Source organism: Stegostoma tigrinum, chromosome 30 (genome assembly GCF_030684315.1).
Source record: "Stegostoma tigrinum isolate sSteTig4 chromosome 30, sSteTig4.hap1, whole genome shotgun sequence".
NCBI lineage: Eukaryota > Metazoa > Chordata > Chondrichthyes > Orectolobiformes > Stegostomatidae > Stegostoma > Stegostoma tigrinum.
The window spans coordinates 4665581-4900351 of NC_081383.1; the positions used below are offsets into that span (position 1 = coordinate 4665581).

General features: G+C 43.2%; 1 protein-coding gene and 2 long non-coding RNA genes across 6 annotated transcripts; 1 reads left to right on the forward strand and 2 right to left on the reverse strand.

Annotated features, from left to right (window-relative positions):
- Positions 1-503: 503 nt before the first annotated feature.
- tmem161a (transmembrane protein 161A) lies at positions 504-34676 on the reverse strand. The gene is made up of 12 exons (XM_048559844.2): positions 34585-34676; positions 31749-31852; positions 30468-30548; positions 24464-24561; positions 22449-22605; positions 20051-20202; positions 13309-13372; positions 11431-11574; positions 10207-10320; positions 8886-9060; positions 8104-8200; positions 504-6139 (listed from the first exon to the last, which is right to left on the reverse strand). Exons 1-12 carry the CDS (start codon positions 34585-34587, stop codon positions 5868-5870), a joined length of 1461 nt encoding a protein of 486 aa, XP_048415801.1. The 5' UTR covers positions 34588-34676; the 3' UTR covers positions 504-5867.
- A 22057-nt stretch (positions 34677-56733) lies between these two features.
- Positions 56734-209237, reverse strand: LOC125466023 (uncharacterized). Of its 4 annotated transcripts, none has more exons than XR_007250354.2 (5): positions 208768-209237; positions 195725-195775; positions 113884-114010; positions 73042-73212; positions 56734-56981 (listed from the first exon to the last, which is right to left on the reverse strand). It is a non-coding gene; the product is annotated as an uncharacterized LOC125466023 (long non-coding RNA). The 4 variants fall into 4 exon arrangements; XR_007250356.2 differs by lacking the exon at positions 208768-209237 and adding an exon at positions 207625-207905; XR_009442809.1 differs by lacking the exon at positions 73042-73212.
- LOC125466025 (uncharacterized) lies at positions 203154-230807 on the forward strand. The gene is made up of 3 exons (XR_009442810.1): positions 203154-204338; positions 215770-215939; positions 228029-230807. It is a non-coding gene; the product is annotated as an uncharacterized LOC125466025 (long non-coding RNA).
- Positions 230808-234771: the final 3964 nt, after the last annotated feature.

Here is a 234771-nt window from a genome sequence, read left to right on the forward strand (position 1 = left end):
TTCGGCTTGGGAACCCTGCAGCCCAATGGTATCAATGTGGACTTCACCAGCTTCAAGATCTCCCCTTCCCCCATCGCATCCCTAAACAAGCCCAGTTCATCCCCTCCCCCCACCGCACCAAACAACCAGCCCCAGCCCAGCTCTTCCCCTCCACCCACTGCATCCCAAAACCAGTCCAACCTGTCTCTGCTTCCCTAACCTGTTCTTCCTCTCACCCATCCCTTCCTCCCACCCCAAGCCGCACCTCCATCTCCTACCTACTAACCTCATCCCACCTCCTTGACCTGTCCGTCTTCCCTGGACTGACCTATCCCCTCCCTACCTCCCCACCTATACTCTCCTCTCCACCTATATTCTTTCTCCATCTTCGGTCTGCCTCCCCCTCTCTCCCTATTTATTCCAGAACCCTCACCCCATCCCCCTCTCTGATGAAGGGTCTAGGCCCGAAACGTCAGCTTTTGTGCTCCTGAGATGCTGCTGGGCCTGCTGTGTTCTTCCAGCTTCACATTTTATTATCTTGGATTCTCCAGCATCTGCAGTTCCCATTATCACTTAAAGGCACTGGCTTATTTTCCAAAGGCACCATTTTTGGTCTCTGGTAAGGCCTTCAACATATTGCTATTCAGCAGTCAGAGTTTCAGCAGGCTATTTGACAGTAAAGGCATCACAGCACAAACACAATCCAATCTTGACCTGATGTGTGCACAATCTTTTCTAACACCAGATGGCGATCAGAAGCAGGAATTCTGTTTGGGCCCCACTCCTCTCTCGTCATGCTCTTAGCCAGAGTGTTAAATACGACAGCGGCAAATACTTTGATAACAAAGTGTGAAGCTGGATGAACACAGCAGGCCAAGCAGCACCTTAGGAGCAGAAAAGCTGACATTTCGGGCCTAGACCCTTCAGAAAATTCTCCAGCATCTGCAGTTCCCATTATCTCTGACCTGCAAATACTTTTATGGCTCTGTCATAATGTTCCTACATCTGGGACAGAAGGTCTGGGTTCAAGTCCCACCTAACCCCACGCATGTATCATAATACGTCTTCACATGCAGATTAAAAAATCTAAATACAACATTCTCACTTACCATATCAGTGCACAGCAGTACTATGTTAATGATATTTAAGTCTGAAGATTGAAATTTGGCTTCAGGAAATGAATAGCAAACCAGCTTCATGTGTTTAATTCATATCTGGTTGAGATGGACTGGCCCTTTAACGCATACAGCTTAATAATTAAGTCATTTGAGTGGAATCAGACAGATCAGTGAATTAGGAGTCTCCTGGGAGTCTGCAGGGGCCAGTATCCCTAAAGCAGCATGTGCCCCAGACACAAATTAAAGGCTGGAGTCAGTCTTTTGCACACAGGCTGGGAGAAACACAAAAAAATGTCGCCAAGGGACCTAGATCAGATGGTTTTCTGGGTCCTAACTGAAAGCAATTTACAGTTAGCCACAATAAAAGGGGGTGTGAGAGGTGTGAGGATTTACAATTATGGCAACTGCCTCGACCATGTCTTTTAATTTGGGAAATGGAGTTGTGAGTGTGGGGATAATAGTGGAGAAGGGCTGAGAAGAGAAAAGGTTGCAGGAGTAAATGGTATGAGAAAAGCGTGAGGGAGAGATGGAGGAGGCTGATACAAAACAGGGTGAGGATGCCTTATTTAATGGTCACAATTTCAGTTACTTTTTCAACAATAAAAAACCTTATGATGCTGTTATGATAGAGCTCCCGTCAGGAAATGTCCAACACAAAACGAGTTTGGGTTGCCTCAGTACAGAATTCTGGTTCATGTACATTGTTAAGACAGCACAGAGAGAGCTTTGCTTAGAATCTAATCGTGTGACGAACCTTCCCTGGGACAGTTTGATCAGGGGGCAGCATCATTGGAGCTCTAATCTGTATCTAACCTTGTACTGTACCTGTCCTGGGAGTGTTTGATGGGGGACAGTGTAGATAGAGCTTCACTCTGTATCTAACCCTGTACTGTACCTGTCCTGGGAGTGTTTGATGGGGGACAGTGTAGATAGAGCTTCACTCTGTATTTAACCCTGTACTGTACCTGCCCTGGGAGTGTTTGATGGGGACACCAGGTCCCTTTGCTATGAAGTGTATGGAAAGTAATGTTTAGTGCAGGCACCTACAAGTTATGTTTTCAGCAGAGGTCATTGTTTTGTAACAACTAATTTAACACATTCATAAAGTGATTTCATCTCATGCTGTAAGACAGACAATTCATTTCTTTGTTTTAGACTAACTATACATACACAGGTTCAAAAACACCATTTTTAACTCAGTTTTTAAAACACTTTCTAAAAATCAGCCACATGATTAATATCTGAAAACTTAAACAGAAACTACTGGAGAAACTCAGCAGGTCTGACAGCACGTTGAGAGAGAAACTCAATTCAGTTTGGCTTGGAATATTAACTTTAGTTTAGTCTCTACAGATGCTGCAAGACCTGCTGCGTTTCTCCAGTGCTTTCTATTTCAGATTTCCAGTGTCCACATTGTTTTGCTTTGAACACTACATCGTGTTGGTTTTGCAATGGCTGATATCTACATCTGTTGATGACAAAAGAAAGGTGGCAACGTGAGGAGTTTGTTAGTGATTCATCTGCTCACGTGCCAAACACCATGAGGGCTGCTCTCCATCTTCACCATCAGCCTGAGTAACTCTGTGCTGGGGATCCTTTCAGGCCAAATATTGTGGGGTTTAAGTCCAAATGCAGAAACCTGAGCACAAGATCTCAGCTGACCCTCCTGCTGTATTACTGAGGGAGCGTTGCACTGTTGGAGGCGCCAATATTCAGAAGAGGGGATGTGAAAGATCCCATGGCAAGGAGCAGGAGAGTTTTCCCTCAGACAATACCTATCCCTCACTTGACACCAACGAACAAATTATTTGATAGTCATCACATCATTATTTTTGGGAATATTCTGTGTGCACAGTGGCAGCAGCTTTTTTTACTTTGTCCACAATTCAGAACTTCTTAGTAGATTGTAAAGCCAAGTTGGATGCCCCAGAATTGTGAATGGTGCTGCAGAAGATGCTTTATGCTTAAATAGCTACCACAACCTTCAGCTCAGACTTCACTTCCATATCCACCCATTCAGAAGGCAGGCAGCTTACGCTGGCTTGCTGTCAATTGATCAAAATGAGCTGCAATCACGCCTCTCTGCCATTCCCTCATTCAGAGACTTACTGGCGACTTCAACACTTCCTCATCAGTAAAATAACTTCCTCATAATGCTTTTGGTCATTTTGAATAGCCAGCACCTCACAATGGCATTCTAATCATGGCAGCATGGAGACTCAGTGGTCAGCACTGCTGCCTCACAGCGCCAGGGACCCAGTTCAATTCCACCTTCGGGCAACTGCCTGGGTGGCGTTCGCACATTCTCCTCGTGTCTGTGTGGATTTCCACAGTTTCCAGTTTCCTCCCACAGTCCAAAGATGTGCAGGCTAGGTAGAGTGACCATGCTAAATTGCTTCATAGTGTACAAGGATGAGTAGGCTATGTGAATTTGCCATGGGAAATGTGGGTCTGGGTGGGATGATCCTCGGCAGGTTGGTATGGACTCAATGGCTGAATGGCCTGCTTCTGCACTGTAGAAATTCCACAAAGGGTAGGCAATGGCCTAGTGATATTATCTCCTGACTATTAATCCAGAAAATCAACTAATGTTCTGAGGACCTCGGTTCGAATCCCACCATGGTAGGTGGTGGAATTTGAATGCCCTTTTTAAAAAAAACTGGAATTAAGAATCTACTAATCACCATGAAATCATTGTCAACTGTCAGGAAAAACCCATCTGGTTCACAAATGCCCTTGAGGAAAGGAAATCTGCCATCCTCACCTGGTCTGGCCTACATGTGACTCCAACACCCAGGAACGTGGTTGACTCTCAACTGCCCTCTGAAAAGGGCCAGCAAGCTGTTCGGTTTTTGTGATTGCTACAAAGTCTCAAAGAAATGAAACCTGATGGATCACCCGGCAGCGACCTAGGCACTGCAAAAGACAACGGCAGAAACAGCCCTGTTGACCCTGCAAAGTCCTCCTCACTGACATCTGGGGTCTTGTGCCAAAACTGGGAGAGAAACAGCCTGACATAGTCATACTCACAGAACCATACCTTACAGACAATGCCCCATTCAGCACCATCACTGCTCCTGGATATATCTGTCCCACTGGCAGGACAGACCCAGCAGAGGGGGTGGCACAGTGGTATACAGTTGGGAGGGAGTTACTCTGGGAGTCCTCAACATTGACTCCGGACCCCATTAAGTCTGATGGCTTCAGGTTAAACATGGACAAGGAAACCTCCTGCTGATTACCACACACCGTCCTCCCTCAGCTGATGAATCCGTACTCCTCGGTGTTGAACAACACTCAGAGGAAGCACTGAGGATGGCAAGGGCACAGAGTGTACTCTGGGTGGGGGATTTCAATGTCCACCACGAAGAGTGGCTCGGCAGCAGTGCTACTGACCGAGCTGGTCGGGTCCTAAAGGACAGAGCTGCTAGACTGGGTCTGTGGCAGGTGGTGAGGGAACCAATAAGAGGGAAAAGCATACTTGACCTCACCCTTACAATCTGCCAGCTGCAGTTACATCTGTCCATGACAGTATCAGTAAAAGTGACCATCGCACCTGATAGGGAGAGGAGGGTTGGAAAGGTTTTAAACACAAACAGATCTCTCTCAATTTGCTTAATTATTTTGGTAATGTGAAAAATTGTGATCTTTTTTCAAACGCCAGTGTGAGCTGCACCCCATCCCACAGCAGGGATTTTCATCCCTATGTTCATTTCTATTTCTTCACAGCGATGTATTGTAAAGTACAGGGTGGTACGGTGGCACAGTGATTAGCACTGCTGCCTCACAGCGACAGGGACCAGGGTTCAATTCCAGCCTCTGGGGACTGTCTGTGTGGAGTTTGCACATTCTGTTTGCGTGGGTTTCCTCCCACAGTCCAAAGATGTGTAGGCTAGGTGGATTGGCCATGGAGAGTTGCCCATACTGTTGAGAGATGTATAGATTAGGTGGGTTATCGGAGGATGGGTCTGGGTGGGATGCTCTGAGAGTCAGTGTGGACTTGTTGGGCCGAAGGGCCTGTTTCCACCCTGTGGGGATTCTATGATCTTCTAAACATCATCTTTCAACTTTCCACTCTAAGATAACTCTGCTTATGAGTAATTTGGACATTTCCCCCTCTGGCAGTGAAGGCACAGGGAGAATGAAAAGGGGCACTGGGAAAGGTTTCCCAATTTATAGACTGCAAATAATTGATGTAAAATTAAAAACTACTCAATTGTCCTTCACACAGTTACCAGTGTCCCAGAGGACCATATGGTGGCTCTCTCATTACAGAGAGAATGACTGGTGGGTGTTTAACCTGAGAAGCACCACCTCAGGTGAGGGGAGAGGTTAAGAAGGACAGTCCTTCATGGTAACCTCAGCTGGTGCCAGAATTGAACCCAGTGACATTGCTCTGCATTGCAAAACAGCCGTCCAGCCAACTGAGCTAACTGATCCCTACCCTTCAGATACGCGACCATAATGTTTGTGACAAAGGATACCAACAATTTACCTCCTGCTAGCTTATTCTACTCTCCCCCTGCATCTTGTGCAGCTTCACAGACGTGCAGCAGCGAGCCTGCAAACAGCTAGTCCTCTGTGGAAGTCAGCACATTTGGCCAAAAAAAAGCTGGGTAAGATTTAGACGTGTGGAGCTGGAGTGGATAATGAAAAGTGAACATTAAAGGAAATCTTTGTGGACTCATCGTTATTCACTTGTTCTCCAACATGGTAGAAGATTCAATACTTTTCAATGTGCTTCACTCTCCTATCCCAGTCCCCATTTCCCTATGAGGTCACCATGTACTGATGGAAGTAAAGGCCAAACAGGTTCGTCACCACTTGACAGGCTGCTAACCACCAGATGATGAAGGAGAAGATGCCCCGGTAAAACATGGGCGTGAAAACACGACAGATTGTGCTCAGGAATGCTTTGATCTGAGAGACAGCCACTTCATATCGCTCCTCCTCATTGGGGGCTGTTCCGGAGAATTCCGAGGGAACATCCAGAGCCGGAGACACTTGAGGGGCTTCTGGGTAACAGCCCCAAGAGTAATCACCTGAAAACAACAAACACATAATGAGCTGCACTGACTCAACAGAACTGAAGCAGGCCATTCAGCCCAAGTGATTCTTGCTGGTATTGTGCACTTAAAGAAAAGCTAGATGAGGGAGAAAGGCAGAAACACAAAAATTGCTGGAGCAACTCCATAGGTCTGTTTTCACCTGTGAGAGGAGGCAAAGAGAGAGAGTGAGTGTTAACATTCTGAGTCCACTTTGACTCTTCTTCAGATCTTCAAATCACATTGGACTCAAAATGTTCATGATAATGGGAACTGCAGATGCTGGAGAACCCAAGATAACAAAGTGTGGAGCTGGACGAACACAGCAGGCCAAGCAGCATCTCAGGAGCACAAAAGCTGACGTTTCGGTCTAGGCCCGAAACGTCAGCTTTTGTGCTCCTGAGATGCTGCTTGGCCTGCTGTGTTCATCCAGCTCCACACTTTGTTATCTTGGACTCAAAATGTTAATTCTGTTTCTTTCTCCACAGACCTAAACTTGCTCTAGCATTCTCTGCATTTGTTACAGCTTTCTAATTTGTCAATATTTCGCTTTCACTTGAATGAGTAAGGAACATGCTGATGGGGTGAGTAGGACGGGAGGAGGTTTGTGTCAGCGTTAGACTGTTAGGCTGATGCCTGTTTCCTGTGCTGTGTACACTTCAGGCACCTGCACGATAGGTCTGACTGAATGCAATGTGCTTAGTGTGTTATCATTTTTTACTATTCATTCATTTGTGGCTGGCCATCTGCAGTTGCCCAGAGGCCAGCTAAGAGTAAACCACATTGCTGTGGGTCTGGAGTCACAGACTAGGTAAGGATGACAGATTTCATTCCCTAAAAGGCATTAGTGAAACAGGCAGGTTTTTACAACAATCGACAATGGTTACATGGCCACATTAGGCTAGCTCTCTATTCCAGTTTTATGTAACTGAACTCAAATTTCACTGTCTGCTGTGGTGGGGTTTGAATCTATGGGCCCACCTTGCCCTAGCCTGGTCCTCTGGATTACTAATCCAGTGACATTGCCAGTGGTTCCCTCCAGCACAGGCAGATTTAAAATGGGTCTCTCCAATCTAAATAGGCCATATTCACAGAGCCAAATGTCCTCCTGAATGAACGCACCTTCAGGGAACAGTAAAACTGAGCAAAATGGTGGTGGTCGAAGTACACAATTGCAGAAAAGCTGTTTAGGCGTGTCAGGAAACACATTTCCACGCAGAACAAAGGGGCGAGAGAATCTGGAATTCATCTGTCAACAAAACTGCTGTTGAGGGTGTGGTCAAATAAGTGTTAAAGACAGATTAATTTTTGTAGTGTATCAAGGAAATGGAACAGAAGTGGGAGGGGGTTTAGTGGAATTGAAGTTAGAAATCGGTAATGATCTAATTAAGGGCAGGTCACTGTTTACAAATCAGATGTCGCCCATTTAAAATAGAGATGAGGCAATAACTTGTTTTCTCTCAGAGGGTGATGAGTCTTTGGAACTCGCTTCCTGAAAAGGGGTGGAAATAGAATTCTTGAATATTTTCAAGGCAGCGATGAATAGATTCTTGTTCAGCAAAGAACGAAAGGTTATTGGGGGCAGGCAAGAATGTGGATTTGACAATATAATCAGATCAGTCATCATATTATTAAATGGTAGACCAAGCTTGAGGGGCTGAATGGCTTACTGCTTATTCACATCTCCAGAAGCGGTGGATCAATTTGAGGGACTGAACTTCTTTGCTGAATACAAAATAAGAGACCATAGAATTAAAAACTGCGGATGCTGTAAATCAGAAGCAACAACAGAAATTGCTGAAAAAACTCAGCAGATCTGGCAGCATATGTGAACAGAAATCAGTTAACGTTAACTCTGATTTCTCTTCACAGATGCTGCCAGACCTGCTGAGCTTTTCTAGCAACCTGTGTTCTTGTTTCAGACACAGAATTAGTTGTCTGCTATTAAGTCAGTTACATACCCAGCACTTTCAGCAGCAGAGTGGAGTGCAGAAGCAGGATTACAGGGCCAAGGTACTGTACAGTGACTACACACAGGTAGCAAAAAACTTGGGAAACCTGCAGCAGGGGGCAACAACATCCCTTCAGTCATAAACATCAGAGCTTCAACTTGATCAAGACATATTCATAAACTACAGCTAGAGGATCAGGACACAATCCCAAAGTCACTGCAGGCTGAGAACAAAAGTATAACCCTATGCAATTCCAACTCTGAATATGTGTTTCTTTACAAAAACCACACACTCCCTCTATTTAGATTCCATTCGGTGTATAAATAGGAAGCTAACTATTCTCAAGTAGTTCCTGAGATTACAGACTTTTTTGAAAACGTAAAGAAAATTCTGGCACCAAAAGTTAATTTAGAAGACTTAACCTGGATGTTTGATATGAATGTTTCACATTCCTCCCCCCACTCCGCCTCCGCCACCTCCCCAAGTTATATTATTATTCAACACACACACTGGGTCATACAGGACCAAATAAATCCTCTTCAATTAAGACAGGAGAATGCTGGAGAAACCTAGAGAGTCTGGCGGCATCTGTGGAGTGGGAGGAACACAGCCAACCTTTCAAGTCCGATCTGACTGTGCTTTGGAAATGGCTTGGACTCGAAACATTATCTCTATTTCTGCCTCCACAAATGCTGCTAGACTTGCTGAATTTCTCCAGCACGGTCTGGTTTTATTTCAGATTTCCTGCATCTGCAGCTTTTTCCTCATTCCGCATATTTCCTGAAATGTACCTTCCTCTGAATTTCAATCATGGGGATGTTTCCAGCTTCCTTCTTCATTAGGTCCACCCACTTTTCTGCCAGGTTCAGATATGCCTGCAGGTGGTAGCGGGTCATGGTCAGGCGCAGTGTGCAGAGGGCGATGATTATCCACAGACGCATGCTGTTGTACATTGTGTCTGACATCCTTCAGCATCAAATGAACACGGGAGCCCAAAGTGAGAACAGTACAGAATTACAACATTATTGATCAGTATTCAGAAGGCAGAAGATTTAATTGAGAAGGTTAAAGTAGTAAGAAAGAGAGACAATGAGATAGAGAGAAAAACAAAACAATATATTCTGCCGGGAGATAGTAAGAACAGCATCAGAGGAGCAGGAAAGTTGATGCTTTGGGCCATTTCTGAAGAAGGATCCCGACCCAAAAGTCAACTTCCCTGCTCCTCTAACACTGCCTGGCCTGCTGTGTTCCTCCAGCTCCACACTGTGTTATCTCTGACTCCAGCATCGGCAGTTCTTACTATCTCGGAGTGAGTTATAACCCCACTGTGAGGCCTCTTCGAAAGGATGTCCACCTTAAAGAAGTTGTCCTCTTCCCTCCGAAAAGAACTCAGTGGATCTCTCTTCCACTGCAAACCTCTGACCATTTCTGAATAAGCTATTTTGCTGGGAGCTGGGGGTGGTGGGAGGAGACAGTTGAGAGCAAGGGGGCTGAAACTTAAAATTTAAACTAAGTCATTCAGAGGTAATGTCAAGGAACATTACTTCACACTGAAGGTGGTGGAAGTGTGGAAGTGTCTCTCTCCAAAATTATTAAGGTCAACTGAAAATATCAAAGCCAAAGTGGTAAGATTTTATTGGGTAACAGTATTAAGCATCATGTGCATGGATGGAGTTGAGAACAAATTACCATCAACTGTCTGAAGAATAGAATAGGTTTAAGAGGCTGAATGGTCTCTCCTTGATCCTACAACAGGAAGTACAAATGTCTTGGGGGTGCAGGTTGGGCAGAAGTTTGGTTACTTAATGCAGTTTCAGTAAGGCCCACACAGTTACAGCAAGACATCCTTTCTCTCGGACACAAATCCTTTCGAATAAAGGCCAACACACCACTTGCCTTCCTAATCACTTGCTCCCTCTGCACATTAACTTTCAGTGTCTTATGAACAAGGACCAGATTCTGCTGCACACCAACATATCAACTGCTCACCACTGAAGAAATACCGTGAGATTTGCAGCTAACACTGTTTTGATGTGAACGAGTAGTTATTTGTCAGAGCATAGGAAACCCAGGAAGGAGCTCTGATGTCGCGAGGCATTGCTGGACACTCACAGCTGTATGTGCTCTTTTCCAAGTGGAGTTTTCATCACAAAGTCCCTGGTGATGGGTTTAACCCACAGCAACAACACAATGATGGGAGACAGGAAGTTGGCCTGAAGGAGGATCCTGGGAGAAGGGCAGGAATAAGAAACAATGAAAAGACAGCAACTACAACAATATTAAATAAAACTTAACCAGTCTTACAAAGGCACCAAAGAACTTAAAAAGGCAGAGGCAAAGTGAGAGAGATTTGGGGAGAGATATTCTAAAGCTTTGGATAGAGTTTGCAGCTTAAACAACAACAGCTTGCATTTTTACCATATCCTTAATATAGTCAAACATCTCAAGGAGCTGCGCAGGAGCGATTATAGAGCAAAATCCTTCCCATCTGCTAAACTGGTCATTGGTGTCCCTAGTTTAACATTTCAACTCTTTTTGTGCTGCATGTAGGGGCCAGTGAAGTTCAGGAATGAGGATTTTTTTTTACCTCAGGAGATGGCTGCACTTTCTGATTCTTTCAGAAGTCAGAATGCTAATCCAGAGCCAAAACTGATTTAGTTTGAAAAAGACTGGAACTGAGCTGCAGAAGGAATTCACACAATGGGCCCAATTCACCATCATGAGCATGCTGGGTAGAGTGGGCCTGGAGAAACTGTTCCTGCTCATAGGAAGAGCAACAATGAGAAGGCACAGATTTAAAGTGACCGTAACGCCACTGAATATTAAGAGCTGGTGGTTAGATTGTCTCATATTGAGATGGTCATTACTTGGCATTTCAGTGGTACAAATGTTACTTGTCACTTTTCAGCTCATGCCTGGAAATAGTCTGGGTCTTGTTGCATTCGGACATGGACTGCTTCAGTAACTGAGGTGTCGCGAGTGGCGGTGAACATTGTGCGATCATCTTCTCAAGAAGCATAGGGGAAGTCAGGAATCACATTTTCGACGAGCAAATAGCTAGGATCCGCCTGGAAATGTGCTGGATGTAGGCTCAAGTGAGGCATTCAATGCGGCATTGGATGATTACTCGGATAAAAATAGTGTGCAGACATATAGGAAGTAGCAGGAAATTGGAACTAGGCGCAGGGATGATGAGCTGAAATAGCCTCCTTTTGCATCATAAATATCCTGTGATTCTGTTATTTCCAGCTCCATTCTCTTCTCCATTCACATCTCACCACAGCTTTCATTTTGTCAAGCACCACAACAATATTCAGGCTCTGCTGAACTACTTACTGAATGAGAGGCTTGTCTGCAGTCATCTTGAGAGCATCTAAATGGGTCTGTGCTAGTCGGAGGCCCGGGAAGGTTAAACATGCTCCAATAAATGATGAAAACCCAACTAGTACAAGCTTAAAGATGAGTCTTGAGACTGAGTAGCTGAAAGTGAAACAAATGCATGTTACCCTGTATCCAATTAGATATGTCACACAAACAAATTTGATGGAGGTGGCGTGGAGGGTTAGAGGTGGGCACAGTTTAGGGCTAATAGACCTTGATTGAGTATTTCGAGGCAGAAGCTAAGGTGAGAATAACCAGCAGATGGGTCAGTGTAGGCCAATGGGCTGAATGGCCTCTGTCAAATCTGTACAATTCTCTGATTAAGCACCTGCATTCTTTTATTTTCTAGGTGTTTGTTGAGGGCTGAGTGGTGCCTGTTCTCCCTGCAGTGGTGCCACGAGATTTCATCTATCAGCAAATGGGACCCAGTTCAACATCTCACTGGTCAATGCAGTTACTTCACTGGTACTGAACAGGCTGGATTGTGTTTTAATTCCTTGTATCATTATCTCATCAGCTTCCTGACTAAGCACCTGATTGCAAAACTTTTTGTTTTAAAATGCCTTTCCCTTTTCAGGACGTCTCAAAGTACTTTAAAGCCAATGAAGGAATTTTTAAGTTGTTGTTATGTAGGAAATGAGGCAAACATTGCACGCTGCAAACTCTAATAATTCCCAGTCTCTTCAGATAGAATCCTCAATATCTGAGGCTCACTGATTGCGGTTCAATAATGCAAGTGTATCACAATTTTGTTTTAATTAATTCACTGGCAAGTCTAGCATGTGTCGCCTGTCCCTAATTGCCCTTGAAGAGAGTGTCGCACTTGGCCATTTCAGAGGGCATGAAGAAACAGCCACATTGCAGTGGGTGTGGAGCCAGGTAAAGAATGCAGATTTCCTTCCCTAAAGGGCATTAGTGCTTGCAGGAAAAAAAAAGTCAATCACAGTTTCGTGGCCATTTTTGGATTTTTTAAAAATGAACTTCGCTTCCAGTAGTTGCTATGGTGGGGTTTGAATCTGTCTCCCCAGAGCACTAACAGAAATGGAAGTTGCTGGAAAAGCTCAGCAGGTCTGGCAGCATCTGTGGCGAGAAATCAGAGTTAACATTTTGGGTCCACTGACTTTCCTCAGAACCGGTTATGAGGAAGGGTCGCCGGACCCAAAACTTTAACTCTGATTTTTCTTTTCTTTACAGATGCTGCCAGACCTTTTCCAGCAACTTCTGTTTTTATTTCTGATTTACAGCACCAGTAGTTCTTTTGATTTCTATTCAGTGTTTCCCCAGAGCATTCGCCTGTGTCGGGATTACTAAACTAGTGACACTACTGCTGCACCATTATTAGGAAAGAAGCAAGTACAGGTGGTAGGTTGCAAAACTAAGTTTAGTCAGTCTGAGGATTAAACCCAAACCATCAGTGTTATCAAGCCTCACAATCACTTTCATCATCTGCGTTAACTGACATTACCTCCTACAATTAGCGATGTAGTAATAATCAGATAATCTGCTTCAGTGATGTTGATAGAAAGATAAATATTAATCAGAATTCCAGGAATAGCATACCTGCTATTCACAGATGAGAAGCTGTGAAATCTTTCAAGTCCACTTGAGATGCCAGACAAGGCCTCAGACTAAAATCTCATCCAAAGAATTGCACCTCTGACAATGCAGCACTCCCTTAGTACTGCACTGGGATGGTCAGCCTGGATTATAGGTTCAAGTCACCAAGGTGGGATCTGAACTTCTGGCTCGGGATACCCACTGAACCAAAGGAAATTTAAGAAGAAATATTTGTAATTACACAGTACAATATTAAATAAAACAAATAATACTCACGGCCAGATGTCCACTCCCTGTTGCTTTAGAAAGACCTCCACATTTTCATACAAGTTGGCAAAACCTAGAGAGGGGATAGGTGACACATTGAGATTGGCAGTGCTTACAGAGATAAAAACAAAGTGCTGGAGAAACTCAGCAGGTCTGGCATCACCTTCTTCTGCAATAGGAAATATACCACACTCAAAACTCACAGATGCTGCCAGACCTGCTGAGTTTTTCCAGCACTTTCTGTTTTTATTTCAGATCTCCAGCATTTGTGGTTTTTAAACTTTGATTTAATTTCTACAGATACCTGCTCATTGAGCCACTTCTACTTTCACAGAATGTCAGCTTGTCACTGGCTTAATTTGGCAAATGGACTGCTCAGCGCGTTCGGACAAGAGTTGCTGTTGATTTAGTGATCTCAGTCAAGAGGCCTATGCACTGGCTTCGGTGTCACTGGTATTGAAAAGGGTGGTTGGGAGGGAAAAGGAGGCAGAAAACCAGAGTCTCAGCTCCTCATCCTATCAAGTACTCTGAGGATCTGTGTATTACAGTAAGCATGGAAGAGGCCAGAGTTAGGCCGGATATGATGTTCCTTGGAGTAAGCTGGCTGTTGTGAGACAAGTACTGGATATTAACTGACATCAATAGATTATTGATACAAGGGTCTCCATAAGATTCTATGAACACATTTGAGAGATGGGGAACCGTGAAGCCACGAGACAACTGCTACTGTAAACAAAGGCTATCTGAAGCAAGGTGGTGAAGTTTTGCTCTGCAATTAGTTTTATTTAATTGTGGTTTCACTCTGTGGATGAGGGCCACGCTGGTGAAACATCAATTATTGTCCACCATCATCTTTTTAAGCAAAAACTTTCTAATTCCTACAGACGTATGTATGCTTATGTAACACATTAGCTTTGCCAAACCACTTCAGAATGTAAAAAGAGTCAACCACAAAGTAAGAGACTGGGTCAACTACAGGCCAGGCTGAATTCCCTTCTCCAAAGAACAAGTGCTCTTTCTTGAATATACTTAGTGGCCTGGCCTTATGTGCTAGTGTATCCACAGAGTGAGCATTCTCATGTTTCCTCATTTCAGTGCTAAATGGCTACTCTGTATCCTGAGACTGCGTCCCTGGTTCAAGACTCCCCAGTTGGGGAAACATCCTCCCTGCATCTAGTCTGTCCAGCCCTGTTAGAATTTTATACATTTCAATCAGAATCCCCTCTCCTCCTTCTAAACTCTAAGGAAATCAGGTCTAGTCAAACCAATCTCTCCTGATGGGACAGTCCTGCCACCCCTCATATCAGCCTGGTGAACATCAGCTACACTTCCTCCACGGCAGGTACATCCTCTGTAATATCGGACGATCAAAACTGTGCACAATATTCCAGGTGTAGTCTGACCTTGTTTAACTGCAGTAACACATCCTTACTTCTGAACTCAAGGACACTTATAATGAAGACCAATATACAGTCGGTTCTGCTATAATGCGTGTTCTGGCAATGCAAATTGGCGATAATGCGACTGATAAGTAGGGGAACACAATTTCAAAAATGTGGACTTGTGTTGGCTATAATGTGATTCCATCGGTATGCAGAGGAGCAGAAATCAACATCACACAATGGTTTCAGAGATAATGGGAACTGCAGATGCTGGAGAATTCCAAGATAATAAAATGTGAGGCTGGATGAACACAGCAGGCCAAGCAGCATCTCAGGAGCACAAAAGCTGACGTTTCGGGCCTAGACCCTTCATCAGAGAGGGGGATGGGGGGAGGGAACTGGAATAAATAGGGAGAGAGGGGGAGGCGGACCGAAGATGGAGAGTAAAGAAGATAGGTGGAGAGAGTGTAGGTGGGGAGGTAGGGAGGGGATAGGTCAGTCCAGGGAAGACGGACAGGTCAAGGAGGTGGGATGAGGTTAGTAGGTAGCTGGGGGTGCGGCTTGGGGTGGGAGGAAGGGATGGGTGAGAGGAAGAAACGGTTAGGGAGGCAGAGACAGTTTGGACTGGTTTTGGGATGCAGTGGGTGGGGGGGAAGAGCTGGGCTGGTTGTGTGGTGCAGTGGGGGGAGGGGACGAACTGGGCTGGTTTAGGGATGCAGTAGGAGGAAGGGGAGATTTTGAAACTGGTGAAGTCCACATTGATACCATATGGCTGCAGGGTTCCCAGGCGGAATATGAGTTGCTGTTCCTGCAACCTTCGGGTGGCATCATTGTGGCACTGCAGGAGGCCCATGATGGACATGTCATCTAGAGAATGGGAGGGGGAGTGGAAATGGTTTGCGACTGGGAGGTGCAGTTGTTTGTTGCGGACTGAGCGGAGGTGTTCTGCAAAGCGGTCCCCAAGCCTCCGCTTGGTTTCCCCAATGTAGAGGAAGCCACACCGGGTACAGTGGATGCAGTATACCACATTGGCAGATGTGCAGGTGAACCTCTGCTTAATGTGGAATGTCATCTTGGGGCCTGGGATGGGGGTGAGGGAGGAGGTGTGGGGACAAGTGTAGCATTTCCTGCGGTTGCAGGGGAAGGTGCCGGGTGTGGTGGGGTTGGAGGGCAGTGTGGAGCGAACAAGGGAGTCACGGAGAGAGTGGTCTCTCCGGAAAGCTGACAGGGGAGGGAATGGAAAAATGTCTTGGGTGGTGGGGTCGGATTGTAAATGGCGGAAGTGTCGGAGGATAATGCGTTGTATCCGGAGGTTGGTAGGGTGGTGTGTGAGAACGAGGGGGATCCTCTTGGGGCGGTTGTGGCGGGGGCGTGGTGTGAGGGATGTGTTGCGGGAAATACGGGAGACGCGGTCAAGGGCGTTCTCGATCACTGTGGGGGGAAAGTTGCGGTCCTTGAAGAACTTGGACATCTGGGATGTGCGGGAGTGGAATGTCTTATCGTGGGAGCAGATGCGGCGGAGGCGGAGGAATTGGGAATAGGGGATGGAATTTTTGCAGGAGGGTGGGTGGGAGAAGATGTATTCCAGGTAGCTGTGGGAGTCGGTGGGCTTGAAATGGACATCAGTTACAAGTTGGTTGCCTGAGATGGAGACTGAGAGGTCCAGGAAGGTGAGGGATGTGCTGGAGATGGCCCAGGTGAACTGAAGGTTGGGGTGGAAGGTGTTGGTGAAGTGGATGAACTGTTCGAGCTCCTCTGGGGAGCAAGAGGCGGCGCCGATACAGTCATCAATGTACCGGAGGAAGAGGTGGGGTTTGGGGCCTGTGTAGGTGCGGAAGAGGGACTGTTCCACGTAACCTACAAAGAGGCAGGCATAGCTGGGGCCCATGCGGGTGCCCATGGCCACCCCCTTAGTCTGTAGGAAGTGGGAGGAGTCAAAAGAGAAGTTGTTGAGTGTGAGGACGAGTTCAGCTAGGCGGATGAGAGTGTCGGTGGAGGGGGACTGGTCAGGCCTGCGGGACAGGAAGAAGGGGAGGGCCTTGAGGCCATCTCCATGCGGAATGCAGGTGTACAGGGACTGGACGTCCATGGTGAATATGAGGTGTTGGGGGCTAACCCTAACTCCCCACCTACGTCCGTGACACCACCCACGCCCTCCACCTCCTCCAGGACTTCCAATTCCCTGGCCCCCAACACCTCATATTCACCATGGACGTCCAGTCCCTGTACACCTGCATTCCGCATGGAGATGGCCTCAAGGCCCTCCGCTTCTTCCTGTCCCGCAGGCCCGACCAGTCCCCCTCCACCGACACTCTCATCCGCCTAGCTGAACTCGTCGTCACACTCAACAACTTCTCTTTTGACTCCTCCCACTTCCTACAGACTAAGGGTGTGGCCATGGGCACCCGCATGGGCCCCAGCTCTGCCTGCCTCTTTGTAGGTTACGTGGAACAGTCCCTCTTCCGCACCTACACAGGCCCCAAACCCCACCTCTTCCTCCGGTACATTGATGACTGTATCGGCGCCGCCTCTTGCTCCCCAGAGGAGCTCGAACAGTTCATCCACTTCACCAACACCTTCCACCCCAACCTTCAGTTCACCTGGGCCATCTCCAGCACATCCCTCACCTTCCTGGACCTCTCAGTCTCCATCTCAGGCAACCAACTTGTAACTGATGTCCATTTCAAGCCCACCGACTCCCACAGCTACCTGGAATACATCTTCTCCCACCCACCCTCCTGCAAAAATTCCATCCCCTATTCCCAATTCCTCCGCCTCCGCCGCATCTGCTCCCACGATAAGACATTCCACTCCCGCACATCCCAGATGTCCAAGTTCTTCAAGGACTGCAACTTTCCCCCCACAGTGATCGAGAACGCCCTTGACCGCGTCTCCCGTATTTCCCGCAACACATCCCTCACACCACGCCCCCGCCACAACCGCCCCAAGAGGATCCCCCTCGTTCTCACACACCACCCTACCAACCTCCGGATACAACGCATTATCCTCCGACACTTCCGCCATTTACAATTCGACCCCACCACCCAAGACATTTTTCCATCCCCTCCCCTGTCAGCTTTCCGGAGAGACCACTCTCTCCGTGACTCCCTTGTTCGCTCCACACTGCCCTCCAACCCCACCACACCCGGCACCTTCCCCTGCAACCGCAGGAAATGCTACACTTGTCCCCACACCTCCTCCCTCACCCCCATCCCAGGCCCCAAGATGACATTCCACATTAAGCAGAGGTTCACCTGCACATCTGCCAATGTGGTATACTGCATCCACTGTACCCGGTGCGGCTTCCTCTACATTGGGGAAACCAAGCGGAGGCTTGGGGACCGCTTTGCAGAACACCACCGCTCAGTCCGCAACAAACAACTGCACCTCCCAGTCGCAAACCATTTCCACTCCCCCTCCCATTCTCTAGATGACATGTCCATCATGGGCCTCCTGCAGTGCCTCAATGATGCCACCCGAAGGTTGCAGGAACAGCAACTCATATTCCGCCTGGGAACCCTGCAGCCATATGGTATCAATGTGGACTTCACCAGTTTCAAAATTTCCACTTCTCCTACTGCATCCCTAAACCAGCCCAGTTCGTCCCCTCCCCCCACTGCACCACACAACCAGCCCAGCTCTTCCCCCCCACCCACTGCATCCCAAAACCAGTCCAACCTGTCTCTGCCTCCCTAACCGGTTCTTCCTCTCACCCATCCCTTCCTCCCACCCCAAGCCGCACCCCCAGCTACCTACTAACCTCATCCCACCTCCTTAACCTGTCCGTCTTCCCTGGACTGACCTATCCCCTCCCTACCTCCCCACCTACACTCTCTCCACCTATCTTCTTTACTCTCCATCTTCGGTCCGCCTCCCCCTCTCTCCCTATTTATTCCAGTTCCCTCCCCCCATCCCCCTCTCTGATGAAGGGTCTAGGCCCGAAACGTCAGCTTTTGTGCTCCTGAGATGCTGCTTGGCCTGCTGTGTTCATCCAGCCTCACATTTTATTATCACACAATGGTTTCATGGGCTTTGTCCTGAGCACGTGGAATGTTAGCACCAAATGAACCTCTGCACTGGCCCTCAGTCCCTGCATTAACAACACAGCAACCTCAAAGCCTCCTCCCCCACCAAGTCATCTTGAAATGTTTTCAAGGTAGAGTGTTAAATTTACTTTTTATTTTGTATTAGATAAGAATTAAACGTTTATTCCAACTGTGCTATCCTTTGTGTTAGGCTTTTGAGTGATTTTTTTTTCTTGGTGGGCTGCCCCTAACCCACTTTTCCCAAAGGCTACAATATTTCTATCGTGCAATTTGCTATGATGCGCTGTTGCACATGATACAACTATCATGTTATAGCAGAACTGACTGTCGCTTTATATTTCATAACTGCTCGCTGCACCTGCCTGTCTACTTTCACTGGCCACTCCTAAAGGACACCTGGATCCCTTTGCACATCCCAATAAACTAGCCTTTAAATATCGGTTTTGGTTTTTCACACTTATATAAATATGAATTATATAACTCCATTTATCCACATTATACTGCATCTACCATGTATTTGCCCAAACACTCAACTTGTCTAGATCACCCTGCACCCTCCTCACAACACATAATCCCATCCGACCTTGAGTTGTCAACAAACTTGGGAATATTGCATTTGGTTCCCTCATCCAGCTCATTTATCTATATATTGAATAATGGGCTCAAAGCAGACCCCTGTGCTATACCGCTAGTGGTGGGTGGAATTTAAATTACAAACTTTGGAACAGCACCATAACTACAGCACATAAACATTATTTTTCAGTATATGGGCATCTCTGTAAAGGCTGGCAATTGTTGCTGATGCCAAGCTGTATCCTTGAGAATGTGGTAAGCCACCTTCTTAAGTGACTGCTGTCCATGTGATGAGGAGATATCCAGATAACAAGGTGTGGAGCTGGATGAACACAGCAGGCCAGACAGCATCAGAGGAGCGGGAAAGCTGATGTTTCGGGTCTGACGCTGCTTGGCCTGCTGTGTTCATCCAGCTCTGCACCTTATTATCTCAGACTCCAGCATCAGTAGTTCCTAGTATCCCTGAGGAGGTATCCAGTTTTGTTAGGAAGTGAGTCCCAGAATGTTTACTTTGTGACAACGAAGGAACATCTGGTATTTGTCCAAATCAGGATTGCTTGTGCCTTGGGGGGCAATGATGTGCCTGCTGTCCTTGTCTTCACTGGTGATGGAGGTCCTGGGTTTGGATTGGCATGTTTCTGGATTTGCCTTTGGAACTTCATGAGAGGCCAGGTACAAACCCATTTGACCATCCAATGATCACACCCTTTACTGTGTCGAATACAAGTGAAAAACCTCGAAGATACTTACCAGGCTCAAGGCCGAACTCCAGATAATCCTCCCGCACGACCAGGACCAGCATAGCAATGAGGACAAAGAGGAACGCAAAGGTCAGGCAGACAGAGCGCTCGCCTCCTTCCTCTGTCCTGAAGTAATGTGTCATCAGAGAGAAGAGAACTTTACTGTGTAGATAGTGTCAAGGCAAACAAGGGGATTTCACAGTAGAACTGAATCAAGACACAGCCCATTTTGTGAGCATTCAATGTCAGTTTAAGACAGCAGCACTTCTTCAATCTCAATTTGTCAAAGGGGACAGCACCAAGGAGGGAACAATTCCTACACCTAATGCCAGGAAGGATGTCTGAATCAGATCAGGGTCCGTACTTCACATCCCATGCTTTTTTATTTCAGTAAACAAAGGAACAGGAAGAGGCCATTCAGCCCTTGGACCTGTTCCACCATTTAATCAGATTACCTCTGACCTGCAGCTTAACTGCATTTACCCGACTTGGCTTCATATCCTTAATTCAATTCTCCCGTCAAAAACCTTGGAAATTTAATTTGACCACTGCCCCCAGCATCTTTTACGGAACGCAAGTTTCAGATATCACTACCCTTTGTGAAAAAACAAAGCTTGTTCATTTCACCCTGTACAGCCAGCCTTGTAAAACACACACTTCCCTTACTCCTGCCCAATTCCAGTTGTATTTCACCAGCTGTGGAAACTTGTTGGAGGCACTGGTTGTTACAACTGCAACAGCTGTTCCAACATGTCAGTGGAAGTGGATGGTTTGCTGGTTGCAGGAGGAGAGGGCTCTGACCCAGAAGGCTGTCCTTGTTGACTGCTCTTTTTTATGCAGCAGCGGTCAGTTTGTTTATTCCCCCCGATTACTTGAGGAGGAAGATTAGCAGGGCTGTAAACACTCAATTCAGCCCACTGACAGCTCTCAGCAGGGGACAATGCCATTAACCACTTTTATAGCTTGTCAGAGTCAATAGTTATCCAATAAATTAAAACATTTCAACTGACTGAAAGAGAGGATAGTGACAGTCTCTCTCCTTGACGTAAAACGCAAATAAATTTTATGGACTTATCAGAAACCCACTGGAGATATCTTCTCTGTAAAGTAAACTGAATCTTTTCACCTGAACATCAATAATTTGTGACAATAACAAGCCCACATTAATACTACTGCTCCCTTAAAACAACAAGATGGCCTCAAATCTGAGAACCCGTCCTTCCCTTAAGTAAGTATCCTCTAATTTAGAACAGAGTTCAGTTCTTTAGAGTGAGAAGATTCTAGGAGTTCAGCACCACTCAGAGCATATGATCCAGGCTGACACTGTGCTGCAGAACCGAGGCAGTGATGAACTGTTGTAGGAGGTGGCTTACTGAGTAGGCATTAAACCCAGGTATGGTCCGCCCTCTCAGCTGAAGGCAAGATATCCTATGTCCCCATTTCAAAGGACATCAGAGGCTCCTAGTTAGCCTAGTCTTATGGAGAATATTCCCCATACAACCAATGTCACTAAATGGTCATTCATGTTAGCGGGTTCTTGCTGTGCGCTGACTACATGCACATTTGTTAGATACTCACAGTAACCGCACTCAAGGAATTTCTTTTCTCAAAAAAAAACAATTAGTTTATTGTGAAGTACTTTCAGACTTCCAAGGAAGTTGATTTTGCAATTTAACAGTAAAATGGTTAATCTGATCATCTGTTTTAATGATGGTGTTGGTTCAGGAATTAATACTGACCCCAGAGACTGGGGATAACTCATGCCCTGTTCTTGATTGGAATGGTGTATTTGGATCTTTTATGTCCACCTGAGGGATGTTCATGCAAAAGACGACATCTTAGCGCTCCCTCAGCACTGATGCTCCGACAGTCCGGCGCTCCCTCAGCACTGACCCTCAGCCAGTACCTCAGCACTAATCCTCTGACAGTGCCCACTCCCTCAGCACCGACCCTCCAACAGTGCGGCGCTCCCTCAGCACCGACCCTCCAACAGTGCAGCGCTCCTTCAGCACTGACCCTCTGACAGTCCGGCGCTCCCTCAGCACTGACTCTCAGCCAGTACCTCAGCACTAATCCTCTGACAGTGCCCACTCCCTCAGCACTGACCCTCCAACAGTGCAGCGCTCCTTCAGCAATGACCCTCTGACAGTGTGGCACTCCCTCAGCACTGACCCTCTGAGAGTGCATCACTTCCTCAGTGCTACATGAGGAATATCACCCTAGATTTTGTCTGGAGGGTCTGGAATTGGGTTTAAACCGAGGAGCTCCTGACTCTTATGTGAGTGAGCTACTAAATGAACTTTGGTTGACATTGAATCTAAATGATGACCCTGCATCCCCACTGCTCACGTTAGTTTGTTTAATGCACGTTATATCTGGAGGATGCACAGATGCGACTGGAAGGATACATGCTAAAGGCTAATGTGAGCAGGCACCAGAGCACACCGACATTCACCTCTCCCTGGACAGTCAGCTGGCTGTAGTAGGCCTCAGTAAATATGTAAACCAGAGTCGCATACAAGACAAAATCCATCAGCCACAGGTAGTCCAGGAAGTAGCGCAGGGCTAAATTAAAGGGAGAAAAAGAACTAAAAATTAGCACTTTCCACTCCCAATACAAATGTTCTTTTCCCTTTATTTTGATACTGCTTGCAAATTATCCTGAATAAAGTGATATAAGAAAGAAGCAGCAGGGTCATTGAATCCCTAGTGTGGAAGCAGGCCATTTGAGTGCACAATGACCCTCAGGACAGCATCCCACCCACACCTACCCCCAGTCTTTGTAACCCTGCATTTCCCATGGCCCATCCACCTAGCGTCCGGAGGAAATCAATACAAACATGAGGAGAATGTGCAAACTCCACACAGACAGTTACCCGAGGATGGAATTGAACCCGGGTCCCTGGCGCTGTGAGGCTGCAGTGCTAACCACTGAGCCACCGTGCTTTCCTAACTGTGAGAAAAGAAAAGCTTTATCACACAGCAAGTAGCTCAGTTGTGGAATGCGATGGTGGAGGCAGGTTCAGTTGGGGCATTCAAGAGGGTATTGGATGATTACTTGGATTGAAAAGGTTGTGGAGAAAAAGCAGAGGATTAAATGATGCTCTTTAACAAATTGGTGCAGGTATAATGGGTTGAATAGCTTCCTTTTGCACCATAACATTTCTGTCATTCTGTGAGCGTAAGACGAAACACTTCGACAAAATGTGTCTTTTTTCCGCTGCACAGAATACCTGTACAACCAAATGAAGTTACAAGTTAACCTTCATCCTGTTTTACAACATCACCAAAATTACCACATCTGGCCCACCATGACGATGTTCATTCCCTACTTGGGCTGTCACCCTAATCCCATAAATTCACCACATTCCCGTAATGTTTCACCCTGCTTTCCTTCAAACACTTGTCTAACGTGCTCTTCAAAGTTACCACGGCACCCGTTTCAGTTTATATCCAAGTGACTGTCAGGCAGTTTTTGAGATTGACCCATGGAAAATGTAGAGCAATGAAGATGTTTTTGGGAGAGAATTCCAGAGACTTTTCTCCAGGGCGGAAATGACTATTACGAGGAGGAATGATTTTAAGGTGATTGGAGGAAGGTATAGAGGAGATGTCAGAGGTAGGTTCTTTACACAGAAAGTGGTGGGTGCGTGGAACGCGCTGCCGGCAGTGGCAGAGGAGCCAGATACTTTAGGGACATTTAAGTGACTCTTGGATAGGCACATGGAGGATAGTAAAATGTAGGGTATGCAGGGTAGATCGAACATAGTAGGATAATAGGTCGACACAAAATTGTGGGCCGAAGGAACTGTACTGCTGCATGTTCTATGTTCTAATGTGGGACCAAAGCAGCTGAAAGCTCAACCAACAGTTGCAGAGCGAAGAAAGAGATAGTAACAACTGCTGATGCTGCAGTCAGAGTCAATAAAGCGTGGAGCTGAGGAACACAGCAGGCCCAGCAGTATCTCAGGAGTACGCGAGTTGACATTTCGCGTGAACTGATAAAGGGTGAAAATCCGAAGCGTCAACTTTTCTGCTCCTCTGCTGCTGCCTGACCTGCTGTGTTCCTCCAGCTCCATGCAGAGTGAAGAAAACAAGGGATCCTCAAGATGCTAGAATTGAAGGAATGCAGAAATTTTGTAAGGGTGGAGGAGGTTTCAGGGACAGAGAGGGGAAAAGGTATGGAGGGATTTGAAAATAAAGGGTGAGAATTTTAAAATGGAGGAGTTGCTTGACAGTCGGTAAACAAACAAAAGGGGGAGATGATCTAGTTGAATTGCTGTAGGTTAGGATATGACCTAGGGTCTACTGTCAGCACCTTCAGGAGAAGGAGGGAAATGAATTATTTACCAATTCGTCCAGACTAAGTCTCATTGTAAAGCATTACAATTGTGGTAATTTCAGGTGATCACATGCTCTTTACCCAGGGCGTCAAGTGGAGTGATAGGCTTCGCTTCCAGATAAAGGTTGATGTCCTTGGGCACTGTCTCTGGTTTGGATTCTGTCACACCATTTTGTCTCCTGTTGGCAAAAGACAAGGAGGTGAGGGAGCAGAAAGAATCAGAATAAACCAATGACCTCATTAAAACACGACATAATGAAAATTGACATAATGAAAACATTACATAACAGAATTAAAACCCATCGGATTATGAAGGGGCTTGAAAGGACAGATGCTGAGAGTACTTCTGGGAGAGTATAAAATCAGAAGATCCAATATCGAAATAAGTGATCTTCCATTTAGACGGAAGCGAGCAGAGATTTCTTCACATTAGTGTTTTTAATTCTCTCCCCCAAAAGAGCAGTGGAGGCTGGGTCACTGAATATTGTTCAGGGCTCAGTTAGACAGAATTTTGATTGACTTGGGATGTGGGAGTGGTGACAGGCAGAATTGCTGAGCTAAGCTGCAATCAGATCAACCACGATCTTATTAAATAGTGCAGTAAGCTTGAGGGACTGCACAGCATATTCCTCCTGCTGTGATTTTTCTCTCTGAACTTCATATCCAACCAACATCTAAACCTCTGTGACTCTGCTAGTTTCACACTGTCCTTGCTTCTTTATCTTGCTTTCAAATCCAACTCCTACATTATCTGTGCTCCTGAAGCTGCCTCCAAGAGGCTGGGTCACCTGGTTCTTATGTAAAAAGATTCTTTCATCAATTTTCTCTCTATAATGTCCAAGCCTGTCAAAGTCATATCTGAGATGGTCCATCCAGGTCTCACCCTATATTCTTGTTTACATATAAGGATAATGCTTTTATGAGACGTTTTACTTTCAACTTTCTCAGGATGTGGGCACCACTGGCCAGGCAAGCATTTATCCCACACTCTCAGAATTATTATGGTGCAGGAGGCCGCCATTCGACCCACTATGCCTGCACCAGCTCCGTTCTCGAGTACCAGTCTCCTGCCTTTCTCCCCCATATACCTGCTCACCATTACTATCTAAATAATCATCCAATGTCCCTCTTGAATGTCACAATTGAACGTGCCTCCACCACACTTCCAGGCAATGCATTCCAGACCTTAATTACTTGGTGTCTGAAAAGATCTTTCTCACATCATCCTTGCTTCATTTCCACATCACTTTAATTCTATATCTTCTTGTTCTTGTTTCTTTTCTGAGCAAAAACAGTTTCACCCTATCTACTCTGTTCAACCTGCACAATTTTGAAAATCTCAATCAAATCTCCTTACAGCCTTCTCTCCCGGAACAAAATTCCCAACTTCTTCAACTGATCCTCAAAGCTGAAGTTTCACATGCATAAAACATGAAAACTACAAACAACTCAATCCTTCAAGTCTGCTCTGCCATTCAATATGTTCCTGGCTGATTGCAGCTCGGCCTTAGCTTCACCTTCCTGCCCGTTCTCCATAACCATTCAACCCATTACTAATTAAAGTCTGTTTATCTCCTCCTTAAATTTACTGAATGCCTCAGCATCCACTGCATTCTAGGGTGGTAAATTCCACAAATTTGCGACCCAATGAGAGAAGTAATTGCTCCTCATTTAAATTTGCCACCCCATTATCCGAAAACTATGACCTTGTGTTCTAGATTGGCCTACAAGAGGAAACATCCTCTCCACGTCGAGTTTGTCAAACCCCTTTAGCATCTCTACACCTCAATTAGATCTTCTCTCATTCTTCTGAAGTTCAGAGAGTAAAGACCTATCCTGCTCAGTCCCTCATTTTTCGTATCAATCTAAAGAACCGCTGATGTAACTACACTCCTGCTCAGGTAAGGGGACCAAAACTGTTTGCAATACTGCAAGTATGGTCTCACTAATGTCTTGTACGGTTGCAGTAATACTTCCCTATTTTATACTTAATTTGTTTAGCAAATAATGGCGAGGTTTCATTTTCCTTCCTTATTACCTGCTAAACCTGCATACTAATTTTCTGCGACTCATGCATGAGGACACCCCGATCCCTCTGCGCTGAAGCACTCTGAAGTATCTCTCCATCTAAATAATAAGTTATCTTTCTACTTCTCTGACCTTCACACTTATCCATGTTAAATTACATGAGCCAAATTTTGGCCTGTTCACCCAACCTATCCACATCCATCTGTAAATTTCTTATTTCTTCATTGCAACTTACTTTTCTACCAACTTTAATGTCATCTGGAACCATTCGAGTAAATCGCTCTGCACTCTGTACTACATTCACAACTTTCCTGTAGTGTGGGGACCATAACTGTGTACAACACTCCAGTTGATGGCTTACAAGTGTTTCCACGTCACTTCCTTGCAGTTCTACTCTATTCCTCTGTTAATAAAGCTGAGAACAGTATGGTTTATTTACTGCTCCCTCCACCTATCCCGCCAATCTTAATTGCTGCACACCCCATAAACACAACTCACACAAACACACAGACACACACACACACACACACCCACACCCTCACCAACACACCCACCCACCCACAACCCCCACAAACGCACACACACACACACAACCCCCACAAACGTGCACACACACACACAACCCCCACAAACGCGCACACACACAACCCCCACAAACGCGCACACACACAACCCCCACAAACGCACACACACACAACCCCCACAAACGCGCACACACACACACAACCCCCACAAACGCGCACACACACACACAACCCCCACAAACGCGCACACACACACACAACCCCCACAAACGCGCACACACACACACAACCCCCACAAACGCGCACACACACACACAACCCCCACAAACGCGCACACACACAACCGCCACAAACGCACACACACACACAACCCCCACAAACGCACACACACACACAACCCCCATAAACGCGCACACACACAACCCCCATAAACGCGCACACACACAACCCCCACAAACGCGCACACACACAACCCCCACAAACGCGCACACACACAACCCCCACAAACGCGCACACACACAACCCCCACAAACGCACACACACACAACCCCCACAAACGCGCACACACACAACCCCCACAAACGCGCACACACACAACCCCCACAAACGCACACACACACAACCCCCACAAACGCACACACACACAACCCCCACAAACGCACACACACACACAACCCCCATAAACGCGCACACACACATAACCCCCATAAACGCGCACACACACAACCCCCACAAACGCGCACACACACAACCCCCACAAACGCGCACACACACCCCCACAAACGTGCACAAACACACCCCCACAAACGTGCACACACACAACCCCCACAAACGTGCACACACACAACCCCCACAAAAGCGCACAATCACACACAACCCCCACAAATGCGCACACTCACACACAACCCCCACAAATGTGCACTCACACACACAACCCCCCACAAATGCGCACACTCACACACAACCCCCACAAATGTGCACTCACACACACAACCCCCCACAAATGCGCGCACACACACACACACACACACCCCCCCACAAATGCGCGCGCACACACACACACACCCCCCCACAAATGCGCGCGCACACACACACACACAACCCCCACAAACGCGCGCACACACAACCCCCACAAACGCGCACACACACAACCCCCACAAACGCGCACACACACAACCCCCACAAACGCGCACACACACAACCCCCACAAACGCGCACACACACAACCCCCACAAACGCGCACACACACAACCCCCACAAACGCGCACACACACAACCCCCACAAACGCGCACACACACAACCCCCACAAACGCGCACACACACAACCCCCACAAACGCACACACACACAACCCCCACAAACGCACACACACACACAACCCCCATAAACGCGCACACACACATAACCCCCATAAACGCGCACACACAACCCCCACAAACGCACACACACACAACCCCCACAAACGCACACACACACACAACCCCCATAAACGCGCACACACACATAACCCCCATAAACGCGCACACACACAACCCCCACAAACGCGCACACACACAACCCCCACAAACGCGCACACACACCCCCACAAACGTGCACAAACACACCCCCACAAACGTGCACACACACAACCGCCACAAACGTGCACACACACAACCCCCACAAAAGCGCACAATCACACACAACCCCCACAAATGCGCACACTCACACACAACCCCCACAAATGTGCACTCACACACACAACCCCCCACAAATGCGCGCACACACACACACACACACACACCCCCCACAAATGCGCGCGCACACACACACACACAACCCCCACAAACGCGCGCACACACAACCCCCCCACAAACGTGCGCACACACAACCCCCACAAACGCGCACACACACAACCCCCACAAACGCACACACACACAACCCCCACAAACCGCAACTCCCCTCCCCTCCCCCCCCCCCCCCCCCCCACACACACACACACACACACACACACACACACACACACAAAGCTAATTGCCGTGCTGGTTTTGGCCCTGTTCAGAATCCTCAATGTGAAATTTTCCGTTGCACTTCTTCACTTTTGCCTTCTGTGGATTCTATTTTGGGATTAAATATATATTGAAAATGAGAGTGTGAATTCAGCTCTGTTTGGTGTTCCCATCCCTTCAAAACACCAATAACCCTAAAATGTTCTCTGTGCCACACATGAGCAGCTGCCACGGAGGGGGTTTTCTTACCTCACATTTAGGTGCTGGATGTGAGAAGAGATGGATTGCTGTGATTAATCAAAATTCCAATTGTTATTCATAGAATCACAGAATTCCTACAGAGTGGAAGCAGGCTCATCAGGTCCACACTGATCCTCTGAACCGCATCTCATCTGGATCCACCTCCCTACCTTATCCCTGTAACCCTGCATTTTCCACCACCAATCCACCGTAACCTACACATCTTTGGACTGTGGGAGGAAACCACAGCACGCGCAGGAAACCCACGCAGACACGGGGAGCAACTACACACAGATAGCCGCCCAAGGGTGGAATCGAACTTGGGTCCCCGGCGCCGTGAGGGCTAACTACTGGGTCATTAGAAGGAGAATGAGTTAGACTCCAGTCTTTTATCTCTGAGGACTTCCTATTTCACTGTCTAAACGAATTACAAGGAAATTCACCAGTGAAACCAATCTGCCTTCATTCAAAATAGTAACTATGGGTGCTCTTAATATCAACCTGAAAAATCAGGTGGAGCTTTGGCGTAACATCACATTCGAACAGGGTATCCAACAAGACAGCAGCCCCTCAGTACTCTGCTGGGAATCTCCGTATGTTCATGTCTTGGAGCAGGAACTATTCACACAACCTTCTGACTCAGAGGTACGGTGCTACCACTGGGCCAAGCTGAGTTTTGCCAATTTACTTTTTTCTCTTCCCTTTGAGAAAACAGTTAGTAGCAAGGCAGATGTGCTAAGTTTGTACTGAGTGTCAGCCTGTGCCAGTGACCAGGGAAAATAGTAGGCAGCTTGAAAATGCTGAGATCCAAGCAGGACAATTTAGGCAGCCCAAAATGTCGAGATTCCATCAGTGTTCGCTGGTGGTCTAGTGGTTAGGATTCGGCGCTTTCACTGCCGCAGCCTTGGTTCGGTTCCCGATCAGGTTTTTGGGGCGGCACGGTAGCTCAGTGGCTAGCACTACTGTCTCACCGCACCAGGAACCCACGTTCAATTCCACCCTCAGGTGACTGTCTGTGTGGAGTTTGCACATTCTCTCCATGACTGCATGGGTTTCCTCCGGATGCTCTGGTTTCCTCCCACAGTCCAAAGATGTGCAGATCAGGTGGACTGGCTGTGCTAAATTGCCTGTAGTGTTTAGGGATGTATAGCTTAGGTGGGTTATAGGGGGATGGGTCTGGGTAGGATACTCCAAGGGCATGGACTTGTTGGGCTGAGGGGTCTGCTTCCACACTGTAGTGATTCTATGAAAAAAAATCATGTGGGAACTACTTCTACTGAAAGGCAGATGTTAGAACACTTGCCCAACCTGTCTCTCTTCAGTTTGGGTTTCTGCTTTCCAGCCAAGGCGCGGAGTTCTTCATCTGATGGGTGTTTATATCGGAAAAGGCTGCCGAGAAAATAGACCAGATAGTCACCAGATCTGTCACATCCCTATTGGGTCAATTCATTTAAAAGTCAAAACAGTCAACATTTTCCAGGAAGGGATCAATTTTCTTGTATCTGTCAGTGTTTGTACGGACATAGGCACCAATGCAAAGTGAGACCCCTCTAACGGAAAAGGCTGAGACTAGTCAGACCCACTACTTACCAAGAAGGGCCATTACTGCTAAGATCAGATTTATTGCCTTTCTTATGATCGCCCTTGAGAAGGTAACTAAGGTGCCACTTCAAAAGGCAGCAAAAAGTCATAAAATCCCTAGAATAGTTGTGAAAGAGGCCATTCAGCCCATTGAGTCTGTACCAAATCTTTTAAAAAGCAATCCAGTCAAGTGTTCCTAAAGTGCGATGCCCCTAATTCATTACCATGCTCCAGAGGGGCTGGAGTTTAAGAATGTTGTGTGTGGAGCTGCAGTGACATATTGACCAGCTTGGGTGAGGATGCAACAATACAGGGACCTTAGTGTACTGTTTGGAATTTAATGGCAGCTTCTCGGTCAATTACAGTGGTCATTCTGTCCCACTCCCACACTACGTTTACACGTTTAGACTTTTTAAATTTATTTGTTCATGGGAGGTGGGATGGTGTTGTTTGGCCAGCATTTATTGTCCACACCTAACTGCCCTGGTGAAGGTGCTGGTGTACTGCCTTCTTGAACTTCTGCAGTCCTTGAGTTGTTGGGGAATCCTCGTGCTGTTGTAGGAAGCGAGTTCCAGGATTTTCACCCAGCGATACCGAAGAAATTGCAAAACACTTCCAAGTTCGGAAGGCATGTGATGGTGTTTCCATGTGTCAACTGACCCTGTCCTTCTAGATGAGAGAAATCGTGGGTTTGGAAGGTCCAAGGAAACTTGGTGCGTTGCTGCAGTGTATCTTTAGATGGTACACACGACTGCTACTGAGTGATGGGGGTGGTGAATGGAATGAATATGCATGGATGCCAATCAACGATGTAGGAGTGGGTCGGACTGTAGTGTAGTGACCAATTGGCACTCAGTTCCCGGAACATGTGTAGATTGGCAGTTTCACTGAGGTTTCAGAGGGCTGTCAGTACCCATTTAAACCTATATCCTACAGACAGCTAGCAGCTTCATGACCGGAGATTTTAAAAATGGGCAAGAAATGATTCAACCAGATTAGGTATCTTACCTCCCATTACAGAGCAACCAGCGACCTACGGAGTAATGAGGTGCTAATCTCTGCATCAGGGTCGCCATCAGCAGACTCACAACCAGCTGAACCCCGATAACACCCTGAGGAAAGAAACAATATAACATTCATCAATAATACAAATGCAAACAGCAGCAGAATTTACATGCAGTCACACCTGTTAACCTCACCATGATTTTCGTGTTTGTTTTTTTATTAATTGTTCCTGTAAACCTCTCTCTCCATGTCACAATCTCTATGTTCTTCCTCTCCATGTTAAGATCGACACTCACTGCAACATATCTGTCTCCTGCATCGACCTGTACTCTCCCAGAAGCGCAAAACTCAGGAACGTCTTACTTCTCGGCTTCTCTTCCTCCCAGATTCGACCACAGCTCAATGCAAGATTCTACACTGAGTCTGAGGATTTAAAACCCAATGCAAAGATTCAAGCAAAAAAAAACCCAGGACGACACTCTTGTGCAGCACCAAAGGAACACCGCATTGTCAAAGTTGCTGCCTTTTACCAAGGTTCAGACTACCTTCTATGGTGGATGCAGAAGGGCAGTTCTCCTCAATGTGTACCAACACTTATCCTTCATCCTGGAGGGTGTGTTCAGCTCCTTGCACTGTGTGAGCTGCTGCACATGATGAAGGTTATTGTCACCATTCTCTTACATTATGCAGGAAACTACTAAGCCTCCTTGATCTAACTGGGGAAGAGGAAAACTACTGGCTGGCCTAACTAAAGATATAGCTTACTGCATAATAGCAACTAGTCACAAATTACACCGATAAAAATAGACATAGTTCTAGACTTTGAGGACTGTATGTTAGGTCTCCATCCTTCAAGATTCTAAGTTGTTCCCTTCACCAGTCATTAAGCCAGCATTTGACTCCCATCCTGAATTGCCCGTCAGAAGCTGGTGGTGAGCTGTCTTCTTAAACCGCTGTAGTCTATGTGCTGTAGGTGGACCCACAATACTATTAAGGAGGGAGTTCCAGGATCTTGACCTAATGTCAGTGAAAGAATCATAACATATTTACAAATCAGAATGATGTGAGGCTTCGAGAGCAACTTGTCAGTGGTGATGCTCCCGTGACCTACTGTTCTTGTTCTTGAAAGAGTTTGGTGCATTGCTGCAGTGCATCTTGCAGATGGTACACATTGCTGCTTCTAAACATTAGTGGCGGAGGGAATGAACATTTAAGGTACAAAAAGGTTCTCATACTCTAGTGATTACACTCATCAAAAAAACTTCCTAAACTGTGGATTTTCACTACATAGCAGACTGGCAACACTTCACAGTGCATACTTTCTGTTCCAGGAAACAAGATTGCTTTTCATTTATTTTATTAGAAGCTGCAAAAGAGCAAAGAATGGATTTGAATGGGACAAAAACATGCAGTATGTTATTGTGTACTTAAGAAAAATCATAAAACAGACAGGCGTATGGCAAGACTTCACTGAAATGGCTGTGGTGCCAATCAAGTGAGCTGCTGTGTCGACAATGATTTTGAGTTTGAGTGTTGTTGAAGCAAATGGGAAAAAAAATGTCACATCCCTGACTTGAACCTTGTAGACGGTTAACATGCTTTGGAGAGCCAACACAATGCGGAGCTGGGGGAACACAGCAGCCAGGCAGCATCAGAGCTGTAGGAAAGTCAACGTTTCAGGTCAGGACCCTTCATCAGAACCATTTCTGAAGAAGGGTCCCAACTTGAAATGTCAACTTTCCTACTCCTCTGATGCTGCCTAGCCTGCTGTGTTCCTCCAGCTCCATGCTGTGTCATCTCTGACTCCTATATCTGCAGTTCTTACTACTTCTGATGCTTTGGAGAGATGGAGCGGAGCGGGGGGGGGGGGGGGGGGGGGGGGCGGGGGCGCAAGTTAGTCACCAGTGTTTATATGGCTAGTTCAGTTCAGTTTCTGGTCAACTGTATCCCCCATGATGCTGATCGTGGAGGATTCAGCGATGGCAATACTATTGAACTTCAAGAGATGGTGGATAGATGCTCATCATTTTTAATTTGTCACTGCCTGGCACTCGTGTGATGTGAATATTACTTGCTGCGTATCATGCGGGTCTTTCTGCATTTGCACACAGGTGCTTCAGTTCATTAGTAGTGTGCATCAATTAGCTGTCATGATGTATTTCATTACAACAGTGACTACATTTCAAAACAATGGCTTTAAAACTTTCCAGGATGTCCTGAAAGATGCTGGATTATTTTCTTAACCAACCTGTTTGCAGGTATTATCACACACACACCTTGGCAGCAGCTGGGACTTGAAACTAAGTCTCCAGGCTCAGAGGTAGGTACACTTCCACTGTATAGTAACAGCCCTTCTGAAAGGTGCTACACAAATGCAAATATTTTCCGTCAAGACATGCATCGTTTCCACTTGGTAAATTAAGAACTAGCAGGGTGATGGAAGGTTGTGAACAGTGGGCAATGCAAGGATGCCCCCCATTGTCGCATAGCCTATCAATACTCCACTGAAGGCCACTGCATGGAATGGCGTCACCTATCACAAACCAGAGACATTGTGGCACACTGTGACATGTCAAATGCTGAACATCTCCACCACCCACTTCTACAGCGCTGCTGCAAGTGAACAGTAGAAGCTTGCAATTACAGCTTGTACAATAAGGCAGTTCTAGACCAAGGCCTGGGCGGGGGGGGGGAAGCTGGGCTCCACACTACCCCTCCCCCCCAAAATAAAACCTATTTTTAGTTGCAGCAACGATAATTGAATCACGTCACTGTTATGCACTACTGAAGGTAGCAAGGGTCAAAGTAGCACTCAGTGCATCAGGAACTCCCGCCTTACCATCTCTCTGCCCGCTCAATCTCACTTCAAAACTGAATTATTCCTTCTCCTCTCATCCACCTCAACGCCGTCGGTTGCCTTGAAACTCAACCTAACTTGAGCAATGATTGACAGCTAGAACACCCAATCGCACGGATGGATCCGAATGATTGACGTGAGTCTGACCTGTCCGTGTGTGTGTCTGTCTGATTGGCTACCACCTGGGACAGATAGACCAACCGAGAACATGAGGAGGTGGAGCATTTTTACATACTGACCAATCAACAAGGTGGGCGGGCACAGCCTTCGGGAGCGCTTGAGCTGCGCGGCCGCGTGTCGCCGGGGTTCTGGGAATTGTAGTTCTTCACGTGATCCGCCCTGTGACGTCCTGCGTGAGACGTCACATACAGAACTACAACATTCAGAATCCCTTGCGCTAACCAGGCATGCGCATACTTCTTTCAACTGCAGCCTGCTTTTAAGATCCGGATGAAACTTAAATGAAACTTTTGCTGACTTTCGACAAACTTAATCTCGATGTTGCACGTATATAATTAACTTGCAGGGAACAGCATTGCCCCAATAACTGCAACTATTTGGTGTATTATCTTTCAAATTCCCATAAAAGGAAAACTTCGAGGAGCATTTAAAGTCGCACTCTCTGATTTATTTTTTTGCTGAAGTTTAAAGGGATGGTACCACTTATAAATAGACAAAATTTTTAAAATCAGTGTTTAGATTAAAACATGTGGAAACATGAAATGCACATCGTCTTAAATCTTATGGAAAGAAATGCAACTGTGAACATTTTGACTACCCAACTATTCTTTATGATCTCCTTACTAGTTTTTGCACCTGTGTAAGATTGCATTGGGGATGCTTTGCAAAATTCTCACTATTAGAGACAGTTATTGCCTTTGAGAAACTGTAGAAATAATGTAGTTTATCGACAGCAGCATTTCCTTCCTGAAACTATCCATCTATTTCAATTTCGATTGTGCTATGATCTGACATCCCAGAAATTTTCCCATTGCAAGATTCTCCTGAGAACAAGGTTAAGCCAATAGTCAATATGATGCTGAATCTCAGAGGTAATACATTGGTCTCAGATTGTACAGAGGGATATGGATGGATCGGTCAGATGGGCAGATCAGTGGCAGATGGAATTTAGTTCTGAAAAATGTGAGGTGATGCACTATGAAAGAAGTAAAATGACAAGGGAGTACTCAGTGAATGGCAGAACACCAGGAAGCTCAGGGGAATACAGGGATCTTATGGAGCCTGTCCACAGATCCCTGAAGGTGGCAGGACAGTTTAAGAAGGTGGTTAAGAAGGCATGTGGGACATTTGCCTTTATTAGTTGTGGCATAGATTATAGGAGCGGGAAGGTCATAATTGAGCTGTACAGAATTTTGGTTAGGCCACAGCTAACATATTGTGTGCAGTTCTAATTACCACAGTCTAGAAAGGATGTGATTGGTCTGTAGGAGATGCACAGGAGATTCATCAGGATGTTTCCAGGAATGGAGCATTTCAGCAATGAAGAAAGACTTGGATTGTTTTCTTTAAGAGCAGAGAAAGCCGAAAGGGGAATATGACTGAGGTGTATAGGATTATGTACTGTATAATTTTATGAGAACAGTGGAATTTAGGAGTCCTTTTCATGAATCACAGAATCTAAATATATTACATCATAATATCAATACATCAATATAAACTTCAAAGATTTTTAGGGATTTTACAGGGTAGATGTGGAAAACGTGTTTCCCCCACTGGGGGACTCAAGGACAAGAGGGCATCATCTCAGTATAAGGGGTCACACATTTAATACAGAGATGAAGAGGAATTTCCTCTCTCAGAGGGTAGCAATTTTGTGGCATTCTTTACTATAGAGGGCTGGCGATGCTGGGTTATTAAATACATTCAAGACTGAGATAGAATTTTAATCAGTGAGGGTGTGAAGCATTATGGGGAAAGAGCAGGAAAATGAAGTTGATGATCTCATTGAATGGCAGAGCAGACTTGATGGACAGAATGGCCTACTTCTGCCCTACGTCTTTTGGCCTAATAGACTTATGAGAGGAAGAACGAGGTGAATTCAGGGAGACTCTGTGAGAACTTAGGCTGGCTGCTGTCAATACTCCTACAATGCTCACATGCCAAACAAGTGGCAAAATGTTGATATGTTTTAAATGGATACATTTGGAGAGGAAAAAGAAACAACACGTAAAAACAGAAAGAACTGCGGACGCTGTAAATCAGAAACAAAAACAGAAATTGCTGGAAAAGCTCAGCAGGTCTGGCAGCGTCTGTGAAAAGAAATCAGAGTTTACATTTTGGCCTGAGTGATCCTTTCTCAGAATCCAACATGTGTTAGGGTGGCACAGTGGCTCAGTAGTTAGCACTGCAGCCTCACAGCATCAGGGACCCAGGTTCAATTTCAGCCTCCGGTAGTGGAGGTTGTGGAGCTCCTTCGGTTGTGGAGTTTGCACATTTTCCCTGTGTCTGTGCGGGCTTCCTCCGGGTGCTCCAGTTTCCTCCCACAGTCCAAAGATGTGCAGGCTAATTGGATCGGCCATGCTAAATTGCCCATAGTGTTCAGGGGTGTGTGGGTTACGGGGGATGGGTCTGGGTGGGATGGTCCAAGGGGCGGTGTGGACTTGTTGGGCCAAAGGGCCTGTTTCCACACTGTAGGGAATCTAATCTAATCTAAACCTTTTCACACCCTCAGGACTGAGCTTCAAAGCACTTTAAAACAGTTACATATTCTTGATTTATATAGCAGTTTCAACATGATAAAGGTCCAAGGATCTTGAATGTTACCAAGCAAACTCTTATCAACCAAACTACATAAAGATATATTAGGACAGGGGCCATAAGCTTAGACAAGGAGAGAGATTACAAGGAGCATCTTAAAGAAGGAAAGAGGACATTCAAGAGCTAACAGCCCAGACAGACAAAGCCAATAGTGGATCCAATAATATTGGAAAATGCACAAGATCTGAATTGAGGAATGCAGCCTTGTGGGTCTGGAGGAAGTGACAGGGATAGGGAGAGGTGTGGAGGGTTGTGGGGCTGGAGGAGGTTTTCGAGTGAAGGCTAAGGTCATGAAGGGATTTGAAAAGAATTGTGACGATGGAGAGAGAGTGAAAGCTGAAAGTGATATTTGAAGAAACCCAGATGAATAAAACAAAGGTGGCTAAAAACAAAAGCAGCAGAGTTCCCCATGATATAATGTGACACTTTCAACAGAAAGGGCTGCAGAGCAAGTTCTCATCAGGATTTTTGCCTGATCCTGCAGTTTTGTACAAATGTATGTAGATTAGTTTCATTCAGCTCATTCGTCAGATGTTTAGGCCATTTACAGAGAAAGAAAAGAAAATGCACACACAAACACAAGTGGGGAGAAAGTGCAGCTCATCTGAAAATTTAGTGACAAGTACAGCCCTATAGGAAAGTGTTAGAATGTAGTCCTTACATCCCGTCAACATGAAAAGGAATCAGTGCCCTCGCTACTGGGAAGCCTATCTGTAATTGCTTGCTTCTTCAAACACATTCATGCTCTCTCTCTCTCTTTTTCTGCCTATGCAAACGAGTGTCAAATCCCTGGGCTGCTTCTTAGATGTTTCCAGAAAACTGTAGGTGACTGAACAGCCAGTAAATGAAATAATATTTGACAGGCCCCTTCCTTTCTCTTCTCTGTCTGTTCTGACATCCCTCTGTGTCTCACTCCCTCTCTGTTACATTCTCCCTTTCCTCTCCCTCAAAGTCTAGTTTGTGCCACTCCTCTCTGTCTTTCCCGCTGCACCTCAATATTTCTTTCATATGCTCTCCTTTTCAATATCTTTCATCCTACTGCATTTTCTTTCTGCTAGATGCACCACCGCCCCCCCCCCCCCTCCATCTTCATGTCTATCTTTTTGGTACATAAGAGTTCATGCCTGGGGTGGAGACAAGCCTGGTGTTTATTGTCCATACCCACTTTCCCTGAGTGTCTTGTTTTGCCACTTCAGAGGGCATTTAAGAGTCAAACATGTTAGTGTGGGACTGAAGTCACATGGAGGTCCAGACAGGACAAGGGCAGAAGGTTTATGCCCCTTAGAAACATTAGTTTTTAAAAAATTATTTGCAGGTTGTGGGTGTCACTGGCTAGGCCAGCATTTATTGTCCATTCCTAATTGCCTAGCGAGAATTTATGAGTCAACCATATTGCTATGGGCCAAACCAGGTGAGGACGTCAGATTTCTTTCCTATAAGGACATTGGTGAACCAGGTGGGTTTTCAAAAACAATGGTTTCATGGTCATTACTAGAACAGCTCTCTATTCTAGATGACCCCTATTGCTAAACTTTGGCTGGGCCTCCTAGACTCAGTTCAGTGACATTATCACCACCTTTCTCAATGAACCACTGGGCCTTTCGTATAAATCATGTTCGCCTTTTAATGACACTGGTTTTTAATTTCCAGAATGGTCTCAGATTGACAATTAACTGTCCTCAAGCATCACAATGATAGTGTCCCTACCTCTGGGTCAGGAGGCCTGGATTCAAGTCCCATCTGTTCACTGAACATCACTGAACAGGTAGATTAGAAAGTATCCAAAATGCATCCCCTTCTTGAGTATTAGTTCCGAAGAAAGGTCTCAGCCTCTTGCATCCTTTTAGCAATGTTGAATTCAATGTTTTAAATTAACCCAAAACTGAATTCAAACTGTTAGACTAACATAGGGCCAGATTTGAGTGTTAGATTTTTGAGTACAGGCAGCTTGAAAGATTGACAGAACATGTTGTGACTTTGAGGTATAGTTTGCAAAAGTCTTTGTCATTGATACTTTTTCTTGAGTCATGCCTGGATCAGTTGTAAACGCATTGATAGTGATTTGTTGCTATATTTAGATGTGTGTGATAAAAGCTAAAAGAAGTGCGGATGCTGTAAGTCAGAAACAAAAACAGAAATTGCTGGAAAACCTCAACAGGTCTGGCAGCATTTGTGGAGAGAAATCAGAGTTAATGTTTCAGGTCAAGTGACCCTTCCTCAGAAGATTGTGGTGTTGCTCCTACAAAGTTAGAAAAAAGGCAATCTCAACCTTTTAGTTTTGTCTGGAAATTTCCATCTTCCTATTTTACGGAATACTGAAAGAGTGAAGGAGTTTATTTTAAGAGATCTTAAGAAAGCATGAGTCAGACTAGGAGGCAGTGCAGTGTCTCTCACTTTCAACTCAGTGTCTTTGAATAAGAAGGATCGGCCTGTGCAAAGGAACAAGAAGGGAATGGTGACCACAGGCGATATTGATTGGACTTTGGAAAAGACACACATAGATTGCAATTAAAAGAAGCAGCAAGGAGGCTGGAGGGTGACAGGCAGTTCTGAACTGAGTGTTTTTCCTCACAGCTTTTCCAGGATTACAGAATTTCAAGGAGACATGCTCCAAAGTGAACACTCAACTCTTGGGGTTTGGTGGGAGTAAGAGCCTAGGGTCTACTTTGAAACCTTGAAAATGCTGCATTGCTTTCTGCGTTTAAGAGCTCTTCTCTATTTTTAGAAGCAGATTACAGTGCCAAATAGAGGGAGCTTGCTACAGTTTCCAGAGTGGTTTGTCACACATCTATCAGTGGCTCCTGTTGCCATACATTGTGGAACAGTCAGCTGACGTGAGGATAGTGGTGTAGTCTGTTATCTGTTTTATTTCTGCATAAACCCAGAGCCATCAGCTCAAATCCCACCATGAAAATTTGAGAATTTGAATTCAGTGTTAAATACCCGACTATTAACAAGTCATTCCAGTAAAATTGACCACAAAGCCCTTGGGTTGTGCTTAAATGTCCAAATAGAGTCATAGAGCTGTACAGCAAGGAATCTGGCCCTTTGGTCCAACTCATCCGTGCCAACTCATCCATGCCGACTTGATATCCTGAATTAATCTAGTTCCATTTGCCACGATTCAGCCCATACCCCTCCAAACCCTTCTCATTTATATACCCATCCACATGCCTTTTAAATGTTCTTATTGTACCAGCCTCCACCACTTCCTCTGGCAGCTCATTCCATACACGTACCACCCTCTGTGTGAAAAGGTTGTCCCTTAGGTCCCTTTTATATCTTTTCCCTCTCACGTTAAACCTGTGCCCTCTGGTTTTGGAGAAAATACTTGGCTATTCACCCCATCCATGCCCGTCATGTTTTTATAAACTTCTCTGACGTCATCCCTCAGCCTCCTATGTTCCTGGGAAAATAGCCCCAGCCTATTCAGCTTCCGTCTATAACTCAAACCCTCCAACCCTGGCAACATCCTCGTGAATGTTTACTGAGCCCTTTCAAGCTTCAGAACATCCTTCCTATAACATGGAGACCAGAACTGTATGTGATATTCCAAAACGTGGCTGAACCGATAACCTGTACAGCTGCAACATGTCATCCCAACTCCGACACAATGGTTCACCAATGTGCATTAGGGGAAGAAATTCCCTGTCCTTACTCAGTTTGGCCCTGTATATACGAAGTTATGAACTGAAGTTGGCCATTCGATCCTTTGAGTCTGCTTTGCCATTTGATAAAATCATGGCTAACCAGATTATGAACTGCTGTCCACACCCTTGGTTAGAAGCTGGTGTAGTGAGAATGCCCTGAACTGGTAATCCAGAACTTCAGGTGAATGTCTGGAGATATGGTATCATGTCTCAACATGTCCAGTGAAATTTGCATTCATTAGAATCTGGAATTTAAAAAAAACTAGTCTAATAGCTATCAGTAACCACAGTTGTAAAAACCTATCTGATTTACTAACGTTCTTGAGGAAAAGGAATCTGTCACATTTACCTGGCATATCCTACATATGACTCCACCACAGAATTGGGGCTGTCTCTTAATTGTCTTCTGAAGTAGCAAGTCGAGACGGTTCGCCGTTACTTTCTCAGGGCACCTAGGGATGGGCACTAAGGACTTTGTCAGTAGCACTGACATCTTGAGAATTTATTTGAAAAATTATTATAATTTTCTTTATTTGTTCATAGGATGTGTGTGTCGCTGGGTGCGCCAGTATTTATTGCCCATCCTTAATTGGTCTTGACCAAGTAGTGGTAAGATGCCTCTTGAACTAATGCAGCATTTCGTGTTGGTGGTAGCTACACCAGCAGCACTGTTTAGGAAGCTCCCGGATTTTGACCCAATAATGGTGAGGGAATGGTGATATAATTCCAAGCCAGGAAGATGTGAAGCTTGGAGGAGAACTTGAAGCGAGTGGATTTCCCCAGTCACCTGCAACTCTTGTCCATCCGTGTGATGGAATAGAATGGAATAGAATAACCTTTATTGTCATGTTGTAGGTTGTAGATTATGGCTGCAGGTTTAGAAGATGCTATCACTGGATCCTTGGAGAATTCCTCCAGTGCATCTTGTAGATAGTACGCCCTGCTGTTACTGATGTTGGTAGTGCAGGGAGTGGATGCTGAAGATGGTGGATGGGTGTGCCAATCAAGCAGGCTAATTGAACTGTAACACTAGAATTTTCACTTTTACGTTTATTTATATTTTGTAGTTTACAGTTTAAAATTTTTTAAAAATTCACTTCCAACTTCAGATTCTTATTCTCTCTTTATCAGATCAATCCAAAACTATTTGTATTGACATAACTTAGAGTCTTGCTCATCCATTACCATCTGGCACAGTTCTTCTTTAAAAACATTTTAGAGTTTAATACTTGGCATTAATATAGACTCAGTGCATAGCGGAACCTTCATAACACAACAAACCCTTCCTTTCAAAAGAAAAATTGGGAGCTGAAACAAAACTGACTCAGTAGGGGGTGCGACAGTAGTGGAAGACCTAGTTCATGCAGCTCATGGATGCTAATTTATGAATTGTACTTGATGTAAAATAGATTCTGGAGGCTCTTTGTGTGCACATGCCCATGGTCCATCCATCTTCTCTTTGTTCTTGATGCAAAATTAAATGCTTTACTGTCTGGCGATCCTTAAATTCTCAAGGCGCGGCATTAGTTCCAGTGATTATAATAGCATCCTTTGTGTAAGTTGTATGCACAGTGCAGCATTTCTTTAATATGCAACTCCAAACATTGCCTCACCAAAAGCACTAAAAGCATATTCTTTCCCTCATCAAGTGAAGCTATTTTTCTCAACGCAAAACTTGAGCCACAGTTCCTCCTTTCTATTCAGTTTCTTTTTTCACTGTTCCCTCTTGTTGCATATCTCTAACTTTTTAATGGACATTCCTTAAGAAATCATTTGTATTTCATGGTCTACTGAAAGAAGTCTGTGTGTTTTTTATACTCTGGAATATTAACATGACAAAGAAGAGGCCCCTGTGAACTCCATGCACCTTTAGACCCCCGCATCAACCTCCTGAATAGCAAGTTCCCCATTCCTCCCTCTGTTAGCATAACAAGCTGAAACTTAGTCCAGTCTTGTTTAAACTCTTTATTGAGCTAATTTAATATCCCAGCTCAATATTTCTCACATACTGTGTGGAATATACACACACACACAGACACACGCATGCACGCACACACACACATATGCACACACACGGAAACACGCACACACACACATGCAAACACACACACACATGCATGCATGCACACACACACATATGCACACACACGGAAACACACACACACACATGCATGCATGCACACACACAGACACACAGACACACACATGCATGCACACACACACATATGCACACACATGGAAACACACACACACACACGCTCGCGCGCGCGCACAGCTTATAGCTGGGACAACTGTGGATGTCTGTGAGCAGCTGGCATTATAGTTCAGGCACAACCTGAGAATTTTTATCTCCAGAATTTTCTTTTCCTGTACATTTTCCCGAGAAATAACATTTTCCGACCATTCCCCACCCCAAACACATGCAGCATTCCCCGATTACCTATTGCCTCCTCTTCCTCCTCTCCTTAGCTTCCTGTTCATTGTCCCACTCCCTCCTGACCCTCCTGTGTCAGCCCAGACTGTGAGTGTCGTCACATACCATTGGACCTTGAGGCGCATCACAGGAGAAGGCCCCATTTTGTCTTTCCTCCCCCCAACACAATACAAGTTTTATTATTCATTTCCAGTAAATGTGCATTGCTGGGAAGACAGACACTTAGCGTCCATATCTACTCACCCTGACTAAGGACAGTTCCCAGGGTGGTTCTGAGTCTGCTACAATGGTGTAGGACTGGAGTCACATGTAGGCCAGGCCAGACAAGGACACAGCTTTCCTTTCCTAATGGACATTTATGAACCTGTTGAGTTTTAAAGCAAGAAACACTTGCATTTCATTGCACCTCTCACAACTTCAGGACATTCTAAACTGTACTTCAGCCAGTTAAAGTACCTCTGGAGTTTAGGTACAACAGTGAAACAGAATTGTCTGTCACCTCAGTCGAAAGGCAACATGTCTAACAATGTTGCACTTCTTCAGTTCTGCCCTGATGGCTCAACCTTGATTATGTGCTCAAGTGTCAGAAATGGGATTTGAACCTACAGTCTCCTGATGAGCTCTCCTTGAGACTTTGTTTGGACACCATTCAAAATATCTGTACCAGACCGTTTGCATAGTCCTTTTGGGGAGGGATTTCCAGGATTTTTAACTTAGCAGCAATGAAACCAAGCTTTTCATTTGGTAGCACAGAAATTGAGTATTGCTGGTAAAAGGCACATTTTGTCATCTTTTACTCATCAAGACAATTTGCAAGACTATTAATGCAAGAAGAAACCAACATTTATACTTCATGTGCTAACTGGATAGGACCAAGAGTAGGTCACTCGGCCCTTCAAGCTTGTTCTGCCAGTCAACAAGATCATGGTTGATCTGATTTAACCCGTTGGTAATCAAGTTTCTATCTACTTCTGCGTTAAAAATATTTAAAGTAGAAGTAGGCCATTCTGCCTAATGAGTCTGCCTTGCTATTCTGTGAGATCACTGCTGATCAGATAATCCTTAATTCATCTTTCCTGCCTTTCTCCAGAACTTTGATTCCCTGAATGATTAAAGATCTGTCTATCTCAATTCTGTGTTGTGGAATTTTTTTGTTCTGTTTGACTTTGGGTCGGGTGATTTCTGCTTAAATTGGAGGTTGGCTTGAGGTTGTGGTGTTTCCTTTGCTGCAGGTGAGGGTTCATTGAAATGTTTGGGCTTGGAGCCAGGCTCCCATTTGGGAGGGAGGTGGGAGAGAGATTGCCTTTCTGCGTTTGCAGGTTGACTTCTGACCGCTCATGTACATTTTGGAGGTTTCCAGGTGTACTGCTTGGGAGTCTGGACTTTCTGGATCAGGACCATGTGGGTTGTGATTTTGGGGCAGGTTGCAGCCTCGGATCTTTGGCGGCTTGGGTTGGGCTTGTTTTCTTTCTTGAAGCACGTTAGTGAAAGGGCGGCCCGGTGGCTCAGTGGTTAGCACTGCAGCCTCACAGTGCCAGGGACCCGGGTTCGATTCCAGCCTCTGGTAACTGTCTGTGTGGAGTTTGCACATTCTCCCCGTGTCTGCGTGGGTTTCCTCCGGGTGCTCCAGTTTCCTCCCACAGTCCAAAGATGTGCAGGCTAGGTGGATTGGCCATGCTAAATTACCCGTAGTGTTCATGGGTGTGTGGGTTGTAGGGGGATGGGTCTGGGTGGGATGCTGCAATGGGCGATGTGGACATGTTGGGCCGAAGGGCCTGTTTCCACACTGTAGGGAATCTAATCTAATCTTTCTGTGAACGCTGTCTTTTGAGGAAGGGAATTCCAAAGACTCACAGCCCGCTCGGGCAAAGAACATTTCCTCATCTTTGACTTAACTGGGAGACCCTTTGGTTTTAAACTAGTTCTAGATTTTCCCTTGAAAGGAAACATCCTTTCCACATCTACCTGGTCAAGTCTCCTCAGGTTCTTAAATGTGTTGATTAATTCACCTCAGGCTTTTCTAAATTCCAGAGAATACAGGCACAGGCAGTCTAGCCCTTCCTCATGAAGCAGTCTACAAACGGTTGGCAAGTGCACTCTTATTTGTCAAGATGTTGCCACGTAGAATGCATCTGTTAAGGATGATTAACAGTTAACAGCTAGCCTTTGTTTAAATTTTAAACAGGCAATTTCACTCTGATTCTGAAGAAGAGTGATTGGACTTGAAACATTAACTCTGTTTTTCTCTCCATGGATGCTGCCAGGCCTGATGAGTATCTCGAGCACTTTGCATTTTTATTTCAGATGTCCTCCAACTGCAGTATTTTGTTTCTATTATGTTGACTCTGATTGGCTGGTTTTGTCCTTGAATTTGTATTCTTGTGAAATGTCCTGATGGGTAAACGATAAAAATCTTTGACAAAATGTCAGCAATGCTGACGTCAAATGAAAAGGAAATTGGGCACAGCGTACAATGAGTCAAGTCAATTCTATCTACTCTAACAAAACCCGATTTCACACAAACAAGCACTTTATTCAAAACCAGCTGCTGGGTTCCAGAGTGGTTTTCTCCGTCTGTTGCAAATATAAAAATTGAGCAGGTGTAGGCCAATTTGTTCCTTCGATATGGTCATGGCCAATCTTCTCTCTCAACAGAAGAAGACACTTAGGAGATTTTCCAGGATAATGCCTGGGCTGGAGAGTTTATTCAGAAGGCTGACTGGATAGACTAGAGTTTTTTTCCTTAGAGCAGAGGAGATTGTGAGGAGGCCTGTTTGAGATATATCAAGGTGTGAGAGGCATAGACAGGAAGAAACATTTCCCCTGGGTGAAGGGATCAATGAACAGGGGACATAAATTTAAGACAAGGAGAAGGAGGCTTACAGAGGATGTGAGACAAATTCTATCATCCTGAAGGTGGTGGGAATCTTGAACTCTCAGCCTGTTAGCATTGTAGAGGCAGAAATCCACCTGCCTTTTAAGAAGTGATAATAGGAACTGCAGATGCTGGAGAATCCAAGATAATAAAGTGTGAAGCTGGATGAACACAGCAGGCCAAGCAGCATCTCAGGAGCACAAAAGCTGATGTTTCGGGCCTAGTCCCTTCATCAGAGAGGGAGATGAGTAGAGGGAACTGGAATAAATAGGGAGAGAGGGGGAGGCGGACCGAAGATGGAGAGAAAAGAAGATAGGTGGAGAGGACAGTATAGGTGGGGAGGTAGGGAGGGGATAGGTCAGTCCAGGGAAGGCGGACATGTCAAGGAGGCGGGATGAGGTGGTAGGTAGGAAATGGAGGTGCGGCTTGAGGTGGGAGGAAGGGATGGGTGAGAGGAAGAACAGGTTAGGGAAGCGGAGACAGGCTGGGCTGGTTTTGGGATGCAGTGGGGGGAGGGGTCGAGCTGGGCTGGTTTTATGATGCGGGGTGGAGGGGAAGAACTGGGCTGGTTTTGGGATGCGGTGGGGGAAGGGGAGATTTTGAAGCTGGTGAAGTCCACATTGTTACCATTAGGCTGCAGAGTTCCCAAGCGGAATATGAGTTGCTGTTCCTGCAACCTTCGGGTGGCATCATTGTGGCGCTGCAGGAGGCCCATGAAGGACATGTCGTCTGAGGAATGGGAGGCGGAGTTAAAATGGTTCGCGACTGGGAGGTGCAGTTGTTTGCTGCGAACTGAGCGTAGGGGTTCTGCAAAGTGGTCCCCAAGCCTCCGCTTGGTTTCCCCAATGTAGAGGAGGCCACACTGGGTACAGTGGATGCAGTATACCACATTGGCAGATGTGCAGGTGAACCTCTGCTTAATGTGGAAAGTCATCTTGGGGCCTGGGATGGGGGTGAGGGAGGAGGTGTGGGGGCAAGTGTAGCACTTCCTGCGGTTGCAGGGGAAGGTGCCGGGTGTGGTGGGGTTGGGTGTGGTATGTTGTATCCATTGTACCTGTTGTGGCTTCCTCTACATTGGGAAAACCAAGCGGAGGCTTGGTGACCGCTTTGCAGACTTTTAAGACTTTTTGTCTTTTTTAAGACTTCCACCATTCCTCTTCTGCAATGTGGACTGTGTTCAAGACATTAATATTTATTTCCCTGTTTTTTGCCTTGCTTCCAAGACTTTCTCCACAGCGAATACTGAAGTGAACTTTCCTTTTCCTGTTGTTCTGCACATAGATGACTTCTCATCAAACTGCATGCAGTTGTAGCAAAGTGTGGAGCTGGATGAGCACAGCAGGCCAAGCAGCATCTTAGGAGCACAAAAGCTGACATTTCAGGCCTAGACCCTTCATCAGAAAAGGGGGATGGGGAGAGGGTTCTGAAATAAATAGGGAGAGAGGGGGAGGCGGATTGACGAAGGATAGAGGAGAAGGTAGGTGGACAGTAGAACGACAAGAGAGTTGCAGTGGGAGAGAGATCCCCTGAGGTTTGTCTGGAGGTTGTGTTCATCCAGCTCCACACTTTGTTATCTCAGATTTTCTGCCATCTGCAGTTCCCTTGCAGTTTCTCTGATACAGTTTTAACCTCACTGTGAAGCCTCTTCCAGGGATGCCTAACCTGAAGAAGTTACCCTCCTCCCTCCGGACAAACCTCAGGCGATCTCTCTCCCACTGCAACTCTCTTTTCTGTCTCCATTCCACCTATCTTCTCCTCTATCCACCTTCAATCCACCTCCCTCTCTCTCCCTATTTATTCCAGAACCCTCTCCCCATCCCCCTCTCTGATGAAGGGTCTAGGCCCGAAACGTCAGCTTTTGTGCTCCTGAGATGCTGCTTGGCCTGCCGTGTTCATCCAGCCTCACATTTTATTATCTTGGGATTCTCCAGCATCTGCAGTTCCCATTATCTCTGATAAAGTTGTAGCAAGGTTTCTTTACTCTTGCTGAACTGCAATCCCTTTGCCATACTGGCCAACATGCTATTTGCCTTCTGAATCATTTACTGTATCTGTTGGCCTTATACTGGTAAAATATACTTTTGACAACGGATGGTTTACAGCCTGCTGAAGATGACAGTGTTATTCTTTTTTCTGCTCTTCAAGCAGAGAGGAAACCACTTCTTGGAAACACCAACTTCTATCTTTATCCTTGTCACTCATGCTGCCTATTTGGATGGGCAACTTCAGGGATTTTCTACATTGTTTAACATTATAACTCTGTTCAGTTAGTTATTGTCAGATCAAGCTGATTTTATTTCTTTCAAGTCAGAAAGTTGTGAGTTCTTAGACTTGAACACAAAATCCAGCTTGGATACTCCCATTACTAAGGGAGCTTTATATGTGTGAGTACGTTGGTGTGATCGTAGAATCCCTACAGTGGGGAAACAGGCCATTCAGCCCAACAAGTCCACACTGATCCTTGGAGCATCCCACCCAGACCCATCCCTCTCTTAGCCTACCTAATCTACACACCCCTGAACACTCGGGAAATTTAGCATGGCCAATCCACCTAGCCTGCACATCTTTGGACTGTGGGAGGAAACTGGAGCACCCGGAAGGAACCCACGCAGACACGAGGAGAATATGCAAACTCCACACAGACAGCATTGGGTGGAATTGAACCCAATACCCTGGTGCTGTGAGACAGCAGCGCTAGCCACTCTAACTAAAATTCTTGAAAAGTAAAATGTTAAACCTGGGCCCTTGCATGGATGGAACTACTCAAAGAAGCATGGAGATGGTCTCTAATGTGTCCTTGTCAATATTCATCCATTAATCAACATTGATTTAATTGTGGAGGAGACTGTGGCTTAATGGTAATGCCATCAGGATAGAGTTCTGGGCTCATGTTCTGCTGTGATAGATAATGAAGTTTGAATTTAATAATATCCTGGACTTAAAATATTAGCCTAAATGTAGTCATTTAAGTGCTGTGAATTGATATAAAACTCCTTCTGGTCCACTCATGTCCTTTGGGGAAGGGAAATCTGTCATCCTCACCTGGTTCTGCTCTGCCTATGACTTAGATCTTTGGAAATGTGATTAACTCTTAACTGCCTTCAGGGTGGTAAGTCCTGGCATAGCTAGTGATGCCCACATTCAGTGAATGAATTTTAAAGAAAACCAATGACCCAGCTGTAGTGATTGTAATAAGGTCAGCCAGGTGAACCTCATAAAATCTGAGTTTCATGACTGGGGCTGTTAATCTGGTCCAATCAGGGAGCCCTGGCTGACCTATATAAACAGGAATGTCAGGTGCTCTGTTCCCTCTGAGACCTGGCTCTGAGGGAGCTAGATCAGTGTCAAGGACCCTTGACATGTAAATAAAGGGTGATTTGGTGAAGGGATACCAGCCTCAATGGAGTTATTTTACTGACCATTATATCATCACTGTTTCTTGGAATATTGCTGGAGGGATAGCTCCTTTTACAAAAACTGAATGCCTTTGATAGAAATGTTATCTCATCAAATCAAATTGTAACCAGATTTCTTAATTCTTGCTGTACTGCAATCTCTTTTTTAAAATATTTTAAGCTGAGATGACATATCAAAGATTGTATTATATTAAAGTATGTTGTATTTTGGAATGTCCTCCTGTGATGCAGTGTTTATAACGCATAAGAAAGGAATCAGCATTTACTATTGAAATTGTGCAAATCCTCAGAGGGCAAAAAGATGCAGGGCTGCAACTTTCAGTCCTGATGGTCAACTCACATTTTAACATAATAACACATCCTGGGATGTTTCACAGAAAGGTTACAAAAATCAAAAGTTATGCTGAGTCACAAAAATATACATTAAGCAGATAACTAAAAGTCTTGTCAAGAGATGTAGGCAGTAATAAATGTCTTAAGAGTAGACAGAGAGTTTGAGTGAGATTTAGGGACAGAATTCAAGTACTTAGGGGCTTAGCAAAATAAAAGGTATGGCCAACAATGGGGAAAGACACCATAGCCTTACTCCCTCATTAGAAAGAGACAACTAGAGATAGTTTAATCTGAGGATCTCCACACGTCAGGCTAGGGGAGAGATTGAGAAGGAGAACACTTTATGGTAATATTAGCTGATGCAGGAATTGAACCCACATTATTGGCATCAGCCTGCATCATAGACCAACCATCCAGCCAATTCACACAATGACCTGCATCAAAGCCCAAGATGCAAGAGCTGGAGGAACATGGAAAGTTCAGAGCAATTTAGGGAACGGGGTGATTCCAGTGATAACAAGGAGTAAGTGTATGGAAGGATTTGAAAACAAGGATGAGAATGTTAAAGTTGAGGAGTTGGTGAATGATGGGAAATATATGTTAGTGAGTACTTGGCTTGGGTTAGGTGACGGGCAGAAGCACACATCTATGGATTTTGAAGGCTGCAGCTAGGCAAGAAGAGCATTGAAATACAGGTATCAGGTCTGTTTATGGGAACTGGGGGCATGATCATTGCAGAGGGAGCAGGTCACTGAAAAACCCTGAAACTGCACTTTACTGGTGACAGCCAGACGACAAAGACACCTGTACAACCTCGATCAGTGACCTGCAGGCCTCCAGGTGTAAAACTGAGGATCACCTGGGAACTGAGACAATCATCCAACATCTTGCCATTGCGTACACTGTGAATAGACTCTGCAACTGTGATGACAGTGTACATCTTTAAAGCTGGAATCAGGAGAGCATAAAACCTGCCATTTTCTCCCCTTCTAAGCAGGAGCATCTGCTATTTTAGAGCAATGATGAATTAAAACAAAGTGCAAGGGAACAAGTGACAGGATCTAGCTGTTGATTTCATACTGGAGTTTGGGACATTCCTTTCTATTGTCACACACTGTTTATTTGCTCTTTAAGAATTCAGGAAGCCACAGTCATAGATTATAACGTTTTAACTCTCGGCTTTTTTTTTATTTTCTACTTAAAACTGAGAATGTCTGCAATGTGTAACTTTTAACCTTATTTTGTATGTTTTATGTGATACTATAATTATTGCAATGTTTAACTTTTAATTTTGTTCTTTCTTTCTACCTTGCTCTTAAGATTCTGGATCTAAGTACTTGTATGTAAGATGGCTCCTTGGGTGGCGACATAATACACTTCTCACAGTACTCCTGCTCTTTTGTACCTGTGTACATGTGACAAGAAAAATTCAAATCAAATCAAATCAATCATTATTCTGAAAAGTTCCTTAGAAAACATACAAATTTATATTATTGATAAATATTTGCACGTCAAGGTGAACAAAGATCGAAGAACAGAACTTTTCCAATCGGCATCTGCATTAGCTACAGCACGGGGTTAGATACAGAGTGAAGCTCTCTCCACACTGTCTTCATCAAACACTCCCAGCATGGTGTTAGATGCAGAGACAAACTCCCTTCGCATTGTTCCATCAAACGCTTCCAGGACAGGGACAGCACAGGGTTAGGTACAGAGTAAAGCTCCTTCTACACTGTTCTTCTCAAAATAACAGCTCCAACCTCCATTATGGATTAGCATACAATATGTTCCTCACCCAAAAATAATGAGCAATGTCTGAGCAAGTGTGAATACTTTTTGCTAATTTATGGACTGTTTATAGAGTTGACCTCCATATGATCAGCATTTAGAAGAGAATGTAGTTTGAGTAAATCCTAGTTGGGCAGTTGCTCAAATAAAATTTCTGATCAATAATAAGCACACTGAAAAATGCTGTCATTTTCATGTAGTTTATTAAAAAATGAAGTTCCATACATACGTAGTAAATTGGTAGCTGCTATTTACTAGATTTTTTTTCTCTCCAATTGAGATCCTGTACAGAGAGAACAATCCTGTCCTTGATTTGTTCCCTAGACTTCCTGTAGCATCTCTAACACTTAATTCCTGCTTTGCTTTTGGGGGATCGTCAAAACGGTGTCCATTCATTTCAATTGATAGCTTTTTTGTTTCAGAGTCAGAGCGTGGAGAGTTAACAGCCCAGGCTATTTGGCACAGTTGAGTCAAAGTTTGTTCTATGTTCCACAACAAACTCTGTCTGCACCCTGATCAACATAACCTTCTACAGTATTCCTCTCTATCTCATGTGAATACCTAGTTTTATTTTTGAGGTCAGCTGTACCATTTACTTCAACTACTTCAACTCATCAAAAATTCCATTTGGGTAAAGATGTTTCTCCTGCATTTGTTTCAAATTTACTAGCAACTATCTTATACTTTGACCTCTGACTCTGGATTCCCCAATCACATTGAATTTAAAATCTTGATCATTTATTGAGGCTGGTTCCCCAGTTCAGCACTGAGGGGTATTGCAATCTCAAGAGTAGTGTTCTTTGGCTAATATGCAAGTTCCCCTCCAAGCCACTCACCATCCTGATTTGGAAATATATTGCCACTCCTTCGCTGTCGCTGGGTCAAAATCCTGGAATTTCCTCCCTTACAGCATTGTGGGTCAATCCACAGCACATGGGGTGCAGTGAGTCAAAAAGACATCACCTTCTCAATGGCAACTAGGGATCGGCAAGAAAAAGCTAGATGGCCAATGACTTGCCACATCCTGTGAATAATTAACAATGTAATGTTAAACCAAAAATCCCACCCACCTGTTTAGATGGTAGAAAAAGTTTACAACCCACCACTGGAATGACAAGCATATGATTTTCATTCCTTAGAGATAGAACAGCACAGCTAGATGCAAAGTGAGCCTCCCTCTGATCAGTCCCAATACACAGGAGCTGTACCAAAATGGAAACATGCTCTTGATTGTATTCTGTTCTATGCATTCCATCAGTCGTTGAGAATAAGGATTTCAGTTGTTGCTCATCGCTGGGAAGCATTTTACTTTTGGCTGAAGCTCAAATCCAAATATTGAAAGACCCCTTGTCTGATATATGTGATCTGACTTTGAATGTAGATCTTTGAGGTGAAAGGATTACATTATCACCCTTTGTGTCACCTTGTTTCCCTAATGCAGAATGAAGGTGGAGATGAAATATACAACAGAACTGTTTAAGACTGGCTGACATCAGCATTTGATGAGATTAAATATGCAACAGACTTTCTATGTCTCTCTTGCCAGACATCGACTTCCACCTTGAACCTTTTGAATTGTCCATTGTTGGTTCCAGTCTCTAGGTAAATATTTTAAGTCCAAACTTATAATTCTTCCCTTCTAAGCTAGAAGTCCTGATTCTTTTTTGTTGATTATTAGGCCAAATGCTTTAATATTCAAATTGTCAAACTCTACTGGATTTTCTACAGTTAATCCAAACTTTAGCTGTCCCAATGGAATACAAGCCTCAACTGTGTTTAATGGATCCCGCTCGTTGATTTAAGCCAAACATCAGCTATTCTCAACTGCTGATGTGATAGGTAACTTCCTGTATTTCATGATGAACAGAAACCTAGAAAGCATGGAGCAGGAGTAGACTGTTTGGCCATTCAAGCCTGTCCCACCCTTCAATATGATCATGATAATCATCCAGCTCATTTCCCTGCTCCCACTTTCTCCCCATAGCCACTGATCCCTGCAGCACTAAGAACTATATGTAACTCCTTCATGAAAATATTCAATATTTTGTCCTCAACTACTTGATGTGATAGACAATCCACAGACCTACATGTGAAGAAATTTCTCCTCATCTCAGTCCTAAAATGTTTATCCTACATCCTTAGTCTGTGACCCTTTGTTCTAGATTCCATGGTCATTGGGAACATCCTTCCTGCATTCATCCTGTCTAGTCCTGTTAGAATTTTATATGTTTATAGGCAGTCAATGTGCCAATTTGAAACATTTCTGCAGAAAGCACCGAGTAAGGAATCTCAATTCTGCTCGACTGTTAACTTGGAAAAGTCACTGGTTGAAGATAGATGAGATAACAAAGTGTGAAGCTGGATGAACACAGCAGGCCAAGCAGCATCTCAGGAGCACAAAAGCTGACGTTTCGGGCCTAGACCTTTCATCAGAGAGGGGGATGGGGAGAGGGTTCTGAAATAAATAGGGAGATCGGGGAAGGCGGACCGAAGATGGATAGAGGAGAAGATAGGTGGAGAGGAGAGTATAGGTGGGGAGTTGGGGAGGGGATAGGTCAGTCCGGGGAGGACGGACAGGTCAAGGAGGTGAGATGAGGTTAGTAGGTGGGAAATAGAGGTGCGGTTTGAGGTGGGAGGAGGGGATAGGTGAGAGGAAGAACAGGTTAGGGAGGCGGGGACGAGCTGGGCTGGTTTTGTGATGCAGTGGGGGGAGGTTCGAGCTGGGCTGGTTTTGGGATGCAGTGGGGGAAGGGGAGATTTTGAAGCTTGTGAAGTCCACATTGATACCATATGGCTGCAGGGTTCCCAAGCGGAATATGAGTCGCTGTTTCTGCCACCTTCAGGTGGCATCATTGTGGCACTGCAGGAGGCCCATGATGGACATGTTGTCTAAGGAATGGGAGGGGGAGTTGAAATGGTTCGCGACTGGGAGGTGTAGTGGTTTGTTGCGAACCGAGCGGAAGTGTTCTGCAAAGTGGTCCCCAAGCCTCCGCTTGGTTTCCTCAATGTAGAGGAAGCCACACCGGGTACAGTGGATACAGTATACTACATTGGCAGATGTGCAGGTGAACATCTGCTTAATATGGAAAGTCATCTTGTGGCCTGGGATGGGGGTGAGGGAGGAGGTGTGGGGGCAAGTGTAGCACTTCCTGCGGTTGCAGGGGAAGGTGCCGGGTGTGGTGGGGTTGGAGGGGAGTGTGGAGTGGACAAAGGAGTCATGGAGAGAGTGGTCTCTCCGGAAGGCAGACAAGAGCGGGGATGGAAAAATGTCTTGGGTGGTGGGGTCGGATTGTAGATGGCGAAAGTGTTGGAGGATGATGCGTTGTATCCGGAGGTTGGTGGGGTGGTATGTGATGACAAGGGGGATTCTCTTAGGGCAGTTATTTAGGGGGCAGGGTGTAAAGGATGTGTTGCGGGAAATGTGGGAGATACGGTCAAGGGCGTTCTCGACCACTGCAGGGAGTGGTGGGGAAGTTGTGGTCATTGAAGGACACGGCCGTCTGTGATGTGCGGGAGTGGAATGCCTCATCCTGGGAGTAGATGCGGCGGAGGTGTAGGAATTGGGAATAGGGGATGGAATTTTTGCAGGGGTGGGTGGGTGGGAGGAGGTGTATTCTAGATAGCTGTGGGAGTCGGTGGGCTTGAAATGGACATCAGTTTCTAGCTGGTTGCCTGAGATGGAGACAGAGAGGTCCAGGAAGGTGAGGGATGTGTTGGAGATGGCCCAGGTGAACTTGATTGCCCTGTCTTTCCTCCCCGGACTGACCTACTCCCTCCCCACCTCCCCACCTGTACTCTCCTCTCCACCTATCTTCTCCTCTATCCATCTTTGGTCTGCCTTCCCCTCTCTTCCTATTTATTTCAGAACCCTCTCCCCATCCCCCTCTCTGATGAAGGGTCTAGGCCCGAAACGTCAGCTTTTGTGCTCCTGAGATGCTGCTTGGCCTGCTGTGTTCATCCAGCTTCACACTTTGTTATCTTGGATTCTCCAGCATCTGCAGTTCCCATTATCTCTGATCGGTTGAAGATAGCTGATCTGCTGGTGGCTAATTCCTGGCATGTTTCAACTGGCTGATTGGTTGGTGGGCTGACATGCAGCTTGAACAGATGTGTTGACTTTGAGAAGTCCACGATGTGATATAGAGAGTAACAAGAGCTCAGTGAGAGAGGGATGACAGGTGAGTTTGACAATGGGTTGACAATTTGCAGGAGCTATGATCCTGTATGAGTTAGAGTTAATGCAGAGTGGAGCTTCTGAGGCTAGTTATTGAAAAAATTTGAGTCCTGCCTTGGCAAAAGCAAAACTAAGGGTTTCGATGACAACCAAAAGTGGGATAGAGATTGAGGTGTGATATTTCAGAGGTGGAAATACACAGTCCCAATGGTGGGCTTTAGGCACAATTCGAAACTTACTTCAGGATCAAGCAGGTCACAGAGGTTGGAACGCACAGCAGTAGGTTAAAGTAGATGTCCATAGAATGGTTGGATTGCTCATAATCACCAATGTGATCTTAAATATTGCACCTGTCTTTATTAAATGCAACATCTCTGACTTTGCTGTAAGCATTGGTATGGGAAATGTTAGATACGTATAACTATGGAACTGATTAATCACTGATGATGGTTCTCATGGTAAGTTAGATATTAGGCTGCTCTATTCCATGCAACCCATGTATTATTTTGCTGCTAAGACAACACCGTTAGGCCCCCTTAAGTTCTCACAATTTAACTCAAGTGCTTTCTGAGGACAATTACTCATCCTAAGGCAAATCCCAAGTTTAACTTCAGGACAGAGGAAACTGACAGGAAATGGATGACTTTCCTTTTTCTCACAAATGTGACAAAGTGCAAGAAGTGTTCAGTGCATCAATTGAGTCTCAAAACATTTACACAGTACATTATAGCATTTATATCTCAAGGTTACAGGCTTCATATACTGAGGCAAGCATTCTACAGATTGAGCCAATATCTTGTGTTGTAACATTCCCCATCACCAGTCCTCACTGAAGAAACGTGCCATAGTTGGTCATAAGCGATGATCTCTCGGAGATGCTGTTGTCAGATCGATGTTCAGAGAATGGTGGAACTCTGAAGAAGATCCAGAGCTGCAGACAAAAAGATAAAGAAAAAAAAAATCACATAATTAAATACAGGGTTGCAACTGGCCAAAAAATTGACATTTTCTTGGAATTTTTTAATGCAATTTAAAAAAAAAATTAGATCTTAATCCATAGGTAGAACTGGCAAAGCCAGCATTTATTGCACATATCACTTCAAAGTGCATTTAAGACCACAAGATATGGAGGAAGTAGGCCATTCAGCCCATTAATTCTGTTCTGCCATTCAATGAAAACATGGCTGATCTTATAATCCTCAATGTCTCTTTTCTACTTTGTTCCCATGAGCCTTGATTTCCCTTATTGATTAAAAATATCTCTCAGCCTTCAATATACTTAATGGCCCAGCCTTGACAGCCCTCTGTGATAATGAATTTCACCGAGTCACTACCCTTTGAGAGAAGAAATTCCTTCTCACCTCTATCTTAAATGCGTGACCTGTTACTCTGTGTTTCAGTAAGGTCTCCTCTCATTCTTGGAAACTCTGAGTTCAACCTACTCAATCCTTCCTCAGAAGAAAATTTCTCCATACTATGGATCAAACTAGTGAATCTTTTCTGGACAGCCTCCAACATTGCCATATCTGCTCTCAGAAAGGGGAACCAAAAATGTCTACAGTATTCCCTGGGTGTCAGCTGACTTGTGTGTTGTAAAGTTTTAGCAAGACCCTCATTAATCATTCTCTTTGAAATCAAGATTCCATTTGCCTTCCCTACTACTCACTGAACTTGGATGCAAGGTTTTTATGATTCGTGCATAAACACCCTCAAATCCCCCTGAGATAATAAGAACTGCTGGTGCTGGAGTCTGAGATAACACAGTGTGGAGCGGGAGGAACACAGCAGCCCAGCAGCATCAGAGGAGCAGGAAAGATGATGTTTCGGGTTGGAACCCTTCTTCAGAAAAATTGGAAGGGTCCCGACCCGAAACGTCAGCTTTCTTGCTCCTCTGATGCTGTCTGGCCTAGTGTGTCCCCTCAAATTCCTCTGATTTGCAGCTTTTAGCAGTCTTTCCACATTTAAATAATATCCAGCTGTTCTATTCTCCCTAGACCTAAAACACACCAAATTCCAGAGTGAGTAAAGACAGAAGGCATTGGAATCAGTTTTTTTTTTCACATTTATGCTATCCAGGGATATGAACATTTATAGAAAGGCCAGAATATATTGCTATCACTAATCATTCTTGAACAGAATGGCATGCCAGGCCATTTTTGAACGCATATTGCTCTGGATGAACGCAGATAAGGGTAAAGCTCAAGATGTTTTTCTTTTAATGACAATCAGTAGTGGTTTCATAGCCACTTGTTACAGAATTCAGTTCCAATTCCAAAGCTCTTTTTTTTAACCAAACAATCACAAAATCACTAGTTAAATAACAATTTAAACTTTACCTTCGTGGCCAGTGCAACAATAACAATTTCTGACTTTAGAGAATTAAATTTAAATTCCAACAGCCACTATCACGGGATTTGAACCCATTCTCCAAGGCATCAGCTGGATTTAGTTAGTGTAGTGACATTTTCACCGCACCACTGCCTCCAACAACTCTACATTCAATTTTAATTGTCCAAGTCAAAATATATATTCTAATTTTTAAGATGTATGAACTGAAAGTCAGTTTATGATATGACTGTAGTGAGATTAGAACGCATGTCCATGATATACCATGGCACTAAGATCTGGAATGTTGGGCCTGAAAAGATACCACACGACGCCAAGTTATAGTCCAACAGGTTTCTGTGAGATCACAAACTTACACAGTGCTGCTCCTTCGTCAGTTGGAGAGGTTGGGAGTGCATACCTGCGCGCTTCACCTAATGAAAGAGCGGTGCTACTTGTGATTTCACACAAACCTGTTAGACTATAACCTGGTGTTGTGTGATTTCTGACTTTGACCACCCCTGTCCAATGCTGGCACCTCCACATCATGAAAAGATATCATGCAACAAACAGTGAGGACCCAGCCATGATATATAATACAAAAAAATTGCAAATTACCTTTGTATCTGAGAAAATAAAAATAGCTTGAGTGGTAACTGAGCTGCCTTGTTAGAGCAGCCCAACTGTCACTGTTATCTAGGTGCGCAATACGTTTTGCTGGTACTATTGGGTAAAGGAAGAACATTAGCCTGGAAAGTGGGAGGACTTTTTCCCATTTCAATATTAGGAGGAGACCTTTTCCATCCTTTGAAACAATCACATGGGACTTTGGATATTCTTAATCCCAGCAAATAGTGGCACCTTTGACATTGCAGCAGCTCCTCAGCACTGCAGTGAAGTGGTAACTTTGAGTTCCTGGAGTAGGAGTTAAACCCTCAACGTTGTGAATCAAAAGCCAGAATGTTTCCTGAGATAACAAGGTGTAGAGTTGGAGGAACACAGCAGGCCAAGCAGCATCATAGGAGCAGGGAGGCTGCTTGGCCTGCTGTATTCATCCAGGTCTACACCTTATTATCTCAGATTCTCCAGCATCTGCAGTTCCTACCATCCCAGAATATTACCTGTTAGCTGTGAGAATGTTATTGGCACATGATTCCTCAATATGATCTCACCCTCATGTCCTTGTGAAAAGGTAAGATGCAGGAATCAGGGTTTTATCCATACCAGCACGGGTCTAAATGTTGCAGTAAATAGTTTAGTTTGAACGAAGAAATGAAAGTCTTGCATTGCAGCCCAATTGTGCATAGCAAGTTGCCAAAAACAGGAAGATAATCTGCTTTTGTGATGTTGGCTGAGGGATATATGTTGACCAGGGACATGGGAAGAACTTGCCCTGCTCTTCTCTGAAAAAATGCTGCAGGAGTGAGGCCAATGCTATTGATCTGTAGAAGCTGACTTGGCTCAACTATCATCTGTTGTAAGAGAACTAAAGAGGATGGCACCAGCTTCTCAACTCCCCAGTAGCTACAGACTGGATGTGAACAAAGACTCAGAAACAGATTGAGTGTAAGTTCTGCTAAGGGTCATGCTAATTTAGAAATGGCCTGAATGCTGTTATGACTATCACTCCTACTCTAATATTATCTCTATAATTAACTGTCTTCTATTAAAACACCTTCAACAGTCCATGACTTCTTCATTATTGCACTGGGAGTCTCACCTACTACCCAAATATCACAGACTGGGACTTGAGCTAACAACCTTCTGACTCAGAATCAAGAGGGATCCTACTGAACCATAAGCTCAGTGGGCTGAATGGCCTCTTTCCACACTGGAGGGATTCTATGATTCTATAAAATATATCTGATGGCATTCCAACTCTTCAATGCTATAATGCCACTCAACTGATCACAATGAGGAAGAGTGTCCTGCTGGGAAGAATGCACATGCAGGCGGCTGCTTGGGTGAGTGGGATTAGCTCACCCATGAACTCCACCTTGATTGACTAGGGCAGTGAGATGCTCTGAAGAAGGGTTCATTGCTTTGGTGTGCTGGACACTGCTACTCAGCCTTGTACCTCTGTAAAGGGTGAAGTCAGTGACCTTTAGGAGAGAAGAGGAGTTTAAATGTTATTTTTAGGGTAGAGAATAGACTGGTCTGATTGAGATAAACTTGCTGCATTTATAGCACAGTGGCTCAGTGACTGGCACTGCTGCCTCACAATGACAGGGATTGAGGTTCAATTCCAGTCTTGGGTGACTGTGTGGAGTTTGCACATTGTCCCTATATCAGTGTGTGTTTCCTCCCACTGTCAAAAGATATGCAGGCCAGGTGGGTTGGCTGTGCTAAGATGCCCTGTGGAGACCAAAGATGTGTGGGCTAGTTGAATTATCCACAGGAAATGCATGATTACAGGGTGAATTGAATTAGCTTTATTGTCACATATGGGATGCTCTTCTGTGGGTTGGTGCAGGCTTGATGGACTGAATGGCCTCATTCTGCACTTTTGGGATTCTACGAACATTGTCAAGGTGGCTGAAAGTTTGTGTAGCCAAACTGATGTAGCAGCTGCAGAGAGAGAAGCGCTGTTTATTTTTCACCAAGCTAATTGGCTAAACCAATAACATTTGCACTTGGGATCTAATGCTGTTGGCCTTCAAGAAATAATTAAGCTGCTGGAAACAAAAAAAGCAGGGGAGTAACCTGGTTATGGTGTAATAGACAACTACTTTGCAAGAGCTGAGCTGCCTCAGCATGGTTGGAGAAGGGGCTTTGACAGCAGGAAACCTGCAGATCTCTGAATAGCTCTTTGTGTCTAGATACTGGGACAGGGAGTCGGAGCTGCTTTTGATGTAAACGTGTTGAACAGATTGTGCCTAATATGAGAGATAATGGGAACTGCAGATGCTGGAGATTCCAAGATAATAAAATGTGAGGCTGGATGAACACAGCAGGCCAAGCAGCATCTCAGGAGCTCCTGAGATGCTGCTTGGCCTGCTGTGTTCATCCAGCCTCACATTTTATTATCTTGTGCCTAATATGGATCATTTTGCCTCGGGAGTGATTGCAAGTGAGAAAATGAATAAACATCACAGTCAGATGCACTGGTTGACACTGCCAGTCATCATCAGTTTACTGGAACTCAGATACACAATGGAGATGGACTAGGTCGCTCTCCACCAAAAATCCAGCTCCAACTCCACTCTCCCACTATCTTCACTGATGCCCCCCACCCACCCCTCCCTCCCTTTCATCACCCAAATTCATTCTTCCAATTCCTCTTCAATATTTAAAGGAGAGGGAGAAGATGCTTCTGGTTGTTGGAGCTGGAGTCTGGCATCTCCTTAAAATAGTCTGGAAATTATTTATGAGCAGAAAAGAGTAAAGGAAATCTTGTCTGAACCTATTCAGAAATCAACTGGACACTGTCTTAGACATTCAGAAGAGTTCCCACTCTGGTTTTAATAACTTTTGGGCATGTGTAATAAAATGGAATATGACTGCAAAGTGTTCCAACCAAAGACTGGAAGGTAATTTTTCAGGTAATAAGGTAATTTATTTTCCCTGTGTGAAGTTCAGTCAAAGAAAGGCAAACTTACATTTTCATAGCACCATTTGTACCCTCAGGACATGCTAAATCCCTTTGTATCTAATGAAGCACTTTGGAAGAGAATGACAAAGTGTCTAACAACAGAAACTGAGCAATATTAGCTTCTCTGTCACAGTCACACAAAGCCCGTCCCACTCTCAGATTGGGATACACAGAGAGAGACAGAGACTTTCTATCTCACACATACACGTAATCACATGCACACTCACTCTCTCAAACATAACCCTCATCTGTGCACACTCACTTTCACACATACAGTTACATACACACTCAAAGTCACACACGCACGCACACGCGCACACACACACCTAGAATGCGTGTGTGTGTATCTGCCAGCTTCCTTACACAGCTGTAGAAGGCAGGAAGTTTGGTAGGGTTTGGGTAACACCCTGATACAGTCTAGCGGGTTAGTTGATAGGCAAGATCACGCATGAAACTGTTAGAATTGTGACTCAGGACCAATACGTCCTACTTTCAGATATCACTTGCCCATTGCCCAACCTATCCTGTAGCTGTCTACCAGGAGGGATTTAAATGGTCAATATTATTGGCTAGAAATGGGTAGTCACTGTTAACTCAGAGAAAATTGGCTCTAGGATCAGGGATTGTGAAGGATGCTATATAAATCTAAGTCAGGCTAGATCTAACCAGTCAACTTTCCTTAACTTCCTCTCCTTCCTGGACCTTTCTGCCTCCAGGTGACCGCCTCAAAACCGACATCTATTTCAAGCCCGCCAACTCACACAGCTATGCAGATTTCACCTCCTCTCACCGACCTTCCTGCAAGAATGCAATCCCCTGTTCTCAATTCCTCCCCCTCCATTGCGTCAGCACCCAAGATGGGGCGTTCCATTCCCAAATGCCCCAGATGTTCTCGTATTTCAAGGACCAGAACATACCCCCTTCAGTGGTTGAAAATACTCTCGACTGTATCTCTTGCGTTTCCCGTACCTTAGCCCTCTCACCCCCGCCTTGCAACAAAAACAGAGACAGAATCCCCCTTGCCCTCACATATCCCCTACTAACCTCCCCATCCAGCGTATCATTCTCTGCCACTTCCACCACCTACAATCCAAACCCACAACCAAAGATATATTTCCCTCCCCACCCTGATCTGCCTTCCATAGGGACCGCTTTCTCCGCGAATCCCTTGTCTACCACACGTTCCCCACTAGCCCCACCACCCCCAGCTCCTTTCCCTGCAACTACAGGAAGTGCTATACCCGCCCCTACACCTCCCCCCTCACTTCTACCCCAGGCCACAAGAAAACCTTCCACATTAAACACATGTTAACCTGCACATCTGTCAATGTGGTCTATTGTATCTGTTGTTCCCGACGTGGCCTCCTCTACATTGGTGAGACCAAGTGGAGGCTCAGAGACCGCTTTGTAGCGCCCTGCACTCTGTACATGACAAGTGACAACACCTTCCAGTTGCGAACCGTAACCACGAACCACTCCCACTCCCACTCCCACTTCCACTCCCACTCCCACTCCCACTCCCACTCCCACTCCCACTTCCACTCCCACTTCCACTCCCTGGGTGACATGTCCATCTTGGGCCTCCTTCAGTGTCACAATAGCACCACCTGGAAAATGGAGAAGCAGCACCACATATTCTGCCTTGGGACCCCCCCCCCCCAACCCAATGGCCTAAATGTAGACTTTACCAGTTTCAAAACTTTCCCACCCCCAGCCTCATCCCATGTCCAACCCTCCCTCTTATCCCCACCTCTTTGACCTGAGACCGCCCATCCATCTTCTCTCCCACCTATCCACTCTTCCCAGCTCATTGACCAATCCCCACCACTGCCTACCTGCACTCACCTATCACCATCCCACTTACCTTCCCCAGCCCCACTTCCTCTCTCTATTTATTTAGAGCTCCCTTCCCCCTTCCTTATTTCTGAAGAAGGGTCGTGATTCAAAATGTCAACTCTCCTGCTCCTCTGATGCTGCCTAGCCTGCTGTGTTTCTCCAGCTCCACATTGTGTTATCGCTGACTGCAGCATCTGCAGTGCTTACTATCTCTAACTTTCCTTAACTACAGTCCTGGAATAAATCAGTTTCCTTTGCTTATGGGAAAATCAAAATACTAGGCAGCAGTGTCTATTTTGTCCCAAGCCACCTCCAAATCCACCTGTGCAGTTCAAATCCCTGCTCCCATTATTTTCCTCATCAATCCACTTGAAGATATCAGTAGGCTAACTTGCCTCAAACTCATGAGGCAATGGCATTGTGATAAACAACTCTCAAATCACCAAGGTTCCAAAATGCACACTAATCTACAAATAAGAAATATAAGTGCAAAGAATAGCTCCAATTTTAAATTTCACAGCCTGCCATTGGCCAAAGGTTGAGCAGCCCTTATTGAAATTGCTTACATCTTAAGCAAAAAGACAATTAATCCCTGAGCTATTCCCCTTCAGTAAGTGTGAATGAATACAGCAGCCTAAATGTAGTAATAGTTTCACCTTCTCACTAAGCAGGTTGTGGTTCACACTCCACTCCAATGACCGAAGCACACGGCTCACATGACATTCCCGGCGAAGTATTGGGGGAATAATAGGCTGCCAGAAACACTGTCTTTTGCTGTAAAATCAAAAGCTACCACCCTCCCCCCCCCAAACTTGCTTTGATGGATCTAAGTGATCCTGTTTTACTACTGAAGGAGAGTTTTTCTGCTTCCTTGGGCAGGATTCTAGTCCCACCTAATGTCAATAAATGTTATTAACGTAGTTTCAGGTAAACTAGATTCATAAACAAGGCGACACAATTTCAACAATGACTTATGTAAAGCACTTTTACATGTTTCCTCAGAATAAGTGGTTTGATAGTACAGCATTCAGGCAGTTCCCAGGGTTGTGAACAATGCCATTTAATTACAAATTCTCTCTATAAGGAACATACAAGCTCACAGACTCACACTTTATTTGATCGATCAGTCCATAGTTTGGAATACTGGACATTGACTGCTACCTTCTCATGTTTTTGAGAAGTAACTTGCTGATTTTTTAATTAATTTTCTCCTCAGCTGTGGGTGACATCAGGAAGGCTAGCATTTGTTTCTGAATATCCTTGGACTGAGAGCGTTTCTAGGCCATTTCAGAGGATAGTTAAGAGTTAACCCCATTGCTGTGGACATATGTGCACCAGAACAAGTAAAGATGGCAGGTTTCCATCCTCAAAGAACATTAGAAACAATGACAGGTGTCAATCACTGACACTTGTTTTCAAGTCCAGATTACTTGAATGGAATACCACTAGCTGCCATAACAGGATTTGGACTCATGTCCCAAAACCATCATCCCACACCTCAGGACTTCTAGGTCCTGTAACATTACCATTGTGCCACCATCTCCTCTAAATATCCAGCTTTGTGTCCTATGAAGATATTAGCCTTGATTCCATCGGCAATACTCTTGCTTTCTCAGTTAGATGTTTGAATGTTCAAACATGTTGCGAGCACCTTCATAACTTATAATGCCTCTGCATCCTAACTTGCGCTGCATGTGATTCACCCAGTACCTCCTGCTTTCCCATTTCTTCATGGAGCTCTCTGTTCAGCAACGCCTCAATGTTAAAACTCCCATCTCCAAACCTTTCCATGGCCTTTGCCTTTGCTTTTTCTGTAACCTCCTCTTGCTTTACATTGGCTCAGATATATCTTTGAGAGATTGTGCCCTCCTGATTTTAATACTTTACCACTGTATGATCAGGAATAGAAGGTTTGAGTTATAAAGATTTTTTCACTGGACCATAGGAGGTTGCAAGGTGACATTAGAGAGGTGTATCATGATGACCATAGATAAGGTGAATAGAGAGGGTCTTTTGGGGGCCGGGGAGTTAAAAACTAGGGAGTATATTTTCAAGGTGAGAGGAGAAAGATTTAGAAAGGACATGAGGAGCAGCTTTTTTACACTGAGAGTGGTTTATATGTGGACTGCCATAGGAAGTGGTGGGTGTATTTACGGTTACAACATTTAAAAAACATTTGGATAAGTACATGAATGGGAAAGGTTTGGAGAAATATGGGCCAAATGCAGACAAGTGGTACTAGCTTGATTTGGGAACATGGTCAGCATGGACTAGTTGGACCGAAGGGTCTGCTTCCATGCTGTATGACTCTGACTCAGGTCTACAGCTACCGAGGCCCTAATTTCTGAAATTCCCTTCCTGTGGTGGCACAGTTGTTAGCAATGGTGCCCAGGGTCCTGGGTTCAATTCCAGCCTTGGGTGACTGTCTGTGTGAAGTTTGCATATTCTCCCTGTGTCTATGCTGGTTTCCTCCCACAGTCCAAAGATGTGCAGGTTAGTTGGATTGGCCATGCTAAATTATGCACACTGACCAGACTAGCTGTGGGAAATGCAGGGTTACTGGGATTGTGTGAGATGCTGCTCAGAGTACCTTTGTGGACATAATTGGCTCAATAGCCTGCTTCCACACTGTAGGGATTCTATGAAATCTCTCTGTTTCGGCCAACCTTCCTCACCTGTCCTAATTGTGATCAGAGATAAGAACATAAAACATAGAACAGTACAGCACAGAACAGGCCCTTCAGCCCACAATGTTGTGCCGACCATTGATCCTCATGTATGCACCCTCAAATTCCTGTGACCATATGCATGTCCAGCAGTCTCTTAAATGACCCCAATGACCTTGCTTCCACAACTGCTGCTGGCAACGCATTCCATGCTCTCACAACTCTCTGTGTAAAGAACCCGCCTCTGACATCCCCTCTATGCGTTCCTCCAACCAGCTTAAAACTATGACCCCTCGTGCTAGCCATTTCTGCCCTGGGAAACTGCAGATGCTGGGGAATCCAAGGTAATAAAGTGTGAAGCTGGATGAACACAGCAGACCAAGCAGCATCTCAGCAGCACAAGGTGTTCACCTGTCCTAATGTCTCCTTATGTGTGGCTTGGTGTTCTTTGGGAAGTCTTATCTTGTTAAAGGTGACCTGTAAGTTTTGTTGAAATTGTCCTATGCAGCACCTACTCCAGATGTAATCTCTAGGAGGAGATGGGAGTAACTGGGATAACTAAACAAACTTTGGAGGTATTGATGGCAGTGCAAGTGTTAAAAAGGAAGGAATTCAGGCGCGAGTGCACAGTGAAGGGCCCTTGTTGTCTTTTCAAGAGGTGGACCACAGCTAACTCATTATTCCGGCTCTCTCCATATGAAAGGACTCAGTGGGAAAGTTTAGACAAGAGGGGCTTGTGATCCCACAGTCACGGAATTAATTTGCATAGATTTACATAAGGTTTCCTTTTCTTGTGTCTGAACTTGAATAACAAATGGCTATTTGTGTCTCGAAAGAATTAATGGTTGTAAACTATTTTCACATAGCTATGGGAGCGGGCAGAAGCAAGGGGAAACAACCTCATGGACATATAAAATGCGAATAGTTCGGTTGCTCGTGTAAATCAGCATACAGGCTTTTTCCAATTTATGAATTCAGCCTTGACCAACCCTCTTTCCTTCCTACCTACACTCAAAATGTTGGGTTCAGACTTTTCCCATGGTCATTGCCAATTATCTCTCTAAATGACATCTACCTTCTGTTTAAATAACACATGGAATTGAGTAAAAATGTATCATGGGAGTGTCAAATTTGACAGTGAAAAATGTAGAAGGATATTATGTGCTCATAAATTTGTTTGTGGAACTTGAATGTTGTTTGGCCAGTGTTAATGACACATCTCAATTAAGAGCCAGCCACATTGCTGTGGGTCTGGAGTCACATGTGGGTTAGGCCAGGTATGGATGGCAGATTTCCTTCCCTGCACGGGACACCATGGTTTTTTATGACAATTAAAAATGGTTACACAGCCGCTATTAGTCTAAGACTGATTTCCTGAAGAAGGGTCCAGACCCAAATTGTTGGCTTTCCTGCTCCTCTGATGCTGCTTGGCTTGCAGTGTTCATCCAGCTCTACATCTTGTTATCTCACTATTAGACTAACCTCTCTTTTTCAATCCAGAATTTTATTCAAATTAAATTCCACCATTGGCTGGAAGCACTTAAATGGGGTTAGATCACAAACTAAGTATGATCTCCTTGAATAGCAGTACAGGATTGGGGTGTGTGTGCATAAAAGCCACTTCCTATTCCTACAAGACCTGATGTAGAGGTGTCAGTCAGTCAGAAGTCACATAACACCAGCTGGTAGTCCAATGGGTCTATTCAAAATCACAAGCTGGCAGTGGGCTGGTCCTTTGTCAGGTGAAGTGCTTGTTGAAGGGGTAGTGCTGTGAAAGCTTGTGATTTCAAATAAACCTGTTGGGCTATAACCTGGTATCAAGTGACTCCAGACACTGTCTATACGACCTGGATCGGATAAGATGGTAGGCGTATTCCCTGTACAGGACATTCATTGGTCGATCACTGTAGTTTCATCACAACCCAACAGTTTGTGTAGGATTCAAACACGTATCCCCAGAACTTTAGCCTGGATTTCTGGATTACTACACCACCACCTCCCCAAAACACAGGTCAAAGAGTTAGTTCTGAGGAAGGGACACTGGACCCGAAACATTAACTTTGATATTTTCTTCACAGATGCTGCAAGACCTGCTGATCTTTTCCAGAGATTTTGTTTTTATTCATAGTTTTTATGGTCTGTCTTAAAATAAGAACCTAGGTTCAGGAGTAAGCCAATCAGCCCCCTGTACCTGGCCTACCACTCTGAACCCTGGCTGATTGTTTACCGTATTGCCATTTTCTTGCATTATCTTGAAGGAAAGAAAGGCAGTCTAGTTCAGACAGGGTACATCAGCTGAAGGCACAGTCTCCGATGGTTAAGTGCCTAAGGTCTGAGATGTTCAGAAGATTGTAACTGCAGGAGCACAAAGATCTCAGAGAGTCATAGGTTTGGAAGAAGCCACAAGAGGTAGAAAATGCTGAGGGAATGAATGGATCTGAAAACAGGGATGAAAATTTTAAAATTGAGTTGGTTCATAAACAGAAGCCAATGACATTCAGCATAGACAGAGGTGCTGACTGCTTGGGACTTGGTGCACATTAGGACATAGACAGCAGAATTTTGGATGACCTAGTGCACTACCGAAGGTAGAATAGCCAATGACAGGCCTAAGTAGGTGTCAATTGTGATTTACTGGGTAGTAATCACTCTTGTGTTCAAGTCCCACTCCGGTGGCTGGATCCAATAATCCAGTCTGTCATTACCAATGCAATACTGAGGAACATCTAAATTGTCAGTGGTGACATTGTTCAAGTGGGACAAAGCCACACTCTCAGGGGATGTAAAGACTTCATAGCCACTATCTGAAGAAGAGTCTTGTCTGTTGTCCTGGTCAAATATTTATTCATCAACCAAAATATCAAACAAGTCTATTCTGGAGAACAGTTGTATTTGACTTGAAACGTTAACTCTGTTTCTCTCCACACAGATGCTGCCAGACCTGCAGAGTTTCTCCAGAATTTTCTATTTTTGATTCAGTTTACTACAGGATTTTGTTTTTATAAAGCAGATTATCCGGTCATTATCTCACTGCAGTTTCTGGGATGCAACGTTCAGTCTTTGCCAGACAACAAGCAGACTTCCTTCCCGATAGGACATTAGTGCTCTGTATGTGTAAGTGGCTCCACTTTCATGGTCACCATCATTGAAAATAACTTTCATCCCACATTAGTTAACTGACTGTAAATTCCACCAGCTCCTGTGGTGGGAATTTAACCCATGAGCATTCACCTGAGTCCTTGGACTACCAATCCCAGTGACGTTATCACTATGCCACAATTTCTGTTCATTCAATGGTAACCACCTTCCCTTCCATTTTAGCCATTTCAGAACCTTTCAAATATGAGCAGAAGCAACTTGTCATCAATCCCAGGGGACTGCTACGAAAAAGAGACATCCTTCTTGAGGTGTAGGGCCAGAACTGTTTGTAGTGCTCCAGCTGAGGCTGGAACAAACACGGAAAGTGCTGGAGGAACTCAGCAGGTCTGGCAGCATCTGTGGAGAGAGGAACAGAGTTAACATTTTGAATCCAATATGACACTTCAGCTCTGAAGAAGATCATTTTATTTTAGTGTTGCATTCCTCCATTTATATAGTGAAATATTTCATATGCGTTGCCCTGGATGATGTCAAGGTTCCTGTCTGTTACTGGAGCTACACACATCCAGTCAAATGGAGAGTATTCTGTCACACTTCTGACTTGTGCCCTCGTAGTTGATAGGCTGGTTTTACAGTCACAAGGTGATTTACTTCTAATAGAAGTCCCAGCTTCAGACCTGCTCTTATAGCCTCACTTTTTATTTGGTTGGTCTGGTTTAGTTTATGATCAGTGGTAGCCCCAGCATCATGATGTTGATGGTTGGTGATTCAGCAATGGTGATACCATTGAATATCAAGGGGAGATGGTTAAATTCTTTCTTGTTGGAAACGGTCATTGCCTGGTGCTTGTGTGGCACGAATATTTCATGGCACGAATATTTTTTGCCACTTGTCAAACCAAAACTCAAGGATTTCCAGATTTTGGTGCATGTTGGACCACCTTAGTAAGCAACTCAAAGTCAAAGAAATCAATTGGGACTGGGAGCACTTAAATGGGGTTAGATCACAAACTGAGTATGATCTCCTTGAATAGCAGTACAGGATCGGGGTGTGTGTGCATAAAAGCCACTTCCTATTCCTACAAGACCTGATGTAGAGGTGTCAGTCAGTCAGAAGTCACATAACACCAGCTGGTAGTCCAACGGGTCTATTCAAAATCACAAGCTGGCAGCGAGCTGCTCCTTTGTCAGGTGAAGTGCTTGGTGAAGGGGTAGTGCTGTGAAAGCTTGTGATTTCAAATAAACCTGTTGGGCTACAACCTGGTATCATGTGACTCCTGACTTTGTCTATACGACCTGGATTGGATAAGATGGTAGGCGTATTCCCTGTAAAGGACATTCATTGGTCGATCACTGTAGTTTCATCACAACCCAACAGTTTGTGTAGGGTCAGTTTAGCAATCCCAATGTTCAATTCTGACCAATGTTCTTGACAGTGAAATAAACAATGAAAGAACTTGTACCAGCTGAGTTCCTCCAGCACTTTCCGTGTTTGTTCCGGCCTACAGCATCCACAATGACCTAAAGACACTTTTCACTTGACAAAATATTTATGGACTGAATTAAAATAAGAAATGTAGAATTAGCGCGTTTCACTGATATTGGTCTCAATTTTCCAATTAAAACTTAAATCTCCAATATTGGGATTTGAATTCATGCTCACAGGAACATTAACCTGGTTTGTGTATTTATAGCCTCGGAACATTCCTAATATATCCCCCTCCTACCACATTACTGCATACAGTAGTAGAAGCACTGGATTGCTAGTGGTATCTCAACATGTTTGGTTCAGTTTCCAATCAATTTGAATCAATCTCAGTCTTATCCCAACATGATCCTGATTTTGTGAGAGGATTTGAAGATATCAGTCTCATTTACTTGCATTATCTGTAGACTGGGGATGAAACTACTCTCACAAACTGAACAAATATAATAGAACCAAAGCCTGAAAAGTCAGCTTTCCTGCTCCTAAGATGCTGCTTGGCCTGCTGTGTTCATCCAGCTCCACAGCTTGTTATCTCGGATTCTCCAGCATCTGCAGTTCCTATTATCTCAGAGAAATTCTTCCTTTCCTTCTGCCTCTGCTTCCAAAATGGGAAATGATACTCCTTCATATTGAAGACCACAGAGCAAGCAATTCCCAAAATGCTTGAAGGAAGCTACCTTCTGTATCCACGAACTACAAAAGGATATAAAACCTGCAAAGTTTCACATTTTCAACCAGTTACATGGCTGCATGGAAAGTGCATGTGAGGGGGACACCTATAAAGAACAAGAACAGTTAATGTCCTGTGTTCTTCAAGGCTAAATACAAACCGGGTAGGACCATTAAATTCAAATATTGAGGCTAAATGGTCACTTAATTGGATTATGATTGAGCCATACAACAGCTCCATCCAATCAGTTTGTATATTTAATCTTTAAAACCCTCCAATTTACGAAGATGTCTCAATGTCTATTTGGATGGCTTTAACTAACACTCTGGCCCCTTCGCCCCAAAGTCTTTATGAGTGATAGAAGATTCCAGATTTCCACCTCTCTTTTTGGGGGTAAGTGCTTCTTGACATGATCCAGAATAAATTTAAAACTGAGCTGAGGAGAAATTTCTTCTCACAGAGAATTGAGAATCTTTCAAACTCCTTGCCAAAGAGAGCTGTGGTGGGTGTGGGCAGAGCTCTGTGTATATTTAAAGCTGAGATAGGTTCTTGATCAGTCAGGGATTCAACGGTTAGGGGAAAAGGGCAGAAAAGTGGATGTGAGGTCAGCCATGATCCTATTAAATGAAGAGCAGATTTGAGGGGCCAAAAGCCTTCTTAATGTCTTGTTTCTTATGATGTTGTGGGCATCACTTGTGTGCAGCAAGGCTTGAATTTTAAGTTAATACTCCCTTAGTTCCCCATTGTAGACTTTCTATTCACACTATCAGCTCCTTTAAGTACCTCTTGGTAGGCAATTGTCCTCAAAGTGTAACTGTTTAAGTATCTCCAGGGAACATTCTTGAGCCAGATGTGAACAATGGGTAAAAACAAAGAGAATGATGGCGAAATTCAGCGTCTGGGGGGGACAGAAATAGAGTTAACAATGTGAGTCTGGGATTCAGAAGGATATTCAGAACTCAGAAGGGTACCAAAGAAGAGTCAAACTGGGGTCAATAGATGTGAAGCTAGAAAAGCAAAGCAGGTCAGACAGCATCCAAGGAGCAAGAAAGTCAATGATTCGGGCTGAGTCACACTGGGCCTGAAATGTTATCTCTGTTTCTCTCTCCACAGGTGCTGCCAGACCTGCTGAGTTTCTCCAGCATTTTCTTTGTTTGTTTCAGATTTCCAGCATCTGCATTATTTTGCTTTGATTATATGTAGATTGGGCTGTTGGATGACATGTTAAAGGATGACAGTTATCTGTGAAATGAAAGACTCAAAGAAAATCAGCACTCTCAGGAGGAAGTATGTTGGAAAAGAAATTGATACCAGGTACCTTTTCCTGCTGTTAATCTTCCAACTCTTTATAACTCTCATCAGACTTGGCACAATGGTTATTGTGGATAGTAGTCTAATCAGACAGTGCACTCACACTAATAAAGTTCACAAGCTTTAGTCAAGAGACGCATTGGGTATGTTTGGAGAAATGGCACCAACGGGTCGCATCCTTCAAGAAAAGAAAGAAAAAAACGAAAGGTAAAGATTTCCAAAGGAACCATTTATTTACTGATTGCTTTTTTTAAAAAAAAAATCTCTTGTACTTCTATGGTGCTTCCTGTCTATTTTAATTTCCATTTATGAATATCTACATCATCATTTATAATGGAATCTGCTATGTAAACATGTCACATTTTAATTACAGCCTCCCAACAGCAACAGTGCTGCAGTACTATCACTGGAGCAATGGTATCTTTATAATATAATGCTGGTTGTTAGAGTTAAAAAGGAGTACAAAGGAATTGATCATAGAAGTATAAATATAAATATAAATGTTTTGGACTGTGTATTCCTGAAAAATTTGTAGCTATATCATCTTTGAGATGCAATCTGGTGAAGGAACAAATTGGCAGATGTAATCGGAACTGCCGATGCTGGAGTCAGAGATAACACAATGTGGAGCTGGATGAACACTGCAGGCCGAGCAGCATCAGAGGAGCAGGAAAGCTGGCGTTTCCGGTCTCCAGAGAAGGGTCCAGACTCGAAACGTCAGCTTTTCTGCTCCTCTGATGCTGCTTGGCCTGCTGTGTCCATCCAGCTTCACACCTTGTTATCTCAAATTGGCAGGCGGAATGCTTCCAGCTACCTCTGGTGCAGCGTGCCTGAAGCATCCTGCCTAAGAGGGCATTAGTGAAGGAGTGCATTAGTGAAGTTTTGACTGTGGTAGAGTAATGGGTTCGAATCCTATCGTAGCAGCTGGGGAGACTGAATTATTGAACCTCGAAACATAAAGCTAGTTATAATAACAGTAACTATAAAATTACCATCAGCTGTTGTAAAAACCCATCAGGTTCACTAATATCCTTTAAGGTAGGAGGCATGTCACTCTTATCTGAGCAGCAGTATGCCACAAGGGTTGGTGTGGGTCCACTGCTTTCCATCAATTATATAAATGATTTGGATGTGAACATAGGAGGTATGGTTAGTAAGTTTGCAGATGACACCAAAACTGGAGGTGTAGTGTACAGTGAAGGAGGTTACCCCAGAGTACAACAGCATCTTGATCAGGTGGGCCAATAAGCAGAGGAGTGGCAGCTGAATTTGATTTAAATGAATGTGAGATGCTGCATTTTGAAAAGGCAAATCAGACAGGACTAATACACTTAACGGTGAGGTCCTGGGGACTGATACTGAACAAAGAGACCATGAAATGCTGGTTCATAGTTCCTTGAAAGTGGAGTCTCAGGTAGACAGGGCAGAGAAGAAGGCATTTGCTACATTTGCCTTTATTGGTTAGTGCATTGAGTGTAGGAGTTGGGAGGTTATGTTGCTGCTGTACAAGATATTGGTCAGGCCACGATTATACTGTGCGCAGTTCTGGTTTCCCTGCTTTGGGAAGCATATTGTGAAAGTTGAAAGGATTCAGAAAGGATTTACTAGGATGTTGCCAGGATTGGAGGGTTTGAGCTATAGGGAGAGGCTGAATAGGCTGGGACTATTTTCCCTGGAGCTTCGGAGGTTGAGGGGTGACCTTATAGAAGTTTATAAAATCATAAGGGGCATGGATAACAGACAAGGTCTTTTCCTGTAGTGGGGATGTCTAAAGCTAGAGGGCATAGTTTCAAGGTGAGAGGGGAAAGATCTATAAGACCATAAGACCATAAGATATAGGAGTGGAAGTAAGGCCATTCGGCCCATCAAGTCCACTCTGCCATTTAAATCATGGCTGATGGGCATTTCAACTCCACTTCCCTGCACTCTCCCTGTAGCCCTTAATTCCTTCTGAGATCAAGAATTTGTTGATCTCTGCCTTGAAGGCATCCAACGTCCCAGCCCCCACTGTTCTCCGTGGCAACGAATTCCACAAGCTCACCACTCTCTGGCTGAAGAAATGTCGTCTCATTTCAGTTTTAAATTTACCGCCTCTAATTTTAAGGCTGTGCCCACGGGTCTTAGTCTCCCCGCCTAACGGAAACATCTTCCTAGCATCCACCCCTTCTAAACCATACAATATCTTGTAAGTTTCTATTAGATCTCCCGTCAACCTTCTAAACTCTAATGAGTATACTCCCAGGATCCTTAGCCGTTCATCATACGTTAAACCTACCATTCCAGGGATCATCCGTGTGAATCTCCGCTGGACACGCTCCAGGGCTAGTATGTCCTTCCTGAGGTGTGGGGCCCAAAATTGGACACAGTATTCTAAATGGGGCCTAACTAAAGCTTTATAAAGCCTCAGAAGCACATCGCTGCTTTTACATTCCAACCCTCTTGAGATAAACGACAACATTACATTTGCTTTCTTAATTACGGACTCTACCTGCAAGTTAACCTTTAGAGAATCCTGGACCAACACTCCGAGATCCCTTTGTACTTCTGCCTTGCGAATTTCCTCACCATTTAGAAAATATTCCATGCCTGTATTCTTTTTTCCAAAGTGCAAAACCTCACATTTACTCACATTGAATTTCATCAGCCATTTCGTGGACCACTCTCCTAAACTGTCTAAATCTTTCTGCAGCTTCCCCACCTCCTCAGTACTACCTGCCTGTCCACCTATCTTTGTATCATCGGCAAACTTCGCCAGAATGCCCCCAGTCCCTTCATCCAGATCTAAAAGGGATCTAAGGGGTTACTTTTTTACGCATGCATGTATAGACTGAACTTACAGAGGTGGTGGTGGAGGCTAGTATAATTATAACATTTGAAAGGCATCTAGATGTGTACATGAATAGGAAAGGTTTAAAGGGATATGAGCCAAATGCTGGCAAATTAATTTTAGATTAATTTAGGATATCTGGTTGGCATGGACGACTTGGACCAAAGGATCTGTTCTAGGCTGTCTATCTCTAGGACTCTGAGCTGTTGGGTTTTGAAGATAGTGTTACTGCACACTGTAAAGATTATGAGGAACATGGACAGGATGGACAGAAAGCAGCTGTTCCCCTTAACTGGAAGGTCAAGAACAAGGAGGTGCAACTTTAATGTGAAAGGCAGGTGGTTTAGAGTGGATTTGAGGAAAAGTACTTCAAACCCTGAGGGTGGTGGGGGTCTGGAAATGCACTGCCTGGGAGGGCAGTTGAGGAGGAAACCTCAACTTTTTAAAAGTACTTGGATGAGCACTTGAGATATCATGACATTCAAGGTCATGGGCCCTGCGAAGAGAAAATGGGAATAATGTAGGTAGTAGTGTATTTTTGATGGTACAGATTGAATAGGCAGAAACGTCTCCTCTGTATGTATGATTCTATAATTGTGACGGAGGAGACAGCGTCTTTTTTCTCCTGCTGTGCCAGCAGAAAGCCTACCTGAATATTGCACAGCAAGATATCTTGGGATGTGGCGCAGAGGCAGCAGAGAGGGGAAACAGTGTACAGCGAGAGAAGGACGATGTTCAGCACAGAGGTAGACATGGTGTTTAACCGAGCTCGGAACATTAATTAATTAAATGCCCACGATCTTGAGAACAAACAAACACCTTCATCTTGGAGGTAGGCTACGTCTGATTCTGCCCTGCTACCTCCAGCTAGAGGCTAACTTGTCCTGTGTGAGAGAGGAATGAAAGTCAGTGATTGTGTTGGAAAGTATTTAGGTGAAATGACTGCCATCGCTGAACAGTCAGAGCAGTGAGAGTTGGATGTTTGGCTGGTAGCATGATGGTGAGATAAAGATGCTGAACACTAGGTGCGAGTCCTGATTGCTGAAGGTTGAGAGATAGGGGTGTGGGACCATGCACATGTGCTAACAAACTCCATTTGCCTTCCTTTCATATTATTTAAGAGGTCTCTTGTTGTCCTAAGCTTGTTCACGACTTCTTTGTTCCTATGTTTCTCAAAGTCTTAGCAAGGTAAGAAATGTCAGTTATCTTTGGGTGCCACTAAACCTGAACTGTTTAATTATAGTACATCTGTAAAGGCTGAAGTAACTGACTTGGGACCTATAGGTCAGTGTAATGGATACATGATTCTCGCACCCTTCTGACACATTGCGAGTCATGAATCTTATATACCAATCTCCTTTGTCCCAGACAAGCTCCTGGGCAACACAGTGGCTCAGTGGTTAGCATTGCTGCCTCATAGCACCAGGGACCCAGGTTCAATTCTGGCCTTGATCAACTGTCTGTGTGGAGTTTGCACATTCTCCCTGTGCCTTTGTGGGTTTCCTCCAGGTGCTCTGGTTTCCTTGCACAAAAATGTACAGGTTAGGTGAATTGGTCATGCTAAATTACCCATAGTGTTCACGGATTTATAGGTTAGGTGCTTTAGCTATGGGAAATACAGGTTTAGGGGATGAATCTAGGCAGGATCCTCTTTGGAGGGTCAGTGTGGACTTGTTGGGCCAAATGGCCTGTTTCCAACAGTGGGGTTCTATGACGATCAAATATGAGGTCAGAAGTTCACATGACACCAGGTTATAATCCAACAGGTTTATCTTAAATCACAAGCTTTTGGAGCACTGCAGGTGTCATGTAACTTCTGGCCTTGTCCAAAGTTGTCACTTTGTGTTTCAACTCTTAAAATTTTTGCTGACCTTTACTGGTCCTGCTCTGCCAATATCTCAAATTTAAAATTCTCATCCTCATGTGCTAATGTTCCTGGGGAGCCCCCAACCCCAAAAGCAGGCTCTGAAAGCCTACGAGATCTTTACTGTCTTGTACTTGCTTTGCTTCACACTTGGCATCTGATCTGCCTTAACATTACGCACCAAAATTCTATCCCTAAGCACCTTCACTCTACAGATCGTTCTCTCTTTCCTTCTTTAAGCTGCTCATCAAAGGCTAACTTTGTGACTAATTACAGAGTTTGTCTGACCTAATTTCTTTTTGTTTGGTGTCAATTCCATGTTTGACAATCACTTGTGCGACAAAACTTGATAGGCTTTCCATTTTAAAAGCACCAAATTAATGCAGATATTGATGTTTTTGGGAAAGTAATTTTGGTTTTTAAGATAAAATTCTGTACTCTTTTATTTTCAGCAAAACTGCATTTTGAAAGACAAAGCCCTAAACTAAATAGCAACACAGATTTATATTGAATTCACTTTTATTTTGGCGATCTTTGTTGAGATGTTTTGTTTCTCTTTCTGTGGATGGAGGTTAGATTGAGTGAAGTAAAATAGAGACCTGGGCTGGGATTTTCAAAACACTGCGACACTGGGATTTGGTGCAGGTGGGCATTAAAGATTACAGAGGTTGTGTCAGGATTCAGGAACTACAGGACAGTTCTGAAGTTTCAAAGGTGGGGTGTGGGGGTGTTTTTTTGGGTGAGGGATGAGTGTTTGCTTTCACTGCTATTTAATAGGCCCTTCAGAACCTTGCTCTGCTGCTCTCAAATTTGTTTTCCCTGGTGAATCCAATCTTGTAGACATTGGTGCACAGCTGTCAAGTTTGCCGCAGAGCCTGAATATATTCCTCTGCAGCTGTCTTGGAAACAAATCTGTGTCCCCATTTCAGTAGCACAAGCTTTCACCTCGTTGTGCAAAGCTACATTCCGTTTCCCTCACTTCCATGGCCTTTCCAGAAGCCACTGGCACTGAATGACAGCCCCAAATACAGCTCTTGTCTGCTTTCAGTGAAGTTACCAAACACCCAGCCCCCGTTTTCAGGAAGCTCTCAGCATTTGTCATTGGGCATTGAGCCCACCCCTGGCCAATGACATTAAAAACAAAACACATCACCAGAATGATGTAGCTCAGGCTAGGGCCTGAGATTCATCTGAGCCTCAGATTTACAATCCCACAATGAAAAGCTGGGAATGGTGTATGTGAGGGCTGTTTGTCCTGAATAGACCAGGTCCCCAGCTCTGCTGTATTCATGGAAAATCAGGATGAAACTTGGCCTTTGTACCAAGTGCCAATGGTTGGTGCCCCTCTCAACTCATCAGTCAGATGTGATAGGCTGCTGATTTTCAACCTGACTTAAAGAACCAGCCTGGAACTCCCTTCCTATTAGCAACTTCACCTCACTGACTGCAATTACTAGCAAGTGGTGGACAACTTAAGGGCCAATTAAGGGTGAGAAATAAAGACTGACTTTATCAGTGATATCCATATCCCAACAACAAGCACAATATCCCCCCCCTCCCAGTTTAAGCCCCATAAGGTCCCAAAACCAGTAATGAGCTACAAGAGCAGACCATCTGTTCCATTGATACTGCTTGAGGGATTAATGCTGACCATCATAACAAGGAAAATTGCATTTCTTATATATTCAGTTAGGTTGGCAGCTGGGGTTTTGACTGAACACTTTCCTCTCAAAGATGGCTCCTTCAACCATGCAGCACTCTTTCAGCACAGCGCTGGTAATGTTAACCTAGTTTTGTATTTAAGTACCGGGAACTGGACTTGAACCTATAACTTTCTGACCCAGAGACACACACGTGGAATGAGATGGGTTTGGTATTTAAGGGCTCACTGTCTATGATCCACTGCTGCTTCTGCTGGTAAACACTGAGCTCTACAAAGCAGGGTGAAAGCTACCTCTAAGATAACAAAGTGTGGAGCTGGATGGACACAAAAAAGCTGATGTTTCGGGCCTAGATCCTTTTTTCTGATGAAGGGTCTAGGCCCAAAACGTCAGATTTTGTGCTCCTAAGATGCTGCTTGGCCTGTTGTGTTCATCCAGCTCCACACTTCGTTATCTCGGATTCTCCAGCATCTGCAGTTCCTATTATCTCAGAGAAATTCCCATTATCTCTGAAAGCTGCCTCCAGCCCAAGTCTGTGTCATGGTCATTGGTCCCAGTCAGGATGGTAGAATGTCTGATATGATTGTCTTTAGGGTCTCTGGCTTTGGGAGGATTAATTGACCAATTATCCCTGTCAAACAGCTCTTATCTAGGAATGATAGTTGAGGACAAGCTTGGTCTCAGGGTGATAACTTCATAGTGGAAGCACACCATGTCTTCCCATCAAGAATGGCCACATGCTCGAGGTATTGTACATTCAGCAGAAGTCATGAGACCACAATGTAGAACACATTCAGACATTCAAGTAAGAAAGGGAGCAAATAGGAAATGTTTCACATAGAATTGGGATTCTAAATTTTCCTCATCATACCACTGGTTATTGGTTGGCCCTGGGTAGGTGTACGAAACATTTAAAGAAATTGAGCTTCTTGCAACATTTTATTTGTCATATGCAGGCACTTTGTTTTGAGTTTTCTGATGATGCTCTGGGATTTGCTGAGTTAACCATTTCACCACTGTAAGAATCTAGTCAGCCCAACTCATGCCTTTAGCGCGGCTTTCACTTTCTGAAGCAACTTAAGGTACATTCCACGATCAATGCTGAATATGGTCTTCTCCACCAGTCTTTTTTTTCAACTATAGTTCAGTGGGTGGTTCTCTCACCTTTTAGTCGGAAGACTGCGACTTCCTACTGCAGAGATACAAGGTGAAAGTTACGGAATAAGACTCCTGGTGCAATACTTTTGGAAAACCCTAAGACATAGGAGCCGAAGTAGGCTATTCAGCACATCAAGCCTTCCCAGCCATTCAATGAGATCATGGCTGATCCAATCATTCTCAACTCCACTTTCCTGCCATAATTCTTAATTTCTTTCTGATTAAAAATCTGTCTATCATCAACTTTGAAATTTCTAAATAATTCAGTCATTACAGCCCTCTGCGGTAAAGTATTCCACAGATTCACTACCATCTGAGAGAAGAAATTCCTCCTCACCTTTGTCATCAATGGGCGACCCCATACTCTGAGATTATGCCCTCAGGTCCTACACCGTCCCACAAGGATAAACAAGCTCTCTCTATCCATCTTGTCAATTCCTCTACGAACTTTGAATGTTCCAGTAAGGTCGCTTTCTACTCTTCGAAACTCCAATGACGACAAGCCCAACCTACTCAAACTCTCCTCATTCTTCTGTCCCTCCATACCTGGGGTCTGCCAAGTGAACCTTCTCCTGAATACCTCCAGTAATACTCAATGTACCAAAAGGCCTCTATTTGCACAGTAGTGATTCCATGAATCAATGAAAAGGATTTTTAACAGAGTCTTCAATAGGAAGAAGCCAGATTCATTCTTCTTAGATTGCAGTAAGTTGGGAGTAGGGGTTCGGGGGAGAAAGGGGTTCTAATGATGTTCACAGTATTCCAGCAGTGGTCTGATTGTGGCCTAGTTTTAGCAAGACTTCCCTTTTTTAAAACCCATTCCCTACTAAATAAAAGCAAACATTCCATTTTCCTTCCTTACTATCGCTGAACTAGTAAGCTAGTTTTTTTGTGATTATAACATTTATGAAACACTATCTTTTTGTTGGGAAATTAAACTAAGGTCCTCTTTATCCAGTGGATGTGAATGATCCCATGAAAGAGGACAAGGGAATTCATCCTGGAATCCAGGTCAATATCTCAAAAAATGCATGAACAGCCCATAGGCAAGTCTATTTCAATTGATGTTAGTTCTTCTGAACCAATTATCCTCAAAAGACAATGAATGACAGAAATAGCCATGGCTGCCCCTCCTTTACCCAGTCCCACTCTCCCTGTGCCCAATGATGCTGCACTCCTTTAAGACAAGATGCGGAGGTGCCGGTGTTGGACCGGGATGGACAAAGTCAGAAGTTGCACAGGTTATAGTCCAACAGATTTATGTGGAATCACAAGCTTGCAGAACGTTGCTCCTTCATCAGATGACAAAGAAGCAGCGCTCCGAAAGCTTGTGATTTCAAATAAACCTGTTGGACTATAACCTGGTGTTGCGTGACTTCTGACTCCTTCAAGGCCATACAAGGGACTTCAGTTCAGTTTACATGTGTGTGACTCTGAAGTCATGCTTGATACATATGACCCTCCTCACTGTGTGGTGAGTCACAATGCAGTGATAACAATCACCTCAATCTTGTTACAGCCACCAGGTTCCCCAACCCTGGCACACATAACACAGTGAAAAATTACTTTTTGAAAAGGCTCATGGCTCTTACTGGGCAGGTTGGTTAGTGAAATGGGTGAAAAGTGTCCAGGGATGTGCAGGTTGGGTGGGTTAGCTATGGTCGATGCAGGGTTACGGGGATAGGGATGGGGAGTGGCTCTATTTTGGTTGCTCTTCGGAAGGTCAGTGCAGATGCAATGGGATGAAAGGCCTCTGACTGCACTGTAGGGTTCCTGTGAATATATGAAAATGATTTTTTTAACAGTGTATTCAATAGTTGGAAGCTGGATCCATTCTTCACAGTTTGTTGCTGAAAATGAGACTTGACAGATGTGCCGGTTCTATTCGAGAAATTTCTGTGGCGCTGTGTAAGGGTTCCTGGAAACATTCCTGGATGCATGGGGCTTCAGTTTAATCTCCCCAGACCAAAACTGTGTAAAACCCCATGCCCAAGTTTAATTTCCTGATTTTGTTTTAACTTGGCATCAACTGGAAAACTATAAATTCTCTGAGAGAAAAGAGAGAGACACAGAGTGAGAGGAATCGCTGTGTCCCGTTAATACAGTCTGGTTAACAAAGAGGGGCTGTTGGATGGTGGGGGTGCATCTGCGATGCGATTTTGGACATTAAATAATTCAACGAATGTAAATCAACGTGTAGAACAAAAGGCAGGACAGCAACATAGACCGTTTTGACAGCTGAATGTCAACTCTGACCTTGAACTTGAATTGGGTCCTTTTCACCCCGCTGCGCAGGCATGCAATGGCTCTCGAGCTGTCTCCAGTACTGCCTGTTTCTCACCAACACACTGCGGTTCATCTGAATTCGCAAACTCCCACCCAACAAGCCCCTGTCTCCGCCACCCACCCATCTGTCCCCTCCCCCACCACATGAGATATGAACAATCAAGTCCATCTGCCTCAGCAGATTAATGCAGTCCCTTAATGCCTTGTAAAAACCCAATGCTCATTAATATAATCAGCCTTTCTTGTTTTACACATGTCTTTTCTCCCAATATTCCCCACTGGAGCTTCTATCCTGGCTTCCATGCCTCTCTCGAGTGCCCTTAAATTGTAGATATTTTCAAATCAACCAGATCAGAGATGTTACTACACACCTCGGGAGCAGGTAGGATTTGTACCCAAAGCCTCCCAGCCTTGGGCTAGGGTCACTACCACAAGCACCTGACCACTCGCCTCATGTTGTCTCACCCTCTCGACTTTTCTTCATCTCCCTCCTTTTTTCAACAGGCCCCCACCTCGCCACCCCCTTCCACTTGGATAATTGCCATCTGCAGACGCTGTTTAGCCCAGAGACAGAGAGAAAGAAACCATGTTAAAGAGGCCATTGTGCGCCCAGAAAGGAAGAAATTGGACTTCATGAGCATAGATAATGAGAGGCATAGATAGAGTTGATAGCCAGAGACTGTTTCCCAGGGCAGAAATGGCTAGCACGAGGGGTCATAGTTTTAAGCTGGTTGGTGGAAAGTATAGAGGGGATGTCAGAGGCAGGTTCTTTACGCAGAGAGTTGTGAGAGCATGGAATGCGTTGCCAGCAGCAGTTGTGGAAGCAAGGTCATTGGGGTCATTTAGGAGACTGCTGGACATGTATATGGTCACAGAAATTTGAGGGTGCATACATGAGGATCAATGGTCGGCACATCATTGTGGGCTGAAGGGCCTGTTCTGTGCTGTACTGTTCTATGTTCTATGTTCTATGTCTCAGTGAGAATCCAGCACGCCGTGGGAGTTAGTGCGTTCAGAAGTTGGATATTGATGACTGAAATATTTTTTTTCTGCGCAGTTTCCCATATCCCTACTATTTGCATATGAGATAATAGATGCCCAACAGCAGTTTAAAAGGGATGAATTCAATTGAGGCAGACCCTCCCTGAATTAAGCACTGCCTTAAACTCAGTGCCAAAACATCTCTTATTTTTTCAGAGAAGTGGGTGAGGTGGTGGTGGTGGAGGGGGGGTGGGGGGAGACATTGAAAGCCAAGAAGCTGCTGTTAAGTGATAATTAGCGTACAGGCCTTATAATACATTGTTACACTGCCACTCTGTGCCTGGTTTAACAGCGAGAGAGAGAGAGAGCAAAAGAGACCCTGTTCATTTGGAACAGGCTTACATCTCCATTAAAATAGCACAGCCGTGTGAACTTGGCAAAGTCTCTCTCTCCAACATCCACACAACAATCACTAGGCTTAAACTGAGATGGGGGCAATTTCAAAATCAGCACACTGTAGCCGATAGCCCTGAACAAACCTTTCAGTGACATGGGAGGTGAATTTATCATGCAGCACAGGCTACAGTTTCACAAATTTGTTTCTCTTTTACCGCTTGGAATTACTGGTAAATGCTCAATTGTTTAATTATTTTGAATGCCAGTTTTCTCCTCTCCTGATGGTGGTGCACATTAAAAATAAAAGTGAAGTATCCTGTTCTCTCATTACAGAGACACAACTGCTGGTAGTTTAACCTGAGGGTCACCATGCCTCAGGCTAGGGGAAGGGTTGAGGGGAGTCCCTCATAGTAACCTCAGCCTGTTGAAAGAATTGAACCCATGCTCTAGGCAGCACTTTGCATTGCAAACTCGCTGTCCATAAAACTGAGTGCTACATTAACATTGCACTTATGCAGCGACTTTAACACAGTATGATACCGAACATCACGAGAGAATGTTAGGACAGGCGACCAATTGCTGGGTTAAAAAAGTGGGAGAGGTTTGGGGAGAACATTCCAGGGTTTAGCACTTCGGTTGCTGAAGGTGGAAAGCTCAAAACGCCAATGTTCCAAAGACTCTGTTGTGCACATGAACGTAGATGATTAAAAATGTCATTGTTAATAATCCAAAAGGCACATGGAATACAGGGCCCATTTAATGATAAATAAATCTGGCAAATCCCTCCCTGGCCTCTTTAGGTGATCAAAAGGGTCATATTAATCTCTAGGGAATTGAAGGTTTGAGTTATAAAGACTGGGACTGTTTTCACTGGAGCATAAGTGGGTGGGAGGTGACTTCACCAACTTCTACAGATGCACCACTGAAAGCATCCTGTCCTGGTGCATAACGGCCTGGTACGGTAACTGCTCTGCCCAGGAATGTAAGAAACTACAGAAGGTGGTGTCCACAGCCCGGATCATCACTGAAGCCAACCTTCCATCCATGGACTCTACCTACATGGCTCATTGCCGCGGAAAGGCTTTCAACATCATCAAAGACCCATTGCACCTCAGTAGTGATCTCCTACAACCTCTTCCATCAGGCAGAAGATACAGAAGCCTGAACACACGCACAAGCAGGCTCAGGAACAGCTTCTTTCTAGGCATTTTTAGGCTACTGAGTGGACTCTAGTCTCAAACCTGTATGCTTCTGAGTCTTTTTAATCTATACATCCTTTGCTTGCTGTGATCTGCCTGCACCACTCGTAAACAAAGCTTTTTACTGTATTTCGGCGCACATGACAATAAAATCAATCAATCAGTTAGAGGTTTATAAAATCATGAGGGGTACTGATAAAGTGGATGGTAGGCATCTTTTCCCTAGGATGTGAGAGATTTCAAGACTAGGCAACATATTTTTAAGGTGAGATGAGAGAGATTTAAAAAAGACAGGAGGGTCAAATGTTTTACACAGATGGTAGATCGCATGTGGACTGAACCTCTTGAGGAAGTGGTGGATACAGGCACAGTTACAATGTTCAAAAGACACTTAGGTACGTACTTGAATAAGAAATGTTTGGAGGGATATGAGCCAGGAGCAGGCAGGTGGGTCTAGTTTAGTTTGAGATTATGTTTGGCACAGATTGGTTGGATTGAAGCACTGTACGACTCGATGACTCAATGTTATCTGGCTCCCACACATGCCCCACTCTAAACTAGCAAGACCATGCAATGGGTACAGGAGTTTCTAGGTGGCAGAGGATTGCTGTTATCACAGTTTCCACTATTGACCAATTATTGGTGGACCAAGGGACCTGTCTCCAAATATGTATTCACACCAGGGGCAGTAAGCAACAGCTGAGACCTAAAAGGCAGTATGGCCCAAAACCTCTCCAGGATTGACCCTCATGATTGTATGGTATGCACTCACTGTCCTTAATTCAGACAATCCTTAAAGCTCACTGTTCAAACAAGAGAAGGCAGATTTAGATAGATTCCTGATCAGCAAAACAAGTGAAAGGTTATCAAAGGGAAGCGGAATGTAGTGCCATTAGATCAGCGATGATCTTATTGAATGACAGAATAGGCTTGAGGGGCCGAATGGCCCACACCTGCTCCTAATTCATATATTTGTATATTACTCATTCATTTTACTATAGAGTGTTTGCCTACATGTAATACTGACTGCACTTCTACAATATCTCCTTGGCAGTGAAGATTTTCAAAATGTGCAGACATTTGGAGAGGTAGTATGTAAATGCAAGTTCTCCTTTTCCGGTTTCAATCCCTGTCTTAAATTAGGAACACAGGACTAGAATAATACCATTCTGCCCCTTGGGTTATTCTGTCATTTCAATCAGAAGTCACACAAAACCAGGTTGTAGTCCAATAAATTTATTTGAAATCACAAGCTTTTGGAACAGCGCCGTGTGACCTCTGACCTTGTCCACCCCAGTCCAACACCGGCACCTCCACATCATGTCATTCAATCAGTTCATGGTTAATCTGTTTATGACCTTTATTTACTCGCCTTCACTCCATATACTTTCATACCATTACCCTACACAAATCTACTGATCTTGACAGCCTTGAAAATTTTACTTGGCCCATTCACAGCCGAATGGGGAGTGAGCTCAACATATCCATCACACTCTCTGTGGGAAGAGGAGCTTCCTGATTTCCTTTCCTAAATGACCTAGTTCTAATTTTCAGGCTATTTCTCCTTGTTCTGATTTCCCCATCAGAGGAACTAGTTCCTTTGTATGTACTCTACTGAATAAATTTATCATTTTAAAGATCTCTTGTTAGATCATCCTGAACCTTTCACACTGACAGGAATACATGTCAGATTTATGTAATTGGTCCTAATAATTTAACCCTTTAAACACGTGAATCTTTCTGGTGAATTGATGTTACCCCTTCTCCAAGCACAATTTAACTTTTCTGGGGTACAGTTCACAGAACTGAATGTCGTACTTCAGATGGGGTTTGAATGAGTCTCCTCACAACTCAAACATCATTTAATATCCTTTGTATTCTAACCACTTGAGATAAAGGCCACATTCCCTTGATCTGTTTGTCCTTGTGCAAGCATATAGACGTACATGGAATAGTGTAGGTTAGATGGGCTTGAGATCGGTATGACAGGTTGACACAACATCGAGGGCCGAAGGGCCTGTACTGTGCTGTAATGTTCTATGTTCTATTAATTATTAACTATTTGAGCACACGGACACTCAAATTCTTTTGCCATCCTCTATCTATTTAAAAAAATCCCTGGTAGGTCTTCCTGGATCCCAACTGATGACCCTGCACTTCCTCACATTGAACTCCATCTATTACCATCTTGTCTACTTGCTTAATCTGTCCCAGTCCCTCTGCAAAATTCTGCCCCAAACTACAAAACTCATTGCGCCTCCCAACTTAATGTCACCTGCAAGTTTGGATACATGTTCTCTATTCCTTTGCCCAAACTATTCCCTGTGGAATAACGACTTGTCACACCCTGTCAAACTAATGAATGAACTCTTTATCTCTATTTTCTGTGTCCTAACCTGCACTAAGCTTGTCCACAACTCCCTTTCATGACTTAAATCCCAAACTCCCACATGAATAGTGAAGACTTGGGTTAGTCGCAGAGGGGTTCAGAGCATTCCAGAGAGAAGGGGAGGGTAGAGGTTTTTTCTCAGGTGTAGAAGTAAATTCTTCATTCTTGACAATGGACTATGTGAAAGTTTCCTCTGAAGAGCTGCTCTGAACTTTAGTTTTCAATAACTGACAGTATCCTTCAATGTTCCTAAGTACATAACGAGGTCTGTAATTTTCTTTCCTTCCGTAATTAATGCAAGTCCAAAATCATGAAGTTTCTTCTCAAGAATCTTTTGAGACTGGAAAATGACTGAACATTTCCGAACTGAAACTACCTGACTTCTTTTTTTTAATGTATTCATAGTATAAGGTTGTCGCTGGCCAGGCAGCATTTATTGTCCTTCCCTAATTGTCCAGAAGGCAGTTCAGAGTCAACCACATTGCTGTGGGTCTGGAGTCACATGTAGGCCAGACCAGGTAAGCATGGCAGCTTCCTTCTGTAAAGGACATTGGTAAACAATTAGAGTTAAACATTACTGTTAGTTCAGGTTATTGAGAGTTATGGTTCCACGTGTGGCTGAGTTAGGAAGCTGTGGATCAAAATCCCACATCTGAATGCACTGGCAATACTCCTGCAAATTATCTTAATTTTTTTTGCGATTAGCACCAATTAAATGCAGGTTGTTGACACTCTAGTGCACTATTGAGGGAACGTTGCGCTGTCTTTCTGACAAGACACTAAATTGAGGTCCCGAATGCCCTCTCAGTGAAATATCCACAGCAAATTTCAAAACTGGAGCATGTGAACAGTGCAAAACTTGCAGATTTTCCTGGTAGATGGAGTTAGAATTGTGGCTAGATCGGTCATGAGATCTAACTGAATGGTGAAACAGGTTCGAGGGATTGAGTAGTCTGCATTCTAAACACTCCTTTCCAAAAGTAAAATTCAAATAAAACATACATGATTTAATCATTTGTTTCAACTCCAGAAATCTCTCCCCTTTCACAAATAAATCACCAAATTATTATTTTGAAGAAAAACATGCAGAAAATAAAGAAATGAAGTTCAACATTGTGTGGGGCAAAATTGAGAGTGCCTCAACCATTTTCTAAAAATAAAAGATAGTCAAAAAATTTTACATTAGTAAGTGGATGAAAATAGAGCTCAAGTGAAGAGAAAGAAAACCACATGGAAAAACAAGAAGAGACAAAGAGACTGAGAGAGAAATGGGGTGAGGGACAGAGAGAGAGAGAGAGAGAGGAGGGCAAGACAGAGCAAGAAGAAAAATACGGGAGAGTGAAAACAGGAAGCAGAGAAAGGGAAAGTGAGAGATTGAGTACAATAAAGGAAATTGAGAGCATGAGAGATGCAAGAGAGGAATAAAAAGAGGAAGGAGTAGAAATAACAAAAGACAGTGCAAAGGAGAGAGAAAGTGGGAAAGAGAGAGAAAAAAGGGTGAGTAAAGCAACATAAGGCATATGCCAACAAAACAGTAAGATCGGGGACAAAGCAGAATAATGTTTAATCGAAGATTTTGAACTAAAGCATATTTAGAAAATTCAGAGTCTTGCCCTACTAACAGTGTGCTGAAAGAATTCTCAGATATTACCAGTGAGTGGGCAGTGAGCTAGGTTTGACTGCTGGGCATGTTTAATAAGCTTCAGGGCAGCATCGTGCACACATCATGCAAATGACTATTTAGCTTTTATTTGTTCAAGGCACAATGCCCGCATGAATATCTTCGCAATCAAGGTTGCAAACACTAATTTCATCCTCACACATTTTAAACAGATGGGTCTCCCACCTGCTCTAAATATGTAAATGACCCTCTGGATCCAGCCCTTGTGAAATCTGCATCAATCAGTTGGCGGCTACTTCTGTGGCAAGAGCTGATGAGTCAGGGAGGGTCCTTCATTTTCCAAGCACGTACAGAGAAAGCAAGGGAAAGGGAGAGGCTGAGAGGGAACAGGTTTAGGCGACAGGTTTAGACAGAGGATCTGGATCGGCGCAGGCTTGGAGGGCCGAAGGGCCTGTTCCTGCGCTGTAATTTTCTTTGTTCTTTGGAACAAGACTGGGAAAGAGGATAGAAGAGATTGGGTGTGGTGTGTGGTGGAGGGGGAAATGAATAAGAAAGGGATAAGGAAGAGAGAGGGGCGGTAGAAAAGAAAGAGAGCAGGATGAGAAAGAGGGAACAGTGAACATGAAGGACAGATAACATGGAGAAGAAATGAGGTAGAGTGCGAGGAGGTTCAGGGGTAGAGACAAGGAAGCAAAGCAGATAAGAAGAGGGGGCAAGTCTGGTCCAAAAAAGGAGAGAGGGAACAGTTCAGGAAAGAGAAAATGAAGGAGAAAGAGACACTAAGGAAAAGCAAAGATACAAAAATATATCAGGAAAGCCAGAAAGAATGTGCAAGAGACATTAGGAGATAATGGAACCCAAACTGGCTTTTTACTGAACCAGGTGAATTGTAGCATTCAGAACTGGCCCAGAAGTTTTTATATAATTCTTCATCTTGTTTGAGAAATTACAAAGAGACACCTCTTTCTCTGAAACACTTCATGGTCCCCGCACAAAAACCTGTATGGAAAGAGCCACATAAAATACCTTCACATTGAAATAAGATTCTCTTCATAAAAATCTCAACCCTCATTGTGCAAGTCTGCAAACAGTGAAAAATGCAACCTGCAACGTGCTCTGAATCAAATACTGAATAAACTTTGCTTTAAATGATGCCAAGAGATAATGGGAACTGCAGATGCTGGAGAATCCGAAATAACAAAGTGTGGAGCTGGATGAACACAGCAGGCCAAGCAGCATCTTAGGAGCACAAAAGCTGACGTTTCGGGCCTAGACCCTTCATCAGAAAAGGGGCATGGGGAGAGGGTTCTGAAATAAATAGGGAGAGAGGGGGAGGCGGACCGAAGATGGATAGAGAAGGGCATAGGTGGAGAGGAGAGTATAGGTGGGGAGGTAGGGAGGTCAGTCTGGGGAGGACGGATATGTCAAGGGGGTGGGATTCCTACCTACTAACCTCATAACCTCAAGCCGCACCTCCATTTCCTACCTACTAACCTCATAGTTCTTCCTCTCATCTATCCCTTCCTCCCACCTCAATCCGCACCTCTATTTCCTACCTACTAACCTCATCCCAACCCCTTGACCTATCTGTCCTCCCTGAACTGACGTATCCCCTCCCTACCTCCCCACCTATACTCACCTCTCCACCTATCTTCGCCTTTATCCATCTTCGGTCCAACTCCCCCTCTCTCCCTATTTATTTCAGAATCCTCGCCCCATTCCCCCTTTACTGACGAAGGGTCCAGGCCCGAAACGTAGGCTTTTGTGCTCCTGAGATGCTGCTTGGCCTGCTGTGTTCATCCAGCTCTACATTTTGTTATCTTTAAATGATGCCAAACTCCCTTTACAAAAAATTAAACATAAGCAACTCTCTCCAAACATTCTTTCAATAATTTCTCATTCAGAAACATTATTTGGTTGCATTTATGTTGTAATAAATGTGGGGCTATTGCCCAGAATATATAGGGAAGGGCTACTTAAAATGCACTTGGAATGTGAGTCTGTCCCCAGATGTTGAAGAAATATTCCCAGTGTGAGTGAATTTTCTCGGTGTGGGTGAATTCCTTCAATGTGTGAAAATCCAATGGAACTGAATGAATTTCCCTGGTGTGTGAATTTCCTCAGGGTGGGTGACTATCGCATGTGTGAATATCCCCACTGTATGAAGTTATTGTGGATGAATGTACTCTATGAATTAACTTGGTGGGTGAATATCCTGTCCGTGAATTTTCCATGAATGGTGAATTTCCTATTTGTGAATTTCCACAGAGCACATGGATTTTCCCTATGAATGAATTCCTTGTGGATGAATTTCCTGAGAATGGTGGGTAGTGGGGCAGGGGTTGGGGAGTGGGGGAGGATCCCTAGGGTGTGAACTTCCTGTGGATGCATTTCCTGAGGCTAAGGAAATTTCCTATTTGTGTATTTCCTCAGAGTACAAATTTCCTGTGGGTGAATTGCCCCAGGGTGGGTGAATTTCCCCAGGATGGGTGAATTGCCCCAGGGTGGGTGAATTTCCCCAGGATGGGTGAATTTCCCCCGGGTGGGTAAATTGCTCCAGGATGGGTGAATTTCCCCAGGGTGGGTGAATTGCCCCAGGGTGGGTGAATTTCCCCAGGACGAGTGAATTTCCCCAGGATGGGTGAATTTCCCCAGGGTGGATGAATTTCCCCTGTGTGTTAGGCTCCCGAAGTGAGCGTGAGTGTTTCCTGGTGCTGGATGTGAATTCCCCAGAGAAGTGATTTTTTTGAATCCACAACAAAGTATGTTCAGTTCCAAAGGATTCTAAGCTGAAAATCTAATTCATCTCCCGGTATAATTGCATGACCCTGTCTCTCAGAATTCATTGCAAACATTCTGAGTTTACCACATTATTTTGACTTAGAAATGTTTGAACTGATGAGTAACAGAAAACATGAAATACTGTGTATACACTACATCTACAATTTAGATGACTGTTGAGGTAGAGTGGAATGGAAGGATGTCTGATCAGTGAGATGAAGCAGTCTATAAAGAACACTCGCGAGGTGTATAAACACCAGCTTGTCACCCAGCTCGAACAAATAGCATGTTTCTGTGGTTTAGAATCTATGCAATTTTGTGCATTCCATTCTGTCCACTTATTTAACAATCCAACTACAGGTAGGTTAGTATTTTATAAAGGGCCAGAATTCTGATGCACTTCTTCTGCTACTTAGCCTAGATAATACTACATTTTCCTCAACATTTTAGCTTTTCAGTTGCAACCTCCAACACCCCATAACATAATGAATGATCTTGAAATTATCCTTCTGTATTCTTACATCATCCTTAAGCATTTCACAACCATTGTAGTGCTTGGGAAACACTGCTATGGACTGGTGTTCATTCTGTGCACGGTGAGATCTCACACTCAGCAGGGTATAACTTACTTTTGATAGCACTGATGGAGGGAAGAACATTGGTTAAGACAGTGGCAGATCTGTGGTTAGTAGATCCTCTACATATCGCTGGACAACCAAATAGGTTCTCAATTTAACCTCTGTCCAGAAAGATAGCACTATGGCAAGGAAACACACTTTTAGGAGGTCTTCCCCTCTCTCTTTCTGTCAAATGCTCCTGTCCTACAACCCATTTTGATTCCTTCCCTCCTCCAATTCTGGCCTCTTAACCCCCCCTGATTTTAATTGCTCCACCCCCACTGGCCGTGTCTTCAGCTGTCAAGACCCAACTTTTGTTCCTAAAAACCTACCTTTGGTGATCAGGTTTTTATTCAGTTGTTCTTATGTTTCCTTAACTGGCTCAGTGACAAATGTTGTGGCTGTACAGGACATTGGTTAGGCCACTTTTGGAACACTGCGTGTAATTCCAGTCTCCCTGCTTTAGGAAGGATGTTGTGAACCTTGAAAGGGTTCAGAAAAGATTTACAAGGATATTGCCAGGGTTGGAGGGTTTGAGCTACAGGGAGAGGCTGAATAGGGGCTGGTTTCCCTAGATTGTTGGAGGCTGAGGGTTCATGAGGGGCATGGACAGGGTAAATGGATGGTCTTTTCCCTGGGGTGGGAGAGTCCAAACCTAGAGGGTGTTGGTTTAAGGTGAGAGGGGAAAGATACAAGAGGGACCTAAGGGGCAACATTTTCACACAGAGGATGGTGCCTTTACAGAATGAGCTGCCAGAGGAAGTGGTGGAGTCTGGTATGATAAGAACATTTGCAAGGCCATCCAGATGGGTACATGAATAGGAAGGGTTTAGAGAGATATGGGCCAAATGCTGGCAACTGGGACTGGATTATTTTAGGTCAGCATGGATGAGTTGGACCGAAGGGTCTGTTTCTGTGAACTCTCTGACTCCATATTATTTACAAAAGCTCCCATGAAATGCTTTCAACTTGAAAAGTGCCTAATAAATTCAAGTTGTTGTTATTGTACAGATTAATGATACTGATGGCAGATCAGATAAAGTGACAGCTGTATGCCCCTTAAATTAAAACCCTCACGTTACCCACAGCGATCACTGTGGCCGTTCCACATTTTATGTCTGGAAATAAATGTCACAACGGTGCCTGGTGTTGCCAATGAATTCTGGGTCAGAGAGGAACAGTTTGGCAGAATTTTAAAACCAATTTCAAAGCTAAAAATTGGTTAAGGTGACAGAGGGAGAGTGAGAAATAGAGAGAGAAATGGAGTGAGAGAGAGATCCAGTCAGGGGTAGTGATGGAATGCCCCTGTCATCTTACTATAATATTGACAGCATCAGCGTGGTGACAATTGGCAAGTCCATGTTAAAGGTTAGTCCACAAAATTAGACATCCTTATTAGAAAAATTGTCCCTTCTTTCTTTCTCACTCTCACTGCAGGCTACTTGATGCAATCTACTCTACCCTTGCTTTTCACGTTCTTCATCACTCTTTATTCCCACAACTCTCTCTCTATGTGAACACTGTTGTGGACACAACTTTCAGATTTATACAACAGAGAGATCAAAAAACCCAAAACGTTGCTTAGAAATTGGGCAGGTATCGGATATTGTCATCACTTGAGGGGTAAGCCTGCATGTCCCAAACTGACAGAACATAGCTACGGGAAACCAGAGGGCAGGAGGGCGAGAATTCAATAAAGATTCTTCAGTGTGTTACATGCACAGGAAGAGCAACCTAGTCTGAACCATTCATTTAAAAATAAAACATATTCTGGTTTCCAACTATAATGAGCCAACCCTTATCTCTGCTGTTAAAACACTACAAGATAGGACTCGTTTAAATAAATATATATTATGTCAATAAACAAAGGCTGTTTATTATTGGCAAATTATTAGCAAAAGCATGTGCTTAAGTACAGTGCAAAGTTTTGCTTTGCATGCAGTACAGACAGATCATATCATGCAAGGGCATACAGATCATAAGTGACTGAACGGAGCAAGGCATACAAAGTTACAGATGTACAAGAGGAGTGCAAAAGCAAGATCAACATTAGATTTGAAATTTGAGAGGTTTGTTCGGTAGGGAAGAAGCTGTTCTTGAACCTGATAGAACATGTGTTTAAGCTTTTATATCTTCTGCCTGACAGAAGAGGTGAGGAAGGGAAATATTTTCACTCAGGGAGTTGTTGGGTTCTAGAACATTCTACCTGAAAAGGTGTCAGAAACTGATTCAAAAATTCATTTCAAAATGCGAGTTGGTCAAGTTCTGGATCATGAAGAACCTACAGGGATATGGAATTGAAACAGGATGGAGGCAGGGGGCTTCTCAAAGACCTAGCACAGCTATGGTGGTCTGATTGACCTCCATTGACCTGCACACAGGGGCTGAGGAGCAGAATGTGTGTTTCCTCCAGGTGCTCCAGTTTCCTCCCACAGTCCAAAGGTGTGCAGTTTAGGTGGATTGGCCACGCTAAATTGCCCGTATTGTCCAAGGGCGTGCAGGCTAGGTGGTTTAGGCACAGGAAATGCAGGGTCCCAGGGATAGGGCAGGGGGCAGAATGCCCCTTAGAGGAACAAAAACAAAATTGCTGGAAAAGCTCAGCAGGACTGGCAGCATCTGTGGAGGAGAAAACAGAGTTAACGTTTCGGGTCCGGTGAGCCTTCTTCAGAACCTTAGAGGGTTGAACATAGAACATAGAACATAGAACGTTACAGCACAGTACAGGCCCTTCGGCCCTCGATGTTGTGCCGACCTGTCATACCGATCTCAAGCCCATCTAACCTACACTATTCCATGTACGTCCATATGCTTGTCCAATGACGACGTAAATGTACCTAAAGTTGGTGAATCCACTACCGTTGCAGGCAAAGCGTTCCATTCCATTACTACTCTCTGAGTAAAGAAACTACCTCTGACATCTGTCCTACATCTTTCACCCCTCAATTTAAAGCTATGCCCCCTCGTGCTCGCCGTCACCATCCTAGGAAAAAGGCTCTCCCTATCCACCGTATCTAACCCTCTGATTATTTTATATGTTTCAATTAAGTCACCTCTCAACCTTCTTCTCTCTAATTGGTTGGTGTGGACTCATTGGGCCAAATGACTTGCTTCCACACTGCAGAGATTCTACTCTATTGTATCAGTATCCAACCTCTCAAACTAACCTATAAAACAGCTCAGTACGTCACTGCTGCATCTGACAGCTCACCAACACCTTCCACGCCAATAAAAGACAGAACAACTGCAGATGCTGTACATCAGAAAAACAAACAGAAATTGCTGGAAAAGCTCAGCGGGTCTGGCAGCATCCGTGAAGAGAAATCAAAATTAACGTTTCAGCTCCACTGTCCCTTCCACTCCAATGCTGCTGCTTTGTCCCCATTGACAGGATTGGAGCGGGGGCATCTCAGGGTAATTAGCCCGTTGTCTTACCACTCACTCACTTTGCACTCACTTGAATGCTCGCTCGCAGGATTTCCACCTTGCCTCATCTTTTAACAGAGGCAGAAGGCAGCTTGCCACATTTGCCAGCAGCGAACAGACAAGGGGGTGGACATGGTGTGTAGTACCATACTACATCAGCGTCTCACCTATCGCCAGCAACTTACGCGGGTAACATACAGCTTGTACTACCAACAACTGGCCCAGTCCTAGGGGAGTCACCCTCAGTCCAGACAAGTTCCAGTCAGTGGGCTGGCGCATCCTGAGTCAGGGAAGGTAGTGAGGTTTGCCAAGTGAGTGAGTCGGATGTACAGACAGCAGGTAGGGTTAATAGGGATGTGGTAAGTGGGAGCCATTGAAGGAAGATTTCCCTGAGGTGGGGGAGTTAAAAGCTAGAGGGCATACTTTTAAATGTGAGTGGAGAAACTTTTGAAAAGGACATGAGGAGCAATGATTTTACACAGAGAGTCACTCCTGTAAGGAACGACTTGTCGGAGGAAGTGGTGGAGGTGGGTACAGTTACAACGCTTAAAAGACATTTGGATAAGTATATGAATAGGAAGGGTCTGGAGGGATATGGGCCAAATGCTGCCAAGTGGCACTAATTTAGTTTAACAACATGGTCAGCGTGGACCATTTGGACTGAAGGGTCTGTTTCCATGTTGTATGCCTCTATGGCTCTATGAAGCATGCAACAGCGATAGAGGTAGGAGGTCAGCCTGGGTGAGACAAGGGGGTGCAGCAGTGGAGAGAGTGTGAGTGTGAATTATCAGAGAGAAGATGATGGCACCTACCCCTTCTGGAGTGTAGAAGGTCATCTTACGGGCATCGCTGAGCATTGCCCTGGGCGGTGATGCAGGGGGCTATGTCTTGGGCCAGGCTGGCAGCAATCGGTTTTCTGGTCTCCTTTGGCAGTCATGGAGGAAATAGGATGGCTCTCCTCTTCCCTTCCCCATCCACCAGGACCTCCAGGTCACTGTCTGTGAAGGAGGATGCCAACTTTCCCCTCCCAGCTGTTTGGTTTGGATCTGCACAGCAGCCACACTGAGGGCAGGGTTGACATGGTGCCCAGCTGCAGTTGGCGGCCACAATGTGAACATCACAAAGTCTTGGCACTGGCAAGAACTTCCACTGCCACTGAGCACAAAATTTCATCCGATCAGCTCCACGGAGGTAGGGTGCAAAACAAATAAAGAGAGAAGCTGAGAATTGTGAGAAAAGTGACCAGGGCTCACAGAGGGAAAACCTCCATGAAATTCCCCAAAAGTGACAATTATCCAAAATACAGGAGAATTCCACCTGGTCACATGGTTGCTCTCTCCGCAGACGCTGCTAAGCTTGCTGAGCATCTCCAGCAGTTTCTGTTTTTATTTAACCTCAGCCTGTCTTTTTCTTTTGCTTCAAATCTTTTTTTCAATTTCCCAGATTTTATTCTTCAATTTTTTTTGCTCATTCCTAAGAAGGCCTGGAAAATGCACATGGAGTAAATTACTACCTCAAGCATTGACTCCTGCAAACAAGAGGCAAACAACTTCAATTCAGATCCTGCAGTCGTGTTTTTGTTCATGGTGATAGATCACTGTTCATACAAATGTATAATGATTGATTTACAAAATGTCTATTGGATAATTGATAGCTGACAGTCTTAGTGTGTAAACTCATACTTAAAAAATCTCATCACTTCCCCGCAAAGCGTACTCACACACAGATATATAGACATATGTATAAATACACCTTAATGTGACTCCAGACCCACCACAATGTGGTTGACCGTTAATTGCCCTCTGAGCAATTAGGAATGGGCAATAACTGCTGGCCTAGCCAACAATGCCCAGGTCCTGTGAACAAATAAAATAAGAGATTATTTTCAGCCAAGAATTTCTAACACTATGTTGTAGTACACCTATCTCCCCTGGACCCACACCCTATCTTTATAATGGAGATAGCAAGAACTACAGATGCTAGAGTCAGAGTCAGTATAGGTCCTGATGAAGGATCCTGACTCGAAACGTTGACTCTCCTCTGATGTTGCCTGACCTGCTGTGTTCCTCCAGCTCCACGCTGCATTGACCCCATCTTCATGACCACTGATAGCCTTCAGTTGGCTTCAAAATGGAGTAAGAAGATCAAATCTGAGACTTTACAGATCATCAGAATTATAGACTGCAGAAATGATAATCTTATCATTGATCACTGATCCCTGCTGGAACGTGAATGTGCGACAGGTTACAGTTAGGTTATGGTTAGGGTTAGGGTTAGGGTTAGGGCTAGGATAGGGTTGGGGATAGGATTACAGTTAGGGTTAGGATAGGGCTATGCATAGGGTTACGGTTATGCATAGGGTTAGGATTATGGTTAGGTTTCGGATTAAGTTGAGGACAACGGTTAGGGTAAGGGATAGGATTAGGGTTAGAGTTTGGGGTAGGTTTACAGTTAGCTTTACGGCTAGGGTTATCCATTGGATTAGGGCTAGGGTTGGGGTTAGAGGTAGGGTAAGCTTTAGGGCTGGGGCTAGGTTTAGGTTTAGGATTAGGTTTAGGGTTAGGGGTAGGGTTAGATGTAGGGTTAGAGTTAGGGCTGGGGTTACGATTAGGGTTAGGGTTAGGTGTAGGTTTCAGGTTAGGGTTAGGGTTCCATTGTTGAATGCTGATCTGGACAAAGTGCCAGAAGTTCGGGTCACACAAGGAGAGAGAAACGTGAAAGGGAAGTGACGGGGAAAAGGAATCAGTGGAAGCTGATAACAGGTTTGGATAATTTACGTGAAATGTGCCAACATTTCTGGTAATTTTATTGTACAGACAAAGGGTCTCAGTCTTATATCCAGATTTAGAGACAGGGGTAGCCATTCAGCCCCTTGAGTCTGCTCCACATTTATTAAGTTCATTTCAGGTCTGGCTGTGGTCTCAGCTTCACTTTCCTACCTGTAGTCCATAACCCTTGACTCCCTTGTCTATTAAAAAATTCATTTAACTCAGTGTTGAATAAATTTCAGAATCTGGTCTGTGATACTTTCTTAAGAAGAGAATTCCCAACTCATAATCTTTTAGTCAAAAAAATGATCCTTTATCTCTGTCTAAAAAAAGAAGGCCTCTTATTTCTAAACTATATCGCCTTGTTTCTATCTCCCCCACAAGAGGGAAGATCCTGGCAGAATTCACCTTATCCAGTTCCCTCAAGACCTTATCTGGTTCAAATCAATCACCTTTCCTCTTCTAAATCCCGATGGGTGTAGGCCTAATCTGTCCAACAATTTGCCTACATGAGTTAGAAATATTGTCGCTAGATTTGCGATACAGAGGGGCAATGATGACAGAAATGAGTTCAACCTATGAGAGTTGGCAAACACAAGACAGCATGCTAAATAAGAGCAGAAAGAAATCACATGAAGAGGTAATTAGGGACAATGATCGTTTGAAAAATCTAGTTGTTCTATCTCAGCAGGAAACAAAAATCTTCAGTACAGCTATTCTTGTCTTAGAGCTCCGATGGTCCATCAGGATAAGTAACACTCATCCCTGTGAGTCAGCACAATGTGGGTTCATACGAGGCTCCAGTGACATGACTACATAATTCAAACGAAGACTGGATTGTTGAAGGTAATGGTGAGACATTAAACTGAAGTCCACTTACCCACCCTCTCAGTGGAATATAAAAGAGTTCATGCTCATTATTTCAAAGAAAATCAGCATCCTGGGCCAACAGTTGGCAGCCAATTCCATCTGCCCTAATATCCCCTACATGACTTGGTATAAAACTTTATTTGAGAACTCCCTGTGAAGCTCCTTGGGACATTTTCCTGCTAGATGTGCTATGTGAGTGCGAATTGTTCTGGTTGTAACACATTAAACATTGGGTACTCCAGCCAGCACCCAACGGCCGTGATACTTGTGGAACTGCACCCAGGAAAGAAGGCCTGGAATTTACAAAAGGACGTTTGGACCAGGGTCATTCCAGGGTCTTCGAAAATCTTCAGTCCTTGAACTTGGCATCACCTTGATTTTATGTTTCATTTTAAATGAGTTTTTTTTCATTTAGGTTGCACTGTGCACTCATTCCCACTCATTGATTCAGATGCGGACATGCAATTGTGTACACAAACATAAAGCTGCAAGCATATGGATAAGGCACATGGTGTGTTTACAGAACGTACACAGTTACCCAGACATAGAGGAGAGATGGGCCAACTGTTCTGACAGACTCATGTTCTACCACACATGGGCACAACCTCACAAAGATAGGTACCTGTACAAAAACATACTCAGGTAGATAGAGTGCATACAGATACAAAGCGCAGAAACACAAGTCATTCACAAATCACACAGGCACACATCCTCAGTGAGTGGGCATGTGTCTGCAACAGCAGATGAGGCTCCCATTTTAACTATCAGCCTCACAATTCATTGTAATTGCACTGCCTTACAATTTGCATATCACAGTGTTATTCTCTCTCTCTCTCTCTCTCTCGATAACCTGGTACACAGATGGTACCCAGAATTCCCTAAGATAATGGCAGGCTGGCATATGAACAAGCGTAGCGCAAGATGCAGCTGCACAGTCTTTTATTAACAATTGCTACCGGGGAATGCGTTCTGAGGACAAGAAGTTACACAAATTAAAATTATAAAAGAGAATAAAAATGAGGCAGCTGAGAAATGCTGTCCTAAAGGCAGAATTTTAGTTTCAGCTACAATTTCAGGTTTAATTGGGGCCCATAAGTAAATGCATCGAAACAGAAAAGCAAAATTTTATTTTGATTTTGAAATGTCAGACTCTGCAGTGAATAACGCAATGGCTTTCACATGAGAGACTGAAAGCTCTGACACAAAGATTTTCACCACAGCCCAGGTCCTCTTTGTTCAGCCTGTGTTTTATTTTTGCTACACAGCATCCACTCCGCACAGATTTCTCAATGTCTCTTCCTGGCCATTGTTGGACTGTTCAAGTTCGTATTTTGACTGATTGCCTGGTAATTTTGTGGGTTATAACCTCAAAGACGTTATCACCACAGTCCCTGCTTCCCTCTCCATTCCCAATTATTCCATGGAATCTCTTCAGCCTGAGATTATGAGCCCTTCACTATTCCAATTCTGATTTAGCCCTCTGTCTATCCCTCTTATATCTCTGATCCCTATCCTACTTTCCACACAAAACTCCTGTCTTCATTATATTTACTTCTGCAGCTCACTAACCTACTCACCTCACCATCTCCCAATGGCTGACTGAGCCATGATCTTTCTTTACATATGAACATACAACATAGGAACAGGAGCAGACCATTGGCCCTTGCAATCTGCTCTACCATTGAATAAGATCATGGCTGACCTGATTCCAGCCTCAACTCCACATTCCTGTCTCCACCTTCCCCCAAACGCAATAACAATGGATTCCTTCCTTAGTCAAGAATCTATCAAGCTCTGCCCTAAAAAATAATTCATGACCTCATCTCTTCTACAGTCCAGGGAAGAGAATTCCAAAAATTCACCACTCTCTGAGGGAGAAAAGTTCCCATCCAGATGCACTCTCCTCACTTCCCCTCCTTCTATTAACTCCAACACAGCTGGGAGGGTATATGAATAGGAAACGTTCAGAGGAATATGGGCTAACTGCTGCCAAATGGGACTAGATTACTTTAGGATATCTGGTCAGCATGGATGAGTTGGGCAGGAGGGTCTGTTTCCATGCTGTACAGCTCCATGACCCTATGAACGCACTCATGAGCCACCACTCTGACTACCCCAGTGTAACTCTTGTAATAGGCATGGCAACGGCGGTCTCGGTGGGTGGTTCCATCACCTCTGGATCCCAGGACAGGAGTTCATACTCTCACTTCAAAGTGTTGAACATGTGATCCTGATCGCCAGTGCAGTTCTGAATGAGCGCTGGGCTGCTAAACCGTGAGGTGTTAAACTGAGGCCCCACCAAATTCTCCTGTGGGTGTGAAAGTACTCTGAAGAAGGAAGGTTTAACGCTGGTGTCGTGCCCATTGTTCATCCCTCAACCATCACCCGTTCACTGTGGGATCTTGCTGTGCACAAATCGGGCTGTCACAAATCAGCAGGCACAAAGGGGCATGATTTAATAATGTAATTGTTAAAATAATTGCTCACATTAAATCGTTTTAAATTAAAGGAATTTTTAAAAATGTATTCATTCAGGGGATGTGGGCATTGACGGCTGGGTCAGCGGGTCGGCATCTTTTGCCGATCTCAGGTTACTCCTTGAGAGAGTAGTGGTGAGCTGCCTGTAGACTTCGTGCTGTAGGGACGCCCTCAATGTAGTTAGCGAGGGAGTCTAGGAGTTCCAATGGTGCGTTGCTTCCTGTGAAATGGAGCTGGCGGGTGCAAGTTTATAATGATGGGCAAACGCAGTGCGGGAGCAGGACAGTACAACTCCTCCTAACCATCGTGATATGTAAAATAAAATTCAACTCATTTTCGATAAAGGAACTCTCATTAACTGAAGCCATAACCTCACTCCAGCTGTTCATTCTCCCATTTTATATTTTAATCTGGTTTTTAGATTTGACCAAAGCGGGGTGCCCTTCAAATAGGTCTTTTTCTCCGGAAAATTCCAGATTCCCATTGGCAACTTTGTCCCTTCACCGTATGTTTACATCTGAATGCTACATGCTTGATCCATCAACTACAACTTATTTAAGACCCTTTTTATTTCTCCACGTTGGGTGGCTTCGGAGGTTAAATCCTGATCAGATTATTTTTTTAAACATTCATGCTGTTTTCTTTCATTCTTTCTGTCGTTACTTAGCAACAAGCTCCGTCAGAAAAAAATCACTCATTTGTATATGTTGATCTTACAATGAATTTGAGTGTCACAGTGTGTGAGAAACAGCCGAACAATTTAATCACACCATCCTACATGGGGCTGGGTAGGTGGGTTTGCGGGAAACGTTTGAGGTGAGTACGGATGTGGGATCCAGGAATAGGGGGAAGAGGGCGACTGGTAGGATTGAGGGATGGGGAGAAGGGGAAGCGGGATTGAGGGATAATAAAAGAAAAGGACTGCGAAAGCTGGAAACCCAAACTAAAAATGCTGGAGAAATTCAGCAAGTCTGTGGAGAGAGAAATAGAGCGAACCTTTCAAGTATGATATGACTTCTTCAGAACACAAAGAGATATGGAGAGAGGACGAATGGATGGGATTGAGCAAAAATGGTGGATGGTTCATTTCTGATCTCTCAGTTCCATATACTTTGGACATTAAAATCTTGAAAGATATCCTCTGTGAATAATCAGTCCAATAAATAATATACATAGCTTTTGCAAGAAGACCTCTAAATACCAAAGTTTAAACATTTGTACACCATTTCCTATCCAGATGTTAGCAGAACTCCTTGAGGTGAGGAGCAAAGCCATCTTAAATTGCCGTAGAAATGTGTTTTGTGGTAATTTACTTCTGCTCCTGATTTCAATCTGTACCAGTTTGCAGCAAAAGTTTGTTCCTACATTAAGGAACAATCTGTGCAGCAAACTCACCCAAAACAGATAAACAAAACTGGCCATTTAATTGCTGCATGTGGAATCTCTCTGTGCACAAATGAGTTGCCATGCTGCCTATGTTAGAACAGAGATGCCACTTTGTTTTTTGTAAAGCGCTTTCGGACATCCAGAGATTTTGACAGGTGCTACAGAAACACAAGATATTTTTGGTTAAAAACCTGAAATAATCACTTAATTTCATCTGGCACCGAGTGCTAAATACACAGCGACACTTGCGTTATGGACAAACTGTCCTTTTCCAGAAGGAGAAAGATCTAATCATCTGTTTGGTTCACGTTATTGTGATACTGTTTTCAGGGGGTTTGAAATATTGCACACTCACCGTGGGTCAGAGCTGAGTGGGGGCGGTTGGGGGTGGGGTGAGTTAACTGGTCACAATGCCATCACTGGTTGGAAGGCAGACAGCAATTTGAAAGGGGCTCTCAGGCATGCACAATGCACACTCTGCTATTCACACCTCCATCCGTATTGTTGGCTGAAACTTTCCCTGGCTATGGTATAATGGAGTTTCTTTGTCCAACTCCCTCAGACAAGAGCCTTAGGAGAAGTCGGTGGTGGCGGGGGTGGGGGGGTGCGCAGTCAGGAGGAAAAACAGCTTGTCTGCTTGTCGATAGAGAGCTAAGTGCGTCGCGGGTGGGTGGGGGTTTATGTTTGAGAGTGGAGTTGCTGGGAGAGGCGGTTTGGGAGCGTGGGCAGAGGGGAGTCTCGTATCAATTTAGCTATGGACTTATATCAGCCACAAAGCAAGATATAAACTGACAGTAATGCAGCAGTGATTTCCACAGGGAACAGCCGTGTTTCTGCATCAAACAGCAGCATTCTAGGGCACAGAAGGAGGCCATTCAGCCTGTTTCTTTGATAGCACTTTTTAATTAATCCTAGTTCTTTGCTCTTTCCTCATAGCCCTGTAATGTTTCTTCCGCAAATATTTCCCTAATTATTTCTCCATTTGGCATGAATCTATTGATGTTATAAAACAATGCATGGCACATTTTGTACTGACACAGGATTGTTACTTGCATTTGGCTCTACATACCTGCCAGATCAAATCTTTCTTTCAGCCTAATTTGTTTGCCTCTCTACCCCCCCCCCCACTTTTCCTGCAGTATTTGACATTGTTTTGGGGGATACAATCTCTGTGGGAACCTCTCATCACTTGTGACACCAGGCAGAAAGTGTCACCTATTGTGTGGTTTGCCTGGTTTGTTCTGAGGACGGTCACTGGTTGGGCCAACTCAATGAGATGCTTGCCGCAGGGCTGCTGGCCATTAATTGTTGGGGAGAAACTATTTCTACTTCTTACGCTGTTGTGTTGTAGTTCGGGGTTCCTGTGCATCCTCATTACTCCTGCCATTCCAGCACTGCTGCTCAGAGGTCTCAGTTCCCTGCCTAAACTTCTTCATCCCCCTGCCCTTCTCAAAAGCCTACTTAAAACAGGCCAATTTTGCCAAGTTTATGTACAGTTGCCATTGTTGTACCAGACCATGGGGCTGTGCTCTCATTAGAGAGAGACAGTTGATGGTGGTTTATTAAGTTGCGTTGTTAAGTATATTCAAGATGGAGATAGATTTTTGATCAAGGCGCATCAAGGGTTATGACGAAAAGACAAGAAAGTAGAGTTAAGGATTTATCAGGTCAATCATGATCTCATTGAATGGCAGAGCAGACTTGATGGGCTGAATGGTCTACTTCTTCTACATTTTATGGTCTTATTGAGTTGGCCATTTAGCCATTTTAGCCTGCTCTGTCATTCAGTATGATGATGACCGATCCTCCATCTCAATGTCACACACACTCACTCTCACACTCCCTCTCTATCTCTCTCTCTCCCTCTCTCTCTCTCTCACATATGCGTGCACACACACACACACACACACACACACACAAGAAAACAAACACAACTGAATCTATGCGGTGAATTTACATTTGCAGATACATTATTTTGTTCAAAAAGCACACAATTTATAGACAGTCAGTCAATGTGGTGTTGTATAAATATCTACTTTAGAAATAAAACCAAGCCAAAACACAACAGATTCTAAACAAGGTCTCACACCTAACATGCATTGTCTGACCTAAATGTCACCTAAGACCATAAGACATAGGAGTGGAAGTAAGGCCATTCAGCCCATCAAGTCCACTATGCCATTTAATCATTGCTGATGGGCATTTCAACTCCACTTCCCCGCACTCACCCCATAGCCTTTGATTCCTTGTGAGATCAAGAATTTATCAATCTCTGCCTTGAAGACATTTAACATCCTGGCCTCCACTGCACTCCGTGGCAATGAATTCCACAGGCCCACCACTCTCTGGCTGAAGAAATGTCTCCTCTTTTCCATTTTAAATTTACCCCCTCTAAATCTGAGGCTGTTCCCACGGGTCCTAGTCTCCCCGCTTAACGGAAACAACTTCCCAGCATCCACCCTTTCTAAACCTCTTCTGTACACTGATAAAACCTTTAGTTCTCTCAGGACAGTGATTTCAAAGGAATTTGGGGATTTATACGTACATAATAATCAATTAAAACCTTCTAACTGATTAAAGATTTAACAGCATTTTAGGTTTGTTTAGTACATCCTCACCAGTGTTGTGACCCTTTGATCTTTACTTATAAATTCTGTGTCTGATACTACCTCTCTCACTAACACCTGAAGAAGGAGTAAGGCTCTGAAAGCTTGTATTTTCAAATAAACCTGTTGGACTATAACCTGGTGTCATGTGATTTCTGACCTTGATGACCCCAGTCCAACATCGGCACCTCCACATCATCAATGCCACATTCCCACTTTTACCCCACACGCCATGATGTTTTTGAAATCTAAAAATTGTGGTACGGAATTCCACAGGTTCACTAATCTTTGGGTACAGAGATCTTTCCTCATCTCAGCCCTAAATGATCTATCCTGTATCTTGAGACTGTGATCCCTGGTTCTAGACTCCCCAGCCAGGGAGTCCATCCTCCCTGTATCTAGCCTGTTCAGGCCTGTTAGAATTTTATATGTTTTAATCAGATCCCCTCTCATCCTTCTAAACTCAATGTTTCAATGAATATTTGTGGTCCTCTCATATTGGCCACTTGTGCATCCTTAATTTTAATCACTTGTCCATTGGTGGACAAGCTGTATGGCCAGCAAACTTTGGAATTCCCTCCAAAATCTCTCAACTTTTCTACTGCACTCCCTTCTTTTAAAATCTGCCTCTAGACTGAGCTTTTGGTCAACATCTTCTAACGTCACCTGATGTGGCTCAATATCAAGCTTTGCATTCTAAAGCTTTTGAGAAGTGTTTTTGGACATTACATGAAACCGAAGGCACTAAGCAAATGCAAATTGTTTTTGTAGATCATCAAAACTAGAGGACACATTTGTAACATTTGTGTCTGGAGCCTTCTGGATAGATTACTACATGTGGAATGCTTTGCCACAAATTGTTAATGAGGCTTTAGGCATCGTAGCTCAGTAGCTAGCACTAATGCGCCACAATGTCAGGGACCCGGGCTTGCTTCCACCTCAAGTGACTGTGTGGAGCTTGCACATTCTCTCTGTGTCTGCATGGATTTCCTCTGGGTGCCTTGGTTTCTTCCCACAATCCAAAGATGAGGTGGTTAGGTGATTTGGCCATGCTAAATTGCCCCACAGTGTTCAGGGATGGTGGATTGGTCATGAGAAATGTGGGGCTACAGGGTTAGGGTGGGTCTGGGTGAGATGCTCTTCAGTGGGTTGGTGTGGACTTGATGGGCCGAATGTCCTGCTTTGACATAGTAGGGATTATATAAATTTCTTTAGAGGAGAATTGGTGGGTATTTGGAAATATAAAATGATAAGCGAAGGATGAGTAAACTGAGTTTGCAGTCCAGCAGTGATCCTATGGCATGTCATGATTCGATAGTAATCAATGGATCATAGGGATTGACTGGGAAAGTGAAGTAGAAAATCACAAATGATTTTACCGAATCAACCTCAAAGGACCAAATGACCTACTCCAGCTCTGGTTCTTATGTTTCATCATCCATGTGCAGCATTTGCAGGGACTAAACCTGATTTAGATAGTAAACAGTCCAGCCCAGATGGTATCATGTTGGTTTGGGATGGCTACTGCAGATGGTTTCCTGACAAAGGAAACCCGATCTCTGAATATATCCAGTGGAGATCTGTCAACCCCTGGTAGAACATAAGCACCTGGAAACCTTGTGTGAGGTTGGGGCGAGTGAGGAAAGTGGCTCTGCCATGGCATCCATGGGTGACAGGCAGGCTGATGCCAATCATCTCGGCTCACACCAGCAGTGGGGGTTTTGCAGAAGCAGCTAAGGATCAATGGGCATCTCCAGGGAATTGCAGCATTGAGATCGAGCATGCCGACTGAGGTCAAGGATTGGAAATGAGATCTTTCTATTCTACATGGTGAAGGAAAACGTGAGAGATGCATGCAGCCACTGAGCATTGGTAAGACAGGCTGTGAACAGGAGGATTCACAGTCCATAAGAAAGAATTCTTATGACAAGGGTTTATTCAGGTGACATGTTTGAGTCAATGAGAGTTAACGCAGGGTCTGTTGCCTTGGTTACTGATCTGTTGCATAGTGACTGGTCCCATTTAGATTTTATGCAAATCAGCATCCTTGCACTCAGTATTAACATGCAATAAAAATGTGTCTTCCCTTTCATCATTTGCATAATATATTCAACCTTCGAAATTAAACAATTTATTACCTGAGCTAAGTACGTATCCTACTAATTCCTTTTATAGGAATTCCTTGTCTACACAAAGCACAATTTCACTGCATCAGGAGTTTATCCAGGAAATAAGATGGCTCAGCACAACTGATCTTTCTCCCTTTTTATGTAATTTATGTCAGTTAAACTGCAGAATTGTCAGTGTGGTTAGTGTCTCCATCCAACACTCGCAGGACTGCTTACAGCACAGGGTTAGATACAGAGTAAAGTTTCCCCTATACTGTCCCCATCTAACACTCCCGGGGCATTACTATGTATGAAGCAAGGCACTTTTCCCTTTCCCACTTTTGCATTGAATTTGTACACAGCAAACTCCCATAAACAGCAATGGTCAGTTCAGAGATAGTAGGAACTGCCGATGCTGGAGAATCTGAGATAACAAGGTGGAGAGCTGGATGAACACAGCAGGCCAAGCAGCATCTTAGGAGCACAAAAGCTGACGTTTCAGGCCTAGACCCTTCATCAGAGAGGGGAATGGGGTGAGGGTTCTGGAATAAATAGGGAGAGAGGTGGAGGCGGACTGAAGATAGATAGAGGAGAAGATAGGTGCAGAGGAGAGTATGGGTGGGGAGGTAGGGAGGGGATAGGTCAGTCCAGGGAGGACGGACAGGTCAAGGAGTGGGATGAGGTTAGTAGGTAGGAGATGGAGGTGCGGCTTAAGGTGGGAGGAGGGAACAGGTGAGAGGAAGAACAGGTTATGCAGGCGGGAACGAGGACTACAATCAGACCCCAGCACCAAAGACATTTTTCCCACCCCACCCTTGTCTGCCTTCCGGAGAGACCATTCTCTCCGCGACTCCCTTGTCCACTCCACACTCCCCTCCAACCCCACCACACCCGGCACCTTTCCCTGCAACCGCAGGAAATGCTACACTTGCCCCCACACCTCCTCCCTCACCCCCATCCCAGGCCCCAAGATGACTTTCCACATCAAGCAGATGTTCACCTGCACATCTGCCAATGTGGTATACTGCATCCGCTGTACACGGTGTGGCTTCCTGTACATTGGGGAAACCAAGCGGAGGCTTGGGGACCACTTTGCAGAACACCTACGCTCGGTTCGCAATAAACAACTGCACCTCCCAGTCGCAAACCGTTTCAACTCCCCCTCCCATTCCTTAGACGACATGTCCATCCTGGGCCTCCTGCAGTGCCACAATGATGCCACCCGTAGGTTGCAGGAACAGCAACTCATATTCCGCTTGGGAACCCTGCAGCCCAATGGTATCAATGTGGATTTCACCAGCTTCAAAATCTCCCCTTCGCCCGCTGCATCCAAAAACTAGCCCAGCTCGTCCCCTCCCCCGACTGCATCCCAAAACCAGCCCAGCTCGTCCCCGTCTCCCTAACCTGTTCTTCCTCTCACCTATCCCCTCCTCCCACCTCAAGCAGAACCTCCATTTCCTGTCTACTAACCTCATCCCGCCCCCTTGACCTGTCCGTCCTCCCCGGACTGACCTATCTTCACCCCTACCTCCCCACCTATAGTCTCCTCTGCACCTATCTTCTCCTCTATCTATCTTCAGTCCGCCTCCTCCTCTCTCCCTATTTATTTCAGAATCCTCTCCCCATTCCCCTTTTCTGATGAAGGGTCTAGGTCCGAAACGTCAACTTTTGTGCGACTAAGATGCTACTTGGCCTGCTGTGTTCATCCAGCTCCACACTTTGTTAGCAAGGTGTGGAGCTGGATGAACACAGCAGGTCAAGCAGCATCAGAGGAGCAGGAAGACTGACATTTCAGGCCTAGGCCCTTCTTCAGAAAAGGGTCTGAAGAAGGGTCTAGACCCAAAACGTCAGTTTTCCTGCTCCTCTGATGCTATTTGGCCTGCTGTGTTCATCCAGCTCCACACCTGGTTATCTCAATGGTCAATTTAACCTGTTTTAGTAATTGAGGGTTAAGCAGTGCAACAGCCACTGGGGGAAATGTCACTACTTTTACATTTATTTATTTGTCACATGTACTAAGTTTAGGAATACATACATACAGCCAGAAGTGCACAAGGTCGCCATTCACTGGTGCCCACTGCCCCCTCGCCGCCCACTGCTCCCTCAATCGCCCCGCTCTCACTGCACTCTGCCCACTCACTGACTCCGCTCTCACCACCCACTGCCCACTCACCGGCCCCGCTCTCACCACCCACTGTCCACTCACCGGCCCCGCTCTCACCACCCACTGTCCACTCACTGGCCCCGCTCTCATCACCCACTGCCCACTCACTAACTCCACCCTCACCACCCACTGCCCACTCACCGGCCCCGCTCTCACCACCCATTGCCCACTCACCAGCCCAGCTCTCACCACACACTGCCCACTCACCAGCCCCGCTCTCACCACCCACTGTCCACTCACTGGCCCCACTCTCATCACCCACTGCCCACTCACTAACTCCACCCTCACCACCCACTGCCCACTCACCGGCCCCGCTCTCACCGCCCACTGTCCACTCACCGGCCCCGCTCTCACCGCCCACTGCCCCCTCACCGGCCCCGCTCTCACCGCCCACTGCCCCCTCACCGGCCCCGCTCTCATCACCCACTGCCCCCTCACCGGCCCCGCTCTCACCACCCACTGCCCACTCACTGGCCCCGCTCTCACCACCCACTGCCCCCTCACTGACTCCGCTCTCACCACCCACTGCCCCCTCACTGACTCCGCTCTCACCGCCCACTGCCCCCTCACCGGCCCCGCTCTCACCGCCCACTGCCCCCTCACCGGCCCCGCTCTCACCGCCCACTGCCCACTGCACCCTCACTGCCCACTGAACCCTCACTGACTCCGCTCTCACTGCCCACTGCCCACTCACCAGCCCCGCTCTCACCACCCACTGTCCCCTCACCAACTCCGCTCTCACCACCCAATGCCCACTGCACCCTCACCGGCCCCGCTCTCACTGCCCCCTGCCCCCTCACTGCCCACTGAACCCTCACTGACTCCGCTCTCACCACCCACTGCCCACTCACTGGCCCCGCTCTCACCGCCCACTGCCCACTCACCGGCCCCGCTCTCATCACCCACTGCCCCCTCACACCGGCCCCCACTCACACCACCCACTGCCCCCTCGCTGACTCCGCTCTCACCGCCCACTGCCCCCTCACTGCCTACTGCACCCTCACCGGCCCCGCTCTCACTGCCCCCTGCCCGCTCACTGCCCACTGCACCCTCACCGACTCCACTCTCACCACCCACTGCCCCCTCACTGCCCCCGCTCTCATCACCCACTGTCCCCTCACCGGCCCCGCTCTCACCGCCACTGCCCCCTCACCGCCCACTGCCCCCTCACTGCCCACTGCCCCTCACCGCCCACAACCCCCTCTCCGCCCACTGCCCCTCACCAGCCACTGCCCCCTCACACTGGCCCCCACTCTCACCACCCATTGCTCCATCACTGCCCACTGCCCCCTCACCACCAACTGTCCGCTCACCACCCACTGCCCTCACACTGCCTGCTCTCACTGTCGACTACCCCCTCCCCGGCCGTGCTCTTACAGCTCACTGCCACCTCTCCAGCCCCGCTCTCCCTGCCCACTGCCCCTTCACCAGCCCCAGTCTCACCATCGTTCTGGCCCACACTCGATCCGCTGTCGCCTGTGGGACACAGCCTGCGCATTCAGCTCCCGCCACGCGGTTTCCCATCATGACCCGACTCCTTCCCAACTCCTTAGGCATGTAACTAAAAAAGGGTGGGGATCGGGGTGGAATTACTGCAGAGACGAGAGAGAAGAAGAAGAGAAGGAAAAAGGGAACTGGCGAGCAGTGTGGGGCTCTGAATGGAGTAACTTACCCCGTTGTCATAGCGTCACAGTCATGCAGCATGGAAACAGACCCTTTGGTCTGATTCACCTATGCTGACCACATATCCGAAACTGATCTAATCTCATTTGCCAGCATTTGTCCCATATCTTTCTCACCTCTTCCTATTCATCTACCCATCCAAATGCCTTTTGAATGTTGTAATTGTACCAGCCTCCACCACTTCCTCTGGCAGCTTGTTCCATATGTGGACCACCCTGTGCGTGAAAAAGTTGCCCTTCAGGTCTGCTTTCCAGAATGGATATGGGACTTTTTTTACATCCACCTGAAAGGACCAAGGTGGGATCTCAGTTCAACATTACACCAGAGAATCGTATATCTGACGGTGCAGTACTCCCTCAGCATTGCACTGGGACACTCAGCAGCTCGGATGAAGAGTCATCTCGACTTCAGTTGGTCGGTTGCTTTTTCTCCATGGATGCTGGCTGATCCTCTGTGATCTCTAGCAAATTTTTGTTTTCAACTCGCATAGATCCTGGGATTAAGTTTCTGGATAAGTCTTGAACCCATCACCTCTCACTTGGGGGTAACAGCGTTACCAGTGAGCCACAGCTCAAGATGTTTACTCTAGCTGTTTGCTGAAAACAGATATCACTTTCTAAAGGAGGAAACGTAGATTGGAAAGTAATGCCCTCTGTTTAGGGAATACTTTTTTGCAACAGATGTTTCCTCTGGGTGGAGAGTCTAAAACCAGGGGGAAATAATCTCAGGAGAAGGGGTAGTCCTTTTAAGACTGAGATGAGAAGGACTTTTTTCACTCGGAAGATGGTGAATCTTTGGAATTCTCTCCTCCAAGGAGCTGTGGTAGCTTGTTGATTGAGCATGTTCCAGATAGGAATCAAGACAGATTTCCATTGATTAATAATTTCAACTTTTATAAAGTTGGTTGCACCCCTTAGGACGAAATCGTGCCCTTAGCCAATATCACACAATAGAATTTTTATTTAGATTTAACTGTGATTTGAAGTCTCTTAAAATGGCATTAATCTCTGCCCAGATCTAAAATGCAGCAGGTTCCAAAACCAAGAGTCTTAATCATGAGTGTAGTTTTTAATCTAGTTCCAAATATTAGGAATATACACATGGAAAACCGGGACAGGAGTGGGCCATTCAGCCCTTTGAACCTGCTCTGCCATTCAATATGATCATGGTTGATCATCCAACTCATTCCCTTGTTTCTGCTTTCTTCCCTTTGATATCTTTAGCTCTAAGAATTAGATCTAACCTTGTCTTGAAATCATTAAGACATTAATCCTTGACTGAAAGATGTCTGTATACACAGAATTTTTAAGACAGAAGAAAGCCATTTGGCCAATCATAATCCACCCTCTTTGTCCAAAATTGTTTCAGTTCCTCTTGCACAGTAACTTGTCCATCTCTCTGTTAAAATTATTTACAAAGTCAGATTCCAACATTATTTCAGGTAAAACCATATCAGGTCCTGATAACTCTCGGACTGAAGAAACCTCTCCTCATCTTCGTTCTTCATTGTTTGGTAATGATTTTAAATCTATGACCTCTAGACATTGATCGTCCTACATTCGAATCAACAAAAAGACACTTACTGCTGTTGGGGCACTTAGTGAGTTTCTGATCAGATATTCTATCTGTCATCAGGATGTGAATCATGTTGGTTGAAGACATTGAGATTTCTTATGACTAAAGGCCCAGATGTTGATGTGTGTCAGTTTCCTGTAAGAAAGTGCAAAATTCTGATGAGAATACTGTTCCAGATCAACGTAATCAAGTAGATTTCAGTATTGGTTTCATAGGAAGTGAATTGTAGAAGCTTTATCGTTGAGTTAAGAGTGATTCGAAACAATCCCCATCATATTCTCCCAGGACAGAGGCAACACAGGATTAAACACAGAATAAGGTTCTCTCTGCACTGTCTCATCAAACACTCCCAGGACGGGGACAGAACACAGTAAACCTTCCTCCACACTGTCCTCATCAAATACTCTCAGGGATAGGCACAGCACAGGGTTAGGTACAGAGTAAAGTTTCCTACACACTGTTTCCATCAAACATGTCCATGGCAGTGACAGCACAGGCTTAGATACAGAGTAATGTTCCCTCTGCACTCTCCCATCAACTGCTCCCAGGACAAGTACAACACAGGGGTGGATACAGAGTAAAGCTCTCGCTACACTGTCCCCACTTCCAGGACAAGTACAGCTTAGGATTCCATACAGAGTAAAGCACCCTCCAAATTGACGCCATCAAACACTGTCAGGGCATGGACAGGACGGGGTTAGATACAGAGTAAAGCTCCCTCTACATTCACTGTCCCAACAGTGAGCCTCCAGAGAATGATCACCCCCAACTGCACACTTGCAATATCTTCCATTTTCCACTTCAACATTATGACCTTCAACGGCATTCACAATTCAGTGTTATTTAATGTGAGTTGGTGGGACGTTTATGTCTTGTGAAAGTATGATTAATGCTGCCCAGGTCCAGTACAAACACCATCCTTTTTTCCTACCAGAAAAGCAGAGGAAACTTTTCACGCCCAGGTCTGAGCTAAATTCAAGCACAGCACACAGTAGGGAAAGTAAACCGAAACATAATTGGGCCTAAATTTATCAGCACCTAAAACCCAGTGCGATCACAACCACGTTCCAGAATGGAGAGGGCAAATGTCTGAAATCTACCCTCATGTGTCACCAAGTGACTGGGGGGGTGGGGGGGGGGGGGTGGTGGCGGGGAAGCAGGGAGGTTAACCTGACTTTGGTAGAAACAAGGCTAACAGCTAAACTTGCAGTTGCTTTGTGGAATCAGGAAAATCACAAAGATTAACAATTCCAAGATTTTGAGTTCAAAGCCCATAATGACAATTTTACAATTTGAATTCATTTGAAAATATCCAGATCTAAAATTTTGATGTCGGTGCAAATGGTCATAAAGCTGACAGACTGTTATTCTAATCCAAATGGTTCACCAATGTTCTTTAAGGAAGTAAACCTATCAATTTTATCCAGCCTAATAAAATGTGAGGCTGGATGAACACAGCAGGCCAAGCAGCATCTCAGGAGCACAAAAGCTGACGTTTCGGGCCAACACCCTTCATCAGAGATCACCTGGGTCTAGGCCCGAAACGTCAGCTTTTGTGCTCCTGAGATGCTGCTTGGCCTGCTGTGTCCATCCAGCCTCACATTTTATTATCTTGGATTCTCCAGCATCTGCAGTTCCCATTATCTCTGATGCAATTTTATCCAGCCTGGTATGTTTGGCTCATTCAAAATTTTGTTCATTGTATCCTAAATTGCACCAAAATGCATTGCCTTTCATTCTCTGTGTTTGCTACATTAACTCCCAGTCTGGAAAAAACATTAAAATTACTGTTATTGTAGCTATGCATAGTTCTGGCCCTTCACAATGTCTGTAAGCCCTTCTATCTCTACAACCTTCCAAGGTCTCTGCACTCCTTTAATTCTGGCTTCTAACTTAGCTCTGAATTTCCCCGGACAACCTCTCTGCTGGCTTCTACTTGAGAGAAGTATAGAAGCACTTGAGGAGGTGTAAAATACTGACAAGGGATGATACCTGAACGGATGTTTTTAAAACCAGCAAAGTTGAACAGACTGGGGCTTATTGTAAGAGAAAAGCAAAGTCTGAGGGGGTGGCCTGGGAGAAATCTTAAAAAATTATGACTGCAATAGAGTCAACATAAGGAAGATGTTCCGAAAACAAAAGATTCTGGAAATCACAACGGGTCAGACAGCATCCATGGAGACCCAGCAAGCTAATGCTTTGAATCTAAATGACTCTTCAGCAGAGCTGATGAAGCCTCATTTAGACTCAAAACGTTAGCTTGCTCTCTCTCCACAGATGCTGCCTGATCCGTTAGGATTTCCAGCATGTTTTGTTTTTGGTACAGACTCCAGCATCTGCAGTAATTTTCTGCTCTAAGGAAGCTGTTTGCACCTGTGGGAGTGTCTAAGAAGGATTTTCATCAAGATAAATTAGCAACCAGCAAATCTAATCAGGAATTCAGGAAATAAAAACTCTTCACTCAGAGAGCAGTTAAGATTTTAAAAATATTTGTACCTGGGATGTAATTGTCACTAGTTGGGCCAGAATTATTGCCATCCCAAACTTCTCTGGAGAATGGAGTGATGAGCCACCTTCTTGAGCTACTACGGTTCATCTGGTATAGACAACCCATAGTGCAAAATTGCAAGAGTTTGACTCAGCAACAGTGAAATAATGCTGACATTGTTCCAAGTCAGGGCATTTGCAGGTAAGCATGTTCCCATGCATTGGTTCCCTTGTCATTCTAGGTGGTAGCAGTCATAGGTTTGGAAAACACAGTCTAAGGAGACTTGATGTATTTCTACAGTGCATCTTGTAGATAGTACACACTGCTGCTATTGAGCATCAGTGGTGAAATAAGTGGGCATGGAGGAGATGGATGGGGTGCCAATTAAGAGGGAATGTTTCATCCTGAAACGTGCCAAGCTTCTTGAGTGTTGTTAGAGCTGTTCTCACCCAAGCAATTGGAGCATATTCCTAATACAATCCTGACTTGTGCCTTGTAGACAGACTCTGGGGAGACGGAGGCAAGTTACTCTTAGCCTCTGACCTTCTCTTCTATCCGCTGTATTTGTTTGGCTTGTTAAGCTCGGTTTCTGGTGGTAACCCTAGGATTTTAATAGTGGGCGGTTTGGCAATGGCATTGAACATTAAGGGGCATTGGTTAGATGCCTCTTGTTGAAGGTGGTCATTGTCTGGCACTGTGTGGAGCAAAAGTCACTTGCCACTTGTCAGCTCAATCTTGGAAGTTGGGACTCACTATCACAAGGAATGCTTGAGGGGAACGGCACCAATATATCTAAGGGGAAGTTAGACATAGATACCAGGAGAAAGGAAAAAAGGTGAAATAAAGAAGGGGCTTCAATGGAGTAGAAACACCAGCAGAGATTCACTGGGCTGAATGGCCAGTTTGTGTGCTCATTATTCCATGTGAGTGCTTCATTGCCTTGTAACATTAACCATTGGCCTCAGCTGACAGGGAAGAAGAGGGACACTAGGTCACTGATGAAGGAAAACAAACTCTGTTTGCTTAAGAACCTGTCCCTTCTTTGCTGCTGTGAATTGATAAAAACCCACAGCATCAGCTTAGCAAAGGTCTTAAACTGGTCTGCTCCTTGGGAGGTTAATATCAGTCATTAGGAGCTGGGTAGTGATAGGAGACAGATTACAAGGAACAGGGTGGGGCAGACAATGAGCTGGCCCGCAGGGTGTCGGAGTGGGAGGGTGGAGAGAGCCCTCACCATTCAGTTGAAAAGGGAGACAGCCCGTTTTAACTCTTTAAGTACCACTTAATTGGCAGCTGCGATGGCCCCATTCACTCATGGAGCATGAATAACGCCAGATCATACCGACAGGATGTGTGTACAATATCGTGGCAAATAATGGTGAGATTTTTAAATTGTCTGCCAAAACATTTAATTTATTCCCCACACCATCCCTTAGAATTCTGCCTTTGTTGCTTAAAGCCTGGGTTACAATCTCATGACATCACCCCCACGGCAATTATCCTGACCCAGTCACCACTCTGCATGCTCGTGCTGACATTAAACAGTGTGATGCTATTCAACTCAGGACAGCATCACAGTTAGCCCAATTCTGCCCTGAAATTGCTTACATGCAATCTCAGCGCAGCAAAAACAATCAACATTCATTGCCACCTCACTGCACCGCTGCTCCAAACACCAGGGACCAAATCTGTGAGCTTTCTGCTTAGTTCACCTCAGCAGGCTTCTGGGCACAGTGGTTTCTCAACAGAACTCTCTGCTGAGAGAACTTTCTGGAACTTTTCTTTACAAAGTTGTTCAGAGAGTGGGAATCCCGTCATCATCAACATTCACCCCTCTGCACAGTCGCTTTAACGTAGGAAAAGAGGGAAAAACAGAGAGCGAGGGCCAAAGTCTTGGAAAAGTGAGCAGAAAGACTGAAAGTGATTAAGGCTTAAGCAGAGAGACTAAGACAAAGAAACAGACAAAGATGAACGAAAAGGTACTATTGGGAATGAGTAACAGAAAGAAAGACAGAGGTGGGAGTGCACAAGGGAGAAGAACAGAAAATGTGATGAAGAAAGTGAGACAAAGAGAAAGATAGAATAGAATGAGAGACACAGAGTTTGGACTGGATGGGTGGCATTGGGCTCAGACAAACAGTGAAGGACAAAAAGAGAGAGTATGAAAAAGGTATAATGAAAGGGACAAAGAGAGACAGACAGAAAGACACACATAGCACATGCACACACAAGCACACAAACACATGTACACACACACTCAAACATGGAATGGAACAAAGACAAAGACACTGGGTGGCTTAGCTGGAGAAGGGGATGTGGCTAGAGGGACATAGAGACAGAGAGTGTTGCAGAGAGAGAGAGAACTACAAAGATTGGAGAAAAAGGCAGTGAGAAGTAAAAGTGTGGGTCACAGGAAGGAAAGAAAGCAAAACGTTGCAAGTCAATGAAAGAGGTGGAAAAAGGAAAGGACGCAGATAGAACAGAAGTGATGCAGTGACGGAAGGCGGGGAGAGAAAACTGGAGAAAGAATTTTGCTCTCTTTTGTAAACCAGTGAATTGTTCATTATCTCAATGTCAAAAACTGATAAATCTTTATTAAAATTCTAACACTGAGAGATGTGAAATTCCTAGGTAAATGTTAGTTCTTTTACAGTCACAAATCACAGGAGACTTGGGTGAAGACAAAGCGAAAAGTGATGACAGAGTCGAAGGAATAAAGGTGTAATAAAGCTGCAAGAGAGTCTATAAAAGAAAACTGAAATGAGATGGAAGAAAGTCAATGGGATTTCAAGACATGACAACAATATTGTTGAGAAAAGAGACGTGTTTACAGGAAATTGCCTGAAAAGAAAGCTTGTTGTTAGCTTTCTCTGGACAGTAAGTCTTGTAGAATGTAAAAGGCAGTTTCAGAGATGTATTTTAGATTAGACAAAGAGAAATGGAGGCTTGGAGGATAAATAAGAAAGGCAGTGAAAGAGGGAACAGAAGGACAGAGAGGGCTGAGAAAGACTGAAAATGACAGAGACAGAGGGTGTCAGAAAAAGAAAGGATGAGAAAATGGAGCATTGGAGGAGAAACTAAGTGAAACCATGACTAATCCACTTACCTTGTGAATCAAAAAAAGTAGAAAAAATGTTTGAAATTCCACAAGGTAAAAATATGAAATAAAAACAGACATTCTAAAAATGAAAAAGAATGAATAAGAGATAGACAGATGGAAAGAATGAGAGAGAGAAAGGAGTGAAAGACGAGGAAAAAAGAGAGGAAGAGAAGTTCTATTTAATATCTCAGTTGAATAAGTCACTGTTGCTTATGAGACACTGAAGATTAAAGATGATGAGCAGATTTCTGGGCCAAAGAAGCGTGAAAAACTAAACCATTGCCTGATGTCCATCAGGAGTCATCAATGAATGATAGTCAGTAGCACCTTTGCTTCATGTTTCCCATCCCCACCCAGGACTCCTGAGTTGCACTACCTGTTCCCTCCAATGTGAGAGAGAAACAGCTGCATTGCTTTCCACAATCACAGGATGCCTCAATGTTCTCTCAGCCACTGATATACTTCTAGAGTGGAGTCTCGGTAGACAATATGTGCATAGTAAGATCCCACTAACAGTAATGTGCCAGTCATCAGATAAACTGCTTTCAGGTGTTGGTTGGGATATAAGTATTGCCATGACATCCTGCTCTACTTTGAAATATTGGACTGGAACCTTTCTTGTCTTCCTGTGAGGATGGACAAGCCACCTCTGACAGTGCAGAAATAAAACTAGATCCCCTAAGGGTTGAGGACTGGATTGGGTCACAAAGTCTGAACACCCAATGAATGTTGTTTACTTCAGGTGTTCAGCACATACAAATCAGACGGGGTATATATTTTTAAAGATAGCAGGAACTGCAGATGCTGGTGAATCTGAGATAACAAGTTGTGGAGCTGGATGAACACAGCGGGCCAAGCAGCATCTTAGGAGCAGGAAAGCTGATATTTTGGGCCTAGACACTCATTTCTGATGAAGGGTCTAGGCCCAAAACATCAGCTTTCCTGCTCCTAAGATGCTGCTTGGCCCGCTATGTTCATCCAGCTCCACACCTTGTTGTATATTTTTAAAACTTGTTTATGTACTTGGTGGACAAGCATCCAACACCCACTGCCCATAAACTGAATGGTTTGCTAGGCCAGTTCAGTGGATAGTGGAGTGGGAAGGAGGACAAAACAGGTAAAGATGGCAGATTTCCTTCTCTAAAGGACATTAATAAGTCAAATGGCTATGACAATGATTACATAGTCATGAGGACATAAGAAATAGGCGCAGGAGAATGCTCGGCCATTCAGTAAGAACATGGTTGATCTTTTTGTGGATTCAGCTCCACTTCACTGCCCACTCACCATAACCCTTAACTCCTTTAGTGTTCAAAAATCTATTTTTGACTGAAAATGATTAGGCTAGATTTTAATTCAAAATGTTCTCTTTCTCTTGAAATCAAATTTCACCATTAGCTACTATAGGATTCAAATCTGTGTCCCCAGAACATTTGGCTGGGGCTCTGTCCAGTAATATTAATAGAATGTCACCACCTCTCCTTAGACTTTATTTAAAATCCAGGAAAACAGCTGGATATGCAACAAGAGGAGGGGAGACAATAGCAGAAAGAAAGATAGTGATACACTCAAGTGTGAGGGTACGAAATACACAGAGACACACAGACTGAGTTAAGAGCATGTTACCGCTAGGATTTCTATGTGACAGTGAATGCGTGAAAATCTTACATTAGCTGAAGGCACAACAAACACTCTGCTGTACGATTTGAGCAGGTGAACTTTCCAGCAAATAAGGTGGCAGTGAATGTAATGCTAACACAACAACAAAATCTGCAGATGCTGGAAATTTGAAATAAGGACAAAGAATGTCAAGAATATGCAGCAGATTGTGTAGCATCTGTAGAGAGAGGAAAGCAGAGTTCATGTTTCAGATTAATGACCCTTTGATGTACTATTTGTTGCATAAGGTATTTAAGTGGAAGGGTTAATTTGGAGATTGCATTAAACTGAATCCAATCCAATGATCTCATAAGAATTTGGGTTGGATACAGAAGAATAGGATCTCACAGGGTGAAAACCCATAAGCACACATCTTCTATTCATTTTCCTAACAATCTCTTGGTCAAAATCTGAACTCTCCCTCTCTAATGGCAATGTTGTCTAGCTACATCAAATGGACTGCAATGGTTCAAAGAGGCAGCTCATCACCATCTTCTCAAGTCCAAGTAAGGATGAGCAAAAATGCTGGCTCAGTCAGTAACGCCTGCTTCCATGAATGAATGAAACAAAATTAGAAATATAAGTTGTATCTTCTATCTGATTGTTTTCATGCAACAAACTACATCTTGTTTAAGACAAGATCCATTTTTTGTTAAGACTTCCTAGTGGTTTTCTTCAAAATCTGTAAGCCCAGTTAGCAACAAAGAGTATGGTGGCAGTAAATACCCTAATGACAAGCTGCTTGTAGTGATTGTAAAGAGGTCAGCCAGGTGGACCTCATAGAATGTGAGTTCCCCGACTGGGGCTGTTAACCTGGTCCAATCAGGGAGCCCTGGATGACAGATAAAAACAGGAATATTAGGGATTCTGTTCGCACTGAGAGCTGGCTTTGAGTGAGCTGGATCAGTGTCAAAGACTCTCAATTTGTAAATAAAGGGTGACTTGGTGATAGGATACAAGGTGTCTGTGGAGTTGTTTCAGTGACGGTGATTGGTTTCATAGGACACTTGACGCTGACCTATTCTGATAGAAGATCATCAACCTGAAATGCAACTCAATTTCTCTCTCCACAGATACTATCAGACCTATGGAACATTTATCTCTTGGTTTCAGATTTACAGCATTCACTGTATTTTGCATCTGTACAGTTTGATGTTGCTTCCTACAGATGCCATTTGTTGCAAGATAACATTGTTTCAAAGTTTCACTTCAGGTGCCACTTCCACGGTCTATTGGCTTCACTTCTCCCTCATTCACTTTCCTATACCGAGACCATTATTATTTCTTCCTGATTTATTTATCAGATTTGGGTCATAACCAACTATTGATGGCTTAACTAATGATACTGAAGGGGACATGGCAAGTTGAACATGTGACATTCAACTATATATTTAGCTGATTCTGGAAAACATTCAGCAGACTCAGTCTGTGTGTCTCTGTGTATTTCATCCCCTCACACGAGTGTATCACTATCTTTCTTTCTGCTATTGTCTCCCCTCCTCTTGTTGCATATCCATCTGTTTTCCTGGATTTTAAATAAAGTGTGTATTTGACACTGTTTGCAGCTTTGAAATATCCAAAAACAGTTCACGGCCAATGAATTACTTTCTCAGATATTGTTAGCGTTATTATGTGGATGAACACGAGCTAAGTTGTGCAGAGCAAGTCCCACAGACAGGGAATGCATTGATCAAATACTTGAATGAGAAAAAGTTGCAGGGCTAAGGGGAAGGAGCTGAGAAGTGGACTTTCACTTTGACAGCAGAGCTGGTGGGCTGAGCACCCTCCTTCCAAAATGTAGTAAGTATTTCTAATCAACTTGTTCACAAATGTAATGATATACATCTGGATTAGGTAGGACTTGAATCCAGGGCTCCTGGCACAGAGGTAGAGATACAACTATAGTGCCACAAGATCACCTATTTAATGATCCTTTGACCTTCTTGCAATGCTGTTGATTAGGACACAAGGAGAGCGCTGCACTTCACAATATGTCAAATCCATCTTAACTGATAGACAGGTTTAACATGTCATCCGGAACTCGGCACTCCTGGCACTGCTGCCCCCCCTTGCACTACTGCATTGGCAGTGTCAAACCAATACATGAATAAAACAAAAATGAATGAATATTCATATGAATGAAAAGTATGAAATGTAAGTATATGTGAAATAAAAAGATACAGAAGCAGTTTAACACACATAATAGGATTATTAGGAACAGGAATAGTAATCAGCCCATTGGGCCTGACTCACTAATCAATGAGATCCCAGCTGGTCAACTCCTCAAATTTGCAGTGATCCATATTCCTAAATCCAAAACTTTGAATGTTTTCAAGGTGGTGACAGATAATTCTTTCGACTAAAGGGACCAAAGAGTATGAGAGAGAACACAGGAGCAGGGGGCTGAGTTGGATGATCGGCCATATTCATATTGAATAGTGGAGCAAACTCAACAGGCTGAAAGATTGATTGCTGTTCCTGCTGTCTATGCTTAATGCCCTTTGCCAACAAAGACGCATAAAATTTTTGTTTGGAAAATGCAAATCAAGCCATTCTTAACTCCCTGCTCATGTCAGCAATCACAGCTCTTTTTTTGGCGGGGGGGGGGCAGGTGGTTTTGGGGGAACCAAGTACCAGAGGACGTAATTTTGAAGTTAGAGCCAGGCCCTTCGGGAGAGGCATCGAAAAGTATCATTTCATACCACGGATGGTGAAACCTCACCCCAAACTGAAGAGAAAACCCGCTCCTTTGTTTCTTTGCAACTTGAAACACTTCGAGGCCCGGGAAGTGAGAGGGACAGAGAGTTTGGGATTGTTACAGAACCTGCTGTGATGCCTCCGCAGTTGAATGTCCTCGCAGCGCTCACTCTCAGCGCGGGCAAATGCTGCAGGGCGACCGTGGGAATGGCGACCCTGCGGAGGGGCCAGCGTTTCAGGAGAGGAAGGGGCTGGTTGGCAGTGATAAGGAGGGGGGGGGGGGGGTGGAAGAGGGAGCAATAATTAGCGGCGAAAAGATGAAGGAGAAATATAAAGAGGAGCTGTTTTTAACTTGGTGCGAATAAAGACTGGGGCCAATTGGCGTGAAGGTGTAGAGCGCATATTTCCCAAGTGTGAAGCATGGAGAATCAGGGACGGTCTGAAGGGCAGATGGGGGCATGTGCGTTTTGGGATAGCAAAGGTGCAGCTGAAATATTTCACCATTTTATATATATATATATATATATATATGTGCCTATACACACGTGGGCAAGTGTATGTACATTGCTGTATACAGAATGGAGGGGAATTGTCTGAGTGCAGACAACAGTGTGTGTTTGGATTCAATAAGTATGCAGAGTGTGTAGGAGCCTGACCCCACCAGCAGCTCTATCGTCCGTTTGCTGGGCGTGGGAAAAAGTCTGGGCTCCTATTCACAGCTGCGGCATTCGTAAAACTGGGGGAGGCAACCACCCAGCTTTTTCACTCCCATTGACTTCACCTCCCCGACACTCTTTCACCGCCTCCAAAAATACAGCTCATTATCGCCAGCAGGCTGGACAAAATGCCAGCCTCTGCGTCCCTGCTGCCGAGGAAGCTGGTTTCTAATCAATCTGCTCCCTCGCCCCTCTCTGGAACAGCCACCGCCTCCCCTCCCCAACAAAAAAAAAATGAATCCATTAACGAACGGATAAAGAAATCTTGAACTTCAGTCCATATCTCGACGTTTCATTTCAGAAATAAACAGGCTGAAGTAAAATCAAAGAACAGAAAGAGGGCCAAGCTTGACTTTGAAAAGATACCCTAATATGAAAATGCAATTAGTGCTACTTGTGGGACCTCTAAGATAATAAGGATTTGTTAAAAGTGTAAAACTGAGTTAATCGTTAGTCAGCTCATAAACACAAGTTATTGTCCAGTTTATTTTATTTGTTCTACATTATTAGCTCTTTCTTTGGAAAACAGTTAACCTTTAGACTCACATTAGGCATAAGATACTCAACAGCAAAAATCCAAGAAGACATGTGTCAGTGGACTCATTAGAAGTGTAAATCATAAAGCAGAGATATCTCCACCACCCTCAGCTGCAGTATAGTTACTCCTGATTCTTGCCTCCAAATCAGCTTACCTCAAAAAAGTATTTTTTAAACTTTTCACCATATTGTCAGCAATTCTCACTCGTGCAAAAATGCAGAAAAATACAGACATTGACAAGAGAACATCATTATATGATATGCTAACAGGGACTCATTCGGAGCTGGGTAAACCTTTATTTAAATAACAGCAAGTATTCACCCTCTGATATCATCATGATAGGGTCCAGGCTAACATAATCTTAACCAGCAACCCATAAGTCCGCTGCTGGCAGGCTCACAGAGGCAGCATGGTGCACCATCTACAAACTGCAGCGACTTGCCAAGGCCCTTCTGGCAGCACGTTCAAGATCTGTGACACCTACGGCCTCAAGTGATAAGGGCAACAGGCTTTGGGAACACCATTATCTTCAAGATCCTCTCCACCATCTCGACTTGGAAATATTGCTGCCCCTGGACTCAATAGCTACCTATTACCACTCTGGATGTACTGTCACGACATGGAATGTAGCAGTTCAAGAAGGCTGCTCGCTAACAACATCCAAAGGGCAATTAGAGATGGGCAATAATACCAGACAAGCCAGTGAACCTCATACCTGGTGAACAAATGTTCAGGGTCATACAGTCATCCAGCACGGAAACAGACCCTTCGGTTCAACCAGTCCACGCTGAACATAATCCCAAACTAAACTTGTCCCACCTCCCTGCTCCTGACCCATATCCCTCCAAACATTTCCTATTCTTGTATTTATTATGGTAATAAACTCCAGTAAAGTATGAGGAACAAAACTGAACACATGGCCATATTAAGAGATAACAAAGTGTGGAGCTGGATGAACACAGCAGGCCAAGCAGCATCTCAGGAGCACAAAAGCTGACGTTTCGGGCCTAGACCCTTCATCAGAGAGCACTTCGTTATCTTGGATTCTCCAGCATCTGCAGTTCCCATTATCACATGGCCATAATGTTTACTTCAATGTACAATAGACAAAGTATACTAGTAGACCCTCCATGGCATTGCACTTGCTGAGCCAGCAGTGCCATTGCTACAATCAGGAATGGGAGGGGAGGACTGCATTGGGACAGAGTGCGGGCTGGAGTGATAAAGAATAATACGGCGAATGAATTGATTTGTTACAAAGCTTGCAAGGGATGTGCTCAGAGGGGTAATATGACTTCTTAAAATTCATTCACAGGAAGACAGCATCACTGGCTAGGTGAGCTTTTATTGCCCATCGCCAATTTCCCAGAGGAGAGTCAGGAATCAACAGTATTGCTGTTGTTATGGAGTAACATGCAGATCAGACAAGGTATGAGCAACAGTTTCCTTCCTTAAAGGACATTAGTAAACCAGTCTATTCCCCCTAACAATTGACGATGGTTGCATGGTCATCATTAAACTCTTAACTCCAGTTTTTTTATTATTGAATTCACGCTCCACCATCTCTCATAGTTGTATTTGATTCCAAGTCCCCAGAATATTACTTGGGTCACTAAATTAATAGTCTAGCAGTAATACCACTAGACCATTTCCTTCTCATTGAGATGCTTAGAAAGATAATAGTCTTTGATTGGGTAGCTAGAGAAAATCTACTTCTTGAGAGAAATGTGGAAAGATCGGGCATAGTCCTAAATTTATAGCCAGGCAATTTAAGAAGGAAAATTGCTTCACACAAATGATCCCTGGATATTTCTCCTCCCAAAACATTGTGGATAATGGATGCTAATTGAAGACGGAGATTGAAATAATTTTGTTGGCTTAAGGGACATGGAATAGAGATAGGAATATATAGTTCAGATGCAGGTGAGGCATGATCTCATCAAATGGAACAGCAGGTTCAAGGGGCAGAATGGAGTCCTCTTGTTGGTTATGTCAGCAGGTTATGTAGCTATGCAAAGCTTCATTCACATGTAAGCTTTCTCATAATGAATCTGCACATAACAATCAAGAGAAGAAGAAGAGAAGACATTGAATCTAGTCTATCATCTCCATCACTGGATAATCTATGGTCAACTTTGAGTCTGCGGGCAGCACTCTTAAAATCTGAGGGTCGTATCCAGTCCATGTCTTGAACACATCATCTGGATGGGTAGTGCTGCGTGGAGGGAGCACAGCATCATCAAATTGCAACTCTTTAAATGAGGAGATAAAACCAATGGTTCTAATTGTCTATTGGATCCATTTGTCTAATCGAACGTTCAAGATTCCGCAATGTAACATGAAGATGAGCAAAAGGTTTACCTCAGTGCCCTCAGCCAGAATTCCTCTGTCAAAGAACACTGATGAAAATATGTGAATTGGCTGTTGCAGTTTGTGGGGTGTTGCTGTGCGTAGGTTGGCTGCTGCACTGCCTTGCCGACACAGTAAGAGTTGCTGCATTTTGAAGGCATCCATTGCATGCCAAGCACTCTGAAATAGTCCTCAGGTCAAACAAGGTGCTGTATAGAATTTAAGATTGAGCCTCCTTGTTCTAAACTCCCAGCACCTGTGGAAGTCCTTTCTCTGCATTTGTCCTGTCAAACTGTCCGAACATTCTCTTCACTGCATCGGACAGGAGTTATACTTGCAGAGCCAGCCAGGAAATCGCTGGCAGTGCCCCATGGTTAAAACTCCCCACAGTACCTTTTCTGCAGAAGCTGCACTGAGAACATCAGTACAGTACCCTGCTGCCCCACACTGTTTGTGTTTGTCGTGTGGCCAAAATGACTCTGTTTTTGGGCAGTCTACATTAACTTCAGGTTCCAGTAGTGGCTAATGCTTCATTAATGGCCTCTCAGATGCTAACAACACTACCTCTGCTATTTGGAAACACTTCTCCAGCATATTTGTACAGTGCTGCCTTGTTACCATGACAACAGGTACACTTATAATGCAATCTCAATCAAGAGCCATGCAGCATCTCCGCAAGGAGTAGAAACCTTGTCAGGTGGTTAGTTTGTTTCTCTGCTCTAACTACTGACCTCCAGATCTCCTTCACAACTCACTTTGTCTCATTCTTTCTCCACTGGCTCAATGCTACTCTGGTCAACGTGTTTGCAGTGGGTTGCGTTCCTGCCTCTGAACCAGGAGTTCTAGATTCAAGCTCCATTCCACGACTTAATGACCAAGAAAGATGCACTCACAATGTAACTAAACAGGTTAATTGTCAAGAGATAATGGGAACTGCAGATGCTGGAGAATTCCAAGATAATAAAATGTGAGGCTGGATGAACACAGCAGGCCAAGCAGCATCTCAGGAGCACAAAAGCTGACGTTTCGGGACTAGACCCTTCATCAGAGAGGGGATGGGGAGAGGGAACTGGAATAAATAGGGAGAGAGGGGGAGGCGGACCGAAGATGGAGAGTAAAGAAGATAGGTGGAGAGAGTATAGGTGGGGAGGTAGGGAGGGGATAGGTCAGTCCAGGGAAGACGGACAGGTCAAGGAGGTGGGATGAGGTTAGTAGGTAGCTGGGGGTGCGGCTTGGGGTGGGAGGAAGGGATGGGTGAGAGGAAGAACCGGTTAGGGAGGCAGAGACAGGTTGGACTGGTTTTGGGATGCAGTGGGCGGGGGGGGAAGAGCTGGGCTGGTTGTGTGGTGCAATGGGGGGAGGGGACGAACTGGGCTGGTTTAGGGATGCAGTGGGGGAAGGGGAGATTTTGAAACTGGTGAAGTCCACATTGATACCATATGGCTGCAGGGTTCCCAGGCGGAATATGAGTTGCTGTTCCTGCAACCTTCGGGTGGCATCATTGTGGCAGTGCAGGAGGCCCATGATGGACATGTCATCTAGAGAATGGGAGGGGGAGTGGAAATGGTTTGCGACTGGGAGGTGCAGTTGTTTGTTGCGAACTGAGCGGAGGTGTTCTGCAAAGCGGTCCCCAAGCCTCCGCTTGGTTTCCCCAATGTAGAGGAAGCCGCACCGGGTACAGTGGATGCAGTATACCACATTGGCAGGTGTGCAGGTGAACCTCTGCTTCATGTGGAATGTCATCTTGGGGTCTGGGATAGGGGTGAGGGAGGAGGTGTGGGGACAAATGTAGCATTTCCTGGACCTCTCAGTCTCCATCTCAGGCAACCAGCTTGTAACTGATGTCCATTTCAAGCCCACCGACTCCCACAGCTACCTAGAATACACCTCCTCCCACCCACCCTCCTGCAAAAATTCCATCCCCTATTCCCAATTCCTCCGCCTCCGCCGCATCTGCTCCCACGATAAGACATTCCACTCCCGCACATCCCAGATGTCCAAGTTCTTTAAGGACCGCAACTTGCCCCCCACAGTGATCGAGAACGCCCTTGACCGCGTCTCCCGTATTTCCCGCACCACATCCCTCACACCCCGCCCCCGCCACAACCGCCCAAAGAGGATCCCCCTCGTTCTCACACACCACCCTACCAACCTCCGGATACAACGCATCATCCTCCGACACTTCCGCCATTTACAATCCGACCCCACCACCCAAGACATTTTTCCATCCCCTCCCCTGTCTGCTTTCCGGAGAGACCACTCTCTCCATGACTCCCTTGTTCGCTCCACACTGCCCTCCAACCCCACCACACCTGGCACCTTCCCCTGCAACCGCAGGAAATGCTACACTTGTCCCCACACTTCCTCCCTCACCCCTATCCCAGGCCCCAAGATGACATTCCACATTAAGCAGAGGTTCACCTGCACATCTGCCAATGTGGTATACTGCATCCACTGTACCCGGTGCGGCTTCCTCTACATTGGGGAAACCAAGCGGAGGCTTGGGGACCGCTTTGCAGAACACCTCCGCTCAGTTCGCAACAAACAACTGCACCTCCCAGTCGCAAACCATTTCCACTCCCCCTCCCATTCTCTTGATGACATGTCCATCATGGGCCTCCTGCACTGCCACAATGATGCCACCCGAAGGTTGCAGGAACAGCAACTCATATTCCGCCTGGGAACCCTGCAGCCATATGGTATCAATGTGGACTTCACCAGTTTCAAAATCTCCCCTTCCCCCACTGCATCCCTAAACCAGCCCAGTTCGTCCCCTCCCCCCACTGCACCACACAACCAGCCCAGCTCTTCCCCCCCACCCACTGCATCCCAAAACCAGTCCAACCTGTCTCTGCCTCCCTAACCGGTTCTTCCTCTCACCCATCCCTTCCTCCCACCCCAAGCCGCACCCCCAGCTACCTACTAACCTCATCCCACCTCCTTGACCTGTCCGTCTTCCCTGGACTGACCTATCCCCTCCCTACCTCCCCACCTATACTCTCTCCACCTATCTTCTTTACTTTCCATCTTCGCTCCGCCTCCCCCTCTCTCCCTACAGGTTAATTGTCAATCCCTCCAACGCACCGATGGTACAGCAGGAGAGATTCCTCGTCAGGATGAGATGGGAACATTGGCATTTATACCATCACTGTCTGTGCCTCTGGACTACAGCATACAGGTTTTTAACCACAGCATCTCAGAGGGAAATGTGAACTTCAGTCTGGTCCAGGTTCCCTCTCCTCCTTTTTCCTCCAAAGCTTCAATTTTTTTATGTTTGACTTCATCCATGCACTTTCACTGTGCTGCACTAAAGACCCAACGCACCACCTTCTACTTCTACTCATTCTTTTCCTGGGCTTTAAAAGTGAAATTTTGCCCAGAGGCCAGTATCCTGTCACCAAGTCACCCTATATTTACATGTGCACAGTTCATGGGCTCTGGCCGGTCAGTTCAGAGCCAAACCCTAGAATGAGAAGACACTGTGAATTTCCCGTTTGTATTGGTCAGCCAGGGACGCCTTGATTGGCCCAAGTTAGTAGACCCAATCAAGGATCTCTTTGTCAATGAGATCCACCTAGCCCCCATTCCAATCGCTACATATGGAAAATGTGAGGCTATGTGAGAACAGCAAAGACAAGAAAATTGTGTGTGTATGACTCTAGCAAAGACAGGTATAGACACAATGGGCTGCATGGTAATTGAGGGTCAACTGTGGCTTGTATGGTCACTTCTGGGTGAAATGGTTCAAGTGGCACAGCAGAGACTTGAACATGAACAGTGGGACTGATGCTGGCAGTGCAGTACTTAGGGAGCGATGCACTGTCAGAGGAGATGCTGCATTAGAATGGAACAATACGTTGAGGCCTCTGTTGGCACTCTCACGTGGGAGTAACAGATTAATGGCAGTATTTCAAAGAACCACATCAATGGACACCCCAGTATCTCATCTATTGTATATCCCTGTGCCAACATCATTACAAAATCAGATTAGTTATCATTATCACATTGAGAAGCACACAGTGTTTCTTCTAGCTGGCTATCTAATCTTGAAAAGCAGTCAATATTGTGAGAAAGAGAAGCCAGATTACACACAGCAAGATCCCACATGACATAACAATACCTCCAATGTTGTTGGTTGAGGGATACAAGTGGATCAGAATACAAGCAGCAGCCACTAGGTTTTCAAATAAAATTGAAGGATCGTTCAGTCTTGACCAGAGAAGGTGAAAAAAGCCTCAGTTTAAGTCATAGAGTCATACAGCAAGAAAACTGACTCTTTGGTCCACTTGTCCATGCTGACCATGTTTGCCAAACTAAACTAGTCCCATTTGCCTGTGTTTGACCCATATCCCTCTAAATCTTCGCAATTCATGCACCTGTCCAAATGTTTTTTAAATGGTTGTAACTGTACCTGCATCTATCGCTTCCTCTGGAAGTTCATTCCACATACGAACCACTCTCTGTGTGGTAACGTTGCCGCTCATGTCCCTTTTGAATCTTTCTTCTCTCACCTTAAAACTATGCCCAGCAGTCACATGCAGCCAATTACAGGGCTTGTATATGATTGTACTGTTTGGAGAGACACATGTGCGCTAGTGCAGTGCTCTGTCAATATTGCAAGACAAATTTTATCAAGGACTGTATGTTTTGAAAAACCCAACATGAGTCTTAAACCCATGAACCACTGACACAGAGGCAGGAGTGAAACTCATCCTGGTTAATGAACCTTTGCTTTATTAAGCACATTTAGATACAATTGATTCAGATTTTGTTGGAGTTGATAGTGAAACTGTTAGCATTTGTTTTCATTATCCTAGTAAGTCTGAGAACAACTTCAGGAGTCCACATTTGCTCAAGAAATCTAGAAGTTGCTGTCAGCAAATCCCTGCTTCATCAGAGGTTGGTGAGGTCTCCTGCAGATGACAAATCCTAAGCAATCAATTATTTGACAGAAATGTACACTTTTACACTTTTAGACTTGCTGTAAATTCACTTAGAAAAGGGCCACTTTGTGAACAAGGTGTGAATAGGTTTATTCTGGCCTCCCTGCAATAGGAAACATGTGACTAAACTTGAAAAGATTTACAAAGATTTTGCCGGGATTGGAGTTTTGAGCTGTAGGGAGAGGTTGAATAGGCTGGGGCACTATTCCCTGGAGTGTCGGAGGTTGAGGGGCAATCTTATAGAGCTTGAGAAAATCATGAAGGACATGGGCAGGGTGAATAGGCAAAGTCTTTGTTTCCTGGGTTATGGGAGCACAAAACTAGAGAGCTAAGGTTTAAAGTGAGAGGAAAAAGATTTAAAAGGGACCTGAGGGGCAACTTCTTCAAACAGTGTATACATGGAACGAGCTGCCAGAGGAAGTGGAGGAGGCTGGTATAATTACAACATTTAATAGACATTCAGATTAGGAAGAGTTTGGAGGGGTACGGGCCAAAAGATGGCAAATGGGACTAGATCATTTAGAATATCTGGTTTATACAGACGAGCTGGACCAAAGGGTCTGTTTACATGCTGTATGATTCTACAGCTTTATAATTGTATAATATATTCATTTCACCATTACAACTAAACATCCTCACTGGCCCCAAAAAGCTCTCTTAGTAGAATGCTAAAGTTCCTCTTAATGTTAACAAAATTGTCCCATCTTAAAACCTTTATTTTACAATTTATTAATGATGGTGTAACTTCTGACTGAATTGTATTCTAAATATTTAGTTTACTTTTTGAAATATTTAAATTAGAGATGGAATTTAATCAATGCTTTTAACTTCCCGGTTTTCTGTCTGTGAGAATATTCCAATGTGATTGGCTGTATAAATGCATGCTTACATCACTTCTGCTCCACTTGACTTTTTCATTTGTTCACATAATGTGGCGGCCCCTGGCATTCGTTGCAATAGTGTCCTTACTCACCAGTTACCCTTGAGTAGTCAAGATAATAAAATGTGAGGCTGGATGAACACAGCAGGCCAAGCAGCATCTCAGGAGCACAAAAGCTGACGTTTCGGGCCTAGACCCTTCATCACATTTTATTATCTTGGATTCTCCAGCATCTGCAGTTCCCATTATCTCTGATACTATTTTAACCCTTGAGTAGTCAGCTTGGATAGTTGCAGTTGTTGAAAACAGTGCAGTTGGGGAGGGGATCTTTGACTCAGGGACTGTGAAGAAACAGAGTAAATTTCCATATCGGAATGGTACATGGATTGAAAGGGATTTTGAGTTGACAATGTTCCCATGTGCCAACTGCCTTTGTTCCTTCAAGGCTTGCACATTAATAAAGGGGACAGCCACGCCCCAGGGATAGTATCATAAAGTTGTACAGCGTGGAAACAGAGCCTTCAGTCCAGCCCTTCCATGCCGACCAGCTATCCTAAACTGATCTGGACCTATGTGGCACCTGGGTTCCTCTAAATCCATCACAGGATCGTTGCAGTCAACTTTCACCAAGATCAATGGTGACCTCCGAAGCCTCAACATTGACTGTAAAATCTTGCCCAAAACCCAAGATGAGGACAGAAAATCCTGCAGTATACAACAAATGAGGCAGGTTCGTATTTCTGATCAAGGCAGATGACGTTAGTCCAGATAAAGCATTAACCTTTCCTTACACTTTTCAGATCCTGATGGATGTGTTGTAGATTTATAGAATTTACCCTTTTCATTTATAACTGATTAAAATGTTAGTATAGCAAAGCCTGAATAATGTGCACAGTTATTTACCTGAGTGAAAGGCAGTTTTTAGTTCCAGATAGCAGCGACTTGCATTGAGTATAATAAAAGCATGAAAACTCTTTCTGACACCCACTTTAGGCCTGAATTATTTTATGCCCTGGATACACTCAATTAGCATATGAATAGACACAGCCTTTGAGTTAATCCTTTTACGCTTTCACACCTGTTTTGCAGCAGTCTTACAACTCTCTCACTGCGTCTATCGCCGTCTCTCACCCTCAATGATTTATTTGCTTCTTTTGAAACCTCCAACTTTCCCTCCTCTCTAATTTGCTTTCCTCTTCCCTGAAAGAAAGCTACAGACAAATTAATACAAGCCCACATGAGGCCTAAACCAAGGGGCTCAGCCAACAAAAAAACCAGGGCCCTGGCATGGCAACAATGCTAAAACAGAGTCCTGCCGCAGTAACAGTGCCAGGCGAGGCTCTGATGGGGTCACAGGTCAGATATGGGGATCAGCTATAGTGTGGCTCAGTGCTTAGCACTGCTGCCTCACAGCAGCAGGGGACCTCAGATCGATTCCAGTCCTTGGGTGACTGTCTTAGTGCAGTTTGCCCGTGTCTGTGTGGGTTTCCTCCAGGTGCTCTGGTTTCCTCCCACTGTCCGAAGATGTGCAGGGTAGGTGGATTGACCATGCTAAATTGCCAGTAGCTTCCAGGGATGTGTAGGATAGGTGCATTAGTGCATGGTAAATGCGGGGATACATTTATAGGGTAGGGGTCTGGGTGGGCTGCAGTACAGTGGGTTGGTGCAGACTCAGTGGGCTAATTGCAATCCTTTTGCACTGTAGGAATTCTACAGCCAAGGGCATAATGTATGCCACCAATACAGGAATAATGCTGAAATATTGGATAGAACTTCTCTTTATTCATGTACAGAATGTCAGCATCACAAATGAGGCCTGCATTCATTGCCCATCCTTAATTTCCAGGAAGGCAGAGAAGAGTCAGTTACATTGCTGTGGGTCTAGAGTCACATGTAGGTTAGACAAGGCAAGGTCTGCGTTATTTTTTTCTGAAAGAATTTAGTGAACAAGATGGGCTTTCCCTGGGAATCGACAATGGTTTTCATGATCAACAGTAGACTACAGGTTTGTTTTTGGATTTAATTCAGATTTCACCTGAATCTCAGATTATTACTTGGACATCTGCATTTATAACAAACAAAGAACAATACAGCACAAGAACAAGCCCTTCAGCCTTCCAAGCCGATGCCAACACATTTCAATCTTCCATTTTATAAGTGACTACACTTATGGGGCCCGTATCCCTGTATTCCCCTCCTATTCATATGTTCATCCAGGTTTGTCTTGAATGCTGCTATTATGTCAGCCTCCACCACCTCCTCTGGCAGCGTGTCCCAGGCACTCACCACCCTTTGTGTGAAAAACGTGCCTCACACATCTCTTTTAGACTTCCCACCTCGCACTTGGAACTTGTGTTCCCTAGTAATTGACCCCTCCACCCTGGGAAAAGGCCTCAGACTTTCCACTCTATCCATGCCATTCACAATCTTATAAACTTCTATCATGTTGCCCCTCAACATAATATGTTCCAATGAAAATAAACCCAGTCTATCCAACCTTTCTTCGTAGCTACAAACCCCCATACCAGGCAACATCCTTGTGAACCTTTTTTGTACCCTCTCCAAAGCATCTTCATCCTTCTGATAGTGTGGTGATCAGCACTGTATGCAATATTCCAAGTGTGGCATTACTAAAGTTCTACAAAGCTGCAGCATAACTGGACTGTCCTTGTACTCAAAGCTCCTTCCAATGAAGGCAAGCATGCCGTAGGTCTTTTTTACAAACTTATCTTTGTGGACCTGTGCACCCAGATCTCTTCGTGTATCAATACTCCTCAGGGGTCTCCCACTCACTGTGTAATTTCCACCTGTACCTGACCTTCCAAAATGCATTTTGGAAATGCTTTTTGCACCTCACATTTGTCCGGATTGAACTCCAACTGCCATTTTTCTGCCCATTCCTCCAAATGATCTGTATCCTGCTGTATCCTCTGACAATCCTCACTACCCGCAACTCCACCAATCTTTGTATCGTCCTCAAACCTACTAATTAGACTTGCTACATTTTTCCTCTAAATCATTTATGTAGGTTACGAACAGCAGAGATCCCAGCACTGATCCCTATGGAGCACCACTAGTCATAACCCTCCATTCCGAAAAGTATCCTTCCACCGCTAACTTCTGTCTCTTAATGACTAAGCCTGTTCTATATCCATTTTGCCAGCTCACCGCGATACCATGTGACTTCACTTTTTGTACCAGTCTGCCATGATGGACCTTGTCAACGCCTTTATTGAAGTCCACGTAGGTAACATCAACTGCTTTACCCTCAGCAATAATCTTTGTCACCTCCTCAAAAATCTCAGTCAGGTTAGTGAGACACCGTCTACCTCACACAAAACCATGTTATTTATCACTAATCAGTCCATTTGCTTTTAAATGTGAACAGATCTTGTCCCTGAGAACCTTTCCTAATGATTTCCCTACCACTGAGGTGAGGCTTATAGGCCTGTAATTCCTTGATCATCCTTGTTACTCTTTTTAAGCAATAGGACAACATTAGCTATTCGCCAGTCCCCTGGAACCTCACCTGTGGCCAAAGAAGATACAAAGATGTCTGTCGATGCTTCAGTAATTTGTTATCTTGCCTTCCTCAATATTTTGGGATCGATCCCATCAGGACCTGGGAACTTATCTATCTAAATACATTATAAGACACACAACATCTCTTCCTTTTTAATAGCAACTTGACTCACCCTTCCCTGAGATCATTCTCAACCAATTCCTTCTCTTTGGTGAATGAAGTATTTGTTTAAGACTTCACCTACTTCTTCTGGCTCCACACACACATTCCCTCCTTTGTCCTTGAGTGGGCTAACTTTTTCCCTCGTTACCCTCTTGTTTTTTATTTTTGTATGAAAAGCCTTTTGATTCTCCTTAATCCTGCAAAGATAAATATAAACTCGCAATAACATCATGAGGCTATCATTTCCCCTAATTACAGCAGAGAAGCTACTTCATAGCGCCTTTCAAATTCACGGCCTTTACCACCTAGGAGAACAAAGGATCTTTGGGAGCCCCATCAGCGACACGTTCCCCTCTAAGCTATTCATCATCCTGACTTGGAAATATGTCACTGTTCCCTCATTCTCAGTGAGTCAAAATCCTGGAATTCCCTTCTTCTCAGCATTGCAGGCATCCCTACACCACAAAGACTGCAGTGGCTCAAGAAGGTAGCTCACTACCATCTTCTCAAGGGCACTAAAGGATGCACAGTAAATGCTAGCCTAGCCAGTAATGATCACACCAAAGTGAAAAGAAAGGGCTTATTTCTAAATTTATCTTCATGGCTATGCATAATGGATCAGGGAACATAAGAATATTGGAACAGGAGTAGGCCATTCAGCCGACAAGCTTGCTCCATCATTCTGCTAGATCATAGCTGACCACCTATCTCAGAGCCACTTTCTCACGATTTCACCTGTCTTTATTCAAACATGTGATGTGGGTGTCGCTGGTTGGCCAGCATTTATTGCCCCTCCCTATTGGCACTTGAGAAGGTGGTGGTGAGCTGCCATCCTGAACTGCTGCAGTCCTCAGCCTGAGGTAGATCCACAATACCCTCAGGGAGGGAATTCCAGGATTTTGATCCAGTGATACTGAAGAAACAGCAATATATATTTCCAAGTCAGGACAGTGAGTGGCTTGGAGGACTTTCAATTAGCTCTATCACTTGCTGCTTGCGCTGTTTGGCATGCAAAGAGTCCTGTCTGGTAGCTTCACCTTGTTGATACCTCATTTTCAGCTATGCCTTGGTGCTGCTCCTGGTATGCTCTCCTGAACTCTTCATTGATCCAAGGTTGATCCTCTGGCATGACGGTAATGGTTGAGTGGGGGATATGCTGGGCCATGAGGTTGCAGATTGTGCTGGAGTACCATTCTGCTGTTGATGGCCCATAGCACCTCATGGATACCCACCTTGAGTTGCTAGATGTGTTCAAAGTCTGTCCCATTTAGCACAGTGATAGCGCCACACAACATGATGGAGGTTATTCTCAATGTGAAGGCGGAACTTTGTGTACACAAGGACCCTGCGGTGGTCACTCTTACCGATGCTATCATGGATAGATGCAACTGCAGCTGGCAGATTGGTAATGATGAGATCAAGCGCACTTTTTCTTGACCACCTGCGGCAGACCCAGTCCAGCAGCTCTGTCCTTTAGGACCCGACCAACTCGATCAGTAGCACTGCTGCCGAGCATCTTTTGGTGGTGGGCTTTGAAAACCCCCACCCAGAGTACATTTTGTGCCCTTGCCACCCTCAGTGCTTCCTCGAAATGTTATTCAATATGGTGGAGTACTGATTCATCAGCTGATGAAAGACAATACATGGCAATCAGCAGGAGGTTTCCTTGCCCATGTATAACCTGATGCAATGAGGTGTCGTGGCATCCAGAGTCAATGTTGAGGACTTTCAGGGCAACTCCCTCATAATTGTATACCACTGTGCTGCCACCTCTGCTGAGCCTGTCCTGCCTGTGGGACAGGACATATCTAGTGATGGTGATGGTGCTATCAGGCATGATTCCTTGCTTATGATTATGTCAGGCTGTTGCTTGATTTGTCTGTGAGACAGCTGTCCCAGTTTTGGCACTAACTCCCAGATGTTAGTGAGGAAGACTTTGCAGGGTCGACAGGGCTGCTTCTGCCGTTGTCTTTTCTGTTTCTTAGATCGATGCTGGGTGATCCATCTGTTTTCATTTTTCTGTTGAGACTTTGCAGCAATTAACACAAATAAAGTGGCTTGCTAGGCCATTTCAGAATCATATGTAGATCAGACCAGGTGAGGATGGCAGATTTCCTTCTCTGAAGGACATTAGAGAGCCAGATAGGTTTCCCCCAGCAACCGTCATCAGTAGATTCTTAATTCTAGACATTTTTGAATTCAAACTCCACCATCTGCCATGACAGGAATCAAAGCCAGGTCCTTGGAACTAGCTAAATACCTGGATTAATAGTCCAGCACTCATACCATTAGGCTCCCCACCAAATACATCAATATCCATCAATATTCTGTTGAGCAAACTCAGTGATTAAGCTTCCACAACCCTCTGGGATAGATAATTCCAATGATTCACCGCCGGCTGATTGAAGATGTCCCTGCACATCTCAATCTTAAATGATCCACACCTTACATTGAGATTCTGCCCTGGTTTTAGGCTCATCAGCTAGGGGTAACATCTTACCATCATCCACCATCCAAAACAATTTTGTAAGTTTCAAACAATTCATGTCTCATTCTTCAAAACGCCAGGAATACAGACCAAGTTGCTTCAATATCACCTCAAAACCCACCGTGCCAGGGATTTACCTGGTGAACCTTGGCTGTTTTCCCTCTGTGGCAGGTACATTCTCCTTACATAAGGAAATTAAAACTTTCCACTTTAGTGCAAGTGAGGTCTGACCAAGACTGCATTAATCTGCATTAATCTTTTCTCCTTGATTTGGATTACTTTCTAATGAAGGCCAACATGCTATCCACCTGGCAATTGCTTGCTGCACCTATCATACTAACTGTAGTAACATATGAGCAGGATATCTAGTTCCCATGAACTTTCCAACTTCTCATCATTCAAGAAATATACTGCCTGTCTGTGTTTTTCTTTCCTAAAGTGAATAATTTCACACATATTCACATTACATTCCATCTGCCACATTCTAGCTCATTCATTTAGTCTGTCCAAATCTTCTCAAAGCTTTCTTGTATCCACCTCAAAACTTATGTTTCCATATGTTTTGGTGTTATCAACACATTTGGAAGTAGGAATCTGGCAGGATGAGGTTACAGGGGCAGAGTGTCAGAGGAGTGGGGCGGAGTGTTGGACAGATGAGGGCAGGTGTTAGAGGAGTCGGGGGGATGTGTTGGAGGAGAAGGGGCAGGGTGTCAGAGGAATGGGGCAGAGTGTCAGAGGAGAGGGAACAGGGTGTCAAAGGAATGGGAGCAGGGTATCAGAGGAATGGGGCCAGGTTGTCCATGACCAAAATCTGACCAACAGAGTGGTGCCGGAAACTGGATCACGTTGGTCCTTGCTACCTGATGCGATGTAAAACTCATCTGTGGCTCAGTCGATAGTGTTTTCACCTTTGAGGCAGAAGGGCGTGGGCACAAAAAGATCAGGCACAACAAATAATTAGGAGGGCAGATGAAATGCTAGTGTCTGCTGCAACAAAACAGTGCAAGGAAGTTTTGTAATTATAAAGTTTTGGTGAGATCAGTAGGACCATTTTGGTCTCCCTTCTTAAGGATTGATACACATAACTTAGACAGGGTGCAACAAGGTTTCATTGATTTGATCCCTGGAAGGATAAGGCTGTTTTATGAGGTCGAATTGACTAGAATGGGCTTTTGTTTTCTATAGAATTTAGAAGACTGTGAGAAAATCTCAATAAAATGCAGAAAATTCTGAAAGTCTTTGAATAGATGTTTTTGGTGGCTAAAGAGTCTAAAACTGTGTTACAATCTCATAATAAGAGTATCAGCTGTTTGTAACGAGACAAGGAGAAATGTCTTTAGTTGTGAATCTTCAGAATTCTCTGTTGCAAAGAGCTGTGGCACACTCAGTTGAGTACATTCAAGACTGAGATCAATAGATTGTAAGTACTAAGGATATCAAAGAAAATGGAGTTAGGGCAAGGGAATAAAGTTCATGTAATTGCTCAGCCATAATGTTATTGAATGGGAAAGCAGGCTCAAGGGACTAGATTGCCTACTCTTGTTTTTATTTTTGGCCTAGAGTTTGCAATAGCAAGGATGATAAGACTGTCACATTCACTCCTCCGAAACTGCCAGCAAGATCATGAGTCTCCACACGTGAAAGTTAAACATACAAGTTCAGAATTTGTTGTCAGGGATTGTACACTTCTCCATAGGGTTCATTGTTAAGGTCTTGGTGGGTGAAATTTGAAATCACTGATAAGAATTTCCTTTATTACACTGCAGAAGCACTAAAGAAATATCTTGTTCATGATGTTAACTCGGTTTGTAATGGTATATGATCTACAACTACAGTTGAACTGTCTCTCTGGCTCAAAAACGTAGGGCCATAGAGATGTACAGCACAGAAATTGACCCCTCAGTCTAATTTGTCCATGCTGACCAGGTATCATAAATTAATTTAGTCCCATTTGCCAGCCTTTGGCCCATGTCTCTCTAAACTCTTCTTAATCATGTACCCATCCAAATGCCTTTCAAATGTTGTAATTGTACCAGCCTCCACCACTTCCTCTGGCAGCTCATTCCATACACATACCACCCTCTGCATGAAAAAGTTACCCCTTAGGTCCCTTTTAAATCTTTCCCTTCTCACCTTAAACCTATGCCCTCTAGTTCTGGACTCCCCTTCCCTGGGGGGGAGAGACCTTGTCTGTTCACCCTATCCGTGCCTCTCATGATTTTGTAAACCTTGATAAGGTCACCCATTATGAATCGTTAAGTACTTTAATCGTGATTTAAAAAATTCCATATTTGTTCAATATCACAAACTTTTAAGAACAGTTTATGATATTTCAACTCCTGGCATGCATACCCCAATCACTATTTCAAACCATGTAAAATTATTAAACGGATGAAGAATAAACTGAGCATTATACTCTCCATTTTGCTGGCATTAATAATACTACGATGCAATTGGCTGCTTACCATGTTTAATGATATCACTGCTGCAGGGCACCCAAAGATTCCCTCTACATTCAATTAACATTAGGGGAATGGAAATTCACAGGGGCTGCTGGATTATTATAGACAGCTTTCTTTAAGATTAATGTGAGTGGCCTTGCTTTGGACCGCTGCTGACTCCAAGGTTTGAGGGGTCATTGGAAGAACAGAAAAGCTCAATGCAAAGGGCCTCAAAAATGGAACAGGACCAAATAGGTTGGTATTTGCTTTGACGCAGCTGCCCTAAGTTCCACTCCACACTATGAGTCCAATGAGGATTATTTGCTGTGCTGCACCTGAACAGATGTGTTACTGCAGTCATTGTTCTATACTAGAGAATGTTTGAATGAAGAATAGAAAGGGTTATTAGCAGAAGAGCTTTCTACCTCCATTCCCCAGACTATAATTACAGTACACAGTATTCGCTAAGTACGATAATGTGGGCTTGCACTCTCAAAACAGGAGTCTAGCAGCATAAGTGACAGGGAATTGGGAATTTTTTTTGTTCAGAATACTAAAGTTCAAAATTATTGCAATCGAATCAGGAGGTCTGTCACCAAATAAATCCCCTGCATTAACCATACAAGGTTCAATCGTTCAGGGGAACTCTTTGTTTCTGATTTTCTTTCACCTACTATTTTTGAGGTACGTGAACATCAGTGGCCGGGCCAGTTTTTGCTCCTAATCCCTAATTACCCTTAAACTGAGTGGCTTGCTTGGCCATTTCAGAAGCAGTTAAGAGTCAACCACATTGTTGTGAATCTGAAATTGCATGTAGACTAAGCAAGGATGGCAGACTCTTTTCTCCTGGTGAGATTATTGAACTCGGTAATTTTTGTTTTTACAGCTACTGATGATAGCCTCATGGTCAGCATTACTGCCAGTGATTTCAGTGTCAGATTTATTAATTGTGTTTAAATTCCACAGCATGCTATAATGGCATTGGAACCCATGACCTCAGTGCATTAGCCTGGGCCTCTGTTTTGCTGGCCTAGTAATCCAATCCACTCTGCACCATTGCTATGAATGTTAGCAAGTGTTCATGGTTTACTGGATGGAAAGTTTACTGGGGCTCAGTCGGTATAATCACCTAATGCAACAAGTGATTGAGCCCCATACTGAGAAGGGTTTGATCTCTCACACAATGCTGTAATTAGCTATGCTCTAAGTTAGGATTTGTGAGAGTGAGGGAGGAGCAGTAAAAACAAGGCCAAAGAAACCAACTAGAATTCTCCCACTTGTTTATTTGGATGAAATGATTGTCCCCTTCCCCTGAAAGCAGGATTGAAAACCTGATAAAAACAGAAGTGGTTAGGCCCCAGCTGGAGAACTGAATCCAGCTTCAGTCCCTACACAGCAGGAGGGATACCAAGATATCAGAGAGGTTGCACAGACGTTTACTAGAATGGTGCCAGGAGTAAAAATCTTGACTCCTATGTAAGGGATAGAGGAGATGGGATTATTGTCATCAGCACAGAGAAGATGAATAAAAGGCTTTGATTGAGATGGTGAAGATTTACTTATCATTTGGATGTTTCCAGTTGGCTGGATGGCTGCTTTGCAGAGCAGAGTGATGCCAACAACATGGGTTCAACACCCGCACCAGCTGAAGTGGCCATGAAGGACTCCCCTTACCAACCTCTCCCTACGCCTGAGATGTTGTGGCCCTTGGTTAAACCATCACCAGTCGACTCTTTCTATTGTCATGAGACAGCAGCCCTGCGATCCTCTGGGATAATGGCGACTATTATAGCCCTTTACATGGGCACTGTGCTACAACACACTTGGCCTGCAATCCAGTATGTAAGACTCTCTTTCCCTCACAATTCATTACTGACAGCGGTAGCAATGGCTCAGTGAGTATCTGTCCTTCCATTGAATTACAATGTTATGGGTTCAAGCCCCACTTCAGAAACTTGAGTCCAGCCACTCCTAGCACAGTACCAAGGAGCTGTTGCTTTTGAAAGAGACCTTAAACCATCACCGTCTCTGCTGCTTCAGATGGATACAGAGGATCCAACAGCATTGTTTCAATGGAGAGTAGAGGTGATCTCCCTCTTGTCCTGTCCAACATTTCTTACTCAATGCCCACCATTAAAACAGATTATCTGGGCGGTATCAAATCGTTGTTCATGGGAGCTTGCTGTGTGCAGGTTGACTGCCACATTTTCCATATTAAAACAATAACTACACTTGAAAAGTACTGCATTACATTGAAGCACTTTAAGACGATTTAAAAAGCAATATGGAAATAGAAGTTGTTTATTCATCATTCAGTGCCTGAGACCAAATCCTAAAGCATAACGTACATCACCATGTTGGTGCAGGTACAATATCCGTCTTCTTCGTTAACCTGTGCACTCCATGCATACATACAGCCTGTCCAGGTACACACACTTTGTCTGCCTTTGGAACATAATAATTTTACATCAATGTATTTCCATACATCACACACCAACTGACTTGAAAAGCATTTCATTGGCTATAAAGCATTTTGAATTGTCTAGTGTTCATGAAAAGTGCTATGTAAATACAAGTTCCTCTTTTCCTAATATTTCAGACAAATTGTGAGTTTTGAGAAAGGTGCAATTAAATCAAACATAAATGAGGTATTAATGATATTGAAAATATAACAATGGCCTATCACTAAATGTGCGTTTATTTCGTTACCACCAAGTAAAGATGGGCAATGTTAGGTCTGAGGAAGGGATCCATGGATTCCCAAAAGAAATTCAACAACTACTACATTTATATAGCACATGCGTACATGTATGCACACACTTTCCAAACTGGCACTACCAGATAGTGATTCCACATGGGATACTGATTATGAATTGGATAAGGGTTAGAATTGGCTTATAAAATTCACGATTGGCACTCAAGTGCCACACTGAGAGACTGCTTCTCTGTCTTAATGTGCTCTCTTTTGGATGTGATGTTAAACTAAGGCCGTATCTGTTCTCTCAGATGGATTTAAAAATCTCTTGGTCCTTATTCAAAGAATAATTAGATTCTTAGAGCAAAAGAGGTCTACAGCACAGAAAAGGGTCCTTTGTACCATTGAGTCTCTGCCAGACAAAAACAACCCCCTAACTATTCTAATCCTGTTTTCCAACACTTGGCCCATAGCCTTGATTGCCTTGGCATCGCAACTGTGCATCTAAATACTTCTTGACTGTTTTAAAGGTTTCTGCCTCTACGAGTCTCACAGGCAGTGAGTTACAGATTCTCACTCCCTTTGGGGGAAGAAATGTTTCCTCACATCCCCTCTCAACTTCTTGTCCCTTAATTTAAATCTGCACCACTGGTCATTGAAGTTTTCCCTGCCATCCTGATCAATATACAACTCTTAGTCAATATCACAAAAGAAAATATTTTGCCATTACATCTTGTGGGCTCTTGCTTCGCACAAATTGGCAGCTGTGTGTCTTACAATAGTGCTTACACTTCAATGGTATTTCATTGGTTGTACAGCAGTTTGTGGATGCCCAGAGATCATTAAAGACACAAAAACGCAATAGTTAATTCTTTACCCTCCTGAAACTCTCAGGATTTTGTTGACAGAGCCATACAACAGAGTAGGTAAGGCTATCTTTAGAGGCATAGTGAAATAAACTGGAGAGGATAACTGGCCATGGGGAACCTCTGCTTAGAAGAATTAAGAAGACCAGGGATGATAATGCTCAGTTGATTGGCTGTCTATATAGGTCTAAAGACTAATTGAAAGTTCAAAACAACTCTTAAACTCTGAAATTTCTATATCCTACCTCATCAGGATTTTTAAAAAAATTCTTCTACAGGATATGGGCATAGTGCTCTAGTTTGGTATTCATTGTCCATCCCTAATTGTCTTGGCAATGGTGATGGTGAGATGCCTCTTGAAACACTGTAGTCCATGGGGTGGAGGTACTGTTAGGGATGGAATGCCAGGATTTTGACCCAGTGAGAGGGAAGGAATAACAACATTGTTTCAAGTCAGGACTGTGAGTGGAGAGAAACTTGCAAGGGATTGTATAGCATGCATCTGTTATCTTTGTCCTTCTAGATGGTAGAGATTGCTGGTATGAAAGATGCTGTCAAAGGAACCTTGGTGGGTTGCTGCAGTGCATCTTGCATATGGTACACACTGATATCATTTGCATTGATGTCAGACGGAGTGAATTTTGAAGGTAGTGGATGAGGACCCAATAAATTGGTCTGGCCTTAACTTTCAGAATACTGAATGGCCAGGACAAAATGAATGTTGGGAAGATGCTTCCATTGGTAGGAGCGCCTAGGACCCGAGGTCAGGGCCTTAGAGTAAAGGGAAGACATTTTAGAATGGAGATAAGGAGACCCTTCTTCAGCCAGAGAGTGGTGAATCTATGGAATTCACTGCCACAGAAGGCTGTGGAGGCCAGGTCATTGAGTACATTTAAGACTGAGATAGATAGGTTCTTGATTATTAAGGGGATCAAGGGTTATAGGGAGAAAGCAGTAGAATGGGGTTGAGGAACTTACAGCCATGATTGAATGGTGGAGCAGACTCGATGGGCCGAATAGCCTAATTTCTGCTCCTATGTCTTATGGTCATATGGTCCCAGATGGTAACAAACTTCTGAGTGTTGCACACATTCAGGCAAGAGGGGAGTTACATTACACTCCTGGCTTGTGCCTTGTAGATGGTGGGGTGGTGGGGTGGTGGTGGGAGGGAGTGGGTTCTGGGAAGTCAGCAGATGAGTTACAAGCAGCACTACATGAAAACCGCCAATTTTGGAAGATGCTTTCCTGTTGTCTACATCTTTACAATGGCCTCAGTTAAATTTGACGACTCGCATTCTACCAGTTAAAAAGGTTTCGGTTTTGAGCTTTAGTCCTGAGTCTTGAGCTCAAAGTTCTGTGCTGACACATTCAGAATAGTGTTGAGGGAGTGGTGCAATCTCAAGAGGGTGTCTTGTCCATCAGCCACCAAACTGGGGTCTTACCTGCCCTTTCAAGTGGATGATAAAGATCCCAGGACACGGTTTTGAAGAAGAGCACTGGAGTTATCCAGTGTGTCGCACAATTATTTATCCTGCAGCTAACATTACTTCACAAACAGATTATCTGGCCATTGTCAGATAACTTTTTGTGCAATTGTGCCATGTACAAATTGGCTGTCACGTTTCCTACTTTACAAAGTGACTGCATTCCAAAGTGTCTGTAAAATGTTTTGAGACTTTCTGAGGTCGTGAAAGGGGCTATATAAATGAAACTTACTCTTTACCTAGAATGCTGTATGAATGATTGACAACTGAAGGGCTGAAGTCTTTTAATATATGTGTCACTTAGATTGGTAATAGAACTGAGACGGTTTTTTTTGGGTAATTATGGATGTATAAAATGGTGTTTTGACACTAAATCTCAGTCTTCCTTTCTCACTCTTCAATCTTTAAGCAGTTCTGTTTAGTTGTTCCTATAGCGGTCTCTATAGGAGAAGATATAGGAAATCCTTGCCAAGAATATATTTTCATAGAAATGAGCAGAACAGTAAGATGCCATTCAGCCCATCACAAATATTCTGACTGTTCAGAAGAGCAGTCATGTCTAGTCCCTGTAATCCTGGGTCCACAACCTTTCATGATCCTTCATCTTCATTATCTCTTTAAAATTATTTATGTCTTCAGCTTTTCTGAAAATACTGTGTTTCAGTCTGAGTGAAAAAGAAGTCTATTTTGCCTCTCTGGATCTTTCTTTCGAATTGTTCATGGGATGCAAATGCCACTGGTTAGGGCTTCAATTATTGCCCAAACCAAATTGGCCAGAAGACAGGTAAGAGGCAGCTACAATGTTCTAGATGTAGAGTCACATGTAGGCTAAACCAGCTAAGGGTGGCAGATTTCCTTCCCTAACAGGACAATAGTGAGTCAGAGATAACGGGAACTGCAGATGCTAGAGAATCCGAGAAAACAAGGTGTGGAACTGGATGAACACAGCAGGCCAAGCAGCATCAGCTTTTGTGCTCCTAAGATGCTGCTTGGCCTGCTGTGTTCATCCAGCTCCACACTTTGTTATCTCATTAGTGAGTCAGATGGGTTTTTATGACAATGGGCATGTGGTTGCCATTCGGCCAGCTCCTTATTCTAGATTTTATTGAATTTCCACCACGGTGGGATTTAAACCCTTGTCCCCAGAATATCAATGAAAAGTTCTTGGTTACTAGTCCAATGACATCACCATTGCACCTGTAGCCCCCAAAATGCTTTTCAATCTATGACGTCTGGTTATTGATCCTGTTGACAGTCAGAGCAATATTTCCCAAAACACCTGCCCCATGGAACTCGGTGTTTTTTTTAATGTTTTGGAGACCTGGGTTTGAAACCCACCATGGCAAATAGGGGTGGGCAATTCATGATAGTCTAGTCCATATCCTCTGAGTGAATAAAAAAAAACTCAATGTTGGGAGCAACTCACACCATCTTAAAAAAAAGTGAGTTCTGATGTTGTTGGGATGTCATTAAAAAAACAGTTGAGTTCAGGGTGGGGGCCAAAAGGACTGTGTTTAAGTCCCACCTGTCCTGGTGTGTGTATCATAGCATGTCCAAACAGATTGATAAAAATAACAAGAGGTGAGGACTTCCTCCAAGGGGGTATTATTGATTTCTGGGCACTGAAACATAGAAAAAGATATTTCTACCAAACTATGGATTTTCAACAAAATGTTAAATAAAAGCTGACTTCTGGAGCTATTGCCACAGTTGTAGTGACCCTATCTCTGAACCAGGAGTCCAGGGTTTAAATCCCACCTATTCCAGAGGAGTGTCATAATATAGAAGTCACAGGACCCCAAGTTTTGGTCCAATAGATTTATTTGAAATCACAAGCTTTCAGAGCTTTGCGCCTTCATCAAGTGAAGTGTCAGGACTTCAACTGATGACGGAGCAGCGCTCCGAAACTTGTGATTTCAAATAAACCGCTGGATTATAACCAGGAGTCATGTGACTTCTGACTTTGTCTGACCTACTCCAACACTGGTACCTCCACATCACACTATATCTGAACAGACTATTAACAACAAAACAGAGTTCTGCCCAGGATAGGATAACAAAGTGAGGAGCTGGATGAACACAGCAGGCCAAGCAGCATCTCAGGAGCACAAAAGCTGATGTTTCAGGCCTAGACCCTTCATCAGAGAGCCAGGATAGGGGTTGTTTTCTGGACGGGGAAATGGTGCAGAAGCAAAAGTCGGAAACTGAAGCTTGTACTATATCACAATTACAATTAAACCTTTGTGAATTTCTTTTGTTCTGGAATTCAAACAGTATGAACCAATCATGCCTGATGGCCTGTATCAATTTCAGTGCTGTATATTTTACATATTTCAAGGTGTTCATGAAATCAAGGCAGGTGAGATAAAAGCAGGCAGTTGGGATACAGCTACCGGTGTGAAGTTTTGTAAGAGCAAATGTTCTGGGAGGAACAAATCAAATATTTGACAGAAGTTCATCTCTTTATTTATTCATTCTCAAGATATGGGAATCACTGGCAAAATCAGCACTTATTGTCCATTCACAATTGCCCAGAATACCTTCTTGACAAATAATTGCCTTATAAGGCTGTTTCATAGAGCAAATAAGAGTCAACTACATTAAGCCTAGAGCTAGCTCAGGATGGGGGCACAGGGTCAAAAAGTTAGAACCAGAATTTTTCAGAAGTAAAAATAGGAAAGACTTCATGCAAAAAGTGGAGCAAATATGAAACACTTTTTCACAAACAGCAACTATGTTAAATCACTTGCAAATTTAAATTTTAAATACAGGATTGATATACTTTGGATTTTCAAAAGCTATTAGGGGATATGGAGTGAATGAGATTGTGTTGAGTTAGATTGCAGATCAGCTGTGAACTTATTAAATAGCAAAACAAGACTCCAGGGGCTAAATGGTCTCCTCATGTTCCTATGTTGCAAGTATCTATCGTCCAACCTTGAGAAGGAAAAGAAATTTCCTTCTTTCGTGAACCAGATGGATCTCCCAACAACAGGTTGTTGATTATGTAGCAATCATTACTAACACCAGTGTCTTTTTCCTCTGAAAGCTAACACCTTCCTTCAGGATAAAGGGGAGGCAACTAGTTATTCAAGATTAGCTTGTACATACAAGTATGTAGAAATTCTAGAAACATTACAAGTGCTAGCATACAGGAGGAGAAATGCATCTGATGCAGTAACATCAAAACTCTACCAGTTGCCATCATATGCGCTGTCCAATGATCAGTTCTATTGGAGTCAACTGAGCTGAACACGGCAATTTGTTTAAAAGGTGGCATGTGTAGGACCACAGACTTTAAAGCAGGAGTAGGCCATTCATTCTTGAAGCCTGCTCCACTATTCAATAGATCCAGCCTGACATATTTATACCCTCATTTCTCAATACTACCTCTACCCACAAACCCTGAACTCCCTCTGATGAAAACTCTATCTAACTGTGCCGTTAGTAAACTCAATAACTAGGCCTCGACTGTTTTCTGGTGAAGGGAACCCAAATAGTAATGACTGTCAAAGAGAAAATAATTCTCCTCATCTCCATTTGAGACATCTTATTGTTATAGTGTGTCCCCTAGTTCCAATATTTCCTTCAAAGGGTAACATCTCAGAAGTCTCCTCTCAGGATCTTATATGATGTGGTTCCCAAGTTTAAATCCTGCCCCTGAGAACTATTAAATCACTATCTCATGCTGCGCTATCTAAGAAACCTTAAAATAAACTGTAACGTTTCCTTAAGCTTATATCATTCTCAGAGAGTGCTCAACTGTAAATTTATAATCAGCAAGCATCCAGCGCTGACTTGCTGTGACACAAGTGACCTGCCTTCCTAACCTCTGTTATTCATTTCATCAACTGGCCCCACAATATCCAGTAATTACTTGCATACACAATTGTTATGTTTAAGTGCTTCTAAGGTTAATAAACAATTGTTAGTTCATGGCTGCTGTTTGGCTTTTTTTGGTAACTGGCAGAAAAGGAGTAATTCATTCACTCTACAGCTTGAATGGAGGTTAAAGTATAAAATGATAATTGTTCAAGTATTCCTGGAAAAATAACACAGAGTTCACGATGCACATACTGTCACTAAAGGACAAATCAGGCAACAAGTTCAGACAAAAAAAAATTGATATGGTAGGAGTTGTAAATCCCCAGACATTGCTAGTTGACATTTGTTAATTTGTAATTTATCTCATTCCAAAGTATTATCTCTCCTTTAACTTCCTTGTTTTGTAAGAACTTGCTGCATTTCCACATTATTGTCTCTTAAACTTACTGCAGAAACTTGGGGCTGGAACTTAACAATATAAGTACAAAATGACCACTTCAATACAAGCCAACCAACCTCTCCAGCCCAGAACGGGAGCAATTTAAAGTTTCATTCTCAATCATACAAGTAGGTAGCTCTTCTTGAAGATTTTTAGAAATCACATTCTCACTTTACTGCTTTTTTCCCCCCTTATTTAATACATTCTTCTTCTTTAAATGTTTTGGCTGTTATCCACCCTTCCCTCCTATTGTTTCCCTGTTTCAATCTAGATCCTTAAATATTTTTGGTTAAGTAAATGCACTGTTATGTCCAGTCACTCACTGAGGTCTAATGGCCTGTTACCCCCTCCATAATGTTATCAGCTTGCATTTTCAGCAAGTTAAAGGATGAAACATTTCAAACAGAGGAGGGTTGTGGGAAGCCAAAATAATGTTGAGTGTGCCATACTGCAATAGCAAGCGCTGGGCCAATTATAATCTGAACCATGGTGTATGAGCAAAATGTAATCATTTATCAATTTCCAGGTATAGGCTGGGTATTGAACCCCAGATATTTTCTAGTCTAGGAGTTAAGGTGAAGAAGTTTAAGGATCATCTAGTGTCTTTGATGAATATTCTTATCAAGACATGAAGGCAGAGACCCAACTAAAACTAGTTACCCTGTTTGGGCTGTCAAAAAGACCAGCATCTGATCTGGAAGTTACACAAAGACTGGTTCTATACTTCATGCATGTTTAGAGATTGAAATGTAATTATATAATATATAGAATGAAGAGCCTAAAACAGATATCATTTGTCATTTCATTCATGTACAATCTGGAATCTCAGTCATAACCATGTAGTTTGGCACCATTTGACATCTCTAAACCAACCAGTTTATCATTTTATTTTGAACCCTCTCTAAGTGCTTCCTCACTGACTGTGTTTCGGAGTGCACATACAGGCATACTGAGCAGGAAGGTTAGCACAGCACTGTTGTAATGCACAGAAACTCTCATTTGAGTTCCTAGAACTAAGAATAGACATACTGGAAAAATTAGCCTAAGTTCCAACACCCAAACACAATCTACTTGCAAAGTAGACACTGGATCGAGGCAGAAACAGGCTGGCTCTGCTGTTAACGCATGGTTGAATAGCTTCCCAACACCATTCATAGGCTCATACGAACAGATTTTTAAGAAAGGTGAGCAGAAAGCAATGATGAAAAGTTTATAAATCCTACTTCTAAATTTTCACTGAAGTTTAGAAGATTGAGAAGGGATCTCATAGAAACCTATAGAATTCCAACAGGGTAAATGCAGGAAGGATGGTCCCTATATCCGGGCAACTCCAATCCAAGGATATGGAGTGGATAATTTAAGATTAAGACTAGGAGAAATGTCTTCACCCAGAATGTGGTGAGCCTTTAGGATTCTCTGCCACAGAAAGTGATTGAGGCCAAAACGTTGAATGTTTTTAAGATGGAGCTTGACATAGTTCTTCGTGCTAAAGGGATCAAAGGCAATGGGGGAGAAAGTGGGAACAGGGTACTTAGTTGGACGATCAGCCACGGTCATATTGCATGATGCAGCAGGCTCAAAGGATTTAATTGGGTACTCCTGCTCCTATTTTCCATGTTTCTGTAAATATTTTGTAGCCTCAGTCCTTCAGGAAAATTAAAACAAGTACAAATTGCTGTGATGATCTCCCTAAGGCAATTAAGGAAGATCTAAGAAACTGTAGTTAACCACACAATGTGTTGCATATCTAACATGAAGGATGGTCATGAGAAAGGTAGTGAAGGGAAATTGGTCCCTCTGGATCCCTTACCCGATCTGAGTTTACTCTTTCAATCTAGCTTCATGTTCATTTTGGTGCCATGGAGGGGAAAATCTCTCCTGCACTATCTCCACAACAGTTGTATCTTTTGCAAACAAAGGGAAAATAAATTAGTAGAACAATTTCAAATTCAGGCTAAAACAAAACTTCATGAAGGACAAACAGGTAGCCCACTTCAGTTATTGACATTTAACACAAAACTCTACTTGTTTTAATGTCTGCAAAATTATTAAACAGATAACTTAACCAACCAATTATTATTTCTAACAACTGATTTGTTTTTATATTTTCCTATCTGACATTAGATAGGCCAATTGTATGAAAGAAGTGGTTTTTGACAGTTCCAACCATCTCTATTCTCCATTGCAAACCTACTAAAAACATTAAGATGGAATTCTTCTCTCTTTGCACAGTAATGCATGGTACACTCCCTTAGGCTTACATACAGTAACCCCTTGTGTTTCACAAATACATTTCAATATCACACACATAACAAGACATGGTACTATCCCTGTATCACATGTTACTCTCCCCATATCAACACATAGGAACACAGAACAAAGTCCTGGTATTACACACTGCTGGTGTCACAGGTGCTGAAATTTTCTTGCTGCACATTAAACTGTAAAGGAGAAAAATGTTTATTTACATCATCTATTTCCCGACATATGATACCATCATATGATATGATTTTTATTGTCATTGTCATGCTCCCCCTTGAAATACTGTAGTACTTTTAACACTTGTGAATGATCTCCCAATCATAAAGTTATGCTCCAGTTACCTTGCCTCATAATATTAGTCAAAACAAACTTTACAAATTCCAAAAATAAAAATTCGAGTCACAGAGTTATACAGCATGGAAACAGACCCATCGGTCCGACCAGTCCATGCTCAAAATAATCCCAAACTAAACTAGTCCCATCTGCCTGCTCCTGGCCTGTTCATATCTTTTAAACATTGTAATTGTGCCCTCATCCACCACTACCTCAAGAAGTTAATTCCACACACAAACAACCTTCTGTGTAAAAAAATTTCGCTTCTCATGTCTTTTTAACATCTCTCTCCTGTCGTCTTAAAAAGGTGTCCTGGTATTGAAATCCCCAATTTGAAATGCCTTCATACCCATTTCTCCTCCCAGTTTCTGTAACCTCCTTGCAACATTCTAACATCCCTGAATCTATTCAGTTCTGGCCTTTTGCACAATCATGATTTTAATTCCTTGCTCATACGTCTTCCAATGCCCAGTGCAAAGCTCTGGCATTTCTTCCCTAAACCTCTCCACCTCTTCTGTTGTTTAAGATACCCCTTAACATATCTCTCATTGACCAAGTTTTTGAACACTTGTCCTAATATTTGATTATGTGACTCAGATACTGGTTTTGCTTGAAAACACCCTGTAAACTACCTGAGATAATAAAGTGTGAAGCTGGATGAACACAACAGGCCAAGCAGCATCTCAGGAGCACAAAAGCTGACATTTCGGGCCTAGACCCTTCATCCAGCTTCACACTTTATTATCTTGGATTCTCCAGCATCTGCAGTTTCCATTATCACTGTAAAGTACCCGAGAATGTACTACTGTGTAAAGATGATATTTAAATTCAAGTTGCTATTGATATTTGGAATATATCTGTGGCTCACTGCAAAAATGTTGTTCACAAATTCCAATAATGTTATGTCTGTGCAGACAGAGAGAAATATGCTGCATAAAGGCAAGCTCTTTGTTACTTTTCTCAGTATTATTGTTATCTATCTAATGCAAACTATACGAGTTGACTAGTGGTCAACTGTAGTGCACTTACAATAAATTTACATTGATGATTTAACAAAGAATCATCTCGCAGTGTTCAGTCTGTGCCACCTTCACAGGGTACACTTGATCATATCACCACACCAGAAGATTCAAGCTGATTAAAGTAAAATTCTAAATACTGGGACATTGAACAGTCATTGGTAGTTTGTGAAACTGATCACTAACTTCAGAAATTAATTTCATAGATCATAGATCATAGAATCATAGAATCCCTACAGTGTGGAAACAGGCCCTTCGGCCCAACAAGTCCACACCAAACCTCAAAGCATTCCACCCAGACCCATCCCCCTATAACCCACCGAATTGACACATCCCTGAGCACTACCGGCAATTTCACATGGCCAATCCACCCAGCCTGCACATCTTTGGACATCTTTCAAACTTTTTGTGTCATTCAAGCCCCTCAATTAGAGTCTGCAACACATTCATGTGTAGTCATTGTTCTCTGTATAAACGACTTAAACCTCTGGATTAGATCTGAACTGTTATAACTCACTCCTGGATATTAATTATTTTAAATAGAAGCTACACAAACTCCTTGATTAGATTGGAGTCTGTAACTTGATAGTGGATATTTATTAGGTCTGTGTATAAAAAACAGATTTCAAACTGTACTAGATTCCTGGATATTCATGATACAATATATAAAACATTTGACCCCCCTTTATTAAATCTCAGTGAATAACTCATTCTCGAGTACTCCTTATTCTACATTAAACCAGTAAATTCTTCTAATTTCACTAAATTTTAGTTCACTTTCTCTATACTTATTATTCAAAACAAATATTTTCTATCAGGCATATTATTTAAGTATTAATTCTGCAGATATATATGTCTATTAGAGATGCAGTTTTTGCCATTAACAGTATTGTTGATGTACAGTGTTAACCTGGTCAAGGTTTATCACTTAAATTATGCAAATTACCCACCCTTTACCTCATTGCTTAGTGTAGGGTATTGCTGTGCAAAAATTGATGCCATAGAATGAGAATGCCTATTTGAAATAGCTTCCTTAGCTGAAAAATACTTTTGTAAAAGAATAGCAACAACAACTTATATTTGTGTGGCACTTCAAAAACTAAAATACCCAAAGTCTTTGCAGAAACATTATCAAAGATAATTAACAACTTCCATCATCAGAAGTTACTTTGACCAAACGTTTAGTCAAGGACAATGTTATGAAATGTATCTACACACAAAGGGTACAAGAGGTTTTTAACTCTAGTCCCAAATGACAGCAGATGTTGGATCTGTTAATGATTTTATATCTAATTATTAAAACTAATAATTTGAAATTAAATATGAGATAGATTTGTTTTGCTATGGAAAGGTTAAACGGATATGGCCCAAAGGCAGGTGGATGGAGTTAGGCCACAGAGCAGCCACAATCTCACTGAATGACAGAACAGGCTCCAGGGGCTAAATTAGCCTAGTCCAGTTCCTACTTTCTTGTGTTTAAGGAATTAGGTTTTGGAGTTTTCTTAAATATGGAGATGGACGGAAAGAGGTGGAAAATTTAAGAGAGCAGGGCTTCAATTGATTGGAGCCAGAGAAGCCACAGATTTGGGAGATTTGTAGGATTACAGAGTTGAAGGTGAGCTAGACCAAGAAGGGGGCTGCACAGCAAGGATGAGAATTTCGTAATCCAGGAGTCCCCGTGCAGGTCGGGAGTTAATGGACAAATGAGATCCTTGCAAGTTAGTTCTGAGATGGTGAAACCGTGCTAGAGTTCTCTAAGTCTCTATTTTTTTGGTCAAATTTCTGTCTTTTAAAAACTGGTCCAGTTCAACACTAGAATTCCACCGCATGGACTCATTAATTATTTCTAAAGCTGCCACCCTAACACAGCGATATGGCAGTCACTGCTGTTATACGTCCAGCACTTGAACTAGTTGCCTACAGTGAGTCTTTAAGACTGATTTAAGACTGTTGACCTAGATCTGGCAGGCCAGACTGACGGTCAGTGACCGTCAATGGGAATTAAGCAGGTGAAGGACTGAGCCACCGTCGGTGTTTCTGCATGAGCGCTCCCTGCCAGGAAACAGCGGGGTCAGTTCCAAAGCATCTCCCAGGGAGGCCGCGCTGCAAGCCGGCCCGCTGTCCGCCCGCAGCCCCGCCGAGCTCCCCGGGCGCAAGCACAGGCGCAACTCGCAGCGCAAATCCGAGGCAAACAAAGAAGCAGCGAGGGGCAAAGACAGGAGAAATTTGCAAAAGCAAATCTGCTGTGTTGGAAGATTTCACACCAGTTTCCAGAAGAATGGCAGAATCAACCCCAGATTACTCCAAACCCTTATCACTGACCAGTCTGTACCATACCGCCGCCGGGTTGGAGGCGAGAGAGCAGCCCTGTCTAAATTTTCACTCCAGCTACAAAATTAACCGGAATTTAATAGAATGAACGGATCCTCCTCTCTGCCTTGTTTTGCCCTCATCAAGCCTCCCTCTCCCAAGTACCTTATTTTCTGCCTTCCTTCCTAGCTACCTCATTCACTGCTCCCCTCACCTCCTCCTCCTTCTCCCCCATAGATCTCCCTGTTTTCTACCCCCACCTCACTCACTGCTTCCCCGTCACCCTTTCTCCCTCTTCTTCATCTTCCTCTCTTTTCTATCCTCATCTCCCTCCACCTTTACACGATTGCATTCCTTTGGGGGCGATTATCAGAGCTCTCGATGATTTCTCCACCGGTTCTGTCCCTCTTGACAATAAATCTCCAGCCAGCCATTCCCTAAATTTCCAATGAAGTAGTTATGCTCACGCAAAACAAAAAAATACCCCGGTATATTAGCCCAGCTCTAAATTGATTCAGTTGCTAAGGTTCCTCGTCCGCCGCCACTAAAAATCTCTGGACATTCACCATCTAATCCTTAAAATCAACAGAGAGGCAGCCCAGACTCTTTGGTGTCCCACATTCTCCAGGACAGTCTGTCTAATTTTCAGATCTCCTGTCCGAAATGCGGGAGGGAGAACTCTGGAAAAGTCTTCATCCTTATCACTTTTTTTTCCCGATTGAAAGACATTTTCATCTTCATTCCGTCACTCTCCGTGCAGGCGGGGAGGCTCCCGGTGAAACTCGAAGCCGTTTTTACATTCGGTTCTCTAGCTTTATGATATGGTTCAACAAATCTCATACAGCTAGATAACCAAAGAAAAAAACAGCCACACCAAAAAAGAAATCACAGCCGCGACTCCCAGGAGCAGAAAGAGTGGACAAACTCTTCATCTTCGTTCTGAAGCTCTCTCTTCAGGAGATTTTTCATCTTCACCCTGAAGACCCTGTGAAACCCTCAAAACTGTCCCCCCAACTCTTGCAATCTTTGCTAATCATTAGAAGCTGTCCCCTAAGCCATTGATAACTTTCAATCTTAACACCTAACTGGGATTTGTTCAGAACACAGAGAGAAAAAAATATGCTTGACATCACAGCGGACCTTTCCAGCATTTTTTTTTGTTTTTTTCAGTACAGATTCCAGCATCTGCAGTTATTTGCTCCCACGTGGGTATTTGTTCATATCTGCCTAACACTCTCAATCTGCGGTCCTGTCCTAATGTTGACCACCCCCCACCCGACTCCCCAACAAACACAAATAAAGTTCACTCTCCCCAACTTCAGAAACAACAAAAAAGGGTCAACTATAACATCTAAGCAAGCACAAAACAATTTGATTTCTTATTTTAAAAATATTGGTGTAACTTGTCCATTCCGAACGAAAACAAACTAAAACCAAGCCGTTCCCTCCTCATGCAATCTCTGATTCTCACCCAGTTCACAGAGAGAAAAAGAAAATTCAACAAAAGAAAAATAAGCAGTCGAACTGTTGACCGAGGCCCGGACAGACAGCAAACCTTGTAGGATATCATTTTAACCACCGCATATCTAATCAGACGAAATCCCAGCGAAATCTCTGACAACACATAACGCTTGCCTGGTCACCGCACTGTTCCTCCGCTCAGTCCTTGATTCACAGCGCTGGGAGATTGGTTATTCAGACAGTGTCCCGGCTGCTATGGCAACATCATAATAGTTTGCACTGACCCCCACAGCCACCCCTACTACACCCCCCCCCAACCAACCCATACCCCCAAGAATAAAGCCGCAAAACAAACGTTGTATTAAAAGAGTTTCACAAACACTGGCGCCCCAACACAAACACACGTGCTAAATGGTCTTATCTGTCCAGAGAGGCGACGAGACTGCGATCGCGTTCCTGTCCTCTAAGTCTGACTGCCCTGGTCTTGCTGGGTACCAGCCTGACAGTCCGTACCCTGTGCTCTGCTGTCCAACCGAGTTCAGGACTCTAGGCCAAAGGTCGACTGATTAGGAGAATGCCGATGTCGTCTTGCAGCTGGGTGTGCCTATTGATACACAGCTACACCCGACGTCTCCCGTCCCTCTATCTGCCTCAGTTACTCCACTTCCTCCTCAACGACCTTTCCTTGATGTTGAAACTTTCACTCAAACTTCCCTTTTTAGTCCCCCTTCCCACTTTCCCACTTCTCGTCGCTCTTGCTGGGTTCTAACTTCAGCAGAGCAAGACTGACAACTGTCCAATGCGTCCATTGTTCAAGCGCAACTCCAGGCAGCCCACTAACCCGAGTTGCTGACTGGATATTTCACTGTGGTGGGCATCATAGCCCAGCTCAGTGACATTCCAACCTGATGCCCTTGCAATTACGGGTAACTTTAACCTTCAGCACAAGGATAGCAACAGAAACAAAACAAAGAACTCCAGATGCTGGAAATCTGAGACAAAAGTTCCTGGAGAAACCCAGCCTGTCTGGCAGCGCCTGCGAAGTGAAGCTGCTCTGACGAAAAATCACTGGACCCAAAGTGTCAACTCTCTTTCTCTCTCCACCGATGCTACCAGACCTGCTGAGGTGCTTCAGCTAAATTTCTGTGCTTGCGTTGAAACCAGAAATACGTTGGGGGATACACTGGGAAAGGATTGACAGGCTGGCTCTCAGCTTGAAATAAGCAGTTGGAGTGTGACCTAACTGAATTTTTAAAAATGATTAGTGGCTTGGACTGATTGGTTACATAGAGAATGCTTCCTCTTATGGGATGAGTGTAACCAGACACCATCAATATAAGATAGCCACCAAGAACTTCATTAGGAAATTCAAAAGGAACTTCCTGAATCAGAGAGTAATGAGAAAGTGGAACTGGTTCCTATAGAGAGGTGTTCAATAATATAAATGCAGTAAAGGGGAAACAAGACAAGTACCTGAGAGAGATTAGAATCGAGGATTACAATGGTACATTTAGAAAATAAACTAAGGGACGGAGGCCATTTGGGACATAAATACAGGGACATACTGGTTGGACTGAATAGTCTGCTTTTGAACCATTAGTCCAATGCATTTTGTTTAGTCTTATGAGAGAGATGAAGACGTGTTGTAAAACTACACTGAAAAATGTGGAGATTGAGGAAGTTCTTATAAAGGTGAAGAGAAGCTAAAGTAGTTCACGAGCAGAGTAGGACTGAAAATTTTGATATTAGTCATGGGGTTAAAGTAATGATAAGTGTAGGTGAGTGGAAGATTACAACAATCAGAACTGAACATTTAGAAGAGATAGGCTGGTGATAAAGACAAGATTGGATTTAATAGGTGGCGTGTTGGATTCAATAAAATTTTGGGAGCAAGTCAGCATTAATAAAGACTGGAAAAATTGGGAGATATTGCAAGACAGGACATAAACTGTAAACTCCCCAGTCAAGTTGCAGTTCAGTATTGTAATAGGTTAGAATGTGAGGAAGGTGATGTGGGGAAAGATCTGGGGGACGATTCAGATCATCTGATCTGCAACTGAACAACAAAAATCTGCAGTAACAACAGAGATGGGAATCATTGCAGAGGTAAGAATGCATGACCTTGGGATATGAGGTTCAAAGTTCATTGAGAGTCAAACAGAATGTCATATTTTTGAGTGACCTGTTTAACTTGGCAGGGTATACCTAGACATGATTTGAGTCAGTGGCAAGGAAGTGGACATGGTGGCAAGGCTACATACTTCTCTAGCCACTGAAATCCAACAGTTATGTCCCAACCATTGCAAAGGAGTGAATAAGCAACATAATGTTTTGTGTCTCATGTGAACATTCAGCAATACTCTCCCAAAAAAAAACAAAGCAAAACCACCACCACCAAGAATGGTTAAATCTCCTCGGACAACAATGTAAGACCATCTACACATAATATCAGAGCCACTGAGACACAAAAGCTTTCAAACCCTTCCTCTTTTCTTTCCCAATTTCATTCAGTCTTCTGGCCCTATCCTTACCCAATCCTGATCCTTCTGACTCCAAGCTCCATTCTTCTTCCTTCCTGACCCTCACCTCAATATCCTTTCCTGCATTCTCATTTCTAATTTCTTCTTGACCCTCATCCTAAATATCCTTTGGCTCTTCAAAGCTTGAAATCTGGTTACCTGGACAAATAATTCTTTCCAAAAATTCTGAATGTTATTTCAGACACCTCAATGACAAGGCTCAATAGTAATTTAGATTGGGGAAGGTAAGAGATCTGAGGCTGAGCCCTGAAATAAATTGACTCTTCATTCTTAAAACAGATAGACTCTGTTAGAGAGTGTTCTGTCTTGGAGTTGATATAGAACATAGAACATAGAACATAGAACAGTACAGCACAGAACAGGCCCTTCAGCCCACAATGTTGTGCCGACCATTGATCCTCATGTATGCACCCTCAAATTTCTGAGACCATATACATGTCCAGCAGTCTCTTAAATGACCCCAATGACCTTGCTTCCACAACTGCTGCTGGCAACGCATTCCATGCTCTCACAACTCTCTGCGTAAAGAACCTGCCTCTGACATCCCCTCTATACTTTCCACCAACCAGCTTAAAACTATGACCCCTCGTGCTAGCCATTTCTGCCCTGGGAAATAGTCTCTGGCTATCAACTCTATCTATGCCTCTCATTATCTTGTATACCTCAATTAGGTCCCCTCTCCTCCTCCTTTTCTCCAATGAAAAGAGACCGAGCTCAGTCAACCTCTCTTCATAAGATAAGCCCTCCAGTCCAGGCAGCATCCTGGTAAACCTCCTCTGAACCCTCTCCAAAGCATCCACATCTTTCCTATAATAGGGCGCCCAGAACTGGACGCAGTATTCCAAGTGCGGTCTAACCAAAGTTTTACAGAGCTGCAACAAGATCTCACGACTCTTAAACTCAATCCCCCTGTTAATGAAAGCCAAAACACCATATGCTTTCTTAACAACCCTGTCCACTTGGGTGGCCATTTTAAGGGATCTATGTATCTGCACACCAAGATCCCTCTGTTCCTCCACGCTGCCAAGAATCCTATCCTTAATCCTGTACTCAGCTTTCAAATTCGACCTTCCAAAATGCATCACCTCGCATTTATCCAGGTTGAACTCCATCTGCCACCTCTCAGCCCATCTCTGCATCCTGTCAATGTCCCGCTGCAGCCTACAACAGCCCTCTACACTGTCAACGACACCTCCGACCTTTGTGTCGTCTGCAAACTTGCTGACCCATCCTTCAATTCCCTCGTCCAAGTCATTAATAAAAATTACAAACAGTAGAGGCCCAAGGACAGAGCCCTGTGGAACTCCACTCACCACTGACTTCCAGGCAGAATATGAGGCCACATTTTGTTCACCTGGGAACTGTTTTTTATTCTTTAAACTACAGCAATTAAGCTGTTTAGTAAATCAATCAAACAGTATTTTGAACCTTGTTGCAAATACTGAACACTGAAGTCTTTTAAGCCGCTCTACATTGACATGTTGAAGTAACAATGATGAAATTCACTTCACAAGTAACTTTCTGCTGTGGAATAGAATAATCCTGAAGTGAAGGGATATTTCTTCAGTGAAAGCATTTGAAAAAAACTTTTTTAGGGATAGGTGTTACTTTCATCACAGACAAGATAGATCATGCTACATTTCAATATGAGTGTCACTTAAAAGCATAAAATACCAGAACTTAGCAACTTGGGAGAAAGTCATTTTGAGCCATTGTGATCATGGCAGGACTTTGAAAGCTACTCAATAATCCAACTCACCCATGTTCATAACCATAGCCATGTGCACTTTCTTCCTTTTCAGCCAAGGGAAGATTAATTTGCATTTATATTGTGTTATTCACAACTACTAGATGACTCAAAGATACCAACAAAGCACTTTTGAAACATATACATGGGTTTGGGAATTGGGCCAGCCATTTCTTATCCAGACTAAATGATTTAACAATATTAAGCATAACTTTTCTGTTCCACCTCTTCCAGTGTCCACATCATTTCCTTTTCCTTATGATTTTAGCAGCATCTTCTTTGGAAAAGACAGATGCAAAGTACTCATTTAGTATCTTAGTCATTCCCCCTGCCTCCATCTTAAATCATAGAATAGAATCAGACAGTGCATTGAGTCTGCACTGCCAAAATGACACAAAATTTATTCAAGTCCCCATTTCCAGCACTAAGCCCAAAGCTTTGAATGTTATGACATTTCAAGTGCTCATCTAAGTACTTTTTAAAGGTTTTGATCTTGATCCCCAATTCGGCTAACTCCTCCTTTCATAATTCTTTTACTACTTTTACTTTATACATGACCTTAGGATTCCCTTTTATGTTAGCTGCCCATCTCTTCTCATAATCTGTCTTTGCTTTTCTTTTTTCACATCCCTGTGCACTTTCTATCTTCAGCCACATTCTCACTTGTATTATGAACCTGACATCTGGCAAATGCATCCTTTTCCTGCCTTACCCTTTTCTCTATGATCCAGAAAGAACTTTGCTTTGCATATCCTACATTTTCTCTTTGTGATAATACTAACTTTACCTGGAACCTTGGTTAGACATGACTTGTTGTTCTGGTCTCCATACTACAAGAAAAATATTTAAACATTTATAAATAACAAAAAATAACAAAAGCATAATACACACTTAAAAATGTGCCATGCTGGATGAAGTTAGTGCAGCTCAGTTTGATTCAGTGGTAGCCTTTGAGTCAGAAGATCGTAGGAAAATATGATCAGGAAGTATTGAGGAGTATTGTGAACAATTACAAGGACTCAAGAAATAAATCAGTATTTTCACAGAAAATCTTGCACAAACACTTGCATATACACAAGCTGAAGGATTTCCAATCATTCTACAATATATCCAGACACAAGCTACTCTCTTACACATGCCCAAATACAAAACTATGTAGACTCAATGTCCACACCCATGAACATGCATTTACAACATATTCTTGTACTTGAATAGTGCTATGCACAGGTAGATGCAGAAGAATATTGGTTTGAACCCCATCAAAACCTTTCACATAATTTGGGCTGGCATTTCTAGTGCAGTGAAAACAACAAATGCTGGAAGCCACAGCTGGTCAGACAGCATCCATGGAGACAGAGCTAGCTAATGTTTCATATCTAGATGACTCTTTGAAGAGTCATCTAGACTCAAAACATTAACTTGTTCTCTCTCCCTGGATGCTGTCTGGCCCAATGTGATCTCCAGCACTTCTTGTTTCCAGTGCAGATTCCAGCATCTGCAGTAATTTGTTGCTACTTCTACTCCAGTTTTGAGGGGCTGCTGGCCATCCTTCAAATGAAACAGTAAGCAGAGACATCATTTGTTCAGTTGGAAGATCTCTTCACACTATTAGAAAAATAGCAATATATTTGCCTAGATGACACTCCACTCTATATCAAAATCAGTCATTCAGCCAATATCTATTTTTGATAATATGCTGTGGACAAATTGCCAGCAGTTGTAACCAACATTGACTACACTACTACACTTCAAAATGTAGCTGATTGAATGTGAGATGTTTGGTGATGTCCTGAAGTTTTTGTAAGGTATTATATGCCCTCAAGTTCCTATATATCAATTGTTTACTGTGCAAAAATATCCCTGATACTTGTACAAAGGCAAGGAGGTTAGTAGAGCGCCCAAATGCTCATACTTCAACAATGTTGGTCTCTGGTCCATGATTATTATTGTCTTACTTTGTGCTGTAATGAAAGCTCTTGCTTATACACAGGGATTGACTTGCAACAGTCTGTGGGCTGGATTTTACATTTTTTGGTGAAGTGCAAGTTTTGCATCAGGTTTTTAGGAGGGGCTCTTGCTGCAAGGCTTCACTAGATTTCTCGCCATATCTTACCTGTCCCGCCTCAATAACTATCCTCCCTCATGGCATTCTGCTTGCCTGATTCTAGCCCCATGTTACCATATGCCAGTCCCAGAACAACTCACCACTCAGTGTATATCTGCTGAAGGACTGATAGGTATTGACCCTGTGTTAAAGGTGACTTTAAAAGGAAACTGAAAACAAAATACTGCGGATGGTGGAAATCTGAATCAAAAACAGAAATTACTGGAGAAACTCAGCAGATCTGGCAACATCTGTGGAGAGAAAACAAAGTTAACATTTAGGGACCAGTGATCTTTCTTATGGGCATTGGCTCTACTTTCTCTCCACAGAGGCAGCTAGACCTGTTGAGTTTCTCCAGTAACTTATGTTTTTGGGTCCTTAAAAGGCCTTAGTGCACCCTGATAAACACTGATAATTTGGCATTGTCTCTCACCAGCAATGTAATGGCACAGCCCCCACAAAGGTACATAGCTTATGATGCACAGCTGACACAGCTGACACTCCCTAGCACTTTCTACACCATTCTCTTATGTTAGTTGCTGTTTAATACAGTTGATTCATCCTCGGTTATAGCCAATCTAAACACCCTCTCTAAGTCACCACTACTTTGTCCCAATGTCCACTGGAGGCCCGCATGGGCTTGACATGGTCCTGTACAGCAAGAAAGTGGACAATATTAAAATACGAGCTTTTATTTACAGCCTCCAAAAGTGAACACAAACAAAATGATTAGAGACTGTTTACTCCAACAATGTTGTCATCATGAACAATGACTATTTTATGTCCCATGATGGGCTGCTGCAACTGGGAGTCAGTGAGGTCTTGTCTGCCTCATAGCACCCCATATAGTTCAGCTCTGTCATGGACAAGGAGAGTTTCCTCTTCCCCAGTATCTCCATATCCTCCTCAGAAGTCTGCTCCCAATCCCTCAGATCCTTGGCATCCATCACATTGCCTTGTTGCCTGCTCCAATTGTTCAGAACATAGAATGTCAGGATGATGTGGCACACTGTCTATGCTGGAGGGGCCTGCAGGCTGCTCCAAGCTATGGAACTGCATCTTCAGGAGCTCGATTGTCTGCTCTACACAGCCCCAGTCACAGCATACGCACTAAGTTGGCAGTGGTCCCACACCAGCTGAGGGACCAATAAACTATACAAAAAAGTGAGTGCCTGCTGACCTCCAAACCCCTTCCCTTCCCAAACCCCCATCAACCATTCAATATTGCACTGCATTCAGCAGAGCCCATCGTTATATTTACTTGACAGGTAATGCAGCGATATTCCCCACAATGCCAAAATACCTTTGAAAGTTTCACGTGATGGCATGCTTAGTTCCAGAATTCAACTTTTTTTAAAGCATTGCCACTAATTTGTGCCTCCTTGAGATGCCAAAGTTAGATTAGCAAGCACCAATGGCTCAGTGCCATTTGCCTTTGACCAAAATTTGAAGCTTAAACGCTCTGCATGCATTGCAAATATATGAAATGCATGGGTGACATGCAGCTGCAGGTTGCAAATACTTGCTTTCAATTTCCAGCAGACACTGATCCCACACTTTCTCCCATCAAACTGACACTCACCCCACTCCCCTCCTCCAACTTCCTGGACATTGCCCAAACTATTTTCCCAATGTTTTTCACATTTAGACAATGGCAAGTGATGGTAGGGAATGCAGCTCCTGGTGGCCATGTCTATGTGGGACTCCTCCTGGCCGCCAGCTTATTACCCTCCCACCCCATCACCTTCAAAGCCTCCATGTCCTACCACGCTGTACCTTGACAGCCCATTTACATTCGGCGAAGAGAGGACGTTTGAAAGCAAAGTTCAAGCTTGTTTGGCGCATTTGGTAAGACAGGAAACTGAACATTAATGAGGTAAATTGTGGTATTAATCAGGCATTTAACAAGCAATAATTCTCCATAATTGGCAACTGACAGTAAGCAACTTGCCACGCCACTCTGCAATTACAAAAAAAATCAGTGAATTGCCCCCGATATCAAGATAGGTCTTGCAAAAATCTGCTATAAATCTCACCACAGCCCGCATCATTCAGGCCCCTGGAAGATTCTACCTAAATAATCTAATTTTAAATAGCAATAGTACAAAATAAAGATAAATAAACATACTTATTAGGTATGGGGGAAGGCTAAGAATTTAAATCCAATTCAATTTTCTCAATTACGTTCAAGCTGTCTAATAAAATTGGAAACATCTTAATATAGAGCTGAATAATTCTTACCCCTTGGCGCCTATTCAGAAAAAGGTTATCATGCTCACAAAGATAAACTTGCTAAATCTTCTTTTGGGGAAGTTAAAGAGTCAAGGTTGTTCCCAACAATGAGGTGTTATACCTATAATTATCATTTTCATGCCCAGTGAGGTGACAGTCCTTTGTATTGAGATGTTTATCTTCAAAAACTTCATTAGCTATGAAGGGCTTCAAAACACCTTGAAATTGTGCATGGCACTATAGAAATGCAAGATATTTGCTCCTTTTAGTAGTATATTATAAATTTTCCTGCCTATTCACCCCAAGCCGAAGATATTCCCAGAAACGATTACAACTATAAAACCATACAAGGCTGAAGTGGGTCATTTAATCACATCCAAGAGAACGGGAGGGAAACCATCATGGATTATTTTTAGGGTGAATTACTGTCCATGATTTAAAGAACACTGGTCTATTAAGGTATGACAATGTCTTGAAAAGTAATTTAACCAGATTTGGTTTGGTTGCTTACAATGAAACTGAAAATTCAAAGCTGCCAACTTGGTGACAGTTTTGAAGTGTCACAGCAGACTCAAAACATTAACCCTATTTCTCTCTCCTCAGATGCTGCCAGATCTGCTGAGTTTCTCCAGCATTCTCTGTGTTTGTTTCAGATTTCCAGCAACCGCAGGACTTTGCTTCTTGTCCAGATTAGCTGTGATACAGATTTAGATGTGGCAAATCTCAGGATATCTTTGCCAACACGTTATCTGGCTCCCAAGTTTATCAATCCAAGATTTGCAAAATTACTTCTGGTGGCCTCTCAATGTCCGCATTTAGCACAATGTATGTTATCCTGGAATCACAGATTTTTTTTTCCCCCAATGCAGAAGGAGGCCATTTGGTTCATCATGTCTGGACTGGAACTCTGATGTGTATTATGTCTTAGTGCCACTCTCCTGCCTTTTCCCAACAGCCTTGCACAATGTTCCTATTCAAATAATCCTAGTGAATGCCCCAGTTGAAATTACTTCCATTGGACTTCTTGGCAGTGGATTCTAAACCTAACCACTCACTTTGTGAAACAGATTTTTTTTCTCACATTGCATTTACCACTTGCAAGTTATTTTAAATGTGCCCTTTTTATTCATAGTCCTTTTATGAGTGACAACACTTTCTTCCTGTCCACTCTGTACACACCATGATTTTGAAAATTTCTGTCTAACCTCCTCTTTGCTTTCTTCCCTCCAAGAAAATCATTTCCAATTTCACCAACCTATCCACATCCCTGGAATCATACTATGAAACATCTTCTGTGTTTTCTTCAAGGCACTCATATCCTTGCTGAAGTGTGGTGCCCAGAACTGTACATAATATAATAGGAGGTCTAAATAGGGCCCTACACATGTTCAATCTAACCTCTTTGCTATTGTACTGTATCCTCCTATTAGTAAAGCCTAGGATACTGTACACTTTATTAACTGCTCTCTTCAGTTTTCTAAGTCAGACATATGGAAACTTATATTTGAAGGCCACACATTCTGATTGGTGTAAAAAGAATAGCTTTCAATATTCTGAAAAAGCTGATTTTGCTAGCTGCATTCATTTACCATTAAGATCAACCATAGACTTTGGCACAAGCTTCCAGTGATGTAAACTCAGTTTGCTAGAAGCATCTATCAATAAAAACTGACTTGCTGTCAAGAAAGAAAGAGCATAGAAGAAAGAGAGAATAAGAGAGGAAAGGAAAAAAGAGAAGAAAGAAACAAAGAAATACAGGTTTTCAGACTACATTATATTTATACACTGCCCTGTAACTTCCTAACTTAATGCATTCTTCTCTTTCTTCCTCTCATAACCCACTTTCTATTCAAATCCCATCCTTTTGACTCAGACTTTTTGTATAAATTCCTAACATCCTTCTGCCATAGTTTTGTTATCTGCTCTCCTCTACATCTCCATTGAGAAGGACCTTGGAATGTTGTTTCTGTTAAGGGTGCTGTATAACAGTAAGTTAACCATCTCAATGGTGAAGTTGAAGCCAAATTAAATCAGACAAAAGCAGATTTTCACTGGCTGCTTGTGACATCAGTGCAGCAAAGGAAATGCATAGCCTCACTTCTGCCTCTGGAAATTCTTAAACATTTGTTGTCTTGAAAGTATTAACTCACATTATGCAACAGTATGACCTGAAAATCAGTCAGTATCTTGACTATCCCTTGTGCTCTTTCTTTACGCCATGAGGCTGGATATCGTTGACCAGATCACTGTATGGCTTTGAGCAACATAATATTTTTTGCATCAGCCCAATTATGTTCTGACCAACTATCCTCAGAGGTATGATCTAGCAGAGGCTGTAGTGGGGAGGGCTAGAATACAAGAACAGAGATATACTGCTGAGGCTGTATAAGGTTCTGATCAGACTGCATTTGGAATCTTGTAAGCAGTTTCGGGCCTCCTATCTAAGGAAGGATGTGCTGACACTGGAGGGTTCCAGAGAAGATTTACAAGAATGATCCGAGGGATGAAGGTCTTGTCATTTGAGAAGAGATTGAGGATTCTGGGTCTGTAGTCGAGGCAGTTTATAAGAATGAGGAAGAAATCTCATTGAAACTTGCAGAATACCAAGTGGCATGGATAGAGTGGACCTGGAACGATGTTTTTACTATTAGGAGAGACTGAGACCTGAAGGAACAGCCTCAGAGAAAAGAGACAACTTTTTGGAACTGAGATGAGGAGGAACTTCTTCAGCCAGAGGGTGGTGAATCTGTGGAATTCATTGCCACAGAGACCTGTCATTGTCATTGAATGTTTCTAAGACAAAGATAGACAGGTTTTTGATGAGTAAGGGGATCAAGGATTACGGGGAGAAGATAGAAGAGTGAGGTTGAGAAATATATCCGCCATGATCAAATGGCAAAGCAGAATCAATGGGCTGAAAGACCTAATTCTGCTCCTGGGTCTTGTGGTCTGATGGAGCATGAATGTACATTTCTTGAAGCCTTTTTTCTCATTCCTAGAACAAAAAACAACTTCCAAAGCTCTCCAAACTTTCAGTTGATATCAAACTCAGAAGGGGCCATAACTGGTAGGGAGAAAGTACATCAGGCAGAAGGATAGTGACAGGTTACCCTGTGGCTAAAGAAATTCCTCCTCATCTCAGCTCTGAAAAGTTGTCTATTTTCACTGAGGCTGTTCCCTCAGGTCCCAGTCTCTCCAAATAGTGGAAACATCGTTTTCATGTCCACCTTATCCAGGCCACTCGGTATTCTGTAAGTTTCAATGAGATTCCCTCCACATCCTTCTAAACCCCGCTGAGTATAGATTCAGGGACAGGTTGAAAAATTTGGTCTTCACAAGGGAAATGACACCGAATGTTGAGAAATGTAATCGTTAAGTCATGGAACGGAAGACAACACCATGTAGAAGGAACTCCAAACTGGGTCAGTTGTTAATGTTCTTGCCTCTTGAATGTTAAGGGTTCACGTCCAAAACGCAGACTCAAGCATGAAGCCTAGGCTGACACTTCTCTGTGCAATCCAGCGCAGGGAGATCTTAATGTCATGTGTTCCCAAGGTTCATCATCATTCTCACAATATCAGTGGGCATTTAAAAGGAGAACAGAGTAAAATAATATGCTCAATGGCTCTTCAAGGTGTTCCAATAGTGTGTTTTCCACTGAAGGTAAGAAATAGGTGTTAGGTTGTATGGCTAAGACCTTTGAATATGGAACAAGGAACACAACACTTAGACTTATATAGCTCAGGTGTGAGCCCACTTGAAGAAGTGATTGGTTTTCAGTCCCAACACAGTGATGGACATTCATACTTGAGAGAAAGTGGAGAATCAGCTGACTAACATGATAAATTAAGCTTTCAAGTCTTCTTTTTACAAGTTTTAAATATGAAGATGAGCTTTGAAGAATTTCCAGGAAGATGGTGGCATCGAGATTATGTTGGTGGAGTAATCATTTTCATGTCTGGCCTAATGATCAGGGAGATAAGTTTATATCTAAGGTTGGAAGTTGGAGAATTTAAAGTCTATTAATTAACTGAATCTAGAACAAGAAGTTAGTGTTAGTAATTGAGGCCATGAAATTAGTTGATTGCCATAAAAGCCCAGCTAATTATTCATGCCCCTCATAGAAGGAAATCTGCTGTCCTTAACCAGTCTGGCCTATGTGTGATTCCAGACCCAGAGATACATAATTGACTGTCACCTGCTCCCTGAAATGGTCTAGACTGTCAAAGGCAGCTCAATATCAATTCCTTAAGGGCAATAATGGGACCGTCAATGGCATATTGATCTTGTCAGGATTGACCTAGACTTGTCAGGGAATGGCTAATGCAGACTTCAGAAAAAATTTGGATGAAATACATCAGGAGCAACAAGGGGCAGTGGTGAGGCAGAAAGTGGATGCCTATTTTGTACTATCCCTCACTTTCATTTCCAGTGGCCTTGCGAAGACAAAAATTGATTGCTGTGTGAATGTTACTGACCCGCCATGAGCATCTACTGACAAAGACCAGTTTCACCTTTGATAAACTTACATTTTCTGAAACAATGAGTCAAATCAGTTGGATGGACAAGGACAATAAGAAACGGGAGAAAGAGTTGAGCCACAGACTCACTCGGCCCTGTACCTTCATTCAGTAAGGTCACGGCTGGCCTTAGACCTTACTCCGACACTTTTCTTCCCTAGAATCATAATTCCGTGATTCACTTCATGTTCTTAAAGCTATCGATCTATTTCTTGAATACACTTAGAGAATGAATCTTCCCTGCTTTTTGTTGCAGACAATTTCAAGGATTTACAAATTTCCGAGTAAAGAAATTTCTTTTCATCTCAGGACCTAAATATCTCGACAGTGTATCCCATGGCTGCTTGTTCTTGGCTCTCTAGCAAGAGGGATACAGCCACTCTGTATCAACTCCATCAAGCCCACTGAGAATTTTATACAGATCACCTCTCATTTTCTGAACGCCCACAAAACAAAGGCCCATTTGACTCAATCTCTCCTCATAGGAGAGCCCTTTCAGCCCAGGTCTCAATTGAATGAACCTTTGTTATGGCATTGTCTCTAAGGCAAATATATCTTTCCTTGGGTTCAGAAACCAAAAATCTCTTTTAGATTATTTCAGATAGATAGAAATGGCGGGATGAGAAAGTGATCGTGTAAAAATCTGTAATCAGAGAGTTAGTTTTGTTGTTATGGAGTATTTCTTTTTGCAGATAGTCATCACCTTCTGGCATACAGGCCAAAACAGGCAGTGAATAAAAGTCACCACGCTCCTTTAGATGGAACATTGTTTCCTGTCTTTCTCAGGAGACAGTGTGTTTAGGGAGAAGGTCAATAGTTTATGCTGGATGCATGGTTACCTGGATACTGTGGGCCTGGTGGTTTGCCTTTGCCCCTTTGTAAATTTACATTAACAATCTGTAAGTCTTTGGGGAAGTAAAAGAGAGAAAAAAAACAAAACTAAGCCCAAGTCCAATGAAACCTGTAGGAAATTCCTTTTTGGGAACAGAAGACAATCAACTAACCTGCCAGTGACAGGAAATTACCTATGGCATTGGGTTAAGAAACACCCCTGTCGGAAGAAATATCCATACGGGACCAAAAAATGGCATTTCAGCAATTGAAGCAACATCAGATAATAACAAAATTAATTTCTTATTTCATTCCTGACATCCTTTATGGGCATGCTTGCTGAAGTGTATAGCCACACCATCACATATTTACTACCATTTATATTAGATTATACCCTCACTGTGTACAGTTTTTTGGCTGGAATTGTCTCCTTCCAAGAGAGCTGGATGAATATTCATCATTTTGGGATCCGTTTCTCTATTCTTTCTGGATTCCATCACATGAAAACAGAAGGAGGCAATTCAGCTCCTCAGGCCTAGACTTTCATGCAACCAGATCTTGGTTGCTCTGTTTGTCAACTCAATTTATTCATCTTTAGAACATAGAACATCGCATATAGAACATAGAGCGCAGAATGCACAGCACAAGAACAGGGCCTTCAGCCCACCACATCAGTGCTGACCATAATGCCATTCTAAACTAATCCCATCTGCTTGCATATGATCTGTATCCCTGTATTCCCTTCCTGTTCACATGTCTTTCCACATAATCTTAAATGCTGCTATCATCTCTGCTTCTACCCCCTTCCCCTGGCAGCACGATCCAGGTAACTACCACCCTCTGTGTAAAAAAATTGCCTCGTATATCTCCTTTAAACCTCCCCCCTCTCTCTTTAAACCAGAATAAGACTGACCATCCACCCTATCCATGTCTCTCATAATTTTACATACTTCTACCAGGTTGCCCTTCAGCCTCTGATGCTCTAAAGAAAACACTGCATGTTTGTCCAACCTCTCCTTCTAGCTAATACGCTCCAATATAGGCAATGTAAATCCTTTTTGCACCCTCTCCAAAAACTCCAATTCCTTCCTATAGTGTTGGGACCAGAACACACAATTCTCCCCCAACAGAAATCTGTCAATCTCACTCTTCAAAGCTCCAACTGTCCCCCAATATCCAAAGCCTTTTGCCCTATTGAATAATTTTAAGCAGCTCAAGTGAATTTCTCATTCATAAAGGTTGGATTTACACAATCTGTCCTTATAATGCAACCCTTTAAACCTTGCGTCAGTTTAGTGGATCAGTGTTGCCCCTTCCCCAGGGCCAAAATATCCTTCCCAAGATTTGATGCCAAAACAGTGCTCTATAAGTTTGTGCCGGAGGCATCTTGTCTCCAAGTAAATTGTAGCATAGGTGTGCAATCTCATTTGCCAATTTAGTATGTTGTATTTTCTCTCTTGAGGTATGGTGCTCAGAGCTGTACAAAATACTCCAGGTGGTGATGGGCCAATGCTTTGTACAAACTAATTATCATTTCCTGGGACCAGGTACACTATCCCTCAAGCAAAATAAAATGTATAAGACAAATAAGAAAGAAAATGTGCAAATCTGAAATGAAATCAGAATACTTCCAGCATTTTCAGCATTTATTTTGTCCTGTATAAAATGCTGTCAGGTTTAATCAACAGTCTAATTACAGGATGTTTACAGAGACATTCCAGATTCCTCTCTGTATCATTTCATGGTCCTCCCACCACTGTGCTCAGAAGTGTTAACCTGGTTCATGTGCTCAAGTCCCTCAAGTGAGATACAAATGCACAACCTACACATTCAGAAAGGAAGAATGCAACCCATCAAGAATTATTTCTACACAGTCTTGTTTTCTGTTCCCTGGTTTGAGAATTCTGTTTCTCTGTACTAAATGAAATCTTCCACTTTAGAGTCCAATCTCCCAACATGACTGGATCTTTCTTTGAACATCTGCTTGTTCCTTATTATTTATGACACCCACACAGTTTAGTATCATCAACAAACTAGAAGAATTTATTAGTGATCCTTTACCTCTCTCTGTCTCTCTCACTCTCTCTCACTATATATATAATATACGCAAACGCACACTGATGTTTGCAATGAGCAAATCACTGTGGAATTCTCTAGTCCCCTCTCTACACGTAGATCCAGCTCCCCAACACAATCTCTGACTCAAACAGTTAATTAGTCATTCCAAAAGATTTCCATGCGTTAACCAAGACTCTATCGTGTCTTTGAGCAGTCTTCTATGTGATACTGCAATAAAGGTTTCTCTAAAATTTGTCTTATCATATCTACTGGGTTTTCCTGGTCAACTAACCATTATAATGCCAAGGAGCTCAAGTAGACTTATCAAACAAGATCTACCTCATACAGAAACCCATGCTTGTCATGCTGTGTAGTTATCTCCCAATCACTTAATATTCTCCCTTTCAAAAAGACTTCTGCTATTTCATCCTGTCCTAATAACAGTTTCACAGATCTATAGTTTTTTTAGATTATTCTTACGCCTTTCTTTGTGGTCTAGCATTACATTCCCTTCTTTCTAGTTCCTTAGTGCATATCAGTCATTCATGAATAGAACTTTTCTCAAGAGCATTACAACAACAGCAATAATTGCTGAAGAAACACAGCATGTCTGGCAGCATTTGTAGAGAGAAAGCAGATGTTTCGAGTCCAGTGACCTTCTTCAGAACTGAAGTCAAAAGGTTTGCTCTGCTTTTTCTTCATAGATGCTGCAAGACCTGTTAAGTTTCTCAAGCATTTTCCTTTTTGGCTTTAGATTTCCAGCATCTACAGTTCTTTGTTTTATTTTAGTGTATTACTTCAATATTTCTTTGTTTATATTGTTGCAGGGTGCCTAGGATTATTAGAAATAGATTATTCAGGAGTTTGAGCTTATTCTGCTGTCAAGTTAGATGATGGCCAATGTGTTTATTACTGCACCTACCAGCTTCATTCTCTGTCTGCTTTTTTCTCCCGCCTTTGTTTCCAAGGGATAGACAATTGATTTCCATTGGATTGATCCACTGTCATGGCAAAATGCAGTGATGGTTTTCCATTGTCTTCTATAGGATAGCTAAGAAACTCTGTCACTCTTACTGTCTGTCATCTAATGTATTGGAAGGTTTTACAAGTTGACAATCAGCCTGCTTGGTTACCTTCAAAACACACCTCGCATGACCAACGGGCCCTGGTGTAGAATGTAGCAATGTTTCCACTTTATCACAGACCACCTTGGCCTTGGTTTCACCTTCCTTAATATTCTTACCTCACACAAAGAATCGTAGACCCATTACGTTCCTGCACAGTTTAAAAAAATTCAGCTCATTTTGTCAGTGCTGCTCTTTGTAGAACTATCCAATTAATGTCACACCCCTGCTGTTTTCCCACAATTTTAATGTTTCTTTAATTTTGAACTTTTATTTAATTATTCTCCTTCAGGAATTAATTCAATTCTCTTTGAATCTACTCCGCACCCAGCATCCAGGCAGTAAATTCCAGGTCACTGCAATTTGTGCAAGAAAATTGTTTCCTGTGTTGCCTCTAGTTCTTTTGCTGATCACCCTCATTCGCTGCCTTCTGATAAATATTTTCTAATAAACTTGCTCAGGGATGGTATTAAACATCTCTGGAACAGGTGGAACTCAAATCCAGCCCTTCTAGTTGAGAAAAAGGAACATTACCACTACGCCACAAAAGCCCCTTCTATCATCTGATACTATTCTTGCTACAATTGTATATAGATTTTCCTCATCTACTTAAGCAAAATCTTCAATAACCTTGTATGCCTCTCAGAAATCTTCTCTCAACTTTCTTTGCTCAAAGGAAAACAAGCCCAACATCGCTAATCTTTCAGGAAATAGTGGAATTTAAAATCTTTTCTTAAGAAAAAGTCTGGAATTTAAGGCCAGTCTCAATGATGGTGGCCATTAAACAAATATCAATTGTCATAAAAATCTGTCTGGTTTACTAATATCCTTTAGGGAAGAGAATCTGCTTCATTACCTGATCTGGCCTACATGTGAATCCACATCAAAACCCTAGGGTTCTCTTAACAATGTGGTGAAATGCCCAAGTGAGCCACTCAGATCAAGGACAATTTGATCACCAAAAAATACTGGCCTGGTCAATGGCACCCAGATCCCATGAAAGAGTAAAGTACTTAAGTCATGGAGCCAGGTACCATTTTCTACTCTCCAAAGACTCAGCATCCTTCCAAAATCCTGGTATATAGAGTTGGTAGCGGTAGTCCAGATGACTTCTCACTGGTGTCTTAGAAAATACATTATCCTCTATTAATACAATGAAGGAACACTTTTTTATACAACCATCTCTACTTGACTTGCCACCTTCAGTAAATGCATACACCTCCCTCACCTTCTCTCTGAATCCCTTGAATAATTGTGCCACTCAGGGGAAGCAATAGCCTTGTAGTATTATCGCGAAACAATTAATCCAGAAACTCAGCTGATATTCTGAGGGCCTGGGTTTAAATCCTGCCATGGCAGAGGATGGAATTTGAATTCAGCAAAATATATCTGGATGACTATGAAATCATTGTCAACTGTTGTGTAAAAACCAATCTGGCTCACTAATGTGCTTCAGGGAAGGAAATCTGCCATCATCACCTGGCCTGGCCTACATGTAACTCTAGACCCATGGCAATGTGGTTGACTCTAACTACCCTCTGGGCAATTAGGGATGGGCAACGAATTCTAGCTGACCCAGTGATGCCCACATCCTGTGAATGAATAAAAAAAGTTATTTTCCTCTCCTTATTCATTCTATCAAAATATAACACTCCATGTGTTTACCCATTTTATCAGCCTCCCTCAGTCTTCCTGATATCTGTTCTTCCTGACTGCTTACTACTTTTCCAAGTTTTGCAATATCCGTGAACTTTGAAATGATGCTCTTATTATATCCGATGTCCAAGCCATGATTAAAGACCAGTTAGAACAGTAGTTTTAATACTGACTCTTCTGATATTAATAGTACATATTCTTCCTATCTGCAAAACAACCCTCACCAAACTCTCCATTTTCTGTCCTTTTCCCAATTTGATAACCTTGCAGTCACTGCCTCTTTAATCTAAAGGGCTTTAGAACAAGTCTATTGTGATATTTGGTGAAATACCTATTGAAAGTCCACATACACAGCATCAACTGCATTATCCTCATTCACCCTTCTCCAATCCTGCATCAAAGACGTCAATCAAATGAGTCAAACATCGTTGGCTTTGAATAAAATCAGTACTGGCTTTCATTTAGGACCCCAATCACATTTCCAAATGTCAAGTAACTCTGTCCTGAATGATGATCTCAAATGTCCCACTCCAATTGCTCACTTTGACTCTCTGTATATTTAAATATTACAATTATGTTTGGTTCTTATATAAATAGACAACACAGAGCTTCATAATAAAATGGCATCCCGTCTCCAAGTATGTCATACATGGGCAGCTATGCTTACCTCGGGCGCTGACACAAAAACTGAAGATATGGGATGTTCAACCTGATTAACACAATATTTGATTCACTGTATTTGATGAACCACAGATCCTCCCTATAACAGGAAGTTGATCTCATATTGCCATCCTACACTAACGTCAACTCAGAGTCTCAGCAAACAATATATAGTATAAAAGGATTTTTTTTCTCTCTCTCTGATTCACACATGCATCCACTCGTAAACTTAGTGGCGTGCACAGACTCAAATACAGATACTTAAATACAGACAAGCAGCCACATCTTTCTGTAAACTTTTGCAATAAATCTCATGGTCCACGCAGCCGACAAGAATGTTGTCTTTAGTACATTCAGTTTGGACATTACGAGATGCTGAGGTCCACGTGGTAAAAGAAAGCAAAGCGGATAAGTGCTTTGCTAGTCGGTAGTTTGGTGGCGGGTCCGGGGCGGGCGGTGTGCAATGGTGACGGGGGTGGAATTGGGTTGGGATGGGGAGGACGTGGTGTATAAGGTGGAGGGGAAAGACGCGGCTTAACACAGAAGGGGGGCGTTCAGCTTATTTTGAAGCCATGAGTTCCATGCATTGTACATCTCACCCGGAATTAATACACAACAGCAGCAAAGAAACGTTGGGATGGACTGCATACTCTTGCCTGTTTAGTCGGAACCTATTTGGTCGGCGTGAGAAGAGTGTGTGTGAACATGAACTCGCGTGTGTGTGTGGAAGGGTAGCGGTATTGTTTGAAAGTATATTTCTTGGATTTGGAGGCGGGGTTAGACTCTATAGTAATTCACGACAGCTTGTCAGGGTCGAAACTGTGCCCGGATCGTTCTGTGGTTACTCAAAGTGGAATATCCGACAATGAGACCAGAAACACTCCGAAATTCCCCACCTCACATTCCCTATCGCCTTCACCCCAGCCCGCTAGAGGGAGGCCAAATATTGAAAGATACAGACCTCCGCTCGTTTTCACTCCACGTTTTGACATCGGTTCATAAATGTTAAAAAGGGCTGTTACCTTGTTTTACACATCCATTATTTGGCCTCTCTCAAATTGGTCCATGAAAAACCCAAGTACAACAGGATGAACGGAAAGGAATCGAAAATAACCACACAGTAAGAGGACTGAAATGTTAGCATGGGTCGTGTTTGCCGAGTCTGACCTTCACCAAGCCCACGGGGGCGGGGGGGGGGTGTTCGGTGTGTGCATATATACAGGGCACAACACTAAATTCTCCGCACCCCCTTTACTCTACAGCTGAATTTGAAACCTAAAGCATCTGATTCAACTAGTATGCATCTGTCGGCGGAATGTAGCCAAATATTTCACCTAATTGCATTTATTTATATCACCGTCACTGTTCCTAGATACATAATAATTGTAAATATAGCGATCACGTTCAGACTCATTTCCATCGCTTTCCTCGTACAGTCACGGGACAGATCTTTGTCTTCTCTGTCTCCATTATCTCCCCCGCCCCCCACCACCCCGGCCCACCCGATATATATAAATATAAAATGCTCCAGTCATTAATTCATCTTTCTGCGTACATGTGGAACAGAGACAGAATATATTGAGTGATGTTGCCCAAACAGCGAGAGTGATATGTCTAACTCTCTCTTGCGTTTGGAAAGTTTGCGTTATGCTGCACATTTTGTAATTCATTCCAGTTAATGCATTTTTTCAATATACATCGCACTTAAGTCCACGCTATGTTATACCTATGGTAACAGAGATTCTATTGTCTAAAAATACACTTCTTTCTCTGGTATATGCTTCGTTACAATCCTTATAAGGCCAGTGATATTAAGTGCATCATTTTACTTTTATGTTCCATTCTATGATTATATAACATTACAACGATATATCTGTCTCGGTCCTCGTTACCGGCGAAAAGTGCTTTATATGTGCCAACTCCACGAAATGATACATTTATGTAATACCAGTACGAGCACACACCCACACATAAACTGCAGTAATGTACAACCCATAGGGTATTGAGAAACAGGAAACAATCCTAGCCCACCATAACATCAAATTGACATGCTCATCCAGACACAATTCCTTCCCCCCCAAAAAAATTCCAAGGTTGTCCATGTGAACTTTGCGGTTTATTGGGAGAGACGGTGGGATTGAGAAATTCGACGTCCTATTTTTTTAACAGCTGCAAGGACAACGTTTAGTGAAACCGTGTTCAGTGGATGAGCCCAGAAGAGTTTAGTTATTGGATGTCTGTATATTAACCCCAGTCAATGGATTAGGAAGGGTGCATGTTTCGGGGAGTTCTGGTCAATGAAATGAATGGACGTGAAAGGAAATGTATGAATTAACATAAGGACATAGATGCATCACAACATTCCTGGGGTAAGATTAGGAACGACAAACAAAGAGAAAGAGAGAAAGATTTGATAAAGTTAATTTTAGTGACATGGTCTAATTAAGGACTTTATATCAAATATTGATTTTGCATTTTGTCATAGTAACGCCCTTTTGTATGTTTTAAGGGACACATCCTTGATTGTACTGATGAAGCATGTGATGTTGAATGAAGGATTTATTTAAAAGCGATATTCTTATATAATAGAGTATATATTAGTGTCGAATACAAGCCTGGTTCACAATACAACCCAGCAAACACAATTCACATCGACGCGCCTTTCAGAGACAGAGCTGGCAGAATAAGCAGAGAGCTGTGCCTAGCAAAATCACATCAGTCCCGGGTACTTTGCTACAGACCTAACATTTCAATGTTCTCGGTCTCTCTCAGCACTGGGAGGTTGCTTGCTGCTGAGCAGACAGGCCGCCTTTCTCCAACCTTTATCGCCACGAACGGGAATGAAGATTAAATTGTACCCATTGCCCCAACGTGTCCAGTTCAAATGGAGCTGCTTCCACAGGGCCCGCTCCTTCCTCCCTTTATCCTTTGCCAGGCGATGAATTTGCGGAGAATTGCGATTCATTTGAAAACTCCCGGCTCGTCCAGGCCTACAAGCTGCCTTCTCTCGCCGGTGTTAGCTCTCTCTTTATCGCACCCCCGCTCCCCTTTTCCCGTTTCCCCGGCTTATTAGACTAAACGCCAAGTGCCCTACGATCGTTTCTACGTTACAAACATGTGTTTAGCCAGAAGGACATAAGGAACTAATTCCGCCAATTCCCGGTATCCAGCTCCGAGCAACAATCCTCCATTCCCATTATTTTAACAGGGGGAAAAATCCAAGTTAATGACATTGTCACTGAAGTGATGGCGTGGAATGAAACCCGGGTGAGAGCGGGTGTAACTGTATTTAAGCTCACTTGGGTCGCATTGTAAAGCATTTAAAAAAAAACACGGCGCCAGTTCTGTTGCACAATGTGTGTGATTTTTGAAAAGATCCCCAATAAATTTAACGGAGCTATTATTACTGGGTGCAGTATTCAGCAACATAGCGACAACGGCTGGTTCCAGTGTTACATTCCAGCACTATATTCTTATTCCAATTGTGTCTTTCCTTTCTCTCAGCCCCCCACCCACACCCCCGACTCCAGATCTCCCTCACTGACTTCGTTCTACACCCACCCCCAAATTTTTCCTAAGTATGTAAATTTGGGGAAATTCTCATCCATAGGCAGTAGGTTCAGGGACAGCTATTTGTGAGAGAATGTACACTGGACTTTCTTCCCCCTCAAAACTCAATTGATGCTAATAATCTGAAGCACTGAGCCACAATGAAATCAAAGCAATGAATTTTAACCAGGCGGGAGTGGACTCTGCTGAGGGAATGAGAGCAGAAGTTGACCCTTTGTTTTTGCAAAGATTAACAGAAGAATGCAAATGTTAAAGAGAATCACATTTTCTGTTGTGGTTTATTGTTCTGTCTCCAGAAAATCGCCGATTTATTGAGGTTTTTTTGCAGAAACGAAACTCCCCGAATTCCTGGAAGTGTACACCAGAATTGTTTGGAGAATTTCAGTGGGATGTCTGCGTCCAGTCCATGTAAACCTAACTCTGGATTAGCTACAGTGCGCCTCAACAACTACATCCACCGGCCATTCACACAGACAATTCCAAAAATCCTGTTTTGGTATCAGCGACAAATAAAAGCAGGGCAAAAGAGGATTAAGTTACCATCAAAATATCAAGGCAAAGGAGAAACGAACAGTGAAAAGAGAAACGTAAAAACAGGGTTTTTTTTAAGAAAAAGGTCAAGATTACCCATGGATAGAGATGAAAATAATACTAAATTTAGAAAATGTGAAATACAAGAAAGGAACGCGATGATCCTTGATATTAAAAGCTCTTTTCCTCCGAGATCACATTTTCTGGACAGCTAACATATAAAATTTTCAAAACTTTAGACTAACCTATTATTTTAACTTACGTTTCAAGGAAAGCATCGACAAAAACTTGTTTGGTAAATGGATTGATGGGCAAAGGGTATGATGGAATCATAGTTGCATCTATAAGTATAATCATGGGCCGATAAAGGGAGTTAGATACTGGGTACACAGAACGGTGGATAGATCAGTAAAGAGGCTGTCTGTATCACTGGGCAGTAGGTAGGTTTTTTGGTTAGGCAAGAGGTGAAAATGGAAGAGCCAAGGGTGGCGCAGCCTCGGTGAAATGATAAACGTGATAGGTGATCAGCTTCTTTTGCTTTTCTTACAAGCCTCAAAACACATCCCGGTGGTCGTTCACTTCCAGTAACTTCAATATATTTCCGCATTGGGAGTTTAGTTAAAACGAGCTTAGACCCAAATCTCCTAATCCTCCTTTCGCCATTTCTAAAGGTGGAATTTCTGCATTTTTACCAACATTGGATTTCTACCAAGTCAGCAAATAAAACAACTTCAAAGGTGTTCTAGATAGAATTCATCAGAAAGCAAATTCACTTAATTGTTACACTTTACGTTTCACAGAATATGCTGAAAACTCGGCCCTTATCTCGCAGATACACACACAACTGGGTTACTCGGATTTTTAAATTCATTTTCAGAGACACAGGAAATTAGTTAGTACACGATTTCTGTACTTTTATTGTGTAGCAGAAGTCGACTTTTTGTAAGCTACCAGTAAATGTTTGCGCCACTGCAGATTTTGAAGGGCTTCCCCCCCCCTTTCCTTATAATGGGTTTCCTCACTGGGAGGAGCGGCCTATCTGACTATCTACACTTCTGTCTGTCTGTCTGTCTGTCTGTCTATCATTTTTGAAATATTTAAAAGCGATTCTGGTTGAATTTAAACTGTTAGATGACTATTGGTTTATATGAGCGGCGCAAACATTCATCTATGATAATGTAATGTTTTATACGCTCGTCTCAATCATATGTTGCATTTAAGCTCTTGGATCTCTCCATCTTTCCATTTATAGCTGTCTATATATGTCACTTCTATCACAATACAATATATTTTTATATTTCATTTTAACGATGTCCTGACTGCAGCAGAAGAGATCCCTCTGTTTGTAGTCTCTAGTTCGAAAGATACAAGGAAATAATTGTTAAATAACTTCCCCTTAGTGACGTTCGGACAGTTAATGGGCTCCTGTTATAAATAAGCTGCTTTTTAGGATGGTTACAATGTGCGTACTTTCACCTCCATGCCAGCTTTAGGGTTTCTACAGTGATCCCAATATGCTATTGGGATCACTGTAGACCAATGCACACTTCTGTCTTGCACAAATAGCCCATTCACAGCTTTAAACCCCACAATGGAGGGCCGCTACTGTTTTTGTTTGCTAGTATTTAAGTAATTTCAACATTCCTAAATGCCAAGCCTGTACCCACAGACGAGGTTCTGATTATTTAGTCCCCTGGAATTTGAAATCCACGAATAAGTCTACCTTAAGTGAGAGTCGGAAGTTTTCTTGCAGGTCCTCTTTAACCGACAATCAACTTATCTGCAGAATTGTTCATGTTGAAAAGTTTATCAGCGGGTGTGACCTCTGGCTGCCCTCTGCTATTGATACTGTGCAATTGTTCATGCGAACCAGACAAACTCTACATTTTTGGATCTAACTTGTTTCAGTTACTGTCTTGTGCTGGGGAGTCCCTTCTTGTAAAATGCAATGAGGTAAAATAGCTCATTGGGGTTCTTCACACGGAGGAGGCACCTGAGCTGTGGGGAAAACGGTATACCAGAAAGCATATCTGCAAACACGTGCGCACAAGTGGACAGATAGAAGCAGGTACAGAATGGTTTGGAACGGACAGATTTAGCGAAAAACCGGATTAGATGGCGCGCATAGATGTAAAATTGGGTTATATGTTGACATACAGCTGCATATATTTGTAAATAAGAAAATAAACTTTGAGAGGAAAAGCAAAGGAAGTTGGGGAGAAAGATTAACCTGCCCTGTTTTCACAGGTGTTACTGGGACTGTGATTTCAGTAATTTTAGTAATTTGAGTAGAGAATCCAGTAGGTAGCTCTGGAGCCATTTATCCATGTTTTGTTTTAATTATCCCATCCAATTGCTTTGCAGTGGCCACACACACAGCAGTGGGCGTTGAGTGGACATTTAATAATGCAGTGTGAAAACTGTCAGAATCTCTTCCCCACAGAAGGAGTATTTAAACATTTTCTAATATCCAACTGTTCGCAGAATTTTCAAAGCTAGTGGAGTTTCCATTATCATAAATCACACGCGTGGAAAAAAAAATTCGATGTAAATTCAAAACAGAGACAGCAGAAAAACAAAATTAAATTTGAAAAAAAAATGCAGGACCTAAAATATGGACACGTGAATCTATCTGTTCTTATTCTCATTAGCTTTGAATTTCGTGCAATGTCACTTTTTAAAGATATACATAAATTCTTCGTTTGCAATCATATCTCATTATTTTCAAGACTTCGCCTGACGGAGGGGCAACGCCAAGAATGCTTACGATTTTAAATAAACCTGTTGGACTATAACCAGGTGTCGTCTGATTTCTGATTTTGTTCACCCCAGTCCAACACCGGCACCTCCATATCACATTTTCGAGTCATTACTACCACTAAAAATGATTTTTCGCTGGAGAGGGATGGTGCCATGCCATCTTAGTGCTCTCTTGACTATCGTTTAATATATATTCAAAAGAGGAGCAAGGCAGAAGTCCTGAAGTGGAAGAGACGGGCAGAGGTGGAAATTATGTTGGCTGAATAATATGTATTTAATTTGTCTGTTTGGAGAGATACACTTGGGCAGAGATACTGAGTGATTCTGTGTGAGAGATGCCTCGTATGTGAATGCAAAAGGGTGTTACAGTGTGCACGTGTGGGTGGGTAACGGTTGGTGTCCACAAGGGTTTTATGTGGGCTATTGTTTTATGGGTCAAGTTCAAATTTTCAATCCTCATTGTGTCTTGCGAGCCACCGCGTTCTGTCTCTCTTTTCTAGTGTGTCAGAATTTTAACTGTATGTATAATATATAGTGATTCTGCAGAGTATTGTGAAGGAGTATCTATGTACTATTGTGACGTTTTTTGCATATTGCACCTGTCTGTACATAGCTGGGTGTATGTAACGGTGTGCTGTTAGTGCAACACCATCGTCAAAGACAAAATAAAGTGATTTCCGTTGAAAAATAAAACCAACACAATTACTATTTCCGTAAACCTGGCAAATAAACTTAAGAATTCCAGGCTTCTTTTATAACTAGCACTCACGCCACGCATAGAGCTTACGCCCATCCCATACGCTTCCCCACATTTAAGGCATTAAAAATCCATATATCCTAAATATATCGCAAAGTTGGTGTTTAATACAACATCAGATATCACTCCCCTCAGAAAGACAATCCACATACACACACAAATGCAGAGAGAGAGAGAGAATGGCCTGTAAATATACCAAATCTCATTGCTACCTAACCTCAGCGGTAACATTGGAATCGCTCGGCGTATTGACCTCCTCTCCTGCGTCGTATATTGCACAGGACATGCAGAAATGCTCAGTAACAAAACTAACAGCCAATCCACATGTATCCGATTCAACAATGATAAAAAATAAACTATTGAAAGTTAATCTCCTATCCCTCCTTCCTGCAGCCTACATGAAATAGCTAAATCTTGCTTATGTGCTGCATGCTTCTTTAAATAAAGTGAAGTTATAATAAAGACTTTCTCAACGGTTCAACGCTTTAAAAAGAGATACGCTATGCATTCGATCACCACTACCCCCCAACTTAAACATCTATCATTCTCCACATTTTACAAGTACATCGCACGCAATATTTTATATGTAAAATAAGAGATTATTAATAATATAGATGTACATTTCTGTGAATGCTGGTCCACACATTATAGGATGTACTGGCCATATGCAATTATTGCTCTTTGGCCCAGTCATTTGAGCGTGGTACTAACGTGCGCACTATTACATGCTCCATTCTGTCGTTTTCTTTCCTATTTTATTTAATTGCACGTAATCACGATTTAAACTCGCACGAGGAACAAATCTTTCTCTTGTTACCAAATGTACATTTTATATTTTAAAACTATAATCAAACTGCACTGTTTGTTCAGCTCCCACCGCGTACCCGGTGGGCATCTCAATTTTTTGTCTAATCTTGCAAAGTTACTCTTAATAGCGCTGGGCAGCTGACCTGAAATGGCAATTTTTGGAAATGATTATCTTTTTCATTGAGAAGAAGAGTACAGGGCCCATTGCGAGGCACACTAACAAAGTTGGAAAGAGTAGGAGAGAGGTAGGTAGATGAGGAAGTTGTGATTAAGTCTTTAACGCCGGGCGTGAGTTTTGAAAGGATGAAAGTTGGGGAGGGAAGAATGGCGTTCAATATTTTGTTGGGGGCCAGGAAAGTGACCCAACCTCCCCGTTTATTTATTGTCGTACTGTTTTAGAAACCGTCCCAAAACTTGGCTCCATCGCTTAATTAACAATTTCTCTCTATGCATCACCAATCTCTCGCTAGACAGCATGTACCACAAACCACCATCCTAATTAAACTGACATGCTCAATATATAATAATATGCAAAGAAAATTGATCTGTATGAATCGATTTCTCTTGAATACAGGATAACGGAATCATGCTTTTAGGAATAAGTAAAAACTTTCGCCCCACCAAATCTTAACTAAATAGGTAGATTTACATGTGTAAGCAATGTGAAAGCTAGAATTACTGATCGATATACACGTTGGGAGAAATCTATCAAAGGCACATCTAGAGAAGACCAATATTTCCAGAGAGAATAGAGAGCCACATAGAGAGATAGAGAGAAAGAGTAAGTAGCTAGGGAGCTGGCTGGATAGATAGATTAAATAATAGTTTAACACACAGATAGATAGATAGATAGATATGGTGCTACAGCTCGTGTGAAACGAAATATACACAGGGAGAGAGGAGCGAAATGATGGATAAATACAGACAGTTATATCTAAAAGGAATATAGAACCAATACTGATGTATAGAAAAGGTGATATGTCGGAAAGAAAAATAAAGATAAACATGCAGAGAACGAGGCAGTAAAGCTGAGAATTGATAGATGGTAGGGTGCATGCAGATTGAAAGAAACATACTGCGGTGATGTGAACAGAGTGATAATATTCTCTAGATAACCTTGAGACCATCTTATAATGCAATCTCAGCTACGTCCTGCTATAAGAGTATCCACTGCCCGGATATCAAAGCCACATTCACCCGACAATCGATGTTTATGGACGATTTGAAACGAGATTGGGATCTCGGTATTTTGAAGGCTTTCGACATCGAAAAGGCATTGCGTCATCGAAAAAGGATAACGTGCCTATCACACTCTCCTTCTATCATTGAGTAACGACCCCAGAGTAAAGTTCTTATTCTGTGAATGGTTACAGCGTCAAAACTGATTTTTAATAAACACGGCTTTTCCCTTTAATATCGGACTGAACTATCAAAAGTTTACTATCTCTGGGGCTGGGGGACCTCTGCTCCAGATTTCCTCACCGTCCTGGCGTTTTATTTAGCAGAAAGCAACAGCCTGCTGTGTTCATCCAGCTCCACACTTTGTTATAACGAATTTCTCTAACTAAAAACACATCCGGAATTCCGATCTCCTCAGCCTGGGTTACTTTAAATTCAGTTTGAGCTCGTTTCTGGCTTGTGGCTGCTCTCGTAAATAACTGTTTGGGGAGGGGGGACGGGGCGGGGGGCGGCGGTGTCTCTATGACGGAAAATCTCACTCTCCATATCACAACAAGATATGTCCGTGACCGAAAGGGGAAACAGCGACGTGAGCCGGACAGAGATGCAGCGGAGACGGCTAATAAAACTAAAAGCAATCAGCACGAATTACAAATAAAACAGAAAGTGCTGGAGAAACTCAGCAGGCCTGGCAGTATCTGTGGAGACAGTGACCCTTCTTCAGAACTAAGCTGGAAACAATACTTCACTTTCAGAGGTGTCTCGCTCACTTCCAGGCTGTCCTCCACCTCTGCGTTGTCACAGAAACTGAAACCTACAACCCATTTCACTCTCTCCTCCCCGGAACCATCAGTTCTCAGCTTACAACCTACAGAAGTGCACCTTTCACACAAAGCTGCGTTTAACTACGGCTGATAATGGGAACTGCAGATGCTGGAGAATCCAAGATAATAAAGTGTGAAGCTGGATGAACACTGATGAAGGGTCTGGGCCCGAAACGTCAGCTTCTGCACTCCTGAGATGCTGCTTGGCCTGCTGTGTTCATCTAGCTTCACACTTTATTATCTTAAACTACGGCTGATCCACCTAACCTGCACACCTTTGGACGGTGGGAGGATGCCCACGCAGACACAGGAAGAATGTGTAAACGCCACACAGACAGTCACCCGAGGGTGGAATCGAACCCGGGTCCCTGACGCTTTGAGGCGGCAGTGCTAACCACCGTGTCACCCGACGTCATAGCGAGACTGAGATAACAAGGTCTGCAGGTGCTGGTCTCTGAGTCAACATAGTGTGGAGAATATTCTGAAGAAGGTTCCCGACCCGAAATAGCGAGACGGTGGTTGGAGGTGTGGTGGAACAGGGGTTGAGGCGAAAGTCATTATCTTATTGAATAATGGAGCACGCTCCAAGGGCCTTGTGACCTACTTCTGATCCAATTCCATTTATTATCCTTGTGGCTTTCACACTTCGAAGCAAAAATAGAGTAATTATTTCCAGCTTCTCGGAGCAAAATAGAAAGAATTTGTGTCAGTCAGGGGTTACTTAAGTATTGCTGTGTACATCAATGACAAATCGCGGACGTAATGACGCACGTTGTGATGTTACAGACGCATAAATTGGCAGGATGATCAGCTGAGGGACGGGCTGAAGGTTGGGGCAGTCACCGCAAAGGTTGAGTAGGGGAAGGTCACTGTCTGAGGTCTTTCTGTCATAATACATCTACTGGTGCTTTTAGATTCTAGAAGCCTTCAAGCTGCATGCTTGCGTTGCAATGTGCATAGCTCTTGTCATATTTATGTCGATGTCACAACCTTGCATTTGAACAGGCACCTAAGAGTGCAAGGTGCTCAAGTTTACATAGACACGCGCACCCAGAGCCTTTCAATGTGTAAATCAGTTCATCAAGTCTGTACATCTGCATCGAAATAATACAAGCCAAGTGTACCATTGGGATAAAAGTGTACAAAATGCATATGAATTACGAGAATACCGAAGTTTAGATACATGAATTTATGAACTGGTTGTTTTAGTAGTATGATTGCAGAATGGCAAGTAGAGTTCTGGATTAATATACAAGAAGCGCCTGGACAAATAAATGAAGAGGAAGGGGATAGAGGGATATGAATCCTGAAAGAGAAGTTGGTTTCAATATGGAAGGTGGTATGTGTGGTGAAGGCTTGTTCCTGTGTTGTATTGTTATTTGTTTTTTGTAATAATCAGAGTTAACTTTGAATACCACAATAGCAGGTAGAAAAAAATTGTAAATACAATTAATTAAATAACGTGGAAAAACAGGTTTGTATCAATATTGGTTTGCAAGTCTTTCTGTGGTGCAGAGGTAGCGTCGTTACCTCTAAGCCAGAAGACCTAATTCAAGTCCCAACTGCTCCAGAGATCTGAAATATCTCAAAAACTGCTGGAAATCATAATCAAAAACTGAAATTGCTGGAAAAGCTTGGCAGGTCTAGCAGCATCAGTTCCATATGAAATCACGAGCTTTTAAAGCACTGCCTCTTTGTCGGGTGAAGTGAAGAGAGCACCCAGGCACAGACTTTATAATCAGAGGGATCAAAAGATCATAAAATGGTATGAATGTACTGTCAACAGGTTGAATAATAGGTGATCAAGAGAGTCAGATGCTGTGAGTAAAGTGTCAACAGCTGAATAACAAGTCAAGGGATGACCTATAATCTGATTAATTGAGATTACAAAAAATTAAAATAAGGTCGTGCTGGAGACAAACCTAATGACTGGGATGGCATGCTAGGTATAAGAGTTGTATGCTGAGGGTCTAACCAAAGTAAGAAGTAATCCAAATTGTAAACTAATTAAGGTAGAGAGATCATGACAGCTTATTGAGGTGATAATGACAAAGCAGGACAGTGAGGAAGATTTTACAGAACAGTATCGTGGGGTCACATGTGGTGCGACATGAATCCAAAATCATGGCTTAGGCCATTGGACTATAATCTGGTTTTGTGTGACTTTTAACCTTGCATGCCTCCCCATTAACTGGCACCTACAGATCATAATATCAGTTCTGAGGAAGGGTCACTGGACCTGAAATGTTAACTCTGATTTCCCACCACAGGTACTGCCAGACCTGCTGAGCTTTATTCAGCAATTTCTACTTTTGTTACTGGATGTAATAACCCAACAGGTTGATTTGAAAACACCTGTGTCAGTACTGGTGACCATGAAATGACCAAATTATTATAAAACTATGTTGGTTCAGCAATGTCCTTCAACTAAGGAAATCTCTACATCTGTGCCCCCATCCCCCCACCCACCCTGTTCCATCCACCACCGCCAGCCCCTCCCTCACACACACAGAGATAATGCCTCACCTACATGTGACTTTGTACTCACCATAATGGTGTTGATTCTTAATTGTTCTCTCAACTTACACACTTGCGCTCCAAAAGTTAATCTTCTCGTAGGCCATAAATCAAAAAATACCAGGACATAGCTTGGCTGATAGTGAGACTCTATGCACCACCCTACAATGCCCTCAAGATGGCTGTGTTGGTGAAGAAACTGTGACACATCTCAATTTGGAATGCATCTATGCAACAAAGTTCTAGAAAGAGGTGCAGTGGTTTTGTTTCCATTGATGCATGTCCTGAGCAGCTTCATGATAGCGGCTCTGTACTTGATGGCTGATTCCAGGGATACACACTGAAACAAAGATCAACTGCACCTGGAGGATCATCAAATCAGTTAATGATGCTTTTTGGTCTGCCAAAACCTGTTTGTCTTCCAATGCAAAGAATTGTCCTTGACAGAGTATTGCAGACTGGCACATCCCATGGTCCAGGACTATCTGCTGAGGGATTCACTGAAGCTTGGGACAGCCGCTGCTCAGAGATAATAGGGGAAAGTCACTGCCTCAGGCCTTTCTGCCATAATACACCTACTGGGGCTATTAGATTATAAAATTCCTCAGGCTGCATTCTTGCACTGGGACGTATTCATAGCTTTGGTCATATTTCCGTCCATGTTATAACTTTGTGCTTGAATTATACCTAAGAATGCAAAGTGCTCAAGTGAGAAGTGTTATTTTTTTCTTGTGATGTTTGAATTTGAATTGTTTTGCATTGTACTTATTGTATATTTAATAAATATAGTCATACAAAAATAAAATTAGGAATGGGCAATAAATGTTGATACTCCCACACTTCATGAATGAAAACATTTATGTTCATATATTCATTATCAAAGAGTTTATATTTTGTTCATGGGACTTGGGCATTGGTGGGTGGACCAATATTTATTGCCTATTATTAACAGCCCTGGAGGAGGTGGTGATGAGCTGCCTTCTAGAATCTTTATAGTGTATGTGGGTTTAGTAGAGAGTTCACAGGATTTGAATCAGCAATTATAGTCCAGTTACAATGCAGGATTGGGATTTGCAGATATTGGTTGTCTTGTCTAGAGTCTAGTACTCTTCTTCTTCCAGTTGGGTAAGATTGTTGGTTTGAAAGATGCTGTTAAGTTGGAAAGTTGCTGCAGAGCCTCTTGAAAATAATATATTTTGTTGTCACTATGACTGCCAGTTGCTGAGGAAGTAAATGTTGAAGATGGTGCCAAACAAGCAGGCTGCTTTGGCTTGGATAGTGTCAAGCTTTTCGAGTGTTGTTGGAGCTGCACTCATCCAGGCAAGTAGAAAATATCTCATGCTTTTTGCAAGAGGATTTGTAGCTGGGGTTGTGGATGAGGTTGTACACTTGCTCACCGAGGCGATGGATTTGCTTGCAATTATTTCATCACCATGCTAGGTTACATTGTCAGTGCTACTCTGATGAAGCATCAGTGTTCTGTCCTGCTTGTTATTTATTTCATCATATTCCTGACTTGTGCCTTGTAGATGGTGGAAACCGAGACGTGAGTTACTTGCTACAGATTTCCCAGACTCTGATCTGTTGTCGTAGCCATGGTATTCATATAGTTAGTCCAGTTCAGTTTCTGGTCAATGGTCACCCCAACAATGTTGACAGTGTGGTGTTCAGCAATAGCACTGTGATCCAGAGTCAGAGAGAGATGGTCAAATTCTCTGTTGTTGATGGCCATTGCTTGGCAATTGATCCTGCTTCTGATCTGCTCTTGTAAGCACAGATCATTTGTATGTTTATATATGGATGGATATTGTAAGTACAGTGCATACAGATAACTATGCGGCATATGCAAAATCAGATATCCATTGTATGTGTATCATATATGTGTACAGACACTGTCTCTGTGAGAAGCTATCTATATTATAGAGGTTAATTGATTCACAGATGTATGGAGGTTGGTGGAGGAGGGTGGTGTGATCGGAAACGCCACATTTCTATTGAATCTAACCCAGTGCTTTGGATTTTAAGTCCAGACCAGTGTCTCATAAGGGAAAGGGACAGCAAAGTTCAATCTTCGAGTACAGGTATCGCCTTTTACCCCAATCTTCCCCCATCCCCCAGAACTTCTCTTCCATCTTTCACTCAAGGCCTCACAAACCCCTTCACTTTGCATTACGCAGACACAAATCCCATCAACAGACAATCTGAGGAACTGGCCTTTAGCTGAGGGGCAAGTCAGCAGTCACCTCAAGCAAGAGCACTGCTTAAGTTCCAGCTGCCATTGAATAGAGCAACCCCTGATGGCCTAGTGGCATTATGCAGGGCTGTTGATCCAAAAGCTCGGCTAAGGTTATGGCAACCTGGGTTTGAATCCCACCACACTAGAGCTTTTGGAAATGCCTTGAATTAAGAACCTAATGACAATCATGAAAACAATGCCAAACAGTGGGAAAACCCATCTGGTTCACTAATGCCTGCAGAGAAGGAAATCTGCTATTCTTACCTGATCTGGTCAACATGTGACTCCAGACCTTCTCAACCGCCACACAGTTCAAGGGGCAGCTAGGGACAGGCAAAAATGCTGGCCATTCAGTGAAAAAAGTCAGCCAATTCCACTGGATGGGAGGAAAGTGTGATGCAAACTGTTGCATGTCCCCCATCTTGTCTCGCCACAATCCAACATGTAACCAGGCAGTCAGAACATGGTTCCTGCCCTCTTAGCCCACCCAGTGCTTTCCTCAGTCACTGGGTAAAAACCTCAACCACACCTGGAGTAAATGGTCCCCGCTCCCCACACCCTGGTGCATCTGTGGAAATGCATTGGGTTAGTCGCCAGTCAATCTAAATTGGAGAAGGTGAGGGGAGTGGGTAGAGAGAGACAGAATTGGATGGTGTGGTCTTCCCTTCATTGTGTGGTTGCCCTATTCTGCATGTTACTCTAGTCCAGCTGCTCATTAGCCAGATTCTGTAACTGGAACTCGCACCCCACCCTCTGCCCAGTCATTGCACTCAGTGAAATGTCAGAGGCAAGTCGGGGCAGTGGTTGCATGGCTGGGTGGTGTGGGTGGCATGGAGAGGCAGTGGATTTTTGGGCCTCATTCTGGGCGAAAGGAATGTTAACTTCAAATGTGTGTGTGTTACAAGATATAAAAGGGCAATGTCTTGTCTAAAACTCTTCCCTGGGAAACAGAGTCGATACAGTATGGAGCTGGAAGAACACAGCAGGTCAGGCAGCATCAGAGGAGCAGAAAAGGCAACATTTCAGATCTGGAGCCTTCATCAGGACTCTGTGGATCCTGCATAGAATGAAAAACAGTAGAGGTCTTTTTCAGATCTGGGAAAGTGATGGTCTGAGCTGGGGTGGGGCTGAATGTAGAGAGGGAAGACGTGGGTGCATGGTTGCTAGCGTGGAGCTGAGGATCCTCCAGGAGAACCATTTCTGGAGGCACTGTAGATAACAGTTGTCATGGTTTGGTCCAAATTGGGACGATCTGAAGGTTGTCCATGGGTGATTAGCAGATTGCCTGGGCAGGTACTGAGAAAGGAGATGTGGCTGTAGTAACCAGTTTGTTTCAAGATGTGGCTTCAGGGTGGAAGAGATCACCAGTGGATTTCAGTGGGAGAGAGACCCACTGAGATCTTTCTGGAGGGAGGAAGACAACTACTTCAAGATGGGTGTCTTTGGAAGAGGCTTCACAGTATGGTTTTCAGTGACTAGGAGATAGCAAGAACTGCAGATTCTGGAGTCAGAGCCCTGTGAATCTGGAGGGATACAGCAGGTCAGGCAGCACCAAAGGAGCAGGAGAGTCGATGTTTCTGGTTGGAACCCTTCACCAGCCCCCAAAACATTGACTTTCCTGGCCCTGTAATGCTGCCTGACCTGCTGTGTTCCTCCAGCTCCAAACTTTTATCGCCTCTGACTTCCAGCGTCTGCAGTTTTTGCTATCTCTCCTCCCAAGGAAACAATTCGTTCTTTATTTCAATCAGATCCTGGCAAGTCTCATTTCAGAGATGTTAGGAACTGCAGATGCTGGAGAATATGAGATAACATGGTACGGAACTGGGTGAACACAGCAGGCCAAGCAGCATTAGAGGAGCAGGAAAGCTGACGTTTCGGGCCTAGACCCTTCTTTAGAAATGGTGGAGGGGAAGGGGGCTCTAAAATAAATAGGGAGAGAGGGGGAGGTGGATAGAAGATGGATTAGGAGAGAGTTGCAGTGGGAAAGGGATCCACTGAGATCTTACATTTCACTTCATTTGTCTCTGAAAATTTACGTCCTCTAATCAGTCGATAGGGTTAATCATTCCAATGGTCCATAAACCCCTCGGTTATCTCGAATCATTGAATGAAACAGCCAGACCATTCGGTCCCTCGTATCCATGAGGGCTTATTAAGAACGCTGCCTAATTAGTTCTGGTCTCTGCTCATTCATGGACCGACAAAACCTTGTCTATCTAATCTCTATCCTTTTCTGTTCCTAACAGGTTTATCACTTAGGAGAGTCAGTCCGAACACATCTTCAGTTCACTTTGTTCAAAGTGAAGGGGAACTGGGCTAGTTTGCGAGAGAGCTCAATCAGAGAGCTCAATCAAACACAGGTTCCGAGAATGAGCAATTAAACCGACTTTTGTTCGCCCACTGTGCAGGGAGTAGCCTTCCTCTCTAGGTACTCTTCATGTACAGGAGTAGAGAAAAAGAGAAACATTCACCCAATTGGTCAGAAGTGGACATCGATGATATATAGCTTAAAACCTACCTGTCAAGATTCACAGACAAACGGTGCATCTCTCTTCCTGGCCTTGAGCATCTGAAAGAGAAGAAAAACATATGAGAACCGCAAGCTGCCGTTTGCCTAATATTTCCTTACAAGGAAAAACAAACTGCTGCATTCATCAAGCGCCCCAAGCGGATATCCCCAACTGGCCAGCGAACCAATCTGAAGTGTAGTCTCAATAATTGGTTGGAGGGACCGAATAGCCCACTCCTGCTCCCAGTTCGGATGTAATCGCTGTTGTCCTGCCGACAAACACGCATTTTCGAACAGCAAGATCCCACCAACGTCAAATGAGGTAAATCAGCTGCTAAGCGGTTTTGTTTTGGGTGGATGGGTTTTTGACTGGGACAGGATCATGGTTTCATGGACATGGATAGTCTGTGAGTGAATTACTTTCGTTCAGGTGGGTTTATGCGGCGGAAATTACAGATGTCGTTGAGGAAATGGGAGAATCAGAAAATAGTCTCTCGGCCTACGATGTTACAGCAGCCAGACGTAGACTGGCCTCTATTGCTGCCCCCGAAAGCCTGTTATCATGACTGAAAACAAAAGAAAATGCTGAAAATCGCAGCGGGTCGAGTAGGATTCCAGCATCTGCATTAGAGTTACAGAGTCACACAGCACGGAAACAAGCCCTTCGGTCCAACCAGTCCGTGCCGAGCATAATCCTAAACCAAACTAGTCCGACCTGTCTGCTCTTGGCCCATATCCCTCCAAACCTTTCCTATTCATGTACCTATACAGACGCGTTTTAAACTTGTAATTTTACCGATATCCTTGACTTCCTCAGGAAGTTAATTCTTTTGTTTAAAAAAGAAATTGCTCCCGATCCTAAGAAGAGCGCCTTCGCTGAATCTGCCATGAAACTTCTTTTCATTCGTGGGAACTTGCTTTTTCTGGTTACATCGGATTGAGCCTTATTAAAAACACAGGCGACACCCAAAATGTTCCCTTGAAGAGTATTGCGTGTTCCTGTTCATTATTGTGGATGAGATTCCGGCGGCAGAAATGGTTGCAAAATCTGTACAAACTGACCTTGAGACTGCTAAAGCAGGGAAGGAGGAAAAGAAAGAAAATACAAGACTCACATTCATGTAAGCACTTTGACAGCCTCGGGACTGCGCTTTGCAATCAAGGAAGTAATTCGGAGACAAACGTAGAATCTGCAGGAAAAGCTCAGCAGGTCTGGCAGCATCTGTGGAGAGAAGTCAGAGTTAACGTTTCGGGTCGGGTGACCCTTCCTCGAAACTCTGATTTGAAGATGTAGTCACTGTTATAATGCGCAAAACGCGGCAGCTAAGGCGCGCATAGTAAGATCCCACAAACAGCAATGCGACCGCTGTTGCAGTATTGTTTATGAAAGGACACCCATTAAAGGACTTGACAGCGTTGTTTTTGAAACAGTTCCCTGTGATATTCCGGGGAGAAGGTAGAGGCTGTGCCCCATTTTAAAATCCCGAAGGAAAGATGCAACCGCAAACGGTGACCACGTGAGAATGAATGGAGACAGCTAAAATGTTCCTGGTTTGCACATGCGCTGTTTTGTTTCAATTGTTTCGTTCATGGGTTGTGGGCATTGCCAACTAGGCTGGCGTCACTTGGGGTGCCATTGAAGAAATGTCACGGGGTTAGTAATGCAGAATCCCAGGCTAATGTCCTGGAGGCTTGTGTTGGAATCCCACCATGGCAAATGGCGGTATTTGTATTCAACTAAAAAGCTGGAATTCCAAACCAGCCGAATAGCGACCGTGTAACGACTGTCGCCTATGTAACACCTCACTTCGTGCAGTAATGCCCTTTAGCGAAGGAAATGGTTCTCGTCATGCAACGAAGGTTTATCAGACTGATCCCTGGGCTGGCAGCGCGGTAGTACGAACAGAGACTCGATCGGTTAGGGCTGTGTTCACTGGAGAAATGAGGTGGGATTTCACAGAAGCCTGTAAAATTCTAGCAAGACTAAACAGGGTAAACTGAGGAAGGATGCTCTCAATGATCGGGGAGCCCAAAACTCGGAATCACAATCTAATAATACAGCGAACGCATTTAGGACTGGACGAGGAGAAGTCTCTTTACCCAGAGGAATGAGTTTGTGGAATTGTCTACCACAAAAAAGTGCCCGAGGTCAACGCATTGAATGCCTTCAAGAAGGAATTAGCTTTGATCTTACTACTAAAGGGATCATAGGATATGTATAGAAAATGGGAATAGGAGTTGGATGATCAGCCATGATCATATTGAATGGCGCAGCAGGCCCGAAGGGCCGAATAGCCTTTTGTATGTTTGTCTGGAGTCACCATCTTTATCTGGCCGACACGCAACGCCAGAACACAGCTACATATTGATTCTTAACCGCCTTCTTGGCATTTAGAGATTGCAAAAAGATACTGACCTAACCAACTGCACCCAACAAATAAAATGTCTTGGAGAGGTTGGCATTAGGGCGCCTCAGTGAACCGCGGCAGCGCTGGCGCGTATGGGTATAACCACAGGGCTGCTAGGAAGGGCTAGCCCCTGAATGCTCAGCGATCACGGCGATCCAAGTGTCAGGGACACTCTGCTGCGCAGTGGTGGATGACTAGATCCCCAGGGTGTGCTCACACACTCAATTTGATGGGCTGAAAATCTGGTCACTTTCAGGGCCGCGCTGTCAATCAGGACTTGGTCCATTCAGCCCATCTTTGTCTGCACGCTATCTCCCAGGAGCACCAGTGATCCTGACGCCTCAGATCGGAATATGAATTTCTGGATTGTCATTAATTTAGTAATGGGTCGCCTAACCCCAGAGTTATACTGCACGACTACGAGGGGACTCATAAAGTCACACAGCGCGGAAATAGACCCTTTGGTCCAACTCATCTGTTATCACCAAGCTTCCCAAACCGTCTTTGGCCTATATCCTTCAAAACGTTTCCTATTCTTGTACCTGGCCAAATGGCTTTTCAGTACTGTAACTGTACCTGCATCTACCGCTTGCTCTGGCAGCTCATTCCATACACACCACCCTCTGTGAGAAAACGTTGCCCCTCAGGTCTCTTGTAAATTTTCTCCTCCCACAATAAACCTACGCCGTCAAGTTTTGAACTCTCCTTCCCTGGGGAAAATACCTTATCTATGCCCCGATGATTTTATAAACCTCTATAAGGTCACCCCTCAACCTCCTACTCTCCAGTGAAAAAGTCCCAGTTTATTCAGTTTCTCCTTATAACTCAAACCCTCTAGAGCCGGTAACATCCTGGTAAATCTTTTCCGCGCCGCCTCCAATTTAATAAGATCCTTCCTACAGCAGGGCGACCAGAACTCAACACAGTACTGCAAGAGTGGCCTCACCAATGTCCTGGATAATCTCAACATGAGGCCCCAACTCCAATACTCATGGGTCTGAGCAATGCATTTCAGAACAATGTACGGACTGCAGCATTAAAACAGAGCTTGCTCCTGCACACTATGTGAGCTGTGTCGGTGTGGCTACAGACCATCAGAAAACAGCGATTCAGTCACAGAAGTGTCTTAAGCAAGACAACTGGACGAGTGCTCTGTACAAAAATAATTACATCTTGAACTCCAACGCCAACTTTCAGAACTCGGTTTAAATCAGTCTGGCCTCCTACTTTCCGGCACTAGTCCCACTTTTCACCAATTCTGGCCTCTTATATATCTTCCATGTCATCGATTACACCATTGGCGGCGGCTCCTTCAGCTGACTGGAAGCTCGGCTCGGGGATTCCCTCCCTAAACCATTCCATTACAACTTTTCTTTAAGCAAGCATTTGGCATCAGCCCCAGTTCGTGATACAGAGGCGACTCGAGGACGTTGCTACAGTAAAGATGACACATAAATGCACTTTGTTGTTGATTTTCAAATAACTTTTGCAATAAGACGGATATATTATTAGGACCTATAGAAAGACAAATCTAACCTGATAGTCCACACCTGACTAGGTATAAAATCAGAGTCAAGTTATTTATATTTGTAACTCCTTCACATTGCCTACGTTCGTAAACTCATTTGATGTAATTGTTCAAAGACATAATACCAACATGCAGCAGGCCAAGCAGCATCTCAGGAGCACAAAAGCTGACGTTTCGGGCCTAGACCCAGCTCTCTGATGAAGGGTGCAGGCCCGAAACGTCAGCTTTTGTGCTCCTGAGATGCTGCTGGGCCTGTTGTGTTCATCCAGCTCCACACTTTGTTTTCTTGGATTCTCCAGCGTCTGCAGTTCCCATTATCACTTACCAACATGCACCCAATTCTGCGAAGACACGACGACTTCCATGTTTTACTGTATTCTAAGGATTCTGAAAAACAACCAACCTAAAATTTCGTCGTTTACCTTCTCCCTAGGCCCTGAACTCTGCAATTTTCACTGGCAGAAAATCCTATTTCACAACTTTTATGTCGTACCGCTATCTAACGAGGGGGGGGGGTGGCATCATGGTAATAGCCCGAAGTTCATTTTCTAGTTCAAATCCCATTGAGGGCAGGGATGAAACTCGAACTCTAAACTCTTCACTTCCCGGCCTCTTCCTGTAAATCACTCCTTTAAACGTACCTCCTGGCCACCTGACCTAAAATCTTTCGCAGATCGAGGTCAAGTTTCGTTTGATACGGCTTCTGTGAAGCGCCTGGCGACGTTTTACTGCAACAATGATAGGACCTAAATCAATTTGTTGATGCTTTATAGAGATAATGGGCTCCTGAGATGCTGCTTGGCCTGCTGTGTTCATCCAGCTTCACACTTTATTATCGTTGATGCTTTATAGTCGCTTCTCGGATGCAGTCCTAAACAATGAACTCTCTCAGCTTTCATCTACATTTGTCAACGTACAGCCCTTAAAAAAACATTCTCGCTGTTGCATCACAAGGTTCGAGCCCCCTCCAGCAAAGTTCGGCAGCAGTGCTGGAGGGCCGCTGCCCTGTCGGAAGTCACGCCACTAGGATTTGAAGTGAAACCAAGCTCCTATCAGATCAAAGCCGAGAAGTTTTCTCTGGCCCTGAGCCAATACTTACAACATCGCGAAAAGAAATTATCTGATCTTGGTCACATTACCCTTTTGTGGTATCTTGCTGTGAACAATTTGATTGCTACTTTTTTGAATATTGCAACAAAGATTATACTTCAAAAGTACTTCATTGGCTGCAAAAGTCAAAGGGTCAGTATAAGCGTTATATAAATGTAATCCTTTCAATGTTTACTTGCAGAAAATCCTATTTCACAACTTTTATGTCGTACCGCTATCTAACCGGGAGGCGGTGGCATCATGGTAATGTCAGCTGACGAGTAGCCTGAAATTCATTTTCTGGGTTCAAATCCCATTGAGGGCAGGGATAAAACTCGAACTCAGCAAAGAAGCTGGGGTTGAAAGGCAACGTCACGGTCACCATGCGACCACGTCGTAACTAGTCATCTGGTTCACTTAAGCTGTTCTTGCAGGTCTGGCCTGCACGTGACTCTAAATCTGCAGCAATACTAACTGACGCCTGGGCAATTAGGATGAGCGAGAAATTAAGTCAGCAACATTCACAACGAATGGTTTTTTTTAGAAATACACACCTCACATTATAAAACATAAAATAAATATCATCTGAAAAAGAAAGCAAAAGTGGATGCTGGAGATTTGAAACAAACACAGAGAAGTGTCGAGGAAACTCAGCAGGTCTGGCAGCATTTGTGCAGTGAAAGCAGAGTTAACCCCTCAGTCCAGCGCGAGTTCAGAGGAAAAGTCATGCGGACTCGAAACGTTAACTCTGTTTCTCTCTCCACAGATGCTGCCAGACTTGCTGAGTTTCTTCATCATTCTCTGCGTTTGTTTGTACTATGCAGCGTTTAACTCGCAATTACATTCCCCTAGGGGTTTTCAAAAAGCTTCTTATCTATCCGTGACAGGTCCCCAACTGTGCTATTTAGTGTATTCGAATGGATACTGATTCTTCAAATGGCCTAAGTGAAGGAGTGTTTTTTTCCCAAAAGGTAATGAACTAGACCTAGACTTTGCTTTCATCCACTCAGCTTTTTCATATTAGATTTGCAGGAAACTAGAATTTGAAATGTTTAACTTTTGTTTCAATAGCTGAGGAACTGCCAACATCAGCTAGAAATGTAATAAAGTCTATCAAATTAACTTAGCTGCCTTTTCAGATTGCTCCACTTTCATACTGATGCAAAGAGAATTGCATCAATAGGGAGGTGTCAGGAGGAACTCCTACACCACTTTATTTCCGCCCATGTCCAGTGTCGCTAGTCCGCGTGAAACCGGCGGTGGAAAAGTTGCTGGGCAGTCGAATCGCCCCAGAACCTTATAAAGTTACTCTGCACATTTGCAAAATGCCTGCAGTGGAGAGAAGTTCTATATATAGAAAGACTCATACCGTATAGTCCTGGACCATCAGTGCAGTATAACACAATTGCGGACCGTAAGAGGAATAATGTAGCCTTCAATTCGTTTAGCTGCTAGGTTGATATCTTTACTCGTATTCGTCAAGAAAGTAGTTAACACCACGTCAACTTTGTAGCCATTGTATCAGTTATACTGTACATAATACAATGTGGACGTCAATATGTACACAGACACACAGACACACAATCACACCGACACACACACACACACACACACACACACACATACACATGCACACACAAACACGGCCGCAGATCATGTCACCTTAATCTGGGTTCGCATATTTTGCTCTCTGCTTTCTCAAGCCTTCTTGTGAGCTCACCGAATGAAGTCCAGGTGTGATAGCTTCCCAATTGCAGTCCTGTAAATTGCTTCTCAAAGCTTTAGAGACGTGTGAACCTTCTCGTCCCTCAGCTTCCCTTTCTTCCTGCAGTCTCTTACTTTGAAAAGCAAGTCCTTGACTGTGGTGTTATGTGAAGAGGAGGTAGAAAGCCCAATATCCGGTTTATCTGGCCTGTGCTGGCGTCCACGACTTTTCAGGTCCTCCTCCCAACACATTCCTGTGGCCCCTTCTCTTTGATGTGCGTGCGTCGCTAATAATCAAATACCTTTATACGATTCACTCCAACTACAGCCGATGGGGAGCGAGTTCTACATTCGCTGGTAAAGACGTTTCTCCTGAATTCGCAACCGGATTTATTAGTGACCAACTGACGTGTCTCGACGTTTAATGCTGATCTTCTCTCCCAGTCTTTGCAGTTTTTGTTTTCATGCATTTTCGAATGAGGGCGAGAGCTCTTGGCCTGCTGTGTTCATCCAGCTCCACACTTTGTTATCTCCTGCTTGTGACTTCCTATTTGTGGAGACATCTTGTGCAGCGGAAAATGGGCACGAAGCGTCTCCATACGCTTTTATCCCAATCGGCCACTGGCACGGTGTCAGTACATTCACACAACATACAGAGAGACCCACTTTCTTTGTGCATTCAACATTTGTTATTTCTGGGATCTTGCTGCGCACCGTTGCATGCTGCGGTAATGTCTGAAATTGCAAAGTTATCCAATGATTTCAGACCACTTTGAGACTTCCTGAAGATAGAGGCAAGACGCTCTATGTACAGGCTCTTCTTATTGGGGCAAATTTGTATTAAAGGCTAAAACGTTCTGGGGAGGGCTCACTCGACCTTTTCCACTGATGCTGCCAGACCTGCTGAGTTTTGCCAGCAATTGCCGTTATTGTTTCAGCATTAAGGCTAACTTGGCTAACCATATGTGACTCATAGTTTTTTTTGTACAGTGGAACTTTACAAAAACAATCAACCAAATCGATTGGGCTCCATCAAACAATCCTCATTCTATTTCCTCTTGATCGTGACATCTCTAACAGGGAGGATTGAATCGTCAGCGGCGGTGAAATTCTGGGAATTAGTCAAAGCAACCACCCGTTCTGGAATGATTCCCTGTATCCCTGTGCGGCTGGAAAAAGTTCCTATTCTGCTGCCTTGAGGAACCTGTGCCCAGGGATCTCTGCAAGGACGGTACATGGTTTGTGGCTTGTAAACCCCGATCCAATGATAAAACAACACATCTGAGCGGGTAAACATCACTAATGAACGGCTTAGTGTTTCTAGAGGCCGCCACCATGTTTCTCCCGCCCAGCTCTGAGCCACCGTGAGCCCCGAAGGTAAAGTGAATCCCTCTAATAGTCCCAATCTATTTTAAAATGATTTTCATTTTTTTTACGAATGGCCGTTGAATTTCCTCCTCGCTGCTGGCCGTTTTGTAAATATCTGACCCACATGCACGAGGAGAACGTTTGGGAAGGGAGAATATTTTACTGCGGTTCGGAGCTGTGAACTTTTTATATGGATTTTACAGTTTGCGAGTTAAACCTAACAACAATGCAAAACTGTGTAAGGAAAAATATCATGCACTTCTTCATAATAATAACTTTATTCAACCTTCGAAGTCGTTAGAATCGAAAAGATCCTATTTATAAAAGATTGATGTTTTTAAGTACGAGCCGGGAACTGGGCCAAATGACATCTTTACAGAAATCAAACTGTTTCAAGCTCAAAATCACATTATGTCCAAAGCCTTTGCACCCAGCAGCAAGATAACGATGATATCGGAAACAGTTTATAGAGAACTCACACTGAGAATCCATGCAATTACGCCCGTATTAATAAAGACATCGACAGGTAAATATTTATCTGCACACTTATGGGTTGTAACTATTTAAACGTTCACATAGAATTGCACTTAAATAATACATACTTTTAAAAATGAATCAGCATTCATATTCTGGAAAGTCATATTTTCAAAACATCTCCATTCTCAAATATAGTCTTTCAGTATGCACCTCGCGATATTCTACTTTTTCCTTACGAAACACGTGGAAAACCCAGACAGTTAAAATAACAAATACCTCGCTTACTGTAAGTTTAGCCAAAACACATCGGAAATAGAGTTTCTATTTAAAAAAATGAATTAAATGTGGAAAGAATATCAGCAAAAGCATCATCCTGTTCTAGTAAACCAATGACTTACAACACAAGCAGAAAGTGCAGACATCAAACATTCACTTACACATAGTCCCTCTGACACACATGTATATACACACACGCACACACACATTCTCTCTCTCTCACACACACACACGTATTCTCTCTCTCTCTCTCTCTCACACACACACATATTCTCTCTCTCTCACACACACATTCTCTCTCTCCCAGACACACACACATTCTCTCTCTCTCTCACACACACACACATATTCTCTCTCTCTCTCTCACACACACACACATATTCTCTCTCTCTCACACACATATATTCTCTCTCTCTCTCTCTCACACACACACACACACACACACACACATATTCTCTCTCTCACACACACACACACACACACACACACACACACGCCCCATCTTGGCTAAAATTATTGCATCAAGTCTGACCATTTTCTCTTGTACATTTTGTAACAACACAAGTAGGCTACTAAATAAAATCTCAGACTTAAGAGATATCAAGGCGACGACAAAAAAAAACTCTCAAATGCAATCTAATCACGTATTGATGCTGGGACTGGGGATAAAACTACAGAAGTCACCTGTCGAAGGGAACAAAAATATTCTGTACAAAAAGTGCAAAAAATGTGGTTGTTACACCTTTTTCGTAAGATGGAAGATTATCCTTGTGTCTTTTGGAGAAAACTATAAAGGGACCAATCCACGTCAAGACAAATGCATCCCGTTCAACCCTATTAAAAAGCGTTTAACGAGAAGATGATGGGAGGATTTTGCAATGATGGTGAGATACCTGAATTCTATTTAGACCTGAGGCTTTGCTCATATACCAAAAAAATGAAATTAGTTTTCACCCTTTACCTTCGCATCTGATGTTCCATCTTTTGTGAGTATGGTCGCGAGCGTGTGTGTGATTCTGGGTGAGAGCGTGTTTGACCGAGTGTGTGTCTAAGTGAGTGCGTGTTTGAATGAACGTGTGAGACAGTGTTTGAATGGGTGTGAGTCTGAGTGAATGTGTGACAGCTTGTGTAGGTGTGTTTGAATGCGTGTGTGAGAGTCTGGGTGTGTGTGTGTGTGTGAATGAGTGTGTGAGAGTGTGTGTGTTTTAATAAGTGTGTGCTAAAGTGTGGCTTTGAGACTGTGTGTAGTGAGGGAGGGGAATTCACAGACAAGTTTTATTTGTAACTATCAATACCTCGTCAAAGGAAGAGAGAGAGCTTTCTGCTTTTTATAAGTATACCCTGCGATTAAAGCTGCATGCACTGATAACGTTAAATTATTCAGAGAACGTTGCATGAAAGATTGTTCGAAAATTAATGTCACTTTAAAATACGAAATGGATAATCATTTGTAAAATTGTGGGACATTCTTCTGTCCTGTTTCAACCATCACATTCCATACAGTGACAACTGAATATTCTACCACCCCGCACCCCAAATAAAAACACAAAAACACCGAAACTGGGATTTACTCGACATTAATTTCCATTGCAATCCGGCACCTACGGATAAGTCTTGCATGCAATTCCTGGGCCTGTGCAGGACTTTTAAATGTGACAGATGCCTCGAACAAGTTTCCTCTCCGTGCTATTTCATTTTGAACCATCCCCCTCTCTGAGCACGGATTTCATCACCGAGTTCGGTGTTTGAATCACCGGCGCCTGTTTGATTCGGATTTTGGATCCGTCGGGAGTAAGAGATGATTCTGCGATGGAGCAAGGCGAGCACTTTTGCCCAGATTCCCTGACTAGCGCCAAACCTTTACGCTTCTCCCAATTTGGGCATCGCATTGAATTTGATTTGTACACCTGCCGGGCGCACATTGTGGAGGACAGGTAGAAATGAGGATTTGCTCAAATATCAGTGCAACAGAAGCAACTAAAGGAATTCATTGTCATGCGAACAGAACAATAGTCATCGTAAGGGCTCAAGATAATTTACTGACATGCGGATTGAATTAAACGCATGGATGTTGCATATGCCTCATATGTTCGGCTTTATAGGGTATTACAGTAAATGCATAACATAAAAAGAACAATTGATCGTCAGCCTAAAGGTAGCAGTTGAACGTGGTAATAGACAGGTCCTCTGCATTATTGAAGTTTACGCACAAAGACAAAACAAAATACGTGTTTTTTAAACTATTTTATAGAGACGGGTCTCTACCACACAATAATAAGATATCAAATATTATATATGCTTTTAACAGGATAATCGCTTGTACATGTCAAACTAAACTTTGCTCTTTAATGCTGTTTGAAATGAGCAAGGAAATCCGTAACTATGTCGGCTCAACCTTTCCCAAAATCGGCAAAAAGAAACGAGTTGTAAGGTCTCTGATTAACTAAAATGCATTTTGATGCGTCTAGATGTGAAAAATGAACACAGGTCAGAGCCGACTGAGAATACAATAATTCTCAATAATACCATCGAGGTCATCGCGGGAGAAATCGATCAGCTCACAATTACCGACAACGCCAAATTTTGCACGGTTTGAGAATTTATTGAATTCTTTCCCTTTAGCAAACTCCCCTGGGGCGTTGGGCTCACAGTCTAAAACAAGCTTTTCCTGAACAGCGAACGCTGCGACGGGGATTCTGGAGTTCTTACCACAGCTCCCTATTCTGCAGCATTGTCACCGAGCGTTATACAAGCACACACACACACACACACACACACACACACACACACACGCGCGCGAAAATGTAATATACCTATTAAAAAAATACGTTAGACACCATGACGTTTCTCCGTTGTGGGCAGACTTAATCAGCGAGGTAAGAAGCTAATAACAAGCCCAGTTTTAAAAAGAATGACGTCTCACAACTGTCACAAGACTGACAGAGCTTAAATGTTTCCAACGCTATGGCGCAACAGTCAAAATGCAGCAGTTTGTATGTCTTCTTAATTAGTTCATGCTTATGCATCAAGACTCTATCCAAGTCACTGCAATTCCTTACCTTCTGCTGTTGAGAGTACGGAAGGAACCCCATTGTAGGAGCAAGCTTGTGTAGAATAACCTTTTTAGTTGGGAGCGAAATCTTGCAAGACCCAACGTGACGGCAGTGATGGAGTGCAATTTAATCGGGCACAGGCCAACCGCAGTGTAACTTTAACAGAACCTAACACAAGAGTTCCTCTCTCTCACACACACACAAACACACAGACACGCACACATTCTCTTCGAATTTCCCTGGATAACACACTCATTTCATTGACAGTTGGAAAATGTGACGTTCTCCGTCTCCGATTATCTGAACGTACCTCTGTAAAACAACCCTGCCAATCTTGATATGCCTTTTCAAATCCAACCCCTAACTCCCCCAGTCCTCGCCAGCCCCCACTCCACCCTCCTGCCTCACAGGCCCTGATTGTGTGTATATATATATATATATATATATATATATATAATATATATGTATATATATAAAGACAGCGCTAATTCAGAATATTTTAATTTCACACGCTACTCCCAGGAGAGTGAGGGGAAATTTTTGTCCTTTTTCCCCCCCCTCTCTTCTTAACAAGTAAGTGACCGCAAAAAATCGAAGGCAATAAAGGAAGTCAAAATCAAGTTCAACAGCAGAGAGAAAGATATTATCATGATAATGCGTCTTTCAGAATAGAATCTGACCAGACAACGGGTTCTGGTGTCACGCTAGCCCAGAGCAAGGTCCCCAGTGAAATTTTCCCATGAACCAGTAAATTATTAAGACAACTGGGTTTGTCAACAACAGGAGCATTTGGGCCGCTGCAAATTTCTGTAAGAACTGGGCAAGAATTCTGTGCTGAAATATGTATATATTATATATATGTATAATACATATAATGTCCTTCCAGGATACCGTCTGCAGAAATTGTCAGGTTCAAAGGCAGGGAGGTAGGCAATTTTCTAGCAATTTTCAAAATATATACATATATATATTTTTAAATAAACTTTTTTTCTTCGCATCATTTAGCACCCGGTTGCGAAGCTTTGAAGTGGGCATTCATCATGTGATTAGCAGTAGCTGTAAAGTAAGTTGCATTCTCGCCCTGTCTCTCCTGATTTTTCATTTTAAAATTAAATGCCACTTTTAAAAGAAAACACTAGTGTTACTTACATGTTCTTGACCAATGAAATCCTCTCCATTAGTCCCTCGTCCATTGCGCAGTCAGAGATTGCGTGAATTTTGCATTTAAGAATTTTTTAAAAACTTGGAAATCCTTCCGGTGATGATCTTATAGGTTTTTTTGCTGTTTTTAGTTCTTCTTGATTCCCCTAGCGCGTTAGGTTTTGCTCGAGCGTCAGTGAAATTGTAAGGGGTTAAAATAAAATCAACTAGACGAAGACTGCAGTTCTTTCCATCGACTTCCCTCCGCGGCCCCCCCCCCTCCCCACCCCCCAGACTCTCCTTTCTGATTCTGTACTAATTTTCTCACATAACTTGTGCCGGGTGTCTGGGAGTCCGCGCTGGAATTCAAACTGTCCACAGCCTTATGAGGACGTGTCCAGAAAATCAAACAGCTCTGCCTCACAATTCATTGTCCAGCTGAGTTGATGCCCATTGTTCAATCTCTGTGTGATCTATTCTTTTCCACACACACCCCCCCCACCCTTTCCCCATCCACCTCCATTCCACCACCACCCCCCCCTCCCACCACCTTCACATCTCGCACTACACCACCTCCCCTCCTCCACTCCCACACACACCCTGTCTCATTTCGCCAGAAAGCGAGAGGAAAATGTGCATGGGCCAACATGTCTTCCTAAAGCAGGAGAGGACCGGCCCTGAAAAGACACGGCGCGCTAAACGCTCCCTCTCCAACACTTGAGACTCAATGTGACTGTTCGCCGCTTCAGTCTTCTCTGCAAAATCTACATTAATCCCAACTTTTGGGCGATTAATTAATGAAGCAATGAACAGATGCTTGAGCATTTGAAGACACCTCATCTCTCTCTCTCCTGTGTTTCTGTTGCATCCTCTCTCTCTATCTCTCTCTCGGCCACCGTCCGGTGCACCTTTCCCTATACTGGATTCACATGACACCTCCCGTCCTCGAGCTGGCAAACACGGTGGCGCCAAGTTGATTTTTGTTTTTCAAATAAAAATCGCGCACACCCCACATTCTGAGCAGGGAAATCGTCGCTCCAGGTCACAGCTGGTGTAACTGCCTCTCACCAACAAAACGATGCAGCCGTTTTGTGTCTTTCCTACCGACATGCACTTAATTTTGCCTTTCTCTGTCTCCCTCCCTCTCTCTCCTGATCTAAAGGGCATCGTTTTTGATTGCTACTGCTTTCAGAGCAGGCAGTCTCCACAGAACTGGGCGCTAGAATGCCGCTGGGATCAGCCTGGCATATTCTTGCTTCTGACACGATGGAGCGGGAGCCCAGCTCTGGGTCACGTTGCCGAACGTGAGGTTAAATAGATACGTCTCCCTTATTTTCTATGCACCTTAGACTTCCATCCTGTTCCCTTTTTTTTTGAAAACTGCGTTTTCACGAGCATTGCGCCGCTCTCAGTGAGTGGAAAGCGGTTGCCTCTTTCCCCCTTTCAGTCTTGCAAGACATTCTGATAAAATTATGATCTAGCCCATTGCAGGAATGGGAGGGAGTCTTTCCCAAAAAAAATCGCCACGTTTATGACTACGTGTTTGCGTCAGTGAACGTAGTGGTCTAAACGGATTCACAATATATTATCCGGTTCTCATTATTTTTTTGCATATTCTGCATTAATGTTTAATTCAGAACTACACAGGGACTCCACCACAGTGCTTCAGATAGGATGGAGAGATGTGAAGAGGCGAGTCTTAAATTCTCAAGACGCGGTGCCAACGCACCCAGACGCTAAATTAAAATATCAGTCATAGTTTATCAGAGGAATTTACTTGTTGTGAAAATGTCACCTCTTTCATTTTTCGGTGAACTGCCTTTCTCCTTTGTTCCTGTTGAATGAATTCTAGCGCCGTGAATCCGTAAATCTTCTCGGAAATTGCTTCGTTTCGGAAAATAAAAGCATAATTTTGCATGCGATGTCGGTGTGATGAAGAATTAAAAAAACTCAGAAGTATTTCAAACAGTATCGGTACTACAGCTTCCTTGATGTAAAGCAAACACTTCTTTAACCTGTGCAGCAGATGTTTAAGATTGGAGAAAGGGGACAGGCAATTGTGTAAATTAAACAGGGCGTTAATTATGCTTAATCTGTGGACGGAGTAACGCTGACAATCCCCTTCATCCCCTCCACGATAACAGGGTTTTTATGCTGAAATTATTTCCTGATATTTTCACGGGAGCTGAATGATGTCGAAAAAGGAGTGGATTTTCGCTGTAGTTTTATAGCTTTTATTTTTGCCGTCCGTTTGCTACGATGCCTGGGCTAGGTACCACTGTTTGAGGCACAAGCTATTTTTAAACAGGCTCGAATGATCTGCGCACCAATATGCAGCAAAATGTTCAAATAGAGAAAAAGTAAAGTGACCTTGAAATGATCGCTGTTTTGGGGGAGGTAGGAGCGCGGACTTTTTATCCCGTGAAAGACAATTCCAAAATAAGATCACAGCACCTGACGCAGTTCCCTCGATCGCATTTCAGACTGTAATCTTTAATCAAAACCACAACTTAATAAACCGTGTTATTTAATAAATAACATTTCTGTAAAATAATTGAGACATTGAGTGCTTGCTTTTTGACGGGTATTTGTGACCTGGTGTTATAATGTATTTAAACCAGCTTTCGGCAGGAAGCAGGAACGCGTGGTTAATGTACAACAATGCACATATTTAGAGGTTAAAACTATCTGAAATATCTGCACATTTCTATGAGATATCATCACTAAAATAACTTATCCGCGAATCAAATTTCACGTAAAAATGAAGAATGCAGTAGCGGACATTTTGCACTACTTTTGCAAACATGGACAGCGCTTAAAAAAAGCAGAAATTTATTGTAAATACAAAATTGTTGCTCGGAAGATTTCATATTTTCCTGTTCTTGCTCAAACCACCAAATTTCAGAACGTACCTCTCTCTCATTCTGAGAGAATCAGGATAAATATCGCCGAATTTTATACGTGCAATATATTTCAGAACAGACCCTTTTAATATGATAATATGCATAGTGCACAGAACACAAAAGAGCATTTTTGAGGTGGCAATTTTCTAAGCAAGAAGGAAGCGGATGACAGAAGGGGTGGCTGGGTGAGTTAATAACCAGAATTAGGTGATTTTAATGTGAAAAAAATTCTCTTTCGTTCGCTTAAGAAAAAAACCTTTTCGGTTCTAACATTCTGCTTGAAGAGTGCAGTCACATTGAGGGGTTTGCTTAAAGCCACTGTTCAACGTAGCAATATTAACTGGACTAGTTTATAATGTCGCGATTGCCCATGTTAAGCCACTCTGGAACACAGTTTATTTCCAGAATGTGGGAATGGAGACCTTCTGGGTAAAATGTCCTTCCCCCCAAACTCACGAGGATCGGACCACAGGCGAACTATTTCAACATTAGTCGTACCCCTATCCACCCAAAGCTTCCCTTGTGATTTATTTATGCAGCCTGTTACAGGGTGCAACAATTTTAAACAGATATGTCGGCTTTTTATTAACAAAAATAAACCTGGGTGATATAAGTTTGCCGAAAACTTTCTTGCTTCTTAGCTGTCTTCCTGAACGGTAAAATGTAAATATTATCCCGAAGGTTGTGTTTAGCTGGATCTGGTTAGTCCGTTCTCCTGTTTTAATCTCGGATTTATGACAGAAGAAAACAGAGCCACTGTTGAATATTTCCAGATGTCAATTACTGTTGACTTAAAATGCAAAGTTAATTTTTTTTCAGGCGGTTTATTTTATTCAGTAAACAAGCCTATTTAAAAATGAGAAATGATTCCTAAACTGTACCCATCACGCGATTTAATGCAGAATGCTCTGTTATTTAGATATTCATAATCTGTACGTCAAGGGTTGAGTTTAAATCAGTCCTTCAAAGATATGCATTAGTTTTCTGCTTTTTATTTTGCTTGAAATGATTTGCTAAAAATATTGGACCGGAGCATTTACAAATTGCTGCGCCCAGGATATTCGGTGTGGTTGGTTTGAAAGATTAGATCCTGAGTCCTGTAACACATTTTTCATGTTCTGCGACTGTACAGCGCTGTCCGTTGACACTCCCATTGCCCCCAACCCCACCCTTCCCCACTTCTTCACTTGCCTTGTCCCTTGTCTAATGTCCCGGTGCTAAATGTTTGTAAAAAGAGGTCAAATCAATTGGTCCGAGAGGCCCCCGGGGGTGGAGGACGAGGGGGTGGGGAGTGTGTGATGCTCTGGGTAGATAGCGTGTTACAATGTAGAAGTGCCTGGCCAGTCCCTGGGGGGCGAGAGTCTCTGGTCATGAGGCACCACTTAACTTTTAGATATTGTAGCGATTTCCTAAACAAGCTCATCTCCTGCTCACCCTTAAATAGAGGGAAGAAATTTTCGGCTTCGCCTACGTAGAGAGGCACCGTGTGTTAATACAGTACCTTCACATACAATAGATCATCTTAAGCTGAGGCCTTAACGTAGAGTTCAGATATATTTTATACATTAAATTTACGACATATTGTATGGTTTATATTGGTAAGATGTTCCATAATGGCCCTATGTAAGATGGAGACAATGTAGTCTGTGTTTTTACATTATAATTGATGCATGCATTTGATATCATTTCCCTACAAAACTGTTTCAATGATCACATTGTATATTTCAATTCAGAACGAGGTCTCCGCAAATAGCTTTGGAAAATGTTATTGCAGGGGATGTATAATTTCCACATGGCGATGCCAGCTCTCTTTACTGTCTGTGCCCCTTCCCTCTATTGGTTCCCCTCTGAGGCTCCGATCTTTAGAGTAAATGAAGACAATTGCGAAAGCGCCTAGTGATCGAAACCTCGGGTTGGGGGGCATGCTTCGCAAGTGGACTGCGTGAAGTATATGTTGCTCTCAGTAGGTGAGGGTCTCTCTCTCTCTCACTGACTAAAAATGATGTTAACCACGCACCTCCCCCCAAATGAAAATAACTGAATCAAGATTTCTGACTGTAGAAACAAAATGAAAACACCCAGCACCGTTTTGTATTTAGGCACCAACAGTTGCAAAGCAAAACATTTTCAGGTATTTTATAGTTTAATTTTACTTCCAAAATCGAATAAAATCCAACCGCGGTCTTATCTGCAAAACCAGGTGTTTAATATATTTCTCAAGTCGGAATTGCTAAAGGTAGTGCGTTCATTTGAAGCTCATCCAAATTCGTTTTTATTTTAAAAAATTGCAATTGGAATATTTAAGAAGTGCTGTTAATAACGAGTCTGTAACTTTTTTGGAGAGATGTATCGTAGTTCTACGCCGAAAAACAACCCACGATAAATATATTTTAATATTCGCTGCCTTTCTTTCCAATCCCAGTGCAACACGTTTTATCAGTTCGAACAAGGCACATTATAAATGTGTCATTCAGTATTCAGTCAATGTTTCCAGTAGTTAGATAAGAAAGCTTTTACTGTTTAAATATTGACATTAGCGTTGCACTGTCACAACAGAAAATCCTTAAGATTCGTGATTGAAATAACTATTTAATCGAATTACAACCATCGATTAAAATGCACACACATACAGAACAAAAATAGAGTGCAGCAACGTACTCATGCCCACTATGAGGAGTCCTAAAGTCGAAGTGATGCCCTATGACAAAGCTTATTGATGTCATATTTGATTCACAAATCGACCCGTTCTCATTACTGGATACTATCGGCCCTTTATTACGGGTTACTTCAGTAGAATTTATTGTTCCGATGCAATTGTATATTGTTGGAACTGAAAGTACTGCACAGGAGGAATGCAAGGTTTGGGTTTCTAATTTTACTGCGAGTACACAGTACCCTTTTATCCCGCATTCCTGGTTCCGTCGCAAGAAGATGCTGTTTCTGAAGCATTTTCGAACGCAATTTTTATTTAAAAGTTGCATCTCGCTCTAACAAATTTAGGATCAGATAATGGTCAAAGCCAAAGAACAATTTTGCCTCTCTCTCTCTATAGAAAACAACACATTGTATTCCTATCCTGGAATTAAAAAATAAGCAGATTAAGGTTTTTGGACTGTTTTAATCAAAACGAAGTGATGATATGGTCCCGACCATTTTGATAAAGGTGATTCGAGGCTTTAAGAAAACTTATATACTTTGAGTTTAATAATTCCTTAGTTTGAGTTAATACAACCTTTTTATATTTCACTTATCTGATATCTTAAACTTTATTATTTTCGAAATTAATTTTAAAATTGCGTTTCATTTGTTTGAAAGGGAAGTATGGGAAAAATCTTTCGATGTAAAAGAGTGACATTGAAAATAATTATCTTGTACTCAAAGGCAGCGATTAAGACAAAAACTGCTGTTGGAATTTGCAGTTATTCACAAGGAAATGGGAAAAGACACGGGGAAGACAAAACTGGGATCTGAATCGAAGAAGCGGTGGTTTAAAATAAGAATAATGATTTTCTTTCCCTTTCTGGAGTTGCGTTCTATTTCGCAGTGATGGGAATGCAATTCCCTTAAATCACGAGAAATACATTTTTGTTAGAAAATTTGCCCTAAATAACATGCAAAAATAAAGGATACAGGCGCACTTCAGCCGCTCCATCTAAACAAAGTCAATGAGCTCAGAGTAACCAAAGCTGGCGTCATAATACCAAATACAAGTAACGTCCATTTCGAGAAATGCTTTATCAACAGCTTCAGTTTCTAAATCAGTGTTTTTTGTGTGCTGCTGATTTTTAAACCATAAAATTTCGCAAGGTAACAGGAAAAAAAACAAAGAACTAGATAAAGGAATATTTTTACCGTCTCCATTAACATCCTGTTCCAAAAATGAGAAGTTAAAATGATCACTATTTTCCAAGAGAATCAGATTAAAAGTTTATAGGCAGAGAATTCCCCTGGAATTTGGAATTTATCTTTATTGCAGAAAAGGGTACATAATTATGCTTCAATTTCTAAAACTTGCTGGGCAAGAATAAATCTAAAATGAAACAGGAAATTTTTAATTCCTGTTAGGAACACTGACTGTATTTTTATATTCAACATGCCACTCGTTTAGTCATGGAGGGGCGGAGAGGCAGCGAAATTGAAGAACAGCGACACCTGTCGATTACAGCCCAATCTCTGCTGGCCAATTGTTTGTCGAGATTCTTCATTAGATTTGGACGTTTTCCAAGGTTCTGTATTGGGAACATAGTTATTCATGAAGACAATCCCCAAGGAATCAAGGTTAGACTCGAAATTTGCTGTTGCCCTTAGTTTAACAACGACAATTTGTATCTGTATAGTGCTTTGATCATACGAATACTCCCAAGGTACAGAAAGGTCAATTAGGAGTGGGCAAAAAATGTTGGTCTAGCCAATGACGCCCATGTCTCACAAAGGTTACAAAAAGCAAAGAAAGCATGGACACAGAGCTAAGGAACGAGCGCTAATTAGGGCACCAAATAGTATTATCAAAATTTTAAGGGCTTGAATATCTGAACAGAGCACAGAGGAAAAGGGAGGGGGAGCATTGTGAAAGAAATTCCAAAGCTTAGGGCATGACTGTTATTTCAGGAGCACAGAGGGTGGTATGAAACAGGCCACAGCTAGAATAACACTGAAATCTGGGAGGTTTATAGGGATGGGCAAGGTTACCAACATAGAGCAGGGTTAGACCATGTAGTGATACCGAATAGGATGAAAATTTTAATATTTGAGGTATTGTTGGACCCAAAGCTAATATAAGACAACATAAGCAGAATGGACAGTTCTGTGGAACTAAATGCAAGTTAGCAGACAGCCAACAGAGTTTGGACTGAACAGAGTTTGTAAAAGGTGGAGGATTGATGGACAACATTGGAATAGTCTGTAGAAGTCATATTGGAATCAAAATGTTAACCCTATTTTGTCTCCACAGATGCTACTGAGTTTCTCCAGCAATTTCTGATTTTGTTTCAGGTTTCCAGTATTCACAGTTCTTTGCACGATATTGGAATATTCAAGCCGGGAGATAATAAAAAAAACATAAGAGTGGGACGGTGACTCAGTGGCATTGTGGTTAGCACTGCTGCCTCACAGCGCCAGGGACCCAGGTTCAATTCCATTTCAAGATAATAAAATGTGAGGCTGGATGAACACAGCAGGCCAAGCAGCATCTCAGGAGCACAAAAGCTTTTGTGCTCCTGAGATGCTGCTTGGCCTGCTGTGTTCATCCAGCCTCACATTTTATTATCTTGGAATTCTCCAGCATCTGCAGTTCCCATTATCTCTCAATTCCATTTCAGGTGACTGTCTGTGTGGAGTTTGCACATTCTCCCTGTGTCTGTGTGGGTTTCCTCCGGGTGCTCTGGTTTCCTCCCACAGTCCAAAGATGTGCAGGTTAGGTGGATTGGCCATGCTAAATTGCCCATTGTGTTCAAGGATGTGGAAATTAGGTGGGTTATAGGGGAATGGGTCTCGGTGGGATGCTCTGATGGTCAGTGTGGACTTGTTGGGCCGAACGGCTTGTTGCCACACTGTAGGGATTCTATGAAATAAGGGTTTCAGTAACAGATGTGCAGGACACATTGGAGAGTTGGAAGTGGGCGGACTTGTGATCTAGTGGTCAAGAAATTGGATGCTAAACTCATTGTCAAACATTGTATCAGATTAATTCCACAGTCAGGAGGTGGGATCTGATCATGGGAACATGGAAGTAGGACTAATTGATTCAACCCCTGAATCTGTTCCACCATTCAATTCAACCTCAATTCATTCACCTGCATTGCTTATATCCTCCAACTCAATAAACAATTCTTGACCCAATTCTTGAAAAGGTAAGCAATCTCCAGTTTCTGTGGCCTTTATAGGAAAGAGTTTCACCTTCTGACTAACCTTGAATGAACAAGTGCTTCCAACCTCACCCTTAAGCAGCTCTGCTCAAATTTTAAGGTTACTCTCCTTTTTCTGGATTCTCCCACCAGAGGAAATAATTTCTCCCTATTTTGACGAATGAACTCTTTTATTTTTTTTTCCATTTACTGGTCTGTGAAACTCTGTACAGGGCAGCCAGCTTGTTCCCTTTCCTCAAACTGAAAAACACAACATATATTTTCTTTTCAGATATTAAGGTCTGTTGATTTTTCTGAAAAAGGCATTAAGCTTTACTGAAGTTGCACAGACATTATTTTTAGTTCACCTTTTCAGATTAACAAAGTTAAATTACTACTTTTTAAAAAAAATGTCAATAATCTCATTTGAGCCAAATCTTTCAGCCCAGCTAGCTGAATCAGAATTTACCATCCACATGAGCAAATAGTGTTAGCCGCATTTACAGAATCAGTGCAGTTACGTAGCAAGAAGAGAAGGCCATTCAGTTCCCTGAAACTGTCCAACCAATCAATTTTATTGTGAAAGATCAGTATCATGCTTGCCTTAACTTTGCAACTTTTAATTGTTTTGCCTCATAGAACTGTCTGTTCAAATGCTTTCCCTACACCTTTCCTTCCATTCTAAATCTGAGTGTTGACATTATTTCACAAAGCCTGAACTGCTAACCCTGGAAGAGAATTCAACAGCCTTTCAGCTCTATACAGAGTTTAGAGGTTCCTTCCTTCTCCATTCTGAATCTTTACAGTATTGCAAAAATCCAAAGTGCTGGTCTGGCCTTGAGATCCAAAGCAAAGTGGCATGTTGTGCATTAAACTGGTTCAGAGGTAGTTAGGAAAGACCATTAATGGGTAAAACCTGAAAGAACGGTAGATGCTGAAAATCAGATGCTAAAATATAAATTGCTGGAAAGGATCAGCAGAGCTGGCAGCATCTGTGAACAAAAATCAGAGTTAGCGTTTCAGATCCAGTGACCCTTCCTCAGATCTGAGGAAATGTCACTGGAACCAAAATGTTAACACTGTTAATGAGTGTTTTTGTGCCAGGCACACTGTTTCCTGAAGTGAGGTTCTTCAGTACATAGCACCAACACCTTGCTTTTTGTGGTTGATAGCAATAGGTTGGACCTGAATGTACGGTGCATGATTAATAAACTTGTTGATGAAGTTTGACAACAGTGATACTAAACTTGACCCTGTAGCTGATAATAAAGAAGAAAGGTGTAGACTATCTAAAAGTATCAATGGACTAGTCAGGTGGGTAGGAAAATGGTAATAGGAGATCAATTTAAAGAATTGTGAGATCATGCAATTGGAATGAAAAATTCTAGTGCACAAACAAACTGGGGAAGCTGAGGAGACCCTGGGGAGACTTGATAGAGGTGCTTAAAATAAGGAAGATTGTTTTTAAAAAAGCCTTGCATTTATATGGGTGATAATGGGAACTGCAGATGCTGGAGAATCCAAGATAATAAAGTGTGAAGCTGGATGAACACAGCAGGCCAAGCAGCATCTCAGGAGCACAACAGCTGACGTTTCGGGCCTAGACCCTTCATCAGAGAGGGGGATGGGGTGAGGGTTCTGGAATGAACTTTATTATCTTGGATTCTCCAGCATCTGCAGTTCCCATTATCACTGATACAATTTTAACCTCACTGCGAAGCCTCTTCCAGGGACGCCTAACCTGAAGAAGTTACCCTCCTCCCTCCGGACCAACCTCAGGGAATCTCTCTCCCATTGATCTTCTTTTCTCTCCATCTTCAGTCCGCCTCCCCTTCTCTCCCTATTTATTCCAGAACCCTCACCCCATCCCCCTCTCTGATGAAGGGCCTAGGCCCAAAATGTCAGCTTTTGTGCTCCTGAGATGCTGCTTGGCCTGCTGTGTTCATCCAGCTCCACACTTTATTATCTTGCATTTATATGATATTTCTTTATGACCAGTTAATGTCTCAATGTGCTTCACACCCAATGGGAGCACTTTTGAAGTACACAGTAGAGAACACAGCTGATTTATACACAACAAGCTCCCATGAATACCAATGTCTTAATAACCAGATAATCTGCTTTTGGGATGTTGATTAGGTAATACATATTGGCCAGGCCTCTGGAAGGAATTCCTCTGCTCTGCTTGAAAGTAGCACCAGTTCTAGGTTTATCTAAGAGAGCTGACAGGACTCCAGTTAAATGTCTCATTCAGATAGAAGTAGGTAATGAAAGGGTAAACATCTAGACAGTTCCAATTTATGGAGTTTAGTATTTAAGCAAATGCTAAACTGCCATGCTGAGATGAAATGCTAAACCAGGGACTCGTAACTTTTCAGATGTAAATTATATCATGTTAATAGTTTGAAAAATGAGAGAAATTCCACCTTCTGTCTTTGCCATTAGTTATTGCTCAATCTACTCTTAACAACAGTTTATTTGGTTAACACCACATTGCTGTATATGGGATCTTGTTGTGCCACATTTCCTGCATTGCAACAGAGACCACTCTTCATTGGTTTTATTGAACTTTAGGGCACCCTAAGGCAACAAGAGGCATCACATAAATACAACCTCTTTCATTCTGTATTTTTACTCAACAGATAGAATTGAATTTCTATTAACTTTTCAGCAAAGCCATGAGCAGAACCCAAAAGCTAATCATTAATCCAAAATACTGGAGATGTTTAAAAAGAAGTAGTGTATTTGCAATGAAGGATTTTCATTACATACATTTAGGTCTTGAATGAAATTAATAGAACGTTATTTAAAGTAGTGTAGGAGGTGCTGAGTATGTGACTTAATATATTGGGGATGAAGATCTACTGTAACAAGGACACATTGGATCCCAGGGAGAAATCTACCATGACAGCTATTCAGGTGATATGAAAAATACACAGGAACATAACAACGTGATAAAGATTACAATTTGAATTTTTAAATACTTCTTTACACCTCAGAGTGTCAAATAATCAACACCTTGTGAGTTATGTAGCTGTGAAGGAAGTGGGAATGGTTCCTGCAACAGTGTTAGCCATCAAATCACATGAGGAGGAAGAATTTAACCCAGATTAGTCTGAGTCAGACTAGGTAAAGTAGAACATGGTGCATTTGGGAAATAGAGGAGCGAGAGAGGATGACTGAGGATAAGAAGAGGACAAAGGTGTATCTTCAAATTTCTCAATCATTACTGTGCTGAGACAAGTAGTAAATTTGCATAAAATTAATTTAAATATATTTAGTCTGGGGTACATCTACAGTGTAGTTGTATATAATCATTAGAAATATATCTGTAATATTACTTCTTTGAGAGCTGAAATTTGATTTAATTTGATTTAAATTCATTATTGTCACGTATTTAAATACAGTGAAAAGTTTTGTTTTGCAAGCAGTACAGCAGATCATAAACACAAAGACACAAAGATCATAGGGTGATTGAACTGAGCGAGGAATACAAAGTTACAACTGCAAAGAAGTTGTGTGAAAAGAAAGATCAACATTAGACTTGAAATTTGAGAAGTCCATTCAGAAGTCTAATAACAGTGGGGAAGAAGCTGTTCTTGAATCTGTTGGCACCAATGTTTAAGCTTTTGTATCTTCTGCCTGGCAAAGGAGTTTGGAAGAGATTATTTCCAGGGTGGGAGGGGTCTTGATTATGTATAGCAATTTAGGGCGTCTCTTTTTTTAGCTGGTAATGATTATGATAGCTTCAGATAAAGTATATGGAGAAAAATTGTTTCCACTGGCTGATGATACAAGGGTTAGGGTACAAAGATTTAAGTTTTTGGTCAAGGGATGCTGAGGGAGAGAGACAATGTGAGGAAGGGTGGAATTTGAGACGGTGGTGAAATTGGAGACAATGAATGATTTTAAAAATAAACTAGATGGGAATTTGAAGGAAATAGTATTGCAGGGCTAGGGGATAGAGTAGAAGAAATTGTTTTATTGGAGCTGACATAGACTCAATAGGCTGAATGGTCTCCCTTTTCCACAAGGTCACTAGAACTCTACAATAAATTGATATGAAAAATTATCCAGAGCTTTAAACCAACAACTGCAGTTTAAGAGTCTAAATTAGAGTTTTACAATATTTAAAAATAACTACCTTATCTTTGTCAAAGAGACTGTGAAGATGTTGGATTATCATCAGAGTCCAATTGACCCACTCATGTTCCATAGAAAGTCGATATATGACTCCATTAAAATATTATTGACTTAATTGCTCTCAGAAGTGTTCATGCAAGTCTTTCAGGCATATCTAAAATTGTTAGAAAGAATAGCATCTTCTCTACAAAAAAAAATCTCAGGAATAGGATGATCCGTCATCTTCCCAAGGCTACAGAGAAGGAAATAAATACCTACCCTGCCAGATATGTTCATATACCATGGACCTGTTAAATGTTTAGCTCAATAGCAACAACTGCATTTAAATAGCACTTTTAACATAGTAAAATGTTCCAAAGCACACCACAGTAGTGATTATTAAAGAACATTTGACACAGATCCACATAAAGAAATATTAAGATAGGTGACCAAAAACTTGACAAAAGGAGCACGTTATAAAGAGTCTTAAAGGAAAAGGAAAGAAGGAGAGTTGAAGTGGTTTAGAATGGAGGTTTAAGAGCTTAAGATCAAAACAGCTGAAAGCATAATGGAATGATTAAAGTTGTTGATGCAAGAAGTCAGAATTTCAGGGGCACAGAGATCCAGGAGATTGTAGGATTGGAGCAGAATACTGACATATGGAAGATGAAGACAAAGATGGATTTGAAAACAAAGCTAAGAATTTTAAAATTGATGTTTTGTCAGACTGGGAACCAATGTGGATCACAGTGTGCAAGACGAGATATTCAGGAATTATTGACTAGGTGATGTCAATCTTGATATTTTAAAAGCCCCAGAAGATTGTAAAAGGAAGTTAAGGCTGATGAAGGGGAAAAAACAGCCAGTTTTGAAGTCCTAGCAAATAAATGTGATAGAATAGGTGATAGTGCCTTGAATCTTAAATTCAACAGAAAGGGGATGTTGGGAAGTAAGAGAAAGAAAGCCATTCTCCAACTCTGTCTGCACTTCTGGCATCTTAAACATTTCCCATTTTCATCCCACTTTTGGCATCTCTGCCTTCAGCTGCTAACACTCTCATCTGTGGAATTCCTTCTCTTAACCTTTTCATCCCTTTCTCTTTCCCTTTAATCCCTACATTCTTGGCCAACATTCTGTACTAATTTTTTTATGGCTCACTGTCAATTTTTTTTAGTATATTGTTCCTGTGAAGTACCTTGGACATTTCAATAGTTAAAGGCATTATACAAATTTTAATGATGTTGTTTGTGTCGTCCTTGGTACCGAAAGCATCACATTTACACTTCAGGAACCGAAATAAACACTTGATATTGAAGCAAAGTTTATGTGGAACATCAAAATATATCTCACTTACCAGTATAATAATTGTCTGGCACCATAGTATTTAAATCCATCGTGTCAAAATTTTTAAAGCCACCTATTATTGTCTCAATTTATTAATAAAGCTTTGTGTCCAACAAATTGATACTGAATATTCTTAATATATAACTGATTTTAAGAAACAAATGACAAGAAGCCTGAGCATAAAATATTTTTAGCGTTAATTATTGTAAGGCTAGATTTTGCTTCAGTAACTGATAACAGAACTACCAACTGACAGATACTGGAAACAAGTATTTGTAATTCATATGCTGCTGGATTTGAACAAAAAGCCAGTCAACAGTTTCATAACTTTGCAGTGAACTGGTTTGACTTTCTTGAACACGAGAGGGGCAAAAGGAAATGAATTAGCCCAACTAGCCTGCTCCATCATTTGACATGATCATGACTGACCTTGGGTTTAACTTCTCTACTACCTGGGGTAGAGGATTCCAACAATTCACAACATTTTCAGTGAAAACATTTGTCCCCATATCAGCCATTACCTTGAAGTTGTTTGTCCTTAGTCTTAATTTCCCAGCTAGAAAGTAACAACTTCTCAGCATCTGCCCTATCAAGTCCCCAACAGATTTTTGTGTGTTTCGATGAGGTAACTTCTCAATTTTCTACGTTTCAGAGAGTATAAGCCCAATTCACTCAGCTATCATAATGGGATAACTCTCTTATTTCAAGGACTAACCTCATTTTACCTTTGCTGTAATGTTACAAATGCACAGGAAAGGAACACAAACCACTAGTTTCATGCTCCATGAGAAGATGGCTGGAATTAAGGAGCACATATACGAAATACAGGTGAGATTCATGGAATCCCAAGAAAATAAAGGAAGAAAGACTTTCAATTTGCAAAGAACCATATCAGATTTTCAAATCCCTCAGACGTGTTAGATGAGTAAACATAGAAACAAATTAGTTCACAACAAGCTTACACACTCCATATATAGGTAAAGGGCCTTTTCACCTGTTACTGGTAGAGCTGGTCATGTAAGAAATGCAAGCCAAAATTCAGGGCCAACTCCCCTCAGTGATGTAGAGTTATTCATATCCACCTTAAAAGGTAGGCACAGCCTTAGATTGATATAATATCTGAAGAACAGCACTTTCCACATTGATGTGCCCCCTCAATATTACACTGGAGTATTGCTCAGACCATGCTGCTTTTCATTTTGCACTCATCAGCACATTGCAAGAATGTATGAAAGTACAGTGCTGATTGGTTGGCAAAGGGAGTCTGATTGGTGGACACGTTACCATGGCCAATGCACCAGCTTGACAATGACTGACAGGAACTGCCAAGCTCTGTTTAATTTTGAAACAAAGTTGACTCTTCAGTCAAAGCATTGCCCTAAGGAACGAACCAGGTAAAATGAGTATGCACGCCTCTTCCATTTGCAAAGAGCAGAGTCCCGTGCATTATATATGTGCTTCTAGTACTTTCAACACTGTGAGTGCAACTGACAATCTTAAATCAGTTAACAGCATAATTATGAACATAATCAGTATTATTTAGTAAATGCTGTCCAATAGTGGTTTCATACCTCAAGTTGTGCCCTATGCCTTGAATTTTGCAGGCATAGGCTTATTGAGTGTTGTCAGTACCCTCACTGTTGTGAACTGCCAAAGCTGATTGATGTGATCTGCCAGTCCTTGGGATATTTGACCTACAATAATTGGCACTGAAAAATGTCACATTGCTCATTTACATGATAGCTTCAAAAAAATGCACCTTTGATCTCTAAAAAAGAAATTACTTTACTGATAAAATTTGTAAAAGTACATTGCAAAGTAGTTCAAATTTTACAACCACAACATGCTACTTTCTGAGGTGCCTCATTACATTTGCAATTGCATTATATTTACATTTCTTGTTGATATTCTGTGGTGCAAACAGCCTGAGGGGATTTACTGGGTTCCAGCCCCAAGGCGCACTACGGTGGCGAGGACTTGAATGGTTGTCTTATGGAAACTGCTGCCAACTTTAGTGAATTTTTCTTGTGTATGTTTTGGGACTTTGGAATGTGCCAGTCTGCACCACTCAGCCCTGGGAAGATGTCAAAAAATTGGATTGCATATCTCTGGCTCCCTGAGGGCAGGCTTGGAGGTGAGGGGTGCAGGCATGGTTGGTGGGATATGTGGTTCGCTTACTATTGACTAGGGTAAATTATTCTCAGGGATTTTGAAAAGATCAAAAACCTCAGCATTGAGGAAGAACTGCCAAGCTGCTTTGTTAAGGGCCCACTTTGAGATGTGATTTCATTTAATCCATTCTCGGGATGAGAGTTTCCCTAACCAGCATTCATTGCCTATCTCTAATTGCCCCAGAGGGTAGTTGAGAGTCATCCACATTGCTGTGGGTCTGGAGTCACGTGTAGGCCAGACTAGGCAAGGATGACAATTTCTTTGCCTTCAGGATATGAGTGAATCAGATGGATTTTCCCAGCAACTTGCAACAGTTTCATGATCATTATCAAACTCTTACTTTCATTTTTTAAAAGTTGAATTTCATTTCCACCATTTGCCGCAGCGGGATTTGAACCCAGGTCCTCAGCACATTACCTGGGTCTCTGGATCAATATTCCAGTGGTAATGCTACTAGACATTGCCTCTCATGCTTTTGGCTATGTTTCTGGCAGCAGGGTGGTCCCATGGTTCCTCCTCGGTGGCAGTGCTTCCTTGTAGCTTGGTCAGAAGGTCATTGGAGCGAGGGGGCCCATGCTGTTAGAGGGGCCAACATTTTTTAATGCTTCAAAGGATGTGGGCATCACTGGCAGCAATATTTGCTGCTCATCTCTAAATGCCCTTGAACTAAATGTCGCGTTAGGCCAGTTTAGAGGCAACCACATAATTTTGGGTCTAGAATCACATGTAGGTCAGTGGGCAGAAGATAAGAAAGCTTAAACACACTGACCAACAGATTCAAGAACAGCTTCTTCCCCGCTATTATTCAACTTCCAAATGGATCTCTCAAATTTTAAATTTAATGTTGACCTTGCTCTTTTGCATCTTCTCTGCAGCCGTAACATTGCATTCCTCACTTTGTTCTTTTACCCAATGCCCTTAATACGGTATGATCTGACTGCTCTGCATGCAAAACAAAACTTTTCACAATACCTAGGTACATGTGACAATAATAATTCAAATCAAATGATCAAGTAAGGGCATTAGTGAATCAGATGGATTTTTACAACAATTGATGATGCTTTCATGGTCACCATTACTGAAGCCAGAATTTAACTTAAAACTTTATTCATTAATTTTCACCTATTAACATGACAGGATTTGAACCACTGTCTCCAGAACATTATGAATGGCCACTGGATTAATGATGCTAGCGACATAATTACTATGTCAATATCTCCCTCAATGCAAGTGAGTTGATTAAGACACAGTGAGGCATCTCCCTGCATAATGGCTCACCTACTTGTCCATTTCCCATGTTTTTCTGCATGTCATGTGTAGGACAGCAAGGGTATTTCCATTTTGAGGGCTTCCCCTCACAGTTCCTGACCTGTGTTAACTGCATCATTTGATGGGTGACAGATGACTGGGAATAGCTTGAATAGTGACCTTCTAGTTCAGCATGCACTATTGAAGATCCATCCCATACAGGGCAGCAAACCTGATAGCTGCCAATTAGTTGGATGGTGGAGCAGGCTCAGAGAGCTGAAGGACACACTCCTGCCCCTATTTTCAATGTTACCTCCATGTTCCAATGCCAGGATATGGCTTCAGATTGAAAAATTCAGACTGTTGTTTCTCTAATCTGGAGAGTCATGGGATAAAGAGTCAGTCATTTTGGGATTGAGATCGGGAGGTACATCTTCAGTTAGATGTTTGAAACCTTTTGAAATTATCTGCCTATGGACAGCTGTGGATGCTTCATTGTTAAATGTATTTAAGGTTTACATGCTGAGAGACTTTTAGAAATTTTATCAAATGGGAAGAGGGTGAGTTGAGGCCACAAAGCAATGACCTTTTTGAGGTTCAAGGGTTGGCATGTCACCTTCTATTTATTGTGCAGTCAGTCATCTAGTGTAAGAACACAAATTTGGGTTAATAGCTCTGAGTGTGTAGCACTTCCTTAGTATGGTACTTGAGCCTTTGCGTTGAGTTTCTGGAGTGGGACTTGAGCCTGCAACCTGCTGACTCAGCAGCACAAATGTGACCACCTAGCCATACCATTGCATGTTATTATCAAAAACATCTTTTAATATTATTTCTCTGCAAGCAGAAGGGAAGTAATTAATGATCAAAAGTAATCACACAGATGGAAACAGAATGTGGCTCATTCAGTCAATATAGCAGAAAATCAGAATTGTCGTAAATGCTCACAAATTCAACACAAAACAGCCTCAAAGACACAATGAGAGATTACAAGGTGTCGAGCTGGATGAACACAGCAGGCCAAGCAGCATCAGAGGAGCAGGAAGGCTGATGTTCCGGGCCTAGACCCTTCTTCAGAAAAGAAGAAGGGTCGAGGCCCGAAACGTCAGCTTTTGTGCTCCTGAGATGCTGCTTGGCCTGCTGTGTTCATCCAGCTCTACATCTTGTTATCTCGGATTCTCCAGCATCTGCGTCTCCTATTATCTCTGAATCAAAGACACAATGCAACCCAAAGGGTAAAGGATCATCCCACCTTGAATATACCAGAAGAAAACAGGTGTTTGAGTACTGCTTTGGGGTCAGAGCTTTATAATAATTAGGAATCACAACAGCTCTGGACAATTTATGTATAAATAATACATCATTGTCAATTTTTCAGTGCTCATCGAAAAGGAGGTAGTTTTTAATAGCTTGTGTGTTTCCAGTTAAGCAATTGAGTTATTTAATAGATAGATAGATTTAATTGATAGATTTAATTATCTAATGTTCTCTGAATAATGCAAGTTCCCAATCCCTCTGTATTGTCAGACAAACAGTAAAAGTTGGACTAGCCAAGATATGGGATGACTGACACTTTGTTTCGTTCATTACAGATGGGCTGGGTGGCATCTGACTTTATATATTTTACCTGATTTGTAACAGGCTTCTTCTTAACAGTCAGTTCCCCTCACTACCTGCCTGAGAGGACCTTTCAGCCTTTTAACTGGAAATTCCTGGATTGTGGAGACAGTCGATAAAGGGGAGGGGCCCACAGCATCTCCTCATGTTTTATGGTTAAATAACTGGTAAGGAGTGCCACTACTTACAGAATAAATGTGGTTTTAAGAAGATGCCAAACTGAAACAAAGAAACACTTATAGCAAAGAAGAGTTGGTGATGGGACAGGACAAGGACATGGTGGGAGGGGTGATGCAGAAGAGAAAGAGAAAAAGAGAAAATGGAGCAAAAAAAGAGAAACAAAGAATTTGTGGGAGTCATGTGAAAAACGAGAAAAAGAGAAGCACTGGAAATGAAGAAATAGATACAGAGCAAAGAAGAATGAAGAAAGAGAATGAGAAAAAGAGAAACAAGAGATAGACAGACAGAGACAAACAGATCCAACACACTCCTCATTATATATTGTTCATTGCACTGAACCAAATTCAATTTTCCAGTAATTAAAATTGTGCAAATCCAAACAACACTGGAGTAGAGATAAAAATAGAGTAATAGACAATTTGAATTACACAAATCAGAATTAAGAACAGATTGTACAAAAACCAGGCCGATTCTGCTATGTCTAAACTTTCAGATGGTAAATGCAGAAAGATTTCCTCTATTCTTTATCTGCAGTAACGTAGCTGACATTTTATTTTGAGACCAATCTTCATATGCTTTCACAATATGTAATAAAGAAAAAGGCTGATTGGTACCTTCCCATCCCAAATTGTTTCTATTTTTATTGTGACTTTTTCTGAGAATGATTGACTTCAGGGAAAGCCAACATCTGACTCCGCTGTCTCCTATTTGGTTCAGCCTTCATAATGTATTGTTCTACTGAGAATAACCCCGTAAACTTAAAATAATTCAAAGCTTCACTGCTCATAACCTGAATGAACCCCTGCCCTCACTGATTAATGTTGGTTTCTGTTCCAGTAGCACCTCTACTTAAAATTCTCAAGATACATTGAAATTGCTCCATGGCTTCAGCCCCTCCTAATGTTGTAACCTTGTCCACACCCCAAAGGATGTGTTCCCCTTCACATCCCTGATTTTAATGACTTCAGCATTAGATTTGTGCTTTTACAACCTGGTTCCTAAGCGCTGGAATTCCATCTCTAAACCCAAACATTCACCTCGTGGACCAAACTTGTGGTTATCTGCTTTATTATCTCTTACATGCTGTCACTTTGCCTGATAATGGGACCTGTGAAGCAAGTTGAAATGTTTTACTACTTTAAATATACTACATGAATATACTTTGTCAGGAACACTATTATTGAAACAGTTAATGCAAAACCTTTAGAAAACAAAAGTGCATTCTTGGCTCTAAACTTGAACAATGTTGCAAAGACACTTCGTATTTATTATTGTTTGGAGGACTTACATTCTGTGTAGTATATGGAAAGGTTTCTTTTAAAATGTTTCATTGAAAATTCTCTGTGGAAATGAGCAGTAATTTACCAAGGCTGCCTGCAGATCACGTGACTGATGATAACTGCTTGATTTGCTGCAGATACTTTCTGGGGCTATTTTGTTCTGTGGCTGCTTTGAAGAAGTACTCGCATCATTTTGTTCAGTTGGATGGAAGCCTGGTAAAAACAAGCAAAGTTGAGGGAAAGCTTACAAGAACAAGCAGCCCAGCTGATCTCTCTTATTTCTGAAAATAAAATCCCTTTGTTGAGTTGAGGGTTAAACTTATTTGGTCTTTTCAAAGGATTACATTCAGTTCTGCTACAACGCAATTAGTTGCATTTGAGTGCAACTTCGCATGATAGAAAATGGTGCTATAGAAATAACAGGAGCCTATGGGAAAAGTGGGGCTGGGGGCAGATCATGAGAAAAAAACACATTCAAAATTGTCCAAAAATCACTTAAAACCCTATCACAGAGGATAGCACAATTTAAATAAATGTTTAATTCATGTCTAAGAATGAAATAAAAGTAAATTTAACACTTTACCTTAAAAAAAAAGTCAAGATGACTAGATGGGGGATGAGATTGTACTGTACCTCTCATAGAAAGCACTCCACAACAAAGCCTGTGAAACAATGATGCGATGTTGATGCATTCTTTACTCGGAGAGTGGTAAGGGCGTGGAACGCGCTGTCTGCCAATGTAGTTAACTCAGCCACATTAGGGGCATTTAAACAGTCCTTGGATAAGCATATGGGTGATGATGGGATAGTGTAGGGGGAGGGGCTTAGATTAGTTCACAGGTCAGTGCAACATCGAGGGCTGAAAGGCCTGTCCTGCGCTGAATTGTACTATGTTCTATACTCCTCCATGCACTGATGGAATTGAGTTATAGCCAACACAGGTTCGCGTTTTAGAAATAGCATTCACCTATTCGTCAATCAAGTTATACGCAATTCACGTTGCTGGAACACACATTATAGCAGAACTGACCGTATTTAAGAAACATATCAAGGTTCTTCCCTTGGATTGGGGAATTTCAAGACATTTTTTAGGGTGCGAGGAGAGAGGTTTAAATAAGACGAGTGGCAAATCTTTTACACTGAGAGTATTCACGTGAAATGAACTTCCTGAGGAAGTGGGGGATGTGGGTACAGTTACAACATTTAAAATACATTTGGATAAGTACATGAATGGGAAAGGTTCAGAGGGGTATGGGCCTGGAGCAGGCAGGCAGTGGGACTAGTTGAGTTTGGGGTTATGTTCGGGATGGACTGAAGGGTCTGTTTCTGTGCCGTACGACTGTATGACTTTAAGGTTGCATTTCCTGATTGCGCATGTCAACCAATAATTGTATCTTAATTAAATAAGTTTTTTAATAATAAAACAACAATTGTGTGTACTAAAAAATCTATTCGATACATCATTTGTTTTGATACCTGATTTAGATAAGGTATTTAATTGACCATCTTGGTAGCTGGAAAGTTGTATTTTTAGTTGAAGTTATGACTCATGGAGCAATGGGACTAGAATAGCAAGGCAATCCTCTAGCCTCCATTGTATACCAGATACCTGCCACCCAAAGTTCTTGCCTCTTCTTGCAGAGGAACAGAAGGAACAATTCTTGAAGGTAACCAGGCAGCTGGATAAAACAGTTAAAAGGTGCACAGTTCCTTTCATTTAGCTAATGCATAGAGTATAAGAACAAGAAGCTAGAACCTTAAGAAATGCTATTTAGACTACAGTTAGAGCAATGCATACACTTATGGTCACTGCATTACAGGAGGGATGTTATTGCACTTGATTTCAGAAGATGCTACAAGGAACAGAGAACAATATGAAGGATAGTTGGAAAAGCTGGACTGTTTTCTTTGGAACAATTTGCAGTTAAGATATATACAATTAAAAGGGCTGGATACAGTGATAAGGAATCATATTTCCACTGGCAGAGAGGATAGTAAACAGGGGCAAGATGGGAATGGTAGGGGATAGGATTAAAGTGACTAGTGGAAGATTAGCAGAGAGTTCAGGTTGGGGTTTGAATCCATTGGCTGAAAGGGTAGTAGAGGTAGAACCAACATCACATTTCAAAACATTTTGGCTCTGCATATGGAGGTCAACTGGCAAGTGGGATAAACTGAATAGTTCTTCTTAGCTCGCATGCACATGATGGGCCAAATGGTCTCCCCTGTGTCATATATTTTCTTTGCTTCTATATTTATTATTTTAAGGAGTATGCTAACTTGCCCAACTCACCATGGCAGCAACTACCAGCCTTGGGAGACACCTTTGAAAGGTTACACAGTTGGTTCGGCTAGTAATTTGGTCAATATTCCTTGCATCAATAAAATTAAATCAGGGGCGTGCCGGCAGCACAAAGATGACAGAGACGCAAGCAGCTCTGTTTTTGGAAAATTATTCATAGGATGTGGGCAGCGCAGGTTTCGCCAGCATTTATTGCCCACCTCTCATTGGTGAGAGTGCGGTTAAGAGTCTATGAGGTTGCTGTGGGGTCTGGAGTTACCTGTAGGCCAGGACAGGTAAAGATGACAGATTTCCTTCCCTGAAGGGAAGTTGATAACTAGTGGTATCATCACTAGACTGGTATGGAGGACGCTAGCTATGAAGAGAGATTGAGTAGATTAGGATTATTTACATTAGAAAGACGAAGGTTGTGGGGGGAGCCTGATTGAGGTCTACAAAGTCATGAGAGGTATAGACAGGGTGGTTAGCGAGAAGCTTTTTCCCAGAGTGGGGGACTCAATTACTAGGGCTCACAATTTCAAGGTGAGAAGGGAAAAGTTTAAGGGAGATATACATGGAAAGTTCTTTACGCAGAGGGTGGTGGGTGCCTGGAATGAGGTGGTAGAGGGGGGCACTATAGCATCTTTTGAGATGTATCTAGGCCGATTCATGAATGGGCAGGGAGCAGAGGGATACAGATCCTTGGAAAATAGGCAACAGGTTTAGATAGAGGATCTGGATTGACACAGGCTTGGAGGGCCGAAGGACCCGTTCCTGTGCTGTAATTTTTTTTGTTCTTTGTTCTAATCCAAAGGCCTTTGCAATGTCCTTGGGACCAGGGCTCAGATACCACCTGGGCAGATATTGGAATTTGAATTCAATTTAAAAAAGTCTGGAATTAAAGTCCATTGTTGATTGTTGGAAAATCCCATCTTGTTCACTAATGCCCCTTAAGGAAGGAAACTCATCTGGCCTACAGGCCCACAGCAATGTGACTGACTGTTAACTGCCCGCTGCACCAGTTAGGATGGGCAATAAATGCCGGCCTAGTCAGTAATACCCTCAGCCTATGAATGAATGATTTAAAAAAAGGACATTAATGAAAAAATTGTGGTTTTAACAACAACTGACAGTGTCTTGTAATCAGCAATAGGCCAGGTTTTTATTGAACTCAAATTTCTCCATCTTGCCCAGTGGGATTTGATCTCATGCACTCTGAATTCATGGACTACCAGCGCAATGATACCACTAACCAGCACCTGCCCTCAAATTCAAGAGGTCAACTAAAAAGTTAGACAGTGTTTTGAATAACCAGGACAAAAGTATTGTTTTTGAGGTATCAGGTCTCTGTCAACTTATCCAGAAGTTCCAGGAAGCATTAAATTCAGGTAGTGTTCATTTCAGAAAACGTTAATTTCAGCAAATTTTAATTTCAGAAGGTGTTGATATTGGTCCCTAACTCTGTGAATTAAAGACTAACTCAATGTATTGAGAGTCTAGGCCCGAAACGTCAGCTTTTGTGCTCCTAAGATGCTGCTTGACCTGCTGTGTTCATCCAGCCTCACATTTTATTATCAATGTATTGAAAAGCAGGTTCACCAAAGTGAATGAATGATGGTGTGTAAGGACATCTAGTGGTCTCATAAACACACTGCAATCGTTCCCCTTTACTGGGACAGACCTGAAATTTGCTCGAAGTCGGCAACTAAAGAGAAACAGAGCAGGATCTGGCAGCTTCTGTGGAAGGAGGAACTGGATTAACGTTTCAAGTCGGTGGCCTTTCACCAGGTCCTTTTACTATATTATTGGGAATTTCTGTGCAAGGTAGGTTAGACCCCACTTGGAGTAGTGTGGACTATTCTGGGCACCGCACGTTATGAGGCTTATACAGACAGACTCCAGATTGCGAATAAATTCTGTTCCTGAGTCTGTTTGCAAGTCGATTTGTAGGCAAGTGGGTACAGAATGCAAGATACCATAAAGTGCCCGCTCGTGAGTGCAGGAAATGTCTGTTATGTCAGGTCTTTAAAATGGAATTGCATTCGTAAGTATGAGTGTTTGTAAGTGTTTCGAAATTAAGCTTAATTAGCGCCTGGTGAGTGAATCCCTACAGTGCAGATAGAGGTCATTCGGCCCAGTGAGTCTGCACCCACCCTCCAAAAAGCATCCCACCTTATCCCTGTCGGAGTCCTTTTAAGCCTCAGCTTCCTGATTGCAAGAGGACAGATTTGAGTTGGTCACCAACGCCATTCATTCACCTTGAGAACGACAACTGCCATTTATATTGTATGCTTAACTTGGTCAAAACACCATACGGCAGTTCTACATCATTTGATAAAGCTTTGATGCAGCACAATGTGGTGAGATATGAAGGTAAATCCTTTTATTCTTTCTTGGGGTGTGTGCATTGCTGGTAAGATCAGCATGGCTACAGATCTGGAGTCAGGTGTAGGCCAGACCGGGTACGTACAGCAGATTTCCTTTCCTAAAGGGCCTGAGTAAGCCAGTTAGGTTTTTATAACAATTATTCCTGATGACAAGAGTAATCATAAATTGGGGATCCGTCCTGTATTGGCCTTGGAGGGGATAGAAGATAGGTTTACAAGAATGATATCTGAATTGCAGAGGTTAAGTTAGGAGGAGCAATTGTATAAATTAAGCTTGTTTCTTCTTAGACTTTGAAGTGTTAAGGAATGATCTGATCTGAAGTCTTCAAGATATTAACAGGAAAAGACAGGGTAAATAAACTATGTCGACTGATTCGGGGTTAGGGAGTATACACTTCTACACACACGAAGGTTTGTTGATGTTTGTAATCTTCCATAGATGGCAGTGGATGCAGAACAGTAATTTTAAATCTGGGATAGATACATTTTTATTATTTAAGGTGTTAAGGGATATGGGCGAAAGGCAGGTAAATGGCTTTCGGCCACAGATCATACACAATCTGATTGAATGGTGAAATAGGCTTGAGGGGCTGGATGGCCTAATTCTATTTATATATGTCTTACAGTCACTGGATGACG

Excerpts from the sequence above, each read along its gene's own strand:
- tmem161a (XM_048559844.2), bottom strand. Across the intron at positions 13,373-20,050 it reads GGAGTTCGGCCTTGAGCCTG|GTTTTGCCAACTTGTATGAA; the intron begins GTAAGTATCTTC and ends TCCCCTCTCTAG. Across the intron at positions 6,140-8,103 it reads TCTGCTGCTGAAAGTGCTGG|GTGATTACTCTTGGGGCTGT; the intron begins GTATGTAACTGA and ends TGTTGTTTTCAG.